Here is a 283,944-nt window from a genome sequence, read left to right on the forward strand (position 1 = left end):
GACCAATGGTCTGACTCAGTATATGGCAGCTTCCTATGTTCCTATTACTACATATATGCTATTTATTAACAAAAGTTCTCTAAGTGATTTACACAGAAAAATAAATGATTAATAAAAAAGATGGCTCCCTTTCCCAAAATGATCCACAATCTAAAGGAAACACAAGATGGAAACCAGCAACAGCCACTAGTAGTGTGCTGTGCTAGGGTGACTTGGGCCAGTTGCTCTCCCCCTGCAATCTATCAATCTATCAACTTACTTCTCTAAGTCAGGCCATGTGTGGATGAATGGGAATGCATCGCAGAAATCTCGAGAGCGCCGCAGAACTCTCGCAGGGAACTCTTGCGGAGAGGCAGGGGGAGAAACAAAGTGGCTCAGAAGGTTGTGGGGCGGGTGGCAAGGGAGCGGCAGTGGGGGCAAGTGAGACCAAGGCAGGGAGAGAAGCGAGAGGTGGAGGGAGACCTGAGAGAGAGCAAAGGGGCCCAGCAGGTTGCGGGGCAGATGGTGAGGGGCCAGCAGCAGCAATGGGTAGCAGAACCGTGCCGTACCCAACGGGGAAGGAAAGTGCTGCTGGGCTGGCGGGGGAGAAGGAAAGGTGAGAGCAGGCAGGTGGGAGAGCCCCACCACCAAGAGAAGCCTGGCTGGGTGGGCGGCAGAGCCGTGCCACGCTTGGCAGGGAAGGAAAGCGCTGCCAGCAGGCAGGGAGGGAAAGGTGAGAGGAGGCAGGAGGCGGCAGGGGAAGGAAAGCGCAGCGACAAAGTATCGGGACAAATGCTGTGCGCAGGGTCTGCTAGTTTAAATGGGGAAGGGGACTTAATCCAGTGTAGGGATGTGCAGAACTGGTTCACAATCAAACCAAACTGTGACAAACCAGGCTGATTAGAGCGGTTCGATCGCAAAACGCTTCGAACCAGTTCAGGCTTGTTCAAACAAACAACCGGCCCAGCCGATTGGTTCACCCAAATCGGTCAGCATGCCCATGGTTCAGTCCAAATTCTGATCAGACCACGCCTACCGGTTCATGCACACGTCCCATATTGAATTCCCTGCATTTTTAAGGAGACTCTAAGGGGTCTCAGGTAGCATGGTTGGAAAAACCCCCCATCTGAGCCCTTATAAAACCTTTGCCAGTCAGAGTAGACAGACATACTGGGCTAAACAGAGCAATGGTCTGTGGTGTGATGCAGTGTAGGACAGCTTCAGACAGGAGAGGAGCCAAGCAACTCCCTCAACAACTGCACTAGAGAAGAAAAATAGCCCCCACTGCTATCACTTGCCAAGTTACTTGTATACAACATCAAAGGGTCTAGTACAGAGACTCACAACTTTACTCATATGGATCTCTAGATCCAAGTCATATTCAATAAGAAAATCATCCCCTACACTTGGTCTTATTCAAATCTAAATAGAGCCTATACACCTTTCATTGGCTTCTTCTTTTCTTTTATTTGCATATCATAGTGTTATAGAATTCTACACGAGAAAGATTTCACAGAAGACAAATATTGGTGACAAAAAGGATTTCAGAACAGAAGACAATACTTTTTTACCACCAGGGTTCCATGGGCATCTCCAGTTATTCACTAAAATTTTACAGCCTCCCATATCAGGCACTTCACTTTTCCCTCTTGCACTGGCCACTCACCCACACTCCAAGAGTATCCATGAGCAACATTTAACTTCTATCCAAGTTATAATTAGTACAAATGTTCTCTTCTGAATTTTGTAACTGCATACATTACTTATCTTTTTTTAAAAAACTTTGTGGGGGAAGGGGAAGGGCTTGGAGTTCCACAGGAATCACAACATTACAGGGGGTCCTCAAATGAAAAAGGTTGAAAGTCACTGACTTAGGACACTTGTGTTTATTATGATAAAGCAATCTCTAAAGGAACACAAAGCTTTGCTACCACCAAATGTGAAATTAATCTGATTTTATTGTAACTAATATGCTATTTTCTTCCTGTTCCTAATGTTTAGGACAGACTACCCCGCTCTCTCATCTCTCCGCCAGTCAGGAAACTGTGCGTTATCATGTGTAAGGAATTTAACAGCTGGGGAACTGGGGTTTTCATCTGTGCTCATTTGTTTTTACTTAACTGAGGATGGTGTCACACCCAAACATCTTATGGTTTTATGTTTACCAACTTTTAGTTTTTCTTTGTTTACGCAATAAAAGATCTTTTTGTTGAGAGTTTGGAGTTAATATGCGCATTGAATCACCGACATATTGACTTATTCTACCTTTAAAATTTGTTACCTTAAAGAAACACAATCAGCTTCAAATGCTATATAAACTCATGCCACTATTGTAGATGTAATTTTAAACATGAAATAATGTAATTCTTCCCTTATCTTTAATTGGCCATTATAATGTACTCTTATCTATGGCGTTTTCTCAGCTTTCAGAATGCTTAAACTTATTTTGCAACTTCAGGCCACAAATAAAGGTCATGTTCACATATCAGAGATTACTAAACTTTCCTTAAATTTCCACACCTTTAACAACACTAACAGCAGCAGCAGCTAAAGCGCAAGTGTGGGTGTTATAAAAGCCCATATGATGTCGTTATAGCTTTAAACATGACCTCAAGAGCATACTAGATAGACATAGCTGAACTCCTGCTAAAGACATTGAATGCTGATCATTTTCCTTCTTGCATTTAAAAACATGTACAGGAAGGCATCCAATCAATAGTCGCAGATACAAGACAAATGGAGCTTAAATGAGCATCTAAGATGAAAAATAAGTGAATGGGACAGGAAGTCAGGGAGCTTTCCAAAATCTGTGTCACTCTTGCATTCTAACCTTCCTACTCTACAACCTTATGCATTTGCAACTATTGTCTAGAAGACAGAATTTTTTTGTAGTTTTCTACCAAACAAAAAATATGGTTTGATACTTTGCTAGATGTCATCAGATAGCCTCAGACAAATCATTCTTTTCCTAAAGATGATTCTTGAGTGTGTCAGCTATCTATAACAAGTATGAATATGTTGCTATAGAAAAATTGTCCTGCTACCATTTTATTAAGAACAATGTCCAGCTACTTTTCATATTTATGCCATACATAGTTTAATGGGAAAACATGTCTCTTCTTCATCTCAGAAGCCCTGCATGCAGCTTGGGATAGTAACTCACAGCTAGTAGGGCTCATCAGCATGGGCCTATTCCTGCACTCCTCCTCAGGACTTTCATAAACTGCAGAGTTCAAGGGTGTTTCACCACATCCAGCCACTCGTCTCCGTCCCTTTTTAACATTCTCAGCTCCAAAGCAGACTTAAGACTGTCTTTTTGGTTAAGTCTAATAAAATTATTACTCGATTATGACTTTTGGATTATTAATAATGGACCAACATGGTTACCACAATTTTTCTGTGACTTTTAATGTGTGATGAACAAGAGTTTGGGCTAATAATAAATCACAAGGAGTCGCTCCACCATACAATTTTATGTAGTTTAACTTGTTCTGAAAGCATAAAGTTTTCACTTCACAGATCATTCCTGGTGCTCTTGATCTTGGCCAGGTATTAACCAACGGATGCTCTCAGTCCGAACAGTAGCATACATTATGAAACTGATGAGAAACAGTAAAGAAAACAAAAGGAGCCAATCTACTCCTCTAGTCAATGTGCTAGGCAGGGGACCTGCTTGATCTTCCTCAGTCAGCAACACGTCAGTCTTGGGCTCTATTCCTGCAAGAAATACCCATTTATTAACGTGATGCACAACTACACAAAAATAGTATTAGTTTTTGCATGTGAGTTTTTTTTAAATTAGTTTTTGCATGTGAGCACCTCTTTTTCCAACTTGAAAAATAAACTTGAGCAATTTCATTAAACATCTGCCATAATATCATCTCAGCTCTTAGATTTCAAAGTATATCCTCCTGCTACATTAGAACATTAGCTATCTCTTGCAATAGCATGCAAACTATGACTTTCTCTGAAATTTAAATATTTACATATTGTTTTGATCATTATTAGATTTATCAATTTAGGAACATAGGAAGCTGCCATGTACTGAGTGAGACCATTGGTCTATCTAGCTCAGTAGTGTCTTCACAGACTGGCAGTGGCTTCTCCAAGGTTGCAGGCAAGAATCTCTCTCAGCCTTATCTTGGAGATGCCAGGGAGGACATGTGGAACCTTCTGCTCTTCCCAGAGCGGCTTCATCCTCTAAGGGGGATATCTTACAGTGCTCACACATCAAGTCTCCCATTTATATGCAATCAGGACAGACCCTGCTTAACTAAGGGGACATGTCAAGCTTGCTACCACAAGACCAGCTCTCCTCTGGATTTCCACTTTTCCCTGCAAATGCACCTTTTAACATCTTCTTTATTAGCCCATTACAAATTCAGTTGTACATTCTTCAATTACCCAAAGGAAAAGTAACAGAAGCAGACAGATGTTCCTCAGCTTTCTTTAGTTCCCAACAAAATCTGAAGACACACCAGGATAGGAAAGACTTAATTGCTTCCCCATCCCCACCCCAGCTCATGAAAGCCTAAAAGGAGACCAGAACTGGGGTAAGTATATTCCCATCTTCATAATTTCCCGAACTATATCATCCATACACTTAGAAAGTTGTTCCCTGTAACACAGGAGAAAACAACAGTATATCTGGCAATAGTCCTCTTCCTCCTGCACTAAATCTCTCCCCCCACCCCACCCCATTCATCTATTAGCCAAGCTCTCATATTTGCACTCTCCAGGTGGCACACTAGTCACTTCTAACTCCTACTACAACACAAGAGTTGGAGAATGCTTAAGTCATCACATCATCCAGTTCTGTGCACATTACTCTGAAGTATCCAATTGTGTTAAATGAGTCTTATTTCTTAGGAGAGTAGATGAATTTGATGATTTTTTTAAAAAGGTGCAAAGTTTTAAGTTTCTTTTTAAAATAATTGGTTTAAAATATGAATTTAATGCAAATACAGTGTTGTAAAGCTGGACTTAAGACCTTCTAATGAAAGACTACTTTTCTTTGCAAAGGGAGAATTATGGGGAAAGTATTTTTATCAGTCATCGTACAGCACAATAAGTCATACACCTACATTATGGTTTGGTGTCCAGTCCAAGAACTGGCAATGGGACCCCCATCCACTGATTCATCCAGATGGCCTTTTTGTCGTATTTTATGTCTAGTAATTATCCAATTTCTGCAAATGGCCCAGAGTCAGTATTCTAATTATCAAAGAATTGTATGCTGAGTGTTCACAATAGAAAGAAGTGCCACTCATGCAAAGGGGAAACGGGGGATTTTGAACCATCAACCCTTCCCCCTAAAGCCACTGTGTGCCTCCCCGCCAAAAAACCACTGTTCCTGAGGGATGAAGGGCCCTCCAGGGAACGATGACATGGAGGGTTGCAGCAGAATGGCACCTTCCCCTTGCATGAATGTTTGAACTTCTTCCACTTGTGCTGGAAGAAGTACACTTAGGATACAACCCACTATTTATTATGCTTACCTCCCAAAGAACATGGACATTTTACCTTCTACCTCATGGAAATGTAATTCTAGTGCCGCTTGACAAGATCATCAATATCAAGTTATTTAAAAATAAGCAATATCATCTTTTCTAAAATAGTAAAAATATTAATATTTAAGAATCTCATAGTATGCCCAAAGAAACTATTCAATTTTATATCAACATGTTTGTATTGCTATAGCAAGCAATTATATTCCAAGTGTCAAAAAAGCTGTGTTTTCAAGATTGTGTGCTAGAATGGGGAACCATTTTCTCTTTTGCTACGTAAACTGCCTTGAGAATCTTTTTGGTTGAAGTGTGGTTTATACATATTCTAAAGCTGTAAATAGCTAATTTTGATTTCAATTAATTATTTAAATTGGACTTCCCCCCTTAGTAATTTAACCAATTATTTAATACATTGATTTGTCACCTGATCTAAAATAAATGCAGCTTGTTCCTAAGTAAGTGTGCCTAATATTGCAGCCTTAATTTTCTCCCAAAATCTCACATTTCTTGATCAAATCTAAAGACTCCAAGGGGTCATAAAACAAACCTCTTAGATCTAGATCTAAATGAGGCTGTATCACACTGGGAACTCTGCAGATCTATGTCAATTGTGGCAATCATACCTGTCTGATTAAAAATGAATGCTTTCAGTGTATCCAAGGTTCGATCTGTGTGGTTAAATCTTGCCATGGGTTTAGCTCCTTGAAAGAGAAGGATGTTAGGAACAGCCACAGTTCCAAACCTGGTTGATAAACTGTAAGGAATAAGATTACAATACAATGGAAAAGTAATTTTTTTTAACTAAAGAAAAGCCTCATTTAATCCTATAACATAACCAAGTATTTAACATAATGGGTAGCATTCAGACTGAGTTACTCGTAACTAAGCAATATTGAAATCAATGAGACAAGTTAATCATGGCTACCTGAATTCCGATTAAATTTCAAGCAGACGTTGTCATGACTAACTTAGTTTGGAGGCTCCCCAAAATAAAAATTATCTCCCTATTAACGTTAGGCAAAGTATTGCAGTTAACAAGGCATTTATCTTCACTTTGGTCATCACCATTTTGAACCTGAACATATGCTCAAGCTGATGACATGGTATAGTGTGAAATGGACAGAATGTACCATCACCATGCATTAGTGCATTTCTACTCAGCATTAAGATGACAACATTATGGATGACAAGTTTACACACCAAGCATTTTTCAGTTTTAAAAGAGTACTATTTCAAAAAGACAAAGAAGAGAATTGAAAGAAACTTTGACAAAACCATTAGTGAAGAATACAAGGTTTTCTCTAGTCAACTTTATCAATATATTTCAAAGGACATGTTTTTAACAACATAAAAGACAAATGGCAAAAACAGAAGCTGGAGAGTTCTGAAAGGAGAAAAATATAAAAGTTACCTGCTGTGTTGAGAAGCATCCAAGGCCAAGAAATGAAGAGTTGGGAATGCTCGAGGCAAAGAGTTAAAGTGAGGAGCCAGATTGGCAGAGAAGCGGCACCAAGGGGTATAAAAGAGGACTAAGGTACAATCACTGCCATTTGGATTTAAGAACTCCATTAAATCCTGTGAGACAAGGGGTAGAAAAAGAGTACCATAAAGAATTGCCATTATACATACAATGTATTACTGCTCAGTTTTATTCCTGAGGAGGGAAGCCAAGTACAGCTATATGCAAGATGAAATTTGTCATTCAGTAAACACACACACATACACTCACAATAAGTTTTTCCAATTACTTGTGCAATGGTCATAGTATGAGTTTGTGAGATGTTAACCATAATTGCAGTTATGAGATTCAGGAGATACTTTGATGTTCACAAACTAATCAGTTTATTATTATTTTAATAAACTAATCAGTTTTATTATCTTAATTAGTATCAATGTTGCCCATTGCCCCCCCCCCAGCAGCAGAAGCACAACCTACAACCCAATTCATGTTGTTTCTTAAGAAAAAAGGGAAAATGTTAAAAAACGCCTTTTAAAGCATCACTCATAAGAGGAAATCCATATCCTGCCAAGTCTAATGAAGGAAACAACTTCACTGTGAAAGTCTACCAACAAACATCAGTTTATATAAAATGAGAGACTAAAAAGTGCTGGTGGAAATAAAGAAATCAGAGAAAAAGCAGGAATCCAATCAACAAATTAGAATCTGATGTTTGGGGCAGAAAAAAAAAGATAGCTAATCTGAATTAATAATGCATATTCTATACGCAACAGTGGACAATACTAGATGCTTCAAAGTAAGATCTTTAAAAATCAAGGGATAGTTATGTATTCCTTTATGAACAGCACTTAATATCCAGCTCTTCAATCTGAAGACTTCCAAAGCAACTTACAAAATTTTAAAATACTTCACATTTAGAATTTATATAGCTTTAGAAGGTTAAAATGCTTCACATGCAGTATCTCAGTAATTTTTACCCCACCACCTGTCATGTTGGTCAGTACAATTCGCACACTGCAGACAGGGAATGCAGCTTGTCTCTCGCTACGCAGGATGCCTCTGAGTACCAGTTGCAATAGAGTAACAGCACAAGAGAGGGCATGCCCTCACCTCTTGCCTGTTGGCTCCCCAGAGGCATCTGGTGGGCCACTGTGCGAAACAGGATGCTGGACTAGATGGGCCTTGTGCCTGATCCAGCAGGGCTGTTCTTATGTTACCTAGCAAGTTCGTGCCAGATCCAAGATCAGAACTTGGTAATTCCTGCTTCGCAACTCAGCCTCCTAGCTTCTAAACTACACTAGGAGCAAAATCCTATATGTATTTTCCTTGGAGTATACACCTTAGTAAGTGTGTTTAATATTGCAGTCGAACTCAGTAACAGAACATTTTTTCTCATGTTCAGTCTGAGATTCCAAAAATTATACCTTAAGGACATACTGATCATGTGCCCTGCATTGTCTAGTCGTTAATAAGTCTGAAACCAGAATAAAATACTTCCAACAAACTATTCTGGATTATGAAAACACACCCTTATGAAGCTAGTGGACCCAAATAATTGTATTCTTCAAAAAATGAGATAAGATGGCATGAGTTTACACCTGACTTCAACATCCCACCCACCCCCGCACTGTACTTTCAAAATAAAACAAGGAATATTCATTATTCATTTCCTTAACACTTATAATGACAATAATGTACTAAAGAACTGACTAATTTTAAATTAAAGAGTTGTAAAGCTCAACTATCCTTATTATTAATTATATCCTGTATTATATACAGTATTATTAATTATACAGTACTTGCAAAGGAAAAAGACACAGGCAAAAAAATCTTCAGATTTGCGGAAGGGAAATGGTATGACACAGAGAGCATTTCTTTGCTAAATTTATAAACCATCTAATATAAAAAAATCTCTAGGTGGTTTACATAAAACTCAGGAAATCTAAAACAGATAAAAACAATTAAAGTTAAAGACAATTAAAACAATATATTACAAAATTTAACTAAAAGCTTGAAGAAACAGGCGATCACAACACACAGCCCAGTGTCAGCAAGTTGCTTGATATAATGTTAACACTGGAAATGGTTTTCCAATACCTGCTCCAGTTTATGTTTTCATCCATATGTGCAAGAAATTTACTTTTTAAAAAAACAAGAGCTGGGAATCTCATAATTAGAAACCAGAGGCCTGGGGGGAGGATAAACTTGTGAGTTGCATGCCATACATGATGCACAAGTTTTGCCTCCCCTCTACAAAACAATTTAACAAGGCTGCTCTCATACATAAGTAGAACCTTGATCGATATCTCTTATGCTACATCTTTTCAAACTGTATCTTTATCATTAACCCATCAACGCAAACATGATCTTCAGACATTGAATTGTTGTTTAACTTGTACATTGTTATGAACTGATTAAGGTGCTGTTTTAAGTCCAGCACAAACTGGTTTAGCCAAAGAATACTCCTCTCATCCAAAGTGAACTGCAGGGCATTTAGATTAATATAAAGGTTTGGGAATGGAATAGGGAAGTCTTTTCCATCTGGATAGTAGGATTCAATGGTTCCAATATGAATGGCTGGCTGGCATTCCTGGCAGAAGATAAGAAGACTTTTATTGCAAGAAATAAAGTTACTTGCATTTAAGCTTGGAGAAAACAGAGACAGAAAATACATAAATAAACTTCAGCCTCTTTCCTCCCTGAGTAATTTAATAGTCATAAACCTCCAATATTTTAATGGAAAGTTGTGCTGTCTAGAATGCTAAAAAGAAAGAAAGAAAAACCATATATTCTTGAAGCAAAATTAGATAACTTAAAGCAACACAGAAATTGATCGGAATGCTTTCTACTTACTTGGGAAATATTCAAGATTTGTAACGTGAAATTTGTTATCCCTGTAATATTTCTTTCCTCACAATTGACTTTGGGAGTTTTCATAGCATCTGTGCTATTAGAGTCTTCTGTGGGTGAAGGATGCACTGCCTCCAGTACTATAGTTGGGTCTCTTATTTGCTCTTGAGCATGAAATCCAGGCTGTGCCAAGGATGCACCAATACCCTGTGCACTGCATTCACCATCAACTGCTGCATCACAGGTGCCTGTGTCCGACTCAGAGACAAATGTATCCTTTGTCTCACCTGGAATAACTGATAATACTACAGGCTGACCAGCAGGCACGCTGCTACCCATCATAGCATCAGCAATTTCCGCAGTCCTATATTGCACCGATTCCTTAGGCCCCTCACTGCTTGTGTGTACAGAACTGCCTTCTATAGTTAATGGCAGAGTAGTTTCACTCAGTGTTTCAGACAGCGAGTCAGTAGTTTCATCTGCTTTGGCTGCTCCTACAGGAAATATAACAGTAAGCATCATTCAATGCAAACAGTATGAACACATCTATATTTGTTTGAATTGAGAGCTTGTTTCACATAATTACCATTCATATTAGAATATTATTATTATTAGAGAGCCAGCGTGGTCTAGTGGTTAGAGTGCTGGACTAGGACCGGGGAGACCCAAGTTCAAATCCCCATTCAGCCATGAAACTAGCTGGGTGACTCTGGGCCAGTCACTTCTCTCTCAGCATAACCTACTTCACAGGGTTGTTGTGAAAGAGAAACTCAAGTATGTAGTACACCGCTCTGGGCTCCTTGGAGGAAGAGCGGAATATAAATGTAATAATAATAATAATAATAATATGGATACTTAGAACTTTTCAACAAAAAATCTCTCTCAAACAGGTTTACATTGAGAAAGAAATAAGATGGTTTTCTGTTCCAAAGGGCTCACAATTTTTTTTTTAAACCCACCATAAATAAGGTAGCCATCAGCAACAATTGCTGGAGGAATGCTTTGCTAGGGATGGGTAGGAACAGTTGCTCTTATATTAAATATATGAGAAGCACCACTTTAAAAGGTGCCTCTTCGCTCAGTATCTCTACCAAACATCAGCTTAATTGCATTTCTAGATGTGTTGCCATGGTCAGGGTTAAACACGACTACAAAGAACTGAAAGAGAAAGTATCTTTGGACAGTGAGATACTTTTGCCCTGGTTATCCTCCTTGGGATAATGGTTATCCTCCTTGGGATAACCAATAATATAAACAGCTATAAGTCAGCTGTTTGAAGCCAATTATTATTGTTGTTGTTGTATTTGTATGGTCACCCCACAACAGTTGTTCTCAAGAGAGGCTCACAAAATAAAACAACACTTGAAAAGCATTTGAAAAGCCTGGATGAACATAAAGGTCTTCACCTGACATCTCAAAGTAGATAGTGATAATGTCTCTCTATGGAGACTATTCCATACACCTTTAAAAGGCTTTTCTGCTAGAGTGGTTTCCTGCAAACTTAGCTACAAGAAACATAATCATGTTTCTGCTTTTGCAGCATTTTTATCATAATTTAATTTTTTTAAAGCATAACACTGTGGGTGTTTTGTTTGTTTCATCCAGCATAAAATCCAACCTGTTATACAATGAACCACTTATCTATGCACAAGGAATACACACACATGGAATCCCCTACTCTAAGAACACTGTAGAAATTCCATGCATTCTGCTGTCTCAGGACTGAGATGGGGCCTCTCATGGTCTATCTATTGCTGTTTTGTTTTGTGACTAGACTCCCAGTGCTGGCAACAAGATTCAGACCTCAAGACAGGTAAAGCTATTTAAAGGGAGGCTCGAGGACATTGCAGCCAGAAAAAAGTCGCCTCTTCACCTAGCGCTGCCACCTCGCCCACAGAGCAAACTCCGGGAGTGCCACGCCTCTGACAAGCGTGCGAATCGTGGGCCGGGCCGGCATACATACACCTAGAGGCAAGACGACGCGTGACCCGCAGCTTCGCAGACCCTGCTCAGTGGTTTGGCGTGGATGGAATGGGGGTGTGTTGAGGAGGGCGACTGCAGAGGCGGCGATACCCAGCCCAGGCAGGCTGGAGGCGTGCCCACTCACGGCGCCTCTCAGGGCAACCCCCCCCCCACACACACACCCCACGCGTTCCTGCAACATGGGGGTACAACACTAGATCTGCCGCTGGTTAAATTCCCCGCCTGGGTATAGGCTCCAGAAGTGAGCCCAGCTCACCTAGCCCTGCATGCTTTTCAAGACGCTCTAGCACTAGGGGGGCTGCCAGAAACTGGCCCGTACGCCACGACCCACCTCTCGCCCAAACCACCCCTGCAGGAGCAAGAAGAGAGAAGGGGGCTACTGGGTATCTGAAGCCCGAGCCAGCCAGGAGCGGCGGCGGCGACACAGCCCGAGCGCCTCTCCCAGCCGACCCCAGGGCGCCCAGCCCAGCGCTCCTTACCTGCAAGGAGGCCCCCCACCCCCAGCAGCCAGGCCACCCAGAGGCTCCACCCCCGCGAGGGGAAAAGCTCCATCCTCCCAAGGGAGGGGCCTGGGCTGGGGGCGCAAGAACAAGAAGCCGCGGAGTCAGCGGCCACACACAATCGCATGCAGCAAGGAAGACTTCCGGGTCTTTGCTCGCTTTCGCTTCCGGGGCACCAAAGCTACTACGTAGTACTAACTCAAGGAGATGTCGAGTTCAGCAAGCCCTCTGCCGGTTTTCCTTTTGCCTGCAGACCAGTTTTCATGGTTATTTTTTGAAACCTTGTACTGTAGTCTATTTCTCTGGAGTGGTAACAGTAGCAGCGAGTCCTAGGAGATAATGTGGAAATTCAGGCATTTGCCGTTGCAGACGTTTGGTAGCTGCAGGACATTTCCCTCCATAGTAGAAGGGCAGAAAGAAGTCCGCGCTCTCTCTTTTTCCTTGCAGGGAAAAAAATAATAGAAATTGTCCGGCAAAGGATTCCTAAAAGAAATGAACTGCCATGAAAGGTTTTCTCCATATTGCTGATGGAGAGAGGTTATAGCGATACTGAGAGGAGAGTGCTAGACCAGGACCCGGGAGACCCGAGTTCAACACCCCATTCAGCCATGAGACTTGCTGGGTGACTCTGGGCCAGTCACTGCTCTCTCAGCCTAACCTACTTCACAGGGTTGTTGTGAGGAGAAACCTAAGTATGTAGTACACCACTCTGGGCTCCTTGGAGGAAGAGCAGGATATAAGATGATGATGATGTGCTCCTGCTCTCCATATATCTTAGGGCAGCGGCGCTGAGGCAGAGAGCTTATAACCAGCTCGGTTCATTCGCCTTCCTGCATGCAGACACTTTGATCTCACCACCCCAGCAGAGATGGCAAATAATCCCGGGCAAGACTAGATCAGAGCTAGGGGGCGTATGTTATTCCAGTGCTTTTCTTTTTTCATGCAACTTCCACAGATATCAATGCCAGTGATGTAAAGAGCCGGTGTGGCTGCTATATGTAACACAGGCGGAACATTTGCTCCTGACTACCACCCTGGGTTTGGGCAAAAGGGGCCTGTCTGTCCTTGTCAGGGTCCTTCCCTGACGTCCCCCTCAATTCCAGGGAGATGATTTGTTCTTATATATATATAGTTCTATGACAATTTAGTCTTCTGGAAAGTTATTCAGTTTTTTACTTTCCCTCGCTGCCACCATAAAAATTCTTGTTACCCTGCTGTCTCTGTACTCAACAGCTTCATGAGCACAGGATAGGTATATGTTCAGGATACAAATGAAACAAAACTTGAGGTATAACATGAAAACAAGAATAAGTTTTATTTATTTACTGATTAGACTAAATATATCTGCAAAGCAGGGCATGCAGGCTTCTCTACCAAGTTACTAGATGCATCTGCTGTTCAACTTTGTGTGTTTCTTTTCATCAGGATAAATGTAACATATAGAGAGGTGAGATAACTGGGACAGAGGTAATTAAAACTGGGTAGTGAATTCTTCCAGACTTTCTTGTCTGTTACTAGGAGCTGCCCAGTACACTGCTGGTTTTCCAGCCTCCACACATTCACCTTTCAGGTTCCACTTCCAGCCCACCCCTGCAAAAACCCAACCTTTCCTGTTCAAAACACACCAACCAATCACTCAACGCTTAGCCCAAAACACCTCCTACTCCCACACAACTAACTCCAACACTCTTCTCTCCTTCCCCTCTCTGTCTCAACTGCCTTTATTTTAAATCCCTCCCCCTCTGAACTTTCTGTGCCTGGTTGCTAGGGCAACACGCACACACACACTCATTTACCAGCTCCTATATACATCCCATCACTGTCCTGAAAACATATTCAGTCTAGCATCTACTCTGCCTCAGGACTGGGTGTCTCCCCAAAGTGAGGTAGCCCACAAGAGACTTCACTTCGGAAAGTAAAAGGAAGAGACTGAGAGGACTCACACGGGTGGTAAAGGTAAACTGGCGACCACATAGCCCTGTGGTTTGCTTTGGTAGAACACAGCAGGGGTTTACCATTGCCTCCTCCCACACAGTATGAGATGATGCCTTTCAGCATTTTCCTATATTGCTGCTGCCCAATATAGGTGTTTCCCCATAGCCTGGGAAACATACCAGCAGGGATTTGAACCAGCAACCTCTTGCTCCCTAGGCAAGTTATTTCCCCATTGCGCCATTAGGTGGCTCACGGGAGTTGTACTGAAATGCAATCTTTTGCTACCGATAGTAGCCACTACAGGGCTGCCAAATGATACAGGAATGGAAAATGACAATAGTAGTACTCAACACACATGCCAATTAATAGAATGTTAATTAGAACAAACTGAAAGTGTTGAACACGAGATCCCACACCACTATGTAGCTCAAACTGGAGTCAAGGATAGCACTTTATACAGCTCTCTGCTCCTGCCACAAGCAATCAAATGAGCGTGTATTGAGTGATGCACATCTAGTTTATTGTCTTTGTTACGCTAGAAAGGGGAAAACAAATGTAACAAAACATCACAAAGAGAAAATAATATCTTATTTGTATGGAGTGTATGGAATAAATAAGTTTGGAATAAATTGGCAGTTTGTTTTTTAATCAGTGCTTGCCTGCTAAAATCTCATAGGCTGAAGAGCAAAAACGTCCCAGGGATGGCTCTGCTTTGCAACTGTTGGACTTAAGCAAAGCAAAATACCAGAAGGTGTGAAAGCTGGAAATGAAATCCGGCCTTTTAAAAATTAATCTGGATTCCTAAAGCAGCAGAATGCATTGCAGGCACCCCAGAACAATATTGGTAGAACTGAAATGGTATTTCAGTAGAACTGAAATAATATACTTTTATTAACCCCCTCTTAGCCAGGAACTGCCCACAACAGACCAGGGCCATTTCATAAGCATTTTCTTTGCCAAAAACAGCAGGATTTGTTAAATATACATGTGAATATTTAACACATGTATAAATATACAGCAGCTCAGGGATTAAACAGATGCATTAGTAAAACATTATTCATTCCCAGCCCAAACTAGAACAGACCAGAACCACATCTTAAAAGAATCAACCTGCATGCAGAAAACAGTGGGATATGTTCAAGAGACATGAGAACAAAGGCATAGTTTGATGCCCCTCAAATCTATGGAACAGGACAGAAATCTAGGGGGAGGGCTGGGGCTGCAGCTCCTTGACAGAGCACATGCTATGTGTGAAGAGATAGGTTCCTTGGCAAAAGGCTCTAATGTAGCAGGGCTAGCAAAGGCCTTGGGCACCTATTGGCAGTTAAAATGGTCTGACCCAGTATAAGGCAGTTTCCTTTATTTTATTCATATATTCACCTGGCATATGTGATAATATCCGTTCTGTTCCAGCTTGGGGTTGATAGGAGTATACTATTAGGCAGGTATCAGTTCCAAAATATAGTTCTTAAACTTCTTCATCACATTCCATTTTATTTTTAAGGGGCTATTCTGTTCCATTCTGGTTTGGACTGAAAATGGATTAATGATGTTTATTACTAATGCACCCATTTCATTCTTGAGCTATTGTGCACATGCATATTTAACATGTCCCACTGTTTTTGGCAAAGAATTATTTATGAAATGACTGTTCCAGTTAGTTCCTGGCTATGAAGGAGTTATTAAAATAGTGGAAAGGTGTTAAATTTTTAAGGGCCTGTTCCACTCCAGTTTTTACACCATCCTGCAAAATACAAATGTTCATTCACACAAAAGCAAAATAAAAATCGCCAACATCAGGAAATTAAATATGTTTTTGCCCAAAGATAATTCTTTACAATAGTTGTGTAAGTCAGCAGTGAATGTTTCAGATAGCTTGACAACACTGCGCAGAAAACATAAGGAGAAGGTGATAGGGAAAGGGTAGGCAGCAGAGCTGCTGAAAATGAAGCCTGCCATTTTCTTCATGTCAAACGTGTTCCCTCAGTGGACTATTGCCTGCCTTTTACAAGGAACATAATCTAATCCCTAATTTCATCTTGGACTGTCTCTAGGTTTGAGGATACTCTTCCTGCCATCAGTACTACGATGAAAGAAAAGAAAATCTAATACTACATAATTTAGAATGGCATAAAATACCATGTCCTTGGCTCTTTGTCAGTACGATGTACACTTACATTGTACTAACTAGGAACTGAAGTCATGGCAGCACTAATGTCTCGTCACACCTGTGGTTGTAAAATGCTCCATTGTTTCAAAATGGAGCTTTGAAAGCTCTACTGCTTAACAACAGCCTATTTGATTCCAACTTTTGCAGTAATAATCATTCAGATGTACTCAATACATTGGAACTACATGACCCCAGAATGCCTAACCCCCACCCCCACTGGCCCAACAGATGATGCTGGCCTCCTAACATACTGTATTTACCTAAATCTATAACTATCCCCCCCAAGTTCTTTGATGTTAGAAATGGGTGTGTGAGTGTGAGAGAGAAATATTCAGTCTTCTCCCCTTCAGGTAAATACAGGTTATAGCTGTATTTACCCAAATAGGTAAATAATGTATTTATTTACCTTAAATACCCATATAAGATGTATAACCTATATTTAACATGCTTTTAAAGGGAGCTTTCTTAAATTCAAAGCTGTCTTCTACTTGGGTAAATATAGTACATGAATATTTAAGGCACTTTTGCCACAACCTAACTATATTACATGGAAATTACTTCCAGTTGAAACCAGCAGGGCTTTCTATAATGCATCATGTTTTGGAACTCATTTTACATAGGATGATCAAAATCATATTATTTATCTGCATGCACACCTTACAATCATACAGATCTACCACCATTGGCTCCTTTGCAGATCTGCTAAAAGCCAGGATGTGACTGGTAGCCCATGGTATCTCAGAACCTGTTCCTAAGTTGTCAATGCAAAATATTTTACCATATAGGTGGGAGTGACTGTGAGAATCACTCCATAATTGTAGCAAAGTGCCTCTTGCAATAGAATGCTTATACTCATTTAGGAAAGCATATTATATATACAGATTTTCTTGACATGTAGTTTTCCTCTCATTTCTACATGTAATGGCCCTATTTCAGAATATTTTAATGTAAAATTTATACACTTGATGTAGAAGAGAGCCACACACACACTGTGATGCACAAGGATTTGTTCCAAATATACATTATTTATTACTTGCACCATAACAGAAAATTTCAGCTTACTAATGAGAAGGCTTTAACACAAAGATCCATATGCCTTAGACAATGTTAATAGTTTTAAGTGATCTCACTTGCACTTTGTATTTGCTTTTTAATCTTTGAAGTATTTTACTATAACTCCTCTTAATGAGTTTAGTAAGGTTGTTATTGCAATATAATTTTTAAAATATACTATCAGAGAGCTATTACTATTAAACACAGAAACCTAGAAAAAGGCAGAATGCCCTAGAAAAACAGAAGCAATTTTAAAGTATTCTTATAGGTTCAATCCAAGAACATATTATGCAAATAGTGAGTTCAATATACTTTTGCCTAATAGCTGCACCTTGTACTTCATCCATTTGTAAATTAGTTTGTTTCACTGGACTGAGCAACTCACAGATAGTTGCATTTGATATTGGTTCTAATGCTTCCCTATTGAGAAGTTCTGTCCAGTGGGGCCATGCTGCCTGAAGCACACTTTTATTGACAAAGAAATGAGCCCCCTTTGGATCACATATTGCACAAACATAACAAAGCCGCCCTATTCCACAGGGAGGGAGAGGGGAGACTTGAGGTTTTGTTCGGCAGGCAAATATACTGTTAAAGCAAGAGAGTAATTACCTGCAAAAGTCTTTTGGGACTGCCTTCTTGCTCTTCAGTCATCATAGTACTGCCCTGGAGACTCTCAGCATAAATAAATCATAGTGTGGTTCCACTGCCAGTAGTTCTGCACCTGGCAAAGGGCACTGTCTAGAAACGGAGGGAGCAGACTATTTCTATTGTGCATCATGTGGCATAATTTGTAATAATCACCACACTACTAAGTAATGTACCTCTTTGTTCAAGGTAAACAGCCTGAATGTGATATTAATGGAATTAAGGTTGTTGCTCTTGCTGAGTCTCTTTCAAACTCAGTGACTAAAAAAACAGTTAGGAAAAATATACAGTTTGGCTAACATTGTTGGACACTGGAGAAGTGATTCAACTTCTAAGTATGCTAACAAAATCTAGAAGCACACCATAACCTCACACAATGTGATACCAGAATTCAGTGTACACACTCAACATGAATTATATGTTTAATATGAATTTATCCATTGTAGATTATCGCTTAGAATTTTGGTTACCTATAAGAAACCAAAACATGCATTATATGCAGTGTTCTATAATTTTTTTTTCATTTGTGTGTGTAATGAGTTTTTTTTCTGGGTGGCAGTATCAAGGCAGTGTGTGAGCACATGCATTCAGAGTAGAACCCTCCTGATTCAACCGGGATCTAAAATTAACTGAGTGGACATCAAAAAATGTGTGAGTGCGCGCACACGCCTTAGACGGAACACTGATTATATGGCTGCAGTTCTAAGCACACTTACATGAAGTAAGCCACTGAAATCAATGGGATGTTTGGTAAACAGTTAGGAGGGTTGAGCTTCAGATAATAAATATCAGGTCTGCATAGTTCTAAAAATAGAGCCACAATCCAACAGCAGGTTGGGTAATGACAGAAAGTGCTCAGATTCAGAGCCCAATTTTTAACTTCATCCTGCATTTTGTAATATATAGGGTGGCTTCGCATGTAATGCAGTACCTAAGGTTGCCGTTAGCCACTGGAACCTGAAAGCCCAACTTCAAGCCTCGGCAAGGATATGCCAAGGTTCAGCCTGTCATCTGAACCTGCCAGTCTTGACATATTCTTTCCTACTTGTAGTTCCAAACAGGGTATCTATAATCCAGATGTGAAGTCAATGCCAGTTGCTTGAGTCATCTCTTTAGATAACTTTAGCTTTGTGCCAAGGTATGTGTAACAATGTAGATTTTGACTTCTCAAAGTAATTATCCATACTGGAACTATGCCTTGTTACAAAGATAAACAGAAATGGAGAACACTAAGATTTGCCAGGATTTGAACAATCTCATTATGGAAAATATGTAGCCCTAATTTTAGAAAATGAATTGCAACTTCAGCCACAACTTAGGCCATTATTGCACCACAGACATTTGCTGAGCAACTACCACCTTATTTCATGTATGTGAGAAACCAATGTGGCAAAAATATGACACAAATGTTATGTGTTTAAAGCAATTACTTTATTAATAAATATACATCCATATGATGACGTAAATACAGATCATGAACACTACTCCATTCCCATACAGACAATTCCACACGAGTAGCTGAAGTTCATGGACGTAAGAACATACACAGTATCTAATCAGACTTTTTTTACAGCAGAAGACAGGGTGATGATACTTAATGAGTAATTATTTCCAACAAAATAACCTGTTCCATGGGAAAAGAAAGTTGTGGAAGATGTGAATCTTAAAAATAACCATTTAAGTTGTAAGCAGAGGTTTCTTAGAATTCCTTAACATAACTATAACTTTCAAGATGAAATAGATTACACATTGCAGAACCGAGAAACAGATTTATTTATATGGGGTGGGGGGAGATCAGAAGAAAAAGCTGCTCTAGTCCAAAGGAACTCAGGAAGGACAGGTCGCTTTTCTGACATATAATAATGTTTGTATTATCATATAGATGCACAATAAAAAGCATCAAGTATGGAATCTAAAAGTTTGACTGCAAGCAACCATTTTGTACTTAGTGAGCTGCTTGATGCTGCACTGTACATACAGTAATAAATGGCAGAATGATAACTTTATTGGTCATTTTCTAAGTTATCCCCATTACTCTGCCCTTCCAAAACAATAATTTAAAAAAAGATTAACTGCCTTCTGCATTGTGGATCAAGGAATTTTTCATTCTATATGCAATGATCTCACTTGTCTGGGTTTGTCCCAAGACTAAAACACTTTGAAACATAATTAAAACAAACCACAGCAAAAGAGAAATGCCAAATGAGTTTTGATCAATGACATTGTATCTTAATATGGGTGTACCAAGAAAAAAATACCAAAAAAATTGCTACCATCATAATAGTTCACTCCTTTGTAATAAAACTTGTGCCAATGTGTGTCAAGATTTGGAAAATATCCAGTGCAAGACTTCAAATATAGTAGTAAAGTTATTTGGTTCTACAGTTTAAGTAAATTTCATCAGAAAGTGAACAGCAATTTATGAATGTGTGTAAAATCGCAGCTACAGTACAGATCCCTATTAATGCTTAATTATGCTAAATGCTTTATCAAATGATGAAAAATAGAAATTCTAAATTTAACTAAAAGAAAAGTGAACACAAATTTGATGTGTAGATTTTCTGAACAGTGCCAATACACATCAACAACCCTAGTTTATGAAGAGCAGAATTTAAGTATATAATATAAAATTATCAATTTGCTTTACAAATCATGTATTAATACTATGTGGAGAAATGGACATTCCATCTCGCCTTCCCAATAATATCAAAGTATAGGAATTAACATGCCGTTTCAGTGTTTGTCATGACAAGAGACAGTGTTACAAAAAAAGAAAAGCACAATGTATTTTGAAGATTATATACAGGAGTAGCAAAAATATTTGAATATACCATTCAAACATCTCAAGTTCTTGACCGTTTTCCCCCACACACAGCATGGCACTTGTAAACCACAGCAGAGGCTAAAATAAAATGGAATCAAGAAATGCCCAACAGTGTTCTTCAGGCCTCATTTTCAAATCCAGGGTGTTTTAACTGCCCTGTAGAGAAATGGCCCTTTAGTGAAATGGAAGAGGGGGTTTTCCGCTTACTTTCTTACAACTGACCATATTAGTCTTTTTAGTGGGCATGTTTTCCACCTGATATGACTAATAAGCACTACAAATGAGCCTAAAATTGCTTAGATGATTTCATTATTTTCTCAGCATATTTGAATACAAAATTCTTTATACTAGAGCAATAATGCACCTGCGTTATCTTCCAACTGCACTGCACCATTGAGTAGATGTACACATAAGAAGGAAAAGGGTGTAGAATGAGGAAAACAGGAAGAGATAAGAAGCAAAATTACTCAAATGTACATTGGTGACATGCAACTTGCTCCTTGCCAGAAAGGTATGCTATTTTTGTAGTTTTTACATTCAGCTGCTTTCCAAGAGAAAGTTCAGAAAGGGTCTGAAGCAGCCTTTAGGTTGAGATAGGAAAAAACCCAACCATCTAACAAAACAGCCAACACAACGTATGTCCTGAGGGTGAATTAGCTCACCTTAGCATTGTGTGTGTCAGAAGTTGCACCACTGTGGGGAAAAGTTAATAAAGATTTCATACTTCCGAAGTTTCTTGAAGAAATATATAACGAGCTTCATAGCTTCGGGGGGGGGGAAACTATTTTAGTAGCAGTTTAGCTGCCATTAGTTTCAATGACTAAAGAGCCTTCCAGTACTGTTGAGGTTCATGGTTGCCAGTGCATACATAGTTCCCCCAAAAGAATTCAACACACCTATTATAAAACACAGGATAAAGTCCAGCTCATTATGAGTTAGGCATCACTGGAAAACCTGAAGGCTTGCTGCTTTTTTCCTGATAAAAAAGGCATGAAATGACATCCATTTCTTAAGTTATCATTACTTAAATCAGAGTTGTCATCAAAATGTCAGCAGGCCACAACATTTATCTTACAAAGGAAAAGAATCAACACTGTTCCATTTTTGTCACTCTAATTAACCTGAAATATTTGTTTTCATTAATTTGCAAATATTTATCTATAACCTCTCTTGTGTATTTGAAGATACAAATTTTAAAATTTAATCTATAACTATATGTAAACTTATTTTCAGAATTAACAGCTTTAATTCTAAATAAGAAATATTTGGAATATATTTAATATTGAGAGTTGTTTGAGTTACAATGTAATGTGTGTATTATACATTGTCTCACATATCCACACATTTAAAAAAATACCACATACCCAGTTTGGCGTAGAACATTAATTTTAGGTGCACAAAATGTCAGGAAATTTTATTTATAGTTCTGCACCTCCCATGCATAGATGTATTCCTTTAGTTTGTTAAATATCTGGGATCCATAAACAAACTGCTACTTGTTTGTGCATCTACTATATAGTTTCCAATTATGAACCATGAAATGTTATCCTTTGGTAGATATACGCTCTCTTACATACAGTATATATGACAAATAAAAAGACTCTTACATTATTAAAAATGGCAAGATGATCTATCTGAAAGGTATAATTTTTATCCACACCAAAGCAGATATTGCAAAGTCAGTTAAGACTTGTTTATTGACAGATTTTGGAAACGGCACATTTCTGCATACATTTGTGTCCATCAAATATCACTGAAAGACTGGATTTATATTTATACCATTGTGCAGAATCTCAACTCTGTTTACTATGGTTGCACATTATATGCATATCTGATAATACTGTTTAGAAGTTCCTTATAAAATATTACAGATGTTTAATTATTTGTATTTTGGTATGTGTAGTCTTAGGTTTTTATAAATCGCAAGTCATTATCCAATAGTTAGTAGAACTAGGAGAGCTACCATACTTTAAAGGCAAAATAGCACTCTGAATACATATCAGGTGCTGCATATGAACTATTTTTGAAAAATGTCTGCGTTATTTGAAGCTGATAGCACTTTAATGCAATGACTGCCTGGAATGACCACTTTTTTAAAAATATAGTTTTGAAAATTTCAAAGTATCTACAAATAGTTGAGGTCCGTGCTGAGTTCCAACAGTTGTGGAAAATTTAATTCTTTTCCTACTCCCTCCAATAAAAACAAAAAAAAAACCCCACAAACAGACATACATTGCAAAATATTAAGAATTGTTATTGGTAAAGCAGTCTGGAAGATTGGTTTTTATCAGTCTATTCTGATTTATTTTTGACCAAGTCTATATCATGACCTTCAATAACTTCAGAGGCAGAATCTGAATTGCTAATTGTGAATAACCACACAACAAAAATGGCCAGACAATAACTTTTGACACTTTAAATATTAGCAATTAACTGGATACACACAAGGGCATCGCTAAGGAGTCCGCTTGTAAACATAAGAAACATGAAAGTGATTATGATATGAAATCTATAAACAAAATTCAGGAAAGAAGAGTTATGGGAAAGTTACAAAAGAAGTGAAAAAACATGCCACAACTCAGATAATTTAAAGTAATTTCTGAGGAAATGTAATTTAATTCCTCTTTTTTTCATTCAGCAGGTTGCTTGATTTTGCTACTTGTTTCACCAGCAGCATGCACTCCTCTGTTATGCACCACAGCATACGGAAAAGCTGCACTGCTACAAGTATAACTTAGATTTGCAAGTCGTGATAGAGCTTTAATGCTACCTGGAGGTCTCCCTGGGCTGACTTTGTATCCTGCAGCTTTAGTTGTACCCAGGGGTCTGCCTGGACTTGTCTTAAATCCAGCTGCTTTGGTGGTCCCCAGCGGTCTACCTGTGCTTGTTCTATACCCAGCTGATTTTGTGGTCCCCGATGGTCTTCCACGTTTACCAGATCTGTTGAGATTTTTCTTTTTCTTTAGTTCATCTTTCGTCTCTATACTCCTGCCACTTGTGGTCTGCAAGTGTGGTTCATTTAACGCATCTTGTCTCTGGCATGGTATTGGCTTGTGGCTGACTGTGTGGCTATACTTGGTTTGTTGTGTGGAATATAAATCGAACTGATCAGTGGGTGTCACGTTGTCATCATTAAGGCAAGAACTCTTTCCAGTCCCGCAGAAAGGGGAGTTGCTGCTGGCAACAGGATGCATCATTTTCTACCAAAAAAAAAGGGGGGGGGGTGTTAAGATTGTTTCATATAAGAAAACATTCAACAGGAAAGCATTAGTTTGGTTTACAGCTATGAATGTTCTCCAAAAATAAGAGAAATTGGCACAAATCTTAACTAAGAAATAATGCATAAGTCTCCCTCAAAGTATCAGTATTACAATCATTAGCACTGTTCAACACCCAGATCAGATGATGGACAAATAGATAATGTTTATTGGTTTCTTTCATGTAGTCCAATTATAATTATAGGTTACAACAATATAGAATTAGCCACAACTCTCCCAATCATATTCCTTAGCAATCATATTCCTACTGCCTGAGCCATATCCCCTTTAGTGTTAAAAACCACACCTACATCCCACCAAAACGATCCATGTTATGATCATAAGACAAATGACGAGTAGTGAGAGAATTTGGGGTGGGGGTGAGGGGACCACACACACACCCCTACTTCTTTTAAACTCTTAAGATACAAATCAACTTAATTTCTCTGCAGGACAGGAAAATAGTATGTAGCACAGTATCCAGCACAAAAACTATTCACAATCAAGCAGGAGTGGATCTTATCATCTATGGGCAAACGGTAAGACTGAACTAATTAGATTAGAAACTGGCATAAGAAGCCAGAAAGTTCTTTATAGGGTATGCATATATTTCTGAGTCCAAACTGCTTTTCAAATAATTGCATAAGTGCCTTTCCATGTGGGTGTGGTGTATGTAGAGAAGGAATGGATTCTGTTGGAAGGAAAATAATTTTTAAAATGCATTTGCAATGCAGAGCGCTAACCAGGTTTTTCTCTGGGCAAGGATTAAGGAAGTGATCTCTATAAAAAACATTTGTCGCTTGCTAGAATGGAAACCCAGGCTAAGTGGTGGGCACCCAAGGAGGACAGAGAGGGGCACCCAGCTGTTCAGCAGGCATGGAGTAGGGAAAGGGTGTCCCCATGCATCTTTGTTCCCCATGGTGTCCTCTAAGTTACAGGAGACAGTTCATAGCTGCAGCAAGCATCATTGAAAAACCTGTGGTTTTTATATTATTTATGAATGCAGTTTTGAAACAGGCAGGCAGAGCTACCCTTGCAACTTCAGAATGCATTTGTTTGCTCCACCTTTGTAGTTAGTCTTTGCTTTACCTGTGGCTTATATAGATAGATAGATAGATTTATTTATTTTTACATGTGCTTCTTCCAAGAAACCCAGGGTGGTATACATGGTTATTATTTATTCTTTTTCTATACCGCCCTTCCAAAAATGGCTCAGGGCGGTTAACACAGAGAAATAATAAATAAATAAGATGGATCCCTGTCCCCAAAGGGCTCACAATCTAAAAAGAAACATAAAATAGACACCAGCAACAGTCACTGGAGGTACTGTGCTGGGAGTGGATAGGGCTTCCTCCAAGAAGCCCAGGGTGGTACACATGGTTACCTTTATCCTCCCAGCAACCCTATGAGGAAGGTTATGCCGAAAGATAAGTGACTGTCCCAGAGCCACGCAATGAGTTTCATGGCTGAATGGGGATTTGAACCTGGATTTCCCCAGTCTAGTCCAGCACACTAACAACTGTACCACTCTAGCTCAGAGTCCTTTCTGGTTATTTATTATTAGTAGTATTCATTTTTGAAATAATCAGGCAGACAGACCTGCCCTTGTGACTTCAGAATGCATTTACTCTCCACAGAAGCAGCCTTTTGTAGCTGGTCTGTGCTTTATTTGTGGCTTGTACAGTTCTTTTTCTGTATGTGTACTTGTGTTTTGATCCCTGTTCAGATTATACAAATCTAAACATTACTCTAGTCCTGTTAAGCACTGTAAAGCAACTGATGTTTTCCATATTTCTCTGTATCTCTGCTGATGAGCAATTGAGATTTGTGTGCTTGTGTTTGTATTTTGATTCCACTCAGCTACAAATCTATTGCTAAGGCACCCGCCTAGTTCTGGCTCCACCTCTGCAGCTGCCCACAACTGCCTTTGCCTCCTGCACCACCCACAATTTGCTCCACCTCTCACTACCTGTAGCTGTACCCATCACCTGCCCTGCCTACCACCCACCCACCCACCCCAGTCCCAAGAACCACCAGCTGCCACTGCAATCAAGTTATCTTTAAAACTGAAGGGCATTGCAATTATAATTATAATTAGAACAGATCTTCTGGAAGTTTATGAAATAATTAAAGATGAGGGTAGATGATACTCCTATTAGGATGTTGGGCAGGTCACAAGTGCACCAAACGAAAAACCAAGTAGCATCTTTTATTAAATGATTTGACAGGAAATACATCACAAGGGTATATTATTTTAGGTGGGAATATTAATACTATTCAGGATAAGCACTTCAATAAAATAATAATGTTGATTAATTAAGTGCCATCAAGTTGGTATCGACTCTTAGCAACCACATAGATAGATTCTCTCCAGGATGATCTGTCTTCAACTTGGCCTTTAAGGTCTCTTAGTGGTGCATTCATTGCTGTCACAAGTAATGTTGCCACAACATTATCAAAATCATTTTTAAAGGGAACTAAACCTGCAGGATATTTGGAAACATAATTATTCAATATATTATACATTTTATTCTAACACTCATGGATCTTACTCCAGAACTGACTTTTTTTTAAACATGCGCAATCTGACTTATTAACAAAAATATCAGAAGTACAAATACAATCAGCAGTATACATAGATCATGCTCCTATAACGTTTATCTGGAAACTAAGAGATAAGAGAAATGCAATACAATGAGGACAGAATACATTTTTGTTAAAACATTTAAATAAACTGATGATAGAGAAGGAATTCAAACAGTATTTTGTAAATAATGTGGCATTAGAGAAAAATTGGACAGTAAAGGGATGCAGGAAAGGCTGCTATCTGAAAGTTTTTTTATTTAAAAACACAAGCAGAACTGAGGAATAAGAGGGAAGCAGGTAATTCAAAGCACCAACAGAATATATAGAAAGACAATATAAAGCACCAGGTGATTTTGAGAAAACTGGTTGTAGCCAACAATTAGAATCTCTGAATGAAGTAACTGACAAACTGACTAGATTGGAAAATTGACTAGGTTGGTCAATAATTGACTAGATTGGTCATGGGGGAGCCGAAGAATATTTTCTGTAATATAAAAAAAAGTTGGACACAAATGTTAAAGGGATCAGCAAAATGTTGGTGTTCTGTTTTATAAATCTTCATTCCCCCCACCCCCAGGAAGACCATAGCAAGAAGCTATTGATATAATTATCTCTATGGCCAATTTACCCCAATTCACTTCAGAAGTCCTCTGAAGTGAATTGGGGTAAATTGGCCTAAGAGATAGTATCACTGACCAATCTTCTGACAGAAGATTGGTCAGTAACTGAGGCACCAGCAACTATGGATAAACTTTTATAAACATGTAAAAGCTAAAACAAGGCACTTGGCTCAGAAGGGTATCCAATAGAATTTTATTTTTTAAAAGATCTACAAGATTTTGCTTAACCCACTTTTGCATACAATACATTGATGATGCCCAAATCTTGGGAAGAATTCAAAATAACGTTGAGAGCTAAACCTGACAAAAATCCAAATCTCCCAGACTTCTACAGACCAATTTCGTTGTTAAATCAAGACTTTAAGATCTGGTCATCCATCCTAGAAGTTATGGAATGTAGTAGGATCATATACTGATGAGGATCAATCAGAATTTATCCCTGATCACAGAGTGGGAATCAGGGTGGATTGATTTAAATCACCAATAGAAAACCCTGTTTTAAATCTAGTTTCCCACTGATACTACTTCACATATTTCTTAAAATAATGGTACAAATATAAGCACTAAAACATGTTAATTTACAATTCAATAGAGCATTTGCAACATTTAAGAGCTTATATTTTGTATAATTGACATAATACCTGGTATTGTACGTACTGGATACTTTTACTCATTATCTGTGTCAAGCCACAGTTGAAAAAGCAGTACATTAAGGGATGGTAAGAAATAAATCACACTAGCTTATCCTGCGCAGAGCATCTGCGCCCTAGGACTTCATTGCACTCCTTACCTCCTGCCACAGTCTCTTTGTATTTGCTCAATGTCATAAATTTCTACTTGGAAGTAAGTCCCAATGATTTCTGCTGAATTTATGAAGTGCACATTGCAGGATCAGAGCCCTTAGTAGTTAAAAACTTTTGAGGACTAAATTGACCTTCTGCATAAATTGCAAGATGAAGTTTTTTTTCTCAAAGGGATGGGCCAAGGGTCTGATTCAGTATAAGGCAGCTTCCTATGTTCAAATGAGAGAACAGAACACACTCAAACACACACACACAGCTTCACTGCCATGCCCCTGCTATATTGCTCAGTGTCATTAATTTGTTTAAGCGCAGCAGTAGCAGCAGCCCCGCCTGCTGCTGCTGACAGGCATGAAACTGGTGACCACAGCCAAATGGATGCAGAGCAGTGGAGCTGTGCAGGGCTTTTCTGCAACTGCTGTGGAAGGCAGCACTGCAAAGTAAAGGGGGCTCACAGGCTTTTATCATGGCCATTCTCTACCCAGGAGTTTTGCTCGGCTTTGGCTTGTGGGGGTTCCTATTTGCCATGGGTGAGCCAGTCTCCACCCACATCAAGTTGCCTCTCTCTCTTACCCAACTGCTGGTCTCCGTTGCCCATGCCAAGTCTCTTTGCGAGGAAGACGGCCAAGCTGGGGCTTCCTGTCCAGCCTGAATGGACAGCCCTCGGTGAGCTCTCCCACCCCAGCTCAGCTGTCATCCCCACAAGGAGACTTGGTGGGGTGATGCGATGGAGGTTGGAGCCAACTTATGCTGCCGAGATGCCACTGCTCAATGTCTCTGTGTGCCTTCACCTCAGATCTCTCTCCTCAGCTGCCCTTCTGATCCTCCTTGGCAGCAAGCAGCTGCCCCTCTGTCCATTGCTCAGTAGGAATGTGCACAAACTGTCCAACCGATGGTTCAGCAGCGGGGTGTATGTTACCTTTAAGGGACTGGAAGGATACTCTTATGCCCCCACCACGTTTCCCCTGCCAACATTGCTGGCATGGGGCAACAGTGTACACATGGAGATGTGTCAGGCACTTCTGGTTTGACGCTGACAGGGGCAGCAAGGATGTACGCTGCCGCCCCGTGCCAGTTATTTTGAGCCGCTACACCAGTCTGAACTGGTCCGGGCACATTTCTACCGCACAGCCCTCCTCCGTGCCTTCTCTCTCCCTTCACCCCTTCCCTTCAAGTAAAACCTCTCTTCACTTCTTTCATCAGAACTCTCATGATATGTGCCACTTATGGCCTTATCCTTTTATATAGATAGCTAAGCAAAACAGCACTTCTATTGTAGTAAATTAATCTTAAATGCTACATATATATGTCATGTTTGCAACTGTAGCAGTCCCCTGGATCCAAGTTGTCTAGTCTTTATTCTTGTAACTAGACTCTACATCACCTTTTTGCATCGCTTACACTTGGCAGGTCTTCCTTTTTTATCAAATAATGTCCTCAAATTATTCCTAGATAGGCTTTCTCTAATGCTCACAAGCCATGACAATTTTCCTGGGGCAGAGTGCTGGGGAGGGGAGCTAAAGGAAACAGTTTACTTAATAATGGCTTCTCTTTTCCACTGTTTCTTTTTACTCTGCCTCCTTTCCTATAAAGTTTTGAGTCTCTGTCTTAAACTCCTCTACCTTGGCCCAGTCCCACCACTAAACAAGAATCCTATCATCAAGCCTGTGTCTTCGCAAATGTGAATTTCATGCTTTAAGAGACTAAAAGCCCAGCATTTTCTAAAACTAAGAGCTGGTAGTTACTGGTCAGACTACAACCATTTTCATGAGATGAAACTAAAATAAATGGCCATGTTTGATTGGAAGGTAATTCAGTGTGTGCAACAGAAAGTCATTAGTTTGCTTTTAGGAGACTGTAAGTGTTGATGTAGCAGGTATGTGCTGAAAAAAATCTTATTTTTTGGTTTTAAACAATCACTGATTTATTAATTCACTCTGGTGGTAACAATATTAGCTGAATAGTTACAGATAAACAGGAATCAACAAGACAAAAAAAGCATCTTTTAAAAAAATGTTCAGTAAGCTTATGACAGAACACAATCATAGTTTCCACCTTAAAGGCAGTCTTGGAGATAGCTAAGCGAATAATACTCACGTATAAGATCTTATGCTGAGGGCTGTAATTCATGGGAGACTGTTAGGTTTCATATCAATAGCGGGACTAGGAAAGGTTGTCTCCTCTCTCCATCACTTTTTGAGTTACTCATGGAACCTTCTTAAAACTTCTAAACTTCTTAGAGGAAATAATTTTATTAAAAGGTGCTACTATTGGTAAACAACCATTTAAAATATCTTCATATATTGAATACAAATGCTGCATTGTGCTCATGGAGGTAGAATCATCATCCTCAGCATTATTTGAGGTTTTAGAGCAATTTGGACAGACTACAGGATGTGCCAATATATTTATTGACATTAATATGAGCGCCTTCTTCTGCATGTTCCCCACTGAACATTAAGATCCTCTGAGGAGGTCCATCTTCAGTTACCACCAGCACGTCTGGTGGTGACTCAGAGGCGGGCCTTCTCTGTAATAGCTCCTGGGCTGTGGAATGCACTCCTGGCAGAAATCTGTAATCTGAGTTCATTACTGGCCTTCAGGAGAGCACTTAAAACCTATCTGCTTGGCCTAGTTTTCAAGGGTTTAAAAAAACCTGTTTTAAATGTTTTAGTTTTTAATGATTTTATGTTGTTTTTGAGTTTAACTGTTTCTGATTAGAGTTTCTGATTTTAACTGTTAATTGGTTTTAGTTTTTATTTTAATGTAAACCACCATGAGCCACTGGGCATCAAAATCTACAGGGAAGCTCCTACAAATATAAATATATTTATTTATAAAACATGTTTATATAACATGTATAAATAACACACACAAATATAAGCTTCAGAAGAGAATGAACCTTTAGGTATTTGGGCATCTTAATCCAAAATAATTTGGAAAAGCTGAATGACTTAAATATAAGTTATTCAATGAGGTGGTTAGAGATCTAGAACAAAAAGGCATTATCATATCTTGGTTGGGACATATACCACACATCAAAATAATTTTACCCAAGATAACATGTTTTTGTCAATGAATATTCTTCTTAGCTGACAGTTCAATCTTGAAAAAAATGTGGAAATGTTTTATTAATTTAACATGTTTTATACCGCCCACTACCAAAGTCTAGGCGGTACTATTAATGTACATACTATTAAAGTATGTTTGGAAAGGACCACTACCCTTGTGTTGCAAAGGAGTAATTCTACAGACATAAATTGGATAGAAGGGTGGAACTTCCTGATGTGGAAAACTATAATGCCTCTAAATCAGACATAATTCCTCAATGGAATTTACCAAATAAAATTATAACAATTAATTGTGACAGTCATTAATTTGCTGTAATATATTTATTTTATTGTTTATTATTTATTTATACATTCGATTTTTATACCACCCTTCCGAAAAGGCTCTAGGCAGTTTACAATTAAAATAGAAACCATTAAAACCAACAACAATTAAAACAGAAATATAAACACCAACTAACAAATAAAACATCTTAAAAAACAATTAAACAATAAGAACAATCAAAACCCTGAAAACCAGGTTAGAGCATTAAAACAATTAAAACTAATTAAAACCCTGGAAGGCCATATAGAAATACAACAATGATGTAATATAGAAATACAACAATGATGTTTTAAAGTTTAATTAGTTTTTATATTATTTCTTAGATTTTAGTCGTTGTTTGGTCAAATTGTAAACCGCCCTGAGATATTTTATTCTAGTTATCATATTTTTATACTGCCGATATAAAATCTCAGGGCAGTTTACAATTTGACCAAACAACAACTAAAATCTAAGAAATCATGCAAAAACCAATTAAATTTTAAAACATTGTTGTTTTATTTCTATACAACAATGTATAGAATGTATTTCACCTTTGTATTTCACAATGTATTTCATCTTTTAAAGCAACGATTCTCTTACATTTAACAGGAGCAGAGCAGTTGTCCCTATTTAGCCCCACTACAGCATTACTCCAGTGGCTGTTGCTGGTGTCTATCTTGTGTTTCTTTTTAAACTGTAAGTCCTTTGGGGACACGGAACTATTTTATAATAATTATTATTAGTTTTCTATGTAAACTGCTTTGAAACTTTGTTGAAAAGCAGTACGTAAACAGTAATAGTAGTAGAAATACCTGGAATGAAAGATTTGGGAGATGCTGCATTATGAATCAGGGCTAGGATGTGGCCCTATAATACAATTGTGGAAACAATAGGAGGGAGGAAAACCATTTCAATATCTCAAAATAAAGAACATTTTGTCAAAATTATTACAGAGCTATGGAGGAACTTATGAACAAACAGAAGGTTTTCCTGTCACCAGAGGTTGGAGTGTAAAGTCGCTACAGATTTGTGTTGCAACTGAACCTACTTAAAGCTAAATGGAATAGAGATTTGACACAGCCAATGTTGGAAGCAGAATGGAAATAGTTGTAGGAAAACACTGCAAATACAGTATCACCTTAAGGGAAAATTTGTATCAACTGCAACTTAGGTGGTATCTTACACCATCTCATCTTAAATATACCTGTCATCATTCAGATGAATGCAGTATGAGTGGAACAATTTTTTTTAATATTTTCTGACCTTGTCCAAATTATTTGAACAAGGGTAATGAACAGCCTTGCTGGATTAGGCCCAAGGCCTATCTAGTCCAGCATCCTGTTTCACACAGTGGCCCACTAGATGCCTCTGGGAAGCCCACAGGCAATAGCTGAGGGCATGCCCTCTCTCCCACTGTTGCTCCCCTGCAACTGGTATTCAGAGGCATCTTGCCTCTGAGGCTGGAGGGCCTATAGCCATCGGACTAGTAACCTCTGATAGACTTATCCTCCATGAATTTGTCTAAGCCCTTCTTAAAGCATTCCAGACGGGTGGCTGTCACACCACATCTTGTGGCAAAGAATTTCATAGATTAATGATGTGCTTTGTGAAAAAGTACTTCCTTTGTCGGTTCTAAATTTCCTGACCATCAGTTTCATGGGATGACCCCTGGTTCTAGTGTTGTGAGAGAAGGATAATTTTTTCTCTCCATCCACTGTCCAAACCATGCATAATTTTATAGATTTCTATCATGTCTCCCCTTAGTTGTCTTTTTTGCTAAACTAAAATGCCCCAAGGATCATAGCTTTGCTTCGTAAGGAAGGTGCTCTAGGCCTCTGATCATCTTGGTGGGAACACGGAGGTTAGGTTCCCAAGTTAACCCCCCGAAACTGCCCCCAAATAACAAAAATGGGCCAAAAGTAACCTACCATGCTGTGTGGGGCTGCTGGCACCCAGAAATGTCCCGCCAAAGTCCCCAAAGGTCATGGATTCCTCTCTTTTTTTGCCAAAATGAGCCACAAAATGGCCCCCTCTGACAAAATGGTGGCCAAAAATGACCCCCGCAGTCTTTTCTGGCCTTCTAGGAACCGCATATGGGATTTTTAACTCTTTCATATCTGCGGATAAGGAGATTGGTTGTCTGTTTGACACGTGTGGATACACGAAAGCACAAATAGTGGTTCTGTGTATAACGAGGTTTGCCTGTAAGTTTAAAAGCACTGACCCCAGTACAGATCCCTAGAGGATCTCATTTTTTGTTTTCCTCCATTTAGAGAACTGTCCATTTATACCTACCCTGTTTCCTGTCCTTCAACTAGTTGCCAATCCACATATAAACCTGTCCCTTTACTGTTAAATTTTCTCAAGAGTCTTTGATGAAGAAATTTGCCAAAAGCTTTTTGAAAGTCCAAAAATACAATGTCAGTTTGATCATCTTTATCCATATACCTGTTTGCACTGTAAAAGAACTCCAAAATGTTGCTGATGTAAGATTTATCCTTGCAGAAGCCTTGCTGGTTCCCCTTCAGCAAGGCCTGTTCTTCTATATATTTAACAATTTTATCCTTGAGAATAATTTCCATCAATTTGCCAGAACATATGGCCTTTAATTTCCCAGATGCCTCTGGGTCCCTTTTTGAAAATCAGTGTTACACTGAGTCTTCTGGTACAGAGCCTGATTGTAGGGACAAGTTGCATATTTTTGCAAAAAGGTTGGCAATTTCACATTTGAGTTCTTTATGGATTCTTGGGTGATTGCCATCTGGCCCTGGTGATTTATTAATTTTTCTGGTTTACAGCATTATCTCTCATCACCTTTATCCCACTCAGTTCTTTAGCCACTGTCTGAGAAGCTTGGTTCAGGTGCAGGTATATGCTTTGTATCCTCTGCCATAAAAACAGATGCAAAGAACTCATTCAGCTTCTCTGCAATCTCCATATTCTCCTTAATAATCCCTTTCATTCCCTCATCATCTAAAGGTCCAACTGCCTCCCTGGCCAGTTTCCTGCTTCTGGTGTAATCAATGAAGATTTTATTATTCCCCTTGATGTATTTAGCTAAATGTTTCTCAAACTCTTTTTTGCATTCCATATTGTCTCCTTGCATTTCTTTTGCCAGGATTTATGTTCTTTTCTGTTCTCTTTATTTGGGCAGACCTCCCCATTTCTGAAGGAAGTCTTCTTCCCCTTTATAGCTTATAACAAATCTTTGATTTGTTATCTATGCTGGCATTCTCCCGGACTTGGGGGTACATTTCCTCCTTCTTGGTATACTTTCTAACTGGGCTTCTATTATTGTGTTCAAATAAACTCCATGCATCCTGAAGCAAAGTGACACTCCTGATTTTCCTTTTTAGTTTTATTTTCAACAAACTCGTTTTAGAGAAGATTCCTCTTCTGAAGTTCAAAGCATCTATGTTAGACTTCCTTGTTGATTCTTCACTCACATATATGCGAAATTTGATCACACTATGGTCACTGTTCGATAATGGTTCTATGACACTGACATCTCATACCAGGTCCTGGGTACCACTCAGGATTAAGTCCAAGGTCGCTTTCTCTCTGGTTGGTTCCATGACCAACTGTTCTAGAGCACAGCCATTCAGCATATCTAGAAATGTGGATTCTTTGTCATTATCTGAGTGTGAATTTATCCAGTCTATGTGTGGGTAATTGAAGTCACCCATTATTACAGCTCTGTCTCTCTGATGCCTCCCTGATTTCATTCTGCAACTCTCAGTCACTGTCAGTGTTTTGATCAAGGGGGCAATAGCACATCCTTAGTAATACATTTCTTTTCAGGCCTAGTATTGTCACCCACAATGTTCCTGTGGAGGACTCCAGTCTTGCTAGATTTTATAGCTGTCCCTTCTTTAACATGCAGTGCTGCTCCATCCTCAATCTGCCCCTCCCTGTTCTTCCTCTAAAGGTTATATCCAGGAATCACAGTGTCTCACTGTGATCATGTTTCCGTTATGCCAATCATGTTTCCGTTATGCCCATTATATCTATGTTTTCATTAGCAACTAAGCACTCAAGTTTGCCCATCTTGGCTCAGTCACTTCTGGCATTGGTATACAAACACCTATACACTGAATCCCTTATCTATTGTGTTCTATCTCCCTTACGGAAATTTGATCACTTTGACCAGCTAACACATCCGTCTGTCTGCTGCTAACTGAACAAAAGAGGCACCTTTTAAAAGTGATGATTCTCTTTATTTAACAGGGAGAGAGCAACTGGCCCTATCCATCCTCAGCATAGCATCCATCCAGTGGCTGTTGCTAGTGTCTATCTTATGTTTCTCTTTTAGATTGTGAACCCTTTGGGAACAGGGAGCCATCATATTTATTTCTTCTATGTAAACTGCTGTGGGAACTTTTGTAGAAAAGTGGTATATAAATATGTCATATTCTACTCTGTCCCCTTCTGGTCTATCAAACACTGACACCCTCACACTTTAAGGGATGGCATTTGCCAAACCGGATACTGCCCAGCTCCTGTCAGACATTCCCCCAGGTGTCATTTTAAAAGCTGCTATGCAACCTTTTTTATTTTAAGCACCAGCAGTCTAGTTCCACCTTGGTTACTTTGTTACTTCCTTGATACTTCCCAGGGTAGTGTCAAGATAAATAGCACCAATGTAACAATTGTATGCAAGTTTTAAGGAAATAATGTTTCTAGGACAAAGTTAACAAAAATATAGTAATATTGTTCCTAAGACTACTTCATTATCAAATTATCTAGTCTGCTTAGCAATATGTAAAAACAGCTTGTTCTATCAAAGGCATTCAACCCCTGATCCATCTGATACAAAACATGTTGGACAAGAGAACGGAGGTGCTATTGGTGCACCAGCTGAAGATAGAGTGACCATTTCACCTAGATGTGCATAGAAGACGACCTGACCTGTTAAGGATCCATCTTAGGCAGCCTGAGTAAAGAACTTTGACAATTCTAAGCTATTATCTACTTTTAAGCAAAATCAGCAGTTTTATGGAGCGAGAACAAGACTGCTTTTTGGATGAGCCAACAATGATTTTTCAACTGTAACCAGTGGAAGGACCTTGACTGTCTCATTTCTGCCTGAACATAAGCTACTATAATAACCAACCTTCTTGATACACTGCTTATTAATCTGAGCTTGTCTGCATACCCAGAATGGGAAATTTGGGAACAAAAAGAGCAGTATTTGAAAATGCTCTGAGTTATAATTATTCAATACAAAACTCAGTTTATTAATTAATATGAACATTGCTGGATTGCCAAGAGAATGCAACTAACAGAAGGCCTGAAACATTGGGAGTAATTTGGCTTAAGTATAAAGGCTGGAGGCCTGGTATGTTGAGAGGATCCTTTTGTAGGGCTTTGGGCTTGTTCTTTTCCTTTTTCAGACTAATAGTTTTTCAGGATGAAGGAAAGCTCCATTGAGAGGCTCTCTCTCCACCTTTCCTTGCTTTCCCCTTTTTTAGCAATCTTATTTTTGCTGTAACATTTAAAAAATATTAACAGAGTGCCTCTAACTTCTGAGACTTCTAGAGACACTTCAACTTGAAAACTGGTAGCTATCAATTTTATTTATTTGCATTTTGACTGTAAATTTTATGCACTACTGCTTTTTTGCTGGGAACAAGTAGAGCTTTCAAGTGACCTAAGCAGGAGGAAGAAAAGTGTTTGATTTAACTGCATGGTTGTATGAAGCTTATGTTGTGTTGAAAATGTTTTTGTGTTTCTTTTCCATGCATACATCTAAGTTCCTCTGTTTAATTTCTTCTTAGTTTCTCTGTACAACACTTAATGTCTGAATAAACCACTTTAATTCATTTAAGTAAAACCAGTCAGTCAGTATTTTGTGAACTGGTGTGTGTTTTTCCAGCCACATGTTTTCTCATCCGTTAGCCACTAAAGCAAATAAAGGACCTGGTTTTCCCCAAACATCTCACTGTTCAACAGTTTCCTTTCAAGATGGCCTCTGAGGTAGTGTTGAATCTCTCAAGTAGTACTGAAATCTCTCAAACACATTTTAATGCCTAGAAAGAGGGGATCTCATAGTTGCTGGTGGTAGACCAGCAACTACTCAAGCAACCATCTGAAGTCATAATTCTTTCCATCCCTTCGTCTGTGGCAGAAAAGTTAGGACAATCCACTCATGGTGCCCACAGCATTCCCCATCCTCAATGTAGGATTTATCTACAGACCTTGACAGCAGTTGTCTGTAATTTATTAATCTGTGGAATTACCAGGGACACTGATATAGTCACCCAGATGTTCTCTCACAGGTCCTCCTGATTTATCGGGGAGCAGAGAGGGCTCAAGCAAGAAGAGAAACTAAAGCACAAGTGAAGCTTCATCAATACCAAAGCTAGCCGATAATGGTAAGCAGTATTTAATTTTTTTTAAAAAATCCCCAAACCAAGCCAATAATATAGTATTTTCTCTGCCACCATTGTGTTGTAAAGTACTATCCATTCAAGCAATTTCTTTGATTAACAGATCTGGTGAAACAGGATTGTCTCCACTGGAGGATGTTAAATCATATGCCCACTATGAATGGTTAGACAGGAGTTTGGAGACAAAATCACTTGTATTCACCTTGGTTTAGAGCACGCCTGATGCTTAGGCCCTCCAGATGTTTTTGAATGACATCTCCCATAATCCCCAGCTACAGTGGCCAATAGACAGCGATTATAGGAATTGTAGGCCAACATCTGCAGTAGGGCTGAAGCTGAGGAGCCCTGGTTTAGGGTTTACCTATACATTAAACAGATTAATTGTCTAATCCCTTCCTATGTCTAATTCAAGCCTGCTCAATTTAGGCCCCCCAGCTACTTTTGGACTACAACTCCCATAATTCCTAGCCTTTGTGTCCAATAGCCAGGGATTATAGGAGTTGTAGGCCAGCATCTGCAAGAGGGCCAAAGTTGAGCAGCCCTGGATTGGAAGGATAGGTAACTGACAGTTAAGTCCCTTCAAATAATATTAATAGATTTTAGACCACTTTATTATTAAAATTCTTCCTCCAAGGAGCCCAGAGCGGTATACTACATACTTGAGTTTCTCTTTCACAACAACCCTGTGAAGTAGGTTAGGCTGAGAGAGAAGTGACTGGCCCAGAGTCACCCAGCTAGTTTCATGGCTGAATGGGGATTTGAACTCGGGTCTCCCCGGTCCTAGTCCAGCACTCTAACCACTACACCATGCTGGTTCTTTACATCTCTGCCATAAAGCTGCCCAAATGAATCATGTTTAGGTTTAAATAACTGAAATCAACAGACACAACAAAATTAAGTAAATCTACATGTTTTTGAGGGCTAATACAACCCCTCCTAAAGTGTGTATTTCTTAAATGTCAAAAGGAAACATAGGTGTGCTTCTCTTCTTTCCTAAACAGAAGTGATCTACAAGCAGGCAGCTGAATGAACCACATAAAGGTTCGTCATACTTGTTGCCTTTCCCCCCTAAATGGCTGGAATTTCATATAAAAAGGGGTATATTATTAATACATATGATGGGCCTTTCATGTAGGAAATCTGTCTTGTGTGCAACAGCCAAGGTGAATTACATGTGCAATCGTGTTTTATTTTGTAAGACAAAAGTCTGAAAGCAACAAATTAATTACATATTACAGGGCTTTCCCAAGAGTAGTTGAAGGGTTGCCAGGGGATATGCAGAGCCCTCCTCCCTCCCCACACTGCAGCCATACTATTTGTTCCACATCTAAGGATTGCCAGTTTGAAGCAGACATGTTCTCAGCATTGCAGAAGGGGAGGGAAGCATGTGAAGACCCTGCTCCTGATTGCCTGGCTACATGCTGAAACTCAGCATACCCCTCCCTTCAGCCTGACCAAAAGGCTTCAGAAAGTTAGCAATGAATACTCCAATGAAACTAAAATGACATGTAAATTTGTTCCATTAATTTCAACAGGAGTACTCACGAGGAACTTAGTCTGGAATGTAAGCTAGAGACTAGAGTTTCATAACTGCAACACCTAAATTTACATGTGCATACACATACAATTTCACTCTCTCACTCACTCTAAAAATCTCTATGGGGTACCTGAGCTGAAGGTTTGCAAGAGAAGTTGTACACTTGTTAGGTTGGGAATCCCTGACATATTATATTATGCTGTGACTACCTAAGCAATTACTGTTGCAGGAAACAAACAAACAAAAAAAAAAAAAAGAGGAACATGCAGGTGAAAGCTATACAAGTAGTTAAATAGGAGGAAGATATGCATTCAAGTTCCTCTATTAAAGCAACCCCCCAACACAAACTATGAAAAAGTCTGAGCAGCTTTATACTATTATCTGAAACTTGTAAGAAACAGGAGTAAATCAGATTCAGTAAGGCAATGTCTAGAATTTTACATAAACTACCTTAGATAATAATTTAACAGAAAGGTGAGATATACATGTTAATAAATGAATAGGAGTGCTAAGCCTGATTAAATGGTTATAGCAGCCAATTATAAAGGTGCCCTCAATTAAGTGGGCATCAGACAAAAAATAGTGTTTCAACACATAAAAATGATAGATGGCAACTGTCAGCTTGAACAAGACAATCTCCTTTCTCACTAAAATATGAAGTACTGTAATGCCTGCCTCAATACCTACGTACATAATCTCAAAACAAATAAAAGTACACTTCTTGCTTCAGAGCTACTGTTTTTACCTATATGCAAATTTAATCAAACACACACAATTAACCAAGATTTATTTAATATAGTGACAGCTCAATACATATTCAGTGTTGCCTCCCAAAATAGTTTCCTGGACAAGGAAGACAGAGTCATTCTCCACCTTTTCCTAAGATCCTGTGCTGCTCTTTATGAATATACATTTCTCATGGCAAAGAGGAAACAGGAATAATTATACTCCTACTGCATCAAGCAATAGGCTGGAATGCTTACTTACAAGAAAGCCACTGATGGGGAGGGCTTCCTTTCAAGCAACTATATTCTGGCCTAGTTAATTTCATTCCTAAAGAGGATTAGGGTTGGTATGTAAGGAAGAGTAAATGATTGGAATGCTTCCAAAAATGAATGTTTGTTACCATTAAATAAAAGAATTGCAAGTATAATTCACATACTGCAGTGCATCCTGGATAAAAGTAGCTTGATCTACATTCTTAAAACACGGCTTGGCAAATCCCAGGCACCAGATAGTACTTAGAAATTCAACCATGGTGCCAAACTAGGATATTCCACAGCAAAGTTATTAAATAAAATCTTTGTCATAGGCAGCTTCTAAACATGTTACTTGTAAAGATGACAAAAAGAAGCCCTTTTACCTCCCCCTGACACACACACAGTCTGTCACTAAGTCCAGTAAGTTTGTCGTGTCCACTGTATTACTCCCAACCTTTTTGGCCATTTCCTAGATCCAAAGAAAATGCGTAAAAGGCTAGTATTAAAGAAATTCAATAGCTGCTGATGATCTAAGTTGCAAAATGAAGAGAGCAATAGCAACAGAAGCATGTCTAAAACTAAGATGTACAGGCATTCAGAAAACCAAAATTTTCACAACTGTATCTTGGATAGAAATTATTTATTTAACATATTGTATACCGCCTAAAACTTACATCTCTGGGCATAAATTAGAATAGATTCCACTTCTCCTCCTAAGAATCTACAGCAGATTTAATATATAACCCAAAACATATTTTAACAGATACTAGTATGTACTAGCTAAATACAATGAAAAGTCTAAATCTTTAAACACACTAGAACTTAGACCCCAGCTATAATCAATGGGACTAAAAAATAAGGCCCCCCAGATTTTGATACAAATCAGATGTATTCAAATAACAGAGCTTATGAAATGTGGATTGAGTCTATCAAAAACAATTCTTGAGAAAACAGCAATACAAGTATTTTTCACATGTCTGAACTATCGAATTACAGACAAAATACAAGAGCAGCTAAACATTTCCATGGACACAGAGAAAGAAAGAGTGCAACCACACAGTCAATTTCTTGGCAACAACAAAGGCAGTGAAATAGGATACTTAACAAAATGAGAAAAATTCCAGAGGAGTAGCCATGTATGAGATGTACACAAGATGTGTAGCTCTCCCTGCTGTTTGGAGGCCACAACAGTGAGCAACACAGAGCATAGAAAGCAACAGCAGCTTACCTATCCTCTTCTCTCTCCACCCCACTGCCCCCCATAGCTCTGGAGTGTGAGCATCTTCTCAATTTGCAAGGAAAGCTGGGTGGAGGACGACAGTTAAAGGGTATCTAATTCAATCAGCAGTAGGAAAAATAAAACGGGTCAAGAGGAGGTTTGCCACTGTCTGCTAAGACTATACATTATCTTATTCGATTGTTTTAACAAATAAGTTGCATTTTAACACTCGTTGCTTTTGTCCTTACTAACAAAATAGTTAGAAACAGACTATTTGTTAGACCATTTCCTCCCTCTCTCAAGCTTTCAGGGCGTGTTGTTGTTGAAGGAAATAATTCTGAATACATGTTTGCATTAGGAAAAAAATTAGGGGTGGTGGCAGTCGTCAAATTTACTCTTCTAGAACAAAAAAAAAAAAATCGTAGTTTATTGTTGTGCAAGCATGTTTAGAGAACAAATAAAATGCGGGGAGGAGTCTTTTTGGGGGAGTATAGTTGGGGCTTTCCCCGGGGGGCATTTAGAGGAGCAAGGAAGAGAGAGCCTTAAATCCTCCAGGCACTAGTGGGGTGAGGGAGACGAAAGAAAGCCCCACGGTTCTGCTCCCCCCTCTCCAGTCCCACACGGACGGAGCGAATGCATCAATAGGCCGATACGAAAAACTGCGACCGAGAAAGAGGAGCCCGCTGTCCCTCGGCCGGCCCCTTGCTCGCTCCCCTCTTTCTCTGGCACGCAGAGCCAACGGGGCGAGGCTCCATCTTGCCCACCCAAAAGGGGGAAAGCGACACTAGGCCCGGGGCGCCTCCTACCTGCGCGAAACGGGCGCGGGGGGGCGACGACTGGCCTGGGGGGGCAGCGGGGGTCGGAGAGGCGATGCCTTGCGGGGCGCTGGGGCCCCTCCCCACGGCCGGCTTCCTGGCTGGCTGGCTTCCTCCCTCCCAGGCGGGTGAGCAGGCAGGCAGAAAGACCGACGGGGAAGGAACACAGCCAAGGGAGCCGAGCAGCTGCGGGGAGCCGTGGCGGCAACGTGCGCGCTCCTCCTCCTCAGGGCCGCGGCGGGAGCGAGCGCGGTCGAGGCGGCCGGGAGGCGTCGGGCTGGGGAAGAGGCGGGGAGGAAGGACGGAGGGACCAATCGCTGAGGGGGGAGTCGCTCCGAGGAGAGCGCGCGGAGGAAGACAGGCTCGGCCTAGCGCGAGCGAGAGGGGTGGGGGGAGCCGTCACGAGTCGGGGAAAGAAAGTGGACGCCGCGTGGAGGGCTGCGATCCCGAGCCTACCCACTGTGCAGGAAGTAAACTTGCGGGGGCTGCCATGCGTCTACATGCTTGCGAGCGCGCTGCGCATCTTGTCATCATGACATTGTTAAGAATATTTATATACCGCTTACACACAGTTCTCAAGGGAGTTTCGTAGCAAAAAGGAACTCACGCTCTAAAAAGAAACACAAGGCAAACACCAGCAACGGATGGTGTCCTCCCAGAAAAAATAAATAAAATAGGGACACTTGCATTCTCTCTGCTAAAGAACCACCGCTTAAAAAGATTTCTTTTTGCCGGGTAGCAGGGATGATGTTTAGTACTGAGGTCTAAATGAGATGAGAGAGTGCATAAAAATAAAACTCGAATGATGCGAGCTTTGAAAGCTACTATGTCTTCATACTACATTTTAGAATTCGCTAATTTAGTATTAGTGCCTGCAAAAGATGCGCGCCCAGTTTAGAAACGTTTGGTTCACTTTAACTCTACTTGTAAGTTGTAGTCATATATCTTTTAACCTTTAATAAATAAATAAAGACCAGTCCCCCTTGTTCTGAAATAGCCATTTATCTTGTATTGTCCTCCTTATAGCTGTGAAGCGCATGCGTAAAGGAGGAGCGGGGAGAAGAGAAACATGGACAAATGAGAGTGCTAAAGCAGTTGGAGAGACAAAACAGAAAGGGAGACTGCGGATGTTTATCTTACGTTTCAGGGAAAAGGTGTTGTGTGTGTATTAGAAAAACGTTCTCTGTCGTCTTAGTCTGTTGTTGTAGCTATGTATCTTAAACCGTGGCTAATTTACCGCAGAAACAAAACAACTTTCTTCATTGGATGCAACTTGCACCCATCTAGGGCTTTAGGTGTTGCAGTGCACTGCACGTGAAGGCTTTCATCCCAGTTTCTAAAGTGCCACCCACCCAGCCCACTACAAAGCAAGGAGGATAGAGCATATAGCTCTGACACCCAGTAGTTGAAAGCACTTCCAGTGCTATCTCCTCAGTAAGTTATGCAAATATGTCTGAGCAGCACTGAGCGGCTCCTATGTTCCTTCCAGTGTGACGCTACGTGTGGGTAGCTCTGCCCCCTTTATATGACAATATGGGTGATATAAATAAGTCTGGATAGTGGAAAGTGCTGAATCCATTTTTAAACTGAATCCATTTTTCTATATCTCTATTTTAGAATTTCTGCTGCACTGTCATCAGTGCTTGAAGATGATCAGATTGGGAGTTTTCCTCCTTTCTGAACTTGAGTAAGCACTCTTTAATTTCATCAGTACAGTATGGGTTTTCTTTCCTGCTGTGGTCTCTACAGGAAACCAACAATGTTTCCCTCTGTTGATTATTGTATCATGTGGTTAAGAAAGAGTTTTAGTCTAAATTTTTGTGCTGGGATATCATTCGGAAGTGCAACTCTGACAGGGTATTTTGCAACACCAGAACAGGGGCTACATCAGCCTGCTGCAGCAGAAATCTATGGCTCTTTAAAGACCAACATGTTTATTGTGGCATCAGATTTCATGGGCCACATGTGCAAAGGGAGATGAGGTTCCCAAAAAGCTTGCTACAATCAGTTTATTAGATGCTAAGATGCTGCTTGGGACTCTGATGTTTTGCAGTTGTACTGCAGTGGCTGTTGGAGTGTCCCTTCTAAGCCCTTATGTGCTGTTGGAACAAATGTTAGGAGCAGACTATTGTTGGTTGATTTGACTGTATCGGATGCAGAAAACTGTCCATTTCCTGCATTGAGTAGGAGGGTCTCAGCACTGAGCAGAGAGTTAGACTAGAAGACCTCCAAGATCCATTACTATGATTCTGTGGTTATCGACTATTTATTTTTGTTTATTTTATGTAGACTATGTACATCATCTTCTTTTGGAAACATGTAAAGGGCTAAAGTCAGTGGAAAAATCTGCCTCTAGGTGAATTTATGGTATTCCGCAGAAGACAGTCCATCTTGTTTCCACCCACAATGTAAATAATAATAATAATATGACCTTAAGACTATTTAACAGGAAATCATCACAAATCTTTTTAAAAACCTGTCTCGTGTTCTTCTGCAGAAAGGAGCCAGCTGCTTCCCTGTTGCCATACATTACCCATAAGCTGGTAGATGCTGCATGAGGCAGCAGAGACTTTGCAGCAGCAAATAAACAATTAAATATTAATCTACTGCACTTTTCATGATCCAGCTTGCAAGCTGAAAAGAGCCAGAGTGCAGTTCGCTCAGTGTCTCTTTCCTTAAGAGAGGCTTGTCATAAAATGGACTCCCAGCCTATCCTCAGACCTTTGGAATGAGAGCTACAATTTGAAGCACAGGACCAAAGCCTTCTTTAAGGATTGCAGTAATTTAAAGTTTCTTAATTTATCTGCACTTATAATTGACAGCAGGAAAAATAAGTCCATTTTTAATGACAAATACCAACCTCGTGTTTTGTTCAGAGACAGCAGGCTCTGACCCATTTGTGTAGAAATTGCATTAAGACAATTCCAAGTAAGATGCTTAGTGCAGCATAATCTTTATTTGCATGTTTACTTGGAAACCTTCTCTATAGCTGCTCCGGGGCTGTGGGATGCGCTCCCTGTGGAAATCCACAATTTGAATTCTCTATTAGCCTTCAGGAGAGCCCTTCAAACGTATTTATTTGGCCTGGCTTTCCAGGGTTTTTAAATCTGTTTTAACATTCTAACCAGATTTTGGGGCTTTTAATCACTGTAATTGTTTAATTGTTTTAAAATGTTTTTAAATTGTTAATTGTTGTTATATTGTTTTAAATTTGTTTTTAGCTCTTTATTGTTTTAGTGGTTTATTTTAATTGTAAACCGCCCTGAGCCATTTTGGAAGGGCGGTATATAAATCAAATAAATAAATAAATAAATAAATAAATAAATAAAGAAGCAAGAAAGCAAGTTCCAATGATTTCAAAAGGACACATACAGCCTAGTACTGAAGCCCACAAAGTTATGAGCCTGCAAAAATGCTTAAAAGCTTCCAATGACTTTTTTTTGGTGGGGATTACTTACCACTGTTGTTGATAGCAACAGTGGCTTCAGCACTGCTTGAAATATTTATAATGTTCCTTATGGATGGCTTCTGTTGGTCACCATTCTTTCCCTCTCTAGAATGCACCAGGAAGTTACTCCATGTCATATCATAGGGAATGTTTCCTTGAACATTCTAGAGGAAAAAGTGGCAACCAGCAGAACTCAATCACTAGCAAGATTATGAGCACTTGAAGCCACTACTGAAACTGCCACTGCTCACAGAGGCAAAGTGTACAAAAAAATTCAAGAAAAAGCAAGGCCTAACCACTGCCACTCAGCTGGACTTGTGGCAACCAAATGAATATTTGAAGACTGGACTTAGAAATAAATGCATACAGGACTTGCCATGCCTGTTTGCAACCATATTAATGTATTTAAGATTGGAGAGAAAAGCTATTAGCCACCCCCTTTAATGACTTCAATTCTGTGAGAACTAGGATTAGCCCAGAAACCTGTTTGTCTGCTAGTATCAAGACCAAACTAAATGTCATAAGGGACTGAACTGCTGCCACTCTCGACTACTGCTTTCTCTCTTCCTTGCAATATCAAAGGAAAACATGTGAAGTGATGTCTGTGCTGTGTATCTCGTGTGTGCACGCACGCACAAGCACCCCCACCCCACACACACACCAAAAGCAATGTGAAGGCAGAGGTACAACAGTGCAATGTCATGTTACTTGTCATTTGCATTGGTGGTTACAAGGGGGTGAGAAAAGATGTGGAATGGTAGAAGCTCCATGTTTCTTATATCTAGCTTTCCCCTTAGCAACAACATAAAAACCCATCTTCTGCCCTCTTTCAAGAACTGAGACCTACCTCACCCTCACTAGTGACACTACAGTCAGCAGTAATACTACCCTGGGAAATAGCAAAAGGGAAAATGGCACTTTAGCTGTCTAGTAGCATTGCAAAGCAAATGGCTTGTTCAGTGGTAGTTAAGGCACAGCCTAATGGTTCAGCTGCCTATATTTTGAATTACTGGAGCTGTCAAGGCAACATTTGTCATGACTGGATAAAGGGAAAATATGAGCTTAGCTGTTCTCATTCAAAGCCTTCTTTGTGGCTTTGAAGGAGAGTCTTGCAAGTTGGGATAACAACTTGGTGAACGGGCATGGTCATGTACAAAAGAACACCAAGGGGAGCAGCTGCCCCTCAGCCTCCAGGTGACAGTTAAAACCTGCAGAACAATAGATGTCAAAAGAGGGCAGAAAGTCGTCATCTCACTGGATTCAAAGTGCACTACTGATAGTGTGGACTCAAGTCATCCAAGCCATTTCCTTTTCTTTTCCCATTATGCAGAACATCACTGTGCATGAGTCTACTACCCCATGCTAGAACCCATGAAGGAGAGTATTTACAGATAGGTTCCCCCTTCTCCAATTGTTCCAGGGTGGCCCAAGCTTGCAAACTGGGATGTAGAAAAGCAGAAAGTCCATGGAAAGGAGACTCACCATCATGTCAGAAATGCCTTCAAAAGGGCCCTCCTACCAAAGGATACATCTGCTGAGGAAAATGAATCAATATGGTAGGGTTTACTGCAGTTGTGGACCAATCTCTGCAAGTCTTGCAAACAGATTCTACAGATGAGAGTGTGACATGATGCCTTCCAGAAGAAGGTCCACCACATGGGTGCAGTATGCCCACCGTGTGCAGTCCCTCAAGCATTAAGCAACAATCAAGGCAGAGATCCTTGCACAATACAATCTTTAAAAGAGTGCCTTCAACAATCTGGAGTCCTTGGTCCTGAAAATATAAAATTTAAAGACTCTCCATACATTAAAGGTGTACTGCCCTTTTGAAATAAAGGACCAGGTATTATCTTTTGAGCACTGCTAAGAACTTAACTTTTGGAACAGAGGCAGGGTCTGTCCTAATTAGCACGCTGTCACCATGGAAGATGCACAGTTCTGTATTGACTGACAGGCACTGGGTTCTGAAACCCTGCATGCCAAAGTCATTCCTATAACGAAGGCTATTTTCAGGATCAGATTAATATCCCATGTAGGAAAACTGGCCACTTGAGGCAGGTTGATAAGCACTGAGGCCATGTGTAGGTGTGAGAAACGTCCCCTTTCAGTTACCAAGGATGCCTGAGATCACTGCCACCTGCCACTTCAGGGTGCTGGTGTGTTTAGGTCCTAGTCAAATCCATTCTGACGAAACTAAAAAAAAAAAAAGTGGACTTCTTCATATTCCAAGGGCTTTCTCTCCTTGCCTTTGCACCAGGATATAAAGGTCTGCTGGGTCATGCTATCAACTTGACCAGTAAATTATCTCCCAGACAACAAGGTCAGGGACTTTTCCTATGCAACTTAAATTGTAGAGCTGTTACTCAGAGAGGGCTCTACATCAGAAAGTTCTAAGACATAGTCTGTTAAGGGATTGTGCGGTTGAATGACCTGGTTCTGTGGTCTTGGACTCCCAGGGTGTCTACTAGGTTTGAAGGAGTGCTGAAGACCAAGCAGCCTGTGTTAAACTTTTTAGGAGCCTGAAGAACAAAGTTGAATAGCAAATTATTCTTCCTTTTTCCCAGGCAGATGTGGCTCCTTCCCTTTTATTTCTATTCTGGTTGGGTGCATGTTGTCCCTGCTGCAAAGGGGGACTGTGACAGGCACATGTCATTTGTGAAGTCTGGGGACTTCCTCAAGGTTCCCAAGGCAGTAGACGTTCCTACCAGCTCCATCTTTAGTCATATGTAAGAAACAAGAGAGGGGGGAGAGAACTTGAGCTGAGCTCTTGCTAACTAGGCTAAGCTGGTGTAGAGGCTAAGGGAGAGCCCCACTCCTTGGGGTTCTTTTGCAGATGATTCTGCCTGTCACCAAGGAAAAGCAGCTATCCCAATGTTCATACCCTCCCACTCCGAACCAGTGAAGAATTACATCATGAGGGATTTCAGTTCACCACTCCCCTCGGTAAAGTGTGTCGTCGAGTCGATTTCAACTCCTGGCACCCACTGAGCCCTGTGGTTTTCTTTGGTAGAATACAGGAGGAGTTTACCATTGCCTTCTCCCACACAATATGAGACGATGGCTTTCAGCATCTTCCTATATCACTGCTGCCCAATATAGTACCAGTGGGGATTCGAACCAGCAACCTTCTGCTTGTTAGTCAAGCATTTACCCGCTGCGCCACTTGTGGTTTTTCACTACTCCCCTACACACCTGCTAATGAGGTAGAACCACTTAGATTTGTCATCCTCTTGAACTTTAGGGAAACTAACTAAATCCCAGGATATGTAGAGCTATTCCATTAGTGGCCTCACCTAGACCAATGGATCAATTCATAAGATACACCTGTAGGGGTCAGCCCATCATGTGAAGAGGAGCAAGGGTATGCCACTACTTCACACCCTCAGGAACATAGGAAGCTGCCATATATTGAGTCAGACCATTGGTCTATCTAGCTCAGTATTGTCTTCACAGACTGGCAGCAGCTTCTCCAAGGTTGCAGGCAGGAATCTCTCTCAGCCCTATCTTGGAGAAAACCTGGAACTTAAATGCTCTTCCCAGAGTGGCTCCATCCACTAAGGGGGAATATCTTACAGTGCTCACACTTCTAGTCTCCCATTCATATGCAACCAGGGTGGACCCTGCTTAGCTAAGGAGACACGTTATGCTTGCTACCACAAGACCAGCTCTCCTCCCTTGCATGGTCATGTGGAAATGCAATGTCTGTAATGAATCCTAGTATACTATTTTAGTGCAATACATTAATCACACAATTGAGGTTGCTTCTGTTGGACAATTAATCACACAATTGAGGTTGGACAGGAGAGTAGTGGTGCACTGGACTGCTCTTTGTGGAACGGGCTGATCTTGGCAGGTTTGCCATCCAAACCAACTCAGTGGTACCCAGGCATGCTGCCCTCTTGCTCTGATAGCACAGGCTGCTGCTACCAAGCACGAAAGGTAAACAAACTCTTAAAGGCTTACAAAGCTACAGTTTGATATATGCACCATCTGTTTAAAAAAGCTTGTACCACAGCACTGTGGAAAAATATGAAAATATAAGTTCTGTACACAAAATCAATTCTGTGTACATCTCTATATCACAATAGTCTTTGGAGAAATCAGAAACTTTCTCAAGGTCTAGGATAAGAAACCACCTAATGGCGCAGCGGGGAAATGACTTGCCTAGTGAGCAAGAAGTTGCTGGTTCGAATCCTCGCTATGTTTCCCAGAATATGGGGAACAGCATACCAAACAGCAGTGATATAGGAAGGTGCTGAAAGGTATCATCTCACACTGCACAGGTAGAGGCAATGGGAAACCCCTCCCGTATTCTACCAGAGAGAACCACATGGCTCTGTGGTCGCCAGAAGTTGACTAGAGGGCACAACTTTACCTTAGGTTGATAGAAACCCTGTGTTTTAGAATAAAGGGGCCAAGACAAAGAACAGAACTGCTGCCCCAGACAGACATAATACTGCAGCAACTAGGAACACATTCGTTTAGTTTGGGCAAGATGCCCCACCTAAGTTCTGCCAATTCCCTTCTCCCACTGCAGCCTTCTAATCTACGCCACATCCCACACAACTCCAGAGGGTCCTCTGAGCCTGAGGAGCAGCTTTTCAGGGGGCTTTAGGAGCTGCAGTCGGAAGGGATAGCCCCTTTGCATGAGCAACACTCTGCTTGCGTAACTCTAGATAGGCGCCCAAATGCTCCACCACATGGGTCAAACAACCTTGAACAAGAGCAGTGCAGCAGTTTTGACAGGGGAAGGCTTTCTCCTTGGCTGTGTGTATACTATGGTGATAGCTTTTGTTCCGTCTCTGATAGGGCTTTGTTAAAAACACTGCGGCCCCTTGAAACGGAAGCAACTATGGAAACAAGTCATTTATCTTACCAAAACAAGAGTCTTTATCGAAGACTTAATCCCAGTTAAGGTAACAGTGATATGGGTCCCTTCACCCGTGTTTATAAAATGTGAGAGTCAGGAGCAGCACCACAGAGATGTTTTCATTCAGACCTGTTTTCATGTTCCATAATGATTTTGTTAATTATGTATGAGACTTCTCTTTCTGCCTTACTGATTTTAATCTCTTGTCTGCAGCTTCCCTAGAAGTCTGCAGCAAAAAGGCAGGCATTGCACCAAGTCACACACAAGTAGGGCATGCCTTGCCACTTCTCCCCAAAACAAAACAGCCATATATGTACAATAGGTAGAAGTTTTTCCTGATAGCACCTGTTTTGCTTCCCTTCTTATTTACTTAGGGCTGAATGATGTCCAATGAGCAGTCATGCCGCCCCCTCCCCCCGCATTGTTGTACTGTAGTTTACAAAATGCAGCTGTCTTTGCTGCAACCTGCAGTAGAAGACCAGCACAGGGGGACAGACTTAACCTTTTCTTGTCCAGTGGCAATCCAAGGAGCAAGGTGGGGATGAAGGAAGGGCAAGTCCCTCCCCTAATCTCTGAAATTTTCTTCTTTTACGTAATGCAGCAGAAAGTACATGACTGAACACCATGATTGTAAGCCAACGATTACTGTATAGTTGCTAGATTCTTAATAGCTGCTTAACCGATAGTATAGCTTTTAGATTACACATCTGAAATGCATCTTTCTCTCAAAATTTATTTTGGCAACCCTAAGACAAAATGTATGATTTGTTGTTGTTGTTTTTGCATTGCTTCCACCCAAATAAACAAACTAACATCATCCGTGGCAAACTTGAAACACTAGCTCTTCTTTGAGCAACTCATAGTCTCTAAACATATTCCTTTCAGAGTGAGGTGGAGGTGCACACAAGGCCATGCTGTGAGTTTCATAACGGAGGAGAGAGTTAAGTCTAGGTCTTCCGTAGCCCAAAGTGACATTCTAGATATTCCATCTTGCTTGCTTTCAATTATATACTGATTTAAATGATAGTGGTAAACAATTAGATGAACTAATACTGTTGATTTACATTTGGTGTGTGTTCAATTTATTTTTGTTTTGACTGCCCTGAGAACGAGAGAGAGAGAGAGAGAGAGAGAGAGAGAGAGAGAGAGAGAGAGAGAGAGGAATACTCTCCACAATTCTCAAACCACTAGGGACGTGCATGAATCAGTTTGGAGGCCCTTTTATGGGCCTCTGAACTGGTTCAAAGAGGGGGTAGCTTTAAGGATGAGGGAGGGTGCACTTACACACCCACTCACCACGCTTCCATCTCTGGCGCTCTGTGTAAAAATAGTCCAGTGGGGCAGCAGCGTACCTCCTTGCCGCCCTGTTGATCCCCCGACCAACACGGGGGAAGTGACTGGCACACAGGCATATATTGCAGGGGGGGCATGCGGGCGCATGTCATACGTGCATGCGCTGTGCGCCGGTCACTTCCAGTCGGGGGATCAATGGGGTGGCAAGGAGGTACACTGCCACCCCACCAGACTATTTTTACACAGAGGGCCAGAGGGGGAAGTGCAGTGGGGTGTGTGTGTGTGTGTGTGTGTTTGCACCCTCCCCCATCCTTAAAGCTCACACACACACAATCAGCTCAAAGGATGCCGGTTCCGTGCACATCCCTACAAACCACCAAGCCCTTAGTGATTGGGGAAGATGTCAACTCAAATTTACTTAAGTTATTGTTCCCAATTCCTATGTGATGAAATCCAAAATATATAGCTTTTGTAAGTCATCTTTAAGGCATTTGACCCTTAATCATTAACCCTTCCCCCTGTCCCATTTCCATCTGCCACTTCTATCAAGTTTTGTTGAGAAGCAACAGACTGATCCACAGCTGTTACCACCTGCACAAAAAGTATTTGTTCCAAACAATTTAATTAGAAGTTGTTACTTTTCCTCTCTTTTTAAAAACAAAGTATTTCAAACCAAATTTAATCTATGGCCTTTATATTTTTTTAATGTAAGAATGCTAAGTTACTCGCATTCTCCCTTTTCTAAACCAAGGTTAACTAGAAGTCAGAATTTCCTCTACAAAACTGTAACCGTTTAAAGAACACAAACTTGTTTAAGCTGATACCATATTTGGAAGAAATCTTAGTCAAGAAAAATAATCAAAGGAGCAGCACATTCCTTTTCAGCCGTGACTAGAGAAGCAAGCAAGCAAACACACTTGCATGCACACACACGCCTTTTAATATTTGTTGTAATCAAATGCTACCAAAGGACAGCTGGTTTCCCAAGGGTGAAAGATTATTATTTCTAAAGCACCAACAAATAGTAAGTGTTTTAAGTACCACAAAAATAAGACAAAAGGCCCTGCTCTCAGGCTTGCAAACTAAGGCAAAATACAGAAAGGAAGTGGAAGGAAAGAGTAGATATGAGATCAGTTCAAAAAATGCCAGTATGAAAAGGCAACTTTTTATCAGTCATTCAAAAATATAAACTGAAGGAGCTAACCTGGTGTCAAGAGGTTGAGTTCTAACGATATGAAGCAGCAAGGGAAAACAGGTACAGTCAGGGAACAGAGGAAGTAATATTGGGTTTACAGAGAACAAGAATACCAAAAGGGCAATGAGTGCAAAAGGCTGGACAGAGAGAAGAGCCAGTAACTGGGAGCAGCGAATGCTAGTGAACAGAAGTTTAAACAGAACATGAGGGTGGGAGATCAACCTAGAAAGCAAAAAAGAGGAGTAACTGACATAGCAATGAGTGGAACAGATTACAAAGCTGAAGAATTCAAGACAGAGGAGAGACTTGACAGGAGGAGACAGGAAGACTATACAAAAGGAGTGTTCAATGCAAGTAATGAGACAGAATAAGAATGTGAATTAAATCAAAAGGGTGAATTTTATAAATATTAAAGGGGTGAAAGCAAAATATTTAGGCACTGACGTTACAAACAGATGCTTCTTCAGTATCTACAAAGCAAGTCTTTACTGATTTTATAGATTAGTTTTTATGCATAGCCTCATTACAAGGCACCCAGGCCAGGGAAGAGCAGAACATCGGCTGCCCTAGAGAGTAGCCCTGGCCTGTGAAGACTCTTGGGGCAGCCCCCACCCCACATCCCCAGGAATACTGCAAGCCCTGTGTGCCCTGAGAAAAAGACGAGAACGGAGGGGCCCAGCTCTGGGAGCTCGTCTTCAGCTCTTAAAAAAAGACCATCAGTGGCCTGAGAGAACAGTACTTTGTAAATCTTATGTAACTTCTTGGTTTGTTTTTTAATATTGCCAACTGCTTTGGGTGCCTTTGTCAAGGCAGAAAAGCAGTATAAAATGCAACAGCTGTCTTTTGATAATCACACATTCTTTACATGTTCAGCCTGTCTAGTGGGAGACAGCTTTTACTAAGGATTGAATCCCAACACATTCTTTACATGGCTTGCTGACAACTTGCTGGTTCAGGTGAAAAAAGGAACAAGGCAATTGGCTACACTTGACTTGATCTTAATCTATGGGGGAAAGTTGGTCAATGAGGTTGAAATGAACTTTGGGGGAAACTGAGCAAGTAACACTGAAAATTCTTGATCTTATGCAAATCTAAATAAAGTTGAGTTAAATGTATATCTTGGATTTTAGGAAAAGTTGCTTTAAGATTTCCATAGACAGATGAACTAATGGGGAAAGGAGGCCAAAATTGGTGGAGTTCCTGAAGGGGTTTTACTAGAGGTGCAGTTTGTGCAGTCACAAACCATTCCAATTAAAAAGAAAAATTGGAAACAACTTAAAAGCCTGTCTTTTGCTAAGGTTTTCAAACAGAGGCTGTATGGCCATTTGTCTGGGATACTTAAGAGTCTTGCACTAAGGGCCAACTGAATAGGGAAGTTGGAATATAAGACCTCCATGATCTCTTCCAGCTCAAGTGAGGGATTCTAAAAGAAACAAAGAGTTGTTTCAGGTATGTTCAAAGGAAGAGAAAAACAAACAGTAGGCCAGTTCTTCAGTCAGGATAGCAAAAAGTGAAGCCAGTTGAACCCACTTTGCTTCAATCTTTCCCCAAAAGGGGAACTGTACAACCCCTCAAAATTGAGGGGGCATGAATGCAGTTCAAGACTGATAAGGAGTTGGTCAGGTGACACCTAGCAATCTGATTAAAGGAGTTCAAGGTCAGGATGAACTGTATCCTAGAATATGAAAAATAACTTGAACTCTCAGAACTTCTGTCATCTTTGACTAATCCTGGAGAGCGGATGAAATACAACCAGACTGGGACAGTGTTGTCCCAAACTTCAAAAGGGGGACAAAATTGGATCTAGGAAATAACAGACCGGTCTGAGATTGGTACCAAGGAAGATACTAGAACAGATCTTAAAACAATCAGTCAGTACACATCTTGAGAACAATGCACTGATTAGTAGAAATTAGTGTTGGTTTGTCAAGAACATATCCTGCTAGATTAATCTTAACTCTTTCTTCTTTTTAAAACCAGGTTACTAGTTTAAAGGACTGCTGTCGATGGAATTTATTTTTATTTCAGCAAAACATTTGACCAAGTTCCCCATGATGTTTCAGGTAGTTAACTGATCAAATGCAGGCTAGATAATACTGTCAGGTGGATTCATGCCTGCTTACATGTTGCAAATTACATAAAACTGGGAAGAATAGCTAACAGCTCAGAAGACAGGCACAAAATGGAAATCTGGGCTAAAACAAAAGGAAGTTCAGACAATTGCAAAGGTATAGGATGGGGAATGCAAAGCTTGGCAATAGTACATATGAAAAGGTTATTGGGATTGCAGTTGATCAGAAGCTGAACATGGGTCAGGAGTGCGGTGCAACTGCAAAAGAAGGTTAACGTGATTTTAGGGTGCATTAATACAACCACAGTTTTCAAGTCATGAGAAGTAATAGTTCCACTTTATTCCACACCATTGGACCTCATGTGGAGTAGTGTGTCCAGTTTTAGGTGCCATACTTTGAACTGGGCTGAGTTCAGATGACAACAATCAAGCAACTTAGTATGTTTAGCCTGGAGACGATTGAGAGAAAACATGATAGCACTCTTTCGATACCTGGAGGACTGTCAAACAGAAGAGGGTGAAGACTTGTTCTCTGCTGGCCAATTACGAGGGACGAGATCTAATGGGCTTAAGTTATTGAGTAGATTACAGTCAAACATTAGGAGAAACTTCTTAACAGTAAGTGCAGTTCAACAAAGGAATTAATTACCTATGGAGGTGGGTGGAGTCTCTCCTCACTGGAGGTCTTCCAACAGAAGCTGAGAGCCATCTGTTGGGCATGCTCTAGCTCTGGATCTTCTGCAGTGAGCAGGGAGTTGGACAAGATGCCCACCGTCCCCTCCAATTCTATGATTCTGTTTAAACAGTGTTTAGTATTTGGTCAGATGCAAGTAATTTACTATCGATGTAGCTCCTTCTAGGGATGTGTGTGAACTGGTTTTGAGGCCCTGTTACGGCTGGTTCGATGGTGAGCGTGTTTGCCTTTAAGGAGCAGGGAGGGTGCTCTCCCCATCCCCACACCGGTGCCGTGTTTAAAAATGGTCCCGCGGGGAGACAGTGTACCTCCTTGCTGCCCCAGTGCACGTCGGACCAGCAGTGCTCGGTGTGCATGCGCATGTTGCACTCATGCACGCCAGGCTCACACATGTGCACTTCTGGTCCAACGCACACCAGGGAGGCAAGGAGGGTAAGAGCTCCTACAAATATGCTTATATTTTGCTTTAAGTATGTGTTGGTTGGCTGACTGAGTCTGGGAAATTAAAGTCTTCTCTTGTACCAATACACAAAGGCAAATGCAGTGTTTAGCTTCTAGACTTCAAACAGTAGGTCTTGCAAGGTTGCTCATCACAAAAATTCATTGCATTGGACTTACCTTATTAGAATGTGGCAAAACTGCTTACTGAAAGTTAAATACTGCAATCTAAAGCCTGTAAGCAGGATATGATTTCTTAGTTATTACAAAGATATTCATAATAGGAATATACTATGAATTTTTATTTTATGATGAATTTATAAAACATGTATATAGTGAAATTCTTTACAAAGACCTTGCATTCATTTTAAAATGGAAAATTACAGGTAAACAGTTCAAAATTCTTCTACAATGAAATGTCTTCATCATCATGGCCCCAAGCAGTTGCCAACACAAAATATTTCAAATCGTATCCCTGTCCATCCTCCCAATGAATTCTTAGGGTTCCTTGGAAGTTGTTTTAGATACAGAACAGCCCACAATCCCACATTGCTCAATGTCTAACACTGTCCAAAAGTGAAAAATAAACTAGCATGTAATATTTAAGGTTGTCTGGTAGGAAACTTAGAAAGTCTTAACATATTTCAAAGCAATTTAGGTTTTGAAAAATGTGAGATTATAAAGGACTGTATTCAAACCCTATCTTCTGCTCATGTTATTTAGTGTTCATGCACGGAGAAAGCGCCTTTGGGTGATTCCCCTTCCCTCTTCTCTGAAAGTCAGTTCCAGTGCAGGATACTGGAGACAGAAGGGGAAATGAGTGAAAACTCCCCCACCCCCTTGTACAAACACTAACATGGTGCAAGGTGGCAGCAACTAGTGTGCATGAAAAGCAGGATTTGGATACAAGTTGTTTCTTTTGAGATTGGATATGTTGGGTTGGATCCAAAGAACCACACATGGAAGGAACCTCATGAAAAGGCTCTTCCCTATTCCATACAATACGCACTATCCTGTTCCCAAGGCGTCCTCACCTCACAGAATATTTTCAGGTGCACAAGGAGCTGCAGTAGGGTCAATGGGGATGGGAAAATTCCTTTCTGTGAGCTGCCTTCTGCTTGTGGCTTTTTGGATTCCATCCATTACATTTATAACTTGATTTACTTAGATCAATGCATATTTTAAAACTAGTTTTTACCTAGGTCCAGATGGTGAAACAAATCGATATCCATTACCAAACAAGTGGAAATAGAGGATGCTTTTCACAAAGAAGTCTCCAAAGAGTCTCCTCTTTGCATAAAATTTGCATACGTTGCTTGGTATTATATATGCATATTCTGATTAAAAAATGGATAATTTGAGAATAAATACAGATCACCACTGTGAAGCTAATGACCAGGTGAGCTGTGTATCTGTATGCCCCTGCTTCTTAACCAGAGAGTCACCTCCTGGTTAGGTTTACCACACACACAGTCCTCTGTCCTCCCTGCCCCCACGGGTCATCCCAGCCAGGCCAGCAACTTCACTTCTTGGCTCAAGGCAGGACAGCCAGCTAGCTACCGAGCCAGCCTCTTTGTATGCTGGTGCAGCAGTGCATGTACCATCTCCCAGATGCTGTTGTCTATGACTACAAACATGTATATACTGCTTTTCAACAGAAGGTTTCAGTGATTTTCAAAGAAAAAATAAATAAGATGCTCCCCTGACCCCAAATGGCTCACAATCTAAGAAGAAATGCAAGGTAGGAATGTGCACAAATTGGGATTTGAACACTGTTGTGAAGCCAAACCGGTCTGATTGGAGGAGGCCGTGGCATCTTTAAAAATGAGGAGAGCAGGTTTTTACCTGCTCCACTGGCACTCCACACAGCTTCCTGCTGTGGCCCCCACCACTTTACTCAGTTAGCAGGGATCACTGCTAACTGAGTAAAGTTAGTTAGCTAACTGTTAACTTCTCACTGCCAGCTCATGAAGGAAGCAAGCTACACCTGCCAGGCCTGCTTATCCATGTTCCTGCATCATGTAGCTCTGCAACTTGTCACTGAAGCAGAAACTTCACTCTGGCTTCCCCACTGGATGGATGGTCAGTAGGAAGCTGGCAGGGGAAGGAGACAAATGAAGAGAAGCTGCTCATGAGAGCAAAGTGTTCTGAGCAAACAAAATGTTCCAAAGAACGTCAAACACCACAACACATACAAAAAAGTCATTTGGTCCCCCAAATAGTTTCATGTCCTCTATAAAAGCCCCTAGATGGCAACCCTATGTTTCCCCCTCACACCTTCTACAAGAGGTTTTCAGAATTGGACAACTTTCCAACTCCAATTGTCACTGCTATAGTTTGCATACAAATAAGTACCAGTGATGGAGGAGTAATGTTAAAACTAAAATTTCAACAGCTTCCTTGAACTGTCATGCAAGAACAAGTGAGATATTGGACAAGAGAATAGGAAACAGGACTAGGATGTAATCTGAAATAAATGAAACTGACTTCACAGTAAGTAAAGTGAGGATAGAGACTATAAACAATAAGCTACCAAGAATCAGTGCACTAATGTCAAACACTGGTTAACCAACTAATTCTTTTCTTGTAAGACTACATGGCAAAAGAAATTCTTGGGGAAATAAACAAGATATACACACACTATGATCTCAACTAACAGAGTACTTCCCATATGAAAAAGGTTTCTCATGTTAATGGAAGTGCAATTCTTTTTCTCATTAAATATACTATACTATTCAGGTAACATTCTAAAATCAGACATTAATAGAAAGCTACTTTAAGTCTCCCAAATGTCTCATTTTGCAGAAAAATATGCAAGTATTTATGTAATTCATACACTTCAACAAAATACCATTAAGATTAAGTTCTTGGGCTTCTAAGTCTATTTCCATGGTTCTGGAAGATCACAAGGATCTCACTGGTAATTTTTATAAGGGCAAGATGGGAGACAATAGGAGGAGAGTCTTCTAATAGATGACTATTCAGCCTTCGTTTTAAAGCATTTGTTTTATTACTCCAAAATGTAAGCCTTACAATTCCTAGTTAAAAATTTTCAAACTGTGGTTAACTACAGTCTTCCAGGAAATTTATAACTGCTTTTATTGGTATATTTAGAATGGCAAACATACCAATCAATCATGTCCTACCAAAATTGTTGTCCTCTGCACAGAAAACAAAAATTCCCAAACTGAATTTTATTTTATAAAAAAAAAAAATCCAGCATGACAATATTAAAAATAATAATTTACAATAAACAGCAAAGACAAACAGAAACCACAAAGTTTCACAAAAAAGCAACTGGTAGACTGATTTACTCCAAATATTTATAAAACTTTGTATCTTCCTTTGTTGGTTGGTTGGTATGAATTTTGCTGCAAGAGAGAAAAAAAGGATTATTTAGTTAACCAAACATGTAGTTGATAATTATTATATGATGATTAAACTAACAGAACTCTAAAAACAGCTGCAAAAGAATATTAAGCTACTAAACAGGAATGTTTTATAGTAAAGTACATATAATGGAAAGCTCAATAAAGCATTTCAGTGTCAGAGTCTAAAAATCAGAAGTCAGTCCTTTGTGGGATAAACAGAGATCCCCACAACTGGAGTGTTTAGCCAGCACCCTAGAACAGTTTCATTAACACTTCCTCTTATGTGGAAAACTCAATTTACTTTAAGGTAAGAGAGACACTGAACAAAATGCAACAACTAAGTTTCAGAAATATAGCTCAAAGTCCCAAATTTGAATGCAGCGCAAATGTCCCCTAAATTTCTCACCGTGGAAAAGAGAACAACATGTTAGGGATGTGCAAACAGGTTCGACGGTCCGATATCAGACTGAATCCCCCCCTTGTTTGGTATCGGACTGAACCCACATCCCCGGCTGTTCAGGGGCTTGTAATTTTTAACATAAAATTTACTCATCCCCTCCAGGGGGCTTCTCCGAGGCCGCGGGGTGTGTTTGTGTGTGTATCTGTCTCTGGAGTTCCCCCTTCCAGCCTCCGTTATGGTAAAAATCGCCCACTTTTGGCCCAGTCCAGGCCTGCCCTGTGTGGTAGCAGCCATTTTGGAGGCCACTGCACATGCCCAATGGGCCTCTGCATGACTGGGTCTGGGTGATTTTTACCATAATGGAGGCCGGCAGGGGGAAGCCCCTCGAAAGGGTGAATAAAAAAAATTAACAATTTTTTTTAAAAAAAGATGACTGTGAAACACATGCACACACACCCCTGAACTCTGTGAGTGTGTGTGCCCGAGGGGTGCAGAAATAAACTGGCCAGTTTGGACTCGAACTGAACCACCCCATTTTGTGCATACCCCTACAATGTTTGTTAATTTCTTTAAAAAAAGATTTCCTATCACAAAATGCAGCTGGTATTCCATTTTCATTTGTTTCTAAAAAAAGAATAGCCAGAAATACTGGAGCAGTTAGTCCAGACCTTCTGGCTTTGCAATATAAAGTATGACTAGCTTGAAGTTGTAGATGATTCATGCAGCTATGTCATCAGGTATCTGCAATATTCTATACAGACTGTAATGCACATTCTTTTGAACAGTGTTTCACCTACCAATCTGATGAGCTCTTCCTTGATAAGCCTAGTAATTTCTGCCTTTGCTTTCTGCACAGCCAGTTCATTGGCACCTGGAAATAGAAGGTTGGGGGTAGTGGAGAATTACATCTTTTACCAAGAAACCTCAGTGATGATGCCAACAATATAGGGTACACAATTGCAATATGTCAGTCAACAGAATATTTTAATAGTTCAAATACTACTGTTACAATTTTTAAAGCTCCATGTTTCGATAAGTAAGCCTCTGAATCCAAATCAATATATTTTGATGCAGGGTGAACTGATTTAAATAAAGGCAACACAAACCACAACGAAAAAAGTTTTAAAACAAGAATATCAATTTTCTAATTCATACATTAGATATTTTTTTCAAAACAGAAGCATAAGATTGATATAACCACTACTGATTATTTATATTATAGATTAGTAATTCAAACAGTTCATGCAGCCCTCATGCCTTTTGCACTGTAGCATTCTGTTTCAATGTGCTAGTAGAGCAACTGAGAACAACAGATGTTTGCATTTAAAGTATAGATGCAGGGTGTGCAGGGGAGAAAGGACACCCTTATCCGGCCATAGCTGAGGTGCTGAGAGATGGGGTTTATTCCTTTTTCTCCCATACTGCTTTTCCTGATCCAAATAGCCTCATCAGAGTTCTATTTGCCCTACCCAGTGCTGTGGTACTCAATCCAAATTAGGGCTCTTGCCCCATTCCCATGGCTACATTTATTCTTCCAAAACAAAAACAAAATGAAGGTATCTGGTCACAGATCTCCCAGATGGTTACTTGTAAATTGCCAGTACCTTCTAATAACAAGGACTGATTGCTACAGGAGAGATCAGTGTTTATCCAAATGGAAAGGAAATGACTCATGTTGTTTTGCTATTTGTAAAATAATATGTTCATAATTCACAATAAAGCAAACGGTAAAGCCCAGGTAATTAGAAGGCACAAAACAGGACTATGACTTCTCAGACCAGGCACAAATTTGCTGCAGAGGGAGAAACTTTCCATTCCAGCCCCAGGTACTTTTTCTTCAAAATAACCTGCCTTCTAGTGGATGAAGACGACAGTACCCAGTGTCTGGACCACTGGATGGGGACAAGTGGACAGAACAGAAGGATGAAATCACCTAAGTGGCTTAGTGGATGATCCTAGCGAGATACAAGATAATCTCTCCCTTAGCCATAGCAGAGAGCCCAACATCTATGTTGATTTGCCAGTCCCCTAGCCATAATACATCAACATCAAAATACATGCAGTGCATAACCCATTTTGCAGTAAAAAGCTTACTACTGTACAGCTAAAAATAATATCTTTTTTCAATTCATAATGTTATACCAACACACAATGTTAGCATGAACAGGAAATATAGCAAACACTCAAAAGGACTTAAAGAAATGCAATAAGCACTCAATATTAATCCTCTACTTTCAAACTAAGCCACCTAAGCACTCAATATTAATCCTCTACCTTCAAACTAAGCCACTTAATGGCGCAGTGGGGAAATGACTTGATCAGCAAGCCAGAGGTTGCCAGTTCGAATCCCCACTGGTATGTTTCCTAGACTATGGGAAACACCTATATCGGGAAGCAGCAATACAGGAAGATTGTGAAAGGCATCATCTCATACTGCACGGAAGATGGCAATGGTAAATCCCTCCTGTATTCTACCAAAGACAACCACAGGGCTCTGTGGTTGCCAGGAGTCAACATCGACTCAACAGCACACTTTACCTTCAAACTAATGGGGCTCATATGGCGGTCCCACAAAAACATCAAGAAGAGATGGTGGGTGAACAATGGCTGAACTTGCTGGTATTACCGATTTAGTCAGTTGTGTGCATTCATGTTTACACAAAAGAAATACAAAGCCACAATGGAGTAATACTTTTAGGAGAACCAACTGAAATGTCACAAAATAGTGAGCAAGCTTTCAGGTTCTCCAGAACTCTTGTTCAGGCTGGATGTTAAGCAAAAAGAGAAAAAAGGGGGGAAGAGGAGAACAATCGGGGCATGATGAAAAATCCCAAAGGCCTGCATTTTCTAAATAACTTAAAATGAGTGCAGGAAATGTTCTGCAGTCTTAATTCTATTAGACCATGATAGGTGCAGCACAGGTTGCATGAAGAGTTATTGGGACAAACAATGGCTGTTTCCCCATTTTTCTAGTATATAAAAGAGCAGTCACTCAGATCTTTCTCCAATCGAGTAATACAATTCTCTTTCCTACTATGGCATTATCTAATCCCATTCCCATTATTCTCACCAATAAGAATAATGGAGGGAAAATTCTACCAATTTCTGAAATATTAATACAGTAACCTTTAACATAAAACAAAGTTCTGTTGCTCCCTTTCAAGTGTTTTCACAGAGTCATTATCTAAAACACCTTCCTTTTTTGGCCATGGTGTTCAGAAGCACTGTCATTGTAAAAACAGGTTGCTCACCTGTAACTTATGATCTGGTAGAGATCTGTCCACATCTGCAAAAATGTGTACTGTGCCTGCGCACAACCCTCACGGTAGAATGCTGCAGCTCCTCAGGGCACCTGAGCCCCACCTCCACACCTTCAAGGTACTATTTAAAGGTGGGCTGTGTGCCCTGTTCTTCAGTTCTTGGACCTCCATGGAGGATGATCATCCGGAAACAGGTGAGTTCATCAGCAGAAGAGAATAGCAGGCACACTCAATACACACATAGTGGAACACTGCTATGGTTCGGAGGGATGGTTCGTGGGGGTCTTTTGGATGTTGACGGATTTCTACAAGATCATAAATTACAGGTGAGCAACCTGTTTATTTGGATCAAGATCCATAAGAATGGGTTTTTAGCTAGCTCCCAATCAATGTTCCTTCTAAGGCATGCACTCACACATTTTTTGATGTCTGCTCAGTTAATTTTAGATCCCGCTCAGGTTGAATCAGGAAGGCACCATTCTGAATACATGTGTGCATGCATGATACTGCTGCTCAGAACAAAATTCACCCCGCACATAGATGAAAAAAATTAGAGAGAACACTGCTCCCAATGGAGGAGGGTGCAGTAGTAGCTACTGCAACACCAACTTTTAAACATTTTTCTCGAAGCTTGCCTCAGCAGCAGAGTGGACGTCTATGGTGTAATGCTTGATGAAAGATAACTCAGTAGACCAAGTTGCTGCTTTGCAGATGTCCGTGAAGGTTACCCCGGTAAGTGTGCAGCTGATGAAGCATAGGCACGGGTAAAGGGGGCCTTGATGGCTTCAGGAAGTTTCATGTTCTGTAACTTTTAGGTCAGCATAATGAGTTCCACCAGCCATCTGGTAAGTTGCCTGGAGATAGAGGAACCTCTATCAAGACCCTTGTAAGCCACAAAGAGGAGCTTTGTGGAATGGAAATCCTTAGTATGATCTAAGTAATACAAGACCGCCCTTTGTACATCCAAAGAGTGCAGTGCACGTTCTAAAGGCATGGATGGGTCCCTGAAAAAAAGTGGGGAGAACAACATCTTGGTTGAGGTGGAAGTCAGACACCACTTTAGGTAAGAAGTCTGGGTCCATGCGCATCAGTACCTTATCAGGCTAGATTCTGGTGAATCAAACTGTAATGCTGTAAGTTCACTGATGCACTTCACTGTAGTTATGGAAAGCAGGAAGGCTGTTTTTAAAGTTTCTAGTTTGACAGATGCAGAGCTCAATGGTTCAAATGGGGTCTCGGACTCCACGAGAGGACCAAGGTTATACTCCACAGTTCTAGAGGAGTGTGAATAGGTGGATATAAGTTCATGAGGCTCTTCAGGAAAGCTTTATTTTATTTTTATTTTTTTACATTTATATCCCGCTCTTCCTCCAAGGAGCCCAGAGCGGTGTACTACATACTTGAGTTTCTCCTCACAACAACCCTGTGAAGTAGGTTAGGCTGAGAGAGAAGTGACTGGCCCAGAGTCAGCCAGCTAGTATCATGGCTGAATGGGGATCTGAACTTGGGTCTTACCGGTCCTAGTCCAGCACTCTAACCACTACACCACGCTGGCTCCTTACTATCAGGGTGTGAAAAAGGAGTCCTCCCATTAAAAACTGGATGTTTCGAAGAGAGTGCTGCTAAATGCACCTTCAAAGATACATTAGCCAACCCTTGCGATTTTAGATCAGTCAAGTAGAAGAGGACATCCTTGATCGTAGACTGTTTAGGCTGAAAACCATGCATCTTTGCATAGGAGTTGAACTGGAGCCACTTGCCAAAGTAATGTCGTCTAGTGGAAGATTTCCGCTGGTTGAGCAGGATCTTTCTCAGAAGCCGATTTGCCACACTGTTAGACGGAGTGTTAGCATGTCCGGATACAGGATGTGGCCATTGTCTTGCGTCAAGAGATCTATTTCTTGCGGTAATCTCAGGTACTGGCTTCCTGATAGTTTGAGTACCTGTGGAAACCACGGTTCCCTTGGCCACCACAGGGTTATCAGGATGCACAAGTTCGTAGTAGTCAGAAGCCCCCCCACCACTCGACTGATCAATGGCCATGGGGAGAACATGTACAGGGTTTCCTGCATCCAGTCTAAATGGAAGGCATCCCCAAGAGATCGCGGCCTACCCTGTAGCAAAAGCAAGTGCACTTCACGTTCTCCGATGTGGCAAACATATCTATAGTTAGTCTCATCCAATCTGCGAAAAGAAGTGCAACATATTTTGTCTTGATTTCCCACTCATGCTGTTGCAGGAAGACACAACTCAGGTCATCCGCCAGGATGTTGTCTAGGCCCTTGATGTGGATGGCCATTGGGTAGATCTGATGGTGGATGCACCAATGCCATAGTTGCAGGCTGAGCACACAAAGAGTACGAGACATTGTCCTTCCCTGACGGTTGATGTGAGCAAGAGTGGTGGTATTGTACAATTATACCGGGACAACTTTGCCTTGCAGAAGCGGTAGGAAGGCATTCATTAGATTTCTATACTGCCCTTCCAAAAATGGCTCAGGGCGGTTTACACAGAGAAATAATAAATAAATAAGATTGATCCCTTTCTCCAAAGGGCTCACAATCTTCATCGCCGGGAAGACAGCCAGTAGCTTCAGGAAACTGATATGTAACTGCTTTTGTTGAGCATTCCATTTGCTTTGAATCCAATGGACCCCTAAGTGGGCTCCCCAGCCCAGCAGATAAGCGTTCGTTGTCAACCAGATAGGTCAGCATTTGAAAAGGATCCCCTTCCAAAAGATTCTTGTTGGTCGACCACCAGGTAAGTGAACATAGAACCTGATCTGGAATCACTAGATGCAAGTGTTGGTCATCTATGTTCAGCGGAAGACGGATAGAAAACAAAGTTGTAGCTTGCACATTTTCAACTGGGCATATTGCAACACTGTGTTGCAGGATGCCATGAGTCCTAGGAGTCTTTGAATGAATTGAGCCAGCTGAGACGGATGCTGTTGGAAGTGGAGAACCAGATCCCTGATACACTTGAAGCATTCCTGAGGTAAGTACGCCCTCCTGGTAACCATGTTTAAAAGTGCTCCAATGTAACTGATGTCACAAACTGGCTCCAGATGCGACTTTTCCCAATTGACCTGGATGCCCAAGTCCTGGAGGAGAAACAGAATGTACTATGTCTGAGAAGCAAATCACCTTTGTCTTTGGAAGTCAAGAGCCAGTCATCTAAATATGGGTAGACCAATATACCTCGAGGCCCTAGGTAAGCCACCACCACAGCCATGCACTTGGTAAATACCCTGGGGGCAGTGGAAAGTCTGAAGGGTAAGACTGTGTATTGGTACACTTGATTTCCTACTGCAAATCTCAGTTATTTTCTGATGCCTATGTGAAAATACGCATCTTTGAGATCCAGCGTTACAAGCCAGTTCTCCTGATATAGAAGGGGCAAGATCTCTTGCAAGGTTATCATACGGAATTTTTGTACATTGACAAACTTGTTCAGGTGGCATAAGTCTATGGTAGGCCAGATACCACCATCTCTCTTCAGTATCGGAAAGTAGCAGGGGTAAAAACCCTCCCATCTATGTGCCCACTGCACTGGGGTGATTGCCCCCTTTGCTAGCGGCTCCTTTACTTCTTCCAGTAACGCCTGGGAGGACTGAGTGAACCTCATCCCTGAAAATCTTGGGGTCTTGAACTCTATGGCGTATCCCAATGATATGATCTTCAGAACCCAGTGGTCCAATGTTATGTGGTGCCATGGCATGCCAGCTTGATGTTGGACACTGGTGGAAGCAGTGGGATTGTAAATGTGGTGGTGTTTTTCGCATGTCAAGATGTTAATGCCTCCAGTGGCGGGAAGGGAGGGGAATGCAGCTGTGATGGTGGGCGGTTCTGAATCTCAAATATGTTTTTGAGCCTCTGCTTGTTTAGTATGCTGAAACTTGTTGGCTTTCCCTTTGTCCTGCGCTTATGGTAAAGGTGGCAGTTTTTTAAATGGTCCTGCCGCCTGAATGCTGGCTTTTGCCTCGAATAAGAGCGGCCCATAGGAGGTGGTAAGAGCTGAGGTGGTGAAAGTTCTTGCAGTAAACTGATTTTTTAAATTTCTCCCTAGTGGAGTCAGTTTCCTCACTGAAGATACCTTAGCCATCAAAAGGTAAGCCTTCAATATTTTCTTTCATGTCACCCTGTAGATTAGTAGAGTGAAGCCAGGCGTGTCTCTGCAAGAAGACCACAGCAGTCAGAGAACGTGATTCTGATTCGGCTAGATGTTTCGCCGTACTCAATTGTTGGTGAGTAAGCACAGCCAACTTATTTAATGTTTGTTGAAACTTCTTTTTAAATTCCTCTGGAGATAAAACATCCAAATCGTTTTGTAAATCCTCCCATATGCCATGGCTATATTTAGCCGTGCAAGCCAAATAATTCGCTATCTTAACTAACAGACACGAGGTGGAGTAGATCTTTCTCCCAAGAATACCCACCTTTCTCCCCTCTGCAAGGGTGGTGTGGTGACGACCTGTCTTAGATCAAGTGGCACAATCAATTACCAGGCAATTGGGAACAGGATGTTTCAAGAGGTATTCATTGTCCTTTTCCTGAATATGATATAAACTTTCTAAGCATCTGGAAATGGGGGTCAAAGTATGAATCACCTCCAATGCATACTTAGCAGCCCTGGATATGACTGGAAGAACAGGAAGAGCTACAAGCTGAGAAGATTGAGACTTGACCATAAAATTACAGACAGGGTCATCTATTGTGGCAAGTTTGGATTTAAGGTCCAGACCCAGCACTGCAGCCATATCTCTAATGTGATGGTGATAAGCCTTCATTTATTCATTAGGAGAGATGTGAGTGATTGGAGGTATGTCAGTTGGAGGATCAGCAAAGTTATCCGGATCATCTGGATCCAATTTAAGATCTGAGAAACCATGATGATCATACGGTGAGCAAGTCGGAGAAGGCGGGACGTCCTCTGGATTTCAATGGTAGTCTTGACTGGTGGCAGGAGTGTGGGCTGAGTTTGTGTCCCAACATCTACACCTGGAAGTCTTAGTACCAGTGAAGTAGTTTGAGTGGCTACATTCACTAAAGTATTTCTAAGTGGCAAGGCAACCATCTGTGTAGCAACAGAAATGCCCCGCACAGAAGGTCGAACTGGCAGGGCAGAGCCATCACCACCAGCCAGGGCATGTACAGACTGTACTGGAATCACAGTGGAAGAGAGCAGAAAATATGGTTTAGATTGCTCAGATCACCATGGTCGCTCTTCCTGGAAATTGTAAGGGAAGCCTGGGGAGCACTGCTCCCTGTAAGGTGTGAGCACATGCCCACAAGTTTTTGGATGTACACTCAGTTCATTTTAGATCCCGCTCAGGTTGAATCAGGTGTGTACACACTGCTTTGATACTGCCGCCCATAACAAAACTCATTCCTCACAGAGATTAAAAAAAATTAGAGGGACCGCTGCTGGGAAGTTGGTCCCCATAGTTGCAGAAGCAAGTGTTGCACCTGCAGCTGACGGATGAGAAAAACCATATGAATGACATGGGGAAGAGCCCACCAAATGGGCAGCAGTCAAGGTGTATGGCGCTGGAGTACGTTAGTCAACTGGCCGGTCAGCAACAGACCCCCTAGAAGTTCCCCCATCAGTAAATTGTGGAAGAAAACCTTTGAACGTGGATGTTGATGGGGTGTTCGAATTGGAGTCCAATATCGACAGCAAAGTACAGGTAGTAGCAGGATCTTAACCAGTATTTCTTTCCAGGTCCTTCTTCTCGACACTGAACGCCGGTATCGGGACCTGGCATCGAAGGGTCATCTGTCTCAAAGTCAACAACACCAGCATATTCAAAGCTGAAACTGGGGCACACAACTTCAGCATCAATGGAGGTTGTGTCAGGATCGATAGAGCTTTGCGATGTCGATCAGGTGGTATTGATTACACCAAGGAGGTGACTGGGGTCTGGGCTGGGGACAAGGACCGCGCCCTCAATGTCAACAGTCTCAGTGTCGATGGGCAGTCAACATCGAATGGTTCCACCTGCCCCAGTATATCTGAAGTTTGCCTTGTCCCATTTCTCGACATTTGAGGTCTCGACGTTGAGCCGTGGTCATCACTGAGGAAGGTTGTTGACTTCATAGATTTTGACGGAACAATCTGCCGACCAGGTGTCTTCTCACCCGCCAAGTCCACAGTCTTAGCTTTCTTGGGTTGCGGAGAAGCTGAAGGGTCATCTGATCTCGACTGCTTTCCCTTAGACTTTGAAGTATCCAATGTCAATTCATGTGACCTTGAGAAGAGCATCCGACGCTAAGGTCGATGCCGAAAGTCTCAAGGGGAAATGCTTCGATGTTGATGTGGAGTCTTTAGATAACGATGTTGAAGTCAAAGGACTGCATTCACTTGACATCGATGGGCTCAATACCTCATCATAAATGGTGGCACAAAGCCACAGAGCCTGATTCTTGATTCTTATCTGTTTTGAAAAAGATAAACTTATCTTGCAGGAGGAGACATTGTGCTCCTCACTTAGGCAAATGAGACACAGATAATGCAGGTCCTTTGAGAGAAGCTTGGCATTACAGCCCTCACACCTCTTCAAACTCCATTTCTCCTCCAGCATTTCAGGGTTGTTCTATAATCTTAGTCAAAGTCCGTTCCAAGGTCAAAGTAATGCTGATGAAGTCTTGAGGCTGTTCCAAAGACAATTTCTGAAAATAAGTCTTTTCCTTTTCCTTTTTAAGCAGATGAACTCACAAAGACTTATCCAATGAGAAGTGACAGTCCAAGGTCTGAACGCAACAGAGGTCGGAAAAGAACTGAAGAACAGGGCGCCTTGTAAATAGCACACTGAAGGCATGGCGGCAGGCCTCGGTCACCCTGAGGAGCTGAGGCATTCTACCACGAGGGTCCTGCGCAGATGAAGTACCCATTCTTATGGATCAAGATCCATATCTGATAGTTACAGGTAGCAAATAATGTTAAAACTAATAGGTGCTTAACATGACAACTTGGTGTCAGACACAGGGCAGTTGTATACAAAATCTGTTTTACATGGTAAGGCAGTACACTCCATTGTGTAAGTTAGGAGGCTGCCTTATGCTAAGTCAGACCATAGGTTCCCCTAGTTCAGTACTGTCTATACTAACCAACAGCAGCATTCTAGGGTTTCAGATGGGTATTTCCCAGCCCAGACTGGTGATACCAGGCACTGAATGGGGGACCTTCTGTGTGCAAAGCAGATGTTCTCTCACTGTCCTTCCCCTCTGTAATGTGCACCCAGTTAGCACCACTCATAAAATGGAAATTCCAAATGATATGGATAGTTCTCAGACCAATGCTGGCTAGCCTGGAAGGCATAAAGGGCAGGAGCAGACATTCTCATTGTCAGTGTAAGTTTTCACAGGAGACAAAGATATATAATTTATGAAAGGGAACAGAGAGTCATCACAAGGAAAAGGTTTATCACTAGGGCCAGTTCCTTGGGCATGAGACTTATCTCTTCAGCTTTCGTTTTGTACCCTCTTCCTTCATCCATACTGATCTATCATCACAACAACAATGTAAAGTGACACAAAAAAATTAATCAAAATGGAAATTCAATGTATATTTGTGATATGGAACAAAGTGAAAGCGATCACATTAAACTTCCATTTTCGTTCTTTTTCAAGTGGGACTTGTTTTACATGTTATTTTAAACCAAACTTTTTTATATTCCCAATTTTCAAAAAATGGTTTTACCAAGTGAGATACTAATATGATAATGTCCTGTGCTTTGAGACACATCCTGGGGAATGACATTGTAGAGCAGAAAGTTAGTGAAGATGAAGCGAAATTGCTGCTGCCAATCAGTGGCTGACATTCTCTTCAAGGGCTATGAAAATGGATCAGCCTTGCAGAGATGCAAACAGAGTGTAGCTTCACTGCACTCCAATCTTTCTCCACCGCCTCAGCAGCAGCAGAGGTGGGGGAGAGTGCAGTTTTTGCTGCTCTGTTCCCTCCAGATAATCTGTCCCTGAGGGCTGTGCAGATGCTGGGGATGGGGGAGATCCCTAGATTTTGTATCCATCCTCAACAACTGAAAGCCAACAGGCAAGTCAGTAAATGAACCACTGATTCCTAGTTAGGTTATGAAGGCCTCCAATAGAAAGATTGCAACAGCAGGCGACTCCCATTGCTAGGCTGCTGTAAACCACCCAGACTCTTGCATTTTGGGCGGTACCCAAATATGTTAAATAAATAAAATAAAATTCCATCATCATCTTAAGCTCTGACCTTCCCCCACCTTTGGAAAAACAATGCAAAGATCTTTTGAAGAGTGAGCTGTCAATTAGCTGCAGGGCCAAGTAAACTGGGTGGCAAGTTAGAGGCCGACAGCCTGAGCAGACTAATGGGCAATGTTACTGGCGGTGGGCTGACATACTAGCCTCAAAAGAAGGCAGCTGGTTCGACCTGTGTCAAGGGGCTATGCTTGTAAAGGGGAATCAGGTGAGCATTCCCCTTTAAAAGCAAAGGGATGGGGAAATCCTTTCAAAGTGTCTTAAGGGCAGCCTAAGTGCGCACGCGGGGGGGGGGGGGGGGGAGCGTGAAGACACCTTATTGGTTTCGGTCTGGCAGCAACTCCTCTAAGCTGTGCTGGTGCTCTCCCCCAGCAGCATGGATCACTGGCGGCCCAGTTCCAGCCTCCACAGATGTGCCAAGGTCATACAAATGAATCCGTGTAGGTCAGAACCAGGCTGCCACTGGCCCACGCTGCCGGGGGGGGGGCACCAGCTTGTCTTAGAGGAACCACCAGTGCCAAGGTGTCCTCTTGCTGCTGCCAGCTGCCCGTAGAATAAAAGTGTTCTAAGGGAGGTGGCAAGAGGGCACCTTACCGCAGCCAGTGGTGGCTCCTCTAAGCCAAGCTGGCACTCCTTCCTAGCAATGTGGGCCAGGAGTAGCCTGGTTCTGGCCCCTGCACATGTGCAGAAGCCAAAGAGATCCCCCCCCCCATACACACACCTTTGCTTGTAAAGGGGAATCCTCACTGGATTCCCGTTTACAAGAATAGTCCTTGAAGCAGGTTGAACTGGTATGACCGGACTGCCAGCCAATTCAACTGGACCGGCTCATGGACTTGCACTTTCGTTTTTGGTTCCAATTAAAACCAAACTGCCAAACCCGGTTCTGTGCGCAACTCTACAGATGGATAGCTTCAAACCTGATTTTGCAAGCTCAGGCTGTTTGAACTGCACAGATCTAGGTTTGGGCAGTTTAGGACAGCTGTCTCCCAGTTGTGTGATAATAGATTAACCAACAGGAGAAGTGGATTTGATGCCTAGGAGGCATCATGTGAAAATATGTAGGAAGCTTCCATTCCTCTTGCTGCACTTACTCCCTTCTTGGCAATAATTTTGGGAGCCTGATCAGAAATGAGTCTTCTGCTAATGTGCTGACCCAACAAGTGCCTGACCACACCAACTGCTGACAACGCGCCTGCTCATAACACAGACAGGGTACTATGTCAACTGACTCACAATTCCAAGTTCTCCATACCTTCTTGCAGAATACTCTAAGCACCCACTGGTGTCCAACAAATTAACCTTGTAGAAAGATTAGCAACAATTTTTCATATTAAACATTTCTCCCATTCTACTGAGATCAACAGCACAAAGCAGCAGCAGCCACTTTATCTGCTTCAGACCCAAGTAGGGTGCCTTTCTTATCCCTTGTATGGAGGCAGCATGGATGTTACCAGTTGTTTTTCACAGGAACACAATTCATTTGACTTGGAGTGGTTTCTACAATGTTTGATTTGAACATGCTCTCAGTGGCATCTACTTCCCACTATTCCAGACTGTCGTCATAAGATTTTTCAACAGCTACTCTAACTCCACAGCAGGTATATTGTTTTAGTGGTGGTGATCAGCAATACTCACTCTCTATAGCCAAGTAAATTTTTCGTTCTCCCTCCTTGGGCTCTTTGCCTGGAGGAAAATATGTTCCTCTAATTGTAATGGCAGCTTCAGAATATTCACTTATTCTGTGCAGTGCTTCTTTCGATGTTACTTTCCACCTAGCGGTCTGCAAGAAGAGGCAACAGAAAGGAAAAGATGATGAAGGTTAAATCTAAACGGTCAAGTGAAATCTACAACTAAGTAACTTTGCAAAAAGCTGCATGGCAAATTATCTGAAACAAAACAATTCAACTCCCATTACCAAATTAACAGAATTACTAATCTTTTATGTTTTTCGGGAAGAAAGGCGGACTATGTGCAGAGAATTAAAAGGATGTATAAGATGACTTGGGAGATAATGAGTTTCACCTTTTGTATTATATTTCTTTATCAGAAATAAAAGATTCTTTACCTTTACCAGATTAAACATTAGAGGATCTCTTATTTTATCACCTTTTCATCACATCCTTGGTGAGAATGTAGATTTAGTTAATACATGAGGTTTCAATTCAAAATAGTACATTAGCATCAGTGGAGTTTGTGAAATTTGAACTGGAGTGAAACATTTTATTGACAATATGCCAAAGAAGTAGTGTGTCTGATTATATTAACACTATTTTTTCTTTTAAAATGATTTTAGGAGAAGACAAATTATATTGGTCAAAACAAGAACAAAAACCATTTATGTAGTGCAAGAATATCTTGTTCAGTGGTGACATTTCACCCTTTCACAGGAGGAGAAATGCTGAGTAGCAGAACTACTAAAGAAGTCAAGTCAATAGTTACATGGAGCACATTACACAGTTGTGGCAATGTAAAGAATAGATATGACAATTCTGATCCTGTGTTAAAGAAATACCTTCCCTGTTTGACTCCAACTCCTCACCATGTATACAAAAGATTCTCAACTAAAGCTGTGTGTTATACAACACTGATTAAAATACGGATTAACACAAAAATATTTCTTGCCTGTGGGAAATCATTGATCTCCAGTTCTTCCTCGTATCTCTTAAAAGATTCATTTTGTCCCCCCTCCTGTTTCTCCTCCTCTTGCTTCTCTATAGGCACGTAATTGAGCTTGGCATTGATTTTTTCAGCCAGTTGCTCTGCAATGGTTTTAGCAGATACAGTTGGAGCCTGAATTGTACCACCTCTCAGGATAGCATTTGTAGCTTGTTGCATCACATCCTGTAATAAGGTATTTTTACAGGGGAAAAAACACAAATTTCAGAAACATAGCATAATACAAGGCCATACAAGAATCAGGTCAAAATTTAGATACTGCATGGTAACATATGTGTGCATACATACAAACTCAAACTCCCCATTTAATGAAAAGCACAAGACTTTTTTTTACTCCATAAGTCAGAATTTAGGAATGATCAGCTGAGAGTTAACAGCAAATAACCTCTTATTTTCTGTTCAATCAAGTGAACAGTGATAATTCATATCTGTTTACATGAATGAGGGCGTTTCAGCTTCCTCACTGAGATCACTACACTTTTCTGCATACAGCGCTATTTAAAACAGCCTCCAATTACTGACTATTTCTCATTTTGGCCCAAATTAACATTGTGTTGTGTTCTAACCTCTTGCAAAGCAGTGTTCCATCACTGAAAGCTCTTTCTGCTTGCGGAAGAAGCCTTGAGCTTACGCAAGGAACTTTCCTGCTTGCATATGTGCTAGTCTTTTTCCACAAGCTGAAAGAGCTTCTGATAATGGAGCAGTGTTCTGCAAAAGGTTAGGATACAACCTATTGCAAGCTTGAACCATTGCTATGAGAATCCTTAGATCAGCAATATTCATTATTTATTTATTTGATTTATATACCGCCCTTCCGAAATGGCTCAGGGCGGTTTACAATTAGATGGGCCACATTTTAAATACACCTTCCTAAGGTAAGAAATATAGACAGACTCTTCAGCCTCACAGCAGAGAAAATGAACACAACACATTGAAATCTTATAAACAATGAGGCAATTCTCAAAACACACTTCATTCATTAAAGCATAAAATGAGCAGTTTTAAGGTCCGTGTAAATATGAATGGGGTAGCTATGTGTATTTATGTATATGTCTGCCCTATTTGCATATAAAGTGGAGGGGAGGATCCTTCACCAAAAAGCAGCATGCAGATGAGAACGTAAACCCTTCTGACCTCCTCTACCTTACCCCTCTGTACTCTGTTACTTCAAGCACCCCCAGCCCAGCTTCAATAACAGAAGAGAGCTGGGCTGGGGAGAAAAGTGCACGAAACAAGAGAACAGCAAAGCAGGAAAAGGGGTGGTGGTGGTGAAGCTCCCCTCATCTATGCATGCCTTTTCATGTAAAGATCCCCCACCCCACAATGCCTATTATAGGTGAGCAGAGCAGACATGTGAACAAATATACATGGCTTTCCCCTTACAGGGCCCTTACAGGCCCTATGGGGTCTGAAAAAATCTTTGCTACTCACTATGCCTTTTAGACAAATACTAAAAGTCTTGCATGCATTAACAAGCTCTTGTTCACTGTTGCACAGGTTTACATATATGTATTTATATAAACATGACAGACACTGCATAGTATTGGCTTTGTTTACGCATTTTGTGCTTCACTCAACAACAAATCATTTCTCTAATGAGGAAACAAAAATGGTACAGGATCAAGCACTTTCCTAAACTCCTGAGCTTTTCTAAGTGGTCCCAATTCACAACTCATCCTATAGTAGCTGATTAAATCTTGCACAGGCATACAATTAGTAGGCATCCAAAACCCCAAATCTTGTTCATGCCCAGCTAGATTTTTATTCCCCCCTCCCTTTTGAATAGCAGATAAACTGATTTCAAAATCGCCTTACTTTCAAAAATCACTTTTCCAAAAACCTAAACCATCTGTAGATGCATGTAATCCAAGGACACTGAAGCTTTGTTTGTGGATAACACCACAGCCTGCAATGTAGTCAAATTTAACTGGCTACATGACAGCATTGTGTTCCCTTTGTGATCCCTGATTGGTTGGGATCACTCAGAGAAGAAAAAGCTCGGTCAAAGAAAAAAATGTCAAAGCAACAGCATGAACTGCAGCTGGAAAGAAGAGCACAGAAACAAGTCGGTAGAAGCAAGTGCAAGCAAGTTACTCTTTACAGGGTTGGATGAACATTTCACCAGAAATTCATTATTAATGACTCTGGTATACTCTCCATATTACATACAAAGGAAGGAAAGGCTGTGCCGTCAAGTCGGTGTTGACTCCTGGCAACCACAGAGCCATGTGGTTTTCTTGGTAGAATACAGGAGTGGTTTACCATTGCCTTCTCCAGTATGAGATGATGCCTTTCAGCACCTTCCAATATCGCTGCTGCCTGATATAAAATTTTCCCATATTCTGGGAAGCACACCAGTGGGGATTCGAACCAACAGCCCCCTGCTCTCTAGGCAGATTACTTCCCTGCTGGCAAAAAACTGCCTCTGCACCAGCTGTGAAGTGACGTTTGAAGAAGGTGTATGAACTCTAGGCCAAATTCAGATATTAACAAAAATGACTGTGAAATGGACATTTTCTACCCAAAATGTGTCAGGATTATCTAGCTTTTCTATACACATATTAAAGCACTGATGTATCTTTTGTGATTTTCCACTCCAAGCTTATCCCTTCCCCCACCCCGCTTTTTATTTTTTTTATTTTTGCTGCTGATTTACTTATTATTCTCTGGGACCAAATACCCAACTACGATTGGAGTGTTGTGAAAAATGTAAATTCCATTTTTACTGTGAACATAATGCATATGTAAACATGTGCACAGGGCAAATGAATGCAGATCTAATCCTCATATACATATTCAATAATGGCTGTTTTAGAGCATGCCAACAACCATTCACAAAAAAAATCTGTTCATGCAGAAATATGATTGATCACAATATTTTGTATTTTCCCTCTCAAACAAGAGGCATAAATATACAATTAAGAATAAAAGAGAGGCATATCTGCAAATCAAATCTACTGATTAGATCCTTTAAAAAAATTACTATGAAATTTACTCATTTTATACTAGGGCCAGTTACTGATTCTAATGTTTTGAAATTCTGCATCAACAGTTGCAACTTCAAATATTGCAAACAGATACACAGCAGAATTTCAGTTATCTGGACCTCCCACAGACAGATTTCTCTTCATGAACTTCTTTTCATGCTACTTATGACTTATGTCCTCCCACCTATGACCCCTCAAATACCTAAACTATGTTTGCATAAAGACAAACCAGATTAGATAGTTCTGCAGATGTGATTCAAAGTAATGACTTCATTCCTATGTGAGTTCCATGTAGCAAAGTTCTGTACTGTACTCACAATCATTAAGGGGAATAGGAATTTGGAATTCCTTTTTAAATAGTGCACAAACTGGATGCAATTTTCTGTGTGAATACAAATCGAAACATAAAGCAAAGCCAACTGAGCCGTTAGTCACAGACATAATCTATATCCATTTTTTTACTCTCTCCATTGTGGGTAATATTTGTGTGTCTCAGGGTGTCCAGATAGTGAGAATTCTACTGCATAGAGTTAGCAAAATATAATACATTCAGTATAAGTTTAGAAATGTTTGGTTTGTAGAGAAGGGTGACCTTAAATTGAAAAGAGACCAATACTTGTGCCTCGGCTCCGAGATTCTTCTGTGCATTGATTCTCAATGCCAATCTCTTAGCAATCTCTAATTTTTCTGCATTTCCAGCTGTTGGGGCAGGAACATGAGATGTTCCGCCAGGTGCTGCCATGTCCTTTACTCTTTTCTTTGAATTGAACATGCTTTCAATCTGTTCATCAATCTATTGAAAGAAGAAAAATCCATGTAATTCAAGTTTTATAGAACTGCATATCAAAATGCAAGAAGCAAAAAGATTCAGGTATCTGGCTAGTACATAAGCTTCTATATTGTTACTGCAAATGAAATTGATAATCTCATTTTGAAAGAAACTTACATCAACTGCTGTATCTTCATCATCCGAATCCTGCAAGCCAAGTGCTGCTTTTTGTAGTTTCTTTCGCTCATTAGCCAAAGCCTCCTCCGTTTCATCAAACTTGAATCCTTTGCCAGAGAACCCACTACTCTTTTTTATTGTCTTCCCTTCCTAAAAGGCAAAATATTTTTGTTCAGACATCCCAAAACATAAACATTCTTGAGTGTTTTATGTTGCTAAGTATCCAGAGATATAAAAACCCTATTTGCTAAAACAAAGTAAAATTATTTAACAGATATTACTCTCTCTACCATCACAAGAAAGCCTGTGTGTGTGTGTGTGTGTGTGTGTGTACACACCACACAAGGACAAACTCTATAAAAAATGAGTTAAAACCTTGCCACATGGGAAAATACACTGCATTTTATAACACATTCCCCTATACTGTGGTACAGAAATAGGTTAAGGACTTTTATGAATGTGACCCAGAGAAGTCAACAGAAGCCAATGAGACTTTAGAACTTACCTGTATGCTTTAAACTTTAGGTCCTTCCGTGTCTCTCTCTCTCTCTCATACACACACACACACACACACACACACACACACACACACACACACACTTACTTATTAATGGTGCATGCTAGACAAGCCTTCAAACTATAGCTTGGATCTAAAGAACCACAAGCAGAAATTAAAAGCTAGTACTGTTCTGCAAATGCTTGTGCAACTGCATGGATGTCTTTGGATTATGTTTCACTTTTTCCTTGCAAGGCTATAATACGAGGTACAAACCTGCCCTTCCATGAGCAGAAGACACTTTCCACAAGAATAAGGGCACCTTTTGTTCCAACCTTAAAATCCAACCCTACAATGACCAGTGATTGCCCAACAGAAGTCTATAAAACAACCACTCACTACTGTGCAAATATGATCAGACTTTAAATATCCAAGCTGAAACGAAAAACTACAGAAAAGATTATTTACTTACAGCTTTCTGTTGATCTTTGAAATCATTCCAAAGCTTCTCCAGCTCAGGAGGAACTGGAGTACCTGACAGCTCCAAAGCTTTGATTATGTCACCAGCATACCGCACCTGATCTTCAGTAATGAAAGTATACGCATATCCCTGTTAATAAAATGTGTCATCAGTATTCAACTGAAAGTTGCTTGACTGCTAATTGTTCTTTATATAATATTGAAACAAAATGCTTTTTGTTTTGACATTTCTAAGAAAAATGCATTCTAAGAAAATAGCATTATCAGCCATTCCTTGATAAAATGAACACAGGTGAACCCCCGTTATCCACAGCGGATCCATTCTGCAGGAGAACTGTGGATAATGGAACTGTGGATATTGGGGCATTAAAGTCAATGGGGGGGGTTAGGTTCCTGGAAGCTGGCAAAAACGACAAAAAACACCGGGGGAGGAGGGGCTTGGGGGGAAACATGAAAAAATACAAATAAAGTGCCCTACCGTGCTCTACAGGTGTTCAGCTGATCTAGGATCCCCCCCCCCCAGCAATTCCCAACTTTCCTGTGAAAAATCATGGAGGAAAATTCTCTTTCTCGCTCGACAATGAGCCACAAAATGGCTTCTATTGACAAAAATGGCGGCTGGAAATGACCTCCAAGGTAATTTCCTCCGGCCATCTAGGAACCACAGATACATGGATTTTAACTCTTCTCTCTCCACAGAAAACGAGGTTGGATGTCAATTAGACACCTGTGGATACGCAGAACAGCGAATAGTTAGGTCCACCTGTAAAGGTTGTATTTTCTGTACCAGTACAGCATTCAGAAAGTGAGACCAGTTTTTGAAGAAGTTATACTTCAGGACAGCACACTCTGCCAAGCGGTACAAAATTGTACAAACATAATTCACTGTTTTAGGACAACTAAATATATGCCGCAAAAATATGGCAATAAGATAACAGCCCTTGTCTAATTCATATTATTTTTGTTATAATATTGTTATAATATAATATTTTATATTATATAAATATAATATATATAATTTGTTATAATATAATATTTTGGCATATTGTTTGACATCTATTTGAATCAATGGGAAAATAGCTATTGACTTTCATGGCATCACAATTCCATTAACTAAGTTCCTAAAAGAAGTGACAGCATTCTACAAAGATGCCCATCTCCAATAAATGTTAGCCATCTTAATCAGAATATAGTTTGATGGTTAAGTTTAAAAAAAATTGTTTGCATACTTTGTTGCCTGCTCGGCCAGTCCTGCCCGCTCTGTGCACATAATCCTCGTAATGATTGGGACAGCTGTAGTTGACTACCAGCATAAGATGTTTTACATCAAGACCTCGAGCTGCTACAGATGTGGCCACAAGAAGTTTACATACTCCGCTCTTAAAATCATTGATTATGCTGTCTCTGTCATACTGATCAATACCTGCAAAGGTCAACAAAGTATTTTGAGCACATCATGTATGATATTCTAGTTAAATAGATAAAAGGGCTGAAGAGTGTCCACTACCTCCATGAAGTGACAAGCAGGGATAAGAGGCTCTCATTAAGTCTTTCAGCAATCCATCAGCATGTTCTTGTTTATCAACAAATATAATGACAGCTCCTTTTTCCTGATAATGTCCCAGTAGTTCAAGCAACTTCAAGAACTTGTTCTCTTCCTCTATCACAATCTGAAAAAGCAACACAGTTCAGGAAACAGCATCTCACACAGAACTGCTTTAGCAAATTCCCAGTTAGAACGACAGTAAAATCAGTTTATAATATATGCCCATGTGATTCAAGCAGACAATTTGTGCTACCATCCCAGTCCTATGAATCTTGCTTTAGTCTTTGCAATGCAAAACCACTTTTTCCAGGTTTTGCCAGAAAAGCTATGATTGCATCCAGTGAAGTCTTACTTTTATCTCCAAAGGCAAAAGAAACAAAGTTCACCCTACTCTGAACAACAAAGAATCATGCCACTATTCTCAAAGAGCTACTTAAGCTTACAGAGGGGGCTTGTGTTATTCTAAGGAATTTTTTTTACTTCTTCTGTTGCTGTTATTGAACTGCTGATTCCTGCCTGGTCTACTATGTCCTTATTTTAATTCCTTGCCCAAGAAAAAATATTGCAAAAGTGAAAAATGACAGAGAAGTTTTTCAAAAAGCAGGCCAATATTCATACAGGTGAAACTCGGAAAATTAGAATATCATGCAAAAGTCCATTAATTTCAGTAATGCAAATTAAAAGGTGAAACTGATATATGAGACAGACGCATTACATGCAAAGCGAGATAAGTCAAGCCTTAATTTGTTATAATTGTGATGATCATGGCGTACAGCTCATGAAAACCCCAAATCCACAATCCCAGAAAATTAGAATATTACATGGAACCAAGAAGACAAGGATTGAAGAATAGAACAATATCGGACCTCTGAAAAGTATAAGCATGCATATGTATTCAGTACTTGGTTTGGGCCCCTTTTGCAGCAATTACTGCCTCAATGCGGCGTGGCATGGATGCTATCAGCCTGTGGCACTGATGAGGTGTTATGGAAGACCAGGATGCTTCATTAGCGGCCTTCGGCAATTCTGCATTGTTTGGTCTCATGTCTCTCATCCTTCTCTTGGCAATGCCCCATAGATACTCTATGGGGTCAGGTCAGGCGAGTTTGCTGGCCAATCAAGCACAGTACACTGTATACTTTTCAGAGGTCCGATATTGTTCTATTCTTCAATCCTTGTCTTCTTGGTTCCATGTAATATTCTAATTTCCTGAGATTGTGGATTTGGGGTTCTCATGAGCTGTACGCCATGATCATCACAATTATAACAAATTAAGGCTTGACTTATCTTGCTTTGCATGTAATGCGTATGTCTCATATATCAGTTTCACCTTTTAATTTGCATTACTGAAATTAATGGACTTTTGCACGATATTCTAATTTTCCGAGTTTCACCTGTATTTTACACAAGTTTTGGGTTTGCACTAGAAAATGTAAATCCTGCATAATACAGTATTTGAGCTTTCAATAGTTAAACCAATATATAACTTCATTCAGTTTGATCTAATTGCTATCAGCTTTGGAAATGCAGATAATATTGCTGTTGGGGTCGAGATCCCTGTCAGAGGCTGCTGGGAGTATGCCTGGGAGGCAGCTTTATTTGTGGGGGCTGTTCGGTGTGTGTGTGTGTATGTATGTGTGTGTGTGTGTGGCGGGGAGGAAAGGACAGATTGATGCTTGTCTAGTAAACAAAGCTGATATTTGTGGACCCATTTTGTCACCAAAACAACAAATTAAACAAGGGAGAGATTTCTGCAACTTACCACATTCTGTTCCACATCAGAACAGACAACACTCCTGCCACCAACCTGGACCTCAATTGGTTTACTTAATATTCGACGTGCTAAAGCCTCCATGGCTCTAGGGAAGGTAGCAGAGAACATAACAGTCTGTCGATCAGGTCTTACATTGTCTACAATGCGCATTACCTATTGCAAGAGTAAAGTTGAGGTTAACATCAATATCAGTCAAATCAAATAATTTGCACTTAAAAACAAATACCGTACATTTTACAGAAGAGAAATCCTTCAGTTTCTAGACCAGTACTAGTTAATTTTCTGTATGTTTGCTACAAATCTGAAGTATGAGCTAGTGTAAAGGAGAACCTCGTTACTTGCGGGGGTTCTGTTCCTTGCCTATTACCGTGAGTAATAAGGCATTATTGCTATGAGGAAAGGGGGGTTAGGTTCCAAAGTGGAGGGAACACACAAAAAATGGCAAAGTAATGTGAAATAACTTGCTGTGGCATGCTCTGCAAGGTCTGTATGTGCCCAAGAATCCCCCCCATGTGCCCAGAAATGCCCCCCAAATTACAAAGACAAAATGATGGGCAGAAGTTACCTCCAAAGTCACTTCTGGTCCTCTAGGAACTGCAGTTAAACGGGTTTTAATCCTTTCGTTTCCACAGATACTGAAGATGGGTGTCAATGAGACACCCCACAAAGACGCAGAACTGCGAATAATGAGTTTCTCCTGTAATCTAGTGCACTATACAGTGCAGATGCAAATTCCACATCCTTCCCAAATAACTTAGTATGATCTTGCAGCACAGGCCTAATTATGGCATAGCCAGTCCACGGATTCTGGCTATAGCATAGCCAGTCTATGTGTTCCTGATCTATTTTTGCCTGTGCTAGCCATATCACATGTTAACTACCTTGTTTTAAACTATATGGCGATTACATATGTTGCAGAACTTAGCGGGTAATAAAAATAATAATGCAGATGAGGAAACAGATGAGAGATTAAATAAATTAATCTAGGTGTATTATGTGACATTACGTGGACCAGCAGGATTGCCTAAGCTGCCAATGATTGGTGTCTTACCAAATTTACTATTCTGTAGGGCCCTGACCCCTGGCAAAGTCTCCAAAAGACAGTGTATAAAGGGTCCAATTTCATCTACCTCTTTTACAACTCCCAAGCCCTTGATAAGAGAGAAGTGGAACAGGCACAACTACTGAGAGGAGCTCTCAATTCTGTTTACAAACCATCTCATCAGAACCCATACATAATAGCAGGAGCTTCTGCTGAACAGTCAAAAACAGGTTGCTCACCTGTTACTGATGATCTGGTAAAGATCCATTGACATTAATAAAGCTGGGGTTCTGCACCTGTGCAGAACCTCACGGGTAGAATCCACAAGCTTTTTGTGGCACCCATGTTCTGCCTCTTGCACTCAGTGTGGCTGTTTAATTTTGCATTTTGGGCACCATTGCCTTGGTTCCTGGACAACTACCATGAAAGACGATAATGGTGAAGGCCCTCCTCTGAAGTAAGCAGAATCCATGGCACACAGAATAAAATACTCAAACCATGTACAGGCAATCCTTGTTATACATGGAACTGCTATTAGCAACTGTGTGTATCCACGGGTGTCAAATGGACATCCGACCTCCTTATCCGCAGATATGAAAGGATTAAAATCCACAAATCTGCGGTTCTTAGAAATCTGGAAATTACTATGGTGATTTCCGGCCACCATTTTGTCTACAGGAGCCATTTTGTGGCTCATTTAGTAAAACAAACAAACAAAAAATGGAAAAAAATCAGTGACTTTTGGGGACCATTTGGGAGGCATTGCTGGATGACAGGACACCCATAGAGCATGGCAGGACATTTTTATTTGGCCCATATTCGCAGATTCTTTTTGGCACGGGGGGGGTTGAGTCTAGGATCCCCGAGACTCAATGCCTCATTTTCTGCAGTTTTGTTACCCGTGGTAATCTGCAGGAACAGAACCCACACGGATAATGAGGTCCACTTATAGTACACATATTGATGTGCAATGGTGCATGGTTTATTCTATTTTATAATTATTTAATAACCACATTGAAACATTTGCTAACTGCTGCTACACCCACTCATGGTGTAGACAACTTAATAACAACCTGCTTAAGTCTTCCGCTAGGGTATTTTCTCTGCCTTTGATATGAAAGGCAATTGGATGAACCTAATGAACAATGTACCAGTTCCATAATTGGAGGCTGAGGGCACAGCGGAGTGAGACACAGTTCCCCCCATCTGTTTAGACAAGCAATGGCTGTGGTGTTGATGAGATGTTAACTGGACAACTTGTCCCTGGAACAATGGAAGAAATGACTTTATTGCCTGGAGCATGTCCAGAAGCTCTAGAAATTTGATACACAGCAGCCGTTGACACGTGGTCCATCGACCTTGTGCATGGTATTGGCCGTAGTGCGCACCCCAGCCAGAGGCATCGGTGGCCATCTGTACCATAGAAGATAGTGTCTGAAAAGGTACATCCTTTCAAAGGTTCCCATCCAGGGTCCACCACACTAGGGATCTTAAGACTGAGCGCAAAATCTCCATAGAATTATATTGACAGTCCAGATTCAGCCTGAACACAGGAAGGAACCACATCTAGAGGGGGGTGCATTTGTAGATGGGCATATTGATTTGTCGAGTTGCAAAAGCCCATCAGATCCAGTAGTCTCTGAATAAGATGTGTCCACTGAATCAGTCTGGACCAGAAACTAAATTGTCCCATATCATTTGGCAGCATTCCCCTCTGGTAAATATGCCCTTTTGGCTTGTGCATCCAGCACTGCTCCGGTGCAATTTATTCTTTTTACGGAGTCAAAGTGGGACTCTACCCAGTTCACCTGAATACCCAAAGTCTCGAGGAGATGCAACACATATGAAATCTGTGATAGTAACTCATCCTTGTCTCAAGTAGCAATGAACCAATCATTGAGTTATGGGGAAATCACAATGCCCCTTGCCCTTAGATGGGCAATGACAGCACTCATGCATTTTGTAGACACCCTCAGAGCTGTGGACAACCTGAAAGAGAGCACTCTGTATTGCATTTCCCTCAGTAAACCTGAGGTACTTTGTGTTTTTCCTGTATGCCAATGTGGAAGTACGCATCTTTTAGATCCAACGTTGCAAGCCACTCCTTCTTGAAGAGGAGTGGTAGAATCTCTTGCAACATCATCATATGCAACTTCCAGGCATGGACATATTTGTTGAGTTATTTCAAGTAAATAATGGGATGGAGCCTACCATCCCATTTTGGAATCTGCTAATAGCGAGAGTAGAAACCATTGCTCCGACATGTCCACCATGCTGGGGCAATAGCGCCCTTTCCCAATAAAAGCTTCACTTCCTCCAACAAAGTAGTCATCACCAGTGTGTAACGTATCCTGGTGAAAACTTGTAAAGAGTCTAGCTCTGTCGCATAGCCCATATGGACAATATGTAGAAACCATTTGTCTGGTGTTATGTGGTGCCATGCAGATGCATAGCTTGACAGTTTGATGGAACTGGCAGGCAGGGCTGTGGAAACTGATTCAGTAGATTGTCCTGACCATTAGAGATGCAGCTTTGAGGGATCTTGTGGTTTACTGCATGACTCCTGTGATAGTTTCACCTTTTGACCACAAAGACAACATTGGTAGGGGAGGATGGGCTTCAGAAAATCTCACCGGCTATAAGGCCAGAATCTAGAAGACAAGTAAGACTGTGTAGTGGAAGGCAAATGATTTGCTGTATATTTAGATTTCTTTAATTTTTCCATGGTATTATCAGTCTCTTCGCTAAAAGAGATCTTTGCCATCAAAAGGCAATCCAATTTTTTCTTTCATGTCGTTCTGTAGGTTCACTGAATAAAGCCAAGCATAACGGTGAAAGGAAACATCAGTCAACATAGCCTCAGTTTCAGCAAAATTTTTAGCAATACTAAGCTACTGATGTGTAATGCTGGTGGATTTAATACAAGTTTCAGCAAATCATTTCTTGAACTCATCAGGAGATAAAGTCTTTTCATCCTGATACAAACATTCCCATAAGGAGTGGTGATATTTGGTTATGCAAGCAAAAGAATTAGCTATGAGAACAGATATGCAAGAGATAGAATAAACCTTATGGCCCCTAACATCAATTTTATGGCCCTCCTTATCAGCCGGAGTGGTATGACGACAGCCAGTTTTTAAAGAGGTAGCACAGTCAATTACTAACGAAATAGGAGTTGGATGCTTCACTAGGAATGAGCAATCTTCCTTCTGAACACAATATAGGCCCTGCAAACACTCCAAAGTTGGAACTGAAGTTTGCTGCACCTTCCAAGCTGATTGAGCAGCCCTTGATAGAACTGGAAGCATTGGTAGGGCACCGGCTGAGCACTGTTAGGAAGCCATTAAGTCATATACAGGATCCTTTGCTTCAGTAGTTTGCTTTTTAATTTCAGGGCCTAAAGCCTCAGCCATCTCCAAAATTTGCAGGTGGTAAGCCTTCTCATTTAGGGAAATCCAAGGCGTAGGTTGAACATTTTCCTTTGGGGAAGGGTCAGAAGGGTGTGCTGTACCCACAGATTCAGCTTCAGTTTGGAATAAGAATAATATTCACCCTTAGATGACGGTCCACTAGCCCTGGGTACATAATGGGTGGGATTCAGGGGAAGCTAGGGTAACCACATGCCCCTGTTGGGGACAAGGCTGTAGATGTATTTGCAAGGCTGTGAGGCAACACATTAGCAGGCTCCAGAGGATTTGAAGAGGGAGTTGCAGAAGTCTGAGGCTGAGGCAAAAGGGACTGACATTCAGTCACAGGAGACCTAAAAAGAGAGACACTCAACTGAGTAGCAAAAGTTCCAGGAACACCAGAAGCAAATTGCACTTGGCAGAATTTCTCCATGGTGGAAATCTGTTGTGCTTTCTACAAACAATACTCCTTGTAGTCCTACGGGAGGCCAGGAGAAGCAGTATCATATCTTTCCCTATAGCTTTCCCCAAAAGTAGGAAAATGTGGGGACATAGAGTAGCGATGGCCCAAGGAGGAACCACATCGAAGAGTACACTTGCTTTGGGGCTTAGGCTGTATAAACGCTTGTCCAGCATCACCACCTTGTAAGCAAGCCGGAGGAGGAGAGACAGGACCAGCAGGCACAAAACGGGCAGGAGACATAGAAAGTGTTTTAGGGACAGGCACAAAACCTTCATCCAAATCAGGGTCAACATCTAAACCTCAATTCAGGAACCTTTTAAATGTAGAAGCCGAAAGAGTACTGTTAGAGTAAGAGAGTGAAAAAAGTGTCTTGGTAGACACAGGGTCTAACGCCTCTTCCTTACTTTGATGGTGCTGATCAATCTCGAGAGAGTTCCGCGCAGGCGCAGAACCCATTACTAATGGAGCTCAATGGATTACGATCCAGATTAGAAACAGACATCGAGGGATGATGTCAATCGCTCGTCAATACCAACGCAAGCTCAGCACACAGCCGTGTAGAACTTCCTGAAGTGGAGATCGACCTCGATTTCAAAAACTGCACAGCAGTTGGAGATGGGAGTGCTAACAGTAGATCTGGGCACTGTAGATGGTGCCAATGTAGACATCGGCGTAGCTAATCCCACCTGCGTCAGTCAATCCTGACATGGAAAGCTAGACAGCAGTCAGAGTGCTGACCATTGCCCATGAGGTTGGAACAGCAACCTTCTCCATGTGGCTCTTTGAGATGAAGGGTGATTGCTGTTTGATGAGGAAGTCATCTTATGCTTTCTATGTTGATAAGAAGAAGAACCCTTTGGCACATCCGTGGGATTACTGAACATTGTGTCAGTAGAGGTCATGACCAATGTCGAGGGTTTAGACTGTGCAGCTGCTACAGTTCCTGACACCAACTTTGACAGAGATCGAGGTGTCAGCAGTGGCAGTCTAAGTACTTGCTTATACGACACTCAAAGACACAGAGCCAGATTCTTCAAAGTTTGTCAGGAAAACTAAGTACAGATCTTACATTAAGTAGTATTATGTTTTTCTCCCAAACATAAAAGACAGCTGTCATGGCGATCAGTGGATGGCAATTTGCCCCCACAATCAACACATCTTTAGAAAGTCTTTTTAGCATCCATTTGGAAAACTAAGGGGATAACATGGAAAAAACCAATGTCCAGAAGCAAAAGAGTAGTAACAAGGCTGTCCAAATTCACAAAGCCAAAAACCCCCAGTCCAATCACTTTACTCACAGAATCTAACAGAGTAACCAAGGAGCAGAAACCAATCAAGGTTAATGCTAAGGCAGTCAGAAACTGAGGAAACGATGCTCAAATTAACAAAATAAATGGCCATGCTGAGTGCGAGAGGCCAAGCATGGGTGCCACAAGAGCTTGTGGAATACACTCGTGAGGTCCTGTGCAGGCGCAGAGCCCCAGCTTTATGGATGGTAATGGATCGCAATCCAAATTATTAGTTCATAACAGAGCAGAACTAGATCGATACAAATTTCACTCATGATCCCTTTTCAGTTCTAAGCAAAAAACCTGGAGTTTAGTAATGTCCCAATCTCACCTGAGGCTCAAAGCCCATGTCAAACATTCTGTCAGCTTCATCAAGGACAACATAAGTAACTCTTCGAAGATTTGTCACCCGACCTGTGGAAAGGAGAGAGAAAAACAAAGAGAAACAAAAATGAGCTAACAGCTATTTGTCCTCAACAGCAAATACTGTATAAATAAAATGATACATATCCGACTAGCATCTAAAGAAACATTTAACTTGTATTTATTTTTAAAAAGCAATTCACTAAATGCCTTATCTCTTTTTTTTCCCCTGTGACAGACATTGTGGCAATTGTGTACTGGTACACAAGGCCTGTTATTTTATATATCTCTTCTCTTGCATACCAATTTAGGGCCAGAAGAACCTATAAAATTCAGAAAACAGCCCTCACCAAAACACATCATAAAACTAAGACTGAGGTGAAGCAACGAGCCACATCAGCCATTATCTGTGAGCGCCACCTAGGAAAAAACATATTAGAGATTACAGCGCATGTGTGGAAGGCAAAGTTCAAGTGCTAACTGAAGAAGTCTTAGAAAAATCTTCATGTAGATTATAATCTGAAACATTTAGGATGGATGAAAGTCAAACCACAGTGAAGGCAATGAAAGTTTTGTCACCAATTTAAAAAGAAGCAGGATTTCTCCCACTGATTTGCAGATGACAGCAAATGGTTCCACATACCAATTAATGAGTAATATATAATCAAAGTTTTCCACATCTATGCACATAGGTTGAACTAATTAATTCAATTAGTTTAAAAACCAACAGCTATCCCAGTCACAGTGACAAATGGACCTATACATAAGTCATTTGTCTTAGGCAATGGGCTCAACCAAAAGAAATTTATATAAGAATTTTATTTTTAAGAGTAACAGATAATATCTCAAGGGTACTGGCAGAGAACAGGCAGCATTCGGACAAAGTTCCAACAAAAGTCATGGGATTTCAGTTAGTTGTGACTAACTTTCATTGATTTCAATGGTGCTTTGTCACAACTATGATGCTGCCCAACATATCTGAAACTATAGTATGGTAAGTACAGCAGCAATTCTACACCATAGCTTGGACCCACAGTTCTCCATATCCTGGTGGAAAGCACTACCACGCACACTACTCTAGAGGAGTAGAGTGATGGAGCAGTGTGCCATATGACACAAGAGGCTGAGGGGGTAGGAAGAGAATCAGAAGAATACATGCATAAGCATAAGCATACACACACACACACACACACACACACACACACACACACACACACAATGTGCCTTTCAATTCCACCCAAGGACCTTTCAATCCAAGCCCATGTAATTTGTAATTAGGAGAGAGCAGCTTGGGGATTTAAACCAAGAGTCTTGAACCCTCAAAACTGCAAAAGGATAATGGAAATTTATTATCTTAAAACAGCACTTTAGGCATGTTTTCAAATGCCAATCTTGCTGTTTCTATTACTCTAGTTCACGAAGAAACTAGTGATGAAACTGAAAACAAGCCCTCCCCAACTTCCTCTGAATACAAGAGCATAGTCTTTACAGGAAGCAGGGAAGTATGCAATAGCCCTGTTCAGAAGTTACTGAATCCAACATGAGTATGCCCACTAGTATCCATCCGTGTGTGTGTGGTTCTCCATCCCACCCTGACATACTCCATGGTCACACCTCTTATCTTTGAGCAGCCTTGGTCTGAAAAGGTACTCTTTATCCAGGGAGAGTGTCTCTCTATGACTTGAGATGCTAGGTACAAAGACTGTACTCATGGAGAGCAGGATGTATAGCTATGGAGCTTGTGGAGGAGGAAGTGCCAGCACAGCATCCTTCCAGTCTCTGTTGCTGGTATCTGCCTTATGTTTCTTTTTAGACTATGAGCCCTTTGGGAACAGGGGACCATCTTATTTATGTAGTATTTATTTTTCTATGTAAACCACTTTGAGAACTTTTGTTGAAGAGCGTTACATAAGTATTCATTGTAGCAACAGTAGGGAATGAGAGTCAGCATACTCACATTAGCCATGTAACCAGGTACCACAGCTTTTGAACAGGGCTACTGAGATGCACCATCACAGCCCCACTTCCAGGGCTATTCTAATTCTGTACTGACCTTCAAGACACAAGTGCTAATTCATCACAACACTTCCACTCATTCGTGAATATGCAGAAGGCTTGAATGTCACCCCAGCTACTGACAGCTATCTGCTGTAAGAGCCTCTAATTGGGCTGTGGGTTAGAATCTACCACAGTGACATACAACATGATTTTTTTGCAAGCAAGGGGAAACTCTAAAGGTGCATTTACTCCTCAAATTATTTTAATGGGTTTTTTACAGAACCAAATTTAAGGGCAATTACAAGTCAGATTTTTGCTTCTTCAGGTACAAATGCACTTATTAATATCCTAATACTAAATATTTAGACCAGGCTATATTTTCATTATTTCCTCAAAGTGCACATTACTTGGGAACAGCATTGCTGCACCTACCTTTGATGGTTTAGTCTTGGAAGCCAGCTCTATAATTCTTGAAGGGACTTTTTCCACAGAAGTCAAATGTCAACAGTTTAGTAGAGGTTTTGAAGTACAATATTTAAACAAATTATCAAACACTATCTGACAAGCATGCAATAATAAAAGTAAAAAGCATTTTCAAGCTGCAATATCTCACTTTAGTTTATTCATTTGGACTAAGCAGAAAGACTGTAATACTTATGTGTTCCTGTATTTCTGTATTCTTAAGTAGGAAGCTAATGTAAGAAATTTCAGGTTTTTGTTAAAAAAAACAACAGATTGTGCATTTACTTCAATTTAGGAATTTAGAGCTAAATTTCTTTTAGACAAAAAGTGCATTATGTTGCATTGTCAGCAAGACAGAAAGTAGCACAACTTCACAATAAGAGAAAAATAGACAATAATCTAAGCCAACCAATTTTGAGGAATAAATCTAAACTACATGTATGTCGTCTTAAAAATTCTTTATGGGCAGATTTATTTATGTCCTCCAAACATTTTTAAGATTCACATCAAAAGGCACTGAAGTTTTATGACTATGCACACCATCAGATATCACAGCTTCAAGAAATACATACATTCCAAAAGACCATTCATGAAAAATCCCTCTAAAGTTTATTTAATACAAGAATTGTATTAATTGGAAAAGCCTCTTCTTACCATTATTAGCTGCCAACATATCAATCATACGGCCAGGTGTGCAAACGATGATTTCTGCACCCCTTTTCAGTTCAGCAATCTGGATGAAAATAATCAAGAGTAAGCTATTGAAATTCATAACATCTATGATTTTGCTAATGGCACTTGAAATAATTTATTTTAACTCTGAACAATCATTTTAATATAAAATACCATCCATTTGTTAAATGTCTCCTTAAGCCTCAGTTAGTAGTGTGGGATAAATTGGCACCCCAGCTGAACATTTTGTGCAACAACCAAGACATTTTTAATTCTGTAATGGGAAGTCAAACAGTATCTTAAATGTTCTTCTAAATTTTGCAAGCAAAAAACCCAAACAGATAAAAAATGCCTATGATCATAGACTATGTTAATAATGAAATTACACATATAGTGCCATACCGAAAGCGAAACAAAACAATAAAGGTTTCTAAATAAATATTGCTCTTATGGCAACACAAGTCAAGATTCTATGAAGACAAAAGTGTTTTATATACCTGTTCACTTATTCCTGTTCCTCCATATACACACACAACTCTAAGTCCAAGTGTTTTTGAGAACTTCTTGCACTCCTTTGTAATCTGCAAGGCCAGCTCTCGAGTAGGTGTCATAATGACAGCTGAAAAGAACAAGGAGTATGACTGTAATCACGAAAATCCTAATCTTAATTTTTTTTACTCAGAAGTGATTCCCGTCAATTTTAGTGCAACGTATTTCAACCAATAATGCTTAGGATTTTAGACTATGGGCATCATCCACAGTGGTGCTTCAGCAACAGCTGGAGATGCCACTCAAACACATAGATTTAACACTGCATAAAGAACGAAGGCACATTTTAGAAGTCTTAACAACATGAATATACTTTCATTTGTTTTACAATCTTTTTAAAACACTGGACAAATCTATATATACTTTGCCTCTTCACTGCAGTAGCCTCTGGAGCAATGAACTTTGCTCCTCCAACTAATCAGATTGTAAAGAACAAGCTCCTAGGAGATCTTGGATGTGATAGATCTTGCTGCACTGGGTAGCAGAACAAGATGTTGTATTCCAAATCTACAGTTATTTCTAATATACAAGCCGACCCCGCACAGAGCATCTGTGCGCTCTTTGGGACCAGCTACCTCTCTCTCTCCACCCCCCCGTCTCCGGCGGGGCCGAGTGCCCCCGCCGCCAGCAGGCACTCCTGGGTGCGCCAGCCAATCAGGCACCTCCACAGCCCAGCCAATCAGCTGGGCTGCCAGGACGCATTTTTCCCTGGCACACCCAGGAGAATTATATATATAGATGTGTTTCAGTTTCAAGTCAGATAATTGAAGAAAAATTCAGTGTTGGAAAACATTTCAACATTAGTTTCTAAGCAAACATTTTATGGACAGCCAATGCTAACCTAATTAAATGTGAATGTGAATCAAGAATCCGGAGGTGAAAAAGATACAATTGCATCTGCAAAACTGAGCTATGCTGGGCAAAGCTGCAAGGTTATATACAGTATAAGGTTATATACAATTATATACAGTTGGTTGTTTGCCTCATATATTAACCAAAAATCATTAGGAAATGCCAGAATCCACTATCATACCATTTCACACTATCTGCTCCCTTTAAAACTCCAATTGCTAGTTCTTATGCATAAGCTTTAGATGTCTGAAGAGATACTGCTATAAGCCTTACTATGATCATGCTGAACACAGCGTTCATCCTTCTAGCCACTGGGCTGCCCCTCATCCTTTCTTGTAATACATATTTCTTGTCCTGTTTTGGATTAATCTGATGCATTTTCCCACGCACCCCTAGACATTTCCCCTTAGACGTTAATAAATATGTCATTCATGCCAATATGGGACATGTGAGCAGCAGATGTCGCAATAGCCTTAGCGAAGTGAGCCCTTACATTCCATAAGGGCTTAACCCCTTGTTGTTTATAACAAATGTAAATAAGCTCAACAAGCTAATGAGAGCACTTCTGCCTAGATACAGGGAGACCCTTATTGTTCCCCTTGTATGAGATTAAAAGCTGGTTCAATTTTCTAAAAGGGTTTGTCCTTTTTAGGTAATAGAACAAGGAACTCTGGACATCAAGGGAGTGCATCATATTTTCAAATGGTGTTGAAGGATCCAGGGGAAAAGATAGGTATAACAATATCTTGGTTCAAATGAAAATCGGAAATCACTTTAGGGATGATGGAGGAATCAGTCAGGAATACCACCTTAGTGGGATAGAATTTCGTATAAGGGGAGTCAGCTCAGAGTGCTGTCAGCTCACTGATCCTCCTAGCCCACATTATAGCCACCAGAAAAGTAACCTCCAAAGAAAGAAGTTTTAGGGAAGATGAAAAGTGGTTCAAATGGCGTTTCAGTGAGAGAGGATAGCACCAATGAAAAGCTCCAAGGCTGAATTGGTTCCTGAATAGGAGGAAATAGATTGTTAAGTCCTTTCAGAAATCTTTTTGAGTCTGGGTGAGAAAATACAGTACAGTAATCCCAGTCCGGATGGCGAGCAGACAGAGCAGCTAGATGAATGTTTAGTTTACTATTGGAAAGCCCTAATCTTTTCAGTACTGCTCCTTGTCTCTTCTAACAGCTTTCTGAAATTCCCTATTAAGTTCCTTCCTGAGGTCTTTATCTTTCTTGACTTTGGCCTCTCTCCTCTTCTTAGCAATTTCCACTGTCTCTTCTGACATCCATTTTGCTTTCTTCTGTTTCTTGGTCTTTGGCAGTCTCTTTTCACATTCATCCTTAATTTCTTTGATTTTATTTCACAGTTCCTCTGGTTCCCTATGAATAAGGTTCAGAACTTCAAAGCAGTTCCTGATGTTCTCCTTCAAAATGGTGGATACATTTTTCAAGACTGTATTGTGGAAACTGGATAGCTTTATTTTTCTCCTTTAGTTTAACTTGAAACTTGCACATGGGCAGTTTATGATCTGTTCCACAATCGGCTCCTGGCCATGTTTTTGCTGTTATAATTGAGCTCTTCCACCTCCTTGCACCAATAATGTAATCAATTTGATTTCGGTGTACTCTATCTGAAAATGTCAATGTGTATAGGTGCCACTTTGGTTGGTTAAAGAATGTAAGCAATGAAGAGATTATGGGATTGGCAGAAACTAATAAGTCGTTCTCCTGCTTCATTTCTGTTTCCTAGGCCACACAATCCAACTGTGTTTTCCTCCTAACCTTTTCCAATTTTGGCATTCCAGTCTCTAACCACCACCAGCACATCCTGCTTGCATGTTCTGTCAATTTCAGACTGAACTTGAACATAGAACTCATAAACTTTCTCTTCTTCTGCATCAGTCGTTGGGGCATAGACCTAGAAAAACTGTCATATTAAATGGTAATCCATGAAATCCAATTGATATTAGTCTGTCACTGACTGCATTGTACCCAATGCGGTATATATCATGCTATATCCTTCCTGACTATGAAAGCAACGCCATTCCTTCTTTGTTTTTCATGTCCTGCGTGGTAAACGGTATGGTTTTCTAACTGAAAGTGTCCTATTAGAGTCCATTTTAATTCACTGATGCCCAAGATGTCAATCTGTAGTTAATTCATTTTATCTTTCACTGTGTCGAGCTAACCCATATTCATGCTTCTTACGTTTCACATTCCCATTGTAATTCTGTCTTTGCAGAACTACAACATCATCTGTAAAGACCTTGACGATGGAAATAGACATGGAAAAACAAGAAAAGTTTTCCAAAAGATCTCTGAACTCAGAAGGAAGTTCCAATCTCGAATTGGTATGTTAAGGGATGCCAAAAGACAGATAGTAATTGGTTCAGAGAAGATCAAACAGAGATTGAAGGAGCAGGGGTGTAGCTATAATTGGGCAGATGGGTTCAAAGAACCCAGGCCCCCTAGCTCCCCTCTCCCTATTTTCTTCATTATCCGAGGGGCCACCGAGGAGAGCAGTGAACACGGGCCCCCTCTCCCCTAGCTACGCCCCTGGGAAGGAGTATACTGAAAAGCTGTACAGAAGGGATGTCAACATCCAAGATACTTTAGAAGATATCCCCTACTTGCAAAAACCTCTAGTACAGGAAGATGAAGTTACATCAGCACTCCAGGCATTACCAAGTTGAAAGGTTACAGGAATTGATTGGACAGCTACAGAAATATGGCAAGGAACAGAATCAGAATCAGTCAAGGCTCTAACCAAACAATGCCAGCAAATCTGGAGAATGACACAGTGGCCAACAGATTGGAAAAGGTCAGTATACATACCCATGCCAAAGAAAAGAGACTTAACAGATTGCGCAAACCACAGCACAATCGATCTTCTATATATTTATTTCTCCTAGGTGTACCTATCACTAATCCCATGCGTGGCAGCTCTTGCAAGAGTTCGTGAGCAGCTGCCGGACAAGTGACGGGAACGGGGAGAAAACAGCTGCTGGGATGAGGAGGCGGCCCAGCCCGGCTGCTGAGATGAGGAGGCACCGGTGGGCCTGCCCGGCCGCCAGGAGCAGGCAGCAGCGGGCAGGAGAAGGAGACCTCCTGCCTGCTGCCCGAGGAGGTGCATCAGGGTGATCCAGTTGACATAATATACCTGGACTTCCAAAAAGCTTTTGACAAAGTTTGTCATCAAAGACTCCTGAGGAAACTTAGCAGTCATGGGATAAGGGGACAAGTACGTGTGGATTGCTAACTGGTTGAAAGACAGGAAACAGAGGGTAGGTATAAATGGAGAGTTTTCACAATGGAGGGAAGTAAGAAGTGGGGTCCCCCAGGGATCTGTACTGGGACCTCTGCTTTTTAATTTATTCATAAATGATCTAGAAGCAGGGGTAAGTAGCAAGGCAGCCAATTTTGCAGATGATACCAAACTCTTCCGGGTAGTGAAATCCAAAACGGATTGTGAGGAGCTCCAAAAGGATCTCTCCAAACTGGGGGAGTGGGCGACAAAATGGCAAATGCAGTTCAGTGTTAGCAAGTGTAAAGTGATGCACATTGGGACAAAAAACCCCAACTTTAAGTATATGCTGATGGGATCCGAGTTATCGGTGACTGACCAGGAGACGGATCTTGGGCTCATGGTGGACAGCTTGTTGAAAGTGTCGACTCAATGTGCAGCAGCTGTGAAAAAGGCCAATTCTATGCTAGGGATCATTAGGAAGGGGATTGAAAATAAAACTGCTAATATTATAATGCCCTTATACAAATATATGGTGTGGCCACACCTGGAGTACTGCGTACAATTCTGGTCACCACATCTAAAAAAGGACATTGTAGAATTGGAAGAGGTGCAGAAGAGGGCAACCAAGATGATCAGGGACCTAGAGCACCTTTCTTATGAGGCAAGGCTACAACACCTGGGGCTTTTTAGTTTACAGAAAAGACGACTGCGGGGAGACATGATAGAGATCTATAATATCATGCATGGTGTGGAGAAAGTGGATAGAGAGAAATTCTTCTCCCTTTCACATAACGCTAGAACCAGGGGTCATCCCATGAAATTGATTGCCAGGAAATCTAGGACCAACAAACAGAAGTACTTTGTCACACAATGCATAATCAACTTGTGGAATTCTCTGCCACAAGATGTGGTGACAGCCAACAACCTGGATGGCTTTAAGAGGAGTTTGGATAACTTCATGGAGGAGAGGTCTATCATCGGCTACTAGTTGGAGGGCTAAAGGCCACCTCCAGCCTCAAAGGCAGGATGCCTCTGAGTACCAGTTGCAGGGGAGTAACAGCAGGAGAGAGGGCATGCCCTCAACTCCTGCCTGTGGCTTTCAGCTGTAACTGGTGGGCCATTGTGCGAAACAAGATGCTGGACTAGATGGGCCTTAGGCCTGATCCAGCAGGGCTGTTCTTATGTTCTTATGAGAATCGGGCAATTTGGGTGGGGGGGGGGGGAGAAGAGGGCCTCTGCGCCCGGCCCAGCTAGTATCCTCAATTTCCAATCCAACGCAAATTAGAGCCCTACGTGGAAAAGGGAAATGCCGAATGTTCAAGCTGGTTTCAGAAAAGGCCAAGCAACTAGCGACATCATTGCTGATGTACGCTGGATAATAGAGAAAGCCAAAAGATACCAAAAATAAGTCAATATGTGCTTTATTGACCACAGAAAAGACTTTGATTGTGTTGACAATGTCAAGTTGTGGAATACCCTTAGGAAAATGGATATCCCAGAACATCGCACTGTTCTAATGAGAAACCCATATAAAGGACTGGAAGCCACAGTCCAGACAGAACATGGCGAAACAGACTGGTTTCAGATCGGCAAAGGAGCAAGACAAGGCTGTATACTTTCTCCTTATTTATTCAACTGATATGCTGAACATATACTGAGAGAAGCTGAACTGGAAGAAGATGAGCATGGTTTTAAAGTTGGAAGAAGAAACATCAGTAACCTGCTCTACGCTGTTGACACCACTCTGATAGCTGAGAATGCAGATGATCTGCAAGCTCTAGCAACGAAAGTCAAGGAGGACAGTGAAAAATTGGACGACGACTAAATGTCATGAAGACTAAACTAATGACAACAGGTACAGCAGCCAGCCTCAGAACTGATAATGAAGACAATAAAGTGGTGGATAGCAGCTTCTGCCTTTTAGGATTGACAATCAAAAGTAAAGAATCTAGCAATCAAGAAATATGTCACAGACTAGCACTTGATAGAGTTGCAATGAAGGCCTTGGAAAGACTATTTAGTTGCCGTGATGTGTCTATACCCAACAAAGATCAGAATTGTTCGGACAATGGTTCTCCCCCCGCCATGTTTCTGCCTCCTTTGGTGCTCCGAGAAGCAGGAGCCAAAAAAACTTTATAATTAGGGAAATCAAAGTTGTCCATCCTCCAGGTCTCCTGTAGGAGGAGCACCTCGTGGTTAGCAATAAATGCAGATAGCTCAGGGTCCTGATCTTTTTGTAGCCAACCAACAACATTCCATGCAAGTAACATGGATGCAAAAGCTGGACTTTGAAGAAGCGGGACAGAAAACATATTGACGTGGTTCTGGAAATAGACTCAAAACCCCTGTTCGAGACATTAATTGCTCATCGCAATGAAGTCCCTCCCAAGTAATTGGCAGAAGAGATTGCAGAGATGGAAAATAGAGCTCAGATCAGTCCATCTCATTCATCCAAGGTGGCGAACTTGACTGATCAGGGGGAAAAGTTGACATTCACAATTACTTTCATGGAATGCTGTTGGTTGGCTACAAAAAGACCAGGACCCTGAGCTATCTGCATTTATTGCTAACCACGAGGTGCTCCTCCTACAGGAGACCTGGAGGACGGACAACTTTGATTTCCCTTATTATAAAGATTTTTGGCTCCTGCTTCTTGGAGCACTAAAGGAAGCAGAAACATGGGGGGGTGGGCTCGCAATAGGTGTTTCCCATGGGCTAAGAGCAGAAACCCTAGTTCTGCCTTGCTGCTCTAATATCGCGATGGCAGTCCTGCTTCTCACACATGAAACACAAATTATTCTTGTCAATCTGTATATGCCCATTTTATGTCTTAGAATACATAGTAAATCTCACTGGGGTGATTTTGAAAGATACCTCATGCAGCTGATGATGGACCATCCGAGGGCAGCAATAATGATAGGGGACAACTGTAATGCCAGAATTAATGTGCTTGAGGACTCAGGAATGGGGGGTATGCCCCACCTGACATCAGAAGACTCTCCTCTTGCATCAACTCGTATCCTGATAGACCAGGGCAGTAACTTTACTGTCAGGCTGCTGGTACAGCTGACTAACAAATTAGACCTCCATATTCTTAATGGAGCCGTCAAAGGAGACTGCCCTGGCCAATTTACCTTTTTTCTCAGTATAAAACGACAATAGACTATGTAATGGTCTCTGGGGGGCTTATAGACAAAATAATACAGCTGAAGGTTATCCCAAGACCTGAGAGTGACCATTTCCCTTTGAGGGTCACTTGCCATCTAGCCAATGAGGGGATCATAGAACCCTCATCCAACCGCAGGGATGACCCAGAGACAAAATCCTCCGTTTCGGGCCAGAGAATTAAGTGGTCCCCAGAGCTGGAGGCCAGACTCACGAACTGGTGTTATTTAGAAGCAGGAATGGAGGAGCATAAAAAAATAACCCTAGCCTGCATTAAACGGTGCGAAGGACCCGCCCCCGAAGGGGTGCAGGTGTCCCAGACTGAAGTGACTGCTAATTACGAAGCCTTGATTTCTCTACTTATCCCTTTACTGGTCAGAGGCACTCAAGCCAGGGCCGCCTTGCACGTATCTTACAATAAACCCTGGTTCGACCAGGACTGTAAAAAGGTGAAAAAAGTACTGCTAAAACTCTCTGCTGACCGCAAAATAAATAACACCTTATCCTTAGACATGAAATTCAAACAATATAAGGTTTTATAATTTATACTGAATATAAATTCAATACAAATCTCTGATTAGAGCCAAAAAGGAGGCCCAGAAAGAAAGACGGTGGTTAGAGCATATAACAGCCCTTAATAAGGATGAAGCCAGTTTCTGGCACTTAGTATCCGGGGTTAATTCGTTACCTAGACAAATTTCAATCCCGGAGGAAAGATGGGTAAACCATTTCACTAAAATCTATGCTGCCCCACAAGTACACTTAACCTTTCCACCTCGGCCCAGCATCCCCCCCGGAGAAATTGCCTATATGGCCTCCAGTTACCACTGAAGAAGTGGAGAATTTGATTGGACAGCTAAAGAGAGGCAAATCCCCAGGAAAAGATTATATCCCCCCTGACTTTTTAAGGGCCAATGTTAGCTGGTGGGCTCTGCTCTTAACTTCCATGTTCACTTACATAGACCTAACAACAAATATGCCCAATGACTGGGAACAGGCAACTGTCGTCCCAATTCACAAAAAAGGCCCGTCTGATGACCCGTTGAATTACCGACCCATAAGTCTATTAAGCGTAATTGGTAAGTTATACGCTAAACATCTAAATTCCAAATTGTTGGACTGGATGGAGAAAGAAAACATTCTAGAACAAGAATAAGCAGGGTTCAAAAAAAGAAGATCAGTAATGGATAACTGTTCGGTCCTCCAATGTTTAATAGAGAAATACGTTGAGGGCAGAAAGGCGCCATTATATGTCGCCTTTATAGACTTTAAGAGCGCCTTTGACTCAATATCCAGGGATGCTCTCTGAGAGAAACTCACAAACTCTTCTACTGATAAGAGATTGCTAACTCTAATAAACAAACTCTATGAGAACACGAGTCTGAGAGTAAAATGTGACCATAATGGCCAATTATCCAGAGAGATCCTTGTAGGAAGGGGGGTCCAGCAGGGATGCATATTATTAGCACCAGCTCTTTTCAGTTTCTACATAAACGGCCTAATCACCCGCCTACGGCAAGTTGAAACTCACGAGCCAAAGATAGGGGATAGGTGTTTACCTAACCTCATGTATGCAGATTATGCTGGCCTTGGGCCGAAGGAAACAAATACATACACACATGTATGCAGATGACAAGGCCTTATTGTCACAGACCAGAGTTGGCCTAAAAAGAGCATTAGAATGCTTGAGTCTGCTCTGCAAGAGGAATTTTTTGGAAATTAACTCTACCAAAACTAAAATCGTGAGATTTGCAAAGAAGCAATGGATCTTTAGATGGTCTATAGGTGGAGCTAGAGTAGAGCAGGTGAGGTCTTACAGATACCTGGGGGTGGTGTTCCAGTCCAATGGAGGTACTTCTATGCACACCAGTGCCACTAAATTGAAAGCCACCCGATCTTCTATGGCAATTAGGAATTTTTTCTGGGCACAAGGTGGTGGCTACATTCCGGCAGCAAATAAAGCCTTTCAGGCTAAAGTGATACCTCAGCTGCTATACGGGGTTCAGGTTAGACCGTTAAAAGATTTACAAGCTTTAGAAAAAGTCCTATCGGGCTTTCTGAGATCACTGTTGGGGGTACCAAAATGCGTCCCGAACTCCTTAATACGGCTGGAGACTGGGCTTTTGAAATTGGAGACTAGGGCCTGGCTTCTTATCATCCTGTATTGGATTAAGACTTATCTATACCCAGTAGGACTTATACCTCACCTCCTTGCCGCTACCCCACAACCCAGTTGGTGTAAGGCGGTTGAGGAAAGACTCCGGACAATGGGCTTCTGCCCAGCACAATTGTTAGAGTATGGTGAGTCAATGGCAAGATGCCTAGTTAAACAAAGTCTCAGGGACATAAACTTCCAGGAGGAAAGGGCCTCTATAAATAGGCCTCTACAATGCCTAAGTGCCAAGAAAGATTGGGCCATAGCCTCTTATTTTGACACAATCTATTTACCAAAACTTCGCTGGGCATTTACAAGAGCTTGCCTGAATGCCCTACCCTCAGCGATGTTATCAGGGAAATTTGAGAGAAAACCCTATGATGAGAGACTATGCCCTTGCGGATCTGCTCCCGAAACACTAAAGCATTCACTGTTACATTGCCCACTTTACATCAAAGGAACATAGGAAGCTGCCATATACTGAGTCAGACCATTGGTCTATCTAGATCAGTATTGTCTTCACAGACTGGCAGCAGCTTCTCCAAGGTTGCAGGCAGGAATCTCTCTCAGCCCTATCTTGGAGAAAAGCTTGAACTTAGATGCTCTTCCCAGAGTGGCTCCATCCACTAAGGGGAATATCTTACAATGCTCACACTTCTAGTCTCCCTTTCATATGCAACCAGGGCAGACCCTGCTTAGCTAAGGGGACAAATCATGCTTGCTACCACAAGACCAGCTCTCCTCTCTTAAACATTGAAAGAGATTTATTTTTATCCCAGTAACTGAAAGGTCTCAAAAGCCACTCGGAGGAGACGATTCTTACTTGTTTATTAGAAGATAGGGATCCAACAATATCCTTGGCGATTGCCAAATTCTGTTATACGTTGACCAAATTAAGAGAGGCTAGAGCACAGCAATCAGCTACTGCCAAAGGTTCTTGATTTTATGTATCTGATAATATTTTACTTTTTGTTTTTGTTTCTCTCTTTACCGAGTATATTTTGTTTCTATTGCTGTTTGATCTAAGATCGTAAATAAACTAAACTAATTGACGCTTTTTTGATGTTGGAGAAGACATTTGAGGATATCATGGACAGCCAGAAAAACAAATGTGTCATAGAACAAATCAATCCAGAATCTTCACTCGAGGCACGAATGACCAGGCTCAAACTATCATACTTCAGACACATTATGCGAAGACCCAGCTCCCTTGAGAAGTCCATAATACTGGGGAAAGTTGAAGGAAAGAGATGAAGAGAATGACCAGTAGCAAGGTGGATGGACTTGATTACGACAGCAATGAATGCACCACTGAGAGACCTTAAAGGTCAAGTTGAAGATAGATCATCCTGGAGAGAATTTGTCTATGTGATAGCTAAGAGTTGACGCCAACCTGACTGCACTTAATCAATCAAATCTTTTCAGACCTGTGAGGTTCAGAATGATCTGGTGAATTGTGGCAGGGAAAGGGTCGCAACCCTTCAAAGGCGCATGGAGAGTAAGTTGTTTCCACTTACACATATAATTTCATCGAGTGGATTCTTTCATCTCATTTCATTCAAGAGGCTAGTGTCTAGCAATTGACTTTCCAAGCCATCAGATTAAGCACTTCTAAGTTGGGGTGAAACCCGCAGCTCTTCTCTTGAGATAGAAGAGGCAACCTATCTTTTTGGATGGGCGTAGCAGGGAAGTGAACCATGGTTGTTGAGGCCACCAAAGTATGACAATACGCATCGTGTCCGATCTTGTAACACCTTGCTTAGGACCCTGGAGAGTAGACAGAACAGAGGGGGAAAGGTAGTACAGGTGGACAGTCCAGGGCATTTGGAAAGCATCTCCCAAAGAGAACTTCCCAAGACCCATTCGAGAGCAATACAGAAATACAGTTCTTGTTTTGTTGTGTTGCAAAGAAGAAGATTCTTGGCGCCTCCCAGGAATGGAAAATGGTGCAGAGGATCTCCCAATTCAGCTCCCACTTGTGTTGCTGGTTCAAAGAAGTCCCTTCTCAGGTTATCAGCCAGAATGCTGTCTGTTCCTTTTATGTGCAATTCAACTGGGTGGATGCAATGGTGCAGGCTCCAGGACCAATGCTGGTAAGATAGATTGCATAGGGAACAAGAGACAAATCCCCCATGACAGTTCAGGTACACTATTGTCCAGCAAGCCCTGAACAGTGTGATGTTTTAGAACTGGTAAGAAAGACTTCAAGCTGTGGAACACCACTAGGAGTTCTAGATAGTTTATGGGCAAATCATTTGTTGCAGCGATTCTGCAACATACGCCCTGCATATGCAGTCCTTTGCAGTGTGCACCCCACCCTTCCAGGGAGGCATCGGAGGTGAAAGTTATGGACGGAAGTGGCAGAGGGAATGGCATGGCTTGTCCTAGAAAATACAGGTTGCTCCAGGAACGAAGAGACCATCAATTGTTTTTACTGCTGGAAGCTGGTTAGAACTCTGACAGAAACCATAGTTGCCGGTTTTGCATTCAGAGACTTGTGTTGCGAACAGTGGACGTGCAAGAAGCCATTAGACTCAGCAATCTCTTTATAGAACAAGCACGTTGCTTTGGGTTGCAAAGGAAGGCAGTAGTCAGAGCTACAATTGTCTCCTTTCTGTCGTCCAGTAAGTAGGCTTTCTGCACCTGTGAGTCAAGGACAGCCCCTATGAACTGGATCTTGGACTGTGGTGTTAACTAATTTCTTCAAGCTCCTTGTGATCTCCAGACAGGATAGCAGACTGAGTGTACAACTGACACAGGAAAGTAGTGTTCCTTTGCAGTCCAAAGTCAGTCGCTAATAATCTAAATAAGGATAAAGATAAAGTGCCATTTTGTGAGGATGTGAGCAGGCGATAGACAAGATGAATGGTAGGAAGGTGTTCTTGTAGCATAGTTGTCCCATTGTAAACCTTAGGAACTTCCTGTGTTTGTGGTGGATGCCTATGTGGAAATAGGCATCCCTTTGTTCTAGCATGACAAACCACTCTTCCCCTGTCAGCAAGGGAAGAATGGTCTGCAAGGAGATCATGTGGAACTGCTTTGTCTTTATACATTTGTTCAAGTGACCAAGATGCAGAATGGGCAAAGACCCCAGTCTCTCTTGGGCTCCTGGAAGTATTGTGAGTAAAAGCCCCTGTGCCGATCCTTTAAAGGGACTGGTTCTATAGCCCCCTTCTATAGCAGCAAGAGGACTTCATCTGTAAGTATTGGAGTTGAGTGGGTGGATTAGATTCCCATGTAAATGGGACAGCTAAAAAATTTAATGGCATAGCCAGTTGTGATGATGGATAACACCCAGGCATCAGATGTTAGGCAATGCCACTTTGGGAGACAGGGAGCAAGAACAATAGGAGAGAGAAAGTGTGGTTGTGATACTTCCCTGTCCGAGTAGTCAAACTGCTTAGAGTTGACCTGAGGATGAGTCTTTTGTTTGTGTCATTGCTGAGGAAAATATTGCATTTTCAGGGTATATTTTGAAGACTTTCTAAAATCCCTCGTCTGCAGGTCTGTATTGATATTTTGTTTGCCAAAGGAATTGAACCTTTGAGGACAGTAAGGTTGCTGGGAAGACAATATGAAGGTCTTCTCAGTGTATTTGGATTTCTTCAATTTTTCCATCAGCTCATCAGTATGAGAATTAAAGAGTCCTTTCACAATCAAACAGGTATTTTCTATTTTTTTCTTTCATGTTGTGCTGCAGAGGTGTAGAGTGCAACCACACATCCCATCTAAGTGTTATATAACCTGCTAGAGAGCATGACTCTATTTCTTGCAAGTTGTTTTATAGAGCTTAAGGATTGTAATGTTTGTAGATTTTTGAAGAGCATATTTGAATTTATCCCAGAAAGCTTGAGGAGCATCCTTTAAATGGTTTTTGGGGAATCCCAAACAGATAAATGATATTTTGACATACACACCATATAATTAGATTTGAGAGCCAGACAGGAGTAGAACTTTCAACCTGTGGAGTCCAGCTTTCTCCCCTCTTTTTCTACCAGAGTTGAGAGTAGCTTGGTAGATGTAGCACTAACTACACAGTTGGCCACCAAGGAGTTGGGTGATGGGTGCTTAACCTTCACCAGATATCATGAAAATGCAAATGTGATGAGGTGACTCTGTCCCCCCAAATTGGGCAGCCCTGGCAACCATGGCAGAAGTACATACTGTTGAAAGAGTATCAATTATGCTTTGCTCTCCTTCTCCTTCTGTTCTCTTAATCTTCAAGCTTACTTGTTTTCTGCCCTTGCTGGTAGGAAAGGGGCATTATAGGCAATGATAACTGGCTGAGATGGGACTTCTTATTTTGAAAGGTTAAAAGTGCAATGACTTGGCATTCTTGAGAACAGGTGATAATTACTTTTTCCTGTGTCCAGGGGTGACATGGGGGTAAGATAACCTTGTTAGGTGCTAAGGGGTAGTCATTGCTAGGTGAGATTGTTCCATAGTTGCCATTATGGTGACCTCTGAACACACCCTGGCCAACAGGTCACCTACAAAACATATTGAGGGATTACACAAGTGACAGTCATTGCTAGATGCCAAGAAGCAAAAATGCTGAACCTTTTTGCAAGTTTGCTATTATGGTGAACTTAGAATGCACCCTGACTCCCAAGTCAACCAAACAAAATTTGCAGAAGCAAGCCAAGTCCTAAAAGAATATATTTCACTAAGACTAAGATATTGACTGTTTTGCAAGTCAACTAACTCAGGAGTACAACTGTACCCTTGTACCTCAGCAGGTGTTTTTTTTAATCATGGAGGCAAAACCATTTATGGTAATGACCTACTACTCTTTGCAGGTTTTGTTTACTAGGGTGTCATTGACAATCCAAAATAGACAAAAATTTAGAATTAAGAACCAAGAATTAATTAATGTTTTGAGCCTCTAGGGGCACAGAAATACCCAATGATAGCTGGTGAGGGTTAAACAAAAAGGGACAGGAGTCCTCCTAAACCCTATACAGATTTTTCAGTCTTTTGGAAGTAGTAGAGGACACAAAGTTGGGGTCCCAGCACTTTTGCAGTTTGCCAGTACTGGCAACATCGGAAATACTCAACATTGGCTGAGTAGCTGATGAACCAGTCATGAAATTGTAAACCGGATCTTCAATTTCTGTTTTAGGGGTTTTCAGTTCCGGACCCAAAGCTGCTACCATGTCAGTAATTTGAAACTTGTAAGAATGAACCTCTTCAGTGGGCGAACTAGAAGGAGGATTTGCCTCAGCCTCATCTGGTAAAGGGTCCAATGATTTCTCTGTCAAGACAGATTTATCACCCAAGGAGGAACCTGAATCGTATTCACCTTTGGATGGTACTACAACTTTCACAGGTTAGGAAACAGGAATAAAAGCATCAGGAGGGCACCCAGAAGCTGGTGGATGGTGTGTAGGTGTCAGCTGAGATGGTTTAATAGGGGCAACCGGAGATGTAAAAATCAAGCATCTTTTAAAAGGAAACGAGCGTGGTTTTGCTGGCTGTAAGTTAGGGATCGTACCTGATGGAAATATTGGACCCCCTTCAGCTTATTAGACTTCCAGATTTCATATTCCTCAAAGTTGTACGACAAACCTGGGGCAGGCAAGTAATACGGATCTCGAGATCATCACAGACCCAATATAGCAGGGATCTAGGGCCCCAAGAGACCTCCAATAGTCAGATGAGTAAATGAAGCATAATTAGGTGCTGAATGATGAAAACGCTCCTGCCAAGGAAGGGGGGAGGGAAGCAATGAAGGGTTACTCTTGCTGGGGACATCAAGGACATCTTTGGGACTGGAGGCAATTCATAATCATCCTTTCGGTCACATCCATGAAGACAGAAGCCACTGAAAGTTGAAGCAGATGGACCAATATTATTAGAATCCATCAAAGACTACAAGGCTCTCTCGACAGTATGATGCCCTTGTGCTGGATACAAGCCTCTTGAAGCCCCAGACCAAGCAAATGAAAACTCTGCAAGAAACGGTGGCAGAGGTTTTAAAGATGTCCTGATAGGGACATTTAAGGTTGAAGTTGAAATCAATGTCATAGTGGTAACGGTAACAGGTTTCGATAGAGAACGACCCAAACTAAGTCAGGTTGGAGTAATAAAAGTTAGTGTAGGCATCAGTGCCAATGACAGGCTCAATGTTGGAGGCTGTAAAGTTAAAGATTGATCAAGATGGTGCATGAGGCAAGATTGTCAATATCAGGGTGGGAGTTAACTTCCGCTGTGCCGATGTCCAGGTAGGTTTAGTAGGAGATTATGTAGGTAAAGTTGACATCGAGGCAAAGGTCTGTTTCTGATGCACCAATTGCGAAGTAGGTTTTGGCAGAGACCATGTTGACAAAGTAGATGTTGAGCAATGTTTAGAATGCTTGGACCCTGTCAAAGATTTCTCCATCAAGGTTGAGGGTTGAGATCGGTCAATGTTGAAGACTTCTCCATTGACACTGAAAGTTGAGGGCACTTCAGACTGGTAGATGGCGAGCCAGAGTGCTCCTTCTTCCATTTCTTGTGTTGAAGATGGGAGTTGGCAGTCACAGCAAAAGGCTGCTTGCAGTCAGAGTCCCCTTTAATCTGATGAACGGGGGAACTCGACATCACCCTTGAGCCCAAGGGGCAATCTAATGCTAATGTCAACATTGATGGTGTCGATGGCAGAGTTGCATGCGGCATTGGCGTTGGGGGAAGAAGAGCTATCTCATAAAGGACAGCCCTGAGACTGAGTTCCTTGCTCTTTCTCGTTTGCCTAGAAAAGGCTGGGCAGGTTCTGCAGGCCTGGACATTGTGACCCTCCCTGGACAAAGCAGATACTCGTCGTTTATCAGATAAGGGAAGGGTGCAGCCACGAGAAGCACACTTCTTAAATGTCTTTTTAATGTCCATTAGGAGACTTGGCTTAGGAGACCAGAAGAGAAAACGTATACAGACCACGTTGAAGCAGGAGAGACAGAGATGAAACTGAAGACAAAAAGCCGAAGAGTAGTCCAAAAAGCAGTCCGAGTCAAGCCGGAAAAAACCATGAAAGAACCAAGCCAAATCTAGTAGAGGTAGAGTAACTGAAAACAACCCAATAGTCAAAGGCCAGAGACAAATAATGAGGAATGAAGAGCTGAGTGCCCATCTTCTGAACCAAGCAGCACAGCGGTTGAGAAGGGACCGTGGAGAAAGTCACTTTCCCATCAAAATTAACAGATGAGCCACACGAGCAATTCGGCAAAGCCAAAGAGCGCCTCTTGGAGCTTGATAATCTTCTTGCTGGGGTTACTGCGCAAGCACAGAATCCAGGTTGTGAGGGAACATGGATCACCTCAAAGATTAAGTTAAATTTATTATCCAACCTCAAGTATCCTCCCCCCACACACAATTCTACCCCTACCCCCACAAAACATCACACCAAATATACAGAGGTATGGGGTAACACCAATAACTTTGAGGAACTACAAGCCATCTTGCAGTTTGTGGGAGAACCGAGCACACATGTTCCAGAAATATGCAATGACAAAAACAAGAAACAAAACTGTAATGAAATACAAAAAAACATCTGTCTGAACACACCTACAGAGCATTCAACCAGAGCTCTGGTATCCACCCCTCGCCACCCCACCTTTTAAGGATAAAACTATTGTCAAATGTAATACTGAAACAGCAGCTGTATAACACAGAAAAGCATTTCTTATCATAGCTTATTTCCAGTTCATAATCAATTCACAACAATTAATCTAAACACTGAAAGATGATGGCATTCAAAGGAATGTAACTATTGTGTCATCTATACCTATTGGGCCCTCTCCTTCTTCCAATGGCCTCTGATCCATGATGTGTCTGAACATGGGCAACAGAAAAGCAATGGTCTTTCCACTTCCTGTTTTAGCAATGCCAATCAAATCACGCCCACTCATAATTGCAGGTATAGCTTGGGTTTGGATGGGGGTGGGCTTTTCATAGCCATGCCTTAGAGGAAAAAACAGTGTATTTTAAGAACATCAACAATCTCTATAATGCACAACCTGCAAAAAAAATATTTACATAGTCTGAGAATTGAGTGCAATTAAATAACATATTTTTAATAACTGAATAATAAATACAAATTAATGCAATGTAATCCTGAACATAGTAGTTCTATGACAATTTTTTATACACAGACCTACATGCTGCAGACATGAGATAGCAAACAAATAGCTTTTCTAGAAGATTTCCTATATACCTTAAGGCATGCTAGTGACATATGCACTTTCTTGTATGAATCACTTACTTTTTCAGGGAATTCAGAATTTTCATAGAGATACCACACTGCACCCAGGTTTTGATTGGCTTGGGGCATCCTTTACCCTTGACAGTAATTCCCTCCATTTCCAGCCTATATGCATTCACCTCTGCAAAATACAATTTAATTAGCTTACAAATAATGATTTTTTAAACATATTAATCAATGCACCCTTGTAACATGTTATCTGTAAATAGGAGGTTATTGAGTTTTATAGCAATGTATTTTCAGGAAAGCATATTAAGATTTTTGATCAGCTTCTTACATCCTAGACATCATCAATGTAGGGTTCACACAATCACAAAGATCTTGGTTAAAAAATTAATCAGGATTTGTGAGACTAGTGGAGCCGACTGTAAAGATAAAGTATGCTGTCAAGTGGATTTCGACTCCTGGTGCCCACAGAGCCCTGTGGTTGTCTTCTGGTAGAATACAGGAGGAGTTTACCACTGCCTCCTCCCGTGTAGCAGGAGATGATGCCTTTCAGCATCCTGCTATATAGCCGCTGCCCAATATAGGTGTTTCTCATAGTCTGGGAAACATACCCGCAGGGGTTCAAACCAGAAACCTTCTGCTTGTTAGTCAAGCATTTCCCTGCTACGCCACTAAAGATGACTGCAGCAGATCGTAATAAAGCAAAATTTCATGGCAATTTCAGGGCAAACAGGATAGGTAACCTGGTTAAATACTCATTAACTGGAGTGAAATTAGGATTTTTAATGTCCAGGAGTCTGCGATTAACTCTTCTGCATAGTTTCTTATCCCTTCCCATGGCTAAAAATACAACATTAGCAGTACCTGAAGGTTAAGATTCCATGTACTGTGTACCAATTTATACACATGCACTGAGGATTCTCAGATGCACATCCTTTCTACTGTAGCCCCCATTGTTCACCCGTGTAAAAAGCAGCCCCTAAAAGTCAGCAGATTTTCTTCCCATGAGGTATAAAGCACTGGAACTGAAAGGTTTTATGAAGATGTATTTAAAACTGGTTACACAGAGATTTATTTTGTTATTACCTTCTTGATTCATTTTAGCTAGCTCTGGAACTTCAACATAGAAGTTCTTCCTATAGGACTCATATTCAATCTTCCCATGATCCACGGGTTCAAGCAGTTTCCTGTGTTTGGTCTGATAACCTGTCAATGCTGTTTGGAGATCAACTTCCTCCTCTTCAGAAGAATACTGATGAGTTATAAAAACAACAAAATTAAACACATGGGGGAAAGTCACCTGCCTTCTGCAGAGTGCACTTATCTTGCCTTGCTATCTACAAAAGCTATGCCAGGCATGACCGTCACTTAATTCTTCTATTCTAAAGATATCTCAAAGTCTCCAGGTTTTCTGGATTCATTATCCACCTGCGTATGATGGCTGCCCCTTCCACCACCAGTGGAACATCTCTCAATCCCTTACAACTTTCCCTTCATTTTCCAAAACATGTACAGAAGTCTTCCTAAGTGCTTTCTAAAAAGCATATACATGTGGACTGTATATTCGTGGGGGTTTCGTTCCGGGCTGCAGCCACAGATATAGAAACTGTGAATATCAAGTTAAGGGAACCTATGCGATTGTAGAGGTTAGGTTCTCAGTTGGCTGAAAATGGCCGAAAATCAGTCGAATTTAATGGGGGGGGGCTTCTTACCTTGCACTGCTGCTCCTCGAGTCTTACTGTGGCCCCAAATCGGCTGAAATTTGGCATTTCTCTCTGGTTTTTTTATGGACGGGAGCCATTTTGTGGCTCTGTTAAAGAAAATGGTAGCTGGAAATGACCTCCATGGTCTTTTCCGGTCACCTCCAACCCCAACCCACAGATATTTGTGGTCGGCGTGGGGTGTGTGTGTGTGTTTGGGGGGGGTGTCATGTATGCCAAAGTCGGGTGTCTTTTCCCCCGACCACAGATACACGAAATCACAGAAAACAAGATCCACCTGTACTGTAATTGGGACTGCCTCAGTTCATCCAGCATGGAATATGGCGAACTGAATCTCAGTTTTTATTCTAAATACAGGAAAGATGAGAAAGGCTTCCAGTGCTTAGGCAGAGAACCACTGTGCCTACTTCCCATATCTACTGTTCCATGCACTCCTAACTATGCTGGTAGCTCATTCTAATCTCCGGCACACTTCGTTCAGTCATGCCAGAAGATTCCATATTCTCTGAAAATATTCATCTGAATATATTATACGGTACAGGCAAAACATAATTAATTTCCATGATTCTGATGGGAAAACTTTGATTTTCCTCAGTGCAGAATACACATAGCCTTGATTACAGTCTGACTCCCCAGTATTTTCTGAAAGACCTCCCTGAAGTGAGACTAAGAAACAATTCAATACATTTTAGTTACCTCCATTGCATCCTGGTCATTGACCATCAGCTCTCCTTTTTTCTTTTCTGTCTCTGGAGATGCTTTTTTGGTTTTCACTACAGTTACTACCTTAGTAACTGTTGGCCCAGATTTCTTTAAAAAGAAAAGGTCACAGTAGTTAGAAATTATTAACTCTTCCCAATAACCCTACAAAATACCACGTTTGATTTCATGTCATTCAGATTAAATACTCAAAAGCCTATTTTTGGTCAGATTTTAAGTACTAGCAAATGCTCTACATTTAGCAAATCATTTTTCTAGCCTTGCTTTATACTCTGCTGCCAAACGGTAACTATGTGTGTATTTTATAACCTAGAAAAGCCTGAACAGTGATATGATAGAAATGTACCTTTTCACTTCCACCTCCACCTTTTACACTCCTCATATTAAATTTCTTAACTTCTTCTTTGACTTCTTCCATATATGCATCTAGCGGATCCAGTTCTTCATCTTCAATCTCATTACCTTCTTTTTCCCCTTCTGCGGTTTCCTCATCATCATCTAATGCAAAGAGAGAGGTTTATAATAAAAATTATTCTGGAATACAAATTATTGTACAAAGATAAACAATGCTTTCATAGATAAAATGGTTAAAATGTTTTTGCAAACTGAATGACTTGGAAAAACATAAGATGACTTTCTGTCTCAAAGACCCTGCATTTCCTGTATAATCCAATCAACTGAACTTAGATGTGCCAGGATAAATGTTTATATTTATAAGCATCTTCCTTTAAAACTACTGCAAACATATTCTAGGCAAATTATTTTTTAAGTTTATAAATTTTTAATTTTAAAAAGTTAACACTCTTCATAGAATAATAGTTTTTTAAATATATAAAATACAGGTCCAACTTGGCACCACCTTATTCCCTTCATTCGTCTCTACAACACACACACACACAGGCCGAAATTCCACGCAGTGGAAAAACAGGTTGCTTGCCTGTAACAGATGATCTGGTAGTGGTTCCATCATTCATAAGAAGTGGGTTCTGCGCCTGCGCAGATCAGCTTCGGGAAGAATTCGTTAGCTCCTCGCGACGCCAACCGCCTACTGCACATGACTGCAGTACCCTCTAGTGGCGGTTAGGCGTCTCAACATTCAGTTTCTTAGATGGCTGACATAGCAGCCAGGTCTGGTTGGCAAAGTATCCTGTACAAAAAGTCAAGAGTACAGTGGCTTGCCAGCGGGAATGGACGGGCGGGTATTATGAATGATGGAACCACTACCAGATCATCTGTTACAGGTAAGCAACCTGTTTATCTGGATAGTGGTTCCATCATTCAAAAGAAGTGGGTGAATTATGAGCTACCCAGAAGGTGGTGGGTAAGCACTGCAAGTCACTGTAAAACCCTTTTAAGGACCACCCATCCAAAGTCTGCTGCCCTAGCAGTACGCAGATCCACGGCGTAGTGCTTTATAAATGTCTGGTGAGATGACCACGTCGCTGCTGCGCAGATATCCTTTAATCGAATGCCAGATAGACGTGGTGTAAGCTCTAGTGGAGTGAGCCCTGATGGTAGCTGGTGGACTGACCCCTTGCTGGTCGTACGCCTTCTTTATCAGCTCTACCAACCAGAATGACAACTTCTGGTGCGTAGGAGAATACCCCTTACATTTGCCTTGCAAGCCAACAGATAACTGAGGTGTTTTGCGAATATCCCTAGTGGCCCTCAAATAATAGAGTAGTGCCCTACAAACATCCAATGAATGCACCGCCCGCTCGAGAGCGGTCGTTGGGTCCCTGAAAAAGGTAGGCAGCACAATTTCAGTATTAAGGTGAAAATCTGAAACTATTTTAGGGTGGAAATCTGAGTCTAAATGCATGAATGACCCGTTCTGGATAAAACTTTGTATAAGGTTCATCTATGCGGAGCGCACGCAGCTCACTCACACGCCTTGCCGAGGTGACAGCCACCAAGAAGAGTGTCTTTAGGGTCAAGAGTTTCAACGATGCACTTGCCAAAGGTTCAAATGGCATCTCCATCATTGACTAAAGCACCAGAGAGAGACTCCATCTTTCAGCCGGCAACCTAACTGGCGGGTACAGATTGATGCCCCTCAAAAAGTCCTTACACCTCGGATGAGTGAAGACTGTCTTTCCATCCCACCCATAATGGTGAGCCGATATAGCAGCCATATGAACCTTTATAGAGACATTCGCCAGGCCGCTTTGTTTCAGACTGGTCAGGTAAAGAAGAACAGCTTTAAGGCTTGCCTCTCTGGGGACAAATCCCCTAGATGCGGCGTGCACTTTAAATCTACGCCATTTAGCTCGATAGCTGCGCCTCGTGGACAGCTTCTGGGTGTTGAGGAGAATCTTCCTTAGCAGCCAATCCTCCACGCAGTGAGGTTCATCACGGATAAGCTGTGGTGAACTACCCTTCCCTGGTCTTGAGTAAGCATATCTGTTCACTGAGGTAGACGCCTGTATCTGCCTTGGGACAGTCTGAGTAGCTGCGTGTACCATGGCTGTCTTGGCCACCATGGTGCAACCACTATCGCCTGAGTTTCGTCCTGTAGAAGCTTGGCCACCACTCTGTGGAGCAGTGGAATCGGGGGATAGGCATAAAACAGATGATGGCTCCATTGGAACTGAAACACATCCCCCTTGGTGCCTGGGCCGACTCCCATCCGGGAGCAATAGTGATCGCACTTGCTGTTCTTGGACGTCGCAAACAGATCCACCTTTGGTCTTCCCCATGCTTGGAATAACTGCTCCAGTATCACAGGATTCAACTCCCACTCGTGCTGGTCCAGCACAAGCTCCCTGCTCAATGAGTCCGCTAAAACGTTCATGGTGCCCTTGATGTGAATGGCAATGGGATAAATCCTGCATGCGATGCACCAATTCCACAGTTGCAAACTGAGGCCACATAACGATCTGGACACTGTCCCACCCTGCTTGTTGACATATGCAATGGCTGTCGTATTGTCCATTTGCAGCTGGACGGTCTGTCCCTTGAGCTCATCCTGGAAGGCAACCAGGGCCTTGAAAGCGCCCAAAAGCTCCAGGAAGTTGATATGAAGAACCTTCTCCTTCTGTGATCACAGCCCTTGCACCCTGTGATGTAGCAGGTGGGCTCCCCAGCCCTGCAGCGAAGCATCGGATGTCACTGCGGCTGAAGGTCTTAGCGCCTCGAACTGGACACCGTTGAGCATGTTCGATTCCTTGGTCCACCACATCAATTAGTCCAACACTGCCCTTGGAAGCATCACATGCTTGGATTGCGGGTCCAGCCTTGGCCTGAAAGCTTTTAGAAACCAAAGCTGCAGTTTGTGCATACGCAGCTTTGCATACAACACTGTGGTGGTGCAGGACGCCATCAGACCAAGTAACACTTGTACAGTTCTCGTCTTTTGCACCGGTTGCGCCTGGCACAAGTGGATGAGTGCCCTCAGGCGTGCAAACCGTTCCACCGGTAGAAACGCCCTCTGGACTGACATATCCAACAGTGCACCGATATATTGAAGGCGTCGTGCTGGTTGAAGAAAGGATTTCTCCCAGTTGATCCTCACGCCCAGGTCGTCCAACAAGGCCGTCACTAAATGCACATCCTCTTGCAGTTGTTCCTGTGTACTGCCAGTCGTCTAGAAAGGGATATATGGACAGCCCCTTTGTTCTGAGATAGGCTATTATTACTGCCACACATTTCGTGAACACCAGTGGGGCAGTGACCAGGCCAAAGGGCAACACGTTGTATTGATATATCTTGTTCCCCAAGGTGAAACGGAGATATTTGCGATGGTTCTCCTGGATGCCTATATGAAAGTACACATCCTTCAAGTTGAGCGTTGCAATCCAATTCTCCCCGTGGAGGAGTGGAAGGATGGCTTGCAACGTTGTCATTCTGAATTTCTGTACCTTGATATATTGGTTCAGATCCTGGAGATCCATAATTGGTCTTATGCCCCCATCGTGCTTGGGAACTTGAAAATAACGGGAATAAAATCCCGACTGGCTGAGAGCCCACTGAACCGGTGATATTGCCTCCTTCATCAAAAGCTTTCCCACCTCCTCCTTCAAGACTGGGGTTTCCGACGTGAATTTCACACCCAGAAACGGAGGAAACTCCTCAAACTCCAGAGCATAGCCCGTCGTAACTATGCGTAAGACCCATTGGTCCGATGTTATGTGGTGCCATGCTTGGGCATGGCTTGCCAGTTTGATGGTTACTCTGGCACAGTTCAAGGAGATGGTTTTCCTTGCTGTGTTGTTGGTCATAAAGCTTTGAAGAGGCAAGTCGCAAGTTGGTAGTGGGCTCACCTGCTGATCAAAGCTGCTGCTTTGATTGTGGTGTCCTCTTATTTTGGTTGGATTGATTAGGCCAATTCTTTGGATAGTAAGGCCGCTTAAAGTTGCTTCCATAACGTTGGTAGGGTCGCCTGAAGTCTCGTTTATCGGTCTGCCGGTAGTTGTTCTGGCGCCTCTGGTACTGATTGTACTGGTTATACGAGCGGTATCTGTTATACCGCTGGTTGGTAAAGGTTCGTGCAGTGACCTGTGACTTTTTCCATTATTCCATGTTGTTGTCGGTCTTGTCCGAAAACAAGCCCGCTCCATCAAATGGAAGAGTCTCAATGCGATCACGCATATCCTAGACCTGTAGCTCGCAGCCAAGCATGTCTCCTCAGAATTATAGATGACGTCAACGTGCGGGATTCAGATTAGGCTAAATGCTTGGCATTAGCCAATTGCTGACGAATAGCCGCTGTAGACTTTGCAAAGACGGACTCAAATTTCTTCACAAAATCGCTTGGTTCCAGCTTGTCACGTTGATCGAACAACGCCTCCCAGAGGGAATGCGTATACCTCGCTTGACAGGCCACATAGTTGGCAATTTTGATCGACAAGCACGCCGTCGAATACGTCTGTCTCCCCAGGACATCCAGCTTTCTGCCCTCCTTGTCTGCAGGTGTGTTGTGCCTCCTGCCACCCTTAGAAGTTGTAGCGCAGTCCACCACCAGTTGGGAGTAGGGTGATGTACCAGATAAGCATTCTCCTCCTCTTGGACACGATACAGGACCTCCAAGCGTTTTGAGGTGGGTGCTGAAGTCTGGAGCACCTCCCACGCCAATTCTGCCACTCTGGTGATATGAGGCAGCATAGGCAGGTAGACCGGTTTCAAACCAGAGGCCGCTCGCATCATATTATAAACTGGGTCCTCGAGGTCAGTGGTCTTTTCCTTCAATGACAGGCCTAAAACCTGAGCCATCTCTGCCACCTGTTGATGGTATCCCTTCATCTCCTCATTTGGTGACGTTGAAGGGACAGCCGCGACATCAAGATAAGCAGGTGTCTCGGGATTGTCTGGATCAGGCGTAGTTGAATCAGAGTTATAGTCATCCTCATCCTCCTCATCATCCTCCTCGTCATCTGTGGGTGCAGGTGAGTTACCCACCGCAATAGATACATGGGTACGCTTTGACTGCGTTGCCTCTGGAGGCGGTGCAGGAGTGATAGGCTGGGGCCGTGGCACATTGACCTGCAGAGAGATGGACCACTGCCACGGTAACGGTGCCGAAGCCTGAACCGCTATTTCTGCGCACCGCACTGGTGTAAAAGCTGTCTGGACAGCCATCTCCTTCCTGACCCTGTGGGTCTGTTCTCTCTCTCGCAGCCACTCCCGAAACAAAGCGTAGCCTCTGCCCGACAGCCGAACCGAGTCATCCCAATCAGCACTGGGCAAGAGTCCTGTGTCCAGCATCCCCTTAGCCAAAAAGGAGGGTGTCTTGGGTAGTGGAGTCCCGGGTCTTGGCCTAAAGAGGTAGTCAATCTCATGGAATCCTGTAAAGGTTCCCGTAGAGGGTGTACTTTCCTCAGAAAGCAGCATCCGGTTTAGGCGCCTAGCCTCTGGCTCCTCCATGTCGCCTGGTGTCATCGGAGAAGGCTCCAGGATAATTTCTTCCACCACAACAGGATCCAAAGGTACAGCACCATCCTCGATGCCAAGTTCGATATCGGGGTCTGTGTTGAGCTCCGTATCTAAAATGACGGCAACCGTCGAATCCAACGCAGTCGATGTAGATGCTTTTGACGTCGAAGGGAGAGCAGCGCGAGTGGCCACTGCCACGTCGTCTCGATGTCGAGCCCTCGATTCTGAAGTGCTATCTCTAGACCCCTGCCTGGGAGTCCTCAACTGATCACGATATCGGCTGGAGTGTGCTCTGGGCCCAGGAGTCAATGGTGACTGATAGGGCGTCGGGGCCGGAGATAAGGAAGCTGCTCGATGCCTGGGGATCACATAGCCTTGCAGTCCCGAGGGCGAAGGAGTATGTTCCACAACCTGATCTCGATGCTTTTGTTTAGGCTTCTTGTGGGCAGCTCCGTGTGCCGAAGAATCCTCCTTGTGCCCCCTCTTCCATCCAGACCAGCATTCCTCTGGACACTTAAAAGTTCCTGAAGGGTCCAATGCCGATGCTGAAGCAGTCAATGTCGAAGCCCTCGACGTCGAAGCGGCAGATGGTGAAGCGCCTGAAGCCGAGATTTTCTTTGACTTTCCTGGGTCTTTAGCATGAGCACTCGACACCGGGTCCAAAGCCAAAGCTGCCGGGGCAGTCTTTTTAGGCAACAGAGCATCCTCCAACAAGAATACTTTAAGTTGAGCAGCACGATTTTTAAGAGTCTGTTTACTAAAAGTCACACAGACGGAGCAGGATTTCGTATTGTGCGACTCCCCTAGGCAAAACAGACAGAGTATGGCAGTCTGTTGAGGGGATCTTTCCGTGGCAAGTAACACATCGCTTAAAAGTAGTCTTGCCGGGATTACCCGCCTTACCGGGCTTCCCTGGGCAGCTCATCTTAAGGCAAACAGTAGTTGTTCCGTTCCAAGGTCGAAGGGGGAGTTCCGAGATCGTGGTCAAATCCGAAGGAGTTAGAGAAAGAGTAGTCAGTCCATTCCAAAAATCAAATCCGAGTCCAGAGTAATGCCAAATCGGAGGAAGTCCAAAAGAATGGTCAAATGCCGAAACCAGAAGTCCAAAAACCCTAAAAAACGAATTACAAACTTTCCACATGAGGAGCAAACAGTCTCCGAGCACTGATCGCTATGGCGGTCAGAAAGAAACTGAATGCTGAGACACCTAACCGCCACTAGAGGGTACCGCAGTCACATGCAGTAGGCGGTTGGCGTCGCGAGGAGCTAACAAATTCTTCCCGAAGCTGATCTGCGGAGGCGCAGAACTCACTTCTTATGAATGATGGAACCACTATCCAGATCATCGGCATTCAGGACCTGGCAGGGCTGCTGCTGCACAACCTGAAAGGCAGCCCTTATGGTGTAGTGCCATGGGGCAGCTGCCTTAAAACCACTTCCAGGCAGTGACAAAGCACAACTTCTGTTGTTGCCAATGGAAATAGTGCTGCACGACTGCCACGAAAGCAGCTTTGTTTTGCAGCTGCCCCGTGGTGCTACACCATCAGGGCTGTCTTTCAAGTTGTACAGAAGCGCTGGCAGGTCTGGAATGCCAATGTTCCACTGCACAGAACGTCAGCCATCATTAGAACAAGTCATGAGCTGCTAAACCTTCATACATCTTGAGAAAGTCAAGCCACATTTTTATATGCTTTTTTCTCCAAACTACCAGCACAGCAAGATCTTCTACTCCATTCTCCATTTTTAGTGCTCCTTTGAATTTCCATTTGCACGCAGTCAAAGTCTTTGGGATACACAAGGCAAGCCTTCTTGATCTATCTTCCTTGAATTGTCATCCCTATGGGTGGGGGCATATTCCAGCATAAAATTTTGCTGGAACACATTCAGATGATGCAGCATACTATAACCCTATTCAGAAATTTAGAAGAAATGGCGCTCATGAGTACAGCATCGAAAGCAGGTAGAAAATCCTGCCTGGAGTTCAGTCAGCCACTCCTTCTCTCTAGCTGCTAATGGTTACAGCAGTGTTTGTGTGAAAAGGGATGCATTATAACTGTGACAGTTGCTGCTTCTGTTATTCGCAGCCTTGGTTATCTGAGGCTGCTAATCACTTAAGCATCAGCCATCACAGTTATTACATTTCCCTTTTTTCACACCGACACTCTAACCATGAGCAGCTCGAGAGATGGCGTGGCTGACATTCACTCACCAAGGCAGGACTTTCTACCTTTCTCACCAAGGCAGGACTTCCTACCCACTTTCAGCTGTGTAAGTGCAAATGTCACTTCATACTAATGTCTGAAGAGGGCTTATGGTCTGTTGCATCAGGAAAGCAAACCAAAGGAAACTGAGCTCACACACTCTCTCCTCTGTTACCTTCCCTGCACACAAAGGAATCCTGGCCTGTTAGAACACAGCTTCATAGGTTGTCTGAACCTAAGAGCTACTATTTAACTATGGTTTAGCAGCCAGGATACGAAATCAGGACCTCTGGTTTCATATCCTGGTTTGTATACCACAAACAAACCATAATACCTGGGTTTGGATGACAGACAAAACTGCTTTAAACAAGCCTGGATTTCTTTGTCACAGATAAGTGCCCAAGTTGAGGAAGGAGGATATACAGACTCAGCATTATATGCACTTTCTGACCCAAGAACTACTGTCCGATCCGAGCCAATATCCAACATGACCTGAGAGTGCAATGTATCCTTTTTTCAATTTCTCCCCTCAACTCAGATATAATTAGAAATAGTGGGCTGGATTCGAAGTATTTCTTGAAGTACTTAGAAGTAACTTCCATTTGTGCCAAGGGGAGGGGTGACATTAAGCTGATGTCCCATGCCTTGCTTGCCTTTCATGCCATCATGTTCCAGAAGGCACGGATTTCCAGTGCAGGAGGCACCAGGGGCTGCCATGCTGAGGAGGGGGTGAACATAAGAACAGCCCTGCTGGATCAGACCCAAGGCCCATCTAGTCCAGCATCCTGTTACACACAGTGGCCCACCACTGTGGGTGGGAAGGTTCACTTGCATTAACTTCCTTTCCATTCACACTCTGTAGGAACCAACCCAATGTGAAATATGCCTGCTATGGGGTAATGTTCAACAGCAAAATAAAGCCTATTTTCCTCCAATGGAGTAGTGTAAGAAATTAATACCATCATCATCTTCTAAGCTCCATTTCTTCCCCTGTTTCATCTCTTCAATTTCTTTCTTCAATTCTCCTATATTTTCCATAGCTTTCTTACGCTGTTCTTCTCTCCATTTCTCCACTCTCTCTTTTCGTTTTCTCATCTCCTCTTCTAATTTGTTCTGATCAAAATTCTACAGAAAATAAGAAAGCAATAAACAGAAAGTTACTCATCAGTGACAATTTAGTCACAATTGTGACTCCCACTAAAGTCAATAAACACAAGACCAACCTACTATGAGAGCTTGAATATGGCAAAATACAGTTTCCAGTTTCACCCAATGCAACCAAATTGTGGGAAACTGACATTTCCACAACCTAACAGCTAACTAAAAGTACAGTCAAAAGTTGCTGCAAGATTTTGATCACGGATAGGAACAGGAAATCAGAGACAGAAATTTTCCTAGAGGATCAATGTCATTTGAGAGCTGATCTGTTTTACTGGATAGCACAGCAGAATGCAAGAAATAAGAGACTGGAAAAACAATAGGTTCCAATCCCACAGCTGTAATTCAAAGAGTCTGTGGTCATAGCATCAGGTGGTAATCACTCACATCCCAACTACATCCTACTTGCTATGAAATCCTGTTGAGCAATTATGTCCAGAAGAAAGCACAGCTTTAAATAAATGCTTGTGTTCCATCCAATATGGAAACTAATGGGAGTTTGCCCAGACTTCAGAAATACTAAACTGGTAAAATATGAGATAACTTTGCCTTGTTATTGCGACTGTACATACATTAACATCTTTATCTTTTTCTTCTTCTTTGTCTTCTTTCTCTTTTTTCTTTTCCTTGTTAACTTCAACACCTTCCACTTTTTCTTTAGATCGTGATCTGAAAGAAGAATATCAAGAGTTGTGTATTACTGAGAGCAATCTAGCTTCCCTTGAAAGGCTCTAGGTGTAGTGAACAGAAACAATTATGACATGACACATATGCTTGTATTCCTGAAGTAATTAGCAGTGTGATCCTATGCAGTTATACACACCAAAGTCTACTGATAGTAAGGAAGTAAACACACGACTCTGCATAGCATCAGACTGTACACACACATACAGCCCAATCTGATGTTTACTCAGATGTCAGTCCTATGGAATTAAATGAGACTTACTCTCAAATAAGTCTACACAGGATTGCAGCCTTAAGCTAAGATCCAAAACACAACACAGGCTTTGAAAAGTTGTCCTTCCTACTGCAGCCTTTTGCACCCCTAACTGCTTCTAAAAGTCAAAGGATGTTCCAGAGCACCATAACATGTGATCCAAGGGATTTAAGTGGGCAGGGAAAACTGGCTGCATTTCTCTACATGCTTTGGATCTTGGCCCCGGTCTCCTACAAAGTGCATCTCTTTCAGAGACATAGCATATAGGAATACTCCTGCATGGAAATATTCCAGTTATTAGAATGTTTTGTTCTTCACTTTTCTTGAGGGGGAGTGAGTGAGTGTACTAGTTGCAAACTTCATTTCCAGAACACTTAAGATACAATATTCTAATAGTTTCAATGTTTACCTTACACCTCCTTAAAGGCAGCAGCAGCTTGTCCAAATCAGCTAAAATATGAATGCTTGTTTCACTAAGTGATTTAGCACTTGCCTTGGAAGTCTTAGTGCCCTCCAAGGAGTCACTGCTGGCTGAAATATATATAAACCCCCCAAAAAACCAAAAACCCCACCCTCTTTCCTCAGAATTTGACAGACCTGGCTCCGATATGAAAGCCATTTATCATGTTTATTATGGATTTTTATTATTCCCACCTTTTCTCCCACAAAAAGGACAAATCCAATCCAAACACATGCTAACCCATGGCAACAAATGTAGAAATCATTTCTGGTTGGTAAAGAGAGACCTTAATATGTCTCTTTGGAGCCCACTGAACCATTTTAACAAAAGCCACATGCTTATCTTAAGAGACAGAATGTATGTCAATGAACTTTCAAAACATGATTTTTACAACTTTAGAATGATAAAAATAACTCTTCATAGATATTGCTCTCAGCTATGGTTTACACATTTTAATTGCATATCTTGACTGCAAGCTTCATACTACTTCTCACAAAACACACCTGCTTTTAATTTTCAGAAAGTATATCCACAGAACAAAGAGGCCCCAGTCAGCATTTCTGAGCAAATGACAACAGTACAGAAGTCCCAATGGAACAAGGGATGAAAGTTCTAAAGAAGGCCACAGCTTTAGTTTCTGAGGCAGCCAGAGAATCAACCAGAATTTTTGAAGCAAGCCAACATACCAGAGCAGCAGATTCTCAGCACTCAGCATTGTGATCAATCCCTAGGCAGAGTTCAAATCATACTTCTCCTAAGTAGGGCAATTCCTCAGCCCACAATTCTAAATCTCCTGTTGGGGTCTCTAACGTGAACAGCAATGAGAGTTCTAATAGTATATACTGTCCATGATAGTATTGGAAGTCCCACTGCTTTCCTCGTTAGAAACCTCATCAGAATCTCCCACACAGTGTGTAACACCAGTCCCTGCCAAGAGGAATGGAGCGAGTTCCTTGGTTACCATAGCAGAGCCTTGCATGAAGCAATGGTTCTCAATGGTATAGCCAGGTACAGAAGCCTACCCAGCCACTGTTTCTCTGGACCAGTGTCCCCTACAACACTTGACCATTTCTTCTCTTGCCTCTTTTGTTGTCCCTTGGAGTGTTTTGTCCATACACAAGCTCTTCTTCCATGATCAGTGAAGAAGTTACAATTCTTGCTCTTAAGAACTGGGAGGACAACTTCTTCTTCTTCTTCTTCTTCTTCTTCTTCTTCTTCTTCTTCTTCTTATTATTATTATTATTAATTTAGCACATTTTTATACCAAGGTCTCAGGGTGGTTCACAACAAATACTAAAAACAGTTTAAAACAAATAATAAACAATCAAAAGTTAAAAGGTTAAAAAGCTAAAAGGCCTGGGTAAAAAGATAAGTCTTTAGACACTTTTTAAAAGCCTCTAGATGGGGAGACTCTTATTCCCACAGGAAGCGCGTTCCAAAGTCTCGGGGCGGCAACAGAGAAGGCCTGCCCCTGGGTGGCCACCAAACAACATGAAGGTAGCCACAGACGAGCCTCCCCTGATGTACGTAGTGGACGATGGGGATCATGCAGAAGAAGACGCTCTCTTAAATAACGTGGGCCTAAGCTGTTTAGGGCTTTATAGGTTATAACCAGCACTTTGTATTTTGCCCAGAAACTTATTGGCAGCCAGTGCAATTCCTGTAATATAGGAGTGATATGGTCTCTTCGATATGACCCGGAGACTGCCGCATTTTGTACTAATTGTAGTTTCCGGACTTCGTACAAAGGCAGCCCCACACAGAGTGCATTGCAGTAATCAAGTCTGGAGGTTACCAGCTAGTGTTCTACTGTTTTGAGATCATGAACCTCAAGAAACGCACACAGCTGGCGTATCAACTGAAGCTGACAGAAAGCACTTCTGGCCACTGCCTCAACCTGGGACACCAGGGAAAGGAGTGGATCCAGAAGCACTCCCAGACTGCATACCTCTTCCTTCTGAGGAAGTGTGACCGCATCTAGAACAGGTAGATCAATATCGCTTCCCGAGTGACGACCACACACAATAAGTACCTCCGTCTTGTCTGGATTCAGTCTCAGTTTGTTATCCCTCATCCAGCCCATTACTGCTTCCAAGCAGGCATTCAGGGAGGATATGCCTTATCCTGATGATGTTGACATGGAGAAATAGATCTGGGTGTCATCAGTATACTGATAACACCCAGCACCAAATCTCCGGATGATCTCTCCTAACAGTTTCATGTAAATATTAAAAAGCATTGGAGAGAGTATGGAGCCCTGAGGGACCCCATATAAAAGCTCAGATTTTGAAGAGCAACAGTCTCCAAGCGACACCATCTGGAATCTGCCAGAGAGGTAGAAGCGGAACCACTGCAAAGCAGTGCCTCCCGCCCCCAACACTCTCAGACGTTCCAGAAGGATATTATGGTTGATAGTATCGAAAGCCGCGGAGAGATCCAAAAGGACCAACAGAGTCACACTTCCTCTGTCAAGTCCCAATTGGAGATCATCCATCAGGCCGACCAAGGCAGTCTCTACCCCACAGCCTGCCCGAAAACCAGTTTGAAATGGGTCTAAATAGTCAGTTTCCTCCAAGACCGCCTGGATCTGAGAGGCCACCACCTTCTCAATCACCTCGCCCAACCATGGGAGGTTGGAGACAGGCCTGTAGCTATTAAACTCTGAGGGGTCCAAGGCAGGCTTCTTAAGAATAAGTCTAATAATTGCCTCCTTTAAACAAGGAGGCATCCTGCCCTCCCTCAGAGAGGGATTTATAATTGCCACCAGGCTCTCCACAACAACCCCCTTGCCAGATAGTATAAGCCACGTTGGGCAAGAATCAAGCAGACAGGTAATAGGACGCATCGTTCCGAGCAGCTTGTCCACATCCTCAGGAGTCACAAACTGAAATTGATCCAGTCTAACCACACAAGAGGAGTTGCTGGATACCTCTGCATCTGACACTGCGATAACTGTGGAGTCGAAATCTAGATTGACCTGAATACAAGAGACTTTGTCCACAAAAAATTCATTAAAAGCGTCACAGCAGGCAACCGATGGTTCCAAATTCGGATTCAGGGGAGCAGGGGGCCCTACTCGCCCCCTCACAACCCTGAATAGCTCCACTGGACGAGCCTGCAGAAGCAATATGGGCAGAAAAGAAACACTTCTTTGCTGCCCATATAGCCAAAGCATAGATCTTTAAATGTGCTCTATGTCGTAATCTGTCGGATTCGAGTCGGGTCTTCCTCCACTTAGGCATTGGAAAACAAATGGAGAAATGAAATGCCTAAATGCAAACACGGTGAACTTAAAATTAAACTTATATTCATTGGAGCTTCTGATAGATAATGTAGACTCACAGTTTGAGGAAATTAAAAATTACCAATTTTGCAAAAGAAAACAAACTCTTCCAGAATTAAATAAACTAGTTTCAGAATTAAATGAGGAGGCTGAAGAGGGCAGTCTTGAATTTGAAGAGCAATAGAATCCCAGGCCCAAACACACTGGGAAATACTGTAAAATGTTCTTCAACTTTTAGCTGAATCCTTAGTTAATTTAGTGAATATTATGCAGACATGCAGGTTCCTGAATACTTGGTAGGAAACAAAAATAACTGTAATTGCCAAACAAGAGAAAGATCCTACTAAAAACAGAACCATATAAACCAATAGCCTTCTTAAATCAAGGTTTTAAAATCTGGTCCAATATTTTAGCTACTTGTCTGAGTGACACCAGAGGAAAACTGATATATGTAGATCCAACAGGCTTTATTTATTTAAAAAACTTATACTTGCAACATGTATTTTGGGTTTTTTAAATTTCAATTGTTCTATTATGTGTTTTTTATATTAATGTAAACTGCTTGAGCCACTTTAGGAAGGGCAGTTTATAATATTATATAAAGGGCAGTATATGTTATTCATGATGATCTGTGTTTTAAAAAGCCATTTGTCACTCTGCATGCAGAGAAAGTTTTTGACCAAGTGAAATTGCCATACCTATTGCAGTCATTAAAAAACTTTCTAAATTGCAGAAGAAGTTATACATTTGATAACACTGATTTATGCAGCCCCTAAAGCTAAAGTCTCTGCTTATGAAGTAAGTTTAGGAACGTTTTCAAATTCACAGGGGTGTAAAGCAGGGTGGCCCATTGTTGCCATTTCTATTTGCACTGTCTATAAAACCTCATGCAATTGCAATTAGATACAACAGAAATCATATTATTATTAATAATAATAATAATAATATAAATATCACTAGTCTTAAAGTCAGTGGAGAAGCCTTTAAGATTAGTTTATACACAGACAACACAGCACTTGAATCAGAGGTAGCAATTACCTCTGGTTCAGCAATTAATACCCTTAAAGAATCATTCTTATTTTCTGTTTATAAAATCAACTTCAACAAATAAGAGTGGATTTGTCTTAATATATCTAGAGCTCTCCGAGACAGACTAGCTGCTTTTGCAGAAACCATGGAGACACACAGCAATAAGATAGTTGAGATTACACAAAACATGGATTATAACCATAATTAAATTAATGCAAGAACGTAACCTAGGCTTGGCTCACAGACTCAGTGTTCCTAAATGGGGAAAACTGATATACTGAAAATGAGTATCTTAGCTCAGGTGTTGTGTTGTGTGTAAGGTGAAATAGTAGTAGTAGTAGTCAACTTTGTTAGCCACACCATAACAAATTGTTCTCTTGGCGGCTCACAATACAACATGAAAAAAGCAACACACACGTAAATCAGCACGTGCACACACACTACAGTACAAAATAGTTTAAACCTTTAAAAATCAGTTTTAAAAATCAGTTTTAAAAAGCATGAGCAAACAGGGGTCTTCACCTGGCATCTAAAACAACAAAGTGTTGGCACAGGCGAGCCTCACTGGGGAGGCTACTGCATAAACGGGGTACCATCACCAAAAAGATCATCTCCCTAGTAGGCATCCACCCTCACCTCGTTTGGCAAGGGCACTTGGAGCAGGACCTCCAAAGATCTTAAGGTCTGTGTTTGGATCTATGAGGCAAAGCGCTGTCTCAGGTAACCTGGTCCCAAACCATTTAGGGCTTTAAAGGTTAAAACCAGCACTTTGAAGTGGGGCCCGGAAATTGACTAGGAACCAGTACAGCTGATGGAGCAGTGGAGTGATATGATCAAAACGCCCAGCTCAGAGAGTAGTAAGAAGAATGGAAACTATTAATATTGATGTCTCTTTGGTCACAAAAGCCCCCTAAGGATTCAGCGAAGATTTTTCATAAACCTACAGTATGGGTGGCTTACCCCTTTGTTACCAGACAATCTTCCCTCCATCTTTAAATGCAACTCTGTGTCTGCCTAAGACTATTGCATAGACAGGCATTTGGTGCCAGGTGAAAAAAAGACCTCCACTTGTACCAAAAGAGTGGAGTCATGCAACCTCAACAGGTGCAAACAACTTGGAGAGGCAAAACACCCATGCACCGTGAATTCTTAATGAAGATGAATTTCCATATGGAGTAAACAGGGGTCTATAAAAGACAAGCGCTGAGAAACTGAGTAACCACATCCTGAAATGCAATCAAGGCAAGTCCAAGACAACTGATTGGTGTCCCAATGCCCCATTATCTTGGAATTCCAACTGAAAAGCAACTCCCCCACCTAGAAATTACTCCCCACTTCCATTAGAGAGGCACTGTTCCCTCTAACGCGCATGCATGCTCACCTTCTGCCAGATCCCCGCACAGCAGTTTTGTGCTGCCAGCCAACCCTTCTCCCCAGCTGGAGAGCACTGCCCCATTTCCCCTCTCCCTGGCTGGGTTGCAGCCACGTGCCACCTCCTCCCTCCCTCCCTCACCAGCCAGGCCTTCTCCTTCTCCAGTTCCAGCTGTGGGGGAGGGAGGGAGGCAGCATGCTGTGGCCAGAGGAGGATGAAAGGAGCAGACAAAGAAGAAGCCGGGGCCAGGGAGGAACTTCTGCTGGGAGCTCTCTACCCGCCCCAGCCGATCTCTGTCCTCCCCAACTCCCTGGCTGACCATTTCAGTTTCAGCAGATAATTATCTTCCACAGTGCTGCTTTTTACATTTTCTGTTCTTATAGAGCAAGAAATGCTTTCTGACCCTTGCAGTTCATTTACAGCTTTCAAGAATGCTAATGCCAGGTTTCAACTTTGTGATCCTCCAGCAGGGAGTTAATTACTTCCTGATTGTCTCCCGCCCATAGTTCTGTGCCCGCAAAGTTTAAGAGGTACTCAGCTGACCTCTGTGCTCTCTGCAGCAACATGCGACTAGTTTTTTTGTGTGCAATGCACAAACCTGGCTGGCAAGAGCAAAAAGCTTGGAGTGAGTATTTTCCATATGTTGCTTTGATGAATTCAAACCTACCCTAATGGATGATTCAGTGTGTACAAATTGTTTCTGAGTTGTGTTTAAAACTTTAAAGGAGACAGACAGAAGTGGAGATCACAGGAGTACTGGGGAAGAGAGGGGAAAAGACACTGTGTGTGTGTAGACCAGGCTTCCCCAAACTGCGGCCCTCCAGATGTCGCTGAACTACAACTCCCAGCATCCCTAGACACAATTTTATGTGGCTGGGTATGCTGGGAGTTGTAGTTCAGCAACATCTGGAGGGCCGCAGTTTGAGGAAGCCTGGTGTAGACTGTAGGTGTGCGTTTGTAGCCTGTAGAGGTAGGTGTGTGCATCAGAGGGATTTGTGTGTCTGTGTATGTATGTAGAGGAAGGTGTGTGGGGTGGGAAGGAAAGGAGTGCATCAGATGGAGTTTGGTAAATTTACCTAGGTTCATCTCAGCTGTGTTAAACTGGGTATGTTTGTGAATTGGTTTTACATAAAATCATAAATATTATTTAAATTATTATTTAAAAAAATAAATTGTATTAATTTGAAATGTTAAGGGGGGCCCCACAACGCTGATTCACCCCCAGCCCTGCATCCCGCTAGGGACAGCCCTGATGGAGGGGGAGGAGAACGGGAGGCGGCAGTGGTTCCCCCAGCGCACAATGTTGGCAGAGGGAGGGCAATAAAATTTTTTGCACAGCACGCATAGTTTCAATTTCTGTATCTGTGTGTTTTGCTGTGATGTGCGCACACTGAACTGATACTGACACCCAGAATAGAAATCTTTCCACTCACTGATAGTGAAAATTAGAAGGAACACTGTATAGCGGTTCCTAATTATTTCCTGGAACCTTCCCATCTTTGCAGCCCCTGTTAGGAGACCTCAGAAAGAAAAAGCCTACAAATAGCCTCTGCTTTGGGCATGTGACCTTCAGACACAGGACTGAAGCAGACACTCTGCTCCTCTACTACCCTGGATTCCATGTATTCAGGCACTCTGTTATTGTACGCTACCCTACCAAAGCCTCCCCTCAGGAGTGCTGATGGCACAGTGAGTTACTCTCCCTCATCTTTAAACAGTCCCTGATCCTCCCCATCCATTCAAAAGGAGCCCACACATTCGAGTCCCCTAGTTGCCTTCCCCAGTCCCTCAGGAAGTTGGGAAGGGGCATCAATGCCTGACTGGCCACCAACTGCACTTAAACCTAAGGTGCCTGCTTGGTGCTCCCAGTCTACAGTGACAGACAAAGCTGTGGCCTCTTCCTTGCCTACTGCTTTGGCAGCACTTTGCGGTCAGGACCCTTGAATTTCCCTGTTGAGATCAATGCCCTTGGTTTTGCTCACGAAAGAGCAGGCTGCCCTTTATGTTTTCTATCTCCCTTTTGCGCTTTCCTCCCTCCACTCACATTTTGCTGCCTGTCAATTGCTAGGCTATCTGAGCCTCTGCCTGCTCTTCTCTCCCTCCCTCCGTGGAAGATGCATTTGATAATTAATGGATTCTAATAACAGAAAGTACTGAGGAGATTATTGGCTAGAAAATTCCTCTCAATTAACTGAACTTTCTTGTGACATAAAATCAAAAGAAATGTTGGAAGACAAAGCTTTGATTATAAATGTATTAATGGCTGCCAGACTGGTTCTTAGTACATGATGGAGAAACGTTAATTCCCCAAGCATGTTGGACTGGTTAATCAAGATCTGGGATGTGACATGTTTGATTAAACTGACTAACTTAGTGAGGATTTGAGAAATAAGAGAGATGATAACTTTATATATAAGTGGAGTCTCATTCTATTCTGAAATGATGGAACACAAGACAACATACAGCAAGAAACAATCTAAAGGAGTAATAAGAACAAAGTTGTCATTTTCTGTATTGTATATTCTATTTGAATACTACATAATTATAATAGAAGAGCGAGTCTTTTGTAATGCCCTGTCCTATAGAGGCAGTGGGGAGAAGGACAAAAATGGCTGTAACAGTATAACGCAAACATTAAGTCTTTTTCTCTTTCTTTGCAAAGTCCATGCCTGCTTCAATGTACCAGGCAGGGACATGCTGGAGATATGAACAAAATATGAGACAGTAAGAGAGAGTAAAAGGACTTTTGAGCACAAACATAGTGTATGGCGCAAAGCACTCTATGGTTTATTGCTAAACTGGGCGTCCAATACTGCTATTAAAAAACAATGTAATTTCAAACACATATTTTAGACTTTGCTGGGAGTCCTTTAACTTTTGAGGTGTTTTAGACTGCACATTATTTCATTTTAGCGATTAGGACCACACTGATTGCCACATTCTCCCCAGCCAAATTCACTCTTCCCATCTTGCCAGAATTCTTCCAGCCTTGCTGTTGACACCACTATTGTGCAGTAAGACAACATTATAGTAGTGTGACTAGGGATTACTGGAAAAAGGAAAATGACCATTTTATAGTTTTGTATGTGACTGGGTCAATTGCACTGCTGAAAAGAATGACACTGAAAAAAACAGATACACACTGAAAATGCTTTCTGATGCTGGATTCTCTCTCTAGGTATCTATTTAATTTACAGCTATCTACAAATTCAAAGTTTCCTATCGCTTGTAAGACAAAATGAACAAATGTTTATTGTCTACAGCAGTGGTTCCCAAACTGGAAGCTGCCAGATGTTGCTAAACTACAGATCCCATCATCCCCAGCCACAATAAATTGTAGCTGGGGCTGATGAGGGTTGTAGTTCAGCAACATCTGGAGGCTCCAAGATTGGGAACCACTGGTCTACATACAGCAACCTGGCCATAACAATAGCTATTATATTAGAGCACTTACATAAAAGAGCATGTGTCAGTATTCAAAGTTACCTATTTTCCACTTTCTTGTTCTTGCCAGGGCTGGAAGATCGGGAACGTCTCCCTCTACTGCGACTTCTGGATCTTCTCCTCTCCCGACTGCGTGAGCGAGGCCTCCTCTCTCTACTCCGCTCCCTCTCTCTACTTCTTGAACGCCTACCAAAGAACAAAAGAAAATTTTGAGCAATACCATAAGCAAAATATGTTCCTCCTGCCTACAGGAAATATAATGCATTAGAGACAAAGCAGAAAAAGGAGCACTGGTTACTCACCATGAAGGCTTCTTCTTGCTGCTGGATTTGAGGACATCTCATGTGGGTTGTACTTCCCACATGCTCCAGAAGGCAGGACTATGCAAATTATGAGATGCTTTAAAAGCCTGGGAAGGAGAAACCCACTCAGTTTGTAGTAGTCAAGCCCAAGATACAGAGAAAGGTGTGAGAAGAAAAAGCAATACACCAGTAGGCGTGGACACCCAGACAGTTGGGTTGAGAGATCCTCAAATCCAGCAGCAAGAAGAATGGTGAGTAACCAAAGCTCCTTTCTCTGCTGCTGGATGAGGACATGGAAGTCAAGCTTGAAGTGTCAAGTGAAGGTGGAAGGAGAGGTCCAGGTGGCTGCTTTGCAGATTTCTGAAAGTGGGCATTGGTAGAGGATGTAGGTGACGTGGACACTGATCTTGTAGAGTGGGCTGTGATGTGAAGAGGCAGTCGTAGGTTCTGTACCTCGTCGGCCAACGTGGAACAGGAGAACCCTGTTATCTGTGAGGGTTTCGTTCTGCAGGGGTGGGGGAGTGAAACTACAGATAACGGGGCAATAGAATTGGGGGGTTAGGTTCCTGAGGCAGTGGGACAAAAGGGCGAAAACAGGATGAAAAAGACTGAAAGTGGGGGAAATGGGGGGTGCCCTACCGTGCTGTGTGTGTCTCCAGCAATGCCCCACAAAAGTAAAAAAATCATTTTTTAATCATGTTTTTCTTTTTTTAAACAAAAATGAGTCACAAAATGGCTCCTGTCCTCAAAATGGCGGGCAGAAATGACCTTGGGAGGTCCTTTCTGCCCATCCCTGACCTATGGATTCACAGGTATTAACCCTTTAATTGCTTATTTTTTTTCATGTATACGGAGGTCGGTGGCAATTACCTGACCTGATTATTACTTGACCTGATTAATTACCAGAATTAATTGTGGGTCCACAATTAATGCGTTTCTCCTGTACAGGCTTTAATCCATCTGGTGACTGTAGTGGTTGAAACCTACTGACCCACAGAGGAAGGTAGAAAGGACATGAACATGCCTTCTTTGGAGCGCAAGGAAGCCGTGCAGGAGATGTATACTCTCAGTGGTGCACGTCAAGTTTATGCCAGGTTTTTTCCAAGGAGTGGACAGGCTTAAGACAAAAGGATAGGACAATTATGTCTGGAGAGCGATGAAACATGGAAGCCACTTTAGGCAAAAAAGAAGGGTCTGGAATCCGATGAATGGCATCAGGTGAAAAAATGCAAAAATTGGGATTGGCGGACAGTGCATGTAATCTTGACACACTTCCGGCTGATGTGATGGCCACGAGAAAAGGTAGTTTAAAGGAGAGTTGGCGCAGAGGTATTAATCGGATGGGCTCTAAGGGCATCTTATGGAGCACACACACTTATGCAAATCCCAAGAGGAAAAGCTGTGTATTGCAAACCATGGTCTCTGGGGCCAGTGTGGTGCCATCAGGATTACCTAAGTCCTAAGAAAATGAATTCTGTGTAGTAGGTGGCTGAGGACTGTTGTAGAGGGAAGGCATACAGAAAAACTTGAGGCCATGAGGAAGACAGGGCATCCACTGCCTCTGCTCCTTCGCGGGGGAATTGATAGAAGAACCTGGCTAGCTTTGTGTTGGCTAGCAAAGCAAAGAGATCCACCTGAGCGTGGCCCAAAGCCTGGGTTAGGAGTTTGAACGTATGAGGGCTGATGCTCCACTCGGCCAGATGTCTCTTTCCTGCTGAACCAGTTGGCTTTCATGTTGAGAGATCCGCTGATCTGATGGGCTGTTAGGGAGGCCAAGTGAGACTGCCTATTTGAGCAATAGAGACGCTTCCTGATGAAGGGATCTGGATCTTGAGTTGAGTACCCATTGGCCAGATATGTTGGCTTCCTATGAGTGGAAGAAGTCAGAGAGGCAAACTCCCACACAGGGAGGCAGTGAATCAGGATAGTTGCCTAGATTTGGATTGAGTAGTGAAAGTTTGGTGTGGTTGGTTAGGTGGTCTATTGTTGTTATTGCGTTTTCTGTTCCAGAAGAGATGCTGAGTTCTAGGGTCTTGACCCCAGGGTCTGAAGGTGGAATGAAAGGTACAAAAAGGTTGGAAGGGCCTCAGTGGCTATCGTCTGTTGTCCCTTCGAGAGAATGAAGGGAGTGCCTTCTTCTTTAGTTTTCGGTAAGTATTGCTTTAAGGGCTTAGTCACCAAAGAGTTTGGCTGCAGTATATGGTACTGGTGTCAGGTCTGTGTGTGAGGTTGACTCTACTTGCCAATGCTTAAGCCATAGGTTTCTCCTTGCTACCACCACAGAAGCCATGGAACACAAGGAGAAATTGACTGAATGTAATGTAGCATCAGCTATGAAAGCTTGTGCTTTTTGTATTTTTAGGAGTGTTTGCTTTTGACAATTAAGATCTAAGGGAGTAGCTCATCTACCTAAAGCAGAGATGCCTGTGCTATGATGGAGGTGGCAGTAGAGGCACATACTGATAAGGAAGTCACCTCATGTCCTTTCTTTGGGACAAATCCATCCGCTTTTCATTGGGATCTCTGAGGAAGCTGTCCCCATCTCAAGGGAGGATGGCACCAGACAACAGGGCAGCCATGCGAGTGTCGGTGGGGCGAAACTTAAACATGTCTGAAGCTTCCTGAGCAAGAATGTACTTAACGAGAGGCGTAGGCTTTCTATTTGTTGCTGATGCTTTCCATTCCTGTTTAACAGTGTCAACAAAACAATCATGGAAGGGAAGGAGAAGGTCATGTTGCTTGGGCATTGGGAAGACCAGGGTTTCCTGGGATGGTGGAAGGTGTTCCTGTAAAGTTGTTTGTTGGAGCCCCAGTGTATTGATGGCTTTGTAAATAAATGCATGAAACTGTCAGGTGGAAAAAGCCTGAAAGACTTAGAAAAGGATTCCGAATTTTGGCCACCCGATCATTCTCTTTCCCCTCTAGAGTCAACCTCTAAATCTGGGTCCTCTGTCCCTGGCACAGGAGTGTTTGGGCTCTCGGGAACAGTATCGGAATTTTCAAAAGCAAGGATGGGTCCCAGGTTTGGCAGGCCAAGATAAAGCCCCCTACAAAGGGGATCTGGAGAGAGATACAGCAAAAAGGATGGGGAGCCTCAAGGACCTCTGGCTTTCCTCTGCTTCCTGGACTTTGTCTGTTTATGTCTATAGGACCTCCTATGCCAGATTTTTTCTTTGCATTTTTGAAGAGCTGGAAGAGGAAGATGAGGAGGAGGCAGTGGCCCTGGCCCACTTTCTAAAGCTCTTAGATTGCTTGTGCTGATGGAGCAACCTATTGATTATCCCCTGGAACCAGGCCTGCCAGGCTGGTGGAACCTCCAAGGGGAGAGCAGATATAGGGGCAGTTGGCAGAGCAGGTTGGTTGGAAGGACAGGAGGGGCTGGATAGGAAGACCCAAGTTTCCATCCAATGGCTAAGGGGGAAAAGGCTGTCTCTAGAGCAGGATGCAAGAACTGGGTGGGGTTCTCCTTCACAGGCTCTTTAAGCATCTCATAATTTGCAAAGTCCCACCTTCTAAAGCACATGGGAAGGATAACCCATGTGAGATCCCTCAGCAGCAGAGAATATTTATTTCAGGAACCCTTTATGAGAAAACTGAACTCCAACAGGACAAACATAAGCCCAATTATAATAGCTTGTAAAAGTGGTACACTAACTCAGAATAATTCCTAACCTAACCCCCATTCAGATGTTCTTGAGCACAGAGGTGCTCATGGTTACAGCTCCAAAAGCAGGGAGAAAGTCCTGCCCCAGAGCTGTCACTCACCCGCCTTGAGCCAGCAGCTCAAAGTTATGGCACTGTGAAGGAGGAAATTACCAGCCACCACGGTTATGGCACTTCCCCCTTCACACAAACAGCACTGTAACTGTGACCAGCAAACTCGAGGGGAGTGAGTGACTGCTCTGGAGCAGGACTTCCTCCCCATTTCCAGAACTTTAATTGTAAGCGCCACTGCGCTCAAAGGCATCTGAATGGAGCTCTAGTTTTCCAGTAAATGGCAACCACCATAAACACCCAAAATTTACAGAAACACACTGATGAGTATGAAAGTTTCCTTTGCAACGACCACAACAAAATTTGTTGTTTACCTCACACGCTTCCTGTCACGTGACCGAGATCTCCTCTTGTCTCTGCTGCGTGATCTTTCACGTCTTCGATCTCTGTCCCTACTTCTAGACCGTCTATCATCTCCACGTTTTGCTCTTTTGTCTGATGGAGAACGACTTCTAGAACGACTTCCAGAGCGCCCTCGTGATGAGGAGCGCTTCCGATAATGCCTGTGGCAGCATATTAACAAAACAGTCAAGATATGCAACACAACAAAGAGTGTAAAGTATGCAATAAACCTATCAAAATAATATAGCAATATTTCTAAAGGTGGTTTTTCATTTCTGAAAGTTGCAAAACCAGCTCTTGATTTATCTTCAGTACTGTCATTGACTTTGGCCTTGAGATACAATTCAGGATTTGTTACAGAAGCTGACTATTTTTGTCCCTTCCAATGCTATGATTTTTCTATTGTAATAATCTGCTATTCATATCGAAGCAAGGCTCAAGGCATAGAGGCATAACAGTAAGAGGAGGAAAGCAACAAAGGCATTAATGGTGAGTGAGGAACAAGCAACTTAAATGTTACACTAATATGAAATATCTGAATGAAACATTTCCAACCCACTATGTATGTTGTTATACCCACAGAAATTAACATTTTGTAGTTTATCAGTCAAGAATGCAGAAAACATGATTCTATTCTTGCTCCTAAACTGGCCCCATTGCAACTTCCAAGACGTTCTGTGCTCACTCAAGTGACAATCAGGTATCAACACATGTATATGTGTCAAAATGGGGGAAGAGGGAAACATATGCAATAGGAGCAGGAAAAAATATTTTTAAATGTAAAAATGTTAATTTTTGCTCAAGAAGCATACTTTATCTCTACCATGAAGAGAAATGAGCATGAACACACAGGTTATTTAATATCAAAATATGAGTTAGATCCAAAGGAGTCCTTCCATCAGAAGAAGGGCACTTTTGGATCCAATCCATTGTGCCAATTAACTCCCAAATAAAGAGCCACTGAGATGCTAAAATGTAGCTGAGGCTACTAAGTACAGCACACAAAGAAAAGAAAGCATGGGGTGAAGGAAGTGAAGTACTACTTAAGAATACTACATCCTAATAAACTCTCTTCCTAAAATCTTTTGCATAGCTGAGAATACTGAGAAACTGAGGGCTATGGCTTTCTGATGCCATGGGAAACTGGCAAACCTTTGCCACAAAACACACTTCACCTTGAGTAGGAAGCCATCACAGGCTACAGGAAAAAGAGCAGCCACCAAACACTCAGGGATCATGCGAAGCAGACTTCATACAGATATAGTGGAAAAGGCAGGAACTATATGACTAATGCAATATGTAACATATACTACATTAGAACTTAGACATTGTGAGATCAAAAACCATTTTTTAAATAGATTAACTCACTGTTTTTGTTTGGATAACTGTTGCTTTGTTGATCTGAGGAAATGAGAGAGATTATGGTAAGCAAGGTGGTACCTTTTACTGGACCAGCTTCTGATTATGCTATATCAACATGAACCCTTTCAAACTGCCTGACACAAATGGGTCATGCTCATGGCGTGCAATAACGGACTTTCCCCATCATACCATGTATCCGGCGCAAGCTATTGCATACTTGTGCAAATGCCTAAAGCATGTACAGTATCATTTCAATCAAGAATTTTCTCCCACATGGTTCAAATAATACGAAACTGGCATTTAACTGTTGTCCGATACGGGAATCTATTTGCCTTGAGGCCAGGCTTCACCTGTAAAAGACAGCCAGCTTGTATCAGTGACTCCAAACAATATCTCATTATCTGCTAAGCAAACCTCATGAATGCTGGAGGAGACAAAAACTCTGTTACAAAAAATCTTGTAATTGAGTACCCAAGCACAAACTACATGCACTGCCCATTAAACAAAAAAGAAACCTTTTTTTAGCTTTGCTCAATTTTAAAATACAAGCAGTGATTACGCCTCCTTGCATGTAAATATTTTTAATGGATCAGAATTAAAAATATACATATGCCACCTTCATCTCTGTGCACAAGAGGTATAATTTTGAACTCATGTTAGGTTCATATTCATGTCAGAACAAAATCTTACAAGAATCAGCCCAGAGTTAATGTTATGGACCCAGCGAATGGTCTGGGAGCTTCCAATGCTTTAGTATTGTTGAAACTAAGCAGATCCAGACCTAATCCATGCTTGATAGGAGACCACAGCAGGCCCCATACAAGTTGCTCTGAGCTTCCAAAATTAAAAGTGGGATAAGATAAAAATAAATATATTTTATGCAGTCTAACAGACACTGCAGACATTTTCTCTGCAGGCTCCATTTTGCACCAGATGTAGTACAGCCACTGACTGATAGCCAAGGCTGCAGCTTTCTTTAAGCAACATTCACTGCAAAACAAGAGGTTCTGTTTATTTCTGATGTAGACTGACAGTAGTAACAGATTAACAGCTAATGACACACTTGAGTATTAGAATAAAGCTAATCCTGAAAGAGACTATAGCCTGAAAGAGACTGTACCCCTGCTAACTGGGCAAAGAGGCACCTTTTACCGTGGTGATTCTCTTTATTTAGCGGGGGAGAGTAACTGGCCCTATCCACCCCCAGCACAGTACTTCCAGTGACTGTTGCTGGTGTGTGTCTTATGTTTCTTTTTAGAATGTGAGCCCTTTGGGGACAGGGAGCCATCTTTTTTGTTATTTCTCTTTGTTTCCCTGAGCCATTTTTGGAAGGGCGGTATAGAAATTGAATTATTATTATTATTATTATTATTATTATTATTATTATTAGTTTTAAAACTGAAATCCACCTGCTCAATGTGGTAAAATAATAGTCAGATCAGGGGAGAGGAGAGCTGGTCTTGTGGTAGCAAGCATGACTTGTCCCCACAGCTAAGCAGGGTCTGCCCTGGTTGCATCTGAATGGGAGACTTGATGTGTGAGCACTGCAAGATATTCCCCTCAGGGGATGGATCCGCTCTGGGAAGAGCAGAAGGTTTCAAGTTCCCTCCCTGGCTTCTCCAAGATAGGGCTGAGAGAGATTCCTGCCTGCAACCTTGGAGAAGCCGCTGCCAGTCTGTGAAGACAACACTGGGCTAGACAGACCAATGGTCTGATTCAGTATATGACAGTTTCCTATGTTCCTATCATGTAGCCTGGTTTGCCACTAATTTGCTGAATCTGGCTGAACAATCTTATGAGTAATACAAGGCAAACAAACAAATATAAATATATATCTGCCTAATGGCAGCACAGGTAGGGGGCACTGTTTCCTGTAAGGCGTGCGCATAGGCACGCACGCTCACAAGTTTTCAGATGTCCGCTCAGTTAATTTTAGATCCTGCTCAGGTTGAATTAGGAAGGCCCCACTTTGAATGCATCTGTGCACACAGTGCTTTGATACTGCCACTCAGAACAAAACTCATTCCGCACAGACACGAAAAAAATTAGAGGGACCACTAGTAGGGGGTAACAGCATTATTTTTTCACAGATGCTTGTTGAGGAACACAGGAACATAGGAAGTTGCCATATACTGAGTCAGACCATTGGTCTATCTAGCTCAGGATAATTGATTTCTTTTGCCCCAAGTTCTTTGATAATCTTCAGAGGAGTCCTGTAGAAAAGAGTGCTGTCTTCAATACAGGCTCTGCTGTGGTGAATAGAGTGCACTTACAGCATCCCCATGAAGATTATCAAACACAACCTCCGGATCTCGTGCAACGTAGGGTATTTTCTTCACTCTTTTTGTGTTCCTGGGAACAGGCAAACTGAACATATACGTTCAAAACATGTCAACATTCCTTCCTCCAAAAGAAGTTTTAGAAAACGGGGAAGCCGGCAGGAGCAGATCTTCCCGTTAGAGGAGCCAGCAGAATCCATCAAGTTCAACACATAATTACTATTTTACTGGGCCATGTTAATCATCGTTCGTCTGGTGATGAGGAAGTTTACATTAAAAAACAAAACCCAACCAACCGACATTCAGTCAGTTCTTCACAGAACGGGGAGGCCGCGTCTCGAACCTGGAAGTTCAGGAGGCCTCGAAGGAGGCCCAAGAGCAGCCGCGGCCGCCTCCCCGCCAACTGCGAAGGGGCGCCCCTCTAGCTCCTGGAGACCAGACCAGCCCCCCAGGGGCACCACTCGGCTGCCTCTCCCGGCTTCCCGTCCCTCGCACGCAGGGCGCCCAGAGCACCGGCCCTTCTCCCCGTCCCCGCAGAGGCCTGCCCGGGGGGCCGGCTCTGTCCGCCGCCCAGCGACAAGGCCCGAAGAGGCAGGACGCGGGCAGCGTCAGGCCCGTCCGACTCCTAAGCGACCTCTCGCTCACCTGGACTCTCGGCCCATGGCGACCCCCGGCAGGCGGCACAGGGCAGCGGCCTTCGGCTTCTCGTTGATCCCTCAAGGGCTAAGCGGCGAAGAGGGCAGCCATTCCGAGGGAGCCAGCAGAGCGGAAATGAAGCCAGGCACACGCAGATCGCGAAAGGAAGGGGCGTGATCCTGGGCACAGCGGCCTCTCGTGGCCGGCAGAACAAGGAGCAGCAGGCACGAGCCTGGGCAGGGCCGCGGGAAGCTGCTGCGTCCAGTTGTTATTTCGCGTACTGGAGAACTCAGAAGCTTGCTGCTCACCCTTCGTGTGCAGACCTCTCTGGGGAAGTTAATTCTTTGAGATTTATCTGCTTCTCCTTGTAATTTCATGCTTGCTTTCAGTGAGCTGCTGAAAAGCTGTTATTTCTCTGCTTAGTTGTCTATAATTTGTATGGATGGATGTACTGCAGTGAAGTTACATACATAACTGGTCAGCAGGGAACACTAGATGCTAGGCCTCAAGCTTCTATAGCTCATGAATTTTTTAAAAAAACTTTTAGAATATTTTATATTCCATTCTCACTCTATCCTTTAAATACATACATATTTTAAATGAAATTAATAGAAGCATAACCCTTGATAAAGACATGAAAATCACAGAAAACTCCCCCTCCTCTGATCTAATTTTATATTCCAAAACATCTGATGAAATAAGCTGTGGTCCACAACACCTTATCCTGAAATACAAGTTTTGGACCATTCACAGTTGGTGTCACAATATTGTACTCTGTCCAAAAGCGAGTCCCCAGCACAGAAAACATCTTCGTTTAAATACATATTGAACAACATTACATGCCTCAAACTACTTGTCAATGTTCATATTGTAAGCAGTTGTCTCTAGGCAGAATCCAGAAGACTATGTATGGCATGCATATACAGGTGAAACTCGGAAAATTAGAATATCATGCAAAAGTCCATTAATTTCAGTAATGCAAATTAAAAGGTGAAACTGATATATGAGATAGACGCATTACATGCAAAGCGAGATAAGTCAAGCCTTAATTTGTTATAATTGTGATGATCATGGCGTACAGCTCATGAAAACCCCAAATCCACAATCCCAGAAAATTAGAATATTACATGGAACCAAGAAGACAAGGATCGTAGAATAGAACAATATCAGACTTCTGAAAAGTATAAGCATGCATATGTATTCACTACTTGGTTTGGCCCCCTTTTGCAGCAATTACTGCCTCAGTGCGGCGTGGCATGGATGCTATCAGCCTGTGGCACTGCTGAGGTGTTATGGAAGACCAGGATGCTTCATTAGCGGCCTTCAGCAATTCTGCATTGTTTGGTCTCATGTCTCTCGTCCTTCTCTTGGCAATGCCCCATAGATTCTCTATAGGGTCAGGTCAGGCGAGTTTGCTGGCCAATCAAGCACAATGCACTGTATACTTTTCAGAGGTCCGATATTGTTCTATTCTTCAATCCTTGTCTTCTTAGTTCCATGTAATATTCTAATTTTCTGGGATTGTGGATTTGGGGTTTTTATGAGCTGTACGCCATGATCATCACAATTATAACAAATTAAGGCTTGACTTATCTCGCTTTGCATGTAATGCGTCTGTCTCATATATCAGTTTCACCTTTTAATTTGCATTACTGAAATTAATGGACTTTTGCACGATATTCTAATTTTCCGAGTTTCACCTGTATGTTGAGAGTTTTCCAGTGCTCCTTCCCTTTACACACTTTGAAAAGCCACCCCTGAAGATTGTGGATCCTCTGCAACCACATGCAACTAAGTACAGTCTGAGGAAATCAGTAAAGGGCTTTCTGGGCACAGAAAAGCTTTCTGCTTACCCAAGGGACTCTTTGAATTCTCACTTGTCTCCAAGTGGATTTGGCCATAGTCATACATGCCTTAGTTACACCTCATCTTGATTACTGCAATAAGCTTTACATGGGACTGCTAATGAAGAACATTAGGAGGTTATGGGAGCATCAAACTGCCTGGTTTTACTAACTTTACTGCCCTTCAGACTGTTTCCAAGCACAATTCTAAATTCTTGTTAACACCTTTAAAGGTCTGAACACTTGGGACTAGACTACATTAAGGACCCCATGCATCCCTGTGGATCTGCTCACTCTTCAAGGTCGACTGAAGACCTTCGGTATATCCTACAACCTTTAGAAACTGAGTTGGCAGCAACATGTGAGAGAAGCCAAGTCTTCTCTGGGATATCTTTCGGGATGTTGAACTGCACTGGCCTACTTCTGAAAGCACAGCTGTAACACAGGGAAAGCTCCTACTTTGCATCCAGAAAGCCCCAGGTTCAATCCCTGCTATTTCCAAGTAGGCCTGGGAAAGACCACTGTCTCAGAGTCCTTTGGTCTGTCACCTTCCAAACCATTCTAAGGACCAGATTACAGTGCATCCTTATAGCTTCTTCACAGTCATCTTGGGAAGAAGGATCTGACTAATGCTATTTGCTACAGGCTACCAAGCCAGATTTATGGCCAAGTTGCTATCCGAACCTAGGCCTCCCATCCCATAACCACATTTATTTTCTAAATATCAGAATTCCCAAATACTATACATACCATAGTTGTGTTTATCAGGTCTGTGTAACAAAATAAGTGGTGTTTGTGATGTGACCTCTCTAACAGGTCTCGGAAAAGTAGTCAATAGACCCAAAACACAGAGATTAATCATCTCAATAGTTACACATTCCCACAACTGTACCTTTTTCCAATGCCAAAATAGCTCTATGAAAATGGAAAATTTAGTAATACTCTCAACAGCCAGTCAGGAGTCTTTATGCAGTCTTTAATAAAGAATATCCAAGCAGCACTGAATAAAAGAATGGTAAACGTAAGTTTAATAAAATTTAACTGAACCAGTGTAGAAATTACATTGAAGGACATACATGACCAGTTGACTGGATAGAGGAACTCCAGCTGAAAGGAAACATATACAACACCTTCTGAACATTCTCCAAAATGCGCTGGATTTCTGTTGTAAAGATATAGCATTTCTGACATTAGTTAATTATTTTTATTATTATTATTATTATTTTACACAGTCAGACAGGTGTTATTGACTGGTTTGTTTTATCCAGACATCAAGTCCTTCCCAAGGACCTGGGATGCCAGAATTTTATTGTCAATTGTTATAGATATTGTTGCAGAATATAGGCTGTTCCCAATAAAGCTGCTTTTTGTAATTGGCTGATGGTGATTTCTGTGGCCCCTAAGGTGTTGAGGTGCTCTTCAAGGTCTTTTGGAACTGCACCCAGGGCGCCAATTACCACTGGGATTATTTTGGTCTTTTTCTGCCACAGCCTTTCAATTTCAATTTGTAGATCTTTGTATTTGGTGATTTTTTCTATTTCTTTTTCTTCTATTCTGCTATCCCCTGGTATTGCTATGTCAATTATTTTAACTTGTTTTTCTTTCTTCTCGACTACAGTTCTATCTGGTATATTATGTGGCAGATGTTTGTCTGTGTGTAGTCGGAAGTCCCATAATATTTTTACATCTTCATTTTCTTCAACTTTTTCAATTTTATGGTCCCACCAATTTTTGGCTACAGGTAGCTTGTATTTTTTGCGAATGTTCCAGTATGTCATCCCTTGTACTTTGTCATGCCTTTGTTTGTAGTCAGTCTGTGCGATCTTTTTACAACAGCTGATCAGGTGGTCCACTGTTTCATCTGCTTCTTTACAAAGGCAGCACTTGCTGTTTGTTGTGGATTTTTCGACTTTTGCTCTTATTGCATTTGTTCTTAGTGCCTGTTCTTGCGCAGCCAGTATTAAACCCTCTGTTTCTTTCTTCAAATTGCCATTCTTAAGCCATTGCCAGGTCTTGGTGAGGTCTGATTTTCCACTTATATTGTGCAAATATTGACCATACAGCGGCTTATTTTTCCATTTTTCTGCTTGGTTCTTGACTTGTTCTTTCTTGTAGGCCTGCTTTGTTTCATTGGTGTTGAATAGTTTCGCGTTATTGACCATTTGAAGTGCATCTTCTTCACTCTCCTTGATATATTCTTCAAGGCCTCTTTTCTCCTGCTCTACTGTGTGATGGACTTGCAGCATTCCTCTTCCACCTGAGCTGCGAGGGAGGTATAGCCTATCAACATCACTGCGGGGGTGCAGAGCATGATTGATGGTCATGATTTTCCTGGTCTTACGATCTAGCGTTTCTAGCTCTGCCTGGGTCCAGTCTATTATTCCTGCAGTGTATCTGATAACAGGTATAGCCCAGGTGTTTATGGCTTGTATGGTATTATTATTATTATTATTATTATTACTATTATTATTATTAATAATAATTCAGTTTCTATACCGCCCTTCCAAAAATGGCTCAGGGCGGTTTACACAGACATAGCAGCTTACCACATAATACTAGCAGAATTTCAGCCTTAGTTTGCAAAACAATTGTTCTGAACTTGTTCTGCATCCATTACTTTCAAATATAACTGTCCAATATGTCAACAGCTATATAGGCAGAATTTAATAAGGCTATGTTCTCTTATCCACCAGGAAATGTTTAAATTATACCAAGTGCAAAATCCACTAAATATAACAGAGCACCACAGATTCAGGACAAAACAAAATCTAAAAGAAATACCTGCAGAGAAAAGAACCCAACACGCAAAGGGCCAGTTCAGAGGATACTTATGTGGCCCATGCAATTAAAAAGGGGATGTGATGAACATGTGCCTATTGTGACATCTTTTGCAACCTTCAGCATCCTCTCAACCTGTTCTTTGTGGCTTGCAGGGGGCTGTTTGTCCAAAGGACCACTTGAAGAGTGCTCCAAATAAGTGTTTAAACTAGTATTTGGCGGGCATTTAGAGCTGCCATTTTGACAAACAGCCCCCTCTCCTGCCAAGTGATAGAGAGATGCGCTCGGAGGGCATCAGGATATTGCGAAAGATAACACAACAAGCACATACTTGGTGCTCCCACCTTTTAATTGCAAGGGCCAGGAAGGTATCTGAACCAGTCCAAACAGTGCTTGTTGGTTTTGTCACAGCTGTTCTCATTGCTGAGGACTCCACCTGCTTTTTAAACTGAGATAAAATGTAACTTTTTCAGCAGGGAACTGCTGAGGCAAGCACTGTAAGTAAAATCCCAGCTGCATATGGATGTCCTTTGCTGTGTGCCTTGGTCCTCTCTACAGTTCTCACCCCAAGACACCTTTCTGAATGTAACAGATATAATTACAACAGTGAGGTGTGGAAAGGGGACTACAGAATTAAAATTACAATGCAGAATTGTTAAAAACTACAAGTGAGGAAACATTAAAGTCATTCACATGACCGGTTTACCCAGGCTCAGGGAGGCAGGTCCATTGTCTTATCTGCTTTTAAGTATACCCAACTGTACTTCCCAATGAAAATATCAAAACTCTAAAAATTACCTCTCAGAAGAGGAACTGCATTAAACTATATAATGTTAAGAGAGCTTCAACAATAACTAGAAGAGGTTTAGATACCGATAGATGTTCAGGGAGTGTAGAACAGGCCTGCCCAACCTTGGCCCCCCAACTGTTTTGGAACGACAACTCCCATCATCTCCAACCACAGCGGCCAATAGCCAAGGATTATGGGAGTTGTAGGCCAACTTCTATCTGCAGGAGGGCCAAAGTTGAACAGGCCTGGGGTAGAGAGATGGTAATACCCCGACTTGCAAGTTGTTTAGGTAGGCCATTCCACCCTCAGGACATTAGATCTCTAGAAACCTTAAGAGCCAACGGCAAATCCATTTGTCCCTCAGAATAATGGAAAATATTCCATTATTTAAAGTACGGTATATGGTTATTGACATACATGTATACTGACTTGTTGCAACAGATAAACGTTTCTTCATGTGGGGAAGATGTTTTCAAGATGTGTTGGGAATATGCAGCTATCTTTTCTTTATGACAATATACACCTCAACTATGGTGCTGTGTTCTCTGCATTCAGACATACAGTGTTCTTCAGGTAAAGATCAAGTGATAAAATAAGTCAGCTTTTTATGGTGTACAGCAATTGTTACTTAATCAAGGAACTTGGTAAAAGCACAGGAGGTAATGTGCTTAAGTAAAACAACAACAGTGGATTGTTAAAAGCAACCAGAAGCTTGATTATTATGCTATTCAATAGAAAGTCAGTAATGAATCAGTCTTAAACATTTACTTGGAACTGCCCTAGATTTCAATGGAATTTCCTTCAAGTAAATATGTTTGGGATGTGTTATAAGATCTCATCTTTCTTTGAAAACCTGTGTTCCCATATGAACTGAACATATTCTTTGCCTTTCGTTTTCTAAACCATTGTGCAGCATTTAGCAGCTGACTAGAGCAGGGCTAAAGACCCATTTGTATCCTCACAAACCTCAGCATTCCCTGTCTCACTGATAATTGTAATGTTCCCTCAAATGACTAGGCAAAAGAGGCTTAACTCTGCATACACATGTTCTTGGAAAGGAAAAATATGATGCAGAGGCCTGCTTGCTTTACACTACATGGGACAAACAAAAAATTCTTGATAAATCAGAGGGATAAACAAAACTGGTGACATTTTGGAGGAACAAATGCCTATCCAAGAGAGCAGCTTTTTAGCCAGCAGTGTTCTTGATGGAGCACACTACATTAGATATTGTAAACACAAGTAATTAGGATTCCATGCCAGATGAAAAAGTATATATAGAAATCAGAATGAATTTCATTAACCAATTCATTAGCTCTGGCAGTCATGTTTGCAAATTAACCCTTCACAACCATAAGAGACCAAACAGTATTTAAGCAAAGACTAAGTTGACACTATACAAAGCCTAATTCTGTGGCTTAAGACACAGTCTTAGGGGTGACAATATTTCATCAGACTATTCTGGTTGCTAAAAAATACATGGATTCAGAGATAAGGAAATGAAAGAGTAGCAGTCCATAGGGAATTCCAATAACTGTGTATAATGTAGTTCTGCCAAGCATAAGACATCATCTATGCTGTGTTCTCCCACGGCAAAACCAAAGAGGACTCACATTTAAGGGGAAGTCTATAATAAGGAAGGAGGACATACTCCAATTTACAGAAGTGTTCTGCCCTTGTATTGATACATATATGCCATCTTGCCATATTTGAAGCCACCACCACTGTATTCATTCAGCTTCACAGCTGGGACCCTGCCCTTTCAGACAAGGTTTAAGTTGCACTGAAACAAGTAAAAATTGGATAATCATTTAATCCTGTTTGTATATCAAGAGATGTGTATGGAATTGACCAGTTCTGCTGAAGCATCACACAGGTCCAGTTATCATGGCACTTCAGAACCAAAAAACATGAGCAGTTCATGACAGAAGATAAAAGTAAAGAAATAGACACAAAGATCTGTAAAGACATCCCCCATTTTGCTGTAGGTGTCCATGGAACGACTAATCACCTCTGCAGGAATTCCAGAAAGTAAGAGAGCAGCAGTTAATACTGTAGTCTTCGTCTTTTTTTCACTCTGTACAAAATAAAAATAGAAATTACTTCATTTTTCATGATCGCCATCTGTAATACGTATTGGATAGTACCTAGACTACTATTTCCATGAACAGATGAAGTTTTATTTGCACAGGGATGGTAAATATTCACCAATGCCTTCCTCTGCTGGCCCCTGCACTGCCCCAAAATTCCACCATGCCTCAATGACATATTTTCAGGGTGCAGTGGGGAATATCCATGAAAGTTACCCCTGCCCATAGCACAAGATGCTTCTCTTCATAGAAGTACTAGTATGGATGCTACCCATTGTGTTTTAATATGACACATTTCATGAAACAAGTAATATAACATTCCACCATACATCTCTCAATATGCTCAACAAGTTGTTCTAGTAAGAACTAATCTGCCTACTTTCCTTTCACTATCCCTACAACTGGACTAAATTTGGTTCAAATCGAGGTCCACAAGTTAGATCTCTTGCACCTTGAATGTTCACATGTCCACCATTTTGGATTGGGGAGGATGACGTCATCACAAACCACACCATTGAGGTGACCCTGTGTGTCACTCACTACAACTGTACCTAATTTCGTTCAAATCGGTTAGACAGTCCACATGTTAGCCCACTTGCACCTCAAACATTCACACATCCACCATCTTGGATTGGAGAGGATTACATCATCACAAACTATGCCATTGGGGCATCCCTATGTGTCCCTACAGCTGTAGCAAATTTGGTTCAAATCAGTTAGGCGGTACACAGGTTAGCCCACTTGTGCCTCAAATATTTATTCATCCGCCATCTTGAATTGGGGTGGATGATATCATCACAAACTAGACTGTTGAGGTGTTACTATGTGTCCCTACAACTGTACCCGATTTGGTTCATATTGGTCAAGGCGCTGCGAAGTTGATTGGGACGGGGACGGACACACACACACACAATGTCGGGTGATTTCATAAGCCTACTGCAAAGTAGGCTAAAAGCCCTCTAGGGTATGTCCCTGAAATCTCAGTTGCAGACTTCTGTTGTAATGGGCTCTTTATATGCTCTAGTCCATTGTTCTTGCTCACAAGTTAGATACTAATGCCATTTCATACATCAGGCAGGCAGACAAAGGCAGAAGTCTCAGTGATGAACTAGTGAAGGCAACTTTGGGCTGAGGAAATTAAGTTATCACATTGGGAGAATACTTCCCCCCCTTTCCATAATGTTTCCCAATATTTGTCTATCAATTTTCTATGCTACAGATGGAAATTAAGGGGGGATTCCCTTAACTGTGGGCACTTGGCAACTCTCCTATATTTCCCCAAGAAGACTGTAAAAAGGAATGACTAACTAAAAGAAGAAGGTAAGTTAATAAAAGATATGTCTAGCCTGCAACAAAAAATATAATGTGATGGATACCACTAACAGACCACAAAAAGCTATGGGAGTTCTATTTCAATCTTTTGACAAAAAATGTAATGCCTCAAAGCTACACCTTCTATCGTAGTTAAATTACCAAAAAATAATTCTTACAAAGAAGGAAGCTGAAGAGTGGAACTGATAGAGAATAATCTGCATACCCAAGTATGACTACTACCAGTGCAAATGAATGGCATTAAATGGCAAGGAAGCAACAGCGTTATGGAAGATTTTTTTCATTCATAAACTAGTGCTGCAATCCTATATACATAAGTAGGAGCAAGACCTACTGAATGCAAATGGACTTACTTCCAAGTAAACATGCACTGTTAGGCTGTGATAACATGTTCAGTATTATATAAGTTAATTAACACCATGGAAGATCTACAGACAAAGACGACGTGATGTGACCTCCTCCAAACTCTAAGAGAACAAAGTCCCAGAGTACATTTTCTGCAGTGTTAAGTAGTTTGTTTGTTTTAAACAATGGCTAACATCCTGACTAAGGCTGTGTGCAAGCAAGCAAGAGAATAACATACAGTATGATGCAGTCCTGCTTCAGCAGCACAGATGCTCATGTGCAGGGAAGATTTTTTACCCATCTCCTATTCCCTCAGAAGTCCTTCACGCAACCCTAAGGGACATAATTTCAGGTGGCTCAGAGCACATTCAGGGAGAAGAGAGTTTGGCAAAAATTCCCCTCTTGCCTAAGAGTCTGTTGTGCTGGAAGTGGGACTGGAGTTTCTGTATGCATGTTTCTTTTGCTTGCATGCAAGTAGCCATAGTCAGGATATCAGATAACATCATTACGTAAAAGTTAAACACTTTAAAATGCATCCCGAGTTAGAGATTCATTTCATCAATCTGCTGTAAAGGTATTATTGTTCTGACTGAAAGTAAACATTCCAAATTGCAGATCAAATATGCCGTTCAAACAATACAGCTGTCTACTACAGTCTCTTCCTAATGAACAATGAGCAGAGAGAGATAAAGAGAAATTCTCTTGTTGATAGAGATTTCACACACATTGAAAGTGCTCATTTTTCAGGTGTTCTTCAGGCTTTTGTTAAAAGACATGGATGATAAAGCCCCTGTTCTATTATCTCCCCCCACCACCTCCACATATGAACACCATACAGATCAACTCACTAGAGGAGACTACCGCATGCACAAGTTTACATTCTCCAGGGATGGTAACCTGCTTCTTCTGAAGAACAATGTTTCCATTTCTGATATGGCTGAATGTCCACCAACTCTGTGTGTTAAGATCTGTCTTGCTGGTAAAGACAACCTAGAATATAGGTTCAAGCTAGCAGTGGCTACTGGAAATGAGACAAAGAGGCTAGTGGGGGGTGACTGGCAGGTTAACTTATCTTACAGCGCAATCCTAAACACCTATCTAGACGTTAAGGTCCCTCTGGTTCCAATAGGACTTATTCTCATGTAGATCCTTAAACATGAGTGTATTGGCTCTTTAAAAACAGGTTGCTCACCTGTAACTGATGATCTGGTAGAGATCCGTCGACAGCCATAAGAAGTGGGTTACTGCGCCTGAGCAGGGACCATGCAGTAGCTATGCCGAAGCTTGCCAAGGTGTCCTGGCCACGCCCCCACGCCCTGAGTGTGCTATTTAAAGGCAGCCAGGACACACGCTCTTCAGTTCTTGGACAACTGCCACAAGGTGACGATCATCCAGGTGAGTTTGTGGGGTGGGGGGTTTAAGATCCTGTTGAAGCAAACGCCAAGGGCTGCACACCTGGCACACTACTGCAGAGGGGTAGGAAGGGAGGGTCTTATGGATGTCGATGGATCTCTACCAGATCATCAGTTACAGGTGAGCAACCTGTTTATCTGGATCGAGATCCATAAGAAGTGGGTGTTTGGCAAGCTCCAAAAAGGAGGAGGGTGCAGTAGCAGTTAAGGTAACACCCTTTTAAAAACACCCCTCCCAAAGTTAGCCTCTGCAGCAGAGCGAATGTCTATGGCATAATGTTTCACAAAGGTAGTCTCAGAGGACCAGGTCGCTGCCTTGCAGATGTCCACGAAGGTCACTCCAGAAAGGTGTGCAGCTGAGGAAGCATGAGCCCTGGTAGAATGGGCCTTGATGGCTTCCGGAGGGATTCGGTACTGAAGCTTATACGTAAGCAATATGTGGTCCACTAACCATCTGGATAACTGTTGACGAGAGATGCAGGCGCCCTTGGAGGAGCCTGCATAGGTCACGAACAGGCGTACCATGTTGCGAAAAGCCTTTGTCCGTGCCAGGTAAAATAGGAGCGCCCTGCGCACATCGAGAGAGTGCATGGATCTCTCTAGAGCTGAAGACTGGTTCCTAAAGAAAGTTAGGAGGACAATGTCCTGGTTCAGATGGAAACCCGAGACTATCTTAGGTCGAAAGGTAGACTCCATGTGCATCAGGACTTTATCTTGGTAGAATCGAGTATATGGGGGGGGGGTTTGCTCCTCAGAGCCGCGAGCTCACTTACACATCTGGCCGATGTGACGGCAACTAAGAAAGTGGTCTTCCAGGAGACCAGTTTTAAAGGCACTGTTGCCATGGGTTCAAATGGTGACTCAGTGAGTGTGGAGAGAACCAATGAGAGACTCCAGGGTTCCACCGGAGGTTTAATTGGAAAGTAGACGTTAGCCAGGTCCTTCAAAAAAGCCTTACTCTCTCGGTGAGAAAAAAGGGTTGTGCCATCCAAGCCTGGGTGATGCGATGACAGGGCAGCCAGATGGACCTTCAAAGAAACATTAGCCAGGCCTTGGGCCTTCAATGAGGAGAGGTAGAGCAATACCTGTTTGACAGACGCATGTTGGGGCAAAAAACCCCTGGTCCTTCCATAGCTTTGGAAACGGAGCCATTTGCTAGCATAATTTCGCCTGGTGGACTCCTTCCTACAATTTAACAGGACTTCTTTCAGAATCCTACGTGCCACACGGTCAGTGTCAGAGTGTGTACGTCCGGGTGGAGGACGTGACCGTCATCTTGAGATAGCAGATCCGGTACCTGTGGAAGAAGCCGGTACCTGTACTGGGATAGTCTGCCTAGCTCTGGAAACCAAGGCTGCCTTGGCCACCACGGCATCACTAGGATACAAGGGACGAGAGTCGCTAGAAGATGAGCCACCACCCTGGCAATTATTGGTTGAGGGGGGAACTTGTATGGTACTTCTCTCGTCCAGTCCAGCTGGAAAGCATCCCCCAAGGACAGTGGGCCATGACCCGCTCTGAAACAGAAGCGGGCACACTTCGTATTCAAGGCTGTTGCAAACAAGTCCACCATCAGTTGAAGCCACTAGTCGAAAATGGGGGTGATATATTCTGATTTGAGTTCCCACTCGTGGGGCTTGTCCTGGAGGAAAGCTCGGCTGAGGTCATCTGCTAGGACATTGTCCAGCCTTTTGATGTGGACAGCCACAGGTGAGACGCAGTGCCGGAGGCACCAATTCCATATCTGAACAGCGAGGGCACACAGGCTGCAAGACATCGTGCCGCCTTGCGGTTGATGTAAGCCAGAGCCGTTGTGTTGTCTAGTTGAATTTGAATGGACGAGCCCTGGAGGAGCGTTTGAAAGGCTTGTAGTGCAAGAAAAACCACTAGCAACTCAAGAAAATTGATGTGCAACTGGGCTTGTCTTGGAGTCCACTTCCCTTGCGTCTGGTGGTGGCCACAATGTGCTCCCCATCCTTGAAGAGAAGTGTCTGTCATCAGCCAGACTGATGGAATCGGGGTTTGAAAGGGTATGCCTTCAAGGAGATTCCCCCTTTCCTTCCACCAGGTGAGTGAGTCCAGGATCCGGGGCGGGATCTCTAGACGTTTTCATTGGCTGTGTCTGGTTGGGTGGAAGACAGATAGGAACCATAACTGCAGTTTCCTCATCTCCAAGAGCGCAAAGCAGATGACTGTGTTGCAGGAGGGCATTAGGCCTAAGAGGCATTGAATTGTATGGGCCGACTGAATAGGGGAACGTTGGCATAGTTCCACTAGTTCCCAAATGCAAACATATCGCTCCTCTGGCAAGTATGCCCTTTGGTTCTTTGTGTCCAAAACTGTGCCTGTGTAAGTGGTCACTGGGACTGGGTCCAAGTGAGATGTCATCCAGTTGACCTGGATGCCTAGGTCCTGTAGAAGGTCCAATACACAGCGGATGTGCGAAAGTAACTCGCCTTTGCTTTTTTAGGTCAGGAGCCAATCGTTCAAGTATGGATAAATCAAAATTCCCAGTGTCTGTAGGTGGGCAATCACTGGGGCCATGCACTTTGTAAAGACTCTTGGGGCTGTGGACAGCCCGAAGGGCAATATATTGTATTGGAATACTTGGGTTCCCTCGGTAAACCTTAGGAACTTCCAGTATTGACATCTGATACTGAAGATTAAGGCATCTTTGAGATCAAGTGTCACAAGCTACTTCTTTCCTTGTAGGAGGGGAAGAATTTGTTGCAATGCCATCATACGAAACTTCTGGACACACACAAATTTGTTTAAATGGCGGAGATCCATGATAGGGCGAATCCCCGTCCCACTTGGGGATTTGAAAATAGCAGGAATAGAAGCCGCTCCACCTGTCCGCCTACGACACCGGGGCTATTGCCCCTTTCTCCAGCAACTCCTTTACCTCTTCCCACAAGGCACTTGTTGAAGGAGTGAGTCTCATTCCCGTGAACCATGGTATTGTCCTGAACTCGATGGCATACCCCGAGGATATGATCTTCAGGACCCAGCAGCCTGATGTTATATGGTGCCATGCGGGGGCATGGTCCACCAGTCTGATGTAATGTGATGGTGGAAATGATGGTTGAACCCCTGCAGGCAGGGATGGGGAGAGAGGAGGTGTCAGTGAGCAGACAGATGGCTCAGGGACGCTTTTGGGCGTTGGTGGCTTTGCGCTGCGACTGGCTGGATTTTGATTCGGCTTGCAAGTTCCCTCTCTGGTACTGAGAATATTGTTTTCGGTAATCTCGGCAATGGTATGGTGGTCTCTGTCTCTGGAAGGAGCAGTACCTTGGTTGGTAAGACGTCGAAGTGAAGGCTTGACTTTTTGCCGTAAATTTTGATTTCTTTAGTTGTTCCATCATTGAGTCAATTGCCTCGCTGAAAAGTCCAGAGCCATCGAAGGCTAATCCTTCTATCTTATCTCACATATCGGGCTGTAAATTGGTGGAGCGCAACCAAGCGTGTCTACGAAGAGTGAATGATGCTGTCATTGCCCGAGATTCACTTTCAGCCAAGTGCCTGCCGATGCTAAGAGCTGTTTGGTCAGGTCACCAGACCGTTCCAGAGTATGGCAGAATTTCTTCCGAAATTCATCTGGGGGCAAGTGTCCAAGTTTGCAAGCAAGGTTTCCCAGACGCTGTGGCTATATTTAGCTGTACAGGCGGAGTAGTTGGCCACCTTGATAGAAAGGCAGGAGGTTGAATAAACCTTTCTGCCCAGGAGGTCCAATTTCCGACTCTCCTTGTCAGGTGGTACCGTATAGTGCTTTCCAGTTTTAGATGTGGAGGCGCAGTCAATTACTAGACTGTTAGGTGCAGGATACTTGTGGAGGTAGGCATTGTCCTTGTCCTGGATACGATACAAGCTCTCAAGGCGCTTAGATGTTGGGGTGGAGGTGTGAAGAACCTCCCAGGCACACTTGGTGGCCCACGTTATAACAGGAAGCATTGGCAAAGCCACCGGCACTGTCGACTGGGGTTTGAGCATGAAATTATAGACCAGGTCATCTACAGTGGCCAGCTCTGAGTGAAGATCCAGCCCTAGTGCCGCAGCCATGGCCCGTGCATGTTTGTGATATGTCTTGAGCTCCTCATTTGGTAAAACATAAGTGGCAGGGGCCACATCAGTTGGTGGTTCTATGACAACTTCCTCCTCCTCCTCCTGGTCTGATTTGAAATTGGAGGAACCACAGTGTTCTGAGTATGAGGCAGATGGTGAGGTAGGAACTATGGTCTGGGTCTCTGCTGTAGTTCCTTGATAGGTAGGGACTTCTGTCTGGGCGGACACTAAGCGTGTCCCAATGGATCTAGTCTGTGAAGCCTGGTGTGCCAGAGTTGCGGAACCAGTCTGGGTGGAGACTGATACATTTAGGACATGTGTTTACAAACAATGTCACAGGCAGAGGAAGTTGAGAGACAGGCTTCCATGGTCTGGCTGATTCACTAGCGTAGGGAGCTGCTGGTGAAGATGAGCCGAAATGCTGGATTGATCCCATGTGGGTGAAACCGCACACGTGCCATGAGAGAGGGCTCTGCAGATGGGCTGCCGTCAGCGCAGATGATGGATGAGCGAGCAAGGATGCAGCCTCTTGTGGCCCTGTTTCCGGAAGAAAACCCAAAAATGTCAACGTCAATGGAGTATTCGATGTTGAGTCCAGCAATGTGAGGAATGCATTCGACTGTCAGAACAAGATTCAACGTGGTATCAACATTTTCGCCATCATCAATGTCGAAGGTCGATGGCAGTGGCCGGTATCGAGGAGAGACTTGTCTGGAAATAGAGACCACCGGAGTATGAAGTGTCGAGAGAGGAAGGGCCGTCATTCTCGGCGTGGAAGGAGAAGAGGCAATAGGCGTCTGAGCCAGGGAAAGAGAATGGGCTCTCAGTATCGTAGCAGTTGGCCTCGAAGCTGGGCACATAGGTGGCTGTGTTGGAATCGAAGGCTTGATCTCGATCAAAGACAGCAGTGCGTGGGCGGTGTCGTCAGTCCCTGGAGTGGGGAAGGGAAGCTGCACTTTTGAGGGGGACAGAGTATGCTCTACTGTCAGGTCGATGAGTTTCTGATGCTTTTTGTTCAGTTTCAAGGGGCGATCGGTGTTTTGGCACTTTGGAGGCGTCGATACTGAGGAGCGGTCTTGCTGTAGAGCAGCCTTTAACCCCGAGGTCAATTTCGATGACCGTTCTTCCTTGCGCGTCGACGTCGACTCTAGGTGTCGATGTCAAAGGGGGCTTCGTTGTCGATGTTAAGGGAGCAGTCCGCATAGAGCTCTGTTTTTCATGTTTTCCCGAACCATCCCTGGAAGGACGGGTCGGCCTCGAAGTCAAGGCTTATCTGGGTCGCGACTTAGGCTTGTGAGAAGTTGCTGTCGACGGAGGTGCTGAGGAGGACTTTGGAGTGGTCCTTCTCCCCAACGCCGAAGGGCAGGGCGTCCCCGGTGTCAAGGGGTTCAGCATGTCGTCATATATAGCTGCGCAAAAATGAAGTGTGTGGTTTTTCCGGGTTTGCTTGGGAAAAGACAGGCATATTTTACACGTGGCGACGTTATGCTGTTCTCCCAAGCAAATAAGACACAGGTCATGTGAATCCTTAGAGGGGAGTTTTGCTTTACAGCACTCGCACCTCTTAAAGGATTTCTTTTCGTCAGCCATTACGCAGCGAGAAAGTCGAAGGGTCGGCAGCCAGTCAATTAGTCAGAAGAACCAGAGGAGTCTGTCAGCCGGTCAGAGTTCAAATTCGAGGGAGAGGGTACGTCAGCCGGTCCGAGTAAAGAAGAAAAGCGTAGTTCGTCCGCATCAAAAAACCATATTAACTGTTCCGTAGGAGAAAAACAAGGTCACACACTCTTAGAAAATACGAGGAATTTCCCGACTAGCGACAGACCGAGGTCCTATTGCAACGGCAGTCAGAAAAGAACTGAGGAACGTGCGTCCTGGCCGCCTTTAAATAGCACGCTCAGAGCGTGGGGGAGTGGCCAGGACACCTCGGCAAGCTTCGGCATAGCTACCGCATGGTCCCTGCACAGGCACAGTAACCCACTTCTTCTGGATCTCGATCCAGATCCAACTGTTCATGTATTTAGCCTGTATGCTCAAACAGAACTGAACTAGACATTACTTTGACGCTACTCATAATATGTGCTTAAACAGCACACAGATCGGCTCCAATCCAAACCAGGACTGCAGTAGGGAGACTGGTGTCAAGGAGAGATTTCTCCCCCTGGTTAAACAGTAACCCGGGGGAATGTGATCTAAAATAGGATATAGGGGAAAAGATTAAAGCCCCACTCCTCCTCTGTGGTCCCAGTCTAGCTCAGGTTCTCCTTCTCACAGTATAAATAAAGAAAAATACAAGCATTCAGCTGGTATGTGGTTAAAGTAACTAGTACTTTGGTCCAAAGATGTATTAAATAAATAAAATGGATACAACTGTAGATCTGCTTATAAAATGCTGTAGCAACATCTACAACATTTTGCATAATCTAGAAATATTCTATGAGTTATTTGCTGCCATCTTTTTTTTTAAGTTAGGTATTTCAAGTCCTAATACAGCACTTACCTTTGGGAAATACTTGGACAATCCCATGTATGCAAGCTGTAAGGTAAGAAATGGAGCAAATATTGACTGTAGGGAGGGAAACAGAAAAGTTATATAAATTAGAAAGTGATAATGAGGAATCACATTGACATATACTTCTAAGGTAAGAGTCTGTCTATTTATTTCAGCAAGTGCACTGGGGTGGGGTGGGGGCAAACATATAGAGAAGTAGATGCAATTTTCAAAATACCAGTATCCAAGCATTGTGCTTAAATTTAAGGATGATCTACTAATACTAGTTTTTCTACTAATACTACTAATTTATTATTTTTCTGCATAAACCACTGTGAGAACATTTGTTGAAAAGCTATATACAAATGTTCAGAGTAGTAGCAGTAGTACTATGACTACCAGAAAGGTCACTAACATATACAATACAATACTGTGTTACATCTCATTTACAGCTATGGACGTAGGAGTTTTTTTAAATCATAGCTAGGAAGCCTTAGGCAAGTCATTTTTGATTCAGCCTATATAATATATATAATATACAAACCTGATACATCTCTAGGCAGCGTACACAGTCCAAATTATAATATAAAAACACAAACAGTTTCACAGATTAAAAACTAGCTGATCCGGTCATTCGCGGCTGCTTTGGCCATCTGCCATTTGTCGCTCCAGCCAGCTGCCCGCATCCAGTTGCGCCAGCCACCCGTCGCGGCCACTGCAGCCACTCCAGTCGGCTGCCCGCCGGACCCACCTGCCGTTTACGGCCACCCATCAGCTGGGCCCGCTTGCCTGTTGTGGCTGCTCCGGCCGGCTCCCTGCCGGAGCCACTCACCTATCTGCCAGTCACCCGTCTTCTCCCTGCTCCCCCTCCCCCCATGGCTGGCCATTTGCCGGGCCGCTGCTTCTCCCCATCTCCAGTCTCCTGTCACTAGTCGGCAGCTCTTTTGCAAGAGCTGCCACACATGGGATTAGCGACAGGTGTGCCTAAGAGAATTAAATATATAGAAGACGACAGATAGATTCACAGAACAAAGCAGTTTAAAATTAATTTTAATTAAAAGCCTGGGAAATCAGGTGTGTCTTAAGGGTCTTTTTAAAATCAATCAGAGATGGGGAAGCTCTTTTTTTGACAGGAAGTGCATTCCAAAGCCCTGGGGCAGCCACAGAGAAGGCCAGGCCCTGAGTCACCACCGGATGAGCCAGCAGCAACCATTACCAGACCTCCCCAGGGGTTCTTCATAGGTGGCAGGATTCATGACAAAGAAGCCAGTCCCTTAAATACCCTGGACCTAAGCTGTCCAGGGTATAGGTATATTATATTACATTATATTAAAAAGTATTATTGTGCTCCAAAGAGTCAGGATTCCTGCCAAGGGATGATTGTCAGTCTCAAGCATACAGATGGTGTATGTAACACAGACACAAGAGCTTACATTGATGTTACTTCCAGTCCTGGGCTTACTTCTTCCTGTCACTTCCCATAGCTTAATTGATGCCAAGAGAACAGTGCATCAAGGTGCAACAATACAAAAGTCTAGGGCCTAGGGAAGAGGCCTAGAGAAGACTCTTTGCCACCTCTGGGCATTCCTGCTACTTGGCCCACCCAACTTGCCTTGAAGCAAGCATAATGAGCCCAACGCAGGTATGCAACTACAAGGTTGCTTTAGACTACAGACTTCTTTGTGCCACTAAGAGGGACTACTTGGGGAAATCACTGTGCAACAGTGGACAGAGTTGATTTAGATCTGAATCCAAACCTCCACTTGCCAGAGGCCATCCTGCGAGTTCATGGCTAAGCTGTACACTAGTGATGATTCTGCATCAGTTTCTGACCTGTGAAACTGGAATTACACAGGGCTGTCAGTATGGCAAACAATTTTTAAAAAATGTAATAAAAACACACCCATTTTTTCTTAACTCACCAAATATTTGCACACAAAAGCTCTAACTCCAATGGCAAGTAGCGCACACCCCACTAATCTAAAAATACGGAAGGAATCAAATTCCTCTGCAACATTTCCATTTTCCTGGTTTGGCTTCTCACTCATCAGCTGGTTCCTTAGCTTCATTGCTTCATCAAATCTTGATAAGTACTGGTCTAAGCCATGTCGGGCTCCTCGCTGTGGAACCTCCATCAAATCCCCTCTACTGCGCTGCCGGAGCTCATTGCTGCCCTCGTTACCAGCCTCAGGAGTTTTACTAAACAGGTCCTTTTTCTCTCCCTTGTGCTCCACAACACTACTTGCATGGTCAGCTGTTCCTGCCAAACTGCAGACCGTATCACCAAGCACAACCCGCTTGGAAACAGAGGCAGAAGGGGGGCTTGGTTTATCATGTTCCATCTGAAGCTTTGATTCTGAATGGGTGTCATCATCTAAAGAGGAGACAAAAAGCAAAGGAAGTCAAACTTGCCATGTATTTCTATAAGACCTAAGCCATGAAGCTATCTAGACCTTGTAAGGAAAACCGGGGTAAAAGAAGAAAGATACATACTTAGCAAAATGCACCAAAGTAGGCCCCCCCTCCCCATTCAAACAATCTTAGCATCAGTGTTCCCTCTAAGGTGTGCACGTGCGCCCACACATTTTTTAAAATGTCCGCTCAGTTAATTTTAGATCCCGCTCAGGTTGAATCAAGGCCCCACTCTGACTGCACATACGCACACACTGCCTTGATACTGCTGCCCAGAACAAAACTCATTCCGCACACAGATGAAAAAAATGAGAGAACACTGTTTAGCATGCTTTCAAAGAAGGTAATCAGAAACTGTGCCAGCAATGCAAGGGCTACCAATTCAAAGGGCATTTCAAGAACCACAATCATGTTGCTCATGTTTTATGTTCCTTTGCTATGTAAATTGCTTTAGAACTTTATGTTGAAAAGTGAAATGACATTACTAGCTTTTCTCTTGACATATATTTTAAGATTTTATCTTTATTGATGTTTTTTATTTTCATGAACAGCCTAGAGCATAGCCAATTAGGCAAGACAGTTTTGTACACAGTATTTAATATTCAAAGCACTATTTAGACTTGTATTGCAGAGCAGCAAGGAAAATGGGATTGCATGTGGCAACAAGAGTAACTTGCAATTAGACTTCAGGTATTTATGAGAGAATTTAAAAGGTCAACTTGCCATTTTTGCTTCAAGAAAGTATTGTTTACAATATGTTTATTATTTATCTGGGCCAAATCACATGGGCGATTCATCACTTGGTTAATATCCACTTATTTCTGGCTTGAGTAAAATAGATGAAAGACTGTCTGCACCCATAATGTTCTTTAAATAACCATTTCTGCATATCATATTTAGTATAATGCATTTTCAAATTCAACTCTTTCTGGCAACTAATAGCAACAGGAAATAAGCAAATCAGGAATGCCATCCTTAATATTTACTAAATGCAAACAATACTTGTTTCTATGCCTGTTTTGCCAAGGAGTGTGACAGATTCATTACAAACACCAGACTACAGGCTCTGCTGAAGTGCTTTATAAAACTGGAATGTAAATCAACATAGCTGTTCTAGTGGAGCAGATAAAACCTAGACATATTGTCACATTGGCCCCCAGAAAACTTTTAGGTGTTCGAGGTTGTCAGCTGTCTCCAACCAATCATGGTGCTTAAGTGGGTAGCCAACAATATAAGCCAGACGTCAACTACTTTGATAGTTAGTTGTACAAACTTACTAGCAGAATCAGCATGGCAGGAACAGATGCCGCTGCACAAAATCAACGATGATAGTGCCAACCTCCTGGATAATAAGAACATATTTGCAACATATTTCCTATCTCAGTTCTCTTTTTGAAATTATACTGCTGTGAAAGTCAACATCTAGCAGCACCCTTCTTCCTGCACTATTTTTAAAATGTCTCTTACAACAAAGACATATGCAGAAAGAATTATAATAAAGGTATTAACTGGACACTTGCTTATTGCATGGGGAAAGGCACAATTTTAGGTGCCACTGGTTTCTGATGGGTTGGTTCTCACCTCTGTTAAGAGTCCATTTTAATCTTTTATTGTGAATCTAAAACAGTATATTTTATGCTGTACACCATCTGAGGCTGTAGATGAAAGGCAGTTTATAAATTTAAAAATAAACAAATTGTATGCCAGCCAACACCCAGGACAATCTATACACAGGTTGCACTTTATTTCCTATAATAGGAATTATTTCCATGCAGGAATTCTTCAGTATGTGATGTTGCCTGAGGCACTTCAGCCAGTGGGTCAGAGCCTGCAAATGGGTCGTGGTCATGCATCAAGCTGAAGTGGAGCACATCAGTAGAACCACCACCATTTTCTCCAATTTGTTTTAGGAGAAACAGAAAGATGAACATTTATCTATCATGTCTATAAACCACCTGATATGTGCATCTCTAGGCGGTGTACACAATTTAAAATACAAATATAAAACAATGTAAAACCAATTAAAACAATTTCACAGAATAAAAAACAAAGAGTTTAATTTCAATTAAAAGCCTGAGAAAATAGATGTGTCTTGAAGATCTTTTTAAAAGCAATCAGAGATGGAGATGCTCTTTATAATATAGCAGCAAAAAACATAAATCTATGTGCTAAAAAATTAGAAGTGGGCTTCATGTTGCATACTGGATCAAAATGTAAGTCTTCGGTCTGAAACAATGAATGGAATACATGGCAGGTTACGAATCTAAACAAACACATTTTGCAAGTTCTACAGGTGAAACTCGGGAAATTAGAATATCGTGCAAAAGTCCATTAATTTCAGTAATGCAAATTAAAAGGTGAAACTGATATATGAGACAGACGCATTACATGCAAAGCAAGATAAGTCAGGCCTTAATTTGTTATAATTGTGATGATCATGGCGTACAGCTCATGAAAACCCCAAATCCACAATCTCAAAAAATTAGAATATTACATGGAACCAAGAAGACAAGGATTGTAGAATAGAACAATATCGGACCTCTGAAAAGTATACAGTGTACTGTGCTTGATTGGCCAGCAAACTCGCCTGACCTGACCCCATGGAGAATCTATGGGGCATTGCCAAGAGAAGGATGAGAGACATGAGACCAAACAATGCAGAATTGCTGAAGGCCGCTAATGAAGCATCCTGGTCTTCCATAACACCTCATCAGTGCCACAGGCTGATAGCATCCATGCCACGCCGCATTGAGGCAGTAATTGCTGCAAAAGGGGCCCAAACCAAGTACTGAATACATATGCATGCTTATACTTTTCAGAGGTCCGATATTGTTCTATTCTTCAATCCTTGTCTTCTTGGTTCCATGTAATATTCTAATTTTCTGAGATTGTGGATTTGGGGTTTTCATGAGCTGTACGCCATGATCATCACAATTATAACAAATTAAGGCCTGACTTATCTTGCTTTGCATGTAATGCGTCTGTCTCATATATCAGTTTCACCTTTTAATTTGCATTACTGAAATTAATGGACTTTTGCACGATATTCTAATTTTCCGAGTTTCACCTGTAAGTACTTCAGCAATTCTCCTCTCCACCTCTTCCTGCCAAAAAGGTAATAAGACACAAGGAGTGTGTTCTCCAGCGTCTATGGTTGTTGGAAGCCAACACAACCCAATAGCCAGAGTTTATTTCATTAACTTAATTTTGAACTCATAAGCTAATAAAATACAACCAAAGCAGCATACAATAAAACACATCTATGACTTTTGACTCTCCAAAGGAGACCACAGGATAATGCTCACCTCTGACATAGGTAAAGAGGCTTAGGGCAAATGGTCTCAGTTCCACATTTGTGTCCCCCACCAATATGGTTGTTACAATGGCAAATAAATTATGTGCTACATCGATATTAGGTTAATCATGATGGAACCTCATTGGCTGAGACCTGGACTACCAAAGTGGATATGTAATGAATAGCTGCAATCCCCCATCAGTAGCCTTTTTCACTAAGGCTGCACCCAGTGGGGAGGTAAATTTCAGGCTCCCTATCTTTGCTTCAGACCACCTTGTAACTACATGTCTCTGGGAATCACAGTCCACAAGGACATACTTATGTGTGCTACAGAGCATTTCTTGGAGAATGGAGTGATGAGTGAGGAAATGTCACCCATCACTCATTCCCCCCAAAGTGCTCTGCAACACAGAGAAGTACATCCTTGAAGGCAACACATCCCTCAAGGACATACTTCTACCAGTTACAGGGTGATCAGAGAGGAAAGTAGGAAACCTGAAATCCACATTCCCTACTGTGCACTGGTGGCAGCACTAGTTCCAGTCCTCTGAAGCAGGACACAGGTGATGTTATGCACTCACTTCATTAGTGTGGATCTCAGCTATTGAAATCAATGAAACTTATGTTAATTACAATTAGCGTCTCTCATTTATTTCAGTGCTGCTTCATCATCACTCACTAGCCTGGATGCTGCCTTTTGTTGTGAATTGAAACACTGCCTAAATGCTAGCTAGCAGTAATCGATAGGTGTGCCACTATGACATAGGAGCTAGGCTTGGGATGCAGAGACCCAGCTTCAAATACCTAGCAAGAAGCTCACTCGCAGGGGCGTAACTATAAGAGGGCAAGGGGAGACAGTTGTCTGGGGGCCCACTGCCTTGGGAGGCCCCCAGAGGCAAGTCACATGACTGACTCCCCCAGCCATGCTCCCACCCAGGCTTCCTTCGGTTGTATTCATCCTCCGAAACTGATCTGAGTGTTAAGACCTGGAGCTACCAGAACAGCATGTCTTTCTCTAGTACCATGAAATGACTTGCATCGAACACAATTTACAAAGCCTTTTAAAAAATAGTTTAGGATGATGTTCTATTGTGGCACATAGGTTATATAAATAGATAGGTATAGATATAGATATATAAATTTTACTATGCTTCTTGTTACCACTATTCAGCCTCATTTAAGATTTCTTTACTTCATGAGCTGAGCTTCAGTGAGGGGGCCCCCCATTTTAAAATCTTGTCTCTGGGCCCACTCCAACCTTGCTACGCCCCTGCTCACTCGGTTCTTGGGCAGTCACTATTTCTCAACCAAACATACCCCAAGTGGTGGTAGGGAGGATGTATACCAACTTGATCAATTTGGAAGGAGACTGGGGTGTTGATTATATTTTTATTCCCTATTAGACATATTGAAGGCAGCAGTTTGCAGCTGTACGGGCTGGCTAGTGCATGAAATAAACTGTTAACCGACAGTCCTTCTCTAATTCAATGAGGTGCCTGCTCTCCCGCCACTATTCTGCAAAAGCATCCTTTTGAGACGACTTGAAATAGCTCAGAGTCATTCGCTAATAGGCTTGGCGGCAGTAGTATTCCCTGAACACGACTGACCCAAGCAAGCCCTCCCTCCCCTGGCCAGGAGGATTCCAGGAAGGGGAGAGGAGAGAAGGCAGAGTGGATCCCGCCCCCTCCTCCTCCTCCACAGAGAGGAGGAAACCAGGGTCCGTTTTCTAGAGGGGAAAGACTAATAGGCCCCTTCTGGTCTCCGAGGGAGGTGGTGGGGGAGAGGCCCCCGCCGCCAGCCACGCCCCATCCTCCTCACCCTGCTTGGGCCGGTGGAAACCCATGATCCGGTTGATTCTCTCCTCCGAGTTCATCAGCAGCTTCCTCCGGCGAATCTCAGCCCGGCGCTGGGAGGGCGTGAGCCCGGGAGTCGTCGCTGAGGAGCTGGCGGCCAGCCCGGTTCCCTCGGTGCCGCTGCTGCCTCCCTCTGCTTCCAGCAGCGGGTCCCCCTCCATCCCTCTGAGCTCAGCGCCCCCTCAGCAGCCCTTCGCCAGCGCCTCCTGCTTCTTCGCAGGCGCACACAAAGGAATCAGCGGCTGCCGGGCCCTGCTCTGACGGTCATCTAACGCGCAGGTGCTGCTGCCATTTTAGGTACCGCCCCCAACCTCTCTGAAGCAGACGGCGCCATCTTGGGTGAGGGTTGGGTAGGGTTTCGTTTCGCACAATAGGGGCTATGGAACGGCAGCCCGTTGGACGCGACTGCCTAGAAGCCGGTGCCTCTAACAAAAATGGCGAAAACGTGGGTGTGCGGGGGGAGTGCTGCAGTTGATGAGCAATGACCTCACGGAAAGAGGAGCGCGGTCATAATTCTTTCTGTGTCGTGGCGCGGGTGGGGAGGGGGCAGTTGGTGCTTGAGTTTTCCTAGGGCAATAGTGCAAAACAGCCTAAGCGGAGCGAAGCGAAGATAATCTTCAGACTTAACTGGGCACTCTTAGGAACATAGATAGGAGGCTGCCTTCTACCAGGGTAGACCCTTGGGCCATCGAGCTCAGTATGGTCTTCTACACAGAGTGGCAGCAGCTTCTCCAAGATTGCAGGCAGGAATCTCTCCCAGCCCTGTCCTGGAGTTGCCAGGGAGGGAACTTGGAATCTTCTCCATGCAAGCCCCAGAGCAGCCCCACCCCCTGAGGGGAATTGCTCACATGTAGTCTCCCATTCAAATGCAACCAGGGCAGACCCTGCTTATCAAAGGGGGCAATTCATGCTTCTTACCCTAAGACCAGCTCTCCAAACGAGAACAGACTGTAAATGGTCCGGCATTAATAATTAAATTCAAAAGGAATCCCTATTAAATTCAATCCCTATTAATAGGAATCCCTATTAAATTCAAAAGGAATCCCTAAGAGCCCCTGGTGGCGCAGTGGTAAAACTGCCGCCCTGTAACCAGAAGGTTACAAGTTCGATCCTGACCAGGGGCTCAAGGTTGACTCAGCCTTCCATCCTTCCGAGGTCGGTAAAATGAGTACCCAGAATGTTGGGGGCAATATGCTAAATCATTGTAAACCGCTTAGAGAGCTCTGGCTATAGAGCGGTATATAAATGTAAGTGCTATTGCTATTGCTATTGCTATTGTACTTAAGAGTTCATGAATCTTATATTTTACTAGACGCTCCCTATTGAGGCCTCATCAGCCTATCAGCTTCTTCAGTGCGTTTTCTCTCTCTTGGCTTAGCTTGACTCCTCACTTCCCCTCCCAAAGCACAACAAGCAAGGCTGTCAGTTGGTGTTGGAGCTAGGTCCCTGGCAGCCTCAGCTCTCAGCTGCAATGGCTCATACTGACCACTTGTGGGGTTGTTAGGGTCATGGATAAAAGTGCTGGACTCCTCCCCCGCTTTGTTCTTCCAGTGTTAGTCTCCATTTTGTCTCTCAAGAGATGGCTGGCTGTTCTTGGTCTTTCTCTTCAGCCATGAGCTACAGCCGAAACTAAGCTGAAGGCTTTCCCACATTTGTTTGTAACCTTTTCTTTAAATAAATCCTTGTAGTTCTTCAGCACTAAAGAACTGTCAAAAGACCTCTTGCTTTGCTGCTTTCTCACCAAACTGGTTTTGCTTTGCTGTTTGGGGACTGAACTGCCATTCTTCCCCTACAGTTGGATGCTGGGATCCTAGAAAATAGGCTGTACCTCTCCCTTTACTTTATAAATCAGGCTTAACTACAAAAGCAGCCTTTTTTTTTTTTTGCTTAGTCATTGCCTTCTCCCCACCCCCAATCTTGGAGAAGGCTTTAGCTGCTCTGTCAGACCACTTCAAGAATCCTGCTTAGCCATTCTTGTAGACTTCATGGTAGACTGTGCCAATGTTGCCTCCTAATATTTTGTTTGATCTATGGTAAGCCCTTGCTACCCTGCACATGTCTCTTCATATACTTCTTCCTCAGATTTTGAACTGCTTTGTGGATATATTGCTATATATGGCATATAGCAGTAAGTATACGAGTGTTATAGTATGGGTGCATTAAAAAGTTTTCTGAAAATTAGTAAATCAGGTGGTATGTGGAGAGCAATGGCCACAAAGAAGCATGACAAAACAGCAGGATGCTTAGGTTAATAGCAAGGTTGATAACTCTAATATTGGTAGCAGCTTTTCAAATTAAATCCAGGAGTAGTTCCAGAAACAAAATGTAAATTGAGTCAGCTATCTGTTATATTTCAGCCAAAATAAGAGCTGGCAAATATCTTATTTTGGACACAATTAATTTCCTGCCACTATCCTTTTCAGAAACACAACCAAAATCAGCCTAGTGGTGTGCACAGAACCGCGGAGCTGCAGTTCAACGCCGGGTGGTGGTGGTTCTTTAAGAGGGGGGGAGGGTGCACTTACCCCCCACCCCAGCTGCTCTTCCCTGCCGGCGCTCTGTTTTTTGGAAAGCATATGGGGCAGCAGTGTACCTCCCTGTCGCCTCTTCCCCCGTTCTCAGCCGGAAGTAACATCTGCGCATGTGCCCGGCCCATGCACACATCGCACCATACGTGCGATGTATGTGGGTGCCGGGCACATGCACAGATGTTACCTCTGGCCAAGAACGGGGGAAGGGGCGGCAGGGAGGTACACTGCCGCCCCATATGCTTTCCAAAAAACAGAGCATGGGGGGGGGGGTAAGTGCACCCGCCCCCGCCCCTAAAGAACCACACACCCCTGGCGCCAAACCTTCAAATGGAGACACATTCAAACCGGTTTGGAGGCCTCTACATTGGCCTCCGGACCGGTTCGTGCACATCCCTAAACCAGAAACTGCTGGAAACTGATGTTAAAATATGTACATTAACATTTAAAATAAAATAAAAAATTTCCTACTGTGAATTACTAAAAATTGCAACATTAGAATTAAGCTATTATTTCTATCTAAGTTAGAAATGTGACAAGGGTAGTTTTTAAGAAACTCAGATACCACTTGACCTATAATGTATCAAGACACCAGTCAAGACAATCAAACAACGTACTCTCAGAGAGCTGAGATTTTTAGCAGCCACATTCAATTTCTATTCTCACTCCATCTATGCAGTGGTAAGTTATTGCAGCATCACTTACAGGAACCCTAACAGCACCGGCAAAGTCATTTACAGGCAATGTGCCAGGTGGTTGCAAAACTAGTTAATGAGGTCATCTATCTGGTTTAACTGACAATTCTGGGAATTATTATTCTTTAAGTCTCTGCTTCAAAACCCTCATCTGTTACAATGCAGTATACCAGCCTTAGCCACATTTTGAGAACTCCTGGTAAGAACTCATTGAGAATGGGTGAAGTGCTAGAAGACTGGAAACAAGCAGATGATGTCCCTATCTTCAAAAGGGGGGAAATGTTGGGAGCTAGGAAACTACAGACCTGTCAGTTTGACCTCAATACCTGGTGAGATCCTAGAACAGATTATTAAATAGTCTGTCTGTGAGCACTTAGAAAATAATACGTTGATTACAAGGAGGCAGCATGGATTTGTTAAGAGCAAGTAATGCCAGACGAAGTTCATCTTCTATTTTGAGAGAGTTACTAGTTTAGTACAGTACATCATAAGAATGCTGCAAACATGGTGTATCTTGATTTCATTTAAGCATTTGACAAAGTCTCCCACAATACCCTTGTTGACAAGTTGGTAAAATGTGGGCTAGAATAATCCTGTTAGGTGCATTCACTGCTGTTTAAACAACCATACCAACGAGTATCATCAATGTTTCCTCCTGAAGCTATTGAATAGGGCTCTGACCTAGACCTTGCTGTTCAGCTTTTTCATAAATGACTTGGAAGAGGGAGTCGAGGGAATACTTATTGGATTTGCAGATGGCAGAGTTGGGGAAGAGGGGCACCATAGCTAACACCTTAGAAGGCAGAGTGTTTTCCAGATAGCAAGAAAAAAGCCTACAAGAGTGCATAAATGCTGAGTAAGCTTTTACCTTCAGCTAATCTGCAAGCTCTTTTCAAATTACTCTTCTTTGCCATATGGAAGAATCCAGAATCAGTCCAATATGGATAGGCTTGAATATTGGGGAAAATCTGATTTGGACAGGCTCTAACACAAGATGGTTCAAAAGAGACAAATTCAAAGCCTTGCGTTTGGGTAAGAAAAATTAAAATGCACAAGTACAGGATGGGGGAGGCCTGGCTTGTCAACAGTGCATGTGAAAAGGATATAAGTGCACCACAAGTTGAACTTTAGTGAGCAGTGTGATGGAGCTGCTAAAAATACAAATGCACTCTTAGGCTGCACTTACATGGTGATCAGAGCACAAGAAGTAATCATTCCACTGTATTCTGCACTAATCAGACTTCACTTGGAATACTGTGTCCAGTTCAGGGCACCACATTTGAAGGAGGCTATTGATAAACTGGAATGGGTCCCGAGGGGGGCAACAATGATAGTGAAGGGCAAGGATCTAGAAACCACAGCCTTTGAGAAATTATTAAAGGAACACGGTTAAGTTTTGCCTGGAGAAGGGAAGACTCGGGAGACATATTACAGCCATCTTCATGGCTGTCACACAGATCAGACTTATTCTCTGTTGCTCTTGGGGACAGAATTAGAACCAATGGGTTGACATTACAAGGAGGCAGGTTTAGGCTAGACATTAGGAAAGATTTCTCAACTGTACACTGTTTGACTGTGGAACAGTCTCCTTTGTGCAGTGGTGGGCTCTCCGTTGCTGGAGGTTTTCCAACAGGCTGGACAGCCATCTGCCTGAGATGCTGTAGCAGTTTCCTGCACTGAGCAGGGGATTGGGGGAAAAGAGATCTCAGAGGTGTCTTATTATTCTAAAATTTCATGGTGCCATAAATCTTTTTAGGCAGAGCTTACTGCTTGATCCATTTTGATTCAGAATTATATCACCATATTTTGGAGACTGAAGTGTGGGGTCACATTCATGCTGATTTCTCTTGATACTATTTAGTACTTCTATTTGCATTTTGTCTCCCAAAGACCTTCCATTTGACTCCATCTCCCTTTGTTCACAGCCACCCAGCCCTGATGTCTGTACCCCTTTGCTTCCCTCACCACCACCATTCCAGTCACCATGTCTGTGTAACTGCAAATGTCTTTATATTCACACTTATTCCACAGCTAAACAAAAAATGGTGTCACATAAGCACAGCAGTCCAAACAAACCTCACTTGTCTAAATACAGAAACCCTTACACTTCGGTTTCCCAAGTTACATGTAAGACACATGCACTCCTATTGCAGCAATAGTGCTTGCTACTCAAGATTGTCACCTATGCTTTTCAGTTAACAAAAGACATAATATAGCAACAGCAAGTTATACATTGTAAAGATCCAATGTTTGCTGGGAGCATCATGAGGGGAGGCTGGCATGGTGCCTGCATTTGCATGAAGCCCTGTGAAGTCTGATGTTTATATTCTAATGTAAAGAATGTGAGGGAAGAGCCTTTGTGCAGCAAGTATTGTCTGCACATTGAGGTTTTTTGATATAATTCACTTGTCTCTTATTAGGCAACAAGCATTGACCAATCATGAATGTTTTGGCTTTTGTAGGTATAATTTGAGATCTAATTATCAGTCAATAGGTTGAGTGCTAATCTATATACAGGTGGGTCATAAAGATCCCATTTCTTTATTAGGGGTATAGAAATAGGCTAAACTGCACCTAGCTATTTGTGAAGGCTAGAAATGACCCAGAAATGATTTCCAGTGGCCATTTTGCAACACAGTGTTAGGCAAATATTGCCTAACATGTGGCCAATTTGGGAGTTTTCAAGGGCATTTCTGAAGCCCAAGAGCACTCTTATTTCTCCCCTCTTTTTGTGTGTATAGGAACCTAACCCGTAGATAGGGATGTGCCTGGAACCGGGCAGGGGTGGTTAGACTTTAAGGGCAGGGGAGGATGCACTTACCCCTCCCCCCACCGGCGCTCAGTTCCTGTAAAATATTTCAGGGCGGCAGCATACATCCCTGTCGCCCCTTCAGCCAGAACTCATGAACAGAGGCCCAGTACTTCCAGCTGGAGAAGGGAAGGGACAGCAGGGAGGTACACTGCCACCCCAAAAGATTTTACAAGAACCCAGCACAGGTGGGGGGTTAAGTGCACCTTGCCCCACCCTTTAAGTCTGACCCCCCACGCCCACCAAACGTTTGAACTGGCCAGTGTTCAAACCTATTCAGAAGCCCATAAAAGGGCCTCCGAACAGGTTTTGTGCACATTCCTAACCTTAAGAGTCCCATAGGGGTAAGATTCCTTTATTCATGGTTTCCATATTCATTGTTACGGGCACGAATTGAACCCTCGTGAATAATGAGGGTCACTTGTAGTTGTTCAAGAAACTGAACAAAATATAACTTCTGGAAGATTTCCAGTTGTTGCAAGTTGTTGGAGTCTTTTATTATGTGCTGCTGTGCAAGGTTTGTGTGCAATAACAGCAGTCTTCCCCCTCCAGCCATCCATTGTACATCCTGGATAAGCCAGGAAGGAGGAGAGTGCTGAAGTGAAGTTAAAGCTAAGGTTATCAGAGAAGTGCTAGAAGAAACGCAAACAGCATGTACATCTCATTGGCTGGACCTTTTTGCAAAGTATTTGAGAGGCTGTAGTGACTTGTATGCACTTCAATGCCATTCTAAATATTTCTTGATTCCAACTCCAAAACATTTATACATCACTTCTCCACAAAAAAGTTTTCAGAAGAATTTATATAGCAAAAGGAATCAAAATAGAACTGTTCCCTATCCCAAAGGGACTCACAATCTAAAAAGAAACATAAAGGTAGACAACAGCCACTGGAAGGTCACTATGCTAGATTGAATAGGGACAGTTGCTCTCCCCTGGCAAAAGGTAAGGAAGCAATCACTTTAAAAGGTGCCTTCTAGCTTAGTTAACAGGAATTACATAACACAAGTCAGTGGTGTCTGTTGAGACATTCCTTACATGTGTAATCCAAATTCAATTGGTAACAGAAAAACTTCTATTAGAGATGGGCATTTTGGGTATAATTATCCAAACAGATCACTTGCTTTTGTCTCATCTCACAAAAGTGAACTTCTGAATTCTTTCAATTTTGATTTGGCTCAACATGCAGTTTGCAGGGATGTGCATGAGATGGATTTTGCATTTTGTTTCGAGCTTGAAGTGAAACACAGATGGCTGAAACATTTCATCGAAAAAGCAGTCAATCCCTTTTTGACAAAACAAGACTTGAAATGTTTTGAATGTGTCTGCCATAGGGAACCACCAACAAATATTTATACACTGCTTTTCAACCAAAGATCCCAAAGCAGTCAACACATAAATTAAATGGTTCCCTATCCCCAAAGGGCTCACAATCCAAAAAGAAACCTAAGATAGACACCAGCAACAGCCACCCCAGCACAGGGATGCTGTGCTGGGGATAGATAGGGCTGGTTGCTCTCCCCCTGCTAAATAAAAGAGAATCACCACTTTAAAAATGAGCCTCTCTGCTCAGTTAGCAGGGGGAAACTTGAAATACCCCTTTCCCATAGGTAGCTCTTAGAGCACCAAAGTGGGTTGGGTGGTAGGGCATGACAGGTGCTACCTACCATCCAACCTATAACAGAAATGGGCAAGCAGGCGATTTTAAACCAATTTATAACATTTTCCCCAAAACTCCATATTGCATGTCAGTCGGAAGCCAGTGCCAGAAAACCAATCGGCAGTGGAAAAAACAGGCCTCCAAAATGGCACTCAAGATGTTGAAATATTTTGATTCAAAATGGGGTTGGTTTTGTTCCAAGCTTAAACAGGTCCATCATTTTGTTTTGAGCTCAAAGCAGCCAGTTTCAGAATGTTTTCTACATCCCTAGCAGTTTGCTATTTTAGTTGCTAAATTGGAACATATTGGCAGTACAGTCCTATGCATGTTTTTTCTGATTTGTACATGCTTTGCACAGTATAAAATTTGCAATTTATACTCAAGCACTGAGATGTTTTTGATGAGCTGCAGTAAAAACTCCTCTGTTACTAAGACCACTTAATCAGTTCAATGTCCAAGTATTCCCCTTGGCTTCCAAACTGTTTATAAAAAGGACTGGAAGTTCTATGTGACTCTTTCAATTAATTTTATTGAATAGCCAAATTTGATAAATTATCACAGCTAAAATAAGCATTTGCATGTGTTACAAATGACTTTTTACAGGAATAAAACAGTGAAAATTACAAACTGTAAAAAGGGGAACAAGTAAAACCTTGCCTCCAGGTTCAGAAGGGCATGGCTTACAATTTTACACTGAAGATCAATGTCTGAATTCAGAAAACAAGGATTAATATTACAATATTTTACACTACTTTACAAAATCAAATGTACTATATAAGATTTAGTCTGTAACTAGTGAACAGAAGCTATGTCACATTTGATGGTCCCTTAATAGCCATTCTGCATCTGATTATATTGTTAAATTAACTTTGAATGAAAATTCATTTTGTCCTCAATATTGCAAATAGTCAAGACTGACTCCAATGCAAGTTATTAGAGAGCAAGTGCCAGTTAAAATAGATGTTTCTGATGCTGACTGGATTAACATGCTTATCAATCATGCTGAACTACTGTTTAAAAATCTTAAACTAGAAAAATAGAGGGCATCTGTTGTGGACTGTCATGCTAAGATGTAAGCATCAGGGCCACCCTTGCCTAGTTAAGTTGTTGTAGATCTTAAAATAGACAGTTGTAGCTACAGTACAGCATAGGTAGTTTTGTATTTAAGTCTGCCCTGCAATCCCCATTATTAAAAAAATAATATGTTGAAGATGTCTTTTTTCCATCACAAGGAATAAAATTAGAAAAAAGTCAGTATTGCAAAAAGTGTATGAATATTCCAAAAAGCATTCTACCTACCCAGACGGAATCATGTGCTCACTATTCTTAAGTTTAAGAGATGGTTACGGATCTATTCTTCAAATAAGTTTCTCTAGTAGGTATTTTATTGAAAGCCATTATTTGTGGCTAACATGAAGTTGTGTCCGGAACCTCTGCCCCCCCCCCACCGCCCCCCGGGCGCACACACAAGTTCTTGCATACAAGGATCTCTCTATACAAGAAACACTGTCAAGGCTGGCAGAACCATCCATCAGTTCAGCATTGTATGCATATGGCAAGTGGCAGCACACATTCCAGCTCTCCGGGTGCTGGCTGTACATTTTCTGCATGCACAGCACTTGTTTATATACACATACTCTAGCCAGAAGGAAAACCTATGCACATACAACTGTTAGTGTGTGGTGATTACCACTGCTAGACTGGGGCAATTGAAGAGTCAATGGAACCGGGGGCGGGGAGAGAGAAATTCAGGCTTTGGACATGTTGTGAGGCACCCAGTAGATGATTTTCAGTACTCACAAGCACATATCATACGCTTCTAAAGTGAATTACCATTACTGATGACAAATTCTCATTAAATAACTAAACTGGAGTTTACACAAGAGTGACACAGGCAACAAGGTATTTCAAATTTAACATTTCAAACAGATGTATTTTAATCCTTTTAAGAAGAGACACTTTTCTTCACTGTTACACGAAAGTAACAAATCTGTAAGTAACTTTCACAGACCACACTGTCAGACTGCCTAGATTAGCAGGCAATGTGGTTATGATAAAGGGGGTGCTATTCCGATTCGAAATGCTGGTTTATAAACACCACTGTTCAGTAGAGCACTTCAATGGCTTTTTGTGCAGATAACATCTACCCATGCCTGGCACTGAGGCAGTATCAGTTAATCACTTATAGCTGAACTGAAGCAATGGCCTGGAAATAGCTGCAAAGGATTATTCCACAACAGGAAAGTAGTAGTACAATGAAAAAATATAATTTATTTCCACTCCACTGTTCTTGGGAGTGTAATAGGGGAAGCATTGAAATCCATTTCAGCCACAACTTTATGCCACTAAAGATTGATTACTGATGTAGGTTGTTTGTGTAGTAATTTATACAGACATATCAAAAAACACAAATTATTATTTGTCATGATTTTAATCTACAGGGTGTGAGTGAAACCAACTTTTATTCTATGTGCACATACTACAAAGAACTTGGGCTTCTTGCTTGTTTCTATTAAGTAGAATTTCTGAAAAATTCTCATTAAAGCCACAAAATTCTTCCTTCGTCAAGTGATTTTTTAATTATAAATGGCAACATTACTTCTTATGATTGAATGCTGCTCTGAATGTCAAATAAGCCAGTCAACATTGCTTCTAATGTAGTGAAAATTATGGTTTAGTGTCACATCAGTAAGCACGATTTTATAAAAAACCCAGTATAAAATGTGACTTTAATCAAATGCAATCCATAAAAAGAGCATGACTTTTGGTTGTATTTTCTGTTCCCCTATTTACTTTCAATTAATGAATTAAGACTATACACACACCATGTTAACATCCAACACTAGGGTTTATGTTTGCCATTTTTGCAGCTGAATCAGGCCACTTGATTACAATTCTCACTGGACATAATGCAAATTTATTCTTCTCTTTAAAGAACTAGAATATTGATGCATCCTAAAGCTTTTAAAATGAACTATTGCATATTCATTTTAACCTATCTCAACCACTTCCAAGTCCACTTTTTTGTCCTATTCATCATAATTCATTTAAAAAAGCACTGGAAACAGTTCATTAATTATTGTACATATTTGTTCACTTCGCCATGAATTGTTTCACATAGTTTTCCTGCAACTCAGTCTTGGGAGGTTTTAAATGTAGCAGCAAAACAGAAAGAACAAAAACAAAAAGTCAGAAACAATATTTGAATAAAAGTCTAGTTTATGAAGACCCACCTCTTCAATATTGCCTTAATAAGTCATGCCGCAACTTACAGTGAATTATTTTGCAGCAAATTAAAGGGCATCCGATGTTGTTCAAATAGATTTTAATGTTTTAAAGTACACTATCATGTAGTTGTACATTTGATTCTCTGGTGTGGGTTTTCTGGGAAATCACAGTGAGGTTCTCATCAACTGCATCAGGCCAAAAAACTTAGTAGGAGCATTACAAGCACAAGCTTTCTGTACGGCAGGACATTCCTTTGAGAAGACAAACAACGTAGCCGAGTGGTTCATTTATTCACTTGCTGCTGAATATGCAAAAGGAACTCATAGTATGATAAGGCTGATTCTGTTCTGTCTTCAATCATATTCTGTAGGAACATTGGTTTCCATGGACTTTCATCTCTTCAAATTAAAAGCAAACAGAATTTTGTATGAGCAATATAAATGTTTAATGATTCATTCCTAAAAAGTGACTTTCAATGCAAAATTACTGATCAAAGTAAAAAGCAAATCTGTTTTGTCAACACCACAAGTATTCACAAAGCTCTGATGCACACATGGAGAATTAACAAAAGCAAAATCTTTGCTCACTACAGTGTCTGGGACAGCTCTATGTGCACAACAGGAAGGCATGCAAAGTGTCATAAAACTGAAGGGATGTTCTTGCTTGTGTGGGAATGCCACACACAGAGAAGCTTATAAATAAGAGCTTGGGCCCTCATTACATGTCTCCCCACCCCTCCTCTGTAAGCCACATATTCCAGTACTCCCACTCCCTTTCTTGCACTGAACACTCACTTGCACACAGGAAAAAAAGCAAGTCAATCTTTAGATGGGGTTTCTGCTTTAATAAACAGGGCTGTTTAAGAGCAGTTTGCTGCTCAGCTGTTCACATGAAGCAATTGCTATTTTTGCCATACAGCAGGCTGCATGGCTTCCCCAATGTGCATGCTGATAGATTCCATTATACACACACAACTTACCTTATTATATACAGTATAGGGAAAAATGGCCTTTGCTCCCTCAGCCAAGAGATAAAAGCAAGCACTCTAGAAGATTCAGCTGTGTCCAGTTCTGGAAGATGTGTCTGTCAAAAAAAGAAAAGAAGAAGAAGTGGTCACAAATAATTTCTAAACAACTCATTTTATATAAGCCCTACATAAACCAAGAGGCACTTTTTAACATGGTGATTCTCTTTACTTAGCAGGGGGAGAGTAACTGGCCCTATCCACCCCCAGCATAGTACCTCCAGTGACTGTTGCTGGTGTGTGTCTTATGTTTCTTTTTAGAATGTGAGCCCTTTGGGGACAGGGAACCATCTTATTTGTTATTTCTCTGTGTAAACCACCCTGAGCCCTTTTGGAAGGGTGGTATAGAAATCAAATACATTAATTAATTAATTAATAAAATTCGGTATTCAGAGCGTTGACATTTGCCTCCCTGCATCTGTAAGTAGTAACACACTACTGTTGGTGAGGGGTGGGAGGAATAAATTGAACTATGGTGTACAAGAGGCTCTTTGTACTCCTTCAACCACCCCTTCAAGACTATTGTTTTCTAAATCTTAAAGTCTATCACTCTACTGTGAAGGACGACGACACTGAATGGATCCCAGTCCGATTCATTCGGTGCACTGCTCCTTTTTTGAACACACACATTGTTTAGAAAGAACTGGTTGCCGACTTGGTGTTGCATCTTTGTTGGAGGATAGAATTTTGTTCCCCAAATATGGAGGTATACATTCAAGCCCACACCAAGGACATCTAGCATCACAAAGAGCATCAACATGAGCTGTGCCACAGACCAATATTTAACATGGCAGTTTGTAGAGGTGGTATTTCAACTGTCATGTCTTAGCTCCTTAGAAGTATACAGAAAAGTTGTTATTGCTCCAAGTTATAGTCGTACCATATTGTGTGGGATCGATGCATAGTTTGGAACTCCAAGGACATGGCTGATAAAGTTCTGTCCACAATTCTTACCAACCCATAAAAACATAACCTATAAAGAAACACATGGATAAACAAAACATATTAATCTGTGCAACACACACATCTTTTTCACTGTGAAGAGAATTTACAACTATGGAATTTCAAACAGAACGCACAATATTTTACACAAATATGAAGAGAAGATTTAAAAGAAGATAACTTACAGAGCCAGCATCCATAAGGTAAGAACCATCCCTATTTATCTTCTCAACAGATAGCTGGAGAATGGGTGGCTGAGGTATTGTTCTGTCACCGATATAGAGAGCACCCTAAAGAAATATGCAGATTACATTAATATCTAGACAACAGGCAGACAGGACAGCAAGTCATGCACAATGTACAGATGGGCTCAAGTTACTAAGAAGAGAGCCACATACAATCTTCTTTCCCCACACATCCCCTTTTTCAAAGTGTCTTATTTGCCCTGGGAAAGATACCTGAACAATTGTGATCTACTTTGAAGTAAGCCTTTTCCAAAACTTAGTTTACATGCAGTCTCATGCACATGTATCAACAAAATTTACAAGCTATTGTAGAAGACTCTTGTTCCTTCTAGTGTGCATGTTGAGCATTCCTCTATTCAAGACGACATGCTTGCCACTGGTACTCTTTCAAAATAATCTAGAATTCAACCATTTTAGCATCATGATGATGAAACCATTCCAAGTGAAGCAGATGAATTTTCGTAACAAAAGCCACACCTGTTCGCAAATAGGTATTCTGAAGCTTTCTCCTTCAATTGTGTGTGTTCTGTTATATCTGGTTTACAATATGCTGTGCTGTACTCACAGATCAAGTACATACCTGTCCATCTACCAGAAATGAGCGTTGAGCCCACGTGCTTCCCTCTACTCTCCTCAAACATCTGGCTAAATTGCAAGGAGCCAACTTTGTTAAGCCATGGTTTCCTGCGATATTCAGATTAGGAAACCGATTTAAGCAATTACTGCAAATCTGGATTCAAACTACAGTTTGCAGTGAGTGCTCAAATCCATTTCCTAGTGCAGGTGTCACGAAAAACCATTGGTTTAAAAAAAAAAAAAAAAGGCAGAAGCCTTTCAGTTTAGCTGGGCATAAGAAGGGAGAAAGAATTGCCCAGGCTCAATGCTAAATCACAATCCAGCAAACTATGCCTGTTATCTGCATTCAGCCACAGTATCTGTAATCCTAACATTTGTCAGAATTTGTAGAGTAATCCAGAAGATATGTATCAATCTTCACTAACTCAGTTTATAAAATGCTAACAGATGGAACATAAATGAATAAAAAATAAAAACAGCTGAAAGAAAGACTTAAGTAATTTAGAAACCTTATGATCCACAGGCACATAGCATGGAACAATCTGACAAGAAATTACTACAGTAAGCTGATGAACAGCTTCTGGATGGTTTTAAAACTACAAACAATGGGTTTTAAAACTACAAACAATCCAGTCTCTAGTACTTCACGTGGAGGCCTCCATACATGCCAATAGACTCTGCAGACTGGCACTAAGTGCCATGAGCATCTACATCTAGTCCTTGGTATTTGGCATGTGTGTTGAGTTCTTGTCCAATGTACCAGGCCAGACCCCCAGCACCAAATCCTATAGGCCAGGCTTTGGATGGTCATTATACATAGACTTGCACAGGGCACCCAAACCAGGCTGTTAAGGTGAGGGCAATCCATACTGGCTGGAAGGGAGTAACTTCCCTTGGAGGCCTGGTAAGCATGATTTCCAACCCCAACCTGCATTTGACATTCCCCTAATGGACCATGAAAGGTACACCTGACATATCTACACGATCCAATCCACAGGGGGGGAAAGCTGCATTTTGCTTTTCATGGTGGTTAAGCATTTTGGTAGAAGTGAGCAGGATTGCAACCAAGTCATACCTCATCTGTGAGATTGTCAATTCTGTACAGATTGGGATGTATCATAAGCATGAGGTACACCAAGGGTTGATTTTTCACTTGACACATGGTAAAGGTTCTATCATCTAAACGTGTATTTGTCCCAGTTTGGAATGCTTTCTGTGAATAGAAGTAGCAGTGTTAATAATATCTAATCCTAGGGAATTAAACAAGTGCAAAGTAGCCTAAAGTTGTAACATTTTTGATATATGGAGAGTAACAAGGCGGCATCTAATCAGACACACACATTTTATTATTTATTTAGTACCTTTTTATACCACCCTATACAAAAATGTCCCTGGGCAGTTCACAATCTAAAAACCATTAAAACATTAACACAAACTATTTAAAAATACAGATAAAAACTAACACCGAAGATTTAAAATGATAAACTAAACAGGTTTATTTAAACAGGTATGTTTTTAGGTGCTTCTTAAAAACATTCATAGAAGGGGAAACTAATTACATTAGGAAGCGTGTTCCAGAATTCCCGGGCAACTCTAGAAAAGGACCGGTTTTGAGTCGCCACCAACTGAGCCGGTGACAACCACAATCAGATCTCCCAGATTATCTTAATAGGTGGTGGGTGAACAAGGCTGCTCTAATGAGCTTTCTAATGGGTTGTGTATTAAAATATTGTGCAGGAGAACTTTGTTATAAGCAGATTCTATCTCTGCAGTTTTGTGCATTCATGGGTGTCTAATAGACACCCGATTTCAATTCCTACAGGGTTCCCAGATGGTCAGAAGTGACTGCGGAGGTCACTTCAGCTGCCATTTTGTGGCCCATTTCAGCAAAACCTTTTAGAAAAAATCCATGATTTGGGGTACTGTTTTGGACTTTGGGGATGGGGGCATTGCTGGATGCCGAGAGACCCACGGAACATGGTAGGGCAATTTATTTGGCTTGTTTTGGTGGGTTTTTTAAGGTCTGGGAACCTAATCACCATGTCCCCGTAGACTCAATTACTCTTTATCCATGGTTTCGTTACCTCTGGTAATCTGTGGGAACAGAACCCCCACAGATAATGAGATCCATCTGTATTCATAGTAGAATAGATAGCAGGTTGACCCAGGCTAACTAAGCAGAGGCACCTTTTAAAGTGATGATTCTCTTATATTTAGCAGGGGAAAGCAACTATCCCTATCCAACCACAGCACAGCATCCCTCTAGTGGCTGTTGCTGCTATCTAGGTAATTAAGATTGTGAGCCCTTCTGGGACTGGGAGCCATCTTTAATTTTATTCTTGTTCCCCTATATAAAATGGAGAACTTTTGTTGAAAAGGGCATATAAATATTTGTTGTCATAGATTGTTGTTTGCATAGTAAATAACAACCCTAAGCAAAAAATGCTAAATACTCAACATAGAAATAAGAATCATATAATTCATCAAGCCATAGCAAATAACGAGTGGGAGGGGGGAATACAGCTATAGTCATCAGTAATAAAATACAGTAAGAACTGGTTAAGAAAGCACACTATATAAAATAGATATACAAATCCAAAGTGGAAACAAATATAATCGTTAAAATAAAAACATAAACACAAAGTCATACACCCTAAATTAAAAACACAACTTAAATTCCAGAATTGCCCCAGCAAGCCACAGCATTTTCTTCCAATTTTTTTCTAAACACTACAGATGAAGAATGAGCAACCATATTTTTCATCTCCACACAAGTATCTCAGTTCTGCAGAATATGCCCTAGATGCAATTCTATTTCTCTTATACAGCGGACATTGGGTAATAATGTTTGCTACGTCTTCTACAGTTTTTAGACCGCAAGGGCAGGAATACACAGGATATAGCTTCATATATCTTCCTTGTATACACAGTACATTTTATTTACTGTGTTTTTGACACACTCGTCTAGTCAAATGGATATACCGGTAGCCCTTGTTATCCGTGGACTCCATATCCACCGTTTCATGTAGCAGTGTTTGGGTCCTGAAGACCCAGTCTCATTATTTGCGGGTAGAAAAACAGGCAACATTCGCCAAACTGCGTTTCTGAGTGGCCGGAAATTACTTCTGATGTCTTTGCCAGCTGCTATTTTCCAGTGTGGAGAGTACACGGGGATTGGGACCAGCAGCTGTGCTGGCTTAAAAAAAGCTAAGCTCAAGCCTGTGTCTAAAATGGCTAGTTTGCAAGAAACTGAAGTGTGAACTTTGGTTCTGTGAGCCAAAGTAGCTGAAATGGAGTTGTTTATTCTGTAGTCAAGGCCTGAGGAGAAGGGAAATTTACCCCATCCTGCCTTGGAGTTTGTTTATGCATTGTGCTATGTTGATGCTAATCATAAGAATGAGCTTGAAACTTGCTATATTAATCATATTTAGAAGGTCTTAGAAAACGTTCCAATTTTAGTATATGTGCTGCTGAATACATGTATGTATTGGAGTACATACTTTCACACAGTAACTGCTGAATTGCCTTTACATGATATCTCCTGATAAATTTCTTACATGCTATTTCCTAATAACAATTCTTTGCATGCTATCTTTTAATAACATGTCTTGGAACTAAAAGGTGCCAACCAAGCTTTAAGAAGTGTCCACAGGCAGTCAAAGCTGAGCGTAAACAGGAATGTTTCTACCTGGATTAAAACAAACAATAGGCTGGACCCCTAACACAGGCTCCAGACCAGTTATTGGAAAATGAAAGCCAGAAAGGAAAACTGGGGAATTGTTTCTAATAGGTTGGAGACACTCAAGAATTGATGTGGCTGTCTTTGATTTGAGATATGACAAGGAGGCTGAGGAGAAGTTATAAAAGGGGGTAAACCCCTCCCATGGGGTAGAACAAGCAAGCCAGGAAGACATGTTCTCCCAGGGAGTGGATGTCTACCCTATCAAAGTGGGGTGTCTGTTCCTGCTGCTGGGAGTAATATGTGAACCTTATGCTGTGAAAGCAGCCTGTGCTCCCTAGACAGCCTGGGCTTCATGGCCATCGCTAGATATTTTACTTGAGCTGCCTGGGCAGCCACAGCCTTCCTGCGGATCCCAAGGCTTCATGGAGATACAGCCAGTGCTTACTGGTAAATTTTTATCTACAACACTGCCTAAAAGAATGCCTTGCTCCCAGACTAACATACCTTTCTCATCTTGTCTCCTCTTCTTTCAATCTCTGTCTTCTCTGCTTCCCAGGAGGGCTGCTCTCAGCCCGTTAGGCCAGCTAACAGCATTCTGCCTCAGCCTGCACTCCGTGCCACCACCTTTTCTTTCCTCTCATTCCCTTTGGCTCATATTTCTCTATGTCAGAAATCAGCTCTCCTATTCCTCCTCCTTTCTCTGTCTTGGCCTCTCAGCTCAGAGACTATGCTTTCTGTTTGAGCAACCTTGGGTAATTTGGGAACAAAACTGGAGATAACTAACATTGCTAAGCTTTTTTTAGCTGCATTAAATAGGAGAGATTATCTTAAAAACTGCTTGTATTCAATAACTGCCTGCAAAAGTAGGTAGAAATGCCTTTCGTTGCTAGAGCTGGGCTGTGAGATTGTTTTGGTTTGTTGCTATGCAGCAATAGAGATAAGACTGAGTCTGACCACTAGCCAAGACTAGACAGGAATGTGTTTCCAATGTACTCAGAGCAGAAGCTGCCTTTTAACTTAACTGTTTCCAGTAAGGATGAATGATTTTAAAATGCTGTTGAGAACTCTACATTACAATGAATAAGTGTTTTGCTTGCATGCCTGTGTGCTTAACTGCCTGAATGTAATCATAGTTTCAATAAAGCCTTTAAAATTATAGTCAGTGTGAGACACTTCTTATCCCCCTCTTTACCGAATGCACATGATCTCAGGATAACAAATCGAAAGTAGTCTGGTTTACTACAGCTGTGTTAGTGACAGCCAGACTGCTCACTACACCAGCAGAGATCCATTTTGTGGCTTGTAAAAAACAAAATCTTTTCATGAATATTTGACTATTTGGGGGGCTTGGGGGGGCAGTGCTGGAGACCTGGAGAATAAAGTACTGTCCTGTTCTCTCATTTCTGCCCCCACAATTGCTTTTTGGCCCTTTTTTGTGGGGGCCATTTCCTACTGACTCAAGGTTTCGTTACTATTTTCATATTCATGCCTATCAGTGAGAATGGAACCCCTGTGAATAACATGCACCACCTATATTTGAAAGTGCAATAGCAACTAATGTTGGTCAGTTAGCAGCTAAAAATCTTTAAGCTAGATCCAAATGGCCACACTCCACATGTGCATACACATTTACAGTACACACACTCTCACTCTCCCTGGTATGGGACAGTGCTTCTTGTCACAACGTGACATTTTTTTCAGAGCTTGAGAAGTTGCAAGCAAGTTGTGTTTGGAAGTCCAGAAACCCCATTAGAGTGAAATCTAACATAGCTGACAAAGAAAACTGCAGATGCCTCCAGTACACAGATACATTTGGCTGTCTATTGGAAACCTTTGAATCCTAGCCTTTGTACTTTCAACGAAATTTCAGAGTTCATGTATTTGCAATAGCAATAGCACTTACATTTATATACCGCTTTATAGCCGGAGCTCTCTAAGCGGTTTACAATGATTTAGCATATTGCCCCCAACATTCTGGGTACTCATTTTACCGACCTCGGAAGAATGGAAGGCTGAGTTAACCTTGAGCCCCTGGTCAGGATCGAACTTGTAACCTTCTGGTTACAGGGCGGCAGTTTTACCACTGCACCACCAGGGGTATTGTGACAAGCAGGCATATTTTTCACATTTAAACTAACCATTTCAGAATCAAAGTACTTTATAGAGTGCCATATTCTAACTACAGAATGATATCTGTAGTGCCAATGAAGATACTTGAAAAGTAAAAGAACATCTATATCAATGTGTTGAATATCAAAAGCAAACATTTCTGAATTGGGTTGCCTTGCATGAAAAAAAAGGAGAGGAAAGTGTTCAAGTCTCCAATGCCAAGGTCTCAATCAGTGCAAGGGTTCTTGTGCCAGCAGATTGTTCTAAGAATCAAGCTGTAAGAATCTGATTCAAACCTGCCATATGCCATCAAGTCTCTTTACAATAAAATGTTAAAAGAGGTTACTGTAATACTGAAAATGAAAATCATATTTTCTTAAAGCCCTTTTTAATTAACAGGATTTGTCTGTAACCTAACACTCAGGCAAGCTTCAGTTTTGTTCTTACCTGTTTTAAGAGAGCCAGTACATATAGTGGGAAGAGACGTAGCGAGATGGGAGCCATGAGACCAGGCTGCTGAATGTTTAGGACAGAGGACCGGTATGCAGACAGGGAATCTATTACAGCATTCAGTAATGCATCACGAGCATCACTCATACTAGCAGAAACAGACCGGTCAACGGCTGAAAAGGTATAGGACATTGTGAACTGGAGTTATAAAGATGAGGTGGTATGCATACAACTTTGTTTTGCAACTGCTTTAGCATTCTCTCTCTCTCTCTCTCTCTCTCTCTCTCTCTCTCTCTCTCTCTCTCTCAAAAAAGGCAGAACAATGTAACATGCTAACTTCAAGGACTGATTTGTTGTTCTTGCCACTTGGACATATAAACTGTTACATCTTTATTGTCCATCTAAACCACAAATTTCACCACTGCTTTCAAATTCTCAAGAACAGTATGGTTACTCCAAGATACACTGTCTTAAGCTAATTAAGCAATATTGCATGTTAACCACTGTATATAGTTTAATTGAAAGCCACCAACTCTTGAACACTTACCCATATTGGCTAAAAGCCCAATAATAGCTTGCACATCAGCTCCCAGATAAACTTCACTCAACTGGGTAACAACTGGTAAACACAAGGTGTGGACACGAATCCTCCTTTCACCTGCAAGGAAAGCAAAGGGGTCCACAGCCTCTGAACAGTGTTCAAACTAATCTGTCCAGGCTGCGTTTCAGAAACTATTCCAAAAGGTAGCACAAAGTTACAGTTTTAACTTTTTCTTTAAAAGCAGTTATTTACTTTGAAGTACTAAAATGGTCACCAATCAGCTTGTCTGTGCTACTGTGTCAGTGCTGTGGTTTGTGAAGCCTTACGTCTAGCTTCTTTTATCATCAGAAAATTTGAAACCATTTTTTGGAAGCATATACTATCAAACAACCTTTGCTCCCAAGATTTTACCTTTACTAGATGTATACAGGAGGGCTGACTGAAAACAGACCACCTGCATGTCTGTCAGACTCTCTTCCACTGACATTTGTACAGCATATCCTGCATCAGGGTTCACATTGGGTAAAGATAACAAATCTGTTGATCGTACAAAGAAGTTGCCATGGAAGGTATGAATGGAAAGACCTATGAAAAGGAGAGAGATTTTTAGTTTAAAAATGCTATTTTAGCAAAACAGTTAATTGCAATTGCATCATGTATTCACATCTTATTTTTACATGTAATAAATTTCTGCACCATTACTTTGACTTTTACTCAAGATGTTACAACGGGCAGCATCCAAATTAAGTTAGTCTAGACTTCCACTGAAGTTAATGGGACTTCAGTTAGTCATGACTAATTTGTCTCACTGACTGCAATGGTATTCAGTCATGACTAATTAGTCTGGATACTGCCCAAAATTAATTCATTCATCCAGACTTTCCAACATGCTTCATTCATGCACAGCACCTATACACCTAATTTGCCAAGTATAATTCTCCATTCAGAGCACTCCAATGGCTGGGATGAAGGCGGCCATAGGTGGCATTTCATGTGCACATTGGAGCCTTTTAGACATCCCATTTACACTGCAGCCCCAGAGATCCCCGAACGTCTTTTTTGAGTAGTATTCAACATAGCATGGGGGGCGGGAGGAATCTATCATCCTTCCAGTGCACAGCCTGAATTGCTTCTGGCATTACTTTCTGGATGCAGCCAATGCCTCTCAAAAATACTCATTAGATAAGATCTTATGCTACATCTGGAACTATTACACGAAGTAGACTAACACCAATATTTTCAGTGAGAGTCCAAAGCTAAGATCTGACAGGTTGCACTGGGCGTAGTATAGATCTCTATATAAACTTTCTCACAATAAAGAGAAGAGGCCCTGTTACTATGTTGTTTGGTCTCAAGTTAAATACTCCAAGGTCTTGCCTTTATACAGGCATACCATATTAAGTCTTCCCTTTGGCAAACTGTAAAACCATTTGGAAGGCTAATTAGCATTATCAAGCTTTGACAGACCTTATTCACATAATCATACAAAATTCTTTGAGAGTGGACAATGTTATGAAACATTAACAGACATCTTTACTCAATAAGAGCAACTTCAAGCACACAGTAACTGAAACAATTCCCTTGTGACAATATTTAGATGGCAAGCCTCTTTGGGCAGGGGCTGAACTCATTCTGTGTAACATACTATGTACATGGAAGACAACAACTTGCATATGTTAAACAGCCATCATGGATTATATAGCATAGGCAAATCTTTTATAATCCTTCACATCACCCAAGATACTGGGCCCTTCAAAGAAAGTATCTTTTTATACAGTTCACATAAACTTTGTGTCTGACTGAGGATTACCAAATGATGAATATGAATGCATACATCTATCAGTTTTTGTATTTCCATAAGACAAGAATCCTAGGTTCTCAATATTTACACACAATTGCCAAATTACTCATTTAGGCACTTTTTGAAGCACAACTCTATTGAACACTGGCAAATCACATTCTCAGACCTTTGGTACACCTTATCCTCATGACAGCTTCAAAACCGATCTTTCTAGTCAAGTATCGTTTAAGCTCTTTCTGTAATTTCTCTACCAGAAGAGGATTGTGTTGATGATGGTAAGATTGGTAGTAATAGACACTACCAGCTGAATACCTTGATATACACCCTAAGAAAAGGAGAGAGAAAAGTACAGAGTGCAAATCATCAGTATGGCACAGTTATTAAGAGTGTTGGATTAGGAGCATGGAGACAAGGTTTAAATCCCTGCTCTACTACAAAGCTCACTGAGTGACTTAGCAACACCCCTCTCTTTCAACCTAGCCTACCTCACAGGCTTGTTGAGAGGATAAAAGTTGGGCAGGGGGAACAGACAATTATACTTTCTAAAATTAGATCAGTTTAGTATGTAAATATGAATTTTAACTTTTTCCAAGAGGAACAAAAAATGTGATGAAAACTAAATCCAGCTAAAATGCACAAATAAGCTTAAATGTTTGTTCTTAGTCAGACAATAAACAGTTTCTTTCAAATGGGTAAGACCTTATCCTAAAGAGAGACCTGACAAAATGATCAATAAATTGAAGATGGTGCCATCCTTAAGTAGGAGGAAGCTTTATATCATCATCATCATCATCGAATCCAGAGCATTTTGTCAACTCAGCATGTTCATATGTTGTTATAGAAAAGTTACATCACGTGAAGGGAGGCTTTGTTTTTAAAGTTATGTAAAAACTGGGGCTTAAGAGTAATAACAAGTTAAATTCTTCAGCACTGACTGTATCAAGAGATTGTGCAAGGATTACTCAGAAGTACTGACAGAAAGTACATACTATGAGATTCAGCTGCTTAGGAAGAGTCCAGTGTTCCCTCTAACAGGGATTCCCAGATGCTGTTGATTACTCCCAGCATCCCCAGCTGCAATAGACTTTGGTCGGGGATTATGTGAGTAGTACTCAACAACACCTGGGAATCCCTGTTAGAGGGAACACTGGAAGGGTCTTTGGCTTTTTTTCTTCTTCTCATATTGTTGCAGAATTATTCCAATGATTTGACAGGAAGCTACTGTTGAGCTTTTTACCAATGAAAACTTACAACTAGGAGAACAATCACATAGCAAAGAGGCAACAAAAAAAAAAACATAAGTGTAAAAATAGCTTACCTAATGAAGCCAAGTCAGAATACTGCCCACTAAGAAGAAACAAGTCAACTGCAATCTGCTGTCCTGAGCAATCCAAGGCCAACTTTTTATAAAAGTCAGTAGATGGTGTAAGGTGTATATCCTGTTGAGAAAGAAGAAATGAAACACTACAGGTGAAACTCGGAAAATTAGAATATCGTGCAAAAGTCCATTAATTTCAGTAATGCAAATTAAAAGGTGAAACTGATATATGAGACAGACGCATTACATGCAAAGCGAGATAAGTCAAGCCTTAATTTGTTATAATTGTGATGATCATGGCGTACAGCTCATGAAAACCCCAAGTCCACAATCCCAGAAAATTAGAATATTACATGGAACCAAGAAGACAAGGATTGTAGAATAGAACAATATCGGACCTCCAAAAAGTATACAGTGTACTGTGCTTGATTGGCCAGCAAACTCGTCTGACCTGACCCCATAGAGAATCTATGGGGCATTGCCAAGAGAAGGATGAGAGACATGAGACCAAACAATGCAGAAGAGCTGAAGGCCGCTAATGAAGCATCCTGGTCTTCCATAACACCTCATCAGTGCCACAGGCTGATAGCATCCATGCCACGCCGCATTGAGGCAGTAATTGCTGCAAAAGGGGCCCAAACCAAGTACTGAATACATATGCATGCTTATACTTTTGGGAGGTCTGATATTGTTCTATTCTCCAATCCTTGTCTTCTTGGTTCCATGTAATATTCTAATTTTCTGAGATTGTGGATTTGGGGTTTTCATAAGCTGTACACCATGATCATCACAATTATAACAAATTAAGGCTTGACTTATCTCGCTTTGCATGTAATGCGTCTGTCTCATATATCAGTTTCACCTTTTAATTTGCATTACTGAAATTAATGGACTTTTGCATGATATTCTAATTTTCCGAGTTTCACCTGTAGTACACAACACCCAAGCCCAGCAATTCAGAAATGGTGATCACCATAACTATCAGTTATAGAAGTGGTCACTCTGCTGGTAGAACAAACTGGCCTGGGCTTCTCAAAGGCAAAATAGTTTTTTAAAACTAAAAATATTAAACTTAAAAAGCAAAGTAAGTTTTATTTTAAACATTACTTAGAATGAGGAGATACATGTAGGGAGGAAATGTTTAACCTTTGCAGATGCTTTTTGGTTAGGCTCTTCACGAGGTTTGAGTGCACCCACTCCTATAGATGGAAGCTGTGTCTGGAAGACAGAAATCCGACCACCAGTGGGGGACATCAGTTTGAAGGCAGACTGTAGTGCAGGACCCAAAGCACTCTGAGTTTCCAGGGAGCTGGTAAACATCTGAGGCAATGTTCTCAGTAAATCTTGAATTAGCTGAAAGGAAAAAACATAGGATTTCTGAATTTAAAAAATTCAGAAGACATGTTCCCCAGAATCAACTATGAAATCATAGAAAGAGAATTTCATGAATGCTACTAGGCTTATCAAGAGTGTGCATGAAAGTCTGGTGCTTATGAAAAATAGGTAAGTGTTGCTATTTTGGAAAAATGATTAAAAAGATAAATAGCCATGGACCTCCAAACTGAAATAAGTACTATTTCCATTTTCTCACCACACTCTCACCTCGCAAACGATTATGATTTTTAAACATTGTTTTAAACAAAACAAGTTTGAATATTTTCATCATAAGGGGGCACTTGCACCAGCAGGTCTTTAGTATTGTGTTTGGCATTTAAACCAAGGGTTGCAACTTTAAAATAGTGTGGAGTGGTAGCCCAAATATGTTAACATGGATGTCAGGCTCTCTTTCTTCAGTGTAATACACCAGAAAGTAGGTTGCATTACAAGGTCTTACAGCCAAATACTATGCATGTCTACGAGGAAACAAATCTGTTTTATTCTAAGCAAGCAGTCACAGTACTGCTTCCTTGTCAGACTATATGGTCATATAAACTAATAAGGCTGAATGAAGGCTTTCATAATTTGGAAACACTATAGTACCATGTAATTTGATAGTACAATCAGATGTTCTTAGATTAGGCTCCCCCAAGAAAGAATGAAAATTCATTCTATACTCAGTTTAGTAAGGAGAAATTTTAGAAAGTGCTGTCTTTCAAACTGCACACATACATGCCACCATGAACTAAGTTCATCAAACTCAATATCTTCAATTAAAAGTGTTGACACCCACCCTTAGCTTTTTTATTTTGCCTTTTACCTTTTTCTCAAAATAGGTTAACAATGATCCTAACCATTCCATGTGTTAAAAGCAGTTCAAAGTATTCAAAGTGCTTCATATAATACATATGAATTATACCATATCTTGTAAGCCTCACAACAATCCTGCAAGGAGAAGATTATTCCAATATTGCAGATGGGCTGAGAGGCTTGCCTAAGACCACCTAGTGAGTTCATAGCAGAAGTGAGATTCATACTGGGGTCTTCCCAATTCATAGGACTATAAACCAGGAAGACCCTTGTTTTAATCTTATCTCTGCTATAATTCATAGCTCAGCCAACACACTATACCAGGCCTGCACAACATATGGCCTGCGGGCCACATGCGGCCCATAAGGCCTTTTTTCTTGGCCCGTGGACCCATTCCGCTTGCCCCGCCCACCGCCTCCCTCCTGACCCAAACTTCCGTATATTAATATTTTAAATTAGATTTCGGCTCACAGAACAACAGGCTTCCAATAATCTCTCCCCGCAGTTGAGAAGAGATGCAGGGCCAAACGGCAGGCCCTGCATCACTCTGGGAGCTGCCACCACTGCTGGCGGGGGCGGGGGCGGGGAGAGAACGACTACTCCTGGCTCACCCTCTGGCAGCCATCCCTCAGCCATGCAGTGGCAGAAATTTAAAAGCAAAAGCATGAAGATTTGGCAGGACAGGGTGGCTCCTCTCATAAAGCTTGCACCCTATCTCTCTCTTCCCCCCCACTCACTCTCTCAAGCCAAGCCGCCTGCCCCATCCTTTCTTTCCCCCTCTCCCTTCTGATCAAAATGTAATCTTCTTATTCAAAATTATAAGAAAAACTTACAAGTGCTCCATGTTAAGTGTGATGATTTGGCAGAGGTGGAAAGGAAGAACAAAGCATTTTATTATGTATTTTGCACAAACTGTATTGTATTTACTTTATTAGAATGAATTTTAATTCAATTTATTACATATTAATTTAGATTAATCTTGACCTGTCAGTACAAACATTAAGTTTTAATTAATTTCACTTTAATTTGATTCCATTAGTTGGCTGATATTAAGTGTTACTTTAATAATCAGCACCATAAAAAATAACCTCGGCCCCCATAAGCCAAGTCACAGTCAGTTCCGGCCCACCAGGCCATTTGAGTTGTACACGCCTGCACTATACTACCTCTCCAACTGAATACTTTGCAATCTTATCTTCTCAATCGTGGGGTGAACTTCTAAGTTACACGAACCTTTTATTTTTGTATTATTCTTACCTCTTTGCTTTCATTTAAGTTCACTAGTAAGTTCTCTGGCATCGGTATAAACACATCTGGAAGAAATGTCACACACCCCAGTCAGTTTTACTACTGAAGAAAAGTTCTACTAAATATAAGCAAATTTAAGATCTGTGCAGTATTTTATGCATATTAGTTGGAATCAAAAGAGGTACATGAGTGGGAGGACAGAGAAGGGGATACAAACTCAGACACACAGGTTTGGGGTGATATAGAAACATTAAATAAATATACTCTCACTTCCAACAGCAGCCTTCCACAATTTGTGGAACGCTGCTCCAGGAATCCCTGGACTTGGAGAGCAAAAACGCAGAAAGATGCATGTGTAATGCGAATGGCAGGGCTGAAAGGTTCCTTTGAGCGCAGACTAAATTGGAATCTCCTGTTTGGCAGATACAAGTTTGCTGTAGTTATGAAGCCAATCAACAAGTCCCAATCTAGTATGTGGTATTCAACAGGCCAATCTCTCTCTCTCTCTCCCCCTCCCGCTCTTCTCTCTCTATATAATACGTCTCAATACTCCAGAAAATCCTGTTGATACAGAGCTTTCATAACACAAAAGTGATATGTTTGCCTGAGGACTGTACTACATAGTACAATTAAACAGAAATTTCTTGGTTTGAAGCAGTAGAATTTGGTCACCGGTAAGCCTAATGTTCCACTCTAGGACTGTGTGATAGGAGTCATAACAACAACAACAAATATTTATATACCACTTTTTAACAAAAGTGTCAAAAGTGGTTTACATAGATAAATAATTAAATACTCTATAAGGCATGTTTTATAAAAATCTAATGCCACACATTATTTATACTTACCTTCAATATCTGAAACTATTAACATTTGAGGCTGAGAGAGACCTTCCTGAAGACTGTAGAAATGGATTGTGCTGTCAAATGTTATAAAGCCTATTTTTGTTCTTGTGTTTCCTGGGAGTCTGAAAATTGAATACAGAGACTTAGCACTATGTTTAATAAAGCCTTAAGTGCATATTTCTGTCAAAAATATATTTTATATGGTAGAACACTAAGATATTATTGATGGAGCAATGTATTATTATGCCGTGTGTGTCAACCTTATTATTGTTATCTGGTCTCTGACCAAAATAAAGAATACTATATGAGATGCGAAACTTCTCAGTGCATTACCCTCCTTTTAAAAAAACACACAAACTGATACTCAGATTTAATCAATGTCTGAATCTTCAAAGAAATCTATTAAACAATCTACAGTGGTCCCTCGACTTACAAACTACTCGACATAAGTATTTTTCGAGTTACAAACGGCAGTTTTAGATCCGGTTTTAGATGCGGTTTTTTAACTTACAAATTTTTAGATGGGGTTCCCTCGACTTACGAATTTTACATGCAGTTTCCTTGACTTACGAATTTTACATGCGGTTTCCTTGACTTGCCTGCCTGTTTACTGCCTGTTTATTCTTGAAAAGAAATGTTCCTGTGCAGTTTGCAAGCCTTACTGGGGGTCTGGGTCTTTTTTCTAGGCTCCGGAACGCATTAATCCGTTCCCAATGCATTCCTATGGGAAACCGCTTTTTGACTTATGAACTTTTCGACTTACAAATGTGCATTCGGAACGGATTAATTTCGTAAGTAGAGGGACCACTGTATATAATTAATTCTCTTAGCTGGCATGCGTGTCCAGGATTTGGCGGCGGAACTCTCGCACGGGAGAGACAAGGCCCGGGCGGGGGATGGGGGGGGACGGGAGAGACAGAGAGACAAAAACCAGCAGCGGGCAGGCTCTTTTTGGCTGCCCGCCACCTGGTGAGGCTCTGTGTAGGGGGAGGAACAGGAGGGGAGGAGGACTAGAGAGTGCGGGGCAGGAAGGAAGGGCAAGAGAGGAGAGACCGGGGGCCGGGGCAGGAAGAAGAGGGAGGGGGAAACAGCTGGCCCCAAAGAACCACACAGATGCTCTGTGCGGGGTCGGCTAGTTGCAATTTATTACATTAACACAGATAAAAGAATGTATGTCTAATTTATAAGAAAAAATAATCTGATACAGAGAAAAGTTCAGGAATGGGTAGAAACTAAGACACATCCAGAACACACCCAGAACCCAGAGTAGGGCCTGAGGACATTTCCACATTACATTTGATTCTCACACTAAAGAACAATACAGAAGCACAATGGCTAGAATCCAAAGTACTACTGTGTGTGCATAAGACTCCTCTACTTGTGCAAGGCAGGCTCCCCAATTTTCTCTAATTCCTCCTCTTCTACAATCTCCAGAGGCTCAAGACGTTGCTCCTGATAATCAGGGGACCATTCTGAACAGCACACATAATATAGATGACTGCAGTGGGCAAGAACAGTTGCCAAAAACCTGTGGGCCTGATCTGCGCACGAGGAAGTTTGCGCCACTTCGGCAAGGCACTTGGATCTCCAAGCCAATGTTCCCTGATCACTCCCCAACTTCATCCCCCCATCCCAAAGCGTACCAACAGCCTAATGCCAAAACCTGGACAGTTCCATAAAATGCTAAATCAGGATGTGAATTTGAGAAGCAGGCTACAGGATTCACATACACATTTATATTCATATCCTTTCCAATCCTATACTCTTGAATACCAGTACACCACCACAAGGAGCCTAAGGAGAAAACTAGACATGACTTTATTCACTTAGCTTTGCACATGTTGGTTCAGTTTTGATAGATAGCTGTTTTTGGTTAACGGCTAGAGAGCCCCAACCTGGACTGGGACTGCAGTAGAGGCAAGAGTGTTACATCTCCTCAGCCAATGCTGTGGTTCCAATCAAGATCAGGGACCTCACAGCTATTTACCAAAAAAGCAGACAAACATGCAGGACCAAATGACATGTAGGGAAGATGCCATAACTCAGTGGTTAAGTACATGCTCTGCATGCAGAAGATCCCAGGTTCAATTCCTGCTATCTAAAGTTAAAATGATGAGGTAGCAGGTAATGGGAAAGAGCCTGATCAAAGACAACAATACAGTGCTAGATGGACCAAGGGTCTGGCTCAGTATATGGCAGCTTCATACGATGTGTTTCATAAGTCCAGTTTGGCCCAAAGGTCTGCAGTTGTTTTAGTGAAAGAACAAGACTGAAGCAGATTGGTCTTTTCAGTACAAGAAGATTAAGAACAATAGGTCTGAGATTCATACAAATTTGGTACCTATTTGATAGGTCAATGGGAACTCTAGGCACTCTTAAGACTGCTCACAGTTAAGTGTGTAAAGGAAGGTAGTTTGAACATCTTTTGTGCATCCAACTACATTGTATAAGTTCAGTACATTAAAAGGCCGGTAAAAAGTTCCCCGAATCCAACATAACATGACCTTTACGGAGATACAGAGAAACAGAAAACGTTTTAAACGCTTACAAATCTAGATTGTCCAACACGGTCTTGCATACAGTGTTCAAGTATCCTGTTTCTATTGCATTATGAGATACATCAAACACAAAAAGGTACACAGGAGGCTGAGGTGGACGTAGCTGAAAAAAACAAAAACAAAAACCAACTGTCATCTTCACTTAAGCTTCGGTTTCTAGAATTTGTCAGATACTGTTTCTAATACAAATTAAAGTTATTAGTAGATTTTTCTTCTTGAGAAAAATGTGAGATGTTAAAACTACATGAGAGCACATATACTTTTCCTATCAAGGAGAAAGAAGATAAGGAGTGGAAGTTTTCATTTTCCTAATCAAAACCTGTACTAAACACAGTTTGTTGTTGTTATTCTGTCTCTCACAGCTACAATAAACCTACCATTCCAATTATAGCCTGGTCATTTCTGTGTCAGAGGGCAAACAGACAAAATCAGCAGGGGATCAAATACTTATTTCCCTCACTGTACCTTCTGTGAAAATGCAAGGGTCCTTGGGCTCTCCTTCAATTCACAGAAGCTTGAATGGAGCACCACTCTGCTACAGGTTTCAAAACAGGTTAATGGGAATTCCTAGCCATATATTTGTTTGTAGAACCCTAATAAAGTTATGTAGTCCCTGGAATCTCAATAATGTCCGAGGGTTCAAATATTTTATTAGCGTTGAAGTCAACTTAGGGATAACAAATAGCAAAACCAACTTTCCAAATTTTGTTCTCCATCTTTGTCTTAAAAAGCAAAAGCCATGAGTTGGGATGCCTCAAAAGTCATCTTCTATATGGACATTTTTATGAGAGGGATTCTAATCTTTTCCCTTGAAACTTCATATGAAGTCTTAAACCAAGAAAGGTTATTAACTCTACCTTAAAAACATCCAAGATCAAACTGTGATGTTTAAGTGGAATTGAGTTAACACAACCCGGACACAGAACTACACCCAGTGTTTTGCATATACATTAGGGTTTTTCTGCAGCACTTCCTACTGCAGCAGGTACACACACTCATGAAGAGCTGCTCCTTATGGTGACCACCACAGCAGTATTCTCAATGAGGTACAAAGAAATTCAGTCAAGAAAGTTGGCAACCCCTTCCTCTGAGAGCAGAAACACTTTCCACTTATGTTTGGGGCTGTCTGGCAACCGGCCATTTACAAGAAAGACTCGTTTGGTAGCGACCCATAACCGGGCTTTCTCTCTGGCTGCCCCAAGGCTTTGCAATATGCTCCCTACTGAGCATCACCTTTTTTCAGGAAGAACCTCAAAACTCTCCTCTTTTCAGAGCTTTTAATTAGAATTAATTTTAATAACTTTAAAGCCTTGTTTTAATATCTATTTTATTCTATTGCTTCTATTGTCAAGTATTTTAATTTGTAACTTATAAATATTTTAAATTTTGTACACTGCCTAGAGATGTACATATCAGACAGTATAGAAATATGATAAATAATAGAATGCAATATAATAAATCAAAATGAGAGATATCCTACAGCCAGCAGACATCTTCTGAAGCTCACAGTTATCAAAAAATGTTGACATCACAGCAACAAGAAAAAGGAAATTAAACATCAGGAACATGACCTCCCATGTCACAGGGTTTGTTCTATATGCACAAGACTGTTTGTCCTTTGCTTTCTTGAATGACACCAAGGTTTACTGCAAGAAACTGATTTTAGAATTTGGGGGGCTTCAAAAGTTGTTTACAGCAAAGATAATTGCTCTTAGAAAGGAGAAACAAGTCAGAAATCCCACCAAGTATGTGACAGTACCTGAATAGATACAGAGTGGCTCTCTGTATTGCCACTCAGAATCACAGCCGCCAATGTCAACTGAATTGCTATTACTGTATTATTTCTAGAGCACTTATACAAACTAGGCTTTGCACAATAAGACCAGAGTAAGATGTATGATTGTAAGCCAGAGGGCAGGGCCTAAGACAGACAAGGGAAGGGACGGGACAAGGTCTTCTAGCCAAACAGAATGTGTTTCTTATTAAAGCAACCAAGTTTTTTTTGGGGGGGGAGGGTCTGTGTGTGGATCTCACCATGTATTCAGAAGGAGCCATAAATTCAATTGTGGCATTTTGAACTTCAGGTCTTTTATGAGGTTCTCCATAAACTCTTGTCACAGGATTGTACATGAATTCTTCAGGAACTGCACAAGGTAGAAAAAAAGATACAACTGTGCTTTTACTACAAGGTACAGGTTCTCTAGGGGATTACAGTATTCTGTCTAACACCATTCTGAGCCTTGAATTCTCTACAGAAACCTGGGAGTAGGCATGCAGCATTCATCCCCATAGCACTTACTCACTTTTGCTAATACTGGAACCTAGAAACAGCTGCTAAATGATGCCACAATTGTTTCCCACTGGAATTAAGTAATTGATAGCAGATTTTTAAATATCAATTCAGTTAAGGCATTATTGGGCACACGATCATTTTACCAACACTCACCATCATTCACTCTGTAACATAAGTTGCATTTCCATCTCCTTTGGTCAAGAAAACTGACAAAAGGATTTATATACGTCCTACAGCTACGACATCTCACAATTGTACTGGATGTTACCACGGGCAATTGCTGGAAAAGAGGAATAGTTTAATAAGTGGTATGTTGAGAATGCATTATCCATCTTCAGGCGCTTGGGTAGCTCTCTTCTATTCTTGTCTGAACATATATGGTTGTTATATAAGAACAAGTGTCTTCTGCAGCTGATTAATATCAGCTTCTACATGTGCATTTACAAGAGCAATTCAAACAAATCGAATGCACTGCGAGTTTGGTACCAAGGTAAAAACCCAATGATGTGCAAACAGGGACTATACAAAACTCATGGATAATTGCTTCAAGTACAAATATAATTAATACAATATATAATTTAATGCAAGTCATTATGCTCAAGAAGTGAGGTGCTTTAATGCAAGTTATGGTTTGCGAAAAGGAACAGCTTAGCAACAGAGGTGTGCAAAATATCCCGCTAGCAGACATTCTGAGCTCTGAACAGTGGAAGTGCATTCATTATAATTTAAGGATGGATTTTTAAATGGTCTTTCCAAGCTCGGAATGGAACAATCCAATTTCAAATGGAACTTTCTGACTGCCATTTTAAATTTCAAAATGGTGGTCTTTCTGGCCTCTGCGCATGCCTGATGGTACGGACCATGCAAATGGCCACTGCGCATGCGCAGAGGCCAAAAAGACAGCTATTTTGAAAACCAAAATGATGGCTGGAATTGTCTGGTGGAAGGTGGTAGTTCCATCAGAAAAACAGGTTGCTTACCTGTAACAGATGATCTGGTAGTGATTCCATACATTCATAATGACTGGGTTCTGCGCCTGTGCAGACCATACTTTGGATAGAATTCGTTAGCTCCTCACGATGCCCAACCGCCAGCAGCACGTGACTGCAGTACCCTTAAGCAGCGGTTAGGCGTCCCTTTATTCAGTTTCTTGGTGGCCGATAAGCCACTGTGTTCAACTGGACTTGGGAGATAGACTTTGCAGCTGTCTGGTCCTATGAAATTGACCGTAGATGTAGACCTTGACGTAGCTTGTCCTCTGTCTGCAGCGGGGATGGACGGGTGGGTCTTATGAATGTATGGAACCACTACCAGATCATCTGTTACAGGTAAGCAACCTGTTTATCTGGATAGTGGTTCCATACATCCATAATGACTGGGTGAATCATGAGCTGTCCATCTGGTGGTGGGAGCAGCAAGCTACGGCAGAACTGCCCATCCAAACTCTGCCGCTGCTGCCATCCTAATGTCCAAGGTGTAACGTTTGATGAAAGTCTGGTGCGATGCCCACATAGCTGCCAAACACATGTCCTGGGATTTGATGCCCGCCAGGTGTGCTGCCGAAGTGGCATATGCCCTGGTGGAGTGGGCCCGTATCGTCGATGGCAGTGTGACTTTTTGCAGCTCATAGGCCATCTTTATCAATTCTACTAACCAATACGCCAGCTTCTGGCGAGTGGGAGACTGACTCTTATGTAGGCCTTTTTCACATATGAAAAGGAATCTCATCCTCCGGATGTGATGAGTTGCCTTTAGATAGTAAAGGAGTGCTCTCCTCACATCTAGAGAATGCACTGCCTTCTCCAAAGGCATCACTGGATCTCTAAAGAAGGTTGGCAAGACAATATCTATATTTAGGTGGAAGTCGGAGACAATCTTCGGTCTGAAGTCAGGAGCCAAGTGCATAAGAATGAGGTCTCCGAAAAATTTGGTATATGGCTCATCTATCCGGAGTGCTTTAAGCTCACTGACTCTCCGCGCCATGGTTATTGCCACTAAGAATAGCATCTTTAAGGTTGTCAGTTTCAATGACGCAGTAGCCATGGCTCAAAAGGGTGTTCTGTCAGCACTCCAAGCACCAGAGACAAGCTCCATTTCTCTCCTGGGTGTCTAACTGGTGGATATAGATTGCTCGGTTGTTCTGACAACGTTTTGCGCAATTTGTGTTCCATTCCGAACTCCGAATATAACACAAAATGCTTTTTGTGCACACTCCTACTTTGTATACAAGGGTACTACCAAGGCAATATATGAAATGAAAACAGAGCATAAAAAATTCATCCTTAAATTATGACTAATGCACTTCTTCCACTAGAAAGCAGAAAGGGAATACTCTGCATTTATAATACATCTCTAAAGAACTTGAACAGGTGGAAGTGCTGATCAGATGTGGGTGCTAACCTACTTGGCAGCATATATTGCAATATTTGCTGTCTTTTGGATGCAACTTGCAAGTCACATTCGAAGAGGCATTCATGTTAAAAAAAAAAAAGGAATCCATTATAAGGACAGGCTACAATAACTGTCTAGATTTATAACACTGATGCTGTAAGTATTTCCCACTAGAATCAAGTAGTTATTCCCTAGCCTAGAAACCCTCTGCTTATTTGCAAATAGCAACCATTACAGAAGATTCAATTCAGAGAAAGGCAGATTTTGATGGTATATGCACCACACTTTGATTTAAAGACTAGCAGTTGAATGCCTGATAAGATAAACCAAACATCATACACATTTTGAAGTATACACATAGTTTCAATATAGTTTGAGAAGTATACAAAGTTATCACCACAAGGATGTAGATCAAGTATCTACAGGTGAAACTCGAAAAATTAGAATATTGTGCAAAAGTTCATTATTTTCAGTAATGCAAATTAAAAGGTGAAACTGATATATAAGATAGACGCATTACATGCAAAGCGAGATAAGTCAAGCCTTAATTTGTTATAATTGTGATGATCATGGCGTACAGCTCATGAGAACCCCAAATCCACAATCCCAGAAAATTAGAATATTGTGAAAAGGTTCAACAGTCTAGGCTCCAGGTATCCCACTCCAATCAGCTAATCAATCCATAACACCTGCAGAGGGTTCCTGAGCCTTTAAATGGTCTCTCAGTCTGGTTCATTAGGAATCACAATCATGGGAAAGACTGCTGACTTGACAGTTGTGCAGAAAACCATCATTGACACCCTCCATAAGGAGGGAAAGCCTCAAAAGGTAATTGCAAAAGAAGTTGGATGTTCCCAAAGTGCTGTATCAAAGCACATCAATAGAAAGTTATGTGGAAGGGAAAAGTGTGGAAGAAAAAGGTGCACAAGCAGCAGGGATGACCGCAGCCTGGAGAGGATTGTCAGGAAAAGGCCATTCAAAAGTGTTGGGGACTTTCACAAGGAGTGGACTGAGGCTGGAGTTAGTGCATCAAGAGCCACCACACACAGACGGATCCTGGACATGGGCTTCAAATGTCGTATTCCTCTTGTCAAGCCGCTCCTGAACAACAAACAACGTCAGAAGCGTCTTACCTGGGCTCAAGAAAAAAAGAACTGGTCTGTTGCTCAGTGGTCCAAAGTCCTCTTTTCTGATGAGAGCAACTTTTGCATCTCATTTGGAAACCAAGGACCCAGAGTCTGGAGGAAGAATGGAGAGGAACACAATGCAAGATGCTTGAAGTCCAGTGTGAAGTTTCCACAGTCTGTGTTGATTTGGGGAGCCACGTCATCTGCTGGTGTTGGTCCACTGTGCTTCATTAAGTCCAGGGTCAACGCAGCCGTCTATCAGGAGATTTTGGAGCACTTCATGCTTCCTTCCGCAGACGAGCTGTATGGGGATGCTGACTTCATTTTCCAGCAGGACTTGGCACCTGCCCACACTGCCAAAAGTACCAAAACCTGGTTCAATGACCATGGGATTACTGTGCTTGATTGGCCAGCAAACTCGCCTGACCTGAACCCCATAGAGAATCTATGGGGCATTGCCAAGAGAAGGATGAGAGACATGAGACCAAACAATGCAGAAGAGCTGAAGGCCGCTATTGAAGCATCCTGGTCTTCCATAACACCTCATCAGTGCCACAGGCTGATAGCATCCATGCCACGCCGCATTGAGGCAGTAATTGCTGCAAAAGGGGCCCAAACCAAGTACTGAATACATATGCATGCTTATACTTTTCAGAGGTCCGATATTGTTCTATTTACAATCCTTGTTTTATTGGTTTCATGTAATATTCTAATTTTCTGGGATTGTGGATTTGGGGTTCTCATAAGGTGTACTCCATGATCATCACAATTATAACAAATTAAGGCTTGACTTACCTCGCTTTGCATGTAATGCGTCTATCTCATATATCAGTTTCACCTTTTAATTTGCATTACTGAAATTAATGAACTTTTGCACGATATTCTAATTTTTCGAGTTTCACCTGTAAAAGCAGAAACATCTCCATTAAGCCAGCTGCTGCAAGTGGAACACTGAAATGTCATCTTATGCGAAATGTCAGTTTCACTTTAGAAGAACTGAAACACACTTCATACTTTGAGGGAGGTGCCTTATTTTGCAAGTCAGCACCCCAGTACTTGGAAGTAATGCATCGTACCGATAAGTCTTTGAAAGGATGAAGCAGGAGTCCCAAAGGAAGTTTGGCTTTGTTCAGTAAGGCCTGAGTTTGAGGAATGTTAGTCAAGGTACATCGGAACAGCCTATGAGGAACAAAGGGTTAAAGTCACCAACAGCTGTGTACATCCTTCCTTCCTGACCTGTATACTGCATCATTTTCTAGACTTCTCTCTCCAGTTTTATCCAAAGGAGGCCACTGCTCTGTTCTATAGAGAAAATAACACTGCTTATATTATAATGCCCTTATACAAAATTATGGTGCAGCCACACCTGGAGTACTGCGTACAATTCTGGTCACCACATCTAAATAAGGACGTTGCAGAACTGGAAAAGGTGCAGAAGAGGGCAACTAAGATGATCAGGGGCCTAGAGCACCTTTATTATGAGGCAAGACTACAACACCTGGGGCTTTTTAGTTTAGAAAAAAAGACGACTGCGGGGAGACATGATAGAGGTCTATAAAATCATGCATAGTGTGGAGAAAGTGGAGAAAGAAATTCTTTTCCCTCTCACACAACACTAGAACCAGGGGTCACTCCATGAAATTAATTGCCAAGAGGTCTAGGACCAACAAACAAAAGTACTTTTTCACACAACGCATAATCAACTTGTGGGATTCTCTGCCACAAGATGTGGTGACAGCCAACTACCTGGATGATTTAAGAGGGGTTTGGATAACCTCATGGAAGAAAGGTCTATCCAACGGCTACTAGTCGGAGGGCAATAGGCCAGCCTCAGAGGCAAGGTGCCTCTGAGTACCAGTTGCAAGGGAGTAACAGCAGGAGAGAGGGTGTGCCCTCAGCTCTTGTCTGTGGGCTTCCCAGAGGCATCTGGTGGGCCACTGTGTGAAACAAGATGCTGGACTAGATGGGCCATAGGCCTGATCCAGCAGGGCTGTTCTTATGGAAAACTCAAACTTAGTTTAATACTTTGACAAACTACATGACAACCATTAACAAATGCAAAATTCAAGTATAGATAATGGTGTCTCAAGAAAAAGTCACATGGACACACTGAACTTGCTCTTAGAGAGCACATTCTTCTACACGATCCTCAACGCACATCAAGGTCATCTGAGTTACCGTCAGTTTGTCTGGTGGCGACTCAGAGGCGGGCCTTCTCTGTAGCTGCCCTAGGACTGTGGAATGCACTCCTGGTAAAAATCCATAACCTGAGTTCACTGCTGGCCTTCAGGAGAACCCTTAAAACCTATCTGTTCGGCCTGACCTTCCAGGGTTTTTAATTTGTTGTAAATTGTTTAATTCTGCTGTAAGTATTCGGCGTGGTTCTCCAGAGTTTAACTGTTTAAGTGTTTTAACTGTTAGTTTTATTCTGTTTTCATAGTTTTGATTTTAATTGTTAATTGATTTTAATTGTTTTTACTTAGATGTAAACCACCCTGAGCCATTTTTGGAAGGTCAGTATAGAAATTGAATAAAAATAAATAATAAAACAAACATCAACTTCTGCATTAACCCACTACAGAAAGGCTGGACTACCACAGTCTCAGAGTGTCCTGACAGCAGCAGCTGATTAAGCTTCTATTTGAAAGGGGCAATCCACGTGGCAAGTCTCTTTAGACATTATAGCTGCTATGTGGAGCACTCACTAGGGCTGTTCTCATGATTGTTAACTGGGCAGAAAAAGCACCCTACCCAGCTACAGGAGCTATGCGTGCTCCCAATTTTTTGTTGTGTGCAAGTTAAAAGTTAGGTCGGACGAGGGGAAGGTGAATGTGTGGGAGGTGGGCACAGGTTCCACCAGTGTATTCCTACCTAGCATATTACCAAAGTAGGAGGAAATGCTGTTGAAACCTGTGCCTGCCTACCACACAGTCTCTTGCCCCGACCTAGCTTTTAACTCACACATGCCTGGAAATCAGCAGTGCACACAGCTCCTGTAATCAGGTAAGATGTCTGCCCTACCCCGTTAACCATTGTGAAAACATCCTTACTATGTGGAAACAGTTTATGGTAGCCTTCAAATGATAAATGTCATGGGTAGACCAGCCCTCAAACATGGACCATGCTGTTGGGTTCCATGTCTATTGACTGATGCTCCTGGGAGTGGAGTGGGGCAGTGCAACAGCCATAGAATTTCTAATTCCTTCCTGTGTGTTGGGAGATTTTGAGACCATGAAGTCTTGCTGACTTTTAGCTTGCTGGGGCCACACAATGGCTGACAATTACACCAATTAAGTTTTTCATTGCAGGGGTGTAGCTACAATTGAGCAGATGGGTTCAAAGAACCTGGGCCCCCCCAGCTCCTGAGGGCCCTCCAACTCCACTCCTTTTTTCTTCATTATCTCCCTCATTCTAAAGGGGCTGCCGGGGAGAGGGGCGAACACATGCCTCCTCTCCCCTAGCTATGCCCCTGGTTCTTTCCTTTTTATTTGTTAAGCATTTGGAGGCTTATTTTCCCCCTCAAGACATATAGAGGCTGACTAGGACAAAAGTGTGGTGCTAAGTTGGTTTAGATGGAAAAATTCAACATGGAAGACACAACAAAATTTAACTTCTACCCTCCATTTAATCAATTCATGCCAACAATTGTCACAGTAGTGATGACACTGATATGGGGTATATAAACAACAAAACTAATGTAGTCAATAGGATTAAATTTGTGGAAGAATTCTTTATTTGTTCGACCCATTTTTCCGAAAAACCACTAGTTCTTTTGCTAAGATCAGAAAGAATGTAACCATTTTTAAATACACAATCACAGGACATATGAAGTTGAAGAGACCTATTCTTAAATTTTGTTTAATGAACATTATGATGGCATCTATATGAATCAATACAGTAATACACAAACACAGAGGAGAATCTGTTCTACGAAAAATTATATAAAATGTAACCTTACTCTGGATTACAGTTGAGCCTCTGGATATCTTCATGTAAATTTGGAAATGGTGCCTGCAAGGGTGTTGCAGGAAGAATATTTCTCTCTTGAAGAAGATTGATAGGTCTTAATCCTTCTGGCTGAAGACTGAGTCCAGCCACAGACGAAGCTAAGGCATTAGCTCCCAAGGAAGGCTAACAAAAATGAAATTACAGAAGTTAGCCCATTTGTATGATACACCCAAAATCCATTCACAGAGACCTGGTGCCTTTAGTATTTAAATGACTAGTAAACGGATGTTGATTCACAGACCACTTACACTCTGGTTAATACATTCTAGTGTAAGTGGAATGCAAAGTAGTCTGGTACACTGTTGGCAGCAAAGCCAATGTAGACATAAAAGGGCTTCTCCTGTCACAGTTAAGAAGCTGAGAAAGGGCCATGAGGTCATTTTGAACCCAATTTACAAAGCCTAACTATGTGGAGAGCCTATTAGCCCTAACTGTGGCTCATATCCAGCACATGCCCATTGACCACAAGTAAAGCAGAAGAGAGAAATTCATTCCAAGGAGGGAGCATAGCTGTTTTGACCCCAAGTTCACACACTAAAACAAAAACCAAACCACCACCACCACTGTGGAAAGACTATAATAAATGAATAATGGAAACAGCATGACAAGCAGAGTTATCTGCCATGAAGTGAAGGATTGCAGACACACACAAATGTTTAGTCAGACACAGGTAAACAATATCACCTCTCCTCATTTTCACTCATGCTCATCTGATGTGACCGCCCCTTAGTTCTAAGTTTAAACAGGGGATAAATTGTTGTTAAATAAGGAGGTTACTAATTTGTACCAGCTACCTTTCAAAGATTTATCAGCTATTGTAATGGAGATCAATATACTGAGGCAAATTTGATAAAATAAATAAATGCCTTTAATACCCATCTTCAGCTGTTCAATTTATTATTTTGCAGTTAGCATTCCACTGAGTTTTATCATTAATATTGTCATGCCTTTTCATCAAGATTCCTCACCAACTCATTGGCATGTACTGCACAGCAAAGGGGCATTTTTAAAATGCAACCCACCATGCAGGCCACATTGTTTAGTACTAGTCAGAGCGTTCATTTGCTTGACTGGGAAAAGACACACACAACACTAACGATGTCCTCAAATTCCCAGCCCCTTGAGGTATTAAAAGTTCAAGTACAAGACAGTATGTAAGCAAGCACACATTCAAGTTTTGTCCCACACAATCTCAAAGGCCCAAGAAAATGTCACTATCTGTTTATAAAACTTGATTAACAGAACCACTCAGATAACAACTTGCCCAAGGTCACTTCACAAGCTGCATAGCTGAGCAGCAATTTGAACTTGGACTTCTACAGCTAAAACCAACTCTACCACACTCACTAGATTCATACAGCAAACAGGTCAGCAACAATCTTCAGTGAAGTATCAGCTTTCCCATTTTGCAGCTTTGGCAACATCCTTAACTCATCCAAGCACCTGTTAACTCTTCACTACTGCTTCATTTTCAGTCTTGCCAAGAGGCAGCTTTTGTTCTCTGCACCTACTTCTAGACTTCTTTCCAGTCTGCTCTTAATTTAGACAAACTACTTTAAGTCCTTTCTTGCTCTATTTCTCCTTTTTAGTCTGCCTAGAATGCCTCTGCAAAACGCACTTGTCACTGACATCATCACTCTAAGTTTCTCTACTAGCTTTCTGTCATTTTCAAGCTTCCACACTATCAAGTTTCTCCTTTGCTGTACCCATTTATACCTCTCACTAAACAACTCACCCATTTGCTACTATTTATGTTAAAAATACGTACTCTGCTTTTTCTCCAATGCAGTTTCAAGCAACTTAAAAACAAAATCAGCAGCAAACTCACTCCAAATATAAGACACAAGCTCCTTCATCTCTTTCCACCCTCAAGCCTTGTGTGATGTTGCCCCTAAATTCTAGAGGAATCTATTCTTCTTCCAAGTCCTTCATCCAAGTTTTTTCTAAACTTCGTTATCATATCCCTCCTAGTCACTTGAATGCTACTCCATACCCATTATCTGTTCCCCCACTTCACACCTACATCTCTTTGCCTGTCTCACAGACACTGAAACCCATTGGGCGCAACTTCGATAGTAATTACAGCAACTAACAGTTGGTGCCAGGAACTGAGCAGCAACAGCAGTAAGAAATAGGAGCTCACAAATTAATTTCTCCATCTCTGGCTGCTTTTAAAAAACCCTCAAGACACTCCTGTTTTTTCCCCAGGCTTTTAGTCAAAATTAAAACTGTAGTTTTAATAATTGTTTTTATTCTCTTAAACTGTTTTATTCTATTCTATTCTTATTTTTGTTGGATTTTAAGTTACGTACACCGCATATCAGTTGGTATATAAATATGATTTTAAAAAGTGTTGTTATAAGATCTATAGACTTGCAAGACAACAATTACATAGCCAAGTCAACATATTATAAGGTGTTTTTTAAAAAGGTTTACCAAAGGGAACTGTTGTGGTCCACCTGGATACTGCAACCCTGGGGACTGCATTCTTGGTGCTCCAGGTGGAGATGTATTTTGATAGCCTGGTGGCAAGCTGGGATAAGAACTTCCAACATGTCTGTTTGTTTTAAGGTTCTGAGGAGCAGGAGTATGCATGGTTGCTATATTATATATATAAAAAGAACACAGGTATTAATAGACAAGCAGTAATAAGGCTAAAAATCCAGTCAAAGACATTTCTCTTTACTCATTTGAGTGCAACTTATTTTTCAAGTAGACATAGAAGTTCTAGCTCAAGGGATAACCAATACAGCATACACACTTTTTAAATTTAAGTCAGACACTTATTCAAATGACTCTACAATTCTAGTTTTACAGTTCAATCCTAAGGCTTGCTATGCCAGAATTGTACACTTAGGATGGGTCAACAGCAGCAGCAATTTCATTACAACTTACATTGTAAATGGAATCTTGTGACTCTAAAATATACTCAGAATATTTTGATTAAAATGTCAATCAAGAAAAAAAATTCCGTTCCTATTATTCTAGCAGTCATATTTCACAAGGGTTTTGATTGGTTGGCGTCTAGTGACTTCAGTTCTGCAGAAGTTAATACACTACAGTAGTCAGTTTCAGTCTACAGTTTGTTTTTACACAAATAGCTAACAATTTCCTTAAAGTAGTCATTTGGAGTTTTCCCTACACAGAGGTCCAAGCATTCTAACCATATTCTCATTGTGAGGTTATAAATAAAAATAAATAAGGGTCCAATCTTTGGCCAAGGATCTAGTACTGGGAAATAAAACTCCTAGCTACATGGGATAAATCATGGGTTTAAACCCACCCCCACAAAGCTCATCTATTAATGATGACTATGTAGGGACATACTGTGGGCACACCTGCTTAGGATCAGGGTATTTGAAAGATGACTGATGCTTACTTCAGTTAACTTCCCAATTATTTTACTTTTAAGCAAGAGTACAGCCTTTTGCTAAAGTGGTTCATAAGCTTTTCTTACCCAAGAAGCCACCTCCTTCTATTGTATCATAATTGTTCTGGACCATTGATCCATCACTGGCAGTGTATGTAGCATCACCTGCTAATAAAGTAATCTGTTAAGAAACAAAAGGCTTGAAACGAGCAACAGCATATCAGATCACAAAAATAAACCCCATTATGGAGAAATATTCTCAGTTTTGAAGGCATCCTTCATGCACTTTACATGAAAATTTTCTCTACTCAAATAATAAAATATTCTTAATTCCCGAGGGCAGTTTTGCACTGTATCATTCAGTGGAAGCTACTTGTTAGAGTAATTTTTGACCAATACTCTTTTCAATTATGTTTCCTGGTAGATAAACCTATTTATTCTGAAAAGCATGGCTTTGTAAAATTGGTGGCTACCCACTGACTGTCCCATTTAAAAAGGGCAGAAGTAACTGCTATAGTCTATTAATAAGTATCCTACAAATCCAGTGCACAAGGTTTTTTGCACTTTTAAACAGCACTCATCAAGCTTAAGTCATCAGGCTAAAGGACAGCTACTTATGAGAAGCAAAGCTGCTTAAGCAAAACTGAATACACAGCCAGGATTTCATTACTCTGACCTATTTTGAAAGCAAAAGATGGCCTTTTCTTCTCTCCAGATCCTTCTGATCAGTCTGGCTTACTGTTTTTCAAATGCAGTATTTATGCCAAATGGGCATACCTTATCATTACTTGCTGCAATAATTGTTGGAACATTTGTCTGGGAAATTATATTGCCTATTGTGCAGAAAATGATGCATTTTAACTTGTGACAAATATCTGGTACTTTCAGTTCACTTAAAGTTTTATTTCTGTATTATACCAAATGATTGAAATAAAAGGGTTTTCCCTGCTCCTTAAACTAAATCAGCAACATCCGAGCCCAAGAGTCAATACACATCTGAGGTGGTAGGATCAATCACCTGATTTCCATATTCAAACAGTTGGAGTAACTATATCAGACCTAAACTTTGGTTTTACAGTAGTTTTATAGGGGTGGTATAGTACTAATTAATGTTATGAAACAATGCAACATAATAAATGGATGAATGAATGAATAAATCCATCCAGGGGATGACAAATGAATCCAATCCATAATGAATGGATATCAATACAATATCAGGAAAGTTAGGCAATTCGCTAGGAAGGGATGAAGTCTCACATGCAGCCATAGAGATCTGTAAAAAGAAGGGTAAAATAAAACCCAAACTACACATAATCATTACTTTTGATTTGACTTGCACAGGCAAAGCTAAAATTCTTATTCCAGCACAAACTACAAGTGAAAGCAAAAACAAAACATAGAATAAATTTTTAGTTTATGGATCACTATCAAATAAACAGGTTGCTCACCTGTAACTACTGATCTGGTAGAGATCCGTCAATATAAATAAGAATGGGTAATGCGCCTGCGCAGAACCCTCGTGGTAGCATGCTGCAGCTCATCAAGGCGATCGAGCCCTGCCCCCACTCCTTCAGTCTGTTATTTAAAGGAGGGCCGGGCACCATGTTCTTCAGTTCTTGGACGACTGCCATGGAGGACAATCATCCAGAACCAGATGAGTTCATCATTGAAGGAGAATAGCTTGCACATTCAGTACACACATAGTGTAGCACTACCACAGAGGGGTGGTCCGGAAGGGTCTTATGGATATTGACAGATCTCTACCAGATCAATAGTTACAGGTGAGTAACCTGTTTATCTGGATAGACATCTATAAGAATGGGTGTTTATCTAGCTCCCTATGCAGGATGGTGCAGTAGTAGCTATTGTAACACCTGCTTCAAAATACTTGTCCCGAAGCTCACCTTGGCAGCAGAGCACACATCTATGGCGTAATGTTTGACCAAAGGCAACTCAGTGAACCAAGTTGCTGCTTTACAGATGTCTATGAAGGCTACCCCCAATAACTGTGCAGATGAAGAAGCACAGGCACGGTAGAGTGGGCCTTGATTGCCTCAGCAGGATGAGTTCCACTAGCCATCTGGACATTCTTTGTCTGGAAATACAGGAGCCTCTTACAGAGCTTTTGAATGGTACAAACAGATGCTTAGTGAACCTAAAGTCCTTGGTGCGATCCAAGTAATATAAGAGTGTCCTCTGCACATCCAAGGAGTGCATTGCACATTCTAAAGGGGTAGATAGATCCCTGAAGAATGTAAGGAGAACAATGTCCTGGTTGAGGTGGAAATTGGACACCACCTTGGGTAGAAGGTCCATGTCCATACGCATTAGCACTTTACCTGGATAAATTCTGATATATGGCGAATCTATCTTCAAAGCTGTCAATTCACTTAGACATTTAGCCATAGTTATGGCCTGTAAGAAGGCAGTTTTCAAAGTTACTAGTTTGATGGAGGCATAGGTTCAAATGGATCCTCTGTCGAAGTTGAAGGACCAAGGATATGCTCCATGGTTTGACGGGTGCATGAACAGGTGGATACAAATTCTTAAGGCCTTTCAGGAAAGCTTTACTCTCTGAGAGTCTTTCCATCATAGCCCGGATGTTTTGAAGATAGTGCTGCTAGATGCACCTTTAGAGACACATTAGCCAATCCTTGCAATTTTAGATCAGTTAGGTAGAGGAACACATCCCTGATCGTGGCCTGGTCAGGTTGAAAACCATGCCTCCTTGCATAGAATTTGAAGAGGAGCCATTTGCCCCTGTAATTACATCTGGTGGAAGACTTCCTTTGGTTAAGAAGGATGTTACTCAAAAGCCGATTCACCATGCTGTTAGGGTCCGAGTGTGAGAACGTCTGGATGCAGTACACTGTTATTGTCTAGTGTTAGGAGATCTACCTCTTGTGGTAGTCCTTGGCATTGGTTCCTTGAGAGTTTGAGTACCTGTGGAAACCATGGTTGTCTTGGCCACCATGGAGTCACCAGGATACACCATTTAGGAGCTGTCAGAAGGTGGGCAACCACTTGGCTGATCAGTGGTCAAGGCGGAAACATATACGGGATCTCCTGCTGCCAGTCCAGCTGGAATGAGTCCCCCAGTGATCGTGGATCGTGTCCTGCCCTGGAGCAGAAATGAGTGCACTTTGTGTTCTGAGGTAGCAAAGAGATCTATAGTCTGCCATATCCAACATGTGAAGAGAGGTGTAATGTATTTTGTCTTGATTTCCCATCCATGCTGTTGCTGTAGTAAAACTTGACTTAGGTCACCTGCCAGGATGTTGCCTAGGCCCTTTATGTGAATGGCCATCAGATAGACTTGATGCCAGATGCACCAATGCCATAGTTGTAGGCTGAGTGCACAAAGATTCTGAGATAATGCCCCTCCCCAACGGTTGATGTAGGCCAGGGTCGTGGTATTGTCTAACTGCACCTGTACAATTTTTTTCCTGTAGAAGTGTTAGGAAGGCTTTCATTCCTTTGAAGATAGCCAGAAGCTCCAGGAAATTGATATGTAATTGTTTTTGTCAAAGGGTCTACTTGCCTTGTATCTGATGTGCACAGTGGGGCCCCCAGCCTAGCGAGGCATCTGTTAGCCAGATAGAACGAGTCATCATTTGAAAAGGAACCCCTTCCAACAGATTTCTGCCCATCGACCACCAGATAAGTGAGCATAAAATTTGATCTGGGATCACTAGGCGTAGGTCTTGACAATCCATATTCGGGCAGAAGACCGACAAAAACCAAAGTTGAAACTTTTGCATCTTTAACCGGGCACATCGCACCACTGTGTTGCAGGATGCCATCAGACCTAGGAATCTTTGAATGAGTTGGGCTGGTTGAGATGGATGCTGCTGGAAGTGGAGAACCAGGTCTGATGCACTGGGAGCGTTCCTGAGGTAAGTACACCTTCCTGGTTTCTGTGTCTAGAACTGCTCTAATGTAGTTGATTACACTAACTGGCTCCAGCTTGAAATCTTTCCAATTGACTTGGATCCCCAAGCCTTGGAGGAGTGATAGTACATATTTCATCTGAGAACCTAACTCTTTGTCTTTGGAAGTCAGAAGCCAGTTGATCAGGTAAGGATAGACCGATATACTTTTGGTCCACAGGTAAGCTACCACTGCAGCCATACATTTCGTAAATACCCTGGGGGCGCTCTGCTGCCCGCCCAGCCGGGCTGCTCTCAGCTCAGTCTGCTTTGTACGCTGGGGTTGACTTGACTTCCCCTTGCTGTGAAAAGGAAGTTTGTGATAAGGCTGGTATTGCTTCCTAAAATCATGACGCTTTTGTTATCTGAATGTAGATTTCTGTCTCAGGTAAGCATGATATTTGGAGCTGTAGGATGAAGTAGATGTAGATGTGGTGAAAGTTTTGGCAATATATTTTGATTTTTTTCATTTTCTCCATGGTGGAGTCTGTGCCCTCGCTGAAGAGACACTTACCGTCGAAAGGTAAGCCTTCTATTTTGTCTTTCATGTTTCCCTGTAGATTGGTAGAGTGAAGCCAGGAGTGCCTTTGCAGGGAGATTGTAGCAGCCAAGGAACGTGATTCCAACTCTGCCAGGTGTTTTGCAGTACTCAACTGCTAGCAAATAAGTGCTGCTGATTTGTTCAATGTTTGCTGGAATTTTGTCTTAAACTCTTCTGGGGAGAGGACATACAGATCATTTTGAAGTGCCGCCCATATGCCATGGTTACATTTTGCAGTGCAAGCCGAATAATTTGCTATTTTTATGGATAGGCATGAGGTGGAGTAGATTTTTCTCCCCAAAATATCCATCTTCCTTCCTTCTTTGTCTGCAGGTGTAGTGTGACGATGACCTCTCTTAGAAGAGGTAGCACAGTCAATGACCAGCGAGTTTTGAGACGGATGCTTTAGAAGGTACTCATTATCTCTTCACCTGTATCTGATACAAACTTTCTAGTCATTTAGAAGTGTGGATTGAAGTATGCACATTTTGCAGCCCTAGAAATGATCAGGACGACTGGAAGCACCACAGGTTGAGACGACTGAGATTTTATCATGAAATTGTAAACAGGGTCCTCTATAGCAGCTAGCTCAGACTTGAGGTCAAGTCCCAGAGCTGCAGTCATCTCCCTGATGAAATGGTGATAAGCATTCATTTCTTCATTACGCGTAACATGTGTGGCCGGAGGTAAATCGTTAGGAGGATGGGCTAAATCCTCTGATTCATCAGGGTTAGACTCAAAGTCTGAAGAACCATGATGCTCAGAAGGTGAGTGTGTAGGTGATGGTGGTGATACTTCTGAGTTTCAATGGTAACCTTTTGTTGTGGTGTTGGTAAGGTCTGAGACTCCATATCAGTGCCTTTGAACATAGTCTGAGTAGTCATATTCACCAAGTACTTTACAGGTGGCCAGGTGACCGTTTGTGTTGTAACTAAAAAACCTCCCGCTAGAGACTGGATAGTCTCAACTGGAGTTACTGCGGGTGCCAGAGGCAAGAGACTTTGGCTGCGAGCTTCTCCAGGGCTGATCTTCTTGAAAATTATAAGTTAAGCCAAGGAATTTGGTTCCCAGAGTCGCCTCTTCAGCCGACAAATGTACAAACCCACATGAATGCCACAAAGATGGGCCTGCCAAATGCACAGCAGACAGAGCACACGGTATTGGAGTGTGTTGCTCTGGAGGGAAACCTTTGAATGTCAATGTCAAAGGAGTGCTCGTTTCAGAATCTAATATGGAGAACAAGGTGTGGGCAGTGGTTGGATCCAATAACGTCTCCCTGCCTTCTTTGACATCAAACGTCTGTATCAGAGCCTGCCATCGTGGAGTCATCAATCTCGATGCAGACAACACTGGAGTATGCAAAGTAGAAATCGGACCTTGCACAGTTGGTGCCGATGTAAGATGTGTTGATGTTGATGGAGATTTCCAGCACTGACAGGGCCGAAGAGTCGACTGAAGTGTGTGCTGGAGATAGAGAGTGGGCCCTCGATGTCAACAGCCTCCGTGTCAAAAGCCAGTCGACGTTGAGCAGTTTTTCTGATGCCCATCAAATCTCCTTCATCGATGTCGATTGATTTTGAAAGCTGGTGCCGAGGATTTTGGTGGCAAGCTTTGTAAACCAGATGGAGATGGCCTTCTCTTTCTTAGGTTATGGAGAAGGCAAACAGGTATCTGACCTCAAATGCTTTTCCTTTGACTTAAAATGCCTCTGTGTCGATGTTGGTGTCAACTTCAACGGAGCCTTTGGGTTTCTAACAGTGGTCGATATCGACAGTCGTGTTGATTTCGAGGAAGACAGCTTAGGAATTGACACCAGGTTTTTAAAAACTGATGTCAAAGTTGTACAGTGGGGCTCTCTCGGCGAAAGGCTTAACACCTTGTCATAAATTCCAATCTCCTGATGACACCTTGTCATCAGGAGATTTGGTGCTGGGTGTTATCAGTATGCTGATGACACCCAAACCTACTTCTCCTTTTCATCTTCAGGAAATGGCACTCACTCTTTAAATGCCTGACTACAGGCAGTAATGGGCTGGATGAGGAATTTGGTTCCCAGAGTCGCCTCATCGCTGGATGAGGGAGAACAAATTGAAGCTGAATCCATGCAAGACGGAGGTTCTCATGGTGGGGGCTCAGAATCTGAGGAGTGAGTTAGTTCTCCCTGTGCTGGATGGGGTTACACTCCCCCAGAAGAAGCAGGTGCGCAGCTTGGGAGTACTCCTGGACCCAGGCCTCACCCTGGTCTCAGGTGGAGGCCATGGCCAGGAGTGCTTTCTATCAGCTTCGGCTGATTCGACAGCTGCGTCCATTCCTTGAGGAGGATGACCTTAAAACAGTGGTGCACCAGCTGGTAACCTCCCGGCTTGACTATTGCAATGCGCTCTACGTGGGGCTGCCTTTGTATGTAGTTCAGAAACTTCAATTAGTTCAGAATGCGGCAGCCAGATTGGTCTCTGGGGTAACCCGGAGAGACCATATTACAACTGTTTTGAAACAGTTACACTGGCTGCCGATATGTTTCCGGGCAAAATACAAAGTGTTGATGATTACCTTTAAAGCCCTGAACGGCTTAGGTCCAAGTTACCTTAGAGAGCGCCTTCTTCTGCGCGATCCCCACCGCACATTAAGGTCATCTGAGGAGGTTCGTCTCCAGTTGCCACCGGCTCATCTGGTGGCGACTCGGAGGCGGGCCTTCTCTGTGGCTGCTCCGGAGCTGTGGAGTGCGCTCCCTGCGGAAATCCGCAATTTGAGTTCCCTGTTGGCCTTCAGGAGGGCCCTTAAAACGTATTTGTTTGGCCTGGCTTTTCAGGGTTTTTAAATTTTAACTTGATTTAGGGGTTTTAATTACTTAACTCCCCCCCTCCTTGGCCTTGTGCAGAGAGGAGGGAGTTTGTTCCAGCCTTCTCTGCACGAGGCCCAAGAAGGGTTCCGATTAGCCCTTTTGGTCAAGGGGCGGGGTTTCGGCCAGGATCGGCCGATCCCCGCCCCATTCTCTTTTCAGTTGGGGCCAGGCAGTCACAGGAGAAGGAGCTCTTTCCTCCCTCCCTCCCTCCCCGGTACAGAGCGGGTCTAGCGACTGGTCGCCTGAAGGGGCCAAGTAGGAATTTTTTGCTCCCAACGCACTGGCCACTGTTGGGGTTTTTTTTCGCCTACTCCGTTCTGTGTTCTGGGTGCGTAGTTAAAGTTAGGTTGGCCACAATGGCAGTAGCAGTGCGGGCAGGGTGGTAATTTGAGGGTTAGAATATCGGTGAGCACCCTTGGATATGTAAAAGGGTGATTGGTTAATCGCTCTTTTGTGGCCTGTGCGGCACGGGGAAAATGATTGCCATGAAACCTGCTTCAGGACTTCTCCAACCTTTGGGCTGCGCGGTCCGGGGTGGACGAATGCCTAGAAGTATCCAGATCCTCTCTTACAGAAGGAGGGGTTGGCTTTGAAGGAATTGAGTGGGGCGTACCTGCCCATTCCCGAGCCAGGGTGTGTCGCCCAGTAGGGTGATGGCTAGGACTTCAGAGTTCTGACCTGCTTCTATTGGCCCGCACTGTTCTCTAAGGGTGATTAATCACCTGGTGTTCCAGTCTGCCATGCCTGTGTAATAGTTAATAAAGTTGTGGCCCTTTTCATCCATATTAAGTCTGCTTGTCTTCTTGAGCTGGGGTCTGGGGACAATGTTTAATTCTTGTTTTAAAATGTTTTTAAATTGTTAATTGTTGTGTTATTGTTTTTAATTTGTTTTAGCATCCACAGTCTACCACTGAGCACTGACATAATGCAAACCAATGCAAGAACCTTTCTCACTGCCTCCCTCCTCCCTACTGAAGCTCCCTGAAAAACTTCTACTGAGGGGGAGCTTCGACAATGGCATGACATTATATGTGTGGGGCTGCAGAGGGGAGGAGGGGATATCAGGAAACTGTAGGAAAATTGCTAGCACAGGATAAAGTTAACATGGAGCATTTTTAGTTTTGTTTACTATACATACAAACCAAATCACATCAGAATCTATTTAGGGTAGTGGAAAAACTTCCAATTCAGAACTCTCTTGAAAGCACACATCGCTGGTGTCTTACTAAATCAGATATGCATTAATGAAGCATTCCCAGGGGTTTCTGAAAATGCGAACCATGCTCACCAAATTGGTCTCAAAAGGAGAAGCATCACCAGGCTCTTTCAAACAGAGATTTATGGATAAAGCAGATACTGTAATGCTATATGGAGTTCTACCCACAAATGCATTTTTTCCCCTTGTGAGTAGAGGGATAGTAAAGATCAAACCTCCATTGCAACCAGGTCAGACTTTTTCAGGGGTAACAGGTGCCCCGCTGTGTGTCATCAGAAACATATGAGCATCTTGAACTGATGGCTTTGGTATATCACCTCATTAATACAGAACATTTGTAAACCACTTTTCAACAAAGTTGTTCTCAAAGCAGTTCACATAGCAAAAGCAGCAAAAAAAAAAAAAATTGGTTCTCTGTCCTAAAGGAGTTAAACTGAGACACACAAAAGAGACATCAAATAGCCACTGGAGGGATGCTGTGTTGTGATTAATAGCGACAATAAATATCCCTCTGCTAAGTAAGAAAGAGCCATAACTTAAAAGGTGCGCTTTCCCCACATTAGCAGGGAGTGTGATACAACAAAATCCAGACTACTCTATTTCCTAACCATGTTATAATATGTAGGATACCAATGAAATATTATACTAACTATTTTGTTTGTTTATTATTTTTCACTGTTGATGTAACCCATGAGCAGTATCAAGAACTGGCATATTTCTTGGGTTAAAAGCCACAACAGTGGGATGAGTACTGAGATTATGTATTTCCTAACCACTTCAAACTTTACAAGTTTGCAAACTTCAAAATTTACAAGTTTTAGTGCAACCAGTACAGAGAACATGAACCATTATATATTTGAAACTGAGAAAAAGTCTCTTAAATGAGAATGTGAATTTCATCTTATTTCTGAGTCCTTCCTGAATTATTTATGTCAGTCTCTTCCCTAGTCTTCCCATTGTTGCGAGCTATAAAGCTGCTATTAATTCAGACATTAAAATGTTGCTGTTTTAGAAGAAATGCTACATAGTTTCATAACACATAAAAATAAGCTCACTATTAAAAATGAAACATTTGAGAGTCTTCACATGAAGGATAATTTTGGAAGCTACTATGCTTTGTCAATCTTTATAACCATATGGGAAATATTGGTCACAAAGTAATAAGTTAATGCAGGGCTGACATCAGAGGTAGACCAAGTCAGACCCTCATGAACAGCCCACAGTTGACCCCCAAGATCTCACAGTGAATATGGAGAGGACAATCGTACCCCACCACCTTCTCCTACTCCACCTCTTCATCCATTAGGTATGTGCACGGAACCACAGCTGGACGGTTCGAAGGTGGCGCGGGTGGCGCTTTAAGGGCGGGGGAGGGTGCACTTACCCATCCCGCCACTTTCCCCTCCACCAGTACCCACTGCTGTTAAAAGTATTCAGGGCGGCAGCATACCTCCCTGCCACCCCGTTGCCCTCCTCGGCCAGAAGTACCGTGCGCGCATACTTGGGACCTTCTGCAAATAGAACAGATGTTCTACTACTGAGCTACAGCCCCATCCCTTCCACAACTTTCTTCAACCAAGGGCTTCATCCCAGAGTCCCATGTGACTTGGCAGCAGCTTGTCCCTCTCAGCAAAGGAGGGGAGGGAAACATGGTAGTTCCTCGTTCTCCCACCTCCTAAGGCAAGGATGAGGAAGAACTGCTCTTTTCCTTCATTTGCTCAGGGGAGAATGGGAACAGCTGTCTCTGCCACCATATCCCCCTCTTTCCTTTGCTTCCCATTCAGGTAAGAAGGAAAAGCATCATGGTGGCATGTCCTAGGACTGTCAGCAACCTGGAACCACCCAAAATAGATATATGTGGTTCAACATCTTTGTCTGGATAGTACATGAGCTATGTAGCTGTGAATGGCATGCAGTCCACAGGGCACATGTGACTAGTGCCAGTATAGTAACCATGAATGCAAATAATTTCCATCATCCCAGTTACGCACTTACAGATTTCTATTTTTACTTCCCAAAGTAGCTTCTCTTTAAAAATAAATCAATTAATTATTTACCTTCTTGTTTAACTACTAAATTATGTACAGGATGGGATCCAATGCTTGCTGGTGGACCTGATGGGGAAGCTGAAGGCCGGTTAGAGGCTGGACTTCCAACTTGAGGTGGACCTAAGGGAGGTCTAACTGATGAATACGCTAGCTGGTTAACTGGCAGAGGACCAGAACCTGCAAATAAAGTTAGAATTTTACATAACAGTTCAGGAATTCCACTTCGGTGAAGAACCAAGTGTTTAATAAAGATATCATTTTTGCTTTTTATAGCTATTACAATAGCCCCTAATCAAAGTTTAAACAACTGAGCAGCTTACCCTGCCTTCCCTTAATGATTCACTAAGGTCATTCACACAATCAAAAACTGTGTTCAACCCGGGTTTGTGAAATGTGTGCAATCCTAATTTTTGGTTGTGTGGAAGCAAGTAAGAGGAAAACCTGGGTAGAAATGATTGTGTGGAAGCAAGGTAGGAGGAAAAGCTATCCAGGTTTTCCTACCTTGCTTCCACACAACCGTGTGTGGGAGCACACACAGTCTGGTAGAACACATTTTTTTATTCTGAGAATGACCTCACTATCTGGATACTAGAATCTAATATTCATTCTTTCCACCTGTTTCTAGGTTTTCTAGTCACAGTAAACACCATTACGAGTTGGATAACTATTGAATTTGACCATAAACTGGTAAATTATCTTTTAATAGGTAAATTTGTGTAAGAATATGCTGACTTAGGTTTCACAGAAGACCATCAGGAAGAATGGAAAAGTCACTCGTGATGCAAAACACACTACACAAAGTTGTCAGGTCAGATGGTGAAAGAGCAACCACGGTCAACACTAGAGCAAATCCAGTGAAGACCACCCAACTGGTGTTAGGCTACCAATATTACCAGATATGGCTCTATCTACTTTGTTGCATACAATTGTACCACACCACACACACTGTAAGCAAAGCCATGTCTAGAGTAACCCGATCCACTTAATAAGTCCTACGCACAATACCACAGGACACATATTCACACCATGCTGTAGTACAGTGTTCTTCTGCATCCATCTTTTCCCTCTCAATGAATTAATCATCCGCACAAGATCCACATGACTATTGCAAGAAAGCATTACTAAGTTAAGTTACATATTTAAATAATAAACTAGCAATGATTAGTTATTAACTAGTTCATGTTATAGAAGCATAGTCATGATTTGCTAGGATGTATGGTGGCATCTGAACAGTGCTCCAAATCTATGCACTCAGAATCCACCCCCCCCTCCCAAAGATCATCCTTTTTGCACCAAGCAGGCAACTATGCCAGTCACTTCACCCAGTACTCTGTCAGATCTAACCTTGTTTGTATACCCAATCTATTCATATAACTTGGCTGAGAAATGCTTTATTCTTCCATGGACCTCAAGTTGTACATTGCTCAACTTACTCAGCCAGCCAGCTGAGCTTACAGCAAACAATAAACGCCTCCTCAGCTAGTGCCTGTTTTAGGAGACTACTGCTACATATTTAATATCCAGGACTGGAGGACAACAACATCCTCTGATTAGCCATGGAGGAATCCCCATATGAATGCTGCAAATTATGAGCTGTAGATCAAAGTGTCCCAAAAATAGTTTTCCCAAATAACCAAGACACAAAAAAATTATTTACAACACAATTACATTGAACAGTGAAGTGCATACCATCAAACAAGAATACAAATTAATCTTATATATTTTTATTTATTGTTAAATTCCTATACTGCCTTTCATTAAAATAATCTCAAAGTGGTTTATAAAACATTTAAAATATAAAACCATAAAAACTACAAATACGAATTAAAATGGAATATAAAAATACAAGTCTAATTAAAAGTTTAAAAAATATGTTCATAATATATTCACAAAGTAGCACACAAACTTCAGCAATATGCAGGAGCACTCTGAATTCCAAAGTCCAAAAAACATGTAGAGATTACTAAAAACTTGAATTAAGAAAAAATGGTTACATACTGAATTCCCCAATTAAAGATTTCAAACTCCCTGGAGGCTCAAAACCGTCATGACAAGAACATCCCAAAGGGAGACAAGGTCAATAATCCATTGTGGATACCCTTCTTATTCATGGAAAAAAACGATTTCCTCCGATAGAATCCAGGCATTTTTGAATCTCAGAATTTAAATATGGCTTCTGACTAGTCAGCTGAATGTTGCAGCCACCTTTTCTGCTTGGATTAATTCAGGCCTTTGGATATATCTGCATGTTTATTTGGACTTTGGAATATAGGGTCTTGCTTTTTAATTTCCTTTCAAGTTTCTATGTATGAATATAAACAACATGTGTTCATATGATGGCATATTCAATGTATTCATGGGGCACAGAGAATTTTGTACCATCTTTGTTACTCGGGATAACTTTTTGTGGGGTGGGGGCTTATTCTACAGTAAGCTGATCTTTTACATTCTGTATGTTCTGGCAACATGTTTAGAAAGAACAGAAAGTAGAGAGTGCATAAGAACCCTCATCATGCTTTCAAATTTCATTAACATATACATCATAATTTTCAAAGACTGGAGTTATAAACACTTGGAATGAGTAATTATCATTTTTAGCCACCCTAGCAGGAAAAATATATTGAAAGGGTTGCAAGCTTCTTTTCTCACCTGGCTTTGCGTAGCTGTTTTGAACTGGAGGACCTCCAGGAGAAGAAACATAATGATAGCTTGTTGGTAGATTTGTATTCCCTGATGACAACAATGGCTGAGTCGCTGCTGTGGCTGCTGAGTGAGCATAATGGTTTGCTTGAGAGCCCACTGTTGGCTGATTCAAAGGAGTCTGTCCATACTGCCAATTTGAATGTGCTGGGAGATTAACTCCAGAAGGAAAGCTACCTGAAGTGGTTGATACAGCAGCTGAGTTCTGCAATGGAGGAGGCATTTGAGCAGCAGGTCCCAGATGTGTAGTTGCCAGTGGAATAGATCCAGCTGGTGGTCTATTAAGCGTCTGCCCAGGTCCCTGATAATTACTAAAAGGTGAAGCATTCTGAGAACCACCACAGTTATATAGTCCAGGAGATGTATGCAGAGGATTCTTGGTTGCCATTTGCTGAGAATATATGCCTGGGACCAAAGAACTGTATCCCTGTCCATCTGACATGTGCGATGAATTCATTAATGGGCTTTCCACAGAACCTGGGAGGTTAAAAACAGACACAAACTTCAGTAAATAAATACTGTATAACTAGCTGAACTGGCACACAGCATCTGCGCCTCTAGTCTCTCTTCGCCGCTTCCCCACTGCTTCCACCCCAGTCTATTCCCCGTCATTTTCACCCGTTGGCCACCTCCTTTGCCAAGGCCCGACTCCTCCTCCACTGTTCTCCCCCCTCCCAGCCCCAGTTGCTGCGCCAGCCTCCTCACAGCCATTATTGGGAGCCCGCCACCGCCACCACCACCCGCCCAGCCGGGCTCCTCTCAGCGGCGCGGCTCATCCCCCTGCCGCCTCGCCGCCCCTCGCTAGCCGCCCCCAGCTGCCGGAGCGGCACCCCCCCTCAGCCTCCTCCTCCGGGCTCCTCCAACCCCAACTGACATCTCCCTCAGTCCCCAATTCTCACAGCGTGTCGCGCAAGTTCCACCGCCAAATCCTGGGCACTCATGGTGCCAAGATAATTAAATATATAGATGTTTTTGGTCCTTGAGAAATCCTAGGTCAGAACTATTCATTTCAGGAATAAAAACTAAACAAAATTTGCCTGAGAAGGAAGTGGGTGAGCCTGAAAATCATGTTCAATCTTCCAAACTGTGAATTGGAAGGTAATCCGAGTTGAGCCTACATAACGTTAATTCGATTTGTAACACAGTGAGGCTCTACACATGATCAGTGTGCGGAGCCAAAAGGGGTTCAGCGGGGAAATCAGCTTTGACCCGCTCTACCCGCAGACAATCATTCACCCTCTCCTCAAGTGGGCGGAGGAGCTCCCGCACCTCCTCCAGCAGCTCCAGGTGAAGGAAAGCACTGCCACACAGCACCTCACACCCCAGAAATGCATTGCGTGGTGCATTCCTGGAAGGTGCCCCCACAGAGTGTTCCTTATCAGCTGCAAGCAGCTGCGGCCAACACATGACCAAAAAAATGAGGTTAACAGAGCGCTCGCTCCATTAACCTCATTTAAAGGGGTGGCTCCATAAGCAGGCTTGCCACCGAGCGGCTCCTCAGCGGTTCTCATGACCAGCAGGAACCAGGCTCGGCTCCCTTAGCCCTGTTCCTGCTGGTTACGAGAACAGCTTCAGTGAAGCTGTTCTCATGAGCTTCAATGAGGCAGTTCCCTGGGCTAGGCTGCTAGTGCAGAGCACCAGCATCCACGTGCCCCTGTCCAGCTTAACCCCGCTTCTAAACCCGGCTCTCAGTTGAGGTTAAGGGAGCAAGCACTCCCTTAACCTGGCTGCCTGGCTCATGTGTCTCCTTGGCTCCACAGATCTGAGGAGAAACAGAGACAGGTACCTAGAGCACCCATCTGATGTTGCACAGTGCTGTGTGCTTGTGCGTGCTTGTTGCGTGGTGCCTCGTGGGATATGCAGAGGCTGGGAAAACAAGTCCCGACCTCTGTTGCTCTGCACTGCTCCCAGCAGCACAGGTCATGTGGATGCGTGGCTTACACACCAAAAGGATAAAGAGTGAATGTCTGGGACAAGGTAGGTTGAACCCTGCCTTCCCCCCTTGCCTACCTGGTCATGTAAACAGCCTCAGTGAGGGTCATTCACAGAAGCAAAAACTGTGTTCTACCCAGGTTTGGGAGCTATGTGTGCTCCCAATTTTCAGTTGCATGGGTGAAAACAACTAGGTAGGAGGAGGGCAAAGTGAATGTGTGGAAGCAAGTTAGGAAGAAAACTTAGTTAGTATTTCCTTCCTACCTTGCTTCCACACAATCACATCTCCCTCCTCCTACCTAGTTGTTTTCACCCACACAACTGAAAATTGGGAGCACACATAGCTCCCAAACCTGGGTAGAACAGTTTTTGCTTCTGTGAATGACCTCTGAGTTTTGTCCGGATTTTGTTTGTTTATTTATTTATTTTTACATTTTTATACCGCCTTTCGTTAAAAGAAAACCCCAAGGCGGTTTACAAAAATTAAAAACATACAGCAAAAAGCAGTAAAAACATCAAGCTAAAAACAAGCATAAAAACAAGACAACAGATAAAAACACACAAGAACAGCAGTAAAAGACGATTATGTAAAAGCCTGGGTAAAAAGCCAAGTCTTTAAAAGCTTTCTAAAAACTGTGATGGAGTCCGAGGAACGAATGGCCACCGGGAGAGCATCCCAGAGTCTAGGGGCAGCAACAGAGAAGGCCCTGGATGCAATACTGGATAGTTCTAGCAAAGCTACTACACATTTACCAATCTCTGTTTCAGTCTGTATTAGTACTACAAAATGTTATAAAGGTACAGAAAAGGAGAGACATTTTTCAAACAGGACAACCACATCATAATATGATTTGAAACTTCAGTAAGCAACTGATCTCTGCAGAGTGAAATACAGTTCTCTTCAATGGCAGACAAGTTTGGCTGTTTTGAGGAAGGTTACTGGTCTATAAGAATTGCAGCGAGCAAACTAAAAGGAAGGGAATAGGTCATGCCTGCTTCCTGCAATGTACAACACTAAAGGCCAAGGTAGATACCATGCAGGAGACACAAAGAACATCTCCCAACTTTTTTTGTTTTTCACTTTAATGCACCACTGTGGTTTGTTGGGTCACTTCCTGGAAAAAAAAAAGGCTTCTCCTTGAAAGGGAGAAGGTAAGTGGATCTAGTATATTTTCCCCTGTAAATGGGAAAACAGCTTCAGAAGCAAGAGACTGGCCAGCTAGAAAGAGGTTAAGCAACCCTCCCCTCTACTGTTATGCTGATCAAATTCAGAACCCCTGTGGTTTCATTAAAATGACACCAAGACCAGACCCAGATTAAATAACACTATTGACCCAAGTGACAACCCAGCACCTGAGCCATAACAAAACTCAATCATGTTTTATCCCAGGGGTGAGCAGGCTTTAGGGCTTGTGGGATCTACTTTATTGTTTGACTGGAAACCAATGTTCACCAACTAAAGCCAGAAACAAAAGGACAACACAGTAAAGCCAGGACAAAGTAAATGCTCTGATGATAGTGCCTTCTGGCTCCCATATACTGATTTCAGTTGTATATACAAGCACAAACTATATCCAATGTCTGATTCATAACATAGCCAGATTCTAAAACAAAGTGCTAAAACTGGTCAGCAGTCCTTACAGAGGGCAATTAACTAATGCCCAGGTATAGAACACAGAGGCTGATAAATAAGTGATTAGCACAGGCCACATCATGGCAGATTCTGAAGCCCAGCACAACACCTGAGACAAGCACACCCCAACACACATGGTTAGAAAGCTACATTCACATTTGCAAACAAGACTGTGGACTCCTCTTCTACCTACCAATGGTATTAAAGGTAAAACTTCAGATCTCTCAAGGCACTAAACAACATTTCTACTATTTGACATTCACGAATAACATAAGCAAGTACAAAGCAACTATCCATAGTGGGGAAGTATTTTAAATCCAATATGCTCTTAGCAAATCTCTCATTGGAACAATAATCCCATATGCAGACATTGGCTCACATATTGTGCATACTTCCATACACCAACAAACACAAATGCAATAATTGAACCAATGTGGCTGCATGATAGTACAACTATTAGAAAGAATGATTATGCTATCATGTAACCACATCTGCACAATTCATGCATGTGCACAAGAGTGTACATGCACAACTTTACATGTGCATAGCATAGTGGTTAGAGTGTTGGACTAAGACTGAGAAGACCTGAGTTCGAATCCCCATTCAACCATGAAATTCAGTGGGTGACTCTGGGCCAGTCATGTGTCTCTCAGCCTAACCTACCTCACAGGGTTGTTGTGAGGATAAAAATAACTATGTACACTGCTTTGAGCTCCTCGGAAGAAAAGCAGGTTATAAATGTAAATAAATGTTACATGCATGGGAGTTTGCACAGTATGTGAGCCATTAAATTTCCTCACCAATATAAATGAGTTCAAGTAACTTGTCCAGCAGTTGCCAACTTGCGATACACTATGGAACACTGTAATGCCAGATCAAATATTCTGATCTATATAATATAATATTGTCAAAATATCCAGAATTCTTAGTAAAAATACAGATTTTTCTATCAAGGGAGGGGTGTGTGTGTTTCTTTGCATGGACAGAAAAGTTGGGTTTTTCAAATGTGAGTTTTTCAATTTCAAATTGACAAGGATAGCTAGCCCACCAACAGGTCTAAACTATCGCTTTCTTAAAAAGCAGCTAGGGTTCATACTACCTAACTAGTGAGTAAGACCTTACCAATTTCTAGCTCTGCAGTTGAGGTTTCTTAGACTCAACACTGATTTCAGCACTAACTCATGGAATCCACTTTCCTACCTACATACACCCCTTCCACACTAAGAATTACATCTTGCAATATTTCAGGACAAATGAAATCCACAGTATTCTGGCAAGTAACCAGATGTCATTAAGTGAACTTGTCCCCGCAGGAGATGAACAAAGATGATGAAAGGACCAATCTCCTCTTGGATGCTGTGGCTTGGCAAGGAGATACCTGATAAAAATGGCAATGCACATACATGAAGCATAACCCAAACTCAACACAGGATTTTGCTCCTCCACCCCTTAGCACTTGCCACACTTGTGCTATCCTCACATGGAGCAACTGTTCCCATTCAGATTTGTTAAGAAGATCTGGAACTATCAAGAAGGGTTGTGCAGAATGCAGGGATTATATAGAACAGCAGAAGGCATAGGAATAGGCAGATGAGATGTCAGTGAAGAAATACAGATTCAGAGGTAGTATGAACCAGAACCCACAATAGAACGAGAGCTGCCGGAATAAAATATTATGTTGCCAAGAACCCAGTGGGATTCATATGAGTATAAGGAGAGATAGAGGAAGAGTCATTAAAGAAGTTTAAGAAGGCTGGAAGAGAAAAAATTGGAATGAGAATGTGCCGTGGAAGCCCAAGCAAGAGATATTTCGGTGGAGTCTCCAAAAACTTATTTCTTATTTCATTCCAACCACATCCCTAATATTTTATTAAATAACTCTTTAAAATGTTGTAATAACTTGTCATTTCCTATTCTTTTTCCCTTCACCTCTTTTCTATATTGTTTTTTTCTGCTGATTTTGTCCACTTTCCACAGACTATTGTTTCTTCTTGTACTGAGTGAGATATTTTTCCAGAACTTCCCTTCCAACTGAGCAAAGTGGCGCCTTTTTAAAGTGGTGGTTCTCTTTATGTAGCAGGGGGAAGCAACTGGCCCTATTCATCCCCAGCACAGCATCCCTCCAGTGGCTATAGCTGGTGTCTAGCTTATGTTTCCTTTTTAGATCGGGAGCCCTTTGGAAAGAGGGAGCCATTTTAAGAACATAAGAACAGCCCTGCTGGATCAGGCCCAAGGCCAATCTAGTCCAGCATCCTGTTTCACACAGTGGCCCAACAGATGCCGCTGGAAGCCTACAGGCAGGAGTTGAGGGCATGCCCTCTCTCCTGCTGTTACTCTCCTGCAACGGGTACTCAGCGGCATCCTGCCTTTGAGGCTGGAGGTGGCCTATAGCCATCCAACTAGTAGCCAGTGATAGACCTCTGCTCCATGAAGTTATCCAAACCCCTCTTAAAGACATCCAGGTTGTTGGCTGTCACCACATCTTGTGGCAGAGAATTCTACAAGTTGATTATGCATTGTGTGAAAAAGTACTTCCGTTTGTTGGTCCTAGATTTCCTGGCAATCAATTTCATGGGATGACCCCTGGTTCTAGCATTATGTGAAAGGGAGAAGAATTCCTCTCTATCTACTTTCTCCACACCATGCATGATTTTATAGACCTCTATCATGTCTCCCAGCAGTCTTTTTTCTAAATTAAATAGCCCCTGGTGTTGTAGCTTTGCCTCATAAGGAAGGTGCTCTAGGCCCCTAATCATCTTGGTTGCCCTCTTCTGCACCTTTTCCAGTTCTACAATGTCCTTTTTTAGATGTGGTGACCAGAATTCTACACAGTACTCCAGGTGTGGCTGCACCATTGTTTTGTATAAGGGCATTATAATATTAGCAGTTTTATTTCCAATCCCCTTCCTAATGATCCCTAGCATGGAACTGGCCTTTTTCACAGCTACCGGACATTGAGTCGACACTTTCAACAATATGTCCACCACGATCCCAAGATCCCTCTTCTGGTTAGTCACCAACAGCTCAGATCCCATCAACATATACTTGAGGTTGGGGTTATTTGTCCCAATGTGCATTGCTTTATATTTGCCAACACTGAACCACATTGGCCATTTTGTCACCCACTCACCCAGTTTGGAGAGATCCTTTTGTATCATCTGCAAATCTGGCCACCTCAGTCCTTACCTGTACTTCTAGATCATTTATGAATAAATGAAAGAGCACCAGTCCCAGTACAGATCCCTGGGGAACCCCACTTCTTACTTCCCTCCATTGTGAAAACTCTCCATTTATACCTACCCTCTGTTCCCTGTCCTTCAAGTAGTTAGCAATCCACATATGTACTTGTCCCCTTATCCTATGACTGCTAAGTTTCCTCAGGAGTCTTTGATGAGGAACTTTTTTGAAAGCTTTTTGGAAGTCTAGGTATACTATGTCAACTGGATCACCTTGATCCACACATTTGTTGACACGCTCAAAAAAACCCAAAAGGTTGGTGAGGCAAGATTTATCTTTGCAGAAGTCATGCTGGTTCTCTCCCAGCAGTGCCTGTTCTTCTATGTGCTTTACAATGTTATCCTTCAGAACGCTTTCCATCAATTTGCCTGGAATGGACGTTAAGCTAATCAGCCTGTAATTTCCCAGATTGCCCCTGGATCCCATTTTGAAAATCAGTGTTACACTGGCTACTCTCCAGTCCTCCAGTACAGAGCCCAATTGCAGGGATGAGTTATATATTTTAGCAAGGAGATCGGCAATTTCACATTTGAGTTCTTTGAGGACTCTTGGATGGATGCCATCCAGCCCTGGTGATTTGCTAATTTTCAATTTTTCCAGACAGTTTATATCATAATCTCTGTCACTTCTATCTATCTATCTCGGTTCTTTAGCCTCCATCCCCAAAAAGCCTGATTGAGGAACAGGTATATGCTCAGTATCCTCTGCCGTGAAATCAGACGCAAAGAACTCATTTAGCTTCTCTGCCACCTCCATACCCTCCTCAATAATCCCTTTCACTTCCTCATTATCCAATGGTCCAACCACCTCCCTGGTAGGTTTCCTGCATCTGATGCATTTCCTGCATTGACTTATTCATAGCTATGTAAACCACTTTGGGAACTTTTGTTGAAAAGCAGTATATATGTATCACATTTGTCAACATACAATGTAAAATGAACACTGTATCCAATCCAGTACATTTGGATACTATATCTCAAGGTGCTGCACTTCCCTTTTGACATCTCTACACATACACCAATACTGGAGAAACTCTTCACACAGCCACTGCCCAGAAAGGAGCCACTGAGATTGTCCTTCCAGCTGTTCCTTCTGCCTCACAGAAACAGCACCCACTGCCATTGGCCAACTGAACATGCACCCTTCTCTGGGTGCTTCCCACGTGTGCAGTTGGACAAGTTAAGAAAAAGGGGGCAGAACATAAGAGGAAATGCCAAGAGGAGAATGGAGTACTGGTGACACATCTCAAGTACTCAACTCCGTTTTTGACATTTCCTCGTATGCTCCATCCCTCTTTTCCTAACCAGCCCAGCAGTGTGAAAAAGGGGGGTACTTGGAGGACAGTGGGCAGTATCAACAGGTGTGCACCCAAAGGTGCAGGTGTGCGCCTTCCACAAAGACAGACAAGGAGCTAGAGACGTGCGTGTACATACACACACACACACACACCCTCCTGCCTGCGCTTGAGCGAGGAAGCGGGTGCCCGAGCGTGGTGACCGGGGGCTGCTGGCCCTTGGCACCCTGGCCCGGGCTCACACCGAGGTCTCGGGTCTCCACTGCCTCTCTGCCGCCCTGTCCTCCGCCACTCACCTGCCTGTCACCAGGGCCCGGCTGCCTACAGTACACGGCTCGCGCGGAGCGTGCGAGTGGTCCCGCGCTACAGCCCACCCCGTCCAATCTTCCCTCTTCCGGGCCGCCAGTCGCCGCTGGAGCTGGCTGGGGCTTGCCCCTCCCACCTAGAAGCAGCGCGTTTCCCGTGCCTCCAGCCAGGTCTATCGTGAAGTGTCGGCAGGACGGGGGGGGGAGAGGGAGAGCGGGACTCGCCAGGACTCACCGGGACGCTCGGCTCCGGCTCGCTCCTCCCCGCTTCCCAGCCACCGATCGCGCCGTTCCCCTCTGCCTTGCCTGCGCTGCCGTGATGACGTAAAAAGGCGAGGGAGCGAAGAGAAGGCGGAAAAGAGTGGTCGGAGTGCGGGATGTCTCGCGAGAACGAGGCTCAACTAGCCACGTCGCCGTGCCATGCATGCATGCATAGGCGGGGCGAGTCTGGGTGTGGTGGCTACGAAGGCGTTTGCTGATAGGAGGGGAGCGAGCTGATTGTATTTTGGCCGCGGGAAGCAATTGATCAGAGCGGCGGGGGAAACGGGTGATGGGAGTTTCCTGTGAATTGGGAAGTACAGTTCATCCCACGGAATAGACTGGGGTGTCATGAACTCTGCCTAGGGTTTGTGACTATATTGCCTTTGCCCCCCTCCCCCCAAAAAACTAATCCAGCTAAGGGGACAAATTGGGCATCTGAATATGGGACCTCTGCTTTTTGAGGGGGCTGCAAAAGCAGTTAATCAAAGAACAACAAAACTAAGGGTCCCAGACCGTCTATACATTTAGTTTGTATTGTGTCATCAGGACATGAGATCTAAAGGAGATGCTTATGATGAGTGATTTCCATCTTCTTTCATATAAAAATATCCCAGTTGGGATGCCCTAGGACCCCTTCCATTTGTTATAAATTTGATTTGTGTTTAAGTGTGAACAGAAATTATTCATGTCGCGGTTCATCTAGATTTTGAGGAGACCCCAGAAGCGGAGGAGCCCACCACCCCAGCCTGGAAACCTGATCCAAAGGACCATTCCCCAGCTGTTCAGGCTATAGGAAACTGCTTTATACTGAGTCAGACCATTAGGCCATCTAGCTCACTCTTAGGGATGTGCAGAACATTTTGTCAGCAAAATGTTCCAACTCGAAATGGGCTGTTTTGAGTGTTTTGAGCTTGAAACAGAACACCCCTCAAATAAAAGGTCTGTTTCGAGGACATGGCTCTGTGGTCACCAGTAGGAATGTGCATGGAACCTGGTGGGGGCAGTTTGATAGTGCCAGGGGTGCTGCTTTAAGAGCAGGGGAGGGTGCATTTACTCCTCCCTCTGCTCTTCCCCTGCCGGCGCTCCTTTATTCTGAAGTTAATCAGGGTGGCAGAGTGTTGCGGGGAAATCCTCTGGAACCTTGCCCTCCTGTTTAATTTGCAATCATTCTTCCATCAAATTGACAGAGAATAGGGTGTCTAACCGAACTAAAGAGGGTTAGACAAGTTTCCCACAATGGAATTCATTGCCTGACAGAGAAATTCCCTTTTTTATAAGTCAAGACAATGAGGGTGGGTACTCAAATTAGCTTTTATTCATGATCATGAAGGCAGAGTACAAGTCACAAGTCTGACAAGTACTGCGCCCAATGTACGCAGTTGCCAGTTTATATAGATTAAAAATAAGCAAGCAAATGTAAATCAATACATGTCATTTGTAATTAAACATATGTTTTCCTGTGGTGCCAATTAGAGCCTTGGACATGAGTTACTGTTTGGCCTTTCTGCTGACCCTACACCTTATCGGTATCTCCTGGTGCCAGCTATGTTTCTTTCTGCTGAGTGGGGAATTTGGCTCATGACCCTAGTTACATATATACATTATCTCCTGTCAGGCTCTGCTATTTTTTACCTCTTGCCCGATGGGCCCCACATCCTTGACTCGAACAATTTCATTCTGGCCTATTGCCCTTATATTCTGTTTAGGAGCCTGAACCAAATTTTTATATACTTATTTGTGTGCCTGGATTAAATATTTATTTATCAAGAGTACCTCCCTGCTGCCCTGTTGCTCTCGTTGTCCGAATACACCTGGAGGTATCCACTGCACCTGCGCAAACCATCGTGCATACCCAACGTGCACAGGTGCAGCTGATACTTCCGGGTGTATCTGGACAACAGGGTCAGCAGGGCAGCAGGGAGGTACTCTACTGCCTCAATTAACTTCAGAATAAAGGAACACCGGTGGGGGTGGAGCGGAGGGAGGGATAAGTGCACGCCTGCTCTTAAAGTAGCACCCCCAGCACCACTGAACCGGCGGAACAGGCCACCTTACGAACCAGTTCAGAGACCCATAAAGGGCTTCCAAACTGGTTCCATGCACATCTCTAGTCGCCAGGGGTAGACACTGACTCAACAGCACAATCTTTCCTCTTTTTTTAAGCTCAGAACAGAACAACCTCATTTCAATCAGAATGTTTTGATGTTCCATGCACCATTTTGGTGGACCGTTTTTCCCTTGCTAATTGGCTTTCTGGCACTTGCTTTTGATTTGCTGGTGATCTTCTTGTTTCTTGGTTGGCTTATTATCTTACAAAGAAAGTGTTGTCATAGGCAACTGTGCACGCATTGTCTGGGAGGAGTGGAAGGCCAAAGGAGGGAGTTTCAAAATTTATTTAAGGGGATTGGAGACAGAGAGAGCCCTTATAGTTCGTTTCTCTTGAAGAGGATACATCAGGAGGAGGAGGCAGTAAAAAGGAAGCTGAAAGGGAAAGTCAGGAAGGTCAAATCACTCCAGAAAGCATGGAACTTATTTAAAGTGACAGTGTGATTCAGTTCAGCTTATATTCGAGTGGAGCATTGCCAAGGAAGTCCAACACAGATGTGAAGTCCAACAGATGTGTTGGACTTCAGAAAAGGAAACTTCTGAAAGATGAGGGGACTGGTAAAAAGGAAGATGAAAGGGAAAGTCAGGAGGGTCAATCACTCCAGAAAGCATGGAACTTACTTAAAACTACAATAATAGAAGCTCAATTGGAATGTATACCAAGAAGGAGGGAAGGTACCACCAAGTTTAGCAGGACGGCAGCATGGCTAACAAGTAAAGTCAGGTAAGCTATAAAAGGGAAGAAGACTTCCTTCAGAAATCCTGCCCAATGAAGAGAACAGAAAGAAACATAAACTCTGGCAAAAGAAATGCAAGGAGACAATAAGGGATGCAAAAAGAGAGTTTGAGGAGTATATAGCTAGAAGTGTCAAGGGGAATAACAAAAACTTCTTTAAATATATCAAAAGCAGAAAACCTGCCAGGGAGGCGGTTGGACCCCTAGATGATACGGGTGTGAAAGGGATTGTTAAGGCGGAAAAGCGGATTGCAGAGAAGCTGAATGAGTTATTTGCATTTATTTTCACAGCAGAGGATACTGACCATATAGTATCTCCAGAACTGAGCTTCTTAGGCTTGGAGGCTGAAGAACGGGGCCAATTTGAGGTGATGAGAGAGGATGCTCTAAACCAGGCCTGCTCAATTTACACTGTCTTGAAAAACTTAAAATTAACAAATCACCAGGGCCAGATAGCATCCCCACAAGAGTTCTGAAGGAACTCAAATGTGAAATTGCTGATCTCCTAGCAAAAATATGTAACTTGTACCAACAATCAGGCTCTCTACCAGAGGATTGGAAAATAGCTAATGAAACCCCAATTTTCAAAAAGGAATCCAGGGGGGATCCAGGATGTTACAGGCCAGTTAGCTTAACTTCTGTGCCAGGTAAATTGATGGAAAGTGTACTTAAGGACAGAATTGTTAAACATATAGGAGAACAGGCCTTGCTGAAGGAGATCCACAGCAGCTGAGAAAACTTCCAAAGAAAATTGGGTGATCAAGGATGCGAAATCTCAAGGCCTGATCACAGTTTCTGTGAGTAAAAAATTACCTTTACACAATGTGTGATCTTGGAACCTCAAAGGAAATGCTAAGCAAGCTAGATTCCTTGCATATGAAGAAGGGGTGGGCATACACCTTTAACTTGAGAAAGAAAATGCAGGATCTCCAGTATAAAGATGGGGACTGTTTTGCTACATTTGTGGGATTTCTGGAAGATTTCTTTTTTCAATTTAAAGAGGCAGGGGAACAATTTACAGAGAGTCAGAAGCTGGAAGCTCTGTTCCTAAGCATGCCCAAGTCTTGCCTCTCTTAACCTTTTGGAATTATTTTGGAGTGTCAACAGGAATGTGGATAAAAGTGATATGGTCGACATAGTAGACTTGGACTTCCAAAAAGCTTTTAACAACATTCCCCACCAAAGGCACTTGAGTAAACTTAGCAGTTATGGGATAAGGGGACAGGTTCATGTGTGGATTGGTAACTAGTTGAAGGACAGGAAACAGAGGGTAGGAATAAATGGACAGTTTTCACAATGGAGGAAAATAAAAAGAAGGGTCCTCCAGGGATCTGTACTGGGATCTGTGCTCTTTAACTTGTTCATAAATGATCTAGAAGTTGGGGTAAGCAACAAGATGGCCAAATCTGAAGATAACACTAAACTACTTAGGGTAGTGAAATCCAAAGCAGGTTGTGAGTATCTCCAAAAGTATCTCTCTGAACTGGGGGAGTGGGCAACAAAAATGGCATATGCTGTTCAATGTTAGCAAGTGTATTGTGATGCATATTGGGGCAAAAAACCCCAACTTCACATATACATTGATGGGGTCTGAGCTCTCAGTGACTGACCAGGAGACAGATCTCGGGATCATGGTGGACAGCTCATTAAAAGTGTCAACTCAGTGCATGGCAGCTGTGAAAAAAAGCAAATTCCATGCTAGGGATCACTAGGAAGGGGACTGAAAATAAAAATGCTAATATCACAATGCCTTTATACAAACACATGGTGCAGCCATATTTAGAGTACTGTGTGCAGTTTGGTCACCGTATCTTAAGGAGGACATTGCAGAACTGGAATAAGTGCAGAAGAGAGTGACCAAGATGATCAGGGGCCTGGAGCACCTTCCTCATGAGGCAAGGCTACAGCATCTGGGGTTTTTAGTTTGGAAAAGTGACAACTATGGGGAGACATTATAGAGGTGTATAAAATTATGCATGGACAGAGAACATGGACAGAAATTCTTCTCTCTCACACACAACACTAGAACAAGGGGGTCATCCCATGAAACCGAGGGCCAGGAAGTTTAGGACCAACAAAAGGAAGTACTTTTTCATGCAGTGCATAATTAATCTGTGGAATTCTCTGCCACAGAAGTGGTGATAACCACTAGCTTGGATGGCTTTAAAAGGGGCTTAGACAAATTCACGGACAGGTCCATCAATGGCTACTAGTCTGGTGGCTGTGGGCCACTTCCATTCTGAGATGCAGAATGCCTCTGAATACCAGTTGCAGGGAAGCAACAGCAAGAGAGGGGCATGCCCTCACCTTCTGCCTGTGGGCTTCTCAGAGGCATCTGTTGGGCCACTGTGTGAAACAGGATGCTGGTCTAGATAGGCCTTAGGCTTGATCCAGCAGGGCTGTTCTTATGTTCTATGTTCTAGCAGGGTTCAGAGACTGCAGCAGCACAGAGAACAGACTGATGGTGGTGGTGCCCAGTTGTTGGGTGGGTGTGCGGGCACACACAGACATGCTGATCTCATGCAACCTCTTCCCTTCAGAAAAAAGGATAACCAGTAACTACAGGCTTCTTTCAGGGTTCTGGCTGGCATGCACAAAACATCAACTAAAATACGCTATAATATTGCCAATATCCCTATTGATCTTTTCCCTTTCCTGGTCAGTCACCTCCAGTGACTGTTGCTGGTGTCTGTCTTATGTTTCTTTTTAGATTGTGAGCCCTTTGGGGACAGGAATCCATCTTATCTATTTATTATTTCTCTGTGTAAACCACCCTGAGCCATTTTTGGAAGGGCAGTATAGAAATCGAATATAAATGAATGGATAAATAAATAAATAAATAAATTTCTGAAAGGGACCTAGCCACCAGTCAATTCTGCCTGGGCAACATGTCCTTTCTGCAAACCACCACCGGGAAGAACTTCATTAGCTCCACCAAATCCATTGCAACTTGAACAATTGGGTCCAAACCTGCAATTTAGCAGAGATCATTCTTTATGCATCCTGGACATATTTTCTCATTTTGTTGATTAAGGACATCACTCCCGTAGGCCCTGAAAAATGGGACTTGTTCTGTAGTGGCTGCTGGTTTTCAGGTTGTTTGTCAGTGGTGTATTCTGGTTTGTGTGAAAGAATATTGTCTAAGCAATTTTGTATACGGGGTATGCAGTGTGTACAGAAGTTGAATTGGGGAAAGAAGAGGAAGCACCAGCTGTTTAGTTGAAGCAATGTGCAGTCTGTACTAAATTGCAGTGGACTGTATGGACTTCAGTGGTGTGCTGAGTTCCTTCCAGATGGTGGTGTGACCCCTCAAAGGCTGCCTTGATGGCCAAGAGTTCCTTCTCCCATACAGTACAGTTCCCCTCAAACTAGGTCAGCTTCTGTGCATAGTACACACAAGGGTGCACGGCTGAGTATGAAGGGGTCTGTTGTCAAAGGATGGCTCTTACTGCATCGTTCAAGACATCAGCCTGAACAGCAAAGAGTTCTTTCAGATGGGGAGCTGAAGAATCAGTCTACAGAAAAAGCAGTCCTTGAGATGTTGAAAAGCGGTCTGAATTTCAGGGGTCCACTTCAAGAGATTTTTCTTTCATATCAAATGAGCTATGGGAGCAGTGTTAATTGCATACCCAGGGATGAATGGCTGGTAGTAACTGGCAAAGCACAAGAAATGAGTTCCTTTACTGTATGAGGGGCCTATCACATTATTACTTCCTCCACCTTCTTTGGATCCATCTTCACAAGTAAGATGTCCCAGAAACTCTGGTAAAACACACATTTTTCCAGCTTAGCAAAGATGTGGTTCTCCTGTAAACATGGTAGCACTACTCAGAACTGCTGTGGTTGGCCTTTCACAGCATTTGAAAAGACCAAAATGTCTAAGTAAACTATCACAAAATTGTCTGAATAGTCTCAAAAGATAACATTCATCAAGTGCTGGAATATATCTGGAGCATGACCAGGTATTCAAATTGTCCATATCTGATCTGGAATGCTGTCCTCCACTCGTCACCAGGGCTGTACCACATGTATGAGGTTGTATACTTCCTGTCGATCTAAGATGGTGAACTTCTGGGCACCCCGCAAGCATTCTAGAGTCTCCAGAATTAACTGCAACAAGTAGTGGTTATGGATTGTAATTGGACTGAGAGCCCTATAATTGTGGCAGAGTCATAACTCGTAAGTCTTCTCTTTAATGAATAAGAGAGGTGATGGCGGGTGAAGAGGAAGGGTAGATGAAACCCTAGCTTTTAAGTTTTTGTCCAACGACTCTTGCAAGGCAGTTAATTCAGGCTTGGACAAGGAGTACAGCCTTGGCAGTATGGTGGCAGGGTGTCAGCTTCTTGTATTCCTAAGTTAATAGCCATTATAATGGACTGACAGGAAGTCAAAGTTGGGGAGAACCTCCTGTACTGTTTCCCCACCAGAGTCACTTCCATGCACTCACCTCCACAGAAGTTCAATTGAAAATAGCACTTCCTTTCCTGCCATCGAATCATAGGGTTATGGTGTGTCAGCCAGAGGAGGCGCAGTATAAGGGAGAAGTGTGGCATGGTCGTGGTTAGGTCAAAGTGCAGATCTGCATGGTGGGCTCCAAAGTTCACGTACAGCAGTACAGTCTCTTGAGTTACTGGACCTGATGACAGGGCACGGCCATCAATGGTTTCCACAAGTACCTGGGTTGCCCTAAACCTGAAAGGTATCCCCTGTCATTATAAACAATCATAAAGGTGCTAGTAGCACCAAAGTCTATTAGTACGTAGGTGCTCAAGGAGCGCTGGTCTGGCAGTTTCAGGCACAATCAATTACCTGTTGGGGTACTAGAGCCCATGAGGGGTCAGCCATGGTTATCCCCAGATGTGGCAGCTCTACATGGCCTGGGGCAGAGTGTTTTCTGTTGGCTTTTGAGGGCAATTCCAGGCATTGTGACCCAACTGGCCACAATACAAGCACAGCTTCTGCTGTGTGTGGTAGAGTTTCTTCTCAGGTAATATGCAAAGTCTGGCTCCCCCAATCTACATGGCTCCTTGATAGCTGATGAGGGTATCAGAGAAGCATCTCCCATGCTGGGTAATTGACTGGGTCCTGGCAGGGCAGTGGATAGACGGGCTCAGGAGGCTGGACTATTTTATAGCCCATACAAAAGCTCAAGTGGATATGCTCAGTTAACACGGTTGGACAGTCCACCCAAGCCAGTTCATCCATGACTTCCATGACTAGGCATTTCATAAATTGATCCAGGAGAGCACCCTTGTTCCAGGCCAGATCTTAAGCTTATAGATGGAGCTCCATCATGTATAGTAGTCAGCAACTGTTCGCTTACCCTGCCTCAAGTGCCGGATCTTGTGACTGACATTTTTTTCTGTGAGGTTCTGTGAAGGCAAGGCTTAGTTGTGCCAGGAAGGCCTTGACATCATCTACCATTGGATTTGTTTGCAATAAGAAGCCCACAGAAGTTTGCAATAAGGCATGGGCCACTTCACGGCACGACCCTTCAGTAGACTGATTATGAAGCACATCTTGGTACAGGAGTTTGGAAAGTCCTCCAGTGGGAGCTCCATGTATGGGCAGCATTGTGCCACAAAGGCCAAGAACTGATCTGATAAGTAAAGCAAACTTACTGGACATTTATGGGAGGGGGCATTAAGGCAGAGATTGTCTCCACAGCCTTCTGCGCCCCAGTTTCTCTTCTAGTTGGAGCTGGTCCGTGCAAACTCGAAGGGCCTGATTTTCTTGCTCTAGTTCTGCCATTGCTGCTGCGACATAGGGGCTGGTTGAAACTGTCCTGTCCCCTCTAGGATATGCAGTAATTAGTGCAGGAACTCACCAGAAAAGGATGAGTCTCTCAAGGGTGGTTGCAGTGCTAGTGTGGATTCAGTAAGGTGGCCTAGATGGAGCAGAGATGAAGCTAGCCAAGCCTGTTGTAGTACCTTAAAGTGGAGCTGGTGGTAATAGAACCTTGGAGTCCAAGGATGCTCATGGAATAATTGGAGAGCAGAGAGGTCAGTCTGCAATGAACAAGCCAGGCTTGTACAGGTTTGTAGAAGCCAGAAGGAACAGCCCTGAGAGCTGTTGAGCCAGCAACCAGTTTGTGTTGTGGCAAGGCTTAAATGGAAACCAGTAGGTCTGTTCTGCACTCTACTCCTGACTCCTCAGCACTCTGTCTGTAGCATCTGGCTCTGGTTCTGTGTCATCCTCCTGAAGAGATCCTTCCTAACAAGCTGAAGTGCTGAGCTGCTAGCCGTGTGCTTCTGTGACATTGCTAGAGCTGGTGCCACCGTCTTTCTCTGGGTTCTGGTGGTGAAGGAAGAAGTCATCTCCTGGGGGAGGGGTTGGGAGTTCATGCTCCCCAGTTCCCACCAGGGCTGCAATTTCAGTGCTGGCACTGGGTGTGGGGCCTTGTTCTCTGTGTCTGCTGTCTTACGGTCCATAGTGAAAACAGCTAGTGGTTCCTCCATAACCCTCTCCTCAAAGTTGCTTTCTGAGGACTCCTGGCTGGAGCTCTTGAGATCCTTGCTAAAGGGTTCCCTGTCTGGTCTGGCCAGATTGTCAACAGGATCTGTTTCGGGAGTGAGGGTCTTGGGCTCTTAATCTGAGGTAGTGTCTCCACTGTGTGGGCAGTTTGTCATCAGAGGAGGCTTCAGTTACCAGCGTGGCAGGGTGGGGGCAGGGGAGCCTCTTATTAGTGCTGTAAGTTTTGCCATCTCCACATATTCCAAAATTTTTATCAGCCAGTCTTCTTTTGAAGGCAGTTCATTACTCTTCCATTTCTGTGCATATATAATTCTGGCTGCCGTAGAAGCATACATAAAAAATGTTAAATTAGTTGTAGAGATTACACCTTGTGTTATTCCCAGCAGGAAAGATTCTGGCTTCTTAGGAAATGTCATTTTAAATATTTTCTTTAACTCATTATATATCATGTCCCAATAGGCTTTAGCCTTCCCACAGGTCCACCACATATGAAAAAAGGTGCTTTCAGAATGTCCACACTTCCAACATTTGTTTGAAACATTTTTATACATTAATGCCAATTTTTTTGGTGTCAGATACCATCTATACATCATTTTATAATAGTTTTCTTTTATAGCATAACATGCAGTGAATTTAAAATCATTTTTCCATAACTTTTCCCAGGCTGCCATTTCTATATTACGCCCAACATCTTGAGCCCACTTTATCATAGTCGTTTTAACCACTTCCTCTCTTGTCTCCTCCAGAAGCAACAGTTTATACATTTTAGAAACTAATTTTTCATCATTTTGACATAATCTTCTCAAAATTTGAAGTCTGATCCTCAAATCCAACTTTAAAGTCTTTCTTATATATCTCATTTAACTGATGATACTGAAACCAATCTCTGACCAAATCTTGTATTTCAGTTAAACTTTTTAACTTACAATCCTTTTCCTGAAAATGTAACAAATCCCTATAGGTACCCCAACACATTTGCATATTTACTTCTTTACGTGATAAGGCTTCAATCGGAGATATCCATAATGGAGTTTTAGGTTCAAACCAATTTTTGTATTTTAACCACACCCTCATTAAACTCCTCACATAGTGGTTTAAAAAGTCTTTATGTATTTTACTTTTTTCATACCACAGATACGCATGCCATCCAAACCTTCTGTCAAATCCTTCCAAATCAAGAATTCTAGGGTTTCTTAATGTTATCCATTCTTTTAGCCATGTCAAACAAACAGCATCAAAGTATAACCTTAAGTCTGGCAAGGTAAGACCACCTCTTTCCTTTGCATCTGTTAAATTCTTAAAATTAATTCTTGGTCTTTTCCCCTGCCAAACAAATTTAGTTATATCCTTCTGCCATTGCTTAAAACAAGTTAGAGTGTTAATTATGGGAACAGTCTGAAAGAGAAATAACATTTTAGGCAAGACATTCATTTTCACCACTGAAATTCTTCCCATTAAAGACAAATTCATTTTGGACCATCTTTGTAGATCAATTTTCACTGAATTCCATATTTTAACATAGTTATTTGTGAACAACAAGGAATTGTTATTTGATAACCAGACCCCCAGATATTTAACTTTCTTCTCCACTTTCAACTCACTTATTTCAGAGAATCTGTCCTTGGTTTTCTGATCCGTATTTTTAGTCAAGACCTTGGTCTTGGTCTTATTTATATAAAATCCAGCCAGCTGTCCAAATTTTATTTTATCCAAGAGTCTTTCAATCTTGTCCATTGGATTCTCTAAAAACAGCACAACATCATCTGCAAAGGCTCTCAACTTGTAATCCTGTTTCCCAATTTTGGGACCATATAATTTATCATCTTCTCTGATGGTTCTACAAAGCACTTCTAGAACCAGTATGAAAAGCAATGGGGAGAGTGGACATCCTTGTCTAGTCCCTTTTTGTATTACACAGTTGTCTGATAGTTCCCCATTTACAATAATCTTAGCATATTGCTCCGAATAAATTGTCTTAATTGCCCTAATAAAATTGTTGCCAGCAGTCATTATCTCTAGTAATCTCCACATAAATTGCCATGAAATATTGTCAAAAGCTTTCTCTGCATCCAAAAAAATCATCGCCATCTGTTTATCATTATGTTTTTCATAGTACTCCAATACATTCAAGACTGTTCTGACATTGTCTCTCAGTTGTCTCTTTGGCAAAAATCCAGCTTGATCTTCATGAATAAAATGTCTTAATATAACCTTCATTCTTCTTGCCAAAATGGCAGCAAAAAGTTTGTAATCATTATTTAAAAGTGAAATTGGTCTATAGTTTTTAACTGACATTAGGTCTTGATCTGGTTTTGGGATTACTGCAATATTTGCATACTTCCATGAATCCGGCATAATCCCTTTTTGTAGAATATCATTCATAGTCCACTGAAGAGGTTGTAAGATTTGATATTTAAATGACTTATAGTACAAAGCTGACAGTCCATCAGGCCCTGGGGCCTTGTTGGGCTTAGCTTGATTTATTGCTTCTGTTACTTCCATAATTGTTATCGGAGCATTCATAATTTCTATTTGTTCCTTAGTAAGTTTTGGAATATTTTTGGTCCTGAGAAACTGCTCAATTTTTTTATCTTCAACTATTTTGCCTTTATATAATTCTGAATAATATTTTTAAAATTCCTCTCTTATTTCCTTTCCATCATAAGAGAGCCCATTTTTTGTAAGTATTTTGGATATATAATTTTTCTTCTTCTCAAATCTAATTTTCCAAGCTAACAACTTGCCTGGTTTGTTTGCGAACTCGAATGTCCTTTGCTTAACATATTTCAAATTTTTACTACAGCCTTATTAAAATATAGTGACTGACATCAAGAGCAAGGAAAAACCAGTTCAGTGAGAGGAACAGTCTAACAACACTTCCAGACTAACTGCACTGGCTCCAAGGAAAGGGCAATTTTTTATTACCTCTCTTTCCCCAAGAAGCTGTCTGTGCCAACCAAAAATATGTTCCTGAGGGTTGTGCATCAAAAATTGCCCCTTCCTGAGTGCACCAGTGCTGTTAATCTCTCACTGCACCAGTGCTTCCTTGCTCTGGATGGCAACCAGTATATACATGGGTTGGGTAATATGGTAATACTTTAGCATCTAGGGGGTCCATAGGTGCAAATAGGTTAGGGACCCCTGAACTAGAGCACACTTCAGAGGATCAAAACCTAATCTTTATGGTTGTATGGGGCGGGGGGAGAGTTGATGTTATTTCTAGACTTCTGAAGTCTGTTACTCATTATGCTAAGAAAACAGATTATTCAGAATCTAACAAAGCAGAGTTCTGTCATAAGGGGAGTGACAAGACAAAAGATAAGTCAAAGAACACTAGGATGTGTGCTGCTGAAATTAGCCTCCCTTTGTCTTTTCTGCTAGCATCCCAACCCTATATTTACCCAAATGTCAGTCCTGCAGACTTCAATAGAACTTTCTCCCAAGTCAATGTACAGAGGATCAGGCTCCAAATCGCTAGGTTGAGCCACACACGCCCCCACCCTCACCCCAAGGATCAGATACAAGATGTACGACAAAAGGAAACATTAAGGACAGAACACACTCGTCACATGAATGCTAGGTTACACAACACCATGTCTAAAATGTGTGACACGTCTGAAAAGCAAAGGTCAAGAACAAGCAAACACAGCAGTTCACTGCATGTCATGTGATTTATTTATTGCTTGTTCAAAATACCGATCAGGAAAAGCTTCCAGGAGGCTTAGGAAAACGATCTACTCAAGTAACATACAAATCAGTGTACAGGGCATGATGCAAAAGAACTGCTCAGATTTCAGAGGTGAAAATAACTTCTTATAGCTTAGTCATATTAAGCAGAGGGATCTTTTTAGGTTAAGCAAGATTAGGGGCCAAAACAGAGGCCTCTGGAGAGTTTATTTAAATTACATTTTGTTAAAAATAAAGAGTGAGGTCTAGAATGTAAATACAGAGTGGAAAATAAAAATAAATGATGTGCTATTCAACAGAAAATCATGATCTGCTTTCAGTCCCAACAATCAATTAGGTAAGTTTGTGTAAAATGGGATTAATGCATTACCGGGCTTGACACTTTGAAAAGACTGAAGGATTCATAGCTTACTCCTCAAAATGTAGTCATGCTATAGAAGAACAAGTTGTATTGTCCTACTAGGGGCTGGATGAGAATCCTAAGGTATAATATAGGAATGGGATACTAGTGCTATTGCCATGATGACTACTACTGTTGCCATGATGTTGTCATGATGAAAAGCAACAGAGTGTTGCCTTTGTGAATCTTTTCCATAAAGACTGCTTCTGTCTCTTAGGCACTCAAGTATAGCCAAGAGAAAGGGGTGACAAATGCAGCTGTGTAGAAACACACTAGCCTCCCCATGACAACATCTGCAGTGAAAGCTAGGCTCCAGGAAGGATGCAGAGCCTTCCACTCAATTTTTGTCATCCAGGACATAGGATAAGCATGGTGTAGTGGTTAGAGTGCTGGACTAGGTATGGGGAGACCTGAGTTCAAATCCCCATTCAGCCATGAAACTAGCTGGGTGACTCTGGGCCAGTCACTTCTCTCTCAGCCTAACCTACTTCACAGGGTTGTTGCGAGGAGAAACCCAAGTATGTAGTACACCGCTCTGGGCTCCTTGGAGGAAGAGCAGGATATAAAATGTAAATAATAATAATAATAATAAGAAGAAGAAGCAAGGGGCAGAGGCAGGCCAGAGAACTGGTCCTCATCCCACATCTCCTATGCACTGCAGAAATGGCCTGGAGGACATGCTTACTTTAGGGCAAGTGGGGAGCTCAGTGCAGAACTGTGGCTGCTACAATGTGACTAGCAAAGGGCATGGGAGGTTTTCCCCCAACCAGAGTTTCCTCTAACAGGGATTCCCAGATGTGGTTGACTACAACTCCCATAATCCCCAAGCAAAAGCCAATGTAGCTGGGGATTCTGGGAGTTGTAGTCAAGAACATCTGGGAATCCCTGTTAGAGGGAATACTGCCCCCAACCACCAATATTCCTGCCCATTATCCTATTGGACATTTCACCACTGAATATTGCATTGTCAGCCAGCTAATCAACCTGTTTTCTATTACTAAGTATTGAGTGCAATATTGCATATATCAAAGTGGACTTTTAGCACTAAGTCCAGGTGTAGATATTTCCAGTTATGGCAAACTGCCAACCCAGCTACAATGGAAAGGACACCACAGTTGAAAGGTTAAATAAATACAGCAGAAACTCATATAATAATGCCACCATATACAATTACTAGGTGAACTTCCTGTCAGGGATTGGGTGGTTCAGCTGCACTCATCCTCATCCACAAGGAATTCAGGGTTTTTCCAGGGTGTCAACCAAGCCATTAAGGGAGAGGGGAGGCTTATGAAGTCTTCATCACCAAGGTAATAGAGCTGCCCTCGCAAGACTTCTGCTGCCAGGCAGTCTCATAAATGGAGGAACCCACTTCTCGTGAGAGTTTCTTTCCTTGGGAAATTTGCAGCAGTTGCCAAGCCCTATTTAGAGATGAGGCTGATGGTGAGCAGGGGTGAGGGGTGCTGAGGATGGTTACATTGGCTTCCTTTTTCCTGTGCTGAAGCCAAAGATGGGATGGAAGCCAGCAGAAGGGAAAACATGGATCTCCATATCAGGAAGCTGCATACTCCCACTGGGAAATACTGAGTACAGCTCTAGCATCCTGTGTCAAAAACAATAATGTAGAACTAGGAAAGATATAGTAAAATTCTAAAATTCACCAGGAGGTGTGGAGCACCTTTCCTATGAAGACAAGTATAAGTAGTCCAGGCTTTTTGTCCAGGGCAAGGAAGCAACTGAGTGCCAATTTTAGATCACTTTGTGTAGTCATCCCAATACAGCATGCCACTGCGAATGTCAAAAGAGCAGGATCTTGCTATACATGAATGGCTCACTGCATGGAACTATTTCGAGAGAGAGATCCCCACATGCTGGCCATGAAGTATAAAAACTGAGCCGAGAAAGTAAATAAATATTATATTATTATTATTTCTTGTTTACACAGTCAGACAGGTGTTATTGACTGGTTTGTTTTATCCAGACATCGAGTCCTTCCCAAGGACCTGGGATGCCAGAATTTTATCATCAATACGGTTGGTTATTATAGATATCGTCGCAAAATATAGGCTATTCCCAGTAAAGCTGCTTTTTGTAATTGGCTGATGGTGATTTCTGTGGCCCCTATGGTGTTGAGGTGCTCTTCAAGGTCTTTTGGAACTGCACCCAGGGCGCCAATGACCACTGGGATTATTTTGGTCTTTTTCTGCCACAGCCTTTCCATTTCAGTTTGTAGATCTTTGTATTTGGTGATTTTTTCTATTTCTTTTTCTTCTATTCTGCTATCCCCTGGTATTGCTACGTCGATTATTTTGACTTGTTTTTCTTTCTTCTCGACTACAGTTATATCTGGTCGGTTCTTGACTTGTTCTTTCTTGTAGGCCTGCTTTGTTTCATTGGTGTTGAATAGTTTCTCATAATTGACCATTTGAAGTGCATCTTCTTCACTGTCCTTGATATATTCTTCAAGGCCTCTTTTCTCCTCCTCTGCTGTTTGATGGACTTGCAGCATTCTTCTTCCGCCTGAGCTGCAAGGGAGGTATAGCCTATCGACATCACTGCGTGGGTGCAGAGCATGATTGATGGTCATGATTTTCCTGGTCTTACGATCCAGCGTCTCTAGCTCTGCCTGGGTCCAGTCTATTATCCCTGCAGTGTATCTGATAACAGGTATAGCCCAGGTGTTTATGGCTTGTATGGTGTTCCCGCCATTGAGTTTGGACTTGAGGATTTTTCTAACTCTCCTGATGTATTCACTTCCAATTTTACTTTTAACTTCAGTGTGTGCGATGTTATCAGCCTGGAGAATGCCCAAGTATTTGTAATGTTCTTTCTCTTCCAGGTTCTTGATGTTGCTTCCATTGGGCAGTTCTATTCCTTCTGTTTTTGTTATTCTTCCTCTGTTCATTATTGTCACACTTGTCTAGTCCAAACTCCATTGCTATATCGCTACTTATAATACGGACCGTGTTTAGCAGTGATTCAATTTCTGACTCGGACTTTCCCTACAACTTCAGATTGTCCATGTACAGCAGATGGTTGATTTGACTTGATGTTTTAGATGTTTGGTATCCGAGGCCTGTTTTGTTTAGTATTTGTGAAAGTGGGGTCATGGCGATTACAAATGACAGAGGGGATAGTGAGTCCCCTTGGAAAATGCCTCTTCTAATGCTAACCTGTCCAAGTGTCTCGCCATTGATTGTTAACTGTGTACTCCACATGCTCATTGCTTTTTTTCTAAATATCTATAATTACTTGGAACTACACCTTTTGCTCAGTCTTTCATGATGAGAAGAGTTTTCCCAGTTGTTAGCCATTGTTCAATATCACCACCTTGCAAAATGTGATTGAACTGTTTAGATAGTTGTTTATGAAGGCTTGTTAGGTGTTTAAGCCAAAAGCCATGCAGTTCATCATCGCCTGGCGCAGTCCAATTTTTAATTTTCTTTGCTCTTTCACTTATTAATTCTGGTGTTATTATTAGATCTTGCATTTGTTGGTTACATTTTTTGACCTCTTTCGTCCAGCCTGCTTTTTTATTATAATCTATTGGATTGTCCCATAATTTCCCCCAGAATTGCACTGTTTCTTCTTTATTTGGTGTTTCTACATTTCTTGCAGTTTCTCCTTCTATGCTTTGGTAGAAACGTCTCTGATTCGACTGGAATTGGAGATTCTGCCTGTGTTGTGTAATTCTGGCTTCGTATCTGCTAATCTTCTTTGACACTGCTGTTATTTGCTGCTTTATTATTTCCAGGACTTCTCTAATTCTCCTTGAATCTAGGTGGTATTTTTGGATCAGATACTGTTTGGTGTTTTCATTCTTCAGCTTCTTGTCTTTCATATCTTTCAATTTACTAGCATCTGATCTAAGCCTGGAGATTTTATGTTCTAATCTAATCTTCCATTTAGGTGATGTACTGCTTTCTTTTTTGACAGGTCCACTGATCTTATATCCGAGCTCTTGTGTTGTTATTGTTGCTGCACTGTACATTAGTTGGTTTGTTTCTTGCAAATTATTGGTTGTTATTTCTGCAAGTGCAGCATTGACATCTTTTAATGCCTGAGCAAGTTGTTTTTTGGCAACTGTTTTCAGAGCTGGAAGTCGAACCCTGGTGGTTGTTTGGTTCATGTGCTCAGTTATTTTTTGCTTTAGTTCTTGTTGCTTTTCTGTTAAACGGCATTCGGGTTTTTGAGGTGAAGGCAAAGGGGCGGTTGCCTGGTTTTGATTTTGAAACAGTTCAGCAACAGTGGCATCCTCGATTTCCAACACCTCCTCCACCTGTGCCTGAGCAACTTCTTCAATTGGTGGTAATTCTTCTTCCATATCTTGAGCCTGTGTTGCTCTTTGCAGTTCTTCCAGCTCAACTCCTGTGAACACTTTATTTCTTATTATGAATCTTCTCTGGTCTGCTAGCCTTTGTTCTGATATTTCTGTATCTGGATGCTTCTCTTTCCAAATTTGGTACATTCTTTTAATATAACCTCTTCTAGTTGGACTAGACTTGTAATAGCAGATCATTATTTCCTTGTTGGCATTTTTCGTATATTTTTTTTGGGTTAAGCGATGTTTCTTCCAGTAACCTTGCAGTCTCCAGCCCTGGTTGCTCAACTGAAGATCCTGAGTCCTGTTGCCCACTTGCCACCAGATGTCCAGGGACTATAGCACCTGGCACGGTCCTTGTTGACCCGGGTGATGACCGATCCGGTATAGATTTATTAAAGTTACGTCTCACCATATTGTTGATGGGAGAGACACTCTTTGTCTGGCTCCTCAGGTGAGACCTGTCCAGTATGGTTGGACCTCTGGCATAGCTCTCACCTTCCTCAGAGCACGCAAGCCCCACAACCACGGCAAGGTAGTGCCTCACTGGGGGAAATTATTATTATTGTTGTTGTTGTTGTTGTTTACACAGTCAGACAGGTGTTATTGACCGGTTTGTTTTATCCAGACATCGAGTCCTTCCCAAGGACCTGGAATGGCTGAATTTTATTATCAATGTTGTTGCTGTTATTATTATAGATAATAATAATAATAATTAATTATAAAGTCGCAGAATATAAGCTGTTCCCAGTAAAGTTACTTTCTGTAATTGGCTGGTGGTGATTTCTGTGGCCCCTATGTTGTTGAGGTGCTCTTCAAGGTGTTTTGGAATTACACCTAGGGCACCAATTACCACTGGGATTATTTTGGTCTTCTTCTGCCACAGCCTTTCAATTTCAATTTATAGATTTTTGTATTATTATTATGTCTTGTTTACACAGTCAGGCAGGTGTTATTGACTGGTTTGTTTTATCCAGACATCGAGTCCTTCTCCAGGATCTGGGATGTCAGCATTTTGTTATCAATATTGTTCTTGTCAACATCACGTAGCATAAGAACATAAGAACAGCCCTGCTGGATCAGGCCCAAGGCCCATCTAGTCCAGCATCCTGTTTTACACAGTGGCCCAACAGATGTCACTGGAAGCCTACAGGGAGGAGTTGACGGCATGTCCTCTCTCCTGCTGTTACTACCCTGCAACTGGTACTCAGAGGCATCCTGCCTTTGAGGCTGGAGGTGCCCTATAGCCCTCCAATTAGTAGCCAATGATAGACCTCTCATCCATGAAGTTATCCAAACCCCACTTAAAGCTATCCAGATTGTTGGCTGTCACCACATCTTGTGGCAAAGAATTCTACAAGTTGATTATGTCTTGTGTGAAAAAGTACTCCCGTTTTTTGGTCCTAGATAGGAACATAGGAACATAGGAAACTGCCATATACTGAGTCAGACCATTGGTCTATCTAGTTCAGTATTGTCTTCACAGACTGGCAGCGGCTTCTCCAAGGTTGCAGGCAGGAATCTCTCTCAGCCCTGGTTCAATAAAAAAAAATCATGTCCTATTTAAAAAAAATCAAAAAAAAAATCTTGTCCTATCTTGGAGAAGCCAGGGAGGGAACTTGAAACCTTCTGCTCTTCCCAGAGCGGCTTCATCCCCTGAGGGGAATATCTTGCAGTGCTCACACTTCTAGTCTCCCATTCATATCCAACCAGGGAAGACCCTGTTAGCTATGGGGACAAGTCATGCTTGCTACCACAAGACCAGCTCTCCTCTCCAATCAATTTCATGGGATGACCCCCATGATAGGGCAGTGGCAGAATGACTTAAACCTGCTTCTGGGCAGCAGTGCAGCACTCCTTCCTTTGTTTCCGGTGGAAGGAGTGCTCTACAACTGCCTGGAAGCTGTTTTAAGTAATTCCACTGCTGCCCCTCTTGATGCTATGCCATGGGGCTGCTTTTCAAGCTGCTCAGCAGCCTTGTTCAATCTATAATGCCAACATAGAGCTACCCATTATGTCGGAGGAGGATGATAACAAATAATGGAGAATAAATTCTTTTCTCTCCTCCCTCCCCAGTTGAACTTGAAGAAATCCAATGAAGTTGATTGGTCTTATCCAACAAGACTGTTCTTATGGGCAAACAGCCTCCATTTCTTTTAACAGAGCTTGCCTTGGTAGAGTTAACAGATATCCCTTCCTTCCAAGGATCAAATATCCACAGAACAGATGTTCTTTATTTCAAAATGCTACAACTCCACCTTAGAACAAATCAAAACACAACAGGAATTGATGTGTCTTGGGTAACCTGGCTCTTTAACTATGGCTATGAATGCACACCTTTTACAATTATATTAGCAATGAGATGACAACTATATTGGGGGTAAGGGGTACATATATGACCTAAGAACAGGTGAACCCTTGTCTAATGAGCACAAAGTATTTGTCTTGTTACTGTCTATATCCAGAGAGGGAGTTGGGGGCAAAGGGGAGAAAGAAGATCTTGTGCAACAGTGAATTGTGTAAACTGCCCAGAGATGCAAGTTTTGGGTTGTATATAAATATAATAAACAAACAAATAAATAAAAACAACAAGCAAAACAGACATTCCCCTCGCCTGGATACATTGCCTTTTTCTGACTCTCCACTTCCAAGAGTTGTTCTGCACTCTGCTTGTGCTCATGCATCCCTTTTATTTCCACTGGTTCATCATGTACCCCTCTGCTTCTCTGCCTCTCACAATCAGAATGTAAAGGCAGTATTTTAGATCCAACTTGCTCTGAGCCTATAGGATGATTAATACGATCGTAGATGAGGCCACACTCCCCCTGAAAGATCAAGTTCATAGCTGTCCCTGGAGGCCAATGTGGGGGCGGTGTCCAGGAGTGTCTTTTACCAGCTTCAGCTGGTATGTTAGCTGTGGCTGTACCTGGAGAAACCAGATCTAAGCTTGGTTATATCCAGACTGGATTACACAGTCATGTGCTCTATCTATGTGGGGCTGCCTTTGAAGACAATTTGGAAACTTCCGCAGGTTTCAAATGCTTCCACAAGGATGCTAGTGGGTGCTAGTCACTACACAATTGTAATGCTTCTCCTGTGGCACCCTCACTAGCTGCCAGTTTGCTTCCAAGCCAGATTCAAAGTGCTCGTTTTGACCTTTAAAGCCCTGCGTGGCTGGGACCAAGGTATCTGTCAGACTGCATTTGCCCACAGGCATCTGCCAGGGTCCTTTGCTTCTCCTTGCAGGCCCTGCTCTGCCACTGACACAAATATGGCCGGTGGGGACTAGGGGCAGGGTTTTTTCAGTCACGGCTCCCTGTCTTTCGAATGCCCTTCCAGAAGGCATCCTCACCAAAGTTTAAAAAAGAACTTGAAACCTCTTCTCTCCCTAGAGCTGTTTTAAATCTAAGTTTTGCTCCATTTTGCATTTTAACCTCTGTGCCCTTGCTCTTAATTTTTGTTGCTCTCCCCCCACCGCATTTGTGTTTGTTGTACTTTATTGTTGCTGCTTTTATTGTCACTCTAAGCAGCAGTATGCTGGAGGGGTGGGGTAAAATGTTTTAAATAAATAAATTCAGCACAGTTGTCTACATTGTAAATGTCCTCTTTATATTAGCCTTCTGGGAATTTGGCCTACAGAGTTCGATGGAAGAAGAGCCTTGATGGTGTTTCAGACCTTTTACACATAGTAACCATTCCTCCTCTAAGCATGTGAGCAGTTAAGTTCTAGATGAGGTTCACTTGGTTGCTGCAACTTAAATTCATTCAGAGTAAACATATAAATTGGTGTGTGAGGTCAGGGAAGAGATGGGTCTACTGTTTGCTGAGGTCACAAAGCCTGCATACACAGGCAGCCCTACGGCGGTTTCCCCCACTATGGTTCCTGCAGGGTGAAACTGATTAGGGGAAGAGGCTAAATATCATAGCTTCCCCATAGACTTTGGTTTCCCTCAGGCTTCCAACAGTACTTTCCTGGGCTACTCTGACACAATGATTCCAAAGTTCAAGGCAGATACACAAACTCACTAATGTGAAACATTATTGTAGTATCCAGAGAGGGAAGGGTTGTAGCACACAAGGATCAGGCAGTGGAATATAATTAAGAATGTATTAATAAAATCTGGCTCTTCAGTATAGTATAGCAAACACACACAGCTTGCTACACCTTACAGATCCCTGTTAGGGAATTGGCCCATATAGAATGTCTGCACCTAAGCCTAGGGACTAAGGATAGATTGGGATGACTGTTGGTGTACAGATCACCCCATTGTCTAATAGAGTCCCTAACTGAGCTGACGGACCTGGTTGCAGTGTTGGCATTGGAGTCATCCAGATTGTTGGTGGTGGGGGACTTCAATGTTCACTATGGGTCTGGGTTGTCAAGAGCGGCGCAGGGGTTCATATTGACCTGGCTCTATTTCTGTCCTTTGGGTCAGGTTACTTTAGGCAGTTTCACATGACCATTGGCAAGCCCAGAGCCCAGGAAAATGTTGGGAACTGAAAATTTATTTATTTATTTATTATTTTGCATTTTCTATCCCGCTCTAAGTTTCTTTTTACAACAACCCTGATAGAGAAGTGAGTGGCCCAGAGTCACCCAGCAAGTATTAAGGCTGAATGGGGATTTGAACTCAGGTCTCCTCGGTCCTAGTCCAGCACTCTAGCCACTACACCACGCTGGCTCACGCATATCAATGCATACCAGTGCATATCAATGTGTGTTGTGTAACCAGGGGTGTAGCTATAATTGAGTGGATGAGTTCAAAGAATCTGGGCCCCTCTGCTCCTGAGGGGCCCCCCAGCTCAACCCCTCCCTATTTTCTTCATTATTTCCCTTGCTCCAAGGGGCCTCCAGGGAGAGGGGAGAACATGGGCCTCCTCTCCCTTAGCTATGCTCCTGGTGTGAACCCACCCAAATCCAGTTCCCGAGCCGCCCACTCAACGTTCTTCAACTTTCTTCAAATCTTGGTTCCAAGCTGGCAGCAGATGTCAGGTGAAAATCAGTAGAATTGGGTGAACAGTTTGTGATCTGGATTTGGGTGGGTTTGCATGATATGCCTGCTGGAAGCATTCACTCTTGGTTTCCAATATTTTCCTGGCCACCAAACATGCCAGCAGCCATGTGAAATTGCCTATTGTATGCTTTTTGGGGTAAGGCCCAGCCCTCTGATACTTTGCAAAGTATCATACATGTTGATGGCACTATATAAAGAAATAAACAAGGCCACCTCCAACATTCCATCTGCACCACCGTACACCTCATTTACTTGAGCATGGCAACCCTATTTACATATTATGTTAAATGTGCATACAATCTGCACATACACAATGCACATACAAAGGGAACAACAGCAGGCACAAAATGCATGCAAAGATTTAACAGTCCCAGAACTCTGTTTCAGGCTAAGGGGGAAGGGTACTCAAATAGCAACTACATATACAGAAAGTGTGGTTAGTGAGGCAGGGAGAAATTCACAAACTCAAATGTATTGAAATAAATTTCAAAATGTATCAAAATATTGAGGTATTTCAATGAGATCTGTTTGCTTTATATGGATTGATTCTCTTCCCCAACCTTTAAATTTGACTACAGGCTTACCTTTAATAATATAAGTTGAGCTACTACAATTCAAAAGCTGAGCAGGTATGTATGTAGTTGTATGGCATGGTCCATTTTGTATGTGCCCCCAAAATCAAAGCTACCTACTTCCTTAACTTAACTGAACTCTCTGTAATTATCCTGTATAACAGATTAAGCATTATGATTGAAATGTAATGCAATCTGGTAACATGAGCCCTCTGGGAGAGACAATATTACATCTGTGTTTGTTGTATGAAGAGGTGGCACTCAAGATCCAAAGTTGTAGGATCACATTACTTCTATTTAGTCTACAGTAGGTGAATTTCAACTTTCTTAGTCTGTTTACTGGATCTTTACCAAGGGAAGTCCCCACCCCCTTAAAAAAGAAAGGCAGCACTGGTAATACAAAACCTTCTGCAGTGATATACGTCATCAAATTCTTGAAGATTACAAAATCACAGTGAAACTTCCACACCTGACTTGCAGTGACTTACAAAGTTCTGAGACTGCAACATTCCTGCATAGTAGGGAGTAACTTCTCCAAGACAATTTCTTATGAGTCCTAGATCACAACACTTATTAAAGCTCCCAAACACAATTTATAAATCAATAAATTAGTGTACTCTGAAGCCCACTTAACTTCTATGATATTGATTTGGCATGCATTAGATTCTAAAAGTAATAGATAATGTTATATTAAACACATACAGCTCTTTCTTCTATTGTATTTTGCTAATGACTATCTTTAATACTTTTAAAGTTGGGGTTTAACTGATTTTGATGTTAAAGATTGTTTAATTGATTTTAATGTTTAAATTATTTTAATTGTAGACCACTGAGAGACATACATTTTAGGCGGTATAGAAATATGCTAAATAAATAAATTTATACCTACCTAACACTATGACACACATGGCTGCCTGCTTTCCGATGAGAAATAGGTTAAATCTTGTGAAATACATGCAGCACTATGACAATGATTAGAGAACAGTGGCTGACAATCAGACTATTATTCAATAGTACTACAGTACTCAGGAGTTACTCTAAAGGAGTACTTACTTCAGTAGGACTGCTATAGAATATTTTAATTCAGGGGTGTGAATCAACCCAAATCTATTCAGGTGATTCAAACGCCATTTTGAGGCCCATTTTGCTGGGAAAACAGGCCTCAAAATGGTACTTTTTTCTGGGGAGAGGCGGTCTACCAATGGGGATCAACCCTCCACTCTGGACTTGGCACATCAGCTTACCTTGGAGGACAGGCCTACCTGGGTAGACCAGCCCTCCACTCTGGACTTGGTGTGTCAGCCTGCCTCAGACAACAGGTCTACCCCTGTCAGATGCAGGTGGCCCACAGGTGAAGGTGCACATCAGATGCAGGGGACATGGTCAGTGCCAAAATGGGGCTATTCAGTTGCAATGAATAGGGCTTTCAACTGGAGGGAAATTTTTGCAACAGGGCTGAACCAATTGGCAGAAGGCATGGCTTAGGTGCACGCTAATGCACGCAGTAATCAAGGGAGCCGCCAGCATGACCTTGTCCCACGGCCACTGGTGAGCTCCCTGTGCACCTGCCTACAAGAAGTAATAAGCTGGATGAGGGATAATAAACTGAAGCTGAATCCAAGCAAGATGGAGGTGCTCATTGTTGAGTTTCATAATCTGCAAGATGGGACAGAATTTGCTGTTCTGGATTAGGTTACATTCCCCCAGAAAGAACAAGTTTGTAGTTTGGGAGTGCTCTTGAACCTGGATCTCACCCTGGTGCCTTAGGCTGAGGCTGGGGCCAGGAGTGCTTTTTACAAGCTGTGATTGATTCAACAACTCCACCCATTCCTTGAGGAGAATGACCTGAAGACAGTGGTGCACTAGCTGCCCTTCAGTCCTTAATGTCACCTTACTTCAATCTATCCTTCCCCATTTCCTCATGAGATCCTTTGTTTTCCTACTTAACCCCAATACCTCGTTCTGTCTTCTCTATTCCTTTTGTTTCTTGTTGTGGAGGAAGGATGCCACACTTGTCCCCATTAGCCTGGCATCTTTCCTGAGTTTCTCCCTTTTACCTGTCTTTTCCTAGATCTTCTTTCCTTCAACGTTCTCCGCATCCTGCCTCCTTTTTAGAGGTGTTTTTAAAAAAAATACTTGGAGATCATGGAAGCAATTGTGAGTGAATATTTAGATCAGCCTTACATTACCTAAGTAAATAATATCTATATCTATCTATCTATCTAATATACTGCCTAAACTTTCATCTCTGGGCGGTTAACAATGACATAAAAACAATTAAAACAAATATAAAAGGTTAAAATAGTTTAACAATTTTAAAACACCATAAAATTAAAACCTACAAATTTAAAAAGCTGAAAAAGCTTGGGTGAAGAGATGTGTTCAGAATGGAAACTAGTGATTAAGTGACTTGCCGAATTGTCCCATGGTGAGTCAGTGCAGACAGGAAGTTATGGGAGTTCAAAGGGTGAAACTAGGTTGGTAGTTTGACTACTAACCTTTGTTACTGTCACATCTACATAGGTCAATCTGACTAATTGCTATTGTGCTTTTCACTGTGCCAAATGCTTGACAGTTTTTGGTTTTCAACCATATGATGGCTCTGTGAGGTTAGGTAGGTGCTTATGACTCAATTTACAGAGGGAAAACTAAGAGTGACTTGCCCAGGTCGCTCAATGAAACCCTCATGAGCTAAGATTTGAATATAAACAGCTTCAAGCCAACCTCTGGACTGTGCTGACAAGGACACACATGTGCACGTACAGACTCATTGAAAACATAACGTTTTATTATCACTTAAAGTGTCAGTGGGCAACTTATTCTGATTAAACAAAAGGGTTAATGCTGATGAAGTCTTAGATTCTGTTGCAAGCTTCCCACTGCTATCAGTTCCATAGGAAGAACACAGGTTGCCTGAAAACTAGAAACAAGTGCCTGGTGGTGGTGGAGACTGACTGATTGATTGATTAAGTGCCATCAATTGATTGATTCTCTCCAGGATGATCTGTCTTCAACTTGGCCTTTAAGGTCTCTCAGTGGTACATTCATTGCTGTTGTAATTGAGTCCACCTACCTTGCTGCTTGGCGGTTCTTCTTTTTCCTCCAACTAGGAGATAGGTGGCTGTTAAAATGCAGTTGTGTATATAGCAGTCTCTGGTGAGTCGAGAAACACATCATGGTACATAAAAGCCTGACCCAGACATTATGATGTATGAGTGTACAGACATCTGTACACATGCTTATGTGAATGACTGAGTCTGAGTTCATTTTTAAAGTGAAGCTGGAATACAGGCCCATCAAATGCATGGTACAGATAGGAAGTGTACTTCTTTCCCTGCATTCAGCATAACATGTGAATGACTGTATGTTGTTTCTATCGTATATATAGTGGGGGTTTTTTGAGGGGGGTGTGTGTTGACTGTATATGTGCCAACTGTTTATAATAATGGTCAATGAATAAAAAACGATTGACTGATTTACATTCCTAATTAAGAGGAATGTGAGATAACTGGTCAGGGAGCATTTTGCAGCCTAATTCTATGCATGTTTTATACAGAAGTCCTCATTTCCAAACAAGATGCATAGAAAGCTATATCTTTGAATTTAAACTAGTTCTTAATTAACTTTCAGCTAATTCATAATCATTTCAAATTAGTTGTTGGCAACTAAAATGAGTGGCAGATCATTTGGGGGAAATTAACACTCAGGGCCAGTCCATTACCTCCTCTCCCTTGCATACTTAGCACCACCACTCTGCTCCTAGGATGCTAACAACTTCAGAATTTTGGAAGTGACCTAGGAGATCTTCTAATCCAGACCCCACCCCCGCTCAGTGTGGGAATCTGGAAGCCCCATCTCCATGCACTGCAATTAACACATGGGAGAACAAACTATATTTGGGTAGCATCTGTTACAAAGCTTGGAGGAAAGATTTCTTTATCTACCCCAGTTGCAGCTGAAGTGCACAGGTAAGGAGAGCACAGCTAATTAATATTGGTTTTTGTTTTGTTTTGTTTCTTTTAATCATTTTTTATATCCTGCTCTTCCTCCAAGGAGCCCAGAGTGGTGTACTACATACTTAAGTTTCTCCTCACAACAACCCTGTGAAGTAGGTTAGGCTCAGAGAGAAGTGACTGGCTCAGAGTCACCTAGCTAGTCTCATGGCTGAGTGGAGATTTGCACTCGGGTCTCCCCGGTCCTAGTCCAGCACTCTAACCACTACATCACGCTGGCTCTTCTCTGGAGACATGGAATTAAAGTTCTAAATAAAGTAGTTTATTTAGGAAATCTATCAGGGACATATATAAGGCTTCATGCCTTGCTGCTAGCTACATACCGGAAGAGGGGAAGGCAGAAGAAGGAACTCTGTCTCTCCAGCTGAAAGAATTAAACTTGAGACTATCAGTCTAACAAAGGGAAATCAGAGTAGAGAAAACATGGCCAGAGAGGGAAAGGACTTTCTCTGGACTTTCTCTGCCCCTAATGCTCCTAGTGGTCAATAGGGTTGCTGGTGCTAAGAGTCAATGCCATCAGGAGCTGCATCTCCAACTGCATCTCTTTTCTTCCTGAAGCCAGTTGTGAAGAGTTGAGCTAGGATTTAAAGCAGGGCTGCACAACTTCAGCTGTCCAGCTGTTTTTGGATGACAATTCCCATCTTCACCAGCTACAGTGAGTGATGGGAGCTGTAGCCCAACATCATCCGCATGACAGCTGAAGTTGTGCAGTCCTGGCTTAAAGCAGAGGCGGCCAGTGAGGGAGCACTGGTGGGGGGTCATGATGAAACGTACCTTTAAAAGTTGTTACCATTGATACTGGCAGCAACTGGAAGCTGCCAGGAGCAGTGGTGCTCTACCTGGCATCCTGCACAGCAGATGCCCCACATACTGCACTCATCTGGCCTCTGTGCATGTGCAATGGCCATTTGCGTGGTTGGGATAGTATTGCCGACCATGCAAATGGCTACCACACATGCGCAGAGGCAAGATGAGTGCAGTAGGCAGGGCAGCCACCGCATGGGATGCCAGGCAGGGCACCATTGCTCCCAGCAGCTCCCAGGTGCCACCAGTACCAATGGTAACATCTTTTAAAGGTATCTTGCACTCCCCCACCCCCACTCCCCAGTGCTGCCCTCACTGGCCACCTCTGTTGTACCTGTTAAGACCGTAGATTAACACATTCTAGAAAACCTTCCAAATGAAAGTTAGCAGAAATTGGGGGTCATTGTTATTTCTATATTATGAAACAAGACAAACTGATCACAATGTCAACTTAATGTTCAAAAGAAAAGAACATATTCTTTCAGAAAGACTAAGACAGGGGCCAGCATGTTCTGTGGCATTAGAACAGAGCAAGAGCTCTGCCCTTGCAGAGAGCCTGCTACAGAGTTTAGCACAAGGCAGCCAAGCACATGTGGAGGGTGATGGGGAAACAATTTTCACTGCTCTCCCCTGCCTCTAAAAATGCTATTTGGCTTTCAGAAATATATCCCTGAGGGCTGCATGACCTTCCAGGACAAGTTTCTAGAAGCCAATAAGTACTTTGGAGGAAAGAGGGAGCATCAAAAATCACTCCCCACTCCCCTGCTGCACATGCTCAGTTGACCTCCACAGCAGCCTCTCTGTAAGGGTAGAGTTCCTGCTCTGCCCTCTAAATGCTACGGAACATGTAGGTCAGTGTCTTACAATGTTCATGACTATTCACTCTATTTGGCATTTATATGCTGCTTCTCACATTACAATTTTATAGCTGCAGAGCCACAGTTGGTATGAAGTCATATGGATGTTGCAATGTGAGAATAGCCTTACAAATGTCCCCCCCTTATTTTGCCCAATATCTATGCTTCAGAAAATGGCTACACTTTCAAACATATGTCAGAACAAATATTCTATTTTCATTCCTGAGTTTACATAGATATGAAACTATAATGTGAAAAGCAGCCCTTTCACATCTCCAACAGTACATTATTTCAGAAAAGTGAGCAGTGAGGAGCAGTGCAGAGCTTCTGAGTTGCTTAGTCGTTGTTTAGATATTTTTTTCTTGTCCAGATGCAAATTGCCAATGAAAAAGCAATTGCTGAGGCAGTTTCTGTTCATGCTGCTCTGTGTCAGTTTCCTGTCTTGTGATTTAAGAATAATATTAAGCTTTGCTTTCAGTATGATAGCCAGTAAACTTTGGCTATCTAGAATTCAGTGTCATTATTGTGAAAACCACAAATGGTCAAACTGCATAATTACAGGAAAAATGTAAAAACAATGTATATTTGCCTATATTCCGTGCTTTCATATTGATCTATACTGAATTCTTCATACCAAACTCAAAGAATCCAAATGTTCAGAAGCTAGTCCAGAGGACCAGGCCTAATTTTAACCCAGTTGTATCAAAATGATAATTATTTTGCCACCTGAGATTTTTCTTTTGCCCAATATTGGTTGCAGGAAATGTTTTTAGAACAATGTTGTAGTCTGCAAATGCAAAGGCTCCAATTCTCAGTGTTAGTTTAATTCCTATTTAATTTTAGTTGAGTTGTGCGAAAGCAGTACAACTTTTCAATGTGGCTGGAAAGACAGTCACAAGACAGGAAACTGTCAGAATAGTTCCACTTCTATACCAATGCAGGGCTGTGCTGTGCTGCTTACTGCAGCATAACCCAGTGCAGTGTTCCCCATATTTTCTGCTAGCAGAAGCAATCTTTCCCCCCTTCAAATTAGAATTGGAATCACAGTCCACTCTTAAACACTAAATGGTCTGCATTTGGAATAGAACTAAACAAACATTAGGCCGTGCAGGAAACCTACCCCTGGACTTCTGTATGAGTCTCTGTTCTGAGTGTGTTTCCTGACAGGAAAGAGGGAAATCCACAGCAGAGGCTCAGGATGTCAGCCTAGGTGAGTGTGGTCTATGAATGGTAACTCACATGTAAGTCCCACTGAGTTCAACAGACTTGCTAGCAAGCGTGCAGAGGACTGTTGCCTTTAGCCCCGGGACGTAACTATAAGAGGGCAAGGGGAGACAGTTGTCTGGGGGCCCACTGCCTTGGGGGGCCCCCAGAGGCAAGTCACATGACTTACTCCCCCAGCCGCTCACCCTCCCGGGCTTCCTTCAGTTGTATTCATCCTCCGAAACTGATGTGAGTTTTAAGACCTGGAGCTACCAGAACAGCAGGTCTTTCTCTAGTACCATATATATATATATATGAATGATTTCTTTACTTCATGAGCTGAGCTTCAATGAGGGGGGGCATTTTAAAATCTTGTCTCTGGGCCCACTACAACCTTGCTATGCCCCTGCTTTAGCCCATTGATTTCAATAGAGTAAAGATTGCTTAACTCTGTCCTGGATTGTGGCCAGGAAGTGAAAGTAAGAAAGAGCCAACTGTTATGTAAAAATATAGATTAGCTGGTTGCAATACTGAGCTTTGAAACCCTGTATTCTAGCAGATGGAATGAACTAAATAATCTAGCAGTTTACTTTTAAAAAGTATTACTTCAATGCTCGATTGCCCTGAGATATTTAATTGCTTTTGACACTTCCCATTGCATAATACTTGTTTTTCAAAATGCAGCTCTTACTTTAAGTTTCTGGTATTTGGTAAACAAATATCTCCATTACTAACTAACATTAACAGTTGCCATCTTTATTGACAACTTTGTTACTGGGGCCAAGAGTGAAGTAGATATCTAAACCCAAACTCTTTCCCGTCTGCAAATGTCATTTCATAGCTTTTAATAAATATAGTTCTGTGTTTTGACAATGCTTCACTGTGCAAATATGAAAAAGTATTAAGTGAGCAACTTGATTCTTGGAGTAATTAAGGCAACATAAAATACTTTATTTTCAATAATTATTTTCATTTTATTTTCTGCTTTATTTCAACAGAGTTTTGATTAATTTGAGCTAGTGGTGTGCACAGAACCGCGGAGCTGCGGTTTGACGCCCGGCGGATGGTTCTTTAAGGGCAGGAGAGGATGCACTTAGCCCCCCACCCCCAGCCGGAAGCAATGTCTGTGTGTGTGCCTGGCCCACACGCACGTCGTACACATGATGTGTGTGATGTGTGTGAAGCGTGTGTGATGTGCATGCGCCAGATGCAACATGCTTGCGTGGGCTGGGTGCACACGCAGACGTTACTTTCAGCTGCTTCTGGCTGAAAACGTGAGAAGGGGCAGCAGGAAGGTACGTTCCCACCCCATATACTTTCAAAAAAATGGAGCACCGGAGGGAGAAGAGCGGGGGGGGGAGTGCACTCTCCCACGCCCTTAAAGAACCACCCCGCCATCGCTGAACCTTTGAATGCTACTGCATTCAAACCGGTTTGGAGGCCTCTTCCCCAATTTGAGTATGGTTCCTGAAAAGGATGGTTTTTTGCATGAGGCAACTCAAACTAATATAGAACTCACATCTTCCCTAGGTTGCATTAATGAATAAATTCATTTTATATCGCAGACATTGAAGCTGTTCACACGAGCAGCCCTACCCAGGTTTGAGCAACCCTACCTGGGTAGGTCTGCTCATGTAAAGTGCTGGGATCGGGTCTGATCCTGGTGCTGCCTCCTCGGATAGCCTGTTTTTTTACTCTAGATTTTTACCTGGGTTAAGGGGCACAAGGACACCCCTTAACCCAGAGTCATGTGTATGTTCAGGTTGCAGGCAGCCCAAGAAGCTGGGTGCCTAGAACACGCGTCTTGAGGGGAAATCCCTCGATGCACCCCTCTCCTCGCACAGTACATTAAGGGATATCTGGAGACTGGGCTTCATTTTTCTGGCTCCAGAGATCTGCACTACTCAGAGCATCATGGATCGTGTGGGCGCACAAGCCATGCACCACATAGCAGGTCGGTGATTATCTGAGGGGAAGTTAGGTTAGACCCTGCCTTGCCCCCTCCCACCCTCTCAACCCCAGAAGCAGTAATATGAATGACCTCATTGTGTGGGGTTTTTTAAAAAATACATTTAAAATGAAATTAATGTGAAGCAAAATGTCAAATTAATATAGCAAACATAATTTTTTATTTAGTCAGTGGCTATTGTTGACGCATTCACATCTGCTTAAAAAAAACCAAAACCAGTCATTTATTCCAGCAGTAGTTTCAGCAGTAAAATACTTTAATTTTGTGTTGTTCATACTGCCACTTTGGTAGGAAGTGGCCTACTGATGTTTTTCTCAGCTTTCTCTGTAGACTGAGAAAAGAGTGGCTGTCCCATATTCCATGGTATGTACGGTAGTAAGAGAGTATGGAGGAAGTTTCGTTTCAAAATGGCACTTTACCCAACGGGTTATATCCACAGAAACACTTTCACTCTACTCCCATGCTGTTAATGTTGTCTCTTTCAAGAATCCCTGGGAAGACAGCAATAAACTCCCACTGAACTATTCCTGCTACAGTGTAGCAGCCTGTAGCAATAGAAGCAGATCCTATAGCAAATGCAAAATGTATAGAGTAGCAGGAGTTCTAGTAGTAAACCAGTGGTAAAGTTCCAGTGCATACCCACCCAAGGAGCTTGGTTGTATGCATTTTACTCAGTTGATTCAACTGACCTTACTTCTAAGTAAGTGTGCATGGGACAATGTGTTATATATTAAAATAAAATAATTATAATAATAAAAGAAAAAGGAAATGCGATTCACATGGGTTTGAGTCCATTTATTCTATCTTTATATTAAATGGAAAATACAAGTTAGGTACCTAGGTTTTGGGGGTTGTTTAAATTACTAATTACTAATTACTAATGTCCACCACAAGGTGGAAAGATTCAAGACCTCAATTAGTAGTAAACTAATCCCACTACTAGGTTAGGACTAAGGGGGAAAATATTGAATATAAAAGATGATTTTGGGCCTTTCTGTTATGAGTCATAAGTGGAATTGCATTGCTACTTACTGCAGGAGATATAATGTGTTGGGGACACAGTAGACTGATCTTTCTCCTTTTACCCATCCTGTTGCTATTATCCTGTTATATCTGAGCATGGAAAGACCTCTAAAACAAAACGAAACAAAGGCAGAACAGTAGCTCCAACAACATCCACATGTGGATTCTTCAGAAATGTTGTGTCTCACTGTGTCATACTGAGCTAGTCCAATGTCATGTGTGATTCTGATTGGTCTGTATTTCAGTCCTTGTATGGCTGCATTGCAGTTGCACTGCTGAAAAGTCAGATTTCCCCCCATTAATAAATGTGAACATTTACAAACAGGGAAAATACAGTTGAAAATGGATTGATGATGATGATGATATCATGTGAACTCCCTGTAAAGAATGAGTGAAAAAGGTGTGACAGTTCCCAAACTAAGCATCCTCTCCGGAAGTACCTATTATCTTAACTGATTCATTGATGTGGGAAGTAAAAAGGTTTAATCAGCATGGCCTTGAGTCTTTGGAACTACTTGTGTGTTGAAAATAAAACACCAACTTCAGAGTATACAGACCAACCAAAATCACACATGACATTGGCCTAGTTCAACATGATGCACGAGCCACAAAATTTACGAACCTTGCTCAAAATGTAAATACTGGCTAGGATAATCCAAAGATCGAATTTCTAAAAAAGAGAAACATTAGTAACAACAGGCTCACATGTACTGCTCCTCTCCTAGAAGGGCCGCTGCTCTTTAACTATAAGCCACATCCATTACTGCAGAAAACTCCTGGAAGTGCCACATGTACAGAGTGTGCTTCCATGGCCTCTTCTGGTCCCTTCCAATGTGAAGACCTCCCCATCTTCCCCTCCTGGATGTGGCTCTTGGGCTAGGTGTTCCATCACAAGCATCCCATCTGACTCCTGCTGCCACCACTGGGTAACTGCAGTAGCAGCTGTACAGCAATGGTGAGTGAAGAAGCCCGGCCAAACCCAGGTTGGAGAGGAGCAGGGGCCAATGGTGTTTATTTGTGTCCATTACTTGGATGTTACAGCTATGTTTTTGGCTTCACTGGGTGAAATGGAATGTGCCAGTGTCAGGGCATGTTGTCTCCTGCAACAGCGAGTGAGCAAACTCAAAAGGTTGGAGGGCAGTGAACATCAAATGGTCCAGAGCTGTGAGTCTTCCTGTTAATTGGACCTGGCTGGCAGGAATGTGCTGAGCAGATCTTGGTGTGGGTCTTGGCCACAAGGGTTCCCCTTGCTCTCAGGACAGAAATGAAACGATCAATTGATGGCTGTATTCAATGAACGCAGGCTGCCCAGTGGAGCCAGGGCTGAACAGGCCACCTGCTGGGCTTGAGCTGGGGCTTTTGAGGAGACTGGACTTAATCTTTTGGCAGCTACCACTGCCTGCCCGCCCGCCCATCCACAAGCTTCCTGCCCTGGTGCCACCAAAGAGCCAGTGCACATGGCACTGGGGCCAAGTCTGCTGTCTAGCCAGCCACTCTAGTGGGTGCTGACAAAGCCAACAATGGCAAATGACATCACTGCCAAGTGCATGTTGTTGGGCAGTGATGTCATTAGCCCTCATCATATTTGCTAGTGCCAATGAGGGTGGGTGTTGGCTCTTTAGTGGCATGGGGGGAGCAAGGGAGGGAGGCAGGCATTCGGGCTGGAGGTAGGAGATGTTCAATTATGGGACACGGGACCCTTCAGACCTTTGCAATACCACTGCATACTCTGGTCCTAAGTGACAGAGGCCTCAGACTTTAAGGTCTTGATTCCTTTCCAAATTAGATTTTGGATTCAAAGTCAGTGACCTACTAGTAGGGGGGTAGGTAATAGGGAAGTGCTTAGGAGAAATGCTGTATATCTGCAAGTACGGCTGGTGTTGGGACTTAGAACTATTTGGGGGTTACTGGTAATAGTGCTAGTTGGTGTTGAAGGCATGTGTATGGATGTTGAGGGGATGTCCATTATGCTTTGTTTGCTGGGTGAGGGAGGGGGCAAGGGGGTGCCCTGGCGGAGGATGAGGGGGTGCCTTGGAGGGCCCTCCAGACCCTGTTAGTTGGGGGATGATCATTTCCCCTTGCTCAATTGTCCCTATTTCCATGGCTTCAGCAAAATCATGGAGGGCAGGTCTATCAATGCCTACTCGTTTGGTGGCTATAGGCCACCTCCAGCCTGAGAGGCAAGATGGCTCTAAATACCAGTTGCAGGGGAGCAACAGCAGGAGAGTGGGCATGCCCTCAGCTCTTGCCTGTGGGCTTCTCAGAGGCATCTGGTGGGCCATTGTGGGGAACAGGATGCTGGACTAGATAGGCCTTGGTTGGCCGGATCCAGTAGCACTGTTCTTTTGTGAAAAGAGGACCTATGGAGTATGGGCGTAGCTTTCTTCTGTGTTCTTCACTTGTGTTCTTCTGTGTTCTTCTGTGTTCTTTCTTCTGTGTTCTTCACTAAAAAGAAGCTAGTGGCTGCTGGCCAAAAGAACTGCTGGCCTGAGAGTTTGAATACGTTAGTATTACATAGGTTGTCTGTTATCTGCCTGATTGCCTAATTCTCCCTTCTGTATGGAGCCAAAGCTGTCATCTAAGACAGAATGGATAACAGTTTGAACCATGCCCCTTCACCCACGTGTACACTCGCAGACATTTCTGGGTGAAGCAAAGCAATAAGCAACCTTTTGATCTGGTCCAGTGAACAGTTATGAGGCTGAATGGGGACTGATAGAAAGCACTTTCTAGGTCTCTTCCATATCTGTAAGGTGCACTCTGGTTCTAAGGATTCTACTCTCAGGAAGACATATTAGACATGAGAAATGGGCTTCCTCCTTGAGCTCAGCAGTCCCTAGCTAAAAGATTAATGAGAATGGGCATAGAGTTATCTTCTATAATACCATGGGAGACTATAGGTAGAAGAGGAAAGTTGCAGATTTGATTTATATAAAAAACTGTAATGCGGCTAAATGCAGAAATGGTATGCTCATTTTTGCTATGATGACATATAACATTTGAACAGGTTGTTTCTCAACTATCCATTGCTAAACACATTCTGAAATGGATGCATAGTTTCTCATTTAAAAATTTTTTCACATTGAAATAGATGAGGAAAATGTAGATACAGTTACAGCGTGGTTTAGAATATCTTCAGCTAGTTAAACAAAAATAGTAAGCTCTAGCTTTGGTCTCAGTTACCGTTTGTAACTTGGTTTGCACATGTGGCACTATAATTATCATTTGTGGCAGCAGGGAAATCTTGAAATTTGGGCCTTAAATATGTAAAATGTTAACCTTAAAAGGTTGGCACTATAAAATCAGAACTTAAATCTTCTGGGTCTCAGAAGGTGGTCTGTTTGGGTTTTTTAAACTATTATTTGAATACATAATACTGGCTGCTGAATGTGGCTTGTGTTTTATTTCCATCGCACAAGGCTTATATAGCATAAAGACAGCCTTTATTTTGAACAACTTGGAATCTAAATAGAGCAATGCACAGGCAAATCGTAGGCTGCCTGCTGGAATTAGAAAGTGTGATTGTTACAAATACACAATTCTGAATTGAACCTCGCACAAGTGTAGATGGAACAAACAAGAACTCCTAGAGCAAACTGAAACAAGGTAGTTGACAGACCAAAGTTGCTATCCTATGCACACTCCTATCTATCTAAGGATACAGTTAAAATATAAAAATGCAGTAAAATGCACTAAAAACAAAAGCAATTGTAAAAGGCATCAACTGTAGCCAAGTAAGAGAGCTCCCTTTGAACATATCCCCAAAGACCAACAAAACAGCTACGTTTTAAGTAGGTATCTGAAGGCTGGGAGAGATGGGGCTCTAATGGACCTCCTGGGGAGAGGCAATTCCAAAAGCACTGGCGCTTCTCACTTTCCTGGAAGTAAGCCCTACTGAAGACAGATTTACTTCTGACTAAATATGCATAAGATTGTTCTGCATGTGAGCGTGAGGCTGTTAGGGAACACAAGGAGGGGTGGTGGTGGTGGTGAGAGAAACCAGATTAGTGTGATGCTTTCATATGAATAATCTAAAACTCTAAATATGCACTGCAGCATTCCCTTTTTTTGTGTAACTAGCCGTGGCATCTATTTAAAAGAGTAATATTTGTGCAGGTTAAACAATATTGTAGCTTAATATTGGACAAATCCTGTCTGAATAGTACCATAAGGGCTAGAAATTGCAAGTGTTATGAAAGAATTGCCCAGATACATTCCATAGTTTTTCTTTAAACAAGCCTATGGGCTTTTGACCATCAAAGTACATCTTAAATAATCTGAATGGCTGTTTTTCCAAGTTTCTGAATATTGTATGTTGGGTTAGTTTAATTATTGCCCTCTAGCAGAGCCTTGTAAGTAAGCCCACAGTTACTGGCCTGCAAAAATTATTACTAGCCTACTTATGGATAGCAGAAATTTGAATAGAGGGGAGTCTGGGCTCCCTGACAGGGTCTACTTTGCCCCACCCTTCCAGGTACTTACTGAAAAGCCTTACAGCCCACGAGAAGTTTGACCCTCTGGCAGAGGCAGCCCTTCCATGAGGCAAAGTGAGGTAGTTGCCTCAGGCAGCAGATAATTTGGGCACCAGTGTGGTGACAAGATGCCCTTCTGGCTCCTTTTTAAAAAGAGGAGTAGAAGGCAAGGTGAGTGCACACAAGGAGGTGCACATTTGTCAGGTGCACAGAGGCCTTGAGCCACCACTGCCCTCTGGAGTGAGTCACAGGGCTTTTGGCTCATGGCTCAAGACCTGGGGCCTGCCCAGAAGAATGACACGGTTGACATGAGAGGATGTGGGGAAAGGGGCAGCAACTGTTAACAGCTGCTCGGGGGGGGGGTTGTGATAGCTTGCCTCCTCCCCCTGCTCCCACCTGCAATCTTGAAAAAGGAGACAGTGAAGAGATAGAGAGCAGGAATAGCTGCAAAAACCATCTGTCCCCAGGAGCCATTGCTGCAAAGAGCCCAGCAGCAGAATGAACCATCAGGGGTGCTGCCAAACGCTGGAAGGGAACTGTGAGTGGACTGTAGATCTCTTAAGGACCATCTGCTTCCAAGTGAATTTACCCACCCCACAAGATCATCTCGGGGTGTGCGTTGTGGGTTGATTTCTGATGAGACCTGGCTGTTGTACACAGAGGACAGGGTCTCCTCTGCTTTGTCCAGGAACAAGCTTTCTTGGTGGGCCTCAAGGAGGAGGCCCCATCCCCAGGTGTCCTGCTTTTCTTGGCTTCACTGAGACTCCTACAGGAAAGGAGTGGAAGCAATTGGTTGTGTCCCAAGGCCTGAAGACACAGGTCCTGAAGCCGGCACACACCTTGGTATCTGGCACTTGGCTCCAGCCCATGTCCTGTGATGGTTCTCTTATCTCAGGTGCAGCCTCAGATAGACTGCTGTGCCCAGGTGAAACCAAAGTGTCAACAGCTGCAACTCAAGGGGCCTCCAGCAGGCCCTCTGTGTTCCCTGCCTGGTTTTTTGTTTTTTTTTTTGAATGCCATTCAAAAGAATAGCTGCCAACATTGGCAGGCTGCTTCAAAGGTCAACTGAGGGACACACGGACATCCTGGTTGTTGTCCTTTACATACCTAGTACCTGGAGTTGATGCCGCAGTGTTTCGCCAGAACTCTGGCTCAGGAGTTACTGCTGAACTGCTGATCAAGGGTGAGCTTTCCCAAAGAGATCCTAAGCAACTAGGGCACAAATTTCATGAACCAAATGCTCAAGCAGAGCTGGACCCTGCTGAATATATGTTCCTTACACACCTTAGTTTACCACGGAGAGCGTCCCCATCCACATAGCCTGCTTGAAAGATAAACAGCAAAAGTTGTAAGCAAGGACTATAGTATTGTCTTTTAAAAAAACAAACACACACACACACACACACACACACACACACACACACACACACGATTGATCAATAGTTATCCAGGTGGTGTTGGAGCCTGCTTCTGAGCTGGCTACAAAAGCAACTGAAATGCAACTAAATAGCTGAGGATAGGTTTGATTTTAATTGAAAGTAGGGTCAGACATCCTACCATCCTTGCCTACAGGAATTTGGACATTTCTGTAAATAAGTTACTAATAATAGTGAAACAATTTTTTTTCTCCAGGCATGATGCTCCTTAGGAATCAACAATGTACTGCACAATCTGGTCCCTTATTGGTACACATGGCTGATGGACATAGTTTGTGCAGGCAGTCTCCTGTTGCTGTTGTGTTAGAGTGCTCCAGGAAAAAAGGCACCTGCCTCTTCCATGAACACTTGCTGTAATTCTGGTCTTCCTCCTGTGCAGATGTTTACTTTAACCCAACAGCCTTTCCAAAGTATGAGCACACCAATCTTGTTTCTAAACTGTTAAGACCTATGACTGTATAAGCAGCTGACCTCTAAGAGGAAGACTGTATCTGTTCATTGGTCAGCAGATCAGAATATTTAAGTCCTGTAGGCTTCCTACATGTAACTCACAATACCTGCTCCCACAAATGAGAGATACTATCTTAGTTTGCTTGAGGGACATGGCCTTCTCTGAAAATTACATGCAACTTGATTCCATAGTGATTTGGCTTGGAATGTACTGTAATAACTACAGCTGTAACAAATGTTCATGAGTTAGTATTTTTAGCATGAAAATTTGCCTTTTACAGGGCCTGAAATGTTTTCTGAAAGCTCCCAAAGCAGGGGTGTACCAAGGTTGGAATGGGCCCTGAGATGAGATTTTAAAATGGGCCCCTTACTGCCTTCCAAACTTTTTCCTGGCCCCATGTCTCTGCTGCAGAAGAACATTAAGGACACGTGTAATATAGTGTAGCAGATTAACAGAGGACAGGAGGCTACAGTTACAAGGTGTAAACAACAGCAGAACCAAATAATACAATAGTATCAGCTTTGTGAAATACAAGATGGCAATTCATGCTTGCTACCACAAGATCAGCTCTCTTCCCTTTCTGTGGGTTCCAAAGGAAGCTTCTTTTTCAGTCTCAACAATTTTTGTCAGGGCTATAGCATGGTGGGATTTAAAAACAAATCAGTATTTTTCATTTGGAAAAGGCAGGTTAAGGGATATCCAGGCAAACCAGTTTAAAATTAGCAAACAATTAGGAAGGATGCTAGGCTAGCTCCACTCTTCCCCAACCCTCAAGTATTGTGAGCCACTCTGGGAGCAAGGAACATTTTTAAAGAACTTGTTTGGATAAAAAACAAAACAGTCACCATCAAAGAACAAATCAATAAACCCCCTGCCACCACCCACTCTTTCCTTCCCACAGAGAGGAAAATGACTCATTGCAAGTTGGAAGAAGATCACTTCACATGGGTCATCAGGACTTAGGAGAACCCAAAAAAGTTTATTTTTTTAAAAAAAGCTCGTGCACAAACAATCTCTCTCTCTCTCACACACACACACACACACACAAACACACACACACACACACACACACACACACATACACACACACACACTCACTCCATAAATGTGGGAAGCAGGGGGGGGGAATCACACATAGATAAGAGTTGTTTGACTTTCCTTTCCTCTTGAACAGCTTGCTAGCTCCCAGTCCCAGCTCTGTCCTAACTGCACTAAGTTGCTGAGTGGGGGAGGAGCTGAAGAAGCCTCTCTGCTACTGCTGCTGCTGCTGCTGCCACTTTCCTCTGCTCCAATTGACAAAATGGAAATCAGGAGTCACAGAGAACCTGCCTGAGGAGACTGCAGCTCACACTCCTGGCTATGGGACTGGAGAGAGGGCAAGGTCTGGCCTTGGGGGCCCCTCAGAGACTGTGGGCCAGGAGACATTCATCTCCCTTTCTCATTAACACCCCAAAGCCCATGCCCCAAAGCTTAACTCTTCCTGTCTGTTTGCTTCTCCTCTGCTTCAGTGCCTTTTTAAAACAACACACACTTTGGCTGGCTGCATGCTCCCAGCTAGTCAAAGATCATCTAACCACCATCCTTTCACTGCTCCACACACACTTTGACAACAGGTTGATGTATATCACTCCCCGCCCTCAATACACCTTTGCAAACTTTTGAGCCCTCCTTTAAAAGATCAACAAAAGTTGGGGGGAGTATCTTTTTTCAGGGGCCATGGAAATCTTTCTGAAATTCTGTCCCCCTCAATTATGATCAGCACTATTGTTTATATTGTTGAGAATTTTCAGAGAATATACATTGCCATAACAATAGACTCCTATCTGAAACTGCAGACTGGTCAGCTTGACAGCGATACCTGGCAAGATCCTAGAACAGATTATTAAGCAAATGGTCTGTGAGAAAAGAATGTAATACTAAGACCCACCATGGGTTGCTCAAGAACAATTCATGCCATCCTTATTGTATCTCATTTTGCAATAGAGCTACTACCTTAATAGATCACGGCAATGGGGCTGGTTCATATGATGAATTCAGTGTTAGTTTGATGAAAATTGGAGGTTCCCACTGCTCATGTGCTCCCATGGAGTTTTTCATGGGAACTCAGGATTTTTTTTGCCAATCTTTGTTTGGCAACACACCAACCTGACAGGAACCAAACATGAAGCTGAGATCCATAACCAGGATCATGTCAGGTCCATTTCAAGTTGGCATGCTGCTAAATGTAGATCAGCAGAAAATTCTGAATTCACATGACATGCTTACAGGAATGCATGTGGAGCGTGACTCTCTGATTCACATTAAAATCACATTAGATTCATGGTGTGAACCAGCCCGTACTGTATCTTGATTTCACCAGCGCATTTGATAGATCTTCCACAATATTCTTGTTTACAAGATAGTAAAATGTGGCTTTTATGATACTCCTGTTAGGTGGACTCATATCTTGCTGAACTGTACCCAATGAGTGCTCGTTAATGACTCCACATCAATCTGGTGAGAAGTATTATTATTAAGAATCTGGATATGTTGCTTTTCAACAAAAAGCCCACAAAGTGGTTTAGATAGCAAAAAGAAAGAGAAGTTGGTTCCCTGTCCCAAAAGGGACTCTCACTCTAAAAACAAAACAAAACCACAAGGGAGACTGGGAAGGATGTTATGCTGAATTGAATAGGTCCAATTGCTCTGCTTCTGCTCAATATAAGAGAGTCATCACTTTAGAAGGTGCCTCTTTGCCCATTTAGCAGGAGCTAGAGTATCATAGGCCTCCATCCTGGATCCTGCACGGTCAACATTTTTATAAATTATGTGGATGAGGGAGCAGAGGGGATGCTTATCCACTTTGCATGTGACACCCAGCTGTGATGGTTGACAGCTAATACCTTAGACAGAATCAAGATTCAAAATGATCTGGATGGGCTTGATCATGAGGCCAAAAAAGAAGAAGAAAAAGATGAAATTCAAGAGACCCAAACCCAGAACTGTACATACATACACATGTATAGTTCTGTACATGTGTGTGCACAAGTATAGAACAGTAGAGACTCGGCTTGGCAGTAGTTCATGTGAAAAGAATCTAGTGTTCTTAGTGGATGACAAAAACATGAGCCAGCAGCGTAATCCAGCTGCTAAAGATGTTAATGCTATATTAACAAAGGCATAATATCCACATCATAAGAAGTAACAGTAATCGTTCTACTCCAGGGGTGCACAACCCAAACGCCCCAGTGGGCCGGAACCAACCATGACTTGGTGTTCAGGGGCAGATGTAAATTTCCAGCACATTATTACATTAAAATTTTAATAGTATTAATGAAAGCAATTATTAGCCACTCATGGATCTTTTTCCTTCATCAAGGGATCGACAATTTTAAACAAGGATAGTGGCCAGAAAATAGGCCTTGTCCTTGCTCAGTCTGTGGGGCTCCTGGAGTGCATGCCAGCCCCAAACAAATGCCATGTCCTCTCCTCTCCCTAAATCACAGTAGCTTTCAGGATGCAATCCTAGGCATGCTTCCTTGGGAGTAAGCCTTACTGGGTACACAGTGGGATGTACTTCCAAGTAAACATGCAGAGGCTGGCACTGCAAGGCAGTTTACAGAGAAGAGCGGATGGTGCCAACCTGAAGAAGAGGGAGCTGACTGAAAGAGTGACCCTCTGCCCTTTTGGGGTGCCCTCTGCCTGTGTCCATCTGATGCTGATGCTGCTCCAGTCCACTCCATCCACTGCTACTGAAGCAGCAGCCACAGTCACGTTTGTCAGCCTGTTACTACCACATAAATCTCAGCTGGTCTCAAGTGCACTGCTTGTCAGTGGGGCAAGCCAAGAGCTCTTCAGGGCTGCTGCTGCTGTTGCAGCAAAGTATTCCTACTTGAGGACCAGCAAAGAAGTTCCTTTGGGCCACACCTGGCCCCCAGGCCTGATGTTGTGCAGACCTGTTCTACTCTATTCTGCACTGGTCAGACCTCACTTGGAATCTTGTGTGCAGTCCTTGGCACCACATTTTCAGCACACTGATGAACTGGAAGAGGTTCAGAAGAGGGCAACAGAGATGTTGAGATTCTGGAAATCCAGTCCTGTGAGGAATGGTTAAAGGAGCTAGATGTGTTTAGCTTAGAGAAGGGAAGACTAAGGGGGGAAATGTTAGCCATATTCAAATATCTGAAGGTCATATTCAGATATTTCTCATTCTTCATACAGAAGAATGAGTAAATATCTGAATATAACATACAGAAGACTGAGGGCAGGACTAAAACTAATGGGTTGAAATTATAAGGAAGGAGGTTCAAGCTAAACATGAGGAGGAATTTCCTCACTCTTAGGGGCTCTTTGAGGGTGGAGACTGTAGCACAGTGTTCTCCTGAGGGCATCCATCACAGATGGGTTAGCCCCTTCTCCTGGGGCAATAGGAGGGTCCAGAAAGTTAGTCTCCTCCAGGGGTTGGGGCAGCCCCACCTTCCCAGACTGGCCCTGCCAAGTGAATAGGTCAACAGCAACCTCCAGAGCTCCTAAAGCTCCGTCAGGAAAGTTTAGTATCTAGGCTTCTCTCTCTCCCTCTCCTCCCCCATCCGATTGGTCAAGCTAGGGCTGGGGCTCTATACAGGGAAGGAGGAGTCAGGTTTCTCCTCTGCCATGCCTGCAGCAGGGAACTAAGTGCTTTGGCTTGTGAGAAAGGGCACTGCGCCTGACTCTGTGGTTGGCCGCCCTCAGCTCTTCTGCCTGATCCTTCATGCCATCAGGTATTGTGGTGAGAGCTCTAGCCCTGTCTACCACCCCCACCAAAGGCTGGTAGAGGGCATCAGGGCCAATTAGCCTCCAGGTTGATGGCGAGGACAAGCTCTAGCCTGGGGGAAGGAATGAGCTCCCAAACCCCACTGAACAGCATTTTGGCACCAACTCTGGGCGCCTTTATAGCGATGGAGTGGGTGAGTACTAACAACTCCACAGTGCCACCTAGGCCCTTTCCAGATACCAGTAGGCCTGATGCAGTGAGTCAAGGGGCTCATCGTCACTGGAGTCAAGGGGGCTGTTCCAGCAGGGAGTCCTGCAGGGAGTGAGCAGCCCTGTGAATGTTGCCTTTCCTGCTCCTCCTATAAAAAACCCTAAGCACCAAACAAGGAATCTGGTGATAAGCACTAGGAATGTGCACAAAACCAATTTGCCTGGTTCATTTCGGATTCGAACTGGGAGGGGGAGGTTCGGTTTTGGTTTTCCTTGAAAACCCCCCCCCCCCGGTTTGGTTTTAATTTGAACAATTTTGAACTGTTTCAAACCAGTTCAAACCTCCAAAAGTGAGCGGGGTGGTAGCTGGAATCCATGGGTACCTACCATCCAACCCCCAAAGCAATCGGACACCCGTACAATATTTTATGAAATTTTGATTTTTAATTTTTTTTTATCATAGGGTATAACGGGACTCGAACCAGCCCATTATTCGCTATTGTGGAACACCAATGGGTGCCAACAACCACCCAAACCCCAAAGCAATCGGACACTCCTATGATTTTTTATGAATATTTGAAATATTTTTTAATTTTTCTAATATGGTATAATGGGACTCGAATCAGCCCATTATCCTCTATTGTGTAGCACCTAGGGACACAAAAGTGGGGTGGGTGGTAGGCACCCAGGGATGCCTACCACACACAAAACCACAAGGCACTCTGACACTCCTCTGATTATTGGTGAATTTTAAAAGTATTTTTGAATTCCTCATAGGGAATAATGAGGATTCCAGCAAATGTATCGCTTCACGTTGGGGGGAAAGGGGTGGCCTAGAGTGGAGTGTGGTGGGTGGTAGTGCCCAAGGGGGGCAAGGAAGCTACCAGAATTATTTCAAAGGAATTGGGCAAAGGGCTGTGATTTTTGAAGTTTACACATCTTTAAGGTTCAAATTCAAACTGGTTTGCACATCCCTAATAAGCACAAGCTTAAAAGGAGAAGGTGTGATAGTTCTTCTTCAGAGACAGATTTGTATGCTTCCTCTTTTCTTCATCCTCCAATACTCAAGCCTTGGGGGAAATAAAAAGAGAAAATCTAAACCATTGTCTGAACCATGAAAGTCTGAACCATGAAGCCACCCCCTGGTTCCAATCCTGTCCCACCTGCTGGAGCTGGCTCTCATGCAGTTCTGCCAACCACAGACTCAGACAAATCAGAAGTATCCGCCTGTTCAGATGGCAGGGAAGGTGAGCTGTCTGAAGAACTGGATGACTCTGGGTCTGTGGAGGGCCAGATGTTTCAAGTAGAATATTGCCCTAAATGCCTGGCCAAGGCATGCCATACTCTGCAATTTTCAGATGCGGTGCCAGGTAACCCAGAACAGTCAGGCCTACTTACAGGTTCTAAGGCTGTTTTCCCACAGAGACCCAGTAAACCTCTCTTGGTCCCCTTCTCAGGGTTCTTTAATCGAGTCCTGAGATTAGAAGGGGCAACCCCAGCCAAGGCAAGGTCTGTTCCCAAACTCCTTAATAAACTGTATTCTCTGCTTGAGTCTGTCCTGAAGCTTTGAAAGCTTCCTTCAGTTGACCTGGCAGCAGCAGCCCTTTTGTCTTCTGCAGTTATCTTACAGATGAGGAAGGGGCCCACAAAAATCCTTGCAATAAGAAGGTGGAAAACTCTCTTAAGAGGTCCTTTGAGGAGTCAGCCATTGCCTTCAGGGCTTCAGTGACTAATTCCATTTTGTCTAGGGTAGTCTACCCATGGGCAGCAGAAGATTTGGCTATGGGTGAGGTGGTTCCTAAGGCTGTTAAAGATGAGCTTAAAAACTGCTCTGTCAGCTTTCCTGTTAGCAGACTCATCTCTAGACTCAGTCGTTTTGCTCCAGATCCATGGCAGCCAATTTAGTGGCTTGGCACAACATCTGGCCACACAGTTGGGAGGTGGACCCTGGGTCTCAGGCAAGATTGGCTAATTCAGTTTTTTCAGGCACCAAACTGGAGAAATCCTGGAACCAGTCCTCACTGAGATAAAGGATAAGAAAAAGGCACCACTCACGTCCAAAAAAGAGGACCGTAAGAGGAAGCCTTCTCATTTTTTTTCAGAGCACCAAACCTATCTTAAGGTTCTGCAACGCAGGAGGTTACAAGTTGTGTTGGCCCCAGGCCAAGCCTTTTGGTAAGGGTTCATCTTGACCAGCCTCTGACACCTCAGGTTCTTTCTGTAAAAGAACCAAGAAATAGTCCTCATTCTGACACCAGAAAGACCCCGCCTCCACTCCAGGTAGGGGGTCATCTTCTACACTTTGCTCAGGTGTGGACATGCACAACAAACAACTGGTGGTGTTGAAGGTGGTGGCTCAGGGATACTCTCTGGAGTTTGTGCAGAGGCCCAAACACAGATTTGTCTCATCCCAGGAGGCACAGGATCCAACCAAGCACCAGGCTTTCCTGAATGCCATCCAACACCTTCTGGACATCCAAGCTATAGAACCAGTTCCCAAGCAGTGCACAGGCTCAGAGATTTATTTAGTTTTTTTCTTGGTACCAAAACACAGTGGGAACACAAGAGTCATACTGGATCTCACATGGCTCAACATTTTCTAAAGAAGAAACACTTCCAGATGGAAATCCTGAAATCCATACTGGAATGTCTCCATCAGCAAGACTCCCTAGCATCGATCAACCTCTCAAAAGCAATTTTGCATATTCCCATCAGGGACAAACACAGCAAATTCCTTCGCTTTTGTCACACAGTCACAGACACTTCCAGCACAGGGCACTGCCCTTTGGACCGACTTCAGCACATTGTGTGTTCACAAAGATTCTGGCGGTCTTGGATGTGGGCCAAGTGTGCAGAAGTGATTCTTGTTGCACCCCACTGATCAAGGGGGCTGTGGTTCACGGGTCTAGTCAATCTCTTGTACAGAAACACTGTAGATTTCAGTACAGGAGAATCTACTCATTCAAGTCCCCATTCATCACCTCCAGCCAGAACTAATCTGTCTGGCAGCCTGGAGACTGAGTGGGAAGGTCTACACCTAATGGGATATACAGATGCTGTGTTATCTACCATGTTATTCTCATGTCAGACATCCACTAATAAAGTCTTTGGCTGCACCTGGAGGGCCTTCCTGTCTTGGTAACAGACATAGGGGAGATCCCAAGGTGAGCCAGTAGTTGGGGAGGTCTAGAGTTTCTCCAAGCTGGTTTGGACAGGGTATCAACACTCTCAAAAGACAAGTGGCTGCCCTGAATGGGATTCTGGGTTGCAGGGAGGTGGGATCTGTGTCTGCTCACCCTCACATTCGATGTTTCATGAAAGGGGCTGCATTATTAAAGCCTCTAGTGGTTTCATAGATTCCCCAAATGGAATCTCAATCGGGTGCTCACAACTCTGATGGCGGCTCCTTTTGAGCCTGTGGAGGATTGTAATCTGTGCACTCTTATCCTTAAAGCCTTATTTCTGGTGGTCATCACGTTGGCTCGTAGGATCTTGGAGCTGGGTGCTTTTTCAGTGGACCAAGTTGTGTGCCTTTCATGAAGACAAAAGTGGCATTACGGCCAGACCACTCCTTTATGCTAAAAGTCAATTCCCTGTTCCATAGACCCCAGGAGTTGTCTCTACCTACCTTTTGTCCTAATCCTGTTCCCCCACAGGAACACTGGTGGCATCCTTTGGCCATTAGGAGGGCACTACAGGCTTACGTTGACAGGTCAAGTCCATTTAGAAGGTCAGAGACTTTGTTTGTTTCCTGTCAAGATAGATTCTTAGGAGGGAAAATATCTTCTTTTACCACTTCCAGATGGCTGAAGGAGTGTATTGTGTTGGCCTACAAGAGTTTTGATAAGCTGCCGCCCAAGAGCATTATGCTTCAGTCACCACGGGGCACAGCTACCTTGCAGCTTCTAAGGGTAATTTTCCATGGGCTGACATCTGTAGGATGATCATGTGGGCATCTGCCCATTCCTTTACAAAGCATTACAGAATCAATGCTTTCTGCTCTGCAGATCATGCGGCCTTTGATAGGAGGATGTTACAGAGGGTGCTTTCCAGTTAAGGTCCTGGTACCCTATCTCTCTCTATGCTGTCACTGCTTTTCTACGTCCCATCTGTGATGGATACCCTCTGAGAGCCTCAGAAAAAATTTCTTACTCTGAATTCCTGTTCTCTGATACACCCAGAGGGCATACAGCCCACCCTCCAGGGTACCAGCCTGTCTTTTCCTGGGGTGGTTAGACTTCTGCCACCACCGTACATGTGGAAGTAGTTAGAACATAACAGCCCTGCTGGATTAAGCCCAAGCCCAACATACTGTTACCCACAGTGGCCCACCAGGTGCCTCTGGGAAGCCCAAAGGCAAGCATCGCTTGCTCCCTCTCCTGCTGTTGCTCCCCCTGCAACTGGTATTCTAAGGCATCTTGCCCCTGAGGCTGGAGGTGGCCTATAGCCATAAGATTAGTAGCCAATGATAGACAGGTCTATCAATGTCTGAATTTGTCTAAACCCCTTTTAAAGGCATCCAAATTAGCGGCCATCACCACATCCCATGGCAGAGAATTCCATAGATTAATTATGCTCTCTGTGAAAAACTACTTCCTTTTGTTGGTTTTAATTTTCTGGCAATCAGTTTCATGCAATGACCCCTGGTTCTAGGGTTGTGAAAGAGGGAGAAACATCTCCCTCTTATAACATGCTTAATGTTATAGACCTCTATCATGTCTCCCTAGTAATCTTTTTCCTAAGCTAAAAAGTCCCATGTGTCATAGTCTTTCATCATTAAGGAAGGTGCTCTAGCCCCCTGATAATCTTCTGCACCTTTTTCAGTTCTACAATGACCCTTTTGAGAAATGGTGACCAAAACTGTACTGTGTGATCACTCCATAGTTTTGCATAAGGGCAGTAGGGAAGTAACTTGCCTAGGGAGCAAGAGGTTGCCAGTTCGTATCCCCCCGGTATGTTCCCCAGACTATGGGAAACACCTATATCGGCAGCAGCAATATAGGAAGAGGCTGAAAGGCATCATCTCATACTGTGCAGGAGATGGCAGTGGTAAACCCCTCCTGTATTCTACCAAAGATAACCACATGGCTCTGTGGTCGCCAGGAGTCAACACCAACTCGACAGCACAACTTTATTATATTAGCAGTTTTATTTTCAACCCCCTTCCTAATTATCCCTAGCATGGACTTGGCCTTTTTCACAGCTGCCATACACTGAGTTGACACTTTCAACTAGCTCTCCACCACAACCCCAAGATCTCTCTCCTGATCAGTCACAGACAGCTCAGACCCCGTCAGTGTTCCCTCTAAGGCATGCACATATGCTTACAGGTTTTTTGATGTCACTCAGTTAATTTTAGATCCCACTCAGGTTGAATCAGGCCCCACTCTGAAAGATTTACCTTTGCAGAAGCCAAAGGTAAATTTGTCCTTCAGCAGGGCCTGTTCTCCTATATGTTTAATAACTTTATCCTTGAGAATGCTTTCCATCAATTTACATGGAACAGATGTTAAGCTAACTGGCTTGTAAATTCCCGGATCTCCTTTGGATCCCTTTTTGAAAATTGGAACTACATTGGCTACATTCTAGTCTTCTGGTACAGAGTCCGATTGTAGGGACAAGCGACACGTTTTTGAAAGGTTGGCAATTGCACATTTGAGTTCTTTAAGGACTCTCAGGTGGATGCCATTTGGTTCTGGTGAATTGTTAATTTTTATAAAAGTTAAGACATCCTGAGGATGTTCCTTCTTTTCTGTCTTCTTTTTCTTCGTTCATTCCCTTTGTTATTCAGAATTGAGAATTGAGTTAAAAGTTTAATCTGTTTGGTATATTTTCTGTTTTCTAACAGTTGTGAGGTGGAGGGGTGCTCCTGCTCTTCCAGCATGGTCTGGGAAGGTGGAACTGCCCCTCCCCCTAGAGAAGCCTAACTTTCTGGACCCTGCCTATTGCTCCAGGAGGGGCTAATCTGTCTGTGATGGATGCCCTCCGGGAATCTCAGAGAACACAAATTCATGGCAAGATATTACCCTTTCTTCCTGCAAAATCCAGGAGGCAATAGCAGCTTCCATCTACCCTAAATGCAGCTCCCTGACTAACTATAAAGCATAATGCCCAATGAAGCAGCCCTGGCATAGTGCAGGAGCAACAGCTCCCAATGAATGGTGCTATTCTTTGCTCAGCACAGGTGAGCCTCCTTTAAGGGAAATGGAGCACTCTCAAACTCCAGCACCATCTTGAAAGGTGCACACAGGACACTGGGAAGTATAGTCCCTCCCAGCATTTTTCTTACAGAGCCCTATGGATAAAGTGCTGGGAAAGACTACACTTCCCTTTACCAGCTGCGTACCTTCCAAGATGGTGCTGGGTTGTGACAGGACTCTCTTAAAGGACCCTTCCTGCCCCCCACAGCACTGCACTGAGCTTAGATTGGTGGGAATAGCTCCCACTTTGGAGGATTTTTGCCAAGTGGGCCCACTTGAAAAATAGTGAAGATCACTGCTGTAGCAAATTCCTACAATGAACAAGGAATTGGGACTAGAAGACTCCCAAGATCCCTTCCAACTTGAAAATGCTATGATTAAGAATCACTTCTAGATCACTAGGAAGAAGAGTGATACAATTAGGTTCCAGTTTCTTTCAGGCTGTCAAGACTCCCCAGCTGTGTTCTCTCTAATTTTTTTCCATCTGTGTGCAGAATGATTTTTGTTCTGAGGGGCAGTATCAAGAGAGTATGTGCGCACATGTGTTCAGAATGGGACTTTCCTGATTCAACCTGAGCAGGATCTAAAATTAACTGAGCAGACATAAAAAAAACCCTTGTGAATGCGTGCACATGCACACAGCTTAGAGGGAACACTGCTCCCCAGATGACTGATATTTATAAGTGGGACAATAAGTTTGGGGCTAATAAATTTTGGATGTATTTGCAAGCCTGTTAACCCAAAACTCCCCCAAAATGGCCATTGGGCTACAGGGATGTATTTCTCCAGCCAAGGGCCAAAATACCCATGACAGGAGATATAGGATGGCTGCTGAAAGTGGCCATTCCTGGCTATGCTATTTTTTTCTCCCCACGGTCACGTGTGTTTGTCTGTCTGCCCATACCCACTAGCTGTCATTGGTTGGGTGTGTGTGTATGTGTGTGGAGGGGAACATGCAACATGATGCAAATTGTGTGGCTGATAAGTGAAACTGCTTGTTACAGGGCAACACAGGAGAATGCAACACAGGGAGGGTGTTTCTGGCGGCCATCCAACAACTGCTGTTATGTGGTTTGGCTGTAGGATTCCAATATATGTGGGCATTGCTGGGAGTGAAGGGATGTGATTGCCAATTATACAATTGATTTTGAGGTAATTTAAAGTTGTGCAAAGTGTTCCAAATATATGTGCAATAAACCTGTGTTTAAATTAAGTATTTGCAACAGCTAAGGTATGCATAAGGCAAAGCAGTGAGTCAAACTATGAAACAGTGAATGTGGGGGTCAACTGTCAGCTTTGGAGAAGGCACAATTTCCTGCTTGCTCCTTTCATCTACAATTGGAAGCTCCATCAGTCCTCTCAGGATGAGGAGTGGAAAAGCTGGGTTCTGTTTGGACTGCAGCAGAGGGAACCCCTTCTGTAGATTCCTCTGCATCTAATTAGAGAGAACTTTTGAGATACAAATACAACAACTATTTATATCCCACTTTTCAACAGAAGTTCCCAAAGCGGTTTACATAGATATGAATAAAATGGCTTTCTGTCCCCAAAGAGCTACCAATCCAAAAAGGAAACACAAGATAGACACCAGC

At 42.3% G+C, this 283,944-nt stretch overlaps 5 protein-coding genes and 1 long non-coding RNA gene across 10 annotated transcripts; 1 reads left to right on the top strand and 5 right to left on the bottom strand.

The window, feature by feature from the left end:
• Window positions 1-3,362: 3,362 nt before the first annotated feature.
• On the bottom strand, window positions 3,363-18,087 carry TXNDC15 (thioredoxin domain containing 15). The gene is made up of 6 exons (XM_053293440.1): window positions 18,046-18,087; window positions 12,110-12,257; window positions 9,799-10,289; window positions 6,898-7,061; window positions 6,110-6,240; window positions 3,363-3,696 (listed from the first exon to the last, which is right to left on the bottom strand). Exons 1-6 carry the CDS (start codon window positions 18,085-18,087, stop codon window positions 3,500-3,502), a joined length of 1,173 nt encoding a protein of 390 aa, XP_053149415.1. The 3' UTR covers window positions 3,363-3,499.
• A 1,403-nt stretch (window positions 18,088-19,490) lies between these two features.
• On the bottom strand, window positions 19,491-42,752 carry C2H5orf24 (chromosome 2 C5orf24 homolog). 3 transcript variants are annotated; one of them, XM_053298231.1, is made up of 3 exons: window positions 42,472-42,752; window positions 41,675-41,749; window positions 19,491-24,105 (listed from the first exon to the last, which is right to left on the bottom strand). In XM_053298231.1, the coding sequence occupies exon 3, from the start codon at window positions 24,100-24,102 to the stop codon at window positions 23,536-23,538; it is 567 nt and encodes a 188-aa protein (XP_053154206.1). In that variant the 5' UTR covers window positions 24,103-24,105; window positions 41,675-41,749; window positions 42,472-42,752; the 3' UTR covers window positions 19,491-23,535. The 3 variants fall into 3 exon arrangements, with proteins under 3 accessions (XP_053154206.1, XP_053154204.1, XP_053154203.1); XM_053298229.1 differs by lacking the exon at window positions 41,675-41,749 and having other exon boundaries at window positions 42,472-42,751; XM_053298228.1 differs by lacking the exons at window positions 41,675-41,749; window positions 42,472-42,752 and adding an exon at window positions 30,266-30,286.
• Window positions 42,753-56,770: 14,018 nt separating this feature from the next.
• DDX46 (DEAD-box helicase 46) lies at window positions 56,771-141,573 on the bottom strand. 2 transcript variants are annotated; one of them, XM_053293575.1, is made up of 24 exons: window positions 141,412-141,573; window positions 138,494-138,526; window positions 137,098-137,286; window positions 132,750-132,893; window positions 122,755-122,851; window positions 121,984-122,149; window positions 113,299-113,450; window positions 112,929-113,042; window positions 111,598-111,763; window positions 110,566-110,686; window positions 110,089-110,264; window positions 92,862-92,983; window positions 92,347-92,425; window positions 89,201-89,283; window positions 82,657-82,821; window positions 80,856-81,018; window positions 80,578-80,771; window positions 79,341-79,478; window positions 78,373-78,522; window positions 78,043-78,219; window positions 74,386-74,604; window positions 73,399-73,543; window positions 61,058-61,131; window positions 56,771-59,860 (listed from the first exon to the last, which is right to left on the bottom strand). In XM_053293575.1, the coding sequence occupies exons 1-24, from the start codon at window positions 141,426-141,428 to the stop codon at window positions 59,813-59,815; spliced, it is 3,132 nt and encodes a 1,043-aa protein (XP_053149550.1). In that variant the 5' UTR covers window positions 141,429-141,573; the 3' UTR covers window positions 56,771-59,812. The 2 variants fall into 2 exon arrangements, with proteins under 2 accessions (XP_053149550.1, XP_053149549.1); XM_053293574.1 differs by having other exon boundaries at window positions 78,019-78,219.
• LOC128344091 (uncharacterized) lies at window positions 66,174-70,585 on the top strand. Its single transcript, XR_008315668.1, has 4 exons — window positions 66,174-66,280; window positions 66,415-66,517; window positions 67,668-67,766; window positions 70,228-70,585. It is a non-coding gene; the product is annotated as an uncharacterized LOC128344091 (long non-coding RNA).
• Window positions 141,574-148,607: 7,034 nt separating the features above from the next.
• CAMLG (calcium modulating ligand) lies at window positions 148,608-166,555 on the bottom strand. The gene is made up of 4 exons (XM_053299240.1): window positions 166,069-166,555; window positions 160,466-160,917; window positions 158,553-158,618; window positions 148,608-148,891 (listed from the first exon to the last, which is right to left on the bottom strand). Exons 1-4 carry the CDS (start codon window positions 166,262-166,264, stop codon window positions 148,700-148,702), a joined length of 906 nt encoding a protein of 301 aa, XP_053155215.1. The 5' UTR covers window positions 166,265-166,555; the 3' UTR covers window positions 148,608-148,699.
• Window positions 166,556-174,303: 7,748 nt separating this feature from the next.
• SEC24A (SEC24 homolog A, COPII coat complex component) lies at window positions 174,304-231,801 on the bottom strand. Of its 2 annotated transcripts, none has more exons than XM_053298701.1 (23): window positions 231,650-231,801; window positions 222,963-223,490; window positions 220,323-220,490; window positions 209,825-209,902; window positions 208,804-208,967; window positions 206,318-206,490; window positions 203,436-203,538; window positions 198,995-199,121; window positions 198,583-198,692; window positions 196,539-196,651; window positions 193,994-194,112; window positions 193,155-193,210; window positions 190,857-191,063; window positions 189,711-189,831; window positions 188,559-188,717; window positions 187,003-187,176; window positions 186,598-186,708; window positions 186,048-186,223; window positions 180,885-181,022; window positions 179,174-179,278; window positions 178,927-179,019; window positions 178,002-178,105; window positions 174,304-177,420 (listed from the first exon to the last, which is right to left on the bottom strand). In XM_053298701.1, the coding sequence occupies exons 2-23, from the start codon at window positions 223,468-223,470 to the stop codon at window positions 177,306-177,308; spliced, it is 3,222 nt and encodes a 1,073-aa protein (XP_053154676.1). In that variant the 5' UTR covers window positions 223,471-223,490; window positions 231,650-231,801; the 3' UTR covers window positions 174,304-177,305. The 2 variants fall into 2 exon arrangements, with proteins under 2 accessions (XP_053154676.1, XP_053154675.1); XM_053298700.1 differs by having other exon boundaries at window positions 209,825-209,905.
• Between the last annotated feature and the right edge of the window lie 52,143 nt (window positions 231,802-283,944).

This window comes from Hemicordylus capensis, chromosome 2 (assembly GCF_027244095.1).
Source record: "Hemicordylus capensis ecotype Gifberg chromosome 2, rHemCap1.1.pri, whole genome shotgun sequence".
NCBI classification, from domain to species: domain Eukaryota; kingdom Metazoa; phylum Chordata; class Lepidosauria; order Squamata; family Cordylidae; genus Hemicordylus; species Hemicordylus capensis.

Coding starts and splice junctions, on each gene's coding strand:
- TXNDC15 (XM_053293440.1), bottom strand. CDS start 18,087: ATGACTGAAGAGCAAGAAGGCAGTCCCAAAAGACTTTTGCAG. Junction 10,290..12,109: donor AGGGGTGGTTTGGGCGAGAG/GTGGGTCGTGGC, acceptor TATTTCCTGTAG/GAGCAGCCAAAGCAGATGAA. Junction 3,697..6,109: donor ATTCATTTTTAATCAGACAG/GTATGATTGCCA, acceptor TATTTCTTGCAG/GAATAGAGCCCAAGACTGAC.
- CAMLG (XM_053299240.1), bottom strand. CDS start 166,264: ATGGAGGGGGACCCGCTGCTGGAAGCAGAGGGAGGCAGCAGCGGCACC. Junction 160,918..166,068: donor TTTCCACCGGCCCAAGCAGG/GTGAGGAGGATG, acceptor TCTCCTCTTTAG/ATGATGACACCCATTCAGAA. Junction 158,619..160,465: donor CTTTTGTGTGCAAATATTTG/GTGAGTTAAGAA, acceptor CCCTCCCTACAG/TCAATATTTGCTCCATTTCT.
- SEC24A (XM_053298700.1), bottom strand. CDS start 223,470: ATGAATTCATCGCACATGTCAGATGGACAGGGATACAGTTCTTTGGTC. Junction 208,968..209,824: donor AGAAGGAGGTGGCTTCTTGG/GTAAGAAAAGCT, acceptor TATATAATATAG/CAACCATGCATACTCCTGCT. Junction 177,421..178,001: donor CCTATACTGTATATAATAAG/GTAAGTTGTGTG, acceptor TTTAATTTGAAG/AGATGAAAGTCCATGGAAAC.
- C2H5orf24 (XM_053298231.1), bottom strand. CDS start 24,102: ATGATGCATCCTGTTGCCAGCAGCAACTCCCCTTTCTGCGGGACTGGA.
- DDX46 (XM_053293574.1), bottom strand. Junction 111,764..112,928: donor ATGACCAGGATGCAATGGAG/GTAACTAAAATG, acceptor ATAACTCATCAG/TATTCTTCTGAAGAGGAGGA. Junction 80,772..80,855: donor CTGCTTGTCACTTCATGGAG/GTAGTGGACACT, acceptor TGACCTTTGCAG/GTATTGATCAGTATGACAGA.